A 272,666-nucleotide genomic window follows, 5' to 3' on the forward strand; every position below is an offset into this window, starting at 1 on the left:
TCGACCCTTACCAACACCCATCCTCCCCACCCACTTCATCCAAAACTACACCCTCATCAACATCCCATAACAACTCTCCCTTTCTAACCATTCTACATCACACATTCTACACACCTCCCTTTCTATTTTTATATACTATATACCTCTACGACCTACCCCTCACAACTCCCATCCTCCCCACCTACTTCATCCAAAACCACACCCTCATCTCCATGGGGCCGACCTCCACGTTCCGTAGTGCCAACTTTGGGGAAGCGTCTTGAGGTCACTATTTGGAGATAGAGGACAAGTGATGGCGCAAAAAACATCTACACGTCGCGTACAATCCATTGAAATACCCAATACGACCCCTACCCTCGAATACCATATCGCCCCGTCTATGAAAACATTGCATACACATAGCATCAACACGCGGCTCGTGGGAGACCACCCAAGCCGTCTGACCGATGATAAGACATACACATACAACCCACCACACTGTCATATGTTTCGGACGACACTTTGACACGGAACGATGGACCATCACGTGTGAGTCGCTGAAAGGGCGCATTTATTCCGCTTGTTTAAGCTCGCAGCGCGGCCTTTGTACCGTGTGCGTTTCCGCTTATCTTTACTTGAATGTAGTATGGGATCGTTACAAGCTCGCATTGGCTACAACCCATATGATTTTGCGTGGTAAAAGTTTGTAAAAGTGACTATATAGCTGCTTGTTGGCAACAGCCAAATTTCTGCGTCAATATGGTTTGTATGCCGTCAAACGCGAATGCAAATCGCTGATTGGCTGAATATTGGTGCTTGTAACGGGGTTACACGTACAAGTGGCTGCAAGCCACTTGTGAATTTAACAGATAGGTTATCTGTTAAACGTTTTGGATACTTCCTCACCTTGGTGTAAGACACATCGATGGATACATTGAAGTGGGCCACCACAATGAGTGGTCCACACCTACCCAAAAGATCCTGTTGGTAGAAAGCAGCATCTTTCTACCAATTAGAGACATGCATATTGGCGGGGCTCTGACAGCCAGCCGCTGCCAACCCTTTCATAGATGATAAACAGTTTTTAGCAGATTTTAGAGGAAGGCCATTTTACAAACAAATACAGTTCTCATTTTACCTAATCTAAGTCACTTGGAATCCTATCTGATTTAAATTATATTTGTGTATTCAAATATAATTAACCTAAGTAATTACTAAGTACTTACGCTTCCTCATACACGTTGCGCAACGTGTGAGCTAATGTAGTGAGTCAGGTTAGACCCACTACACCTGGTAGCACTTTGTAGTCCGTCCAACGACCGACTGCTTGACGTTTGTACGCGGTGTACGAACGCGGAGGCGAGAACCACATGAGCACGGAGGTGCCCATGGAGAGCTCCAACACGCCTGCAACGCATGTTGCACACGCTGACTGCCCCCACCTGTCTGACCCAGAGTGGGAGGCCCTCCAACGACTGTCAACAGTCATTGGAGAAGCGGCGATAGCTACAATGCTGCGTACGCTATCGCCGACGGAGCAACATGGTGTTGCTCTAGGATTCATCATGAAGGAGCAGCGTGACGCTGCTCCCTCAGTGACGGCGTCGTCAGGGACGACACCGCGTGCTCAACCATTAAAGTTGAGCGTAAGCAATTACGTGGGAAGAGAGGGTGAGCCTCTCCTCCGATGGCTTGTCGAGCTCGACACAGCCATAGCGGCTCGACGCATCGTCGACCCGCTGTCGAAGGTCGCGTTCGCCATGTCCTGCCTTGGCGGACGCGCAAGGAGTTGGGCGTATGGACGCCGACTCTCCGATCCTACGTGCTTCAACACGTACGAAGTGTTCAAAGAGGAGCTCAAACAAGCGTTTGAGCCCCCGCAAAACGAGTTCCGGTCGAGGGCGGAGTTCCTCGACCTTCGGCAGGGTAAGCATGACGTCCATGCTTACGCGCAGCGCGCACGATATTTGGTATCAAATATCGTGACTAACCCGATTGACGAGGCGACCAAGGTCGTCACGTTCATGAAGGGGCTTAGAGATGGGCCTGTGAAGACCTATCTCTTCCGAGAGTACCCGAGTACTCTCGAAGCTGCGATTACGCTTGCCATGCAAGAAGAGTTTTGCCTGCGGCAGGCTAAACTGCATGTGAACGTGCCGAGGCCGCAACCGCGCCCGGTAGCGAGGCCGGGAGGTCCAGAACCAATGGACCTCTCGAATGCAACAACTGTTGGTTACCAGCAGCAGGGAGGTAACGTGCGATACTTCCGTTGCGGAAGGATCGGTCACTTTGCACGGGAGTGCACAGCTCCCATGCCCCCTGGAGGTGGCCGTCGTGGCGATGCTAGGCATCGCCGCGGACCAACAAAAAACGCGAACATCCAGTAGGCGCGGGGCGCCCTACTGGTAGTGCAGTCGCGCGTGCCGACATCGGGCACGCGACACTGAGGACTGCAGCCCCCAGTGAGACCAACTCTCACTGCAAGAAACGAGATGACAGGCCGAACCTTGTCATCTTGAAGGTTTACTCGAAGAGAGCGAGTGACTCTCTTCGAGCTTTGGTAGATTCAGGCGCGTCGAACAACTTAGTTCGACTACGAAGCCTGTCGAGACTTGACTTCGAGGAAGTAAATGTACCTCGAAGTCTTCTGGAGGTACGACTGGCAACAGGTGCCATCGTGAAGACCGAAAAGCGCGTCGTGAACGTGCGCTTCTCGTACAAACAACGAGTGTTTGTCGAACACTTTAGCGTCCTGGACCTGGACGATAAGTTCGACGTAGTAATGGGCATGCCGTGGCTTGCACGGCATGATCCGGTGATAGACTGGAAGAAGCGCACGCTCGTGCGCTTCGGACGCGACAGCGGAACAGAGAGCGATGGCCCTGTTACCGCAGCGCACGCACCAACAGGCGCGCGCGGCTCACCAGTCGAGACAGCGCTTTATGCTGCTGTCCCGGAGTGCACAAGAAGTGCGCGAGGGCGCGCACAAGTGAAACCCATGTCGACAATGCTGCCGACGTCGGAAGAAAAAGATGTGTTGGTTCCGGGAACCAACACCCACGTTCAAGCGTGTAAGGGACAGTCCCTGACCCGAAGCGGTCAGATCGACAACGACGCGTCGGCTCCGGGAGCCGACGCACCCTCGGGCAAGAGGGGCTCCGCCAATGAATGGCGTCGAGGTGACGAAGGCGTGTCAACTCCGGGAGTTGACGCTGCAAACAGTGCGGACGGTTGCAAACGTACCGCACTGACGCAATTTCATGCTGTCGTGCAGCCGGGCTGCACGACGAAGCTCATGCAGTCAAGCCGGGCTTGATATCGCGCGCCCGCAGACAGGGTCTGCCGGCGAAGGACACATTACCGTGGTGCCGGGCTGCACGAAGGAAAATGCGGTCAAGCCGGGCTTGATACCGCGCGCCGGCGGACAGGGTCCGCCGGCGAACAACTGTCCACGGCCGGGCCTGGACCAGAAGAACAACTGTGCGGAGCCCGGGCTCCGCACAACAAGAAAGACGGCGAATGCAGAGAACGCTGCGCAAGTCTCGGTCCGGGACCGAGACGCAACAAGAGCAGTCTGCTGGGCAGACTGCGGCGGTGACGTCGAATGTCAAGACGGTAAGCGTCTTGACGCGCACCGACACTGGATTCCAGTATCATGAGATGGAACTCGCTAGTCCTCCGACGATGGCATCGGAGTTGACTTCGCTTCCAGCCATGAGCTGGAAGCGCTTCACGCGCGACTTGCACGATGGACGCATCGAGCAAGTCTGCGTTCTTTCGGACAGCGAAAGAACGGAGAGCGAGAGCGAAGAGCTGAGGCAGCTCTTCATGGGAAGTACCACTGAGAGTGAAGACACTCTCAGTGCGAAGACGAAGCGAGAGCGCTTCGAGGAACAAGGTTGGGACTCGTTAAAGTCGAGTCCCTATTACGAATTGTTGAGGGAGTACAAAGGCGTACTCCCGGAAGAGATTCCTGCGGAGCTTTCGCAGGATAAGGGCATTCAGCACGAGATTGATCTCGTGCCGGGCACGAAGTACTGTGTCACGCGGCAGTGGCCACTGCCGCGAGAACAAGTAAAAGCGATCGACGACTTCTTTGAAAGTCGTAGCAAAGCAGGACAAGTGCGGGAATCAAAGTCCCCGCACAGTGCTCCGACGTTCTGTGTCAAGAAGCCACAGGGCGGATGGCGCATCGTTCATGCCTACAACAAGCTGAACGATGCGACGGTACCGGCGCAGACGCCGATACCGCGAAAAGATGTTATCATCGATTCGATGGCCGGGAGCACCGTTTACAGTGCTCTCGACTTGCGAGGTGGATTTTATCAAATCCTAATGCGTGAGAGCGATATTCCTCTCACGGCAGTGAGCACGCCAAGCGGCATGCTCTGGGAATGGCTAGTAATGCCACAGGGGCTTAGAATGCCCCTGCGACTGTCAACAGGTGCGTGACGCACTTGTTGCGCTCGGTGCGCGACTTCGCACCGAGCTACTTCGATGATGTGTTCATCCACAGCCGAGCTGTGGACGGGAAGACCGACGTAGAGATGTACAGGATGCATCTCCGGAAGCTACTTGAGCTTATGCGAAAGCATAAGCTCTACGCGAACCTGAAGAAGTGTATCTTCGGGGCGAGCGAGATACCCGTCCTCGGGTGTCTCGTAGGAACGAATGGTGTTCGCCCTGACCCAGAAAAGGTCAGAGTGATTAACGAATGGCCAACGCCTTCAAGTGTCAAGGAACTGAGGCAGTTCCTTGGCTTGGCCACGTACTTGTGCAAGTACGTGGAAGACTATGCGGGCAAGATCCGCCCGCTGTCACAGCTTCTTAAGAAAGAAGCTGTGTGGAATTGGACAACCGATTGCCAAAAGGCATTCGATGCAGTCAAGCGGGGCTTGACTGAGGCGCCGATCTTGGCAGTGGCTGACCAAGATCGCCCATTTCACGTAGTGTGTGACGCATCCGATTTCGCGATCGGATGCGCGTTGATGCAGCACGATCACGAGGGCCGTGATCGTGTCGTCTACTACCAATCGCGTCAGCTGAAGCCAGCTGAGCGCAACTACCCGGTGCATGACAAGGAACTCCTTGCCATGAAGTACGCACTCGCACAGTTCCGAGTGTATTGCTTGGAAGTAGACCATTTGTGGTCTACACCGACCTTGCATCACTGCGCACCGCAGTGAAGTCGCCACACATATCACAAAGAAAGGCGATATGGCTCTCATTCTATGCGGAGTATAACCTCCGGGTCGAATACAAACCCGGAAGATTGAATGTAGTGGCCGACGCGTTATCACGTCGGCCGGACTACGCGGAAGCTGCTGACGTCAATGCCATTGACGTCATGCGATCGAGCAAACCCACATCGTCCCTGTTGGATGATGTGAAGGCCGCGTACGCGCACGATGCGGACGCGAAACGCTTGTTGGCCTATGGCACAGCGCCTTCTGACAAGGCTCGTCAGAAGTTGCCAAACACCTTCGTGCGCGTGCACACCGATATCGGGTGCACCACGGACTGCTTCTTTATAATGCAGTCGACGACAACGCGGATCACGTTGTCGTGCCGAATGACCATGACCTGCGACTCAGGATCATGTACGAGTATCATGATGCCCCGACTGCGGGACATCTCGGACGTGAGAAGACATACGTCCTTCTCACACGCGACTTCTACTGGCACCACCAGTACAAGTGGGCGCTCAAGTACATCCGTGCTTGCGAGGTATGCCAACGCGTAAAGCCTGCGCCATTCGCGCAGGCTCCTTTACAATCACTACCGACTCCGTTGGAGTGTTGGAAGTCCATGTCTTTGGACTTCATCTTTGGTCTCCCCTCGGATAGCGGAGGGAACACCGGTGTTGTGGTCTTTGTAGACCGCTTCAGCAAGATGGTACATCTTGCTGCGGTGCCAGCAGAGGTGACCGCGAAGCAGACGGCCCGTCTGCTCGTCGACATGGTGTTCAAACACCATGGCATGCCGTCCGACATCGTGTCGGACAGAGACCCGCGCTTCACAGCGCACCTGTGGCAAGAAGTGTTTACACTTCTTGGGAGCCAGCTTTCCATGTCGACTGCGGATCATCCGCAGACGGACGGTCAAACCGAGCGCGTGAATCGCGTGCTCGTCGATATGTTGAAGAGCTACGCTCACTCGTTCCAATACTGGAGCGAGTGCTTATCGATGGCAGAGTTTGCCATCAATAACTCAGTGCATGCCTCGACCGGGCATACACCGTTCTACGTGAATGCCATGCGGCATCCACGTCTACCGAGTTTACTCGGGTGATGGCTCCCACTTTAAGTGTGGGAGGATCTACGACTGCAACACAGCAGCCGCAGAAACCGCTGACACTTGCACAGTGTCAGCTGCAACAATGGACAAGCCACATGGTCTGCGCAGGGCGCAGACTCCCCTAACAACATGGCCAACGACCACGGGTCTGCGCAGGGCGCAGACACCGCAAGAAACCACGCAGAGGCCGGGCCTCTAGCGGAGAGCGAGCTGAATGACTTCAGCTCGGATGCAATCAGTTTCATCACCAAAAGACAAGCCGTGATTCGGTTTGTCCAAGACACAATAGCAGCTTCTGTTGATCAGCAGAAGCTGAACGCAGACAATGCGGGCAGAGGCAACACAAATGAATTTAAAGTTGGTTCATTGGTTTTGTTAGCTACACAAAACCTGCCTAGACATGCAGTTTCGGATTTCGGAGCAAGCAAGCTTGCTCCGCGCTTCATCGGGCCGTTCACTGTGTTGGCACGGCACGGCAACGCATACACACTAGACATACCGTCTAGCATGCGCCTCCATCCGACCTTTTACGTCGGACGGCTGAAACCATACCGGCAGCACGAGCCATCTAGCTCGGCTGACCCGAAGCCTCGGCAGGAGCCGAGGCAGAAGCAGAGGACTTGGCCTCGGCGACGAGCAACCTCTCCTCCAGCGCGCGGACGCGCTGAACCTTCATCTGGGTCCCCAGCTCGACCTGGATATTCGAGGGCGGTCTGCGAGACCGCCGCGACTTAATTCTGGTTCGCCAGCTCCTGTTTCAGGGCGGCGAACTCAGCGCCTACAGACGCTCCACGGTGGTCACCCGGCCGTGGAGAGACGCTTACTGATCAGCCCGGGGCTGATCATACCCAGGCGTGTTCCCACCCCGCCACCGTCGATCCGTGACGCCCGCGGCTCAACCCGCTGGATTGTTGAGCGGATTGTTGACCATAGTATCCCGAAAACGAACCCTCAAGGGGCTCGTTTTCGTATTCATGGAGAGGATTTCCTCCCCATCGAGATACATGGGAGCCGCGGAACGTCTTGCTGGAGGACGTTCCGGAAATGGTGAGGGCGTACGAAGAGCAGTACGCGCTGGCGCAGCGGAAGTAACACGAGCGCTGCGATCATCATAGCGCCCGAACCCTCACGTGCTAAGAACTCAGCACGGAGCTCTTTGAGACTCTCGGGCACACGGAACGACGTGTACCCGTTCAGGTCGCAGTCGCTCAAGCGGACCGCGCCTGAAGCACTTCGTGCACTGAAAGCCCTCGGGCACAGCGCACGGCACATTTGCCTCCTCAGCAGCAACATGAAGTTGCTCCAGCTTTCCACGCTTCGAGTACGTCTCGAAGCGATCACTGCTTAATCCGATCACGGTAAGCACTCGGCCTCTTGTTGAAGTTCTCAACAAAGGCGTTCCAGCTTGACAAAGTGCCTGCCATTCGGGCACTTTGCTGCGAGAGGTCTTCTTGCTTTGAAACCATCGGAGCTCATGAAAGAGTCCGATGTAGTAATCGCGCCTTTGATGCGTTTCCGCATCAAAGTGCAGCTCGGCAACCACAGCGTCATCTTTGATGGCGCTGCATACACAGCGGCACCTCATTCGGGTACCGAGTTCCCATACCGGTCCGCGATCTCGGACGCGGATGGCATCCATGGATCGCGCGCTGCGCCTGCAGCGGAGTACTGAGCCCCAGCGGAAGCGAGCGGGGTATCACTCTCAGTACGCGAACGCTTCGAACTCGAAGCGTCCGATTCGTCCCCTTCACGCGGACGAACGTTCTTGGCGTGAGGGTCGAGCGATTCGCTCGACACTGAGTCTTTACGCTTTGAGGGCGAGTCCTCCTCGCCCTCTATGTCTTCATCGTCGTCGTCGAAGTCGACGACGTCGCCATACTTCGGCTTCTGGCGTTCGAAGTAGTCGTCGATGGAGATGACTCCCCACCGACTTTGCGGACTTCTTCTGAGGCGCGCTGATCGTTGAATGAGCGCGGGTTTCTTCTCCAAACGCGGAGAATTGACGAATGGTCAATTCCAAAGATTGACGTGCGGGGACCCCGCGCGTCTAAGGGGGGATGGTGTAACGGGGTTACACGCACAAGTGGCTACAAGCCACTTGTGAATTTAACAGATAGGTTATCTGTTAAAAGGTTTAGATACTTCCTCGCCTTGGTGTAAGACACACCAATGGATACATTGAAGTGGACCACCACAATGAGTGGTCCACACATACCCAAAAGATCCTATTGGTAGAAAGCAGCATCTTTCTACCAATCAGAGCTATGCATATTAGCGGGGCTCTGACAGCCAGCCGCTGTCAACCCTTTCATAGATGATAAACAGTTTTTAGCAGATTTTAGAGGAAGATCAATTCACAAACAATACAGTTCTCATTTTACCTTAAACTAGCTACATGGAGTCTTGTCTAAGTTAGCTTATATTTGTGTATTCAAATATAATTAACCTAAGTAATTACTAAGTACTTACGCTTCCTCATACACGTTGCGCAACGTGTAAGCTAAAAGTAGTGAGTCAAGTTAGACCCACTCCAGTGCTAAACCATATGGGTGGGCACTATAGTCAAGTTCGGCGTGGTTGAAAACGTCCCTCCCGAATTTCCAGCTACCGAGTAGCTATATTTGCTGCAGAATTGCTATCGTTTATTATTAGGTGGTATGCCCTTTCTATGTCACACGGGAGTGGTACAGTTGAATTCGCCACCTGCGATAACCTATTTCCCCAAATTTTCAGCTTATAAAGACGAGGTGTTGCTGATCCGCAATTGGTGCTCTTGCGCAACTCAGGACATGTTCTTACATTTGTTCAATCAGAACACAGGACACAGCCTATTATGGGCCAATCACAGAGGACCTGCCTCCATCGACTACACGGTTCACCTCCATCGACTACAGTGCAAAAGTGCTCAGCAACTGTGGTTTTGCCTCCATCACCTCCATCGACTGCAGTTCAGACCGCGTATCCTGATTACAGCCCATCATTCACTTCATCCAAAAACACACCTTCGTCAACACCCCACAACAACAACACTTCCCACCACCATTCTCCCTCACACAGCCTCTCTGTAGTGGGTCTAACCTGACTCACTACATTAGCTCACACGTTGCGCAACGTGTATGAGGAAGCGTAAGTACTTAGTAATTACTTAGGTTAATTATATTTGAATACACAAATATAAGCTAACTTAGACAAGACTCCAAGTAGCTAGTTTAAGGTAAAATGAGAACTGTATTGTTTGTGAATTGATCTTCCTCTAAAATCTGCTAAAAACTGTTTATCATCTATGAAAGGGTTGACAGCGGCTGGCTGTCAGAGCCCCGCTAATATGCATAGCTCTGATTGGTAGAAAGATGCTGCTTTCTACCAATAGGATCTTTTGGGTATGTGTGGACCACTCATTGTGGTGGTCCACTTCAATGTATCCATTGGTGTGTCTTACACCAAGGCGAGGAAGTATCTAAACCTTTTAACAGATAACCTATCTGTTAAATTCACAAGTGGCTTGCAGCCACTTGTACGTGTAACCCCGTTACACCATCCCCCCTTAAGGTTAGACGCGCGGGGTCCCCGCACGTCAATCTTTTGGAATTGACCATTCGTCAATTCTCCGCGTTTGGAGAAGAAACCCGCGCTCATTCAACGATCAGCGCGCCTCAGAAGAAGTCCGCAAAGTCGGTGGGGAGTCATCTCTCCATCGACGACTACTTCGAACGCCAGAAGCCGAAGTACGGCGACGTCGTCGACTTCGACGACGACGATGAAGACATAGAGGGCGAGGAGGACTCGCCCTCAAAGCGTAAAGACTCAGTGTCGAGCGAATCGCTCGACCCTCACGCCAAGAACGTTCGTCCGCGTGAAGGGGACGAATCGGACGCTTCGAGTTCGAAGCGTTCGCGTACTGAGAGTGATACCCCGCTCGCTTCCGCTGGGGCTCTCAGTACTCCGCCCGCTGCAGGCGCAGCGCGCGATCCATGGATGCCATCCGCGTCCGAGATCGCGGACCGGTATGGGAACTCGGTACCTCCGAATGAGGTGCCGCTGTACGTATGCAGCGCCATCAAAGATGACGCTGTGGCTGCCGAGCTGCACTTTGATGCGGAAACGCATCAAAGGCGCGATTACTACATCGGACTCTTTCATGAGCTCCGATGGTTTCAAAGCAAGAAGACCTCTTCTCGCAGCAAAGTGCCCGAATGGCAGGCACTTTGTCAAAGCTGGAACGCCTTTGTTGAGAACTTCAACAAGAGGCCGAGTGCTTACCGTGATCGGATTAAGCAAGCGCGTGATCGCTTCGAGACGTACTCGAAGCGTGGAAAGCTGGAGCAACTTCATGTTGCTGCTGAGGAGGCAAATGTGCCGTGCGCTGTGCCCGAGGGCTTTCAGTGCACGAAGTGCTTTCCAGGCGCGGTCCGCTTGAGCGACCGCGACCTGAACGGGTACACGTCGTTCCGTGTGCCCGAGAGTCTCAAAGAGCTCCGTGCTGAGTTCTTAGCACGTGAGGGTTCGGGCGCTAGCGATGATCGCAGCGCTCGTGTTACTTCCGCTGCGCCAGCGCGTACTGCTCTTCGTACGCCCTCACCATTTCCGGAACGTCCTCCAGCAAGACGTTCCGCGGCTCCCATGTATCTCGATGGGGAGGAAATCCTCTCCAACGAATACGAAAACGAGCCCCTTGAGGGTTCGTTTTCGGGATACTATGGTCAACAATCCGCTCAACAATCCAGCGGGTTGAGCCGCGGGCGTGACGGATCGACGGTGGCGGGGGTGGGAACACGCCCCGGGTATGATCAGCCCCGGGCTGATCAGTAAGCGTCTCTCCACGGCCGGGTGACCACCGTGGAGCGTCTGCAGGGCGCTGAGTTCGCCGCCCTGAAACAGGAGCTGGCGAACCAGAAGGCCCAAGTCGCGGCGGTCTCGCAGACCGCCTCGAATATCCAGGTCGAGCTGGGGACCCAGATGAAGGGGTTGCTCCAGCGCGTCCGCGCGCTGGAGGAGAGGTTGCTCGTCGCCGAGGCCAAGTCCTCCGCTTCTGCCTCGGCTCCTGCCGAGGCTTCGGGTCAGCCGAGCTAGATGGCTCGTGCTGCCGGTATGGCTTCAGCCGTCCGACGTAAAAGGTCGGATGGAGGCGCATGCTAGACGGTATGTCTAGCGTGTATGCGTTGCCGTGCCGTGCCAACACAGTGAACGGCCCGATGAAGCGCGGAGCAAGCTTGCTTGCTCCGAAATCCGAAACTGCATGTCTAGGCAGGTTTTGTGTAGCTAACAAAACTAATGAACCAACTTTAAATTAATTTGTGTTGCCTCTGCCCGCATTGTCTGCGTTCAGCTTCTGTTGATCAACAGAAGCTGCTATTGTGTCTTGGACAAACCGAATCACGGCTTGTCTTTTGGTGATGAAACTGATTGCATCCGAGCTGAAGTCATTCAGCTCGCTCTCCGCTAGAGGCCCGGCCTCTGCGTGGTTCTTTGCGGTGTCTGCGCCCTGCGCAGACCCGTGGTCGTTGGCCATGTTGTTGGGGGAGTCTGCGCCCTGCGCAGACTCATGTGGCTTGTCCATTGTTGCAGCTGACACTGTGCAAGTGTCAGCGGTTTTCTGCGGCTGCTGTGTTGCAGTCGTAGATCCTCCCACACTTAAAGTGGGAGCCATCACTCCGAGTAAACTCGGTAGACGTGGATGCCGCATGGCATTCACGTAGAACGGTGTATGCCCTGTCGAGGCATGCACTGAGTTATTGATGGCAAACTCTGCCGCGTCTAACCTTAAGGGGGGATGGTGTAACGGGGTTACACGTACAAGTGGCTGCAAGCCACTTGTGAATTTAACAGATAGGTTATCTGTTAAAAGGTTTAGATACTTCCTCGCCTTGGTGTAAGACACACCAATGGATACATTGAAGTGGACCACCACAATGAGTGGTCCACACATACCCAAAAGATCCTATTGGTAGAAAGCAGCATCTTTCTACCAATCAGAGCTATGCATATTAGCGGGGCTCTGACAGCCAGCCGCTGTCAACCCTTTCATAGATGATAAACAGTTTTTAGCAGATTTTAGAGGAAGATCAATTCACAAACAATACAGTTCTCAATTTACCTTAAACTAGCTACATGGAGTCTTGTCTAAGTTAACTTATATTTGTGTATTCAAATATAATTAACCTAAGTAATTACTAAGTACTTACGCTTCCTCATACACGTTGCGCAACGTGTAAGCTAAAAGTAGTGAGTCAAGTTAGACCCACTCCAGTGCTAAACCATATGGGTGGGCACTATAGTCAAGTTCGGCGTGGTTGAAAACGTCCCTCCCGAATTTCCAGCTACCGAGTAGCTATATTTGCTGCAGAATTGCTATCGTTTATTATTAGGTGGTATGCCCTTTCTATGTCACACGGGAGTGGTACAGTTGAATTCGCCACCTGCGATAACCTATTTCCCCAAATTTTCAGCTTATAAAGACGAGGTGTTGCTGATCCGCAATTGGTGCTCTTGCGCAACTCAGGACATTTTCTTGCATTTGTTCAATGAGAACACAGGACACAGCCTATTATGGGCCAATCACAGAGGACCTGCCTCCATCGACTACACGGTTCACCTCCATCGACTACAGTGCAAAAGTGCTCTGCAACTGTGGTTTTGCCTCCATCACCTCCATCGACTGCAGTTCAGACCGCGTATCCTGATTACAGCCCATCATTCACTTCATCCAAAAACACACCTTCGTCAACACCCCACAACAACAACACTTCCCACCACCATTCTCCCTCACACAGCCTCTCTGTAGTGGGTCTAACCTGACTCACTACATTAGCTCACACGTTGCGCAACGTGTATGAGGAAGCGTAAGTACTTAGTAATTACTTAGGTTAATTATATTTGAATACACAAATATAAGCTAACTTAGACAAGACTCCATGTAGCTAGTTTAAGGTAAAATGAGAACTGTATTGTTTGTGAATTGATCTTCCTCTAAAATCTGCTAAAAACTGTTTATCATCTATGAAAGGGTTGACAGCGGCTGGCTGTCAGAGCCCCGCTAATATGCATAGCTCTGATTGGTAGAAAGATGCTGCTTTCTACCAATAGGATCTTTTGGGTATGTGTGGACCACTCATTGTGGTGGTCCACTTCAATGTATCCATTGGTGTGTCTTACACCAAGGCGAGGAAGTATCTAAACCTTTTAACAGATAACCTATCTGTTAAATTCACAAGTGGCTTGTAGCCACTTGTGCGTGTAACCCCGTTACACCATCCCCCCTTAAGGTTAGACGCGCGGGGTTCCCGCACGTCAATCTTTTGGAATTGACCATTCGTCAATTATCCGCGTTTGGAGAAGAAACCCGCGCTCATTCAACGATCAGCGCGCCTCAGAAGAAGTCCGCAAAGTCGGTGGGGAGTCATCTCTCCATCGACGACTACTTCGAACGCCAGAAGGCGAAGTACGGCGACGTCGTCGACTTCGACGACGACGATGAAGACATAGAGGGCGAGGAGGACTCGCCCTCAAAGCGTAAAGACTCAGTGTCGAGCGAATCGCTCGACCCTCACGCCAAGAACGTTCGTCCGCGTGAAGGGGACGAATCGGACGCTTCGAGTTCGAAGCGTTCGCGTACTGAGAGTGATACCCCGCTCGCTTCCGCTGGGGCTCTCAGTACTCCGCCCGCTGCAGGCGCAGCGCGCGATCCATGGATGCCATCCGCGTCCGAGATCGCGGACCGGTATGGGAACTCGGTACCTCCGAATGAGGTGCCGCTGTACGTATGCAGCGCCATCAAAGATGACGCTGTGGCTGCCGAGCTGCACTTTGATGCGGAAACGCATCAAAGGCGCGATTACTACATCGGACTCTTTCATGAGCTCCGATGGTTTCAAAGCAAGAAGACCTCTTCTCGCAGCAAAGTGCCCGAATGGCAGGCACTTTGTCAAAGCTGGAACGCCTTTGTTGAGAACTTCAACAAGAGGCCGAGTGCTTACCGTGATCGGATTAAGCAAGCGCGTGATCGCTTCGAGACGTACTCGAAGCGTGGAAAGCTGGAGCAACTTCATGTTGCTGCTGAGGAGGCAAATGTGCCGTGCGCTGTGCCCGAGGGCTTTCAGTGTACGAAGTGCTTCCCAGGTGCGGTCCGCTTGAGCGACCGCGACCTGAACGGGTACACGTCGTTCCGTGTGCCCGAAAGTCTCAAAGAGCTCCGTGCTAAGTTCTTAGCACGTGAGGGTTCGGGCGCTGGCGATGATCGCAGCGCTCGTGTTACTTCCGCTGCGCCAGCGCGTACTGCTCTTCGTACGCCCTCACCATTTCCGGAACGTCCTCCAGCAAGACGTTCCGCGGCTCCCATGTATCTCGATGGGGAGGAAATCCTCTCCAACGAATACGAAAACGAGCCCCTTGAGGGTTCGTTTTCGGGATACTATGGTCAACAATCCGCTCAACAATCCAGCGGGTTGAGCCGCGGGCGTGACGGATCGACGGTGGCGGGGGTGGGAACACGCCCCGGGTATGATCAGCCCCGGGCTGATCAGTAAGCGTCTCTCCACGGCCGGGTGACCGTCGTGGAGCGTCTGCAGGGCGCTGAGTTCGCCGCCCTGAAACAGGAGCTGGCGAACCAGAAGGCCCAAGTCGCGGCGGTCTCGCAGACCGCCTCGAATATCCAGGTCGAGCTGGGGACCCAGATGAAGGGGTTGCTACAGCGCGTCCGCGCGCTGGAGGAGAGGTTGCTCGTCGCCGAGGCCAAGTCCTCCGCTTCTGCCTCGGCTCCTGCCGAGGCTTCGGGTCAGCCGAGCTAGATGGCTCGTGCTGCCGGTATGGCTTCAGCCGTCCGACGTAAAAGGTCGGATGGAGGCGCATGCTAGACGGTATGTCTAGTGTGTATGCGTTGCCGTGCCGTGCCAACACAGTGAACGGCCCGATGAAGCGCGGAGCAAGCTTGCTTGCTCCGAAATCCGAAACTGCATGTCTAGGCAGGTTTTGTGTAGCTAACAAAACTAATGAACCAACTTTAAATTCATTTGTGTTGCCTCTGCCCGCATTGTCTGCGTTCAGCTTCTGTTGATCAACAGAAGTTGCTATTGTGTCTTGGACAAACCGAATCACGGCTTGTCTTTTGGTGATGAAACTGATTGCATCCGAGCTGAAGTCATTCAGCTCGCTCTCCGCTAGAGGCCCAGCCTCTGCGTGGTTCTTTGCGGTGTCTGCGCCCTGCGCAGACCCGTGGTCGTTGGCCATGTTGTTGGGGGAGTCTGCGCCCTGCGCAGACTCATGTGGCTTGTCCATTGTTGCAGCTGACACTGTGCAAGTGTCAGCGGTTTTCTGCGGCTGCTGTGTTGCAGTCGTAGATCCTCCCACACTTAAAGTGGGAGCCATCACTCCGAGTAAACTCGGTAGACGTGGATGCCGCATGGCATTCACGTAGAACGGTGTATGCCCTGTCGAGGCATGCACTGAGTTATTGATGGCAAACTCTGCCATCGATAAGCACTCGCTCCAGTATTGGAACGAGTGAGCGTAGCTCTTCAACATATCGACGAGCACGCGATTCACGCGCTCGGTTTGACTGTCCGTCTGCGGATGATCCGCAGTCGACATGGAAAGCTGGCTCCCAAGAAGTGTAAACACTTCTTGCCACAGGTGCGCTGTGAAGCGCGGGTCTCTGTCCGACACGATGTCGGACGGCATGCCATGGTGTTTGAACACCATGTCGACGAGCAGACGGGCCGTCTGCTTCGCGGTCACCTCTGCTGGCACCGCAGCAAGATGTACCATCTTGCTGAAGCGGTCTACAATGACCACAACACCGGTGTTCCCTCTGCTATCCGGGGGAAGACCAAAGATGAAGTCCAAAGACATGGACTTCCAACACTCCAACGGAGTCGGTGGTGATTGTAAAGGAGCCTGCGCGAATGGCGCATGCTTTACGCGTTGGCACACCTCGCAAGCACGGATGTACTTGCGCACCCACTTATACTGGTGGTGCCAGTAGAAGTCGCGCGTGAGAAGGACGTAAGTCTTCTCACGTCCGAGATGTCCCGCAGTCGGGGCATCATGATACTCGTACATGATCCTGAGTCGCAGGTCATGGTCATTCGGCACGACAACGTGATCCGTGTTGTCGTCGACTGCATTATAAAGAAGCAGTCCGTGGTGCACCCGATATCGGTGTGCACGCGCACGAAGGTGTTTGGCAACTTCTGACGAGCCTTGTCAGAAGGCGCTGTGCCATAGGCCAACAAGCGTTTCGCGTCCGCATCGTGCGTGTACGCGGCCTTCACATCATCCAACAGGGACGATGTGGGTTTGCTCGATCGCATGACGTCAATGGCATTGACGTCAGCAGGTTCAGCGTAGTCTGACCGACGTGATAACGAGTCGGCCACTACATTCAGTCTTCCGGGTTTGTATTCGGCCCGGAAATTATACTCCGCAAAGAATGAGAGCCATCTCGCCACTCTTTGTGATATATGTGGCTACTTCACTGCGGTGCGCAGTGATACATGGTCGGTGTAGACCACGAATGGTCTAGGGTTTAGTAATTACACTTGGAATTTCGCGAGTGCATACTTCATGGCAAGGAGTTCCTTGTCATGCGCCGAATAGTTGCGCTCAGCTGCCTTCATCTGACGCGACTGGTAATAGACGACACGATCACGGCCCTCGTGATCGTGCTGCATCAACGCATATCCGATCGCGAAGTCGGATGCGTCACACACTACGTGAAATGGGCGATCTTGGTCAGCCACTGCCAAGATCGGCACCTCAGTCAAGCCCCGCTTGACTGCATCGAATGCCTTTTGGCAATCGGTTGTCCAATTCCACACAGCTTCTTTCTTAAGAACCTGTGACAGCGGGCGGATCTTGCCCGCATAGTCTTCCACGTACTTGCACAAGTACGTGGCCAAGCCAAGGAACTGCCTCAGTTCCTTGACACTTGAAGGCGTTGGCCATTCATTGATCACTCTGACCTTTTCCGGGTCAGGGCGAACACCATTCTTCTCTACGAGACACCCGAGGACGGGTATCTCGCTCGCCCCGAAGATACACTTCTTCAGGTTCGCGTAGAGCTTATGCTTTCGCATAAGCTCAAGTAGCTTCCGGAGATGCACCCTGTGCATCTCTATGTCGGTCTTTCCGTCCACAGCCCGGCTGTGGATGAATACATCATCGAAGTAGCTCGGTGCGAAGTCGCGCACCGAGCGCAACAAGTGCGTCACGCACCTGTTGAAAGTCGCAGGGGCATTTTTAAGCCCCTGTGGCATTACTAGCCATTCCCAGAGCATGCCGCTTGGCGTGCTCACTGCCGTGAGAGGGATATCGCTCTCACGCATTAGGATTTGATAAAATCCATCTCGCAAGTCGAGAGCACTGTAAACGGTGCTCCCGGCCATTGAATCGATGATAACATCTTTTCGTGGTATCGGCGTCTGCGCCGGTACCGTCGCATCGTTCAGCTTGTTGTAGGCATGAACGATGCGCCATCCGCCCTGTGGCTTCTTGACACAGAACGTCGGAGCACTGTGCGGGGACTTTGATTCCCGCACTTGTCCTGCTTTACGACGACTTTCAAAGAAGTCGTCGATCGCTTTCACTTGCTCTCGCGGCAGTGGCCACTGCCGCGTGACACAGTACTTCGTGCCCGGCACGAGATCAATCTCGTGCTGAATGCCCTTATCCTGCGGAAGCTCCGCAGGGATCTCTTCCGGGAGTACGTCTTTGTACTCCCTCAACAGTTCGTAATAGGGACTCGACTTCAGCGAGTCCCAACCTTGTTCCTCGAAGCGCTCTCGCTTCGTCTTCGCACTGAGAGTGTCTTCACTCTCAGTGGTACTTCCCATGAAGAGCTGCCTCAGCTCTTCGCTCTCGCTCTCCGTTCTTTCGCTGTCCGAAAGAACGCAGACTTGCTCGATGCGTCCATCGTGCAAGTCGCGCGTGAAGCGCTTCCAGCTCATGGCTGGAAGCGAAGTCAACTCCGATGCCATCGTCGGAGGACTAGCGAGTTCCATCTCATGATACTGGAATCCAGTGTCGGTGCGCGTCAAGACGCTTAGCGTCTTGACATTCGACGTCACCGCCGCAGTCTGCCCAGCAGACTGCTCTTGTTGCGTCTCGGTCCCGGACCGAGACTTGCGCAGCGTTCTCTGCATTCGCCGTCTTCTTGTTGTGCGGAGCCGGGCTCCGCACAGTTGTTCTTCTGGTCCAGGCCCGGCCGTGGACAGTTGTTCGCCGGCGGACCCTGTCCGCGGGCGCGCGGTATCAAGCCCGGCTTGACCGCATTTTCCTTCGTGCAGCCCGGCTGCACGGTAATGTGTCCTTTCGCCGGCAGACCCTGTCTGCGGGCGCGCGATATCAAGCCCGGCTTGACCGCATGGCGCTTCGTCGTGCAGCCCGGCTGCACGACAGCATGAAAATTGCGTCAGTGCGGTACGTTTGCAACCGTCCGCACTGTTTGCAGCGTCAACTCCCGGAGTTGACACGCCTTCGTCACCTCGACGCCATTCATTGGCGGAGCCCCTCTTGCCCGAGGGTGCGTCGGCTCCCGGAGCCGACGCGTCGTTGTCGATCTGACCACTTCGGGCCTGGGACTGTCCCTTACACGCTTGAACGTGGGTGTTGGTTCCCGGAACCAACACATCTTTTTCTTCCGACGTCGGCAGCATTGCCGACATGGGTTTCACTTGTGCGCGCCCTCGCGCACTTCTTGTGCACTCCGGGACAGCAGCATAAAGCGCTGTCTCGACTGGTGAGCCGCGCGCACCTGCTGGTGCGCGCGCTGCGGTAACAGGGCCATCGCTCTCTGTTCCGCTGTCGCGTCCGAAGCGCACGAGCGTGCGCTTCTTCCAGTCTATCACCGGATCATGCCGTGCAAGCCACGGCATGCCCATTACCACGTCGAACTTATCGTCCAGGTCCAGGACGCTAAAGTGTTCGACAAACACTCGTTGTTTGTACGAGAAGCGCACGTTCACGACGCGCTTCTCGGACTTCACGATGGCACCTGTTGCCAGTCGTACCTCCAGAAGACTTCGAGGTGCATCTACCTCCTCGAAGTCAAGTCTGGGCAGGCTTCGTAGTCGAACTAAGTTGTTCGACGCGCCTGAATCTACCAAAGCTCGAAGAGAGTCACTCGCTCTCTTCGAGTAAACCTTCAAGATGACAAGGTTCGGCCTGTCATCTCGTTTCTTGCAGTGAGAGTTGGTCTCACTGGGGGCTGCAGTCCTCAGTGTCGCGTGCCCGATGTCGGCACGCGCGACTGCAGTACCAGTAGGGCGCCCCGCGCCTACTGGATGTTCGCGTTTTTTGTTGGTCCGCGGCGATGCCTAGCATCGCCACGACGGCCACCTCCAGGGGGCATGGGAGCTGTGCACTCCCGTGCAAAGTGACCGATCCTTCCGCAACGGAAGTATCGCACGTTACCTCCCTGCTGCTGGTAACCAGCAGTTGTTGCACTCGAGAGGTCCATTGGCTCCGGACCTCCCGGCCTCGCTACCGGGCGCGGTTGCGGCCTCGGCACGTTCACATGCAGTTTAGCCTGCCGCAGGCAAAACTCTTCTTGCATGGCAAGAGTAATCGCAGCTTCGAGAGTACTCGGGTACTCTCGGAAGAGATAGGTCTTCACAGGCCCATCTCTAAGCCCCTTCATGAACGTGACGACCTTGGTCGCCTCGTCAATCGGGTTAGTCACGATATTTGATACCAAATATCGTGCGCGCTGCGCGTAAGCACGGACGTCATGCTTACCCTGCTGAAGGTCGAGGAACTCCGCCCTCGACCGGAACTCGTTTTGCGGGGGCTCAAACGCTTGCTTGAGCTCCTCTTTGAACACTTCATACGTGCTGAAGCACGTAGGATCGGAGAGTCGGCGTCCATACGCCCAACTCCTTGCGCGTCCGCCAAGGCAGGACATGGCGAACGCGACCTTCGACAGCGGGTCGACGATGCGTCGAGCCGCTATGGCTGTGTCGAGCTCGACAAGCCATCGGAGGAGAGGCTCGCCCTCTCTCCCCACGTAATTGCTTACGCTCAACTTTAAAGGTTGAGCACGCGGTGTCGTCCCTGACGACGCCGTCACTGAGGAAGCAGCGTCACGCTGCTCCTTCATAATGAATCCTAGAGCAACACCATGTTGCTCCGTCAGCGATAGCGTACGCAGCATCGTGGTTATCGCCGCTTCTCCAATGACTGTTGACAGTCGTTGGAGGGCCTCCCACTCTGCGTCAGACAGGTGGGGGCAGTCAGCGTGTGCAACATGCGTTGCAGGTGTGTTGGAGCTCTCCATGGGCACCTCCGTGCTCATGTGGTTCTCGGCTCCGCGTTCGTACACCGCGTACAAACGTCAAGCAGTCGGTCGTTGGACGGACTACAAAGTGCTACCAGGTGTAGTGGGTCTAACCTGACTCACTACATTAGCTCACACGTTGCGCAACGTGTATGAGGAAGCGTAAGTACTTAGTAATTACTTAGGTTAATTATATTTGAATACACAAATATAAGCTAACTTAGACAAGACTCCAAGTAGCTAGTTTAAGGTAAAATGAGAACTGTATTGTTTCTGAATCGATCTTCCTCTAAAATCTGCTAAAAACTGTTTATCATCTATGAAAGGGTTGACAGCGGCTGGCTGTCAGAGCCCCGCTAATATGCATAGCTCTGATTGGTAGAAAGATGCTGCTTTCTACCAATAGGATCTTTGGGTATGTGTGGACCACTCATTGTGGTGGTCCATTTCAATGTATCCATTGGTGTGTCTTACACCAAGGTGAGGAAGTATCCAAAACTTTTAACAGATAACCTATCTGTTAAATCCACAAGTGGCTTGCAACCACTTGTACGTGTAACCCCGTTACACTCTCCAACATCAACCACTTCCCACCAACTTTCAACCGCAACCTACCAACTTTTTTCACCCTTCACGACATAGGGCCAATCGCCATTGTAACGGGGTTACACGCACAAGTGGCTACAAGCCACTTGTGATTTTGACAGATAAAATATCTGTTAACACTTTTAGATACTTCCTCACCTTGTTGTAAGTCACACCAATGAATGCATTGAAGTGGGCCACCACAATGAGTGGTCCACACCTGTCCAAAGATCCTATTGGTAGAAAGCATCATATCCTACACGACTAACAGAGTCTCCTGTCAGTCTGTCTATCCGTAAGTCCGTTCTCTGTCTTCGGGCCTTAGCCTACCGTAGAGCATCGTCCTACCGCCCTGCATTAACGCATTAGTAACCTGCCCTATGGCATTTCACCATCTTCCGGACTGGCTTATTTTTTGCGTTATATTTATAACGTCCTGTGATTGGCTGATATTGCCTCCCCGCTCACATTGCCATTTGAATTCGAATTCGGGCGCGGCGAAGCGACGCACTGCGCGGACGTCGGGCGCCCCAAGGAACCCCACAGGACGCGAGCGCCGCACAGCGACGACGGTGCGCTGCGTCCGCGACATAGCAACCTGTACATGTGCGCGATAGCGCTATAAAGTAAATAGAGGACGACCTTCTGGGCGTGAGATTAATACATAATATATTATTACTGCACTGTGATTGGCCAAAAAATCCTCTGTTAGAATATATCGCTATTCGGGGTGCCACACACATTTCGCGATACAGCGCGCGAAATACGAGACGTGCGCTGGACAGGGGTGAACCCGGAGCTTCACGCACCTCGCACAGGACCTTTAAGGCCATCCGACCTTCAAGCGCGACCTACCGGACCTTCAAGCACGCCGAACCTTCAAGCATGCTGGACATTCGAGCACCGAACGCGATCGCGTAGTAGTGGAGCGAGCTGGAACAGCGAGCGGAACGGGTTGAGACGAACGGTAGGCCAAGTAGTGTAGCGAGCTGGCACAGCGAGCGTAACGGGTTGAGACGAACGGTATGCCAAGTAGTGGAGCGAGCTGGTACAGCGAGCGTAACGAGTTGGGACGAATAGTATGGCAAGTAGTGGAGTGAGCTGGAACAGCGAGCGTAACGGATTGGGACGACGTACTGTACTTCCGCCGGTGCGAAGCGGAGGGGGACTATGGCAAATAGTGGAGCGAGCTGGAACAGCGAGCGTAACCGCCTATGAGTAACCACACGCACACCGCCGCGAAGCGGCAGCGCTCGGCTAGTTTCTACCAATTAGAGACGTGCATATTGGCGGGACCCCGTCCTAGGAATCCCTGAGACGCGGTCTGGAGGACCCCGTCTCAGAGATCAAGCGTCATAAATCAGGGCATGCGTCATCGAAGTAGTGTTAGGCATGGAACCGTAGCTTATCAATCTTCAACTAGTCCGTCGGTAGCATAGGATAGGTGTAAGGCTCAGTCCCGAATCTTCTTTGTGCCGATCAAGTGGATTTATCCCTTTCGGTCCAAGGCTTCCGAGTGCCGGCAAGCAGAGCCGCCCCGATAACGCCCCCCCCCCCCCCCCGTCCCTCGGTCGTTGGTGCACTCACCCTCAGACCCGTGCCCAACAGGAGGGACACGTTAAACGATACCGCTCAAGCATGCCCGATAACGTGTCGCTGAAGGCGAAGACTCATGCCGGCTCCGATAACGCCGCACAAGACCGCGTCGGCCCCGATAACGAAGGACGCGACGCACCGATAACCGCACGTGTTCAAGGGCAAGAAAGGAGAAAAGACGGATCAAGGACAAGACCGTCCCAGTAAGGAAGACTTCACGCTCCAAGCTCGAGCTACTCGTTACCCTATCCTGAGATACGCTACTCAAGTCCCGGGGAAATACCCGACGCGCCCACCGACAGCGGACGCGACGGGTTTGTGCGAGGACGACTTTGCAGATTTCTGTGAGGGCGCTACTCCACAAACACATCCAGCGAGAATCCCATAATTAGCAGGCGTCGTGATCAGGAAGGGATTCGGGTAGAATGTATGTACTGCTGCCAGGCGCATGGTCTCCGTGACGCATTGCAATCGCAGGAGTCGAAAGCATGAAGGACAAGCTCGACCACCTCCTCGGTCGTGATGTGCTCTATGTCCACCTTGAACTGCGGGAACATGGCCACCAGCGGCTTGATCGACTGCTCCACGAAGGTGGCCGCGCGTGCACCAGCTGCGGCATGCCGGCCTCGCTCATGGTCTCGAGTGCCAGGTACAAGTTGTCGATCTTGGTCACGTGTTGGTCGTCGCTCCAGCTGCAGTACCAGAACATCAAGAAGTCAGTCAGTACGTCTGTCTATGCGTGTTCCTTGCCGCTGCTAACACATTGCAAGTGCGTGTTGTGTATTGTGTACCAGGGTAGAGCTTGACACTAAAGATCTTGGTCGTGGCGGCAGCGCGGTGGATCTCGTCGGTGGTGGTACCGTCCGTCATATAGATCGCCACCGTCCGTCATGTAGATCGTCACGAGCGGCTGGAAGCCCTTGGCGCCGCTGGGGTCGTGGCGCTCTTCGGGCACATGCACCAGGACACGCTCGTGGTACGCCAGCGCCCGCTCCGTGGTGGTCACGAGCGGCACCAGGTTCGGCATGACGATGCAGCGCGCGAACTGGGACATCGCGTGGGACTCGGAGAGCACCAGCGTCACGTTGCCCTCGAGCAGGTGGTGGTGCAGATCGTATCAGGGTGGTGACTACCACCAATTGCGGGGAAAATCTATGGAGCTCGAGGTTACGGAGCTCGAGGTACCAAAAATAGTCATTAGTGTACATGTGTAGCACAAATTAAGGTCCTACCAAAATTTGGTCAATGCTGTGTAGGCTATAAACAGTAAAAGAGTTGCCGCTACATATTGCTGTTTCTTAGCAGCAACATGATAAAACGTAGCCTATAGACATTAAACAAAGTTGCTGCACCTTGGCTGGGAGACCTTTTTTCTCTCGTGATGTTGTGAACCTGTCGTGTTATTAAAACTAGAGGCGATGCTATGGTTGCAGAGCAGGCTAGAGCTATACAAAATGAAATTTGCTCGTGGGATACGTTTCAAACTCTGATGCTGCACCTCAATGCTAATACAAAAACGCCGCCGAGTTGTCGCTCTAGCAGCGGGGGTTCGAGAACACGCTCGTAGAAATGTCGGAGTGCAGCTTGGTTTAGGGATTTCACAGCGTCAAGTGCAGTATAGAGATCAACAACAAAACACCACATTACTTAACACGAATTCGCTATGGTTGCACATTGCTACTGTTGCTCACGACGATGGTGGAGCTGGAACGGGTGTAGTCAGTGAGAATGAATGTGAGGGTATGGGGTGAAATTGAAGTTGTTCATTTGCGAATAAGTGGGCAGAAATTGCGGCTGCAAAGTAGTTGCATTAGATGCCCGTACTTAGAATCATGTATCCGGGTTTCTAAACGCGAATGCTGTGCTAGATAAAAGCGCGTGCGGTTAAACCACTACACCATTGCACGGCGTTATTCTCATTTAAGTTCGTGAGGCTGGTAATCCAGCTGGAAATCAGTTCGCATCGGCATGGTGGAGTATGGCGTGCTTTGATGAAAGGCTGTAGTAGCCGTGATGGTTGGTTGGAATAACACCAGGAACGTCGACGTTTTCTGGTAGGTTGAAGAGCAAGATCACAAGTAGAGTATATCCCCCAGAATGGAAAGATATAACATGAGGATTTTGTAGACGTGAACGATGGTACGGTATGTAGGTGGATATGCTTACACATTTGACCTTTAGTTGCTGCAAAAGTCCCAACTATTCTAGTTTTTGACGGCGGCAAATTCCAGCTGCGTCGAGCGTTTCTTGCATCTCGGCTAATTCTTCTTTCATTTCAGCAACGATGTCGTGAGGCTCGTGTTCACGACTTTCCATTTCCTCCACTTGGTGTCGTAGTTGGAAATTTATCCTGTACACTTTAAACATTTCCGAGTCGGTTTCCCGGGTTTTCTGCTCAATCCATGCTTGGTCCGTTTGAGCAAGGTAACTTTCATTCGTTTCGTTCGCCAAACGTTCAATCATCGCCTTATCACGCGCTTGATTCACATGATCACGCCAAAGTCGCTCAAATGATTTAATTATAGCAAACAACTCCGATGAGACGCGGCCATTCTTGCCAAGACGGGTTGGGCGAGACGCCCTGGCGGAGTCCACATAGCACATGGGGCAACTATACCCTCGCCGCAAGCAACAGCGGACGCCTTCGTCAATAGAACTTCTGTGTATCTCCATCTTTGCTCCCTCTATGTTGTAGCAGATAAAATCGTGCTCAAGTTTGCGAAACTTATCTAACCATTGCTGTGGGGACTGGCGCATTCACTTCACGAAACTACTCCACGATTCCGCAAGTGCCTCTGGACTTGAGCGCTTGCTTGGGTCGTAGGAACGCTTTTCTTGAGACTCGTAATAGCGTTTTTGAAAAAAGAGCTCGACGAAATAAGCGTGTCGACACTTGCCGTATGGGACCGGGAAATTTCCCAATTTCGAGCAATCGAACAAAGCTTCTCCATCACCAGCAGGTTTGCAGCCGATAAGCCAAGGATGAAAGTCTGCCAGCCATGGATAGTGCGTATGAACTAACCGGTGCTGTAAACTCTCGACGCAGGAGCTCGAATCGCTGCAATCCAGACTTTCGTGCCATGACATAATGGGAAACGCGCTAACACCTGGTGATGGGATGCGTTCGGATTGATGTAGCTCTGTTGCGAGCACAGGTTCAAAGCACGGTAAACGTTCTTGAAGTTCGACTTATGGCTGTGTCTGGGAGACATTAGTGTCGGGCGTTTGCTGTGGCTGGCTTGTACTTACCAGAGTCAAATCAACTCGACTTGGCAACGGTGGGCGGGTTTGCGGTTCTGGAGACGAAATATAAGTCTGCGGCTGTGATTCAGCTAAATCATGCTCACTCTTCCGGCTCTCAGTTTTCTCTGGGGACTCGATTCCTTCTTTGTGTTCTTCCTCCATCGATGCTTTTTTACGAATAGCTAGAAACTGAGGGAGAACTGCCGACCGTACATTTTACAGTCAAAACGTGTGATGGAGCAGAAGGCGTAATTACAGGCCGTAAAAACTATTCAAAGCATGAGTTCGCTTCCATCCGCGAAGATAAGTGGTCACTCGGTTGCCGTACCGACTACCACTGTGAAAGAAGCCACAACGAAAGCATAGGAAGTTGGGTTAGAGTTTCTTAGTGCTCAGCAAGCAACGTAGGATCCTCTTGAGGTCTCGCTCGCGCAATCTGCTTTTCAATGAGTGCCTAACTTCTTGATGTACCTGTACTATCTGCGAAATAAGTTGAGAACGCATGCTGAACAAAGACTGCGCGGGTGCATACAACGAACGTTTGGTAGTGCAAACTTTGGCGAATGCCGTCTTGCCATATCAGTTGGCAAAAATTGTATGACATTGGACATCTTCCAGGTGACATTTGCAATCTTTCGAAGTGACATTTGTCACCTTTCCAGATACCATTTGTCATCTTTCCTGATGGCAGTGTTCATCTGACATTTGGCACTTGTCTTGACATCTGTTAGAGCTGGCACTGCATATGAGAATGACTGGACCACAGCTAATAGAGGCACAAATGAAAGACAATGTCAGCTCATTCTGCAAATGGAGCTTTCGAGAGTACTAGGTGATTGGGAGCCTTCGGAATGGGAAGTTCATGATGTGGAGGGCGATCTTGGAGAGCAGTCTCCAACCGAAGCTGCGCGACATTAGAGAGTTTTTGCAAGTTTTCCTTTCCCATTCCCAGATAGTCTCTCAGGTGTGGCTATGGGAGATCAAAACCACTTTTCGCGGTTTCCCAGTCCCAGCAAATCACCTTATTAAATAGCATGTCATGCTTTATAGAAGGCTCAAGCTGAGCCCCTTGCTTCCTGAACACGTCGGACGAGATTCTTCTGCTGTGCGCGCTACTCGAGGACACAGGATGCAGTGACGCCATGGTTCTTATGGTTGCAGCTCTCTACCGCCCGCCCGTCGAGCGCCCTGTCGTGCCTAACATCCGCTTCTGCATCACTGCTACGACGGATGTGGACGCCGAGTTCGACTTTCGTTTCGACGTGGCGGGCATATTGCAGCTGTCTTCGCTGTTCGAGCTGCCCGGCGAGCCACAAGCGACGCTGCTTCGTCTCGCTCGCGCTTCTTCTGTTCGTTTTGCTTTTTGCATTCTTGCTCCTGTTTAGCATCATCGAGGAGCTCTACAAGCTCATCAAGCAGCTGGTCTCTCTCCGTGACCTCCTCCGCCACGCCAGACAGTAGCTCCGCCTCCTTCATCGCCTCTCGGTGAGTTTGAACAAGCTGGTTCATGCGTGACTGTGCGTTCTTGCCACTTAGCTTACTGCGCGAAAAGGCCGGCGAGGCTACGAGCGTTGCAGCAAGACTGTCCCAGTGCTGCATGACCTTGCCGCGTGGCTTAGTAAAAGGCCGATCAAGCAGCACTTGGCGAAGCAGAGCGACATCGTCTTCTTCGCAGTAGTTCTTACGGCGTGGTGGGGCTGTCGAGCGAGGTGGCTCGGTGGCAGGCTTCGAAGCCACAGTCGTTGCAGCCATGAGGTCGTGTGGGAGGCGGCAACTCTGGGAATGGGAAGGCTCCCACAGATTTCCGAATTCTGTGGGTGGCGGAGGGGGTTTCCCATAGATGTGCCCTTTTTGTGTTTACTTTGCTGTGGGAATGGCAATGGGAGCCGCAGCGAAAACTCTCTATTATATCACCAGCCTAAGACAGGAAAGTGGTTTACACCTACAGAAGGCGGATGAGACTCAAAAGGCATACAATAAGCACTCTGAACTTGGATTATTCGGTCTTTTTGTGACGGACAAACTAAAAACGGCCTGGCGGAAGTGGACTAATGATGTTTTCGTGACAAAGGAGAGATGGCGGTTACGGTAGCTGAGATGGATGCTTATATTGGACTTGAAGTATCGTTCCAATCACGGATATCAAAGAGCTGTGGTCAAACAAAAGATTTTTCAAGGGGACCCGGACTTTAAATCTACAATGAGCAGGGGTCGCTTCCAGGCTATTAGAGGATCTTTAAAGGTTCGTCCGCCTTATGATAGCGCTGATGATGTCGCGAATACAGCGGATGTCTCAGATACTGAGGCGGCCGTGATGGCTGCCACTCCTGCCTCCGCTGCTCGGTCCCTCACTACGGAAGCTGGAAGTGGTGATAGTACGGCTAGATCGCGTCACAGACAATCTGATGATCTTGGAACAACGCCCAACGCAATACAGAACCCTGAAAGTGACACGCGTTCAGTTTTGACGCCTTTGGCAACTACGAATAACACCCTTGAACATATCTCGGACGTTTTACGTGGCCCAGCAATGGAGAATTTGGCCAGGCGGGATCCTCTTCGTCACAGCCGCCTATTGTTGGAACACTTTCAGCGAAAATTTGCATCTATTGCTGTTCCGATTGGTGTAAGTAGCCTAGATGAAACCGGCGTACGCACTAAGGCTCGGGCAATGGCAAAATCCTTTATGCCGTTAAAGCCTGACAAATTCGCAATCCGTTTCTATGCGATTGTGGGATGGCGATCGTTGTATGTTCATTCACTGTGGGATAATGGTACAGGTAACACAATGCCTACTACAGCGTTACAAAGATATACTCAGCTTTTTCCTAGCTTGAGAGAGCCCTCTCGAGCCACGCTCGAACGGAATGATGTGCAAATTGAGCCTGAATCTGCAACGGCGTTATCGTTGGCTATGATTGCCCATCAAGCGAAGTCACATCGCACTGACAGGCGTCTTGTGGTTAGCGATAACTTCTTCTCGCGTCACATACTAGCCAAAGCACTATTAAGTATGACCGATGGATCTGTTCGCATGCTAGGGACATCACGAAGAGATTGGGTCGGTCATCTAAATATGGGTGCTGTGACAGATTCTGTCGAACGGGTAGGTCAGATGCCGCGGGGGTCGTGGGAACTTGTTGCTGCCGTCGACAGTTTCGACGACTCCAAGAAAGCGAAGAACGCGCATTTACGCGCTCAAAAAAGTTACCGAAACATCTTCGTACCGCGTATTCTCCAGCAATTCAATTCTCGGACCGAGCCGGATTCACTATTTTTCTCGATAAAAAAATCGTCATTTTTTACACGAACGACTTGGCACAAACTCCGAGTGCCCGGGTGCTCAGCGGGAATACCAGAGAAGCGATAACTTGTTGCCACGGATTATACCCCATCCAGCGATGGACTGGGAATGAGATGATGCACCGTAAGATTATCATGGTCCCTACCGTGATAGCCGCTTACGATATCGCCATGAATGGCGTCGATCGTGTGGATCAACTGCGCTCTACCAATCCCACGCGCAGGAAAGAGATGAGGGTAGCAATGCGCTTATTAACTTGGGTCCTGGATCTCTCAGTCATTAATGCATTCGCATTGATGAAACATATTGAAACGAAAGAGAACCCACCTAAGACGCTACGAGAATTCAAACGGCGGGTATGTGAATCGCTGACTTCATCTCTGCGTAGTATTACGAAACGCAAAGAAGCACTATCGAAAAGATTTCATGCAGAGCCTTTTCCAAGTGTCAGTGGTGTTGGCAATGCAGTTCACGTGCTTACTCCCAATAGTCGTGAAAACTCAAGCGCCGAGTTGGTATGTCGTCTGTACAGTCTGCAAGGAATAAAAAATTCCAAGTCAAGCTTAGGCTGTGTCAACTGCAAAGCAGGATACCATGTAGCTTGCTTTGTTGTAGCGCATCACAAAAACCAATTTGACAACCCGACACCAAGCGTAGCAAAGGCGCTCCAGGCCCTTCATGATGCCGAAGTTGGTCAGGCCCAGTCCAAAACCCATAGGCGTCTCAACAGCTCCACCACTTCACTCGAGACCCTAACTCTACCAAATTAACCAAACACATTCATTTTTCCAATAACCCAACTTCCATTTGTATCCTGTTGTTGCCAATTATTTATCAATACCCCCCTTTTTTTTGCCAAGTCACTCCACACCACGAAGCCAACGCGACGCCCGTTTCTCCTACTCGAAGCCCCAAAAGGCCAAATGTCACGAAGGTTTGGACAACTGTCACCTTGCGCTGGGCGAGTAGCGCCGTGGAACCACTTGCAACTCGGTCTTGGACCAGCACGGCTCTATCGTGCACGCGCACGACGCCGTCGAGTTGGTATCTATCGATAATGATCGCACTGGTTCTTCTGACAGGTAGATGTGACAGAATTGGAATAGGTACTGTGCGTACGGTACGTAGTTATTCATGTTCGGCGTACCCGCGACGAGAATATACGAAGTAGCATTACATAGTGCTCCTCGAGGAAAAGGTCGAGCTCGCGCTACAGCGCCTACCAACCGCTATGGTTCAATATCATTCGAGTCTCCCCATTGTACTTCATTCAAACGTGATTATGGTACAAGCCAGCTATATTATATACCAGTTCTTCTTTCGTTGACGGATGCATGTTTCACATCTACGACTTGACAGGATAAGAAACGGGTTGCACGCTTCTCTGACGAATTATGTTGGCCAAACAGACTGGTGTGGTTAAATTGAGGATAAGTCGGGGCAACTGCTATTTCGTAGAAGACGAACAGAGGTAGCTTGCAAACTGACAAGCAAGGAGGACCTCACGCATACGAATAGCTACGAGTATCTCCACTACCAATCAAACGTGGTACATGCCTTTTATTGTTATACCATACAAAATACTGGTGATTGTATGGTTGACAACCCTTCTCTAGTTAAATTGGGAATCCGTATCGTCTATGCCATTTTTGGGTACTTATTAGTACCCATTTCAACGTAGACTACATCTTTGTAGGCTGTTACAAAGTTTAAATTAGAAGGGGGGACAACTATACAGCTGACTGAGTTTTGAATAGTGCACCAATAGATGTCATGGATAGTATGACGTCATTGAATGACATCATAACCTTTTTATGCCAGCGTAATTATGCTCGACGTCGCCTATTCCGCATCTATACATAAATTCACAAGAGCAAAATAGTTCATCCCTAGCTGTCGTAAAAATTGTTTTCCTCTTGTCCTTGACGTTCATTTTAGAAGCCACGTGAAAGAGCGCATCGCAACGAACACAGAATTTGCTGTCACGCCGTCGCCCAAGAATTATCGGCACAAGTTCGCGGAGTTCTCTGGCCGAAGCGGTGGACGTCGGGTGCTGCTGGTGTTATGGCTGGCGGCAACCCAAGTTACAATCGTGTTGGCAACTGCACTGCTGGTGTGACTGCTGGTGGTAGTAGTTGTCTACAGCTTTGACGAACGTCCTCCCTTGGGTAAGATGTCCGTGGTAGCAATTCGCTGGATCTTCAACTGGTTGGTGGATTTATATGTTGTTGTTGTAAAAAGAAATGGCTAACATGAGTGTGATATTGCGTTACTAGATCAGCCCGGAGGGAAGAACTTGGGTGGAATCAAGACATCCTAATACAAGTTCTACTACAAGCCGTGATGTCTCCGTACCAATGACGCATGTAACTCATGTGCAATGATGAAGCAAAACTACTTTAGTTATACTACCTCCGTTCGGAAATAGATAACCGTTTCCAATCATATTTCAGCCTACTCAACATAATTCCCCTTCTAAACCGATCGGCTTTGAATTCTGAATCTCCCGCGCTTTCCCCCGCTCACTGGCCACCGCTGTCGCGTTGGGCCCGAAGAGTGTTGGTCCTGTCGAGAAGCGCGGTAGTTGTGGTCGATGTAGTGGGTCTAACCTGACTCACTACATTAGCTTACACGTTGCGCAACGTGTATGAGGAAGCGTAAGTACCTAGTAATTACTTAGGTTAATTATATTTGAATACACAAATATAAGTTAAGTAAGATAGGATTCCAAGTGACTTAGATTAGGTAAAATGAGAACTGTATTGTTTGTAAATTGATCTTCCTCTAAAATCTGCTAAAACTGTTTTATCATCTATGAAAGGGGTTGACAGCGGCTGGCTGTCAGAGCCCCGCTAATATGCATGACTCTGATTGGTAGAAAGATGCTGCTTTCTACCAATAGGATCTTTGGGTGGGTGTGGACCACTCATTGTGGTGGTCCACTTCAATGGAGTCATCTCTCCATCGACGACTACTTCGAACGCCAGAAGGCGAAGTACGGCGACGTCGTCGACTTCGACGACGACGATGAAGACATAGAAGACGAGAAGGACTCGTCCTCTAAGCGTAAAGTCTCAGTGTCGAGCGAATCGTTAAACCCCCACGCTGGAACGTCCGCCCGCATGAGGGGGACGAATCGGACGCTTCGGGCTCGAAGCGTTCGCGAACTGAAAGCGATACCCCACTCGCTTCTGCTGGGGCTCTCAGTTCTCCACGCGCTGCACCTGCAGCGCGTGATTTCAAAGCTCAAAGCTCTCCGCGCGTTGTGCCAGCAGCGCGCGACCCGTGGATGCCGTCCGCGTCCGAGATCACGGACCGGTATGGGAACTCGGTACCTCCGAATGAGATGCAGCGGTATGCATGCAGCGCCATCAAGGATGACGCAGTGGCTGCCGAGCTGCACTTCGATGCGGAGACGCATCAAAGGCGCGATTACTACATCGGACTCTTTCATGAGCTCCGATGGTTTCAAAGCAAGAAGACCTCTTCTCGCAGCAAAGTGCCCGAATGGCAGGCACTTTGTCAAAGTTGGAACGCCTTTGTTGCAAACTTCAACAAGAGGCCGAGTGCTTACCGTGATCGGATTAAGCAAGCGCGTGATCGCTTCGAGACGTACTCGAAGCGTGGAAAGTTGGAGCAGCTCCACGTTGCTGCGGAGGAGGCTAACGTGCCGTGCGCTGTATCAGTGCGCGAAGTGTTTCCCAGGCGCGGTGCGCTTGAGCGACCGCGACTTGAACGGGTACACGTCGTTCCGTGTGCCCGAGAGTCTCAAAGAGCTCCGTGCTAAGTTCTTAGCACGTGAGGGTTCGGACGCTGGCGATGATCGCAGCGCTCGTATTACTTCCGCTGCACCAGCGCGTACTGCTCTTCGTACGCCCTCACCATTTCCGGAACGTCCTCCAGCAAGACGTTCCGCGTCTCCCATGTATCTCGATGGGGAGGAAATCCTCTCCAACGAATACGAAAACGAGCCCCTTGAGGGTTCGTTTTCGGGATACTATGGTCAACAATCCGCTCAACAATCCAGCGGGTTGAGCCGCGGGCGTGACGGATCGACGGTGGCGGGGGTGGGAACACGCCCCGGGTATGATCAGCCCCGGGCTGATCAGTATGCGCCTCTCCACGACCGGGTGACCGTCGTGGAGCGTCTGCAGGGCGCTGAGTTCGCCGCCCTGAAACAGGAGCTGGCGAACCAGAAGGCCCAAGTCGCGGCGGTCTCGCAGACCGCCTCGAATATCCAGGTCGAGCTGGGGACCCAGATGAAGGGGTTGCTCCAGCGCGTCCGCGCGCTGGAGGAGAGGTCCGCGCGCTGGAGGAGAGGTTGGTCGTCGCCGAGGCCAAGTCCTCCGCTTCTGCCTCGGCTCCTGCCGAGGCTTCGGGTCAGCCGAGCTAGATGGCTCGTGCTGCCGGTATGGCTTCAGCCGTCCGACGTAAAAGGTCGGATGGAGGCGCATGCTAGACGGTATGTCTAGTGTGTATGCGTTGCCGTGCCTTGCCAACACAGTGAACGGCCCGATGAAGCGCGGAGCAAGCTTGCTTGCTCCGAAATCCGAAACTGCATGTTTAGGCAGGTTTTGTGTAGCTAACAAAACAAAACTAATGAACCAACTTTAAATTCATTTGTGTTGCCTCTGCCCTCATTGTCTGCGTTCAGCTTCTTTTGATCAACAGAAGCTGCTATTGCGTCTTAGACAAACCGAATTACGGCTTGTCTTTTGGTGACGAAACTGATTGCATCCGAGCTGAAGTCATTCAGCTCGCTCTCCGCTAGAGGCTCGGCCTCTGCGTGGTTCTTTGCGGTGTCTGCGCCCTGCGCAGACCCGTGGTCGTTGGCCTTGTTGTTGTGGGAGTCTGCGCCCTGCGCAGACTCATGTGGTTTGTCCATTGTTGCAGCTGACACTGTGCAAGTGTCAGCGGTTTTCTGCGGCTGCTGCATTGCAGTCGTAGATCCTCCCCCACTTAAAGTGGGAGCCATCACTCCGAGTAAACTCGGTAGGCGTGAATGCCGCATGGCATTCACGTAGAACGGTGTATGCCCGGTCGAGGCATGCACTGAGTTATTGATGGCAAACTCTGCCATCGACAAACACTCGCTCCAGTATTGGAACGAGTGAGCGTAGCTCTTCAACATATCGACGAGCACGCGATTCACGCGCTCGGTTTGACTGTCCGTCTGCGGATGATCCGCAGTCGACATGGAAAGCTGGCTCCCAAGAAGTGTAAACACTTCTTGCCACAGGTGCGCTGTGAAGCGCGGGTCTCTGTCCGACACGATGTCGGACGGCATGCCATGGTGTTTGAACACCATGTCGACGAGCAGACGGGCCGTCTGCTTCGCGGTCACCTCTGCTGGCACCGCAGCAAGATGTACCATCTTGCTGAAGTGGTCTACAAAGACCACAACACCGGTGTTCCCTCCGCTATCCGGGGGAAGACCAAAGATGAAGTCCAAAGACATGGACTTCCAACACTCCGACGGAGTCGGTAGTGATCGCAGTGGAGCCTGCGCGAATGGCGCAGGCTTTACGCGTTGGCATACCTCGCAAGCACGGATGTACTTGCGCACCCACTTATACTGGTGGTGCCAGTAGAAGTCGCGCGTGAGAAGGACGTAAGTCTTCTCACGTCCGAGATGTCCCGCAGTCGGGGCATCATGATACTCGTACATGATCCTGAGTCGCAGGTCATGGTCATTCGGCACGACAACGTGATCCGCGTTGTCGGCGACTGCATTATAAAGAAGCAGTCCGTGGTGCACCCGATATCGGTGTGCACGCGCACGAAGGTGTTTGGCAACTTCTGACGAGCCTTGTCAGAAGGCGCTGTGCCATAGGCCAACAAGCGTTTCGCGTCCGCATCGTGCGTGTACGCGGCCTTCACATCATCCAACAGGGACGATGTGGGTTTGCTCGATCGCATGACGTCAATGGCATTGACGTCAGCAGCTTCCGCGTAGTCCGGCCGACGTGATAACGCGTCGGCCACTACATTCAATCTTCCGGGTTTGTATTCGACCCGGAGGTTATACTCCGCATAGAATGAGAGCCATCTCGCCTTTCTTTGTGATATGTGTGGCGACTTCACTGCGGTGCGCAGTGAAGCAAGGTCGGTGTAGACCACAAATGGTCTACTTCCAAGTAGATACACTCGGAACTTTGCGAGTGCATATTTCATGGCAAGGAGTTCCTTGTCATGTACCGGATAGTTGCGCACAGCTGGCTTCAGCTGACGCGATTGGTAGTAGACGACACGATCACGGCCCTCGTGGTCGTGCTGCATCAACGCGCATCCGATCGCGAAGTCGGATGCGTCACATGCGACGTGGAATGGACGATCTTGGTCAGCCACTGCCAAGATCGGCGCCTCAGTCAAGCCCCGCTTGACTGCATCGAATGCCTTCTGGCAATCGGTTGTCCAATTCCACACAGCTTCCTTCTTTAGAATTTGGGACAGCGGGCGGATCTTGCCCGCGTAATCCTCCACGTACTTGCACAAGTACGTGGCCAAGCCAAGGAACTGCCTCAGTTCCTTGACACTTGAAGGCGTTGGCCATTCATTAATCACTCTGACCTTTTCCGGGTCAGGGCGAACACCATTCTTCCCTACGAGACACCCGAGGACGGGTATTTCGCTCGCCTCGAAGATACACTTCTTCAGGTTCGCATAGAGCTTATGCTTTCGCATAAGCTCAAGTAGTTTTCGGAGATGCACCCTGTGCATCTCTACGTCGGTCTTCCCGTCCACAGCCTGGCTGTGGATGAATACATCATCGAAGTAGCTCGGTGCGAAGTCGCGCACCGAGCGCAACAAGTGCGTCACGCACCTGTTGAAAGTCGCAGGGGCATTCTTAAGCCCCTGTGGCATTACTAGCCATTCCCAGAGCATGCCGCTTGGCGTGCTCACTGCCGTGAGAGGGATATCGCTCTCACGCATTAGGATTTGATAAAATCCATCTCGCAAGTCGAGAGCACTGTAAACGGTGCTCCCGGCCATCGAATCGATGATAACATCTTTTCGCGGTATCGGCGTCTGCGCCGGTACCGTCGCATCGTTCAGCTTGTTGTAGGCATGAACGATGCGCCATCCGCCCTGTGGCTTCTTGACACAGAACGTCGGAGCACTGTGCGGGGACTTTGATTCCCGCACTTGTCCTGCTTTGCGACGACTTTCAAAGAAGTCGTCGATCGCTTTCACTTGCTCTCGCGGCAGTGGCCACTGCCGCGTGACACAGTACTTCGTGCCCGGCACGAGATCAATCTCGTGCTGAATGCCCTTATCCTGCGGAAGCTCCGCAGGGATCTCTTCCGGGAGTACGTCTTTGTACTCCCTCAACAGTTCGTAATAGGGACTCGACTTCAGCGAGTCCCAACCTTGTTCCTCGAAGCGCTCTCGCTTCGTCTTCGCACTGAGAGTGTCTTCACTCTCAGTGGTACTTCCCATGAAGAGCTGCCTCAGCTCTTCGCTCTCGCTCTCCGTTCTTTCGCTGTCCGAAAGAACGCAGACTTGCTCGATGCGTCCATCGTGCAAGTCGCGCGTGAAGCGATTCCAGCTCATGGCTGGAAGCGAAGTCAACTCCGATGCCATCGTCGGAGGACTAGCGAGTTCCATGTCACGATACTGGAATCCAGTGTCGGTGCGCGTCAAGACGCTTAGCGTCTTGACATTCGACGTCACCGCCGCAGTCTGCCCAGCAGACTGCTCTTGTTGCGTCTCGGTCCCGGACCGAGACTTGCGCAGCGTTCTCTGCATGCGCCGTCTTCTTGTTGTGCGGAGCCCGGCTCCGCACAGTTGTTCTTCTGGTCCAGGCCCGGCCGTGGACAGTTGTTCGCCGGCGGACCCTGTCCGCGGGCGCGCGGTATCAAGCCCGGCTTGACCGCATTTTCCTTCGTGCAGCCCGGCTGCACGGTAATGTGTCCCTTCGCCGGCAGACCCTGTCTGCGGGTGCGCGGTATCAAGCCCGGCTTGACCGCATGGCGCTTCGTCGTGCAGCCCGGCTGCACGACAGCATGCAAATTGCGTCAGTGCGGTACGTTTGCAACCGTCCGCACTGTTTGCAGCGTCAACTCCCGGAGTTGACACGCCTTCGTCACCTCGACGCCATTCATTGGCGGAGCCCCTCTTGCCCGAGGGTGCGTCGGCTCCCGGAGCCGACGCGTCGTTGTCGATCTGACCACTTCGGGTCAGGGACTGTCCCTTACACGCTTGAACGTGGGTGTTGGTTCCCGGAACCAACACATCTTTTTCTTCCGACGTCGGCAGCATTGCCGACATGGGTTTCACTTGTGCGCGCCCTCGCGCACTTCTTGTGCACTCCGGGACAGCAGCATAAAGCGCTGTCTCGACTGGTGAGCCGCGCGCACCTGCTGGTGCGCGCGCTGCGGTAACAGGGCCATCGCTCTCTGTTCCGCTGTCGCGTCCGAAGCGCACGAGCGTGCGCTTCTTCCAGTCTATCACCGGATCATGCCGTGCAAGCCACGGCATGCCCATTACTACGTCGAACTTATCGTCCAGGTCCAGGACGCTAAAGTGTTCGACAAACACTCGTTGTTTGTACGAGAAGCGCACGTTCACGACGCGCTTCTCGGTCTTCACGATGGCACCTGTTGCCAGTCGTACCTCCAGAAGACTTCGAGGTGCATCTACCTCCTCGAAGTCAAGTCTGGGCAGGCTTCGTAGTCGAACAAAGTTGTTCGACGCGCCTGAATCTACCAAAGCTCGAAGAGAGTCACTCGCTCTCTTCGAGTAAACCTTCAAGATGACAAGGTTTGGCCTGTCATCTTGTTTCTTGCAGTGAGAGTTGGTCTCACTGGGGGCTGCAGTCCTCAGTGTCGCGTGCCCGATGTCGGCACGCGCGACTGCAGTACCAGTAGGGCGCCCCGCGCCTACTGGATGTTCGCGTTTTTTGTTGGTCCGCGGCGATGCCTAGCATCGCCACGACGGCCACCTCCAGGGGGCATGGGAGCTGTGCACTCCCGTGCAAAGTGACCGATCCTTCCGCAACGGAAGCATCGCACGTTACCTCCCTGCTGCTGGTAACCAGCAGTTGTTGCGTTCGAGAGGTCCATTGGTTCCGGGCCTCCCGTCCTCGCTACCGGGCGCGGTTGCGGCCTCGGTACGTTTACATGGCATTTAGCCTGCCGCAGGCTAAACTCTTCTTGCATGGCAAGAGTGATTGCAGCTTCGAGAGTACTCGGGTACTCTCGGAAGAGATAGGTCTTCACGGGCCCATCTCTAAGTCCTTTCATGAACGTGACGACCTTGGTCGCCTCGTCAATCGGGTTAGTCACGATATTTGATACCAAATATCGTGCGCGCTGCGCGTAAGCATGGACGTCATGCTTACCCTGCTGAAGGTCGAGGAACTCCGCCCTCGACCGGAACTCGTTTTGCGGGGCTCAAACGCTTGCTTGAGCTCCTCTTTGAACACTTCGTACGTGCTGAAGCACGTAGGATCGGAGAGTCGGCGTCCGTACGCCCAACTCCTTGCGCGTCCGCCAAGGCAGGACATGGCGAACGCGACCTTCGACAGCGGGTCGACGATGCGTCGAGCCGCTATGGCTGTGTCGAGCTCGACAAGCCATCGGAGGAGAGGCTCGCCCTCTCTACCCACGTAATTGCTTACGCTCAACTTTAATGGTTGAGCACGCGGTGTCGTCCCTGACGACGCCGTCACTGAGGAAGCAGCGTCACGCTGCTCCTTCATGATGAACCCCAGAGCAACACCATGTTGCTCCGTCGGCGATAGCGTACGCAGCATTGTAGCTATCGCCGCTTCTCCAATGACTGTTGACAGTCGTTGGAGGGCCTCCCACTCTGGGTCAGACAGGTGGGGGCAGTCAGCGCGTGCAACATGCGTTGCAGGCGTGTTGGAGCTCTCCATGGGCACCTCCGTGCTCATGTGGTTCTCGGCTCCGCGTTCGTACACCGCGTACGAACGTCAAGCAGTCGGTCGTTGGACGGACTACAAAGTGCTACCAGGTGTAGTGGGTCTAACTTGACTCACTACTTTAGCTTACACGTTGCGCAACGTGTATGAGGAAGCGTAAGTACCTAGTAATTACTTAGGTTAATTATATTTGAATACACAAATATAAGTTAAGTAAGATAGGATTCCAAGTGACTTAGATTAGGTAAAATGAGAACTGTATTGTTTGTAAATTGATCTTCCTCTAAAATCTGCTAAAACTGTTTATCATCTATGAAAGGGGTTGACAGCGGCTGGCTGTCAGAGCCCCGCTAATATGCATGACTCTGATTGGTAGAAAGATGCTGCTTTCTACCAATAGGATCTTTGGGTGGGTGTGGACCACTCATTGTGGTGGTCCACTTCAATGTATCCATTGGTGTGTCTTACACCAAGGTGAGGAAGCATCCAAAACTTTTAACAGATAACCTATCTGTTAAATTCACAAGTGGCTGCAAGCCACTTGTGCGTGTAACCCCGTTACAAGAGCCGATGAGTAAGGAGCGCTATGCGACCTCGGCCTGGAATATTAACCATGCTGCTCCCTGTTATTTCTCCACAAAATATTCACCGGGCCGCCACACGTCGCCCTGCACGGGCTACTACGCCCCCACGGTACATTTGCGCGCACGAACCCGCGCCAACGATAGGCACCGCAGACTTTCTCTGCAGTCCTCTATTCTCTACTATCCGGCGGTCACCGTCCTACCGTAACGGCGTACCTCGCTTTACGATGTATTCGACCTCATCCGACATTCACAACCCGTGCTCCAGCGCCAAATTTCATAGATTAGTCTCAACTTAATGCACGTCCTGCACTAAAACTTGACTGAGAGTCGAACGGCGACTGCTGCTCGGTGCTCTCCTACGCAGCCCCACACTACCAACTACCTACGGGAGCGGCGCCCTTCTCCTAAGCTACTCGTTTGGATCTCTCCCTCTTCGGAGCGCATCACCCGTCTCGTGGCCGCTAGGCCTCATCCTTCGCCTCGATGTCGCCTGCCGCGACGCCATTCTCTTTGCCGTCCATGCTGGACGTGTCGTCTTCTCTTGCGATTTTCCAGCCGCCGCTGGCTTAAAACTTCGATATCTTGCCTACCTCGCACCTGTGGCGCGAGTCACGCTGACTGGCATTCGCCCCCGTTCACCCTCGTTTTCACACTCGTGTCCCGATTTCCGTGGTGTGCACCACCCGGCTGAGTTCGGCCGTCACCAGCTTTCCGTTCGAGCACTCTGCCGTGACCGCAGAGTGTGGTGCAGCGTCTGCACCGCCTGCTGCTCGACGAGTGACTGCCCGCCCAACTACAATAAGACGATGTTGGTCATGATCGATACTATTCTTATCTCAAAACCAGGAGGCCATGGTATGTGCATATATATAGTTTCTGAGCAAATAAAACACATATAATGATGTAGCTCATGGTATCGCTGCGAGTCTCTCCCCAAGCTCGAGTTCAGTCTCATTGCGTAGAAGGTTGCTAACCTTCGACGACGAGGGTCGCACTAGCATTGAAGCCAAATTGGTGCGCATCAATCGACCCTAGTATTTAGATGGCAACAGCAACACAATGAATGGCGTAGACGAACATACCAGCAAGCGGCCAATACATCGTGTATTCCTTTGGTGTATGAACACCACATCATTTGGTGTATGGCACACGACAGGTTCGGTCGTACTTAGTACATAGAGTTTCAAGTGGTCGATAGAAAAAGACAATTATTAATTTATTATAACAATCCGCGACTAGCCACATCCCTGGTGGTGATCGAAGGTCTCCCAAGCGTTTCTTCATATAATTAACGCTTGACTCAAACAACTAAAGAAAAGAAGACAGATGCGGAGTGCTATGGTTGACGTTTTGTCAGCTGTGTTGATGGAGGGGGCGATAAAGAGTGATCTCCATCGCAAACAATTAAATACTTTCTGCTTGAACCGAACACTATATACGTACTTTTTACTTGTGCAAACACTATTTTCTATGTGCCTACAGACACTCCCCACTGCACTTTAGCTTTGAAACCGAGATCTTTCTGACCAAGCTGGTTTCATCTGGAATTAATTTGTTTTTGTGTGAGAGATACGCTGTGTATGCTATACTGCGCTCTTGTTCTCATACATTCGCTTAGTCGGCACTATATGTATAAGCCCACCGAGAGACTGATGGGAGTTGGGACGGGCAATCTAATAATCTAAAGCAAACAAAGATTTGTAGAATATAGATATCAGCTTGCAATCCTTAGTTTTGAATATACTCTTTGGCCAAAGTTTTAGGAAGTACCAGCTTCCCGATTGAAGTTTTATTTGTGGAATACGATACAGTACCAGTACTAAAACATAAGTGGGCGTAGTGTACATATACATCGGGTGCCGGTTGTAACTGACGTCCTAAACTGTCCTATTTGTCCTAAAATTCAAATATTACCTAGACATAAATCGTCCAAAAATACGCGTTTCAAATTACGTCCTACTGATTGTCCTAAACTCGGTTAGGACACTGATTACTACTGCAAATGACTACTTTAGGACATTAGAACAGTATGACGTTTAGGGCAACTCAGGGAACTATAGTCAAAGTACTACTTTCTACCGTTAGGTCATCATAGGACATTAGGACATTAGGACATTAGGACATTAGGACATTAGGACATTAGGACAACCCAGGGAACCATATTAAAACACGTACCACTACTTTCTATCGTTAGGACATTGTAACAATAGGATGTACAACCCAGACAGTACCACTACATGTATATTGTTACTATAGCATCCAACTTACGCGAGGCCAATACTCAGAAAACTAAAAAGCGTCACCCCTTACGTGGCAGGACAATCGCTCGTTGGCTATCGTTTGCGGACTTGCAACGCTCGCTTGCACAGACACGCCCCGCCTAATCGGCGGGTGTTGGGAACTGGTGAATGCACTGGGTGATGCTCGCGCTCGCATCCGCTCGCCCTCGCCCGAAGCATGACTGAATGCTCAATACTTTACTGCGACAAGTGCAACATTCAACATAAAACAATTGAAGTTGTCCTAATCGTGGACTGTGTTGTCCTAAACATTTCAGTTTAGTGACCGTTAGTGGCCGTAAATTACGGGCGAGTTTACGACAAATAGGACGTTTAGGACACCAGTTAGGACGTGTTATCTTCTACCATACATCGTACGTAATGTCCAGGTAGAGTGCACTCAAAAAGATTGTAAAAGACAAAGAGCAACTTTAAAGAAGTTGTTCGTCTAACTGTAGTAGATGACGTAGTCCGTATCCCACTACACCTTGCTAATCTATCAACATTTATTGTGAAAACAAATAACAGCTTGAAAGGGATGATACGGGGGGGGGCACACATTTTCTCACTCCCGACTCCGACACCTAACGATGCGTGAGAAGAATCGTACGATTGCCACTTTCTGGAATGATGGTTACGCTGTCATAAAGGTGAATGTGTCGAATAGCACCTGCACTCTAGCTGTGGAGGAGCTCGCCAGTTTGTCATTTCAACCAATATTCGAGGAGCTCTATGTCAAGGAGCGCGATAACTTTCGTTCTCAAGCGAGAATTTCGATGCCGGGGACTACTACCCGCTCGATTGAGCGTGCAGTTGAGGAGGTTGTTTACAGCCTTCGATCGGAGTGGAATAGCCATCCCAGCGCTTGGACAGCGTTCAAGTCAATTCCTGGTGGGAAAGCGCAAGAAGTCCATCGCGATTTTCCCACCTTTGAAACGGCCTTGGCTCAGTGGCAAACCGGGTGGGTTCAGGCCTCCGTGATTTTTGCCGTCATGGACAACACTATGGTCTGGGGTTACCCCTCCTCGATTGACTACACTGATAAAACGAAAGGTCAGTTGCTCACGAAGAACTGTGGTGAGATGGTCATATTTCGTGGAGATTTAGCTCATGGGGTGCAGCATTTTCTGTCGAGAACATCCGCATTCATTGCTATGTGCTCGTCAAGGGAGTCAAGCAAAAAAGAATTCTGCTGAAGCAGCTCCTTTCAGGAAGTTCTTGTGTCAATTTTGCCTCGATATCTCATACTCGAAGGAAGACTTATCCACCCACACGCGACTGTGCAAGGAAAACCCGGCTTACACGCAGAAGGAAACCAGCCAAAACAAATCCGATATTGGTGGGCTGTGTCGGATATGCATCCCACCGAAGCCGTTCAAGGTGCGAAATACGTTCGTGCCGCATCGACGCCGGGGGAAGCACCGAAAGGAAGTTGCCGGACAAGACGAATTGCTTTGCTGCAAACTTTGCAAGCCACACAAGCATTTTCGTAGCAAGCTCGTTCTACAAGCACAGAAGTAGAAAGTATCACCGAGACGAATGCTGCTCTGCTCTTACCAGAAATTGCAACAGTTGAAAGCTCCAAGAAATAGCACGATCGGCAAGAATGAAGCCGAGTCATGTTCGGTCGTGATTAAAGCTAGTTTCGAACTGATGAGAGGGTAGCTCTGCACGTCTAGGTTTTTGTTTGTCCCTCAAGCTAGCACACCAATATCTAGCATAATGTTCATACATTCGTAAATGCTTGCAGCAAGTCTTGATCTCCTCTACGTGTAAACCCGTCTGGGTGAGCGTTGGAAAGCGCCGAAACAAGCATAGCACACACTACATGCTCATCTTCGTTAGCGTTCTCAGTTCGCGGCAACGTCCTGCTTTCTAATGCAGAACTCGGTCGTAAAAGGCAACAGCACGCTTCCGCGCACGCTGCCATATGTTCCTCCTCCTCGCCCGGTTGAACACATTTACGTTGTCGAAAAAGCCGGCGGGGGTTGCACACGACAGGTTAGGTTAGTACTGAAGCAGCGGAGCTGGGTGAATCTCTCTCATCAAAATGGAAACCGGATCCAACCGGAGACCAACTCGCTGCGACTGATCGTTCGCTTTTGCGGTCTCAATCACAGAATCCGAAATGTCATTTGGGCTGTCGAAAGTGCTCCCCAGCAGCATCGACCACATACCACTGAACAACCAGCGGAATAAGATGATGCACCTGTTTCACGATCTACTCCTTATCCACATCAAGATAGCATGCGTCACGCTAAGAATAAAGTACTGAGCTGTCATAACCCGGAGCTTCGGTACAATCCTAATCTGAGAATGACGGAGTGGTAGAGCAGCCAGACCACCACAACGGACATGTTGTAGAGGTGCCCCGGAAGAGCGCCTCCTGCACGAGATAGTTGGTGAGCTGAACCTCCCGTCGCCGCTGCGCAGCCTTGATTATGGACCGGTCACTCGTGTACGGCTGCGACCACTCGAAAATGGGCACGCGGGTGTTGCTGTGGCCGCCGCTGCTCCAGGCCTCTCGCCCGCCCAGCTCGCCGCTCATGACGTCCTGCACGAATTCCACCACCTCACTGCTGGTGAACACGTCCCAGAGCCCATCCGACGCGATCACAATGAACTCGTCCTTATCGTACTCGAGGTCGTACTGGCGAATCTCGGCGTAGCTGATGACGAACGGCCGGGAATCGCGGTCTCCGATAGCTCGCGCCACCACCAAATTGTCATTTACTCTGTACGCGCCGTAGGGCTCGATCGGCTCTCCTTGGGCGTCCACGCAGCCGTACGACTGCACGCGGCCACCTAGCGACTCGATCCTGGCACGTTCCTGGGGGTCATTAGGCTTGTGATCCCGCGTGAGCTCCACTGCGTCTCCTGACCGACACAACACCGCTCGACTGTCTCCCATATTGAGTAAGTGCAGGACGTCATCAAAGAGCAGCACCCCCACCGCCGTCGATCCTTGAAAGTTTCACTCGTTCTTGCCGATCACCTCCTGGTGACCTTGTGCACCGCCTGCTGCAGCATGGTGGCGACCGTTCTCGCCTTGTTTTCCGCCAGAACCTCTTGGTCCAGCTGCGCGGACTCCGGCGCGATCATGAAGAAGAGCTGGTTGCGCAGGTGCTGCGAGACGGCGGCGCCTCAGTGGCTGTCGTACATCTCCGCGAACCGCTTGCAGGCAGAGACATACGCCGTACGCGCAGTCGCCGCGCACCGCCGCCGTGCTCGCCACCATCTTGCCGTCCCGCACGCTGGTTTTCCTCCTGCGCAGCGTGCACGTTTTGCTCGCGTTCTTCTTGGTCGCGGCCTTCATCTCCTTGTGTTCCTGGATGTGCTTGGCAATCACCTTTGGATCCTCCGTGAGTTCAGCCGCCGCCGCCAGCGCCAGGCCCATCCAGAGCGAGCCTCGGCCCCCGCTGCGCTCGATCTCGGACGCCGGGAACTCCGGGCTCAAGTTTGAGAACGGAGACGACGTCCGGAGGGCCGCGCGCGGCGGGCTGCAGCCACGACCGCGATGGGCGTGCCGCCGCGCGGCAGCCCCGCCCGTCACGCTCGCATCACGGACTGCGTGACCACCACCGGGAGGAGACACGACTGCTTGGTGTTAAATCCACCTCAATTGTTGTATGAGAGTCGGTAACGGCGTCCGCGCTGAGGTTGTGGTGATGGCCGTCATCCAGGTCTTGTGAGGACTTGCGTGCCTTTCATGGTGCAGCTGAGAGGGTAGAGGCCTAAAGTGAACTACATAGTTCCACCAGCCGATGCTGCTGCAATCGTAGCGTCAGTGGTAACGGAATTATCTAGAGCGCACTTTTAGCGTTCGACGTGCAGGTTTGCGTCTTGAATAATGTGCACTAAAACCTAGCATGTTGTAGCAAACACCACTCACCAAGCTCTTGCGTAGGGGTCTATATCAACCTCTTAGACGGTCAGTTCAAAAGGCCTAACCCAGAGAGCGGAATTTGGTGCAATCATATTGCTCAAAAGATGCGCTAAGAGGTCCTAATGGACCTGTAATTGATAAATTGTCTAGCACTACTGAAAGAGTTAAGAAGGAGGCTGTGTGGAATTGGACAGCTGATTGCCAAAAGGCATTCGATGCAGTCAAGCGGGGCTTGACTGAGGTGCCGATCTTGGCAGTGGCTGACCAAGATCGCCCATTTCACGTAGTGTGTGACGCATCCGACTTCGCGATCGGATATGCGTTGATGCAGCACGATCACGAGGGCCGTGATCGTGTCGTCTATTACCAGTCGCGTCAGATGAAGGCAGCTGAGCGCAACTATCCGGCGCATGACAAGGAACTCCTTGCCATGAAGTATGCACTCGCGAAATTCCAAGTGTAATTACTAAACCCTAGACCATTCGTGGTCTACACCGACCATGTATCACTGCGCACCGCAGTGAAGTAGCCACATATATCACAAAGAGTGGCGAGATGGCTCTCATTCTTTGCGGAGTATAATTTCCGGGCCGAATACAAACCCGGAAGACTGAATGTAGTGGCCGACTCGTTATCACGTCGGTCAGACTACGCTGAACCTGCTGACGTCAATGCCATTGACGCCATGCGATCGAGCACACCCACGTCGTCTTTGTTGGACGACGTGAAGGCCGCGTACGCACACGACGCGGACACGAAGCTCTTGCTGGCCTATGTCACAGCGCCTTCTGACAAGTCCCGTCAGAAGCTGTCCAAGCACCTCCGTGCGCGTGCACACCGATATCGGGTGCACGACGGACTGCTTATTTATAATGCAGTCGACGACAATGCGGATCGCGTTGTCGTGCCGAATGACCATGACCTGCGCCGCAGGATCATGTACGAATATCACGATGCCTCGTCTGCGGGACATCTCGGACGTGAGAAGACATACGTCCTTCTCACGCGTGACTTCTACTGGCACCACCAGTACAAGTGGGTGCGCAAGTACGTCCGTGTTTGCAGAGTGTGTCAACGTGTCAAACCTGCGCCATTCGCGCAGGCTCCTTTGCAATCATTACCGACTCCGGCGGAGTGCTGGAAGTCCATGTCTTTGGACTTCATCTTTGGTCTTCCCCCGGACAGCGGAGGGAATATCGGTGTTGTGGTCTTTGTAGACCGTTTCAGCAAGATGGTACATCTTGCTGCGGTACCGGCAGAGGTGACCGCGAAGCAGACGTCCCGTCTGTTCGTCGACATGGTGTTCAAACACCATGGAATGCCGACCGACATCGTGTCGGACAGAGACCCGCGCTTCACAGCGCACCTGCGGCAAGAAGTGTTTACACTTCTTGGGAGCCAGCTTTCAATGTCGACTGCGGATCATCCGCAGACGGACGGTCAAACCGAGCGCGTGAATCGTGTGCTCGTCGACATTTTGAAGAGATACGCTCACTCGTTCCAATACTGGAGCGAGTGTTTGTCGATGGTAGAGTTTGCCATCAACAATTCGGTGCATGCCACGACCGGGCATACACCGCTCTACGTGAATGCCATGCGGCATCCACGCCTACCGAGTTTACTCGGAGTGATGGCTCCCACTTTAAGTGGGGGAGGATCTACGACTGCAATGCAGCAGCCGCAGAAAACCGCTGACACTTGCACAGTGTCAGCTGCAACAATGGACAAACCACATGAGTCTACGCAGGGCGCAGACTCCCCCAACAACAAGGCCAACGACCACGGGTCTGCGCTCTGCGCAGACTCCTCAAACAATAATGACAAGACGAACGAGTCTGTGCAGGGCACAGACTCTACAAACAACAAGAATCATGGGTCTGCGCAGGGCGCAGACACCACCAAGAATCACGCAGAAGCCGGGCCTCTAGCGGAGAGCGAGCTGAATGACTTCAGCTCGGATGCAATCAATTTCATCACCAAAAGACAAGCCGCAATTCGGTTTGTCCAAGACGCAATAGCAGCTTCTGTTGATCAACAGAAGCTGAACGCAGACAATGTGGGCAGAGGCAACACAAATGAATTCAAAGTTAGTTAATTGGTTATGTTAGCTACACAAAACCTGCCTAAACATGCCGTTTCGGATTTCGGAGCAAGCAAGCTTGCTCCGCGCTTCATCGGGCCGTTCACTGCGTTGGCACGGCACGGCAACACTTACACGCTAGACATACCGTCTAGCCTGCGCCTCCATCCGACCTTTTACGTCGGGCAGCTGAAGCCATACCGGCAGCACGAGCCATCTAGCTCGGCTGACCCGAAGCCTCGGCGACGAGCAACCTCTGGAGCAACCCCTTCATCTGGGTCCCCAGCTCGACCTGGATATTCGAGGCGGTCTGCGAGACCGCCGCGACTTGGGCCTTCTGGTTCGCCAGCTCCGGTTTCAGGGCGGCGAACTCAGCGCCCTGCAGACGCTCCACGGCGGTCACCCGGTCGTGGAGAGGCGCATACTGATCAGCCCGGGGCGTGTTCCCACCCCCGCCACCGTCGATCCGTCACGCCCGCGGCTCAACCCGCTGGATTGTTGAGCGGATTGTTGACCATAGTATCCCGAAAACGAACCCTCAAGGGGCTCGTTTTCGTATTCGTTGGAGAGGATTTCCTCCCCATCGAGATACATGGGAGCCGCGGAACGTCTTGCTGGAGGACGTTCCGGAAATGGTGAGGGCGTACGAAGAGCAGTACGCGCTGGTGCAGCGGAAGTAATACGAGCGCTGCGATCATCGCCAGCGTCCGAACCCTCACGTGCTAAGAACTTAGCACGGAGCTCTTTGAGACTCTCGGGCACACGGAACGACGTGTACCCGTTCAAGTCGCGGTCGCTCAAGCGCACCGCGCCTGGGAAACACTTCGCGCACTGATACAGCGCACGGCACGTTAGCCTCCTCCGCAGCAACGTGGAGCTGCTCCAACTTTCCACGCTTCGAGTACGTCTCGGAGCGATCACGCGCTTGCTTAATCCGATCACGGTAAGCATTCGGCTTCTTGTTGAAATTCTCAACAAAAGCATTCCGACTTTGACAAAGTGCCTGCCACTCGGGCACTTTGCTGCGAGAAGATGTCTTCTTGCTTTGAAACCATCGGAGCTCATGAAAGAGTCCGATGTAGTAATCGCGCCTTTGATGCGTCTCCGCATCGAAGTGCAGCTCGGCAGCCACTGCGTCATCCTTGATGGCGCTGCATGCATACCGCTGCATCTCATTCGGAGGTACCGAGTTCCCATACCGGTCCGTGATCTCGGACGCGGACGGCATCCACGGGTCGCGCGCTGCAGGCGCAGCGCGCGGAGAGCCTTGAGCTTTAACATCACGCGCTGCAGCAGCAGCGCGCGGAGTACTGAGAGCCCCAGCTGAAGCGAGTGGGGTATCACTCTCAGTTCGCGAACGCTTCGAGCCCGAAGCGTCCGATTCGTCCCCCTCATGCGGGCGGACGTTCCAGCGTGGGGGTTTAACGACTCGCTCGACACTGAGACTTTACGCTTAGAGGACGAGTCCTTCTCGTCCTCCATGTATTCATCGTCATCGCCGAAGTCGACGACGTCACCGTACTTCGCCGTCTGGTGCTCGTAGTACTGGTCGATGGAGAGATTACTCTCCACCGCCTTCGAGTCCTTCTTTTCCTTGGACGCCCTCATCGTTGTATGAGCGCGGGTTTCTTCTCCAAACGCGGAGAATCGACGAATGGTCGATTCAGAGATTGACGTGCGGGGACCCCGCGCGTCTAACCTTAAGGGGGGGGTGACGGGGTCACACGTACAAGTGGTTGCCAGCCACTTGTGAATTTAACAGATAGGTTATCTGTTAAAAGTTTTAGATACTTCCTCACCTTGGTGTAAGTCACACCAATGGATACATTGAAGTGGGCCACCACAATGAGTGGTCCACACCTACCCAAAGATCCTATTGGTAGAAAGCAGCATCTTTCTACCAATTAGAGACGTGCATATTGGCGGGGCTCTGACAGCCAGCCGCTGTCAACCCCTTTCATAGATGATAAACAGTTTTAGCAGATTTAGGAGAAAGATCAATTTACAAACAATACAGTTCTCATTTTACCCTAATCTAATTAGCTCGGTGTCTTTATTTGATTTACATTATGCTTGCGAAATCCATTTTTATTGACGAGCATCATTCTCGGGTCTTTGTTGAAGACGTTGAGGACATCGGCTTCCCAAATTTGTCGCGTTACTACTAGCACATGTTCGCACTTTGTGTGCTCCAATACTCCGAGTATCGATGCTCCGACCCAGGCAGGTCGCTACCATAGATAGTGCTAACTCATTCCTCAGGAGGTTTTTGGTGGTTGCCAAACTCCTAAGTATTTGATCGGATGCTGCAACATGTCATACTAACCAATGTTAAATTACGTACTGAGTATTACAAAAAAATCAGGCAGGAAATCGGAGTATGTATTCACACCTTTAAAAAGGTTCTTTACAGAATGGGTTATTTCCGTAGTTGAGAACCCCAGAAACGTCATATTTTGTGCATATGTATTCCTTATGACGGTTGAGGGGCCTAGTTACTTGAGTTTATATACCCGAAAAGTTGAGCGGGTATTCCTTACCTAGGGATTACTACCGAGGGGGTCGTTTGTATCATGCCACATAACAGATGTCCACCATCTTCTTCGGGCAGAAAATTGAGAAAAAACGTAAATGAATGGGCTCAATATCAATGGTTCCTTACTTAAATTCCACAGCAAAATAAAAACACAAACGACAAGAGAGCTATATGCCGCGTGATTATCATATTATTTGTGTTTACAAGTGATAATCCAATGGGGCTTTTATAAAGGTAGAGCACCAGCGCAAGGGTCAATTCAGGCCAGCAGGATGTTCTGCAGGAACTCGATGTCGGCGTCACTCCATGTCGGCTTGTGTTCCCGGTACGAGACAATCGGCATATAGCCGATGTTGTTACTGCCAACATCAAAATTGTCAAACTGGAGCGCTGGAAGGCTGTGACTGTCCGGGAACACGGGGACATTTGAGAACGAGTACGGCGTGGAGTCGTCGATGCCAGTAGGAGACGACTCGTCTTTGGCACCTATAGCCAGCGGTGCTGTGGCAGCAATCTTGCCGACGGACAATATCAGAGGCAATCCGATGTTGGTCTGGTCGTCCAGCATGAAAGCCGACGAAGGCTGCGGCACTCGGATATGCGGCGGCGTAAGATCGGCGGCTTCAGCTGCGACTGCCGTCATGGTAGCGTTATTGGAGGCGGTTGCGAACGTGTGCGGGGTATCGTACTCACCGAAGTTCTTCTGCTGCTGCTGCTCGTAAAAGAGTTGATGAGCCACGGCCATCGAGACCTGCTTCTTGAGCGCAGCACGCCGCTGCGAGCGCTCCCGACGACGAATGGCGTGTACCTTCTGATACTTGCGGTCGCTGCGACGCTGGATCAAGTTCTGCTTGATACGGTGCTCCTCGCACAGCGAGTGTGCGTCGCCATTGCGCTTGAGAGTGCGCTCGTTGAAGCACTTGCCGGTTTTGTACTGGCACTTGCCGTAGTACGGGCGCTTGGCCGCGGGTTCGCCGTTGGTGCCTGCACTCATCGGCTCAGCCTTGCGCTTCGAGCAATTTGAGACGCGAGGGGGCTCGTTGCACTGGACCCCGGCAGCGGGGATGTTTGTGTTGTTGATCATTTTCCGATGTGAGTCGAAGAGAGGAAAAACGGATCTGGGCTACTGAGCGCGGCGAGGTGAAGGTCTCGGAGGGCGCGAATGGCCAGACGGACAGAAATGTGGTGGGGGTGCGTGAGCCTGCTATTGCCAGCTTTTCGCTCGACAGATGGTCGGGCACGGAGGGGGGTGTTCGATTGAGCGGCCGTTCACTGGTTGATTTTGTGTCTGTCGTTGATCGTTTATTATACAAGCTGGTGGTCGCGCTGCTGATCTTCCCCGCTTGCCGACAGTAGACTTAAAACTTGGCCCAAAACCTACTTTATGACCTCGTTCGACGCGCACATTTCTTATTCCATATCTTTTATTGGTACAACAGTATTTGAACATGTAAATCTGGCGGACCAACTCACATGTTTTTACAGATTTGGCGATAGCGCGGCGGGATGCGTGTAGCGGTCCACACCTTTGCCATCTGACTCACCTACTTGAAGCGGTTTGACACGGGGGCAGCAGAGATCCGATTGCGGTCAGTATTTGCGGTAGATGCGCCAAAATCCCAGCGTCGGTCGATGCGCACGTGGTGAGCCTGGGTGGAAGAAAGTTGGCCCCGGGCGATGCCCAAATCCGCTGCAAGAAAGCGTTACATTGACTCCCACTGTGATCACAAGCCACCACCTGCGTCCACGAATAAGATTCCCGCCACGGGGGCGAGGTCAAAATCATAACGGTCCAACAGCTCTGTTTAACATCCTGGCCAGGCAAAGCAGGATAGCATCCACTGTCTCGCGCCGATAAAGCCGGTTTGCAGGAGTTGGGGCTCTTGACTCGGGAGGAGGACCCACCCGTGGCTACATGCATGTATTAATACAGTACGGAGATCGGTCCGATGTTTGCACTGACCTTGGTCCTCCCATCGCTTGTCCCTGTTGGCTAACGTCAGTAAAGCAGTCCCCGGTATCGCGAATGCGTACGCTTGCTTTGGTTAATGTCGTAGTAGTTAGCGGCGTGCAAGTCCTGGCCGGGTCCTGCGTGAACCTCCTTGAAACGTCGATAGGCAACACGGTTCTGTGGCGCACGTGCTTCCTCGCGTCTGAAGCTGTGTCCCCCGGTGTAAGCAAAGCGAAAGACAGCTCTGGTTAAATCTTTGTAATGGGCCTGGTCGGTCGGATTCTTAACCGCCAGTATCTTGTCCTGAGTATGGTCGAGTCGTGCTGATCTGGATGTCGGTCGGTGAAGGTCAGCGACTGGTACATGTACCGTACATGATGTACGGCGCTAATGAGGTCAAAGTTGGGCGGTTTGGCCGCAAACAGTGGTACGTGGTACATGTAGGCCAACCACGATCCGGTGGAGTCGAGTTGGCATTTACATTGTCGCGATCTCTTTCCTTTTCCGCAGTCAATACATTACGGTATTGTGCATTGGCGCCGGCTGCGATACTTGTAACATAACGAGCATAGACTTCGGGTCTTCTCTCTGCCTTTCAAGCAGACGTCGTTGGTGCTACGCTCTCTCGTATTAGAATAGATCGATTTTGCGTCGTTGTCTCGAAGTTATAATGTAGTGCACCATTTCTTGCAATGTATTATGTGGCGTCGGATCGAGGCAGAAAAGCTTATCTGGGTGGGTGAATGTGGACAGGCCTATAAGCAAAATGTGGCGTCGGATCGAGGGCAGAAAAGTTTCTCGGGTGAATGTGGACAGGCAAAACATGACGAAACCCGCTCGGTCGCGACCGTGAACTCGGTTTTTGTACCAGTGTGCACCAGTGGAAAGCCTCGCTGACACGGATCGGTCTCCTGCACTGCCCTGGTCCGCGCGTCTCTGACGTGGGTCGGACCCGTTGGATAGGCATCGAGCAAAGCGTGAGTCGGCACCGTGCTGCACATGTACATGTACCGCGAGAACTCTAAATACTACAGTATGTTGCACATGTCAAGATTGCTGAAACTATTGGGATAGTTTTCAGAGGGCGCGTTCTAGGGATTGGAAGCTCATACGATCCGGACAGAAGTAGCATTTGCCGCAAGCTGCCGTCCCCGGACTGCTTTATGGATAGCTTCTGCGTCAACCGGCGACTTGTGCACTTGCGGTTTTGATTTGCGGAAGACGCCTAGTTCCTTTTGTACGAATGCAGTAACAGAAATCAAGTGGTTGTATATGCACCGCTGTGTATGTACCACTTGATGCTACAAGCAAAGCACGACTCGAGTAGGGTGATCCAGAATGGTCTGGTGTATCAGGGCGAGGTCTCCACGACCGCTTGTTGCTGTAGATAGATAAATATTGATAGGCCTGGTTTAAAAAATTCAAGCATTCGTAGGACGGAATACGCTGAACAGGCACGTAGTACTCCCGCAAAAACCGAAACGAACTCCAAGCGGTTCTCGTTAGCTTGTAACGTCTCGAGTGCAGCACCAATAACGCGCTGCTTGAAGGACAAACCGGAGATCACATCGCGCATGCGTTTGCTTCAAATCTAGTGTGGTTCGGCCCAGCCAACGTTATGTTCGTGCGGGAACGAACAAAATTCGATGTAGACGACGGCATACAGTGATTGATTGGCAACTCTATTTTGGCGCGTGATTGTACCACTGTTTGCGGCCAAAGCTCGGATACTGGCCACAATACACGTACTATACAGTCCACCGAGCAAATTCCCCGTCAAATCGTTCGTTACTGTACAGTACAGGTTTGTTTAGATACTGTGCGTCCTCGAGGACCGACCTCGATTTCGAGTCTTCTCCTAAATCTAGCATCTTGATGGATGCGTAGGCACCCAGCTAATCCGGAGTTTGCCCACACCTTCCTCCCCCCGACTCAACAACCGCTCGTAAGAATACTGCTATCCGTTGAAATCGAGCTTACTCGCTTCAGTGAGAACGGCGATGTTGTAGTGAATACCCGTGGTGAGTGCAACGCGGACGCTGGTCAGATATAATACAAGTCGTGTCGTGACGGCATCGAGTACAGTGATCGAAAACGACCTCCCCCCCCCCCTCCTCAACAGGAGCACCAGCGTGGTACTAGTGTTTTGGCTTCGTTCGTCTACCTCTACAGCTCCACGTGAATCGAATCAATGCTGCCTGCCAAAAGCTGTTGTCTAGTGAAAACTCATGCGCCAGTCGCGTCTACTACTACTGTATATAAATTCAGTACCGGAGACATCGTTCCCACTTCTCTTGTATTGTAGCTCATCACAGCCTACTCACACCGACACGGGCTCAACACGACCTTGCTAGAAATTGGAGCGCTTGTGAAACTACTAGATATTCCACCTTGATGTCACCGCAACAATATCGCCGACAGCGTCCAAGTGGCCCTACTGCCCATGGGTGTATCAATATTATGCATAACCTGCCAGACTGTGCCTGCACTGGCATGCAATCTGCATCTAGAAAGCCTTGGGCAATTCATAAATACCACAACTCTTAAGCCAGCTTCACAACCATAGCATCTGCAAACGCTGTCGGCTCTGGTTAGCAGCACGATACATCCTGTGTGAGCCTAGCGATGTATCTGACAATGGCACTCTACGTTTTTGTGGTTTACGGCAAACGGTGCCTCAAACGGAAGTAGCCGTAAATGATGTTGCTGACGATGCGGTAATTCACTGTCCAAGGAGGCCGATGCACACAGAGCCACCACCTTCACGATGAGCGCGTTCTACGCGTTGATGTTTCACCCCACCGCGGAGCTGTAAATCGTAGTAGCCGATGCTGACTGATGCGGTGGTGTCATACTCGATCGACGCCACTTAGCATGCCTGCACGTATTCTAAGCCAGGTCAATCGCCTCAGCATCCTCGATTCCAGCCACCACCGCGAGGAGGGCTTTTGTACATACAAATATGTAAGTTTATAACTTACGACTTTCTTCTTTGCGAACGAAGCCCTCCAGTGTTAGCGTCAGCGATCTAGTTGGCTATCGACGCCAATTGTAAGTGCGTACTTCGGCACGGAGTGTGTCCGTGTCGCCGCATTGCCCGAGATGTTTACCAGTGCCGCCTTCCTCGCGTCGGTAGGCTTATCAACTAGTTTCTGAGTAGCACTTCCATGCACATTACTGGAAACGGAGTAATCACAGCGACTCGCACTACGGAGATCTGGAAGAGCTCCTTTTTTTTCAGTGCTATCTGCTCGCGATGACCCGCTCAAGTGCGGAGACTGCTCGAAGCGTTCCGCCGCCGCAAGTACTGTAATAGTGAGCTAGCTTACGCTGGAGATTGACGAACGAGTGGTGCCTGGTAGTGCTGCTGTTGGAAGCGCATGTGTGCTTGCTGTGCTAGAAGTCTACGAAGCAACGTTTCCTACTTTCAGCCAGTTCGCATGGCGTGTGCACGTAAAACCTTACGCTATTAGGGTGCACCCTAATAGCGTAAGGTTTTACGTGCACACGCTTCAAAATAGGCATTTCGTTGAAGGAAAAAATGACGTAAGAGGTCTTCTAGCCGGGGAACCTCCGACTCGAACAACGGACTCTCGCGTCTGAATCTCAGCGCGACGTTCCAGCGACGCAAAATGTAACCACAACATCTGGTTGTTATCACTGCGGCAACAAGCTCTAAACCTCCCGATGAAAGTACACAACAGAACCAAATGAGCTCAATTGGACAATTTACTGGTCAACAACAATATATCGGAGCTCACTAACTTAGTAGTAAATTGCTCACTCGGAATGGGAATGAAATGTACGTCGATACTCTCCCCTCCCAAATTGGTTTAAACTTCACGTTGTGGTCATTTTCGTCTCCTTCATGCGACGAACTCGATGATGTACTGCTGCACATCCGCTTTACCAGGGTTCTGGAATGCGTGGATGTGCCTCTCCTCACCAGTAACCTCAACACACCGGAACTCGTACGATCTGAACGGCGTCACGGGCCCCGATGGCTGCAGCGCCTCATCCAGTGCGCGGGTCTCGCAGGCCACGCGGTTGAAAAACACGTACGGGTGCAAGTGTTGATGCAGCTCACAGCTCGCCCCCGACGGCACGCGGAAGTCCCAGAGGTTCACGTGCCGGTTCGAGAGCAGCAGGCGGGTGCCGACACTCCCAGACACGTTGCTCTGGCGAGGGGCCGTGCGGGCTGGCCCTTCCGGCTGCTTGAACACCGTGACTGCCACGAAGCCGCCGTGGCCGTGCTGTGGCTGCTGCAAGACCTTAGACCAGCAGTCAGTGGTGTCCATGTCGGCGCTGCCATCGATCCAGAGACGCAACCTGGCAAGCTGGTCAGGGCTGGGCGCAACCGCGAGCGGCAGCAGGAGGCGTCCTGCTGGTCGAAGCGTTGCGCCAAGTTGATGCAACATGTGGCGATCCTCGAGCAGCAGATCGTGGGCGTTGTGGCTGTCGCCGAGAGAACGAGATCTCAGCAGCCACATGGCGAAGCGAGGCGCTTGGAAGAGCTCTCGCGGTCGCAGCAGCCCTCCAGGAACCATGGAGGTCGTTTTGGAAGTTATTTTTCGCTTTATTTTAATTGGCTTGAATATTTTGGGCCAATAGGAGTGGCCGTAAAACGATCACTTAAATCCTACACATGTACACATCTTGACTGTAGCCATGTGGTGATTATTTTGCGTGCTTTCGCTGCGAGGTATACCGAGCAAAGCAGAGCTGCTACCTATTCGATAGGCCTGCCGCACGTTAGACTCCAACTTAGAGGCGTGCGGGGCGTGTCAGTTGGCCTGGAACGGCACAGCTTTCTCTATGAAAGCCAGTGGTCGCGTGCCACTCGTGGAGGTGGCCGAGTGATGCGAGGGGGCAAGTGCCTGGTCGATTGTCGACACACGGCCTTTCCACTGATGTATGTCTGGTAATCCAACTTCGCCAAAGCGAGATAGCGGATACAGTTGTATGCCTTACTTGGACCGGGACGCTTCAGTTGCGTCGGGCCTCTTCAATCGTGTGGTGCGGTAGCGCTGGAGAGTGCATTTGCCACGCAAAGTTTGCGTGTGTGGATCTCTATGTAGCTCGCCGGCGAGGCTATCGGTGCCAAGACAAGAGAGCAATACATTAGCAGACGCACCAAGCAAATGACGGCGTTATTGGCGTCCTGTTTAGGGGATCGAACATTGACGACGGTACTGTGCAGCATCACATTCGATTGCTTAGACGAAACTAGTCAATCGCGTGACTGTAGAAATGACCTGGAGCTTACCATGCTGTGTTACAAAGGTGATCGCACGTGCAACAGGAGCAGTGGATACCGTTTGTGGTGTGTCCGGTGAACTCTTCTCCTTCTGGCGCTAGTGTAATGCGACTTAGTGGGGCCGAGGATCGCTTTATTGATCATCTGCAGAATCGACAGGAAACGAGACGAGTCGAGCACCACGTGGTGAGCAATTTTGTAAAGGATTGACAACGCTTCAATGGATAGACACCTACTTGATCGATACGCGGCGATTTGGGGCGTGCCTACTGCGAGCTTTGACCGCAATCTGATCCCTATGGCCCCCGTGTCAAGTCGCTTCAACTCGGGTGAGTCAGGTGGTTTGGAGAGCTGCACCGAGATGGTGTGAAGGGGTAAGCAATGCTTACCCGATGCTAACCTAAGCATCGTCTTCGAGCTCTGCTCTATCCAAGAGCTGTGGTACGCAAGGGGGGAAAGCTGGGCGCCATTTCACTAGCAGCCACGTATTGTTTTCAAAAGGCGCAAATGTTGCGGCCACACATGAATTGTGGATGCTCCTCTAGCGGACTGAATCCGTCGTTGCGGCGTCTTTGCCAGGTGGCTCTAGAGTTATGCAGATGTTCCCGTCCTCGAGTCTTCTCGAGGACGAGAGCTTACTATAGTATCAAAGCTTTCGCAAATGGCGCGCTGGAAAAAGCGCTGTTGGATGTGTCGGGAATTTTCTACTTGCTTTTTGAGGAGCGTTGTGTGCTGTAGTGGGGCAAGCACGCAGCCCCAACGCAACAACGTGTATATTGCCAGCGCGGGCTGTGGTCCACGTTTGCGCCGAGCTATCTTGGGTGTTATGCACGAGCTTATTTCTGCTGAGCCCCGCAAGACCCTGAGATTTGGCATCCTCAACATTGAAAGCAGTGCAGTGCATCGCACTGGTAAAATGGAGGTAGGCTTACCGCACTCACGACCTCGGTATTCCAGCGATATTTTTGAACGACGCCGTTAATGCCCCCAATTACACGGAGATTGTGCTGTTAGGCGAAGTTGGTATTATTATACACGACCACAATAGCTCCTTCTATCCATGAAAGTCTCTCGTTGCGCTACCGGTCTCTGCCAACGCCAGGTGATTCACCCTGGCTGCAATTGCGTGCGGCAATCATGCGAACAGCTGCACGTCAGTTTGCAATTCTCCCCGCCGACCATCTGCCTAGCCAGCGAAAAGCCGACGGCAGCAGACTCGCTTCGCCCAGCCACTGCACCTCTAAGCGCTCGCCTTCACTGCTCCGCATTCAGCAGAGCTCAGTTCCATTTCCTCTTCCTTCGACTCACTCCCGATAATGATGGCAACCACCAACAGTGCGAACAGCAACACCACCCCCGCCGGCTCGACCCAGTACAGCCAGCTCCCTCGAAGTGTAAGCGGCTCAAAGCGCGAGGCTGAACCGGTTAGCGCGGCCACCAACGGCGAACCCGCGGCCAAGCGCCCGTACTACGGCAAGTGCCAGTACAAAACCGGCAAGTGCTTCAACGAGCGCACTCTCAAGCGCAATGGCGACGCACACTCGCTGTGCGAGGAGCACCGCATCAAGCAGAACTTGATCCAGCGTCGCAGCGACCGCAAGTACCAAACAGTGCACGCCATTCGTCGTCGCGAGCGCTCGCAGCGACGCGCTGTGCTCAAGAAGCAGGTCTCGATGGCTGTGGCTCAACAGCTCTTTTACGAGCACCAGCAGCAAAAGACGCTCGGTATCCCTCTTCCACAGCACCACCCTCTGCACCTGCTAACAGCCAATACCAACGGTAGCGCAGCCGCTGCGCCAGGAGCACCCGGCATCGTTGGTCTGGCTCCGCCTATCCAAGTGCCGCAGCCTCCGTCGGCATTCATTCTGGACGGTCAAAACAGCATGGCGTCGTCGTTGGTGCTGTCGTTCCAGCCCCAAAGCGGTCGTGCAGACTCGTCTAGCTCTTCGAGCCAGAAAAGTCGAACTGTGACTACGGCGAATGCAGGCGTCAAGGACGAATCGACCCCTACCGGCATTGACAACTTTACCCCTGACTCGTTTTTGAGCATCCCCATGTCGTCGGGTGCCCACAGCATGCCTGCACTCCGTGAAGACGAGATCGACGACTCCAGTAGCATCGGAGAAAACTTCGGCTACATGCCGATCGTCTCGTGCTCGGGTGACAAGGAGACTTGGAGTGACGACGACATCGAGTTTCTGCAGACCATTTTGCTGGCTTAAGCGAAACCCTCCACCCTACCGAGTAGTTCGATTGTCGCTATATTCATTTTATAAGAGCGCCATAGGAAGACTCTTTATCTTTTGTATGCAGATAAATACAAAACCGAGTAACACTGAAAATAACCTTGTCACCTTGCACATCAGCTTCATCCAAGCTTGACTGTACTCAGCCCGCCCATATTCGTCTTCGCAGCTGTTTTGTCGCCAGCGTTTGTTCGCTCGGACTCTCACTTCCTTCTCGTTGGTTTTCTGCTAAAGCTGTCCATGGTACCGCCTCAGCATTCGGTTCGATAGCTTGACCCTAGCGCTGTGTGTAATATCCATCAAAAGTAATATGTGTGCATACGTGTCTTTTGAGAGCTCTGTCCTACGAGTGATGCGGACTTCGAGCCCATTAGGTAAGGGCGCAAATACCAAATGCTGCTAGTGATCAAATGCTCGCATACTGCGCGTGCTGACGATATGCAAGTGGATTTAGGTCCCACTGAACGCCCGCATCGAATGTGACTAGCGCGTTCGTTTGGGGTCGAGTGATCAGCGACCTATCGAACTAGAACGAGTATTACCCAGTCGACTACCATCGCCGACCACATCCTCTCGTCGTCTCGCCACAGTATCAACAAGTGGCCATGATCGCGCACCACCACGCCAGGTTTTCAGTCGGGCGAGGACCATGCTTCGTCAATTCATTCGTATGCAGTCGGTTATTCGACGGTCGATTTGGTGCCACCCCACGGGGTCAGGCACTGAGGCGCTGATCGTTTGTCGACGACCAAACAGACGTAGTTCGAGTTAGTACGCATGATAGCCTGGAGTTATCTGGCCGTCTCCAGCGCCTGACCTGGCAGTCAACACACTGGGTACGACAGCCCATGCAAAGCGGGCTGCTACCTCGGCGGCGGACAGTAAGCGGGAATGTTCAGCGAGCACCTTTACCAGCGCGCAGCAGCGAGTGCGGGTTCAAAGCACCGTTGTCGTTAGTTGAGACCTCGTGCACGCATTAAGCGCTGTCCGAGCACCGGCCCTCGGTGCAGGACATAATTACATTATGGAGGTGGTAACTTCAACAAAGATAGAGGTTTAGAGGTAGACCATCGGAAACTTCAAGTTTGACTCATTTCAAGGGTGAGCGGCGCGAGTGTTAACGCAGACAGACAGAAGGATGGCATTCACCCCTAAGCGACGGGATTACATGTTGGGCTATGTTCGTGGCTCGTTGCGGGTCTTGTCGCGGACGCTGCCTTGGATGGGAGCAGTTGGGGGAGACAGCGGAGCATCGCTCCCTGCGCGGCGTTTCGGTCGAGGCCCTGAGTTTGCGAGGGCGATTGCTGCGACTGCAATGCCGTGCGACCAGCGGTGATCTCGGGTCCCCGCCCAAAAGCGCATACGCATCGCTTGACCAGCAAATCAGGCCGTTTCGCTGGTTGTCAAGCCGGTGAGCGAAGGTAATGCACGCGTCACACCAACCTGCCCGTCGAAGCAAGTATTCCGGCTTCGAAACTCGTTGGCGCTGTCGACGAATGCATCGAAGTCCTCGCCAGCACAGGCTTCTCGCGAACGTAAGCTGCTCCGTTCGACCTGAAGCGCGATGCGCGAATGCAGTCTCACCATTTCGGTGTACCAACCCGCGCACTCGATCTTTCGGCCCGGGTTAAGCTGATGACTGGCCGCCAAAGAGCCGAGCCAACGATCCCAGCGGAGTCCAGCCATCGCAGCTTGACGACCGAGTCTTGCATGGTGAGCCCCGTAATGTGGCCCTGCCTTCCCGAAAAATTCCTCGGCCGGCTGTCGAGCCGGCTCAGACGGGCGAGCATCGATTTTGAGAGGTCGTGACAGCAGGAACAGTACCGGCTTTGACAGTCAACTTCAACTTTTGATCAGGTCTCGCAATCCCGACACTAAGGCGCGAAATGATGAGCGCGGGCCCAACTGCGGACGAGCGCAGGATGGCTTCGCGCGGAGACCTGGACACCAGTAACTGCGCTCAGCCCATCGCGCCCGCTTGGCGGCGCTGCCGCCGCCTCCAACGCGCCGCCATACATCCTGCGCGAAATGGCCACCACGCGAGTGGGTTCTTCGTAGGATAGTTGGTTGGGGCAAACCGACTATATGGGCGCGGTGTCCACAACGCTCGACGGTCAGGCGCGTCGACGTAGTGCTGGCTTTGATACGCAGCAAGCGCGGCCGCGCAGGGATCGCGCGAGGAGCGACGGAGCCTTTCGTCGAGAGCTAGGATCCTGCTCCTCCTTCATCGCCACGGACGGGATGCTCACCCGCCTCCCGTCTACAGACTCCGCTGCACGCCAAGGTCCGACGGTAGTCTCATTCTCCTATTTGCTCGCCAGGCAATACCTGCACCACTAAAACCCGCTCCGCCAGCATGGTCCTCTGCGCGCAGTACACCAATTACCGCCAGCTGCACAGCCTCAAGCTCACCGCCACCATCCTGACCCACTTGGCTACACACACGCCTCCGGCCATCCCCGGACGACACAATACCAAACCTGCACGACTGCCTGGTATCCGTTCGCTATTCACCACCACCACCGCTACCAGCGACGACGTCAACCCCTCGCTGCCTGCAACCGCCGCAATACTGCCACCGTTGCAGTGTGCCGTCGGGCTCATCAACCTCGGCACCCCCATCACCGAGCAATCGCCCGTTGCCAGCCCCGCAAAGGCAACGATTGGCTCGCCCACCAGCCCTGGCATGACTCCATCCAGCCACAGCGCCACCTTTCAGGAGCCATCGACCATCAGCCCGAAGACTCGCCGACCTCTGTCCCTGCACGACTTGTTATCCGCCGAGGCACCCGCCGCGCCACCCACACGACGCAGCAAGAACCCCCACCATCGCCGCCAATGCGGCATCGCCGACTGCCACAAGTACGCGCTCACCGGCGGGTTCTGTATCCGCCACGGCGGTGGCAAGCGCTGCAACTTTGAGGGCTGCCAGACGGTCGCACAGAGTGGCGGGAGATGCAAGGCCCACGGCGGCGGCAGCAAGTGCAAGGTGGCTGGCTGCGGCAGCGTGGCTCGGCGCAAGGGTTTTTGCATGACCCACGGCGGCCGCCAGCAGTGCAAGGTCGACGGCTGCAGCAAGTGCGCGCACGGCGGCGGCTTCTGCATCTCGCACGGCGGCGGCAAGCGCTGCTCCTCCAAGGCGTGCAACAAGAGCGCTCAAGCCGGCGGCTTCTGCTACAGCCACGGCGGCGGCAAGCGCTGCGCCGCGCCCGAGTGCTTCCAGGCCGCGCGCAAGGGCGGGCTCTGCATCCGCCACCGCAAGGCCGCGGGCCTGAAGCTTTTTGTTTGACACTCGGCGTTGAAGTGACGTCAGGATGGTGCAATCAATCAAAAACGCCAAAGCACCAACACTCACGCGTATTATATCTCGCAGTCCAGTAGTTAATATAAAACGATACATATCACCTTTCCACCCGTATCGACTACTGCTTCTGCAAGGTGCGTTCTACGAATCCCGTTCAGCCAATCACGTCGCGCTTCTCCCACAACCGCCTCCCCGCACTGCACTGTATTTCCACTTTAGCAGACGACCGATCGTCCGCCCCCCCCCTCCCTCCGAGCCGCCGCCTGCCGAGAGAAGAAGCCAACGCGCGCGTGTGGCTGTCTTAGCTCGTCCCTGACTCTGACCGCCGCCCCCGCCGCTTCTCCGCCCGCTCGCGTCGCCTCCCGACCGAGCTAGACTCTGCACCCTTCGCTCGTCCGACTTTCTTTCGTTCGCGAGCGTTCACAACATGAGCGCCGCCTCAGCCGTCTCTACTACTCGCCGCCGTCCCTTCGTGGGATCGCGGTTCAAGGCCATGACGCCGATGACGCACCAGTCGCGGCGTCTTCTTCTCGGCGCTTAGGCGCCGGGAACCCGCCTCCAGTCGCGCTCTCGGCGCCGTGGGAGGCCGCAGACTCGCCCCTCGACTGGGACGAGAATGACGGTCTCTCGCTGCTGCCGCAGAGCGGGCTGGGGGCGGTAGCTGCTTGTCAGGACGCGAGTCTTGATAAGCTCAGAGAGAGGAGGAACAGTGTGGAGCAGCAGAAAGGGGAGGGGAAGCAGGAGAAGGAAAGCGTGGAGCAAGTGCAAGACTCGCTCAATGTGGACGAGCTCAGCGAGTTGTTCTCGTGCGTGGAGCAGGAGGAGACGTCCGGCGTGGACTACAGTGTGTTCATCGAAGACGAGGATGCCATCAACGTGGAGGAAATCAGTCAGATGTTCTCGTGGCTGGAAGACGGCAAGGCCTGCAGCGTCGACGACCGCCTGCAGGTGACGACGGCGTCGCCCGTGGACGTCGTCGACACCGAGGAGCTGGAGCTGGAGGCGATCAATACGCCAAAGTCGCTCGCCGTTTTCGGCGAATTTGACGACGACGTCGCGACTAGCCCAGAACAGGAAGAATCGGACGCCGAGAATGTGGCGATGTTGTCGGAGATTATTTCCGCGACGCTGGAGGACAAGGTGGAAGACTCGTACACGGTCGCCGACTGCGAGGACGCCAAGAATGTAGATTTGATGGCGGACCTGTTCACCTCGCTAGAGGCGAGCAACGTCTCCAGTCAAGAAGAAGTGGCAGACAGAGTGGCGGCAACCCGCGACTGGATTGACGCGCTGGAGGTGGACAACGTGTCGTCGTTATTCACGGAGCTGGAGCAGGCAGAGAAGGTGGAGGCGAAGATGCAGACGAAGACGCAAACGGCGGCGCCCGCCCCTGTCAAGGTGGACTCGCGAGTCTTCGTGCCCAAGTTCTCGGTGCGAATCGACGGCCAGCGGTCCGGGCGGCGGCCAGCAGTCGGCCCCAACAGCGACCTGCTCGTGGGTCCGCCGGGCGTCCTGCTGGCTGGGCCCCCGCCGCCGTCCCGCGAGGAGCGCGTCGGCCGCTGGAAGTCTAAGCGGAAGACGCGCTCGTTCGCGACCAAGCAGCCCGACCCGTCGATCTCCGATACGCGACGCGCCAGCGCCGCCAAGCGCCAGCGCGTCAAGGGCCGCTTCGTCAGCGACTCGCGCACTTTCGTCTCCATCACCGCGCTCCAGCAGTGATCCGACCTGACCCCCTCCCTCTTTACCAAATGCATCAACGTTCCATTACGCTGCGTGTCTCCTCATGTTCTCTTCTCGTTTGCACTGCGAGCCGATCTCCAAGTGTCGCAGGCGCGCCTTCATCTCCTCGTTCAGCATGTTGCGTCCCACCTCCACGTCGCGGCCGCCTTGCAACATCCTGGACGGATAGTAAGTATGGTTTCACAGCACAAGGCGGGGCGACCACGACAGTTGTCGACGACTGCCTCCCAGAGTCCGATGCGTTGCTGCCAAGGCCACCTTCAAGGCTTTAACTTTAGGAAATCAGAAACGAGTGGTTCTTTTTCGCGCCTCCAGCCAATCGCAGCTGGCCAGCTCAATACCCACCAGTAGAAAACCCGCGGATATGGCAAGCACGTCCAGCAAGTACTCGATTTCACAGTGCATCTTACATTGTAAATACACCGGAGCAAGTACTACGGGGTATGAAAGGTTCAGATATATCATGTTTGCACGACCTGCAGTACCGCAGATTCAACTGGTCCGACCTTCACGCCATTCCTGAAATTCGCCAAGAAATGTGGAGTTACATGGCGTCGGCGCTGGGCGTCGCGAGTGCCAGCGAAGCCCCGCAGGACGCGCCCTCCCCGCCCAGCAATCAGGACGGCGACGTAGAGCGTGCGTGCTTCCGGTTGCGCAGCCGCGGCTGGCTGGACAGAGAAAATGAGCTGTACCTGTCGGTGCCCAAGAGCGCCACGGCGCGCTGCAACGTCATATTCTTCCCCGGAGACGTCCAGGACTTCAAGGCTGCCATGTACGTGGCAGCGTGCTGTCCCCGTGCAGCTAGAACATATTCTTATTGGGAAAATGATCTATTTTGCGCTAGGCTGGCCGGACCTTTTGCAGACTACAGCGACTACGCCTACGAGGCGGTGGCTGAGCTGCTGAGCGACAAGTTCGGAGACACGTGCAATGTGTGGGTGGTGAGACCCAGCCGCTTCAAGCACGGAGCCTACAGCAGCTTTGACAATTTCGTCACGACTAATGAATACGGAGCTGCTACAAAGTGTGCGTCGTTGGCAGACAAGACCGTCTGCTTCAAGGTTGAGAAAGCATTAACTCACTTTGTCAATCCTGTCTTCTTACGCAGATGACCCGACCGTGTACGCTACCAAGCACTTGGCGTCGCTGATGCAGAATACGCAGGCGACACTGAGACGGCAAGGAGGTTGGTACTGTCGTATTTTTTCTAGTCTGCTTTGAAGTGGTTGTGGCTGGAACTAACTAGTTGTTTTCAAAGTAAACGTGTCGACCGCGCTTCCAATGCACCTCCTAGGGTTTAGTAAAGGAGGAATTGTGCTCAACCAGCTTGTGACGGAGCTCGTGCGGTACTCATTCAACACGAAGCGGTCGAATAGTGGTCAAATACGGCAGGGATCCGCGTTTGCAAGCACGCGCCAATTCTTCTCTGCTGTAAGTTTTTTCCTACTGTTAGTGGGGGCGGGGGGGCTGCGCTGAAAAATGGTTCCTCAAATGTGTTTTTGCTGTGGGCAGATAAACTCGATCCATTGGCTCGACTCCGGTAACGGCTCACTGGAAGGCGCTATGCCCACGGAGGAGCTGGCTTTGTCGGTTCTGTCGCGATATGAGTAAGCCACTTAGCTATTGCAACTGAATATTTCTAGCACTGACTGCTCTTGCGTCTTGTTGCGATAGACAACTTCGGCTGTTCGTTCACGTGACACCATACCAATACGAGTCTAGGATGCGGTCGTGGATAAAGACTGAAGTGGATGGCTTCGTGAGCAAGATGGATCTACTTGGCGCTGATATTCAACTTATTATGTACGTACAGGATGTGATGGATGTTGCGCGGCGACACAATGATCTAACTGGACGTGTGTTTTGCGTTTCAGCTATTTCGAGGGCGATGAGGGCTCGTTAGCATCTCACTTCCACGTTTTGCAAGACTTTGAGGCCTGCCGTTCGTTCAAAGCGAAATGGGAGGGAGTCACGAACTCCCCCGAGCATGCTGTACAGTCTATTCGGATTCAGGTTTGCAAATAAAGCAAATTATTGCGTAACAGGTAATCGTCCCATTGCTGAATTTGACAACATTCGAGCGAGCCCAGTTCTTTGGATCCGAAGCCGTAACAAGGAAGGCTAGCTTTTTGTCAACACCCTCGATCGAACCTCGTGCGAAAAAGAAAAGGAAGCTGTAGCCGATGTTGCGCGGTGCTCGCTATGCAACACATTTCGTTCTGTATTGCTCTTTTCCATTCAAACAGAATACACTATACTTCCTGATGAACCTTCGTTTGGTCCGGACGGAAGACGTATCACTGACAGCATCTCCTTCAATTCCTAATTCTTGCCCTTCTTGTTGCGCTTCTGGGTGGTGGTCGTAGTCTTGCCGGAAGAAGTTGCCTTCTTCGTTGGGCCGTTCAGAGGAGCGTTCAAGCTCGCATTGGCGCTAGTCGTCTTCTTCACGCCCTTACGCTTGGTCTTTGAGCAGCGCTTGCGCGATCCGCAGCACATACCGCACGTCAGCACACACACCATCGCCGTGAACAGCCACCACACCAGACGCAGTGCCAAGCGGATCTGGAACAGAACCAGCGGCACCGCCAAAATAATCAGCACGCCATCAACCACCTTCTGCGCATGGGTAGCCACGTGCTCGTTCTGCTCCAGCAGCGTGATCGCCTCAACGCGCGCCAACTTGGCGCGGCGCAGAGCTTCCTGCGAGTAGGCTACGACCTGCTCCTTGGCCTTGGCCGCTTCCTTCTGCACGATCGGCAGATACTTCTCCAGGTGCGGGTTCACCGCTTTGTGGACATCTGCCACGATAGGGTCCACTGTCTTGCGCACATCCACGAGAATCGGGTCTAGGGTGGCAGCCAGGTTGTCCTTGTAAAACTTGCTGCTAGTGGCACACGCCGTCTTCTTGGCGTCTTCAATCTTGCCCTGCACATGCTCCAGTGCGCCCGACTGCTCGTCCAGCTTCTGCTGGGCCGCAGCGAGCGCCTGCTCCGCCAGCACCAGCGCGTCATCGTAGTACGACGACAGCAGCGAGGCCATCGTGAGCTCCACCGACGTGGTCTCGCTCAGCTCCTTGCTGAGCGCGCGGTTCTTCTTCTCCAGCGCCTGTAGACTCTTGTCCAGCGCCGAGGAGCGCTTGCTTTCGTCCGCCAGCTTGGCCAGCGCCGCCTTGAGCTCGGCCTGCGTCTCCGTCACAGCGGAGCGTTCCTGGACCAGATCCTGCTCCAGCTTGGCGACGTCGCCGTCGCGGGAGTCGGCGCGCTTGGTCTCAGCGTTCAGCTTGTCCAGCGCGGCCTTGAGCTCGGCCTGCGTCTTGTCTACGGCCTCCTTCTGGCTGCCGACGTCCTTCTCCAGCGCCTCCACGTCCTTCGTGAGCGCCGCGATCTCGCCCTGCAGCTTGAGCACGATGGCTTCGTGCTCCTGGGCCACGTCGGCCAGCAGCCGCGTCTTGTCGGCGGCCTGCGAGTCCACCTGCAGCTGCAGCGCGGCGTTCGACTGCCGCAGCTCGCCGACCTTGGACTCGAGCGCGGCGACGGCGGCCGGTGCTAGGCACTCGGCAGCCTCTGGCTCGGCGTCCTTGGCGCACACAGACACGGCCAGCGCCGCGGCGAGCAGCGTCCAGCGGGTTACGCGCATTGCGGGCGGAGGACAGCAGTGGATCGGCTTGGGGGGAACTGATGAAATGAGATGTGAGCTCTTAGATTGATCTGGTCTGTCTGCATACAAAGTGGAAGTGAATAGGAACGAGGGACATTGATTGGGCAAGTGGAGGGTCTGATTTGCCCAATCAAAGCAGAGAACGGTGGACGACACGTCACTGGTATTCGTCGGTATGCGATCTACTCGATCTGCCCATTGCGGAAACCTTCCGTTGCAGCAAAGTGGTGTATGTGTAATATGCATGTGGGTTAAGTGCTGGCGGTGCAGCGATGGCGATCGAAGCGGGGCAATCGATCACTGCACTGGCGCCGGCTTTTCCAGCTGTTGCGCTTCAACTTGAAGGTGAATTTCGCCGCTCGTGAGGGGCATCACCTCCGCACCTTGCCCACTGTACAGTAGGAGAGCATGTTAGACATAATTCATTGCGTTCGCCGTACATTGCTATGGGGACTGACCTGACGGGTGACGAGTGCGGTGCAGGGTTAGTCTCTTTGAGCGTCGCCAGGGACTCGATGAATGCTGTTGGCGTCATCAAGGCTGTCGCTCCCAAAAGAACATCTCGCTTCTCTTCAGAACGAACCTCGTAAATACTGCGAAGCTGCAAACAGTTTGCCACGTTCGGATACAATATAAACGTTAATAATGGGCGAACCATATCTGAAAGACAGAACAGTACTACCTCAGAGTAGGTAGCGCCACCGCATACGAATACGATCATCTTTTCGCCTGTAAACGCTTTGCTTTCCTAAAATTGAGTGGACTCAAGCAGGACGTCAGTGTTTTCGCTCGAAATTCACGCAAGGTGAGAATATACGTACGGGTGCAGCTTCCTGAGACCCTCCTTTTCCTGTAATTTTTCTACGACATCGTGGTTAGTTATCAGCAGAAGTACACAGGCAAACAACTATACATACTTTCTCAGAGACACTGGTCCAACCTTCTTGTCATCAGCTGTCGGGCTCTGGGGTGGAGGCGTAATAATGTACGGGTATTCTGTCTCGCTAAGCGTGCGTTTCAACGCGCTAGTCACGATTGCCTTGATCTTAGGGTCATAGCGTGCGTTCGAATACTCCACAGCTTCGGCTTTTTTTGTCGCTAACTTGAGTTCTTCGCTCGAGAGAAGTGAGTTTCCATTTTGCTTGTAGAGCGTGGCGCCAGCCACCAACAGCATATTCTCGAGAATAGTTTCGTGTTTTTTCGAGAGCATCGCAGACTGCATCACCTTGCTACGCTCGGCTTCCTTCATAGAATCTTGTGTGAGTGCAAACACAGCTGCGACTCGGAACCGATCTTTCTCCGTCAGTTTGGGGTCTTTAAACAGGTCCTCAAGCTGCTTCGCAATAGTAGCGTGCTTCAGCTTTTTCCCTGATGCTTCAACCCCCGTGGCCAGGGTTTGTTCAATATTGGAAGCATCCAGGAGAGCCGTCGAGGTGAAGATATCCATAGCTTTTCCTGCCAAGAACAAGTGCTGTGACAGCTTCCCCAACATCTCTCTGTACTCTGGGAGCTCACGGAGACCTGCTGCCATAGCGTGAAGATCGGTGCTTTTACCCCGACCCAATGAAGTGCCAGCATTCGAAGCTGACAGTGCATTCATCCGCTTGCCAATCTCCGTACTGACTTGAGCAATGTGCGTGTGCCGGAATTCTACCCACTGCTTGTCATTTTCATTCAAGAACGCCGTCTTCGTCGTCGTCCCTGCATTCGTTTCCGCCTCGTACGAGATTTGGTCGTCCTTCACTTCCAGTAAATCGTACGTCATGGCCTGAAATGTGCTCTCGTGCATCAGCGGCGTGACCATATCCTGTCCGCGGTCAATAAACAATAGTGTGCCCCTCTTCGGCGCGTACGAAAATGCCGAGTTTTGTGCCAAGTAATCGTTCATCTTGTTCTGGAACATCTGCGCCAGCGTCTCCATGCGTACATGCCCGGCCTGGTACCTCACATAAGGGTACTCCTCCATCGTCGCACACACAGATACCAACTTGTTGCTAATCAGCTGCATCAGTTTCTCACTTTCGCTCTTCTTCACGGCTGGAGAGTACAGCGTATGGAAGGCTTCAGGCATGCCGAAGGAAAAGGCGCACTTTTCCAGCGCTAAAAAATCCACGTTGACCTCCTGCAGAGCCTTGAGTCTCTGGAGCAAGGCTGGAGGAGCGCTCTTCAGCTCGGTGAGAGCGTCTTCGCCCGCGTGGTGCAGGAAATACAGGTACACGTCGTTGTATTTGGGCTTGGCGGCGTCCGCAAAGTCCCTCGCCAGTCGCCGCACGTTGGCGGTGGTGGGGGCGATGAAGTAGACGGCGTTCATCTCTGGGAAGGGCTGGCGCTCGAGCTCCATCCGCTCCAGCAGCGACACGCCGCAGTCCGTGAGCTCGCTCATCCGCGCCACCTGCGTGAGCGCGCGCGTGGCCTCGTCGTCCACGACCATGATGACCCAGCCGCGCGTGAGCTGCGTCACGTGCTTCACCATCTGGAGCAGCACCTTGTCCTGCACCACCTTGCGCAAATCCACATCGTGCTGCGTGGCCACGGACGTCGACAGCGGAGCAGCAGCAGCGCTCATGCTTGCGGTCGGTTGCGGAATGCGGAGTGATGGTGCGTCGCTTCAACTTGTACACAACCTTTACATCAACTTCACGTGGTGTACACAAAGCGTAACCGGGTTACGTACAGGTGGTTTTGGCGGGAAATGAAGCGCTGCTGGCGGATTGCCATTCCCACACCGAGCAGGAAGAGCGCAACGGGAAGGATACACTAGTGCGCCATGCAGAACGTTAGCCGGCGACGCGAGCAGGGCCCTCGCCAGGGCCTGTCGATGCTGTCGCTGTACAATGAGGCGCCGCTGGTGGAGGTGTCGCTGGAGCAGTTCGAGGGGTTCGCCATCGACCGGCTGCACGTGCTCAAGGCCGTGGAGAACTACCGCCTGCGCAGCGTGCAGATGAAGGACCGCGAGGGGCGCCTGGAGAAGACGCTGAACAAGCACATGCCGCTGCGCTCAGCCGCGCCCGTGCGCTCGGGTCAGGCGGAGAACGACGCGACCAAGGACGTGCTGTCGCACTTCTTCCTGCGCATGGCCTTCTGCCAGACAGAGGAGCTGCGGCGCTGGTTCCTGACGCAGGAGAGCACGCTGTTCCGGTGAGACGGTGGGAAGAGGGGCACGCAGGTTACGATGGCGCATATTAATGCAGTTGGGGTTCTGTGACGCAGCTATCGACTGGACAAGCTCACGAGGGACGAGAAGATCCTCTTCATGAAGCAGAACGGGCTATCGTACGACGAGGCAAGAAGAGGAGATACACTGCAATTGTAATTAGGGGAGGATCTAAACTTTTATTGGGTGGTGCGGTGACAGGCAACCCTGAAGGAAATTGAAGCGAGGCAGAGCAAGTTGAAAGCGGTGCGAGACGCCAATGACCCTAAGGTTCGCGGTCTCCCGCTGCCGGCGTACTTCAAGGTGCCATTTACAGAGGCGCTTGACCTGGTGGCTACTCGACGAGTGTATATTGAGGCCGGCACAGCCTACGTACCGTTCGAACACGTGGTGTCCATTCTGTTTGCTGCCTTCCGCGCCAATGTAGGTAACTTGTTGTGGAGATGGTGTTTGCAGCTGGGTTGTTAACATTGATTTGATCATTGCAGCTATCGAAGGAATTGTCGGGTGCTTTCCGCAAGTACAACCGCTCGATAATTAGCAAAGACGACCGCCTCGCACCTGTGCTGTCGAACCTAGCCAAGCACCACATTGACGCCGACTACTCGGCGACGCCTGTGCCCGGATCGGAGAATGCTATTAGACCGGACATGATCGATGGCCTCGCAACAACTTCCATGCCACTCTGCATGCGTTCGCTACACAAGGGGCTCAAGCTGAATCACCACCTTAAGTTCGCAGGGCGCCAGCAATACGGCCTGTTCCTGAAGGGTATTGGTCTTCAGCTCGACGATGCTATCGCGTACTGGAAGCAGGAATTCTGCAAGAAGATGTCCGTGGATGATTTCAACAAGAAGTACGCGTACAACATCCGTCACAACTATGGTAAGGAGGGTAAGCGCAAAGACTATGCGCCCTCGAACTGCATGCGCATCATCACAGGCGACCCGCCCAAGAACGGCGAGTATCACGGATGCCCGTTTCGGCACTACGAGCAGGAACACCTTCGCAAAGCTCTCCAGGGCGTGCCGGAAGGTGACAAGCAGGAGATTTTGTCGCTCGCAGAGAACCACCACTACCAGATTGCCTGCAAAAAGTACTTTGAAGCTACCCATCCCGGTAGTGATCCCGACGTGCTCATCAACCACCCGAATGGATATTTCGAAGAGAGCCGCAAGTACTATGCCGCAAAAGAGAAAGGTGTCACGGTCACCGCTAGCTAGAGCGATCTTCAGACGCGCCAAGAGGAGATTCAGACAAGAGGAAATCCGCATGCATTTTAAACTCAAATGTACACGTTTGCTGTCATTTGCTTGTTGTGCCAATACTCACGGGCAATTCTTCTCTTCATTTGAGCGCAGATACTTGTTTAGGTATTCTTACCGATGCCGCCGTTGCTCAGTCCACATCCACCACTTCGCGCATGTACTTCCGAATAGCCATGTCAGCAAAAATGCGGAACATGACCTAAGTAGCAGAGGTGTTGCGTGAGCAATCGGTTCAAGCAAAAAATCCGATGCGATCCACCTACCAGGCGAACAAGGCGGCGGTCTGAGCGAAAGCTCTGCACGTTGTTCTCGCTCTTGGTTTGCTCAGCTTCAGCCTCAGTCTTCTCGTTGGGGTTACGGGCTACATTTACGTTGACCATACGCAACAACGGTATTAGCAGGCTCGTCGAAAGCTTCGTGTGCACAACTATAAACGTACTTGTTCGAACAGGAAGCAGCTTAGGCCCGCCTAGGATTTTCAACATTTCAAAGAAGTTGATGTCACCAGCTTCCATCGAAATGTACTGTGGGTCGAGCACAAAGCTCTCCCGTTGGTGCTTCACCCAAAACGCCAAGGTATCAGGCTGTCAGCACACTCACTGGCACAACACAATGACTTTCACGCACCACCAGATTTTTCTCGAAGAAGAGCTCAGCCGCAACTCGGCCGTCCGTGTACCCGGTGTCCTGAAAATGGCGGATTTGCTCCAGGATTGCACAGAGCAGCTGTAGGCCATACCATTCACAGGTGTGTTAGCCAAAACAAATTCGACACGCATTTTTGACATAGGTGACGTACGATTTCGTAGGACCCCTTGACTTTCGTGTGGACGCGGAAGTAACTAAGCACCTCTTCGTCCGGCAGCTGGAAGATCCTGTCGACACCAGTGCTTTCGTCAGAGCAATATCATCAATTCAAGGACCACAGTCTAACGTCACCTCGCTTTCGAATTTTCTCCGAGGCGTGACCACCAAGCCATGAATCCCTTCATGTGCTCGTTCACGAAATCCTTGTACTTGTTCATGTCGGCCTTCATCGCCATTCGCAGCCGAGCACGCTCCGTCAGAATCTCCTCGTGGATGAACATTGGCCACGGGGAAAATTGCTCCTTCTTCTCGTCGTCAGTCTCTGCAAGCATCACCACCATTCCCTTAGTTCAACACTTCTTTGACTGTCCCCTCAACAGCACCTACCCCAATCCGAGCACTTGCTGGCGAAGTCAGCCATGTTCATGATGGTGTGCGTCACACCGCAGCAGCTGCAGCCACCCTGCAATTGCAGTCCAGCCGCATAATAGTCATTCAGTACAATGGCATGACGACTACCAGGCATCCTAGTCGCCGTACCTGGTTGACGTACTCGAACATGGTTCGGTCGACGACCCACGTGTCTTCGTACTTCCTCATGGTTTATTAATTCCTCTCCTTGGCGTCTTGCTTCTCCCGCGGCAGAATGGCGAATGAATGGGATGATGGGGCATGGGAAGCCTCCATCTAAAGTTCCACAGCGGACAGCCCCACTTACTCGAACTATAACGGTCACACTTCAACTCCATCACTAAAGAGAGTAACATAATTTACCTCGCTACAATGACTACACGTCAATTTCGGCGTGAGGCAGACAAACGAAAAGCTACACGAAGAACTGCGCGTCCATCATGACGCCGCCTCCCGCCCGAGAGCTCGCTCCAGGCAAGGAACCTCCGGTTAAATCCGCCCCGCCCACTGAAGATGTCCACGCACTGCCGCAGCCAGGCTCTCAGAGCGACGACATTGATCACGACGGAGATCTGCGCCGTCAAGTGGGTCGACTGGTGGTTGACACACAGCAGACCATCGACTCGCACCTGACGCTCTTCCGCATGGGGCTCCTGGTGACGGTAGCGGCTTCGATCGCCGCCACCGTGAAGTTCAGCGGCCTGCTGCACAAAGTCCGCGGCGTTGACGAGCTCCCGTTGTGGCACTTCGCGCGGCGCAAGAAGCTGCGCGTGCGGATGATTCGCCAATCGCGACAGGACCCGAGCGTCTTCTACGTGTACCACACGCCATTCCTGCGCCGCACAGTGCTGCGCGATGAGTTACCGCCGAGCTTGATGGTCGGAGGTGGTGCTGAGAAGAAGGAGAAGGAGCTACTGGCTGTCAGACCCTTCGGGGTGGTGGTAGACGAGAGCTCCGAGGAGTGGGTCTGGTCCAACTTTGTGTCTTCGCATCGGTACATGACTATTCAGCTGTTACAACGGTGAGTTCAAGGTTGTAAGCAGACCGACTGTAGTGAGATTAATGACAGGGTGTGGCGCTGTGATGCGACAGGATTAACGTGGAAGGTAGTGACAGCGTGGCGACGTGCAACATCGCTTTGGGGAGGGTGCGTCGCGGAGTTCTGTTGATGTGGTTAAAAATGTTGGCTGAGTACATGTGATGCTTCTCCGCTGTAGCCGCCTTTTGGTGGTGATTTTGCTCAGGAATTGGTGTCCCATGGCTACGCTGAGTGCATCCCAGAGAATCTCGAGAACTATGACAACGGGTCGTAAGTGGTATTTAACTGTCGTTGCTACTGAAATTGGATTTAAGCATGACATGGTTTACACGTTTTTGCAGTGACGCCGGCATCTCAACCCTTGTGCAGCGTCTAAGAAAACTCGAAACTGCTCAAAAGCACGCAAAAGTTATGCAGTACGGAATTTGGAAAGACTGGCAAGAAGAAAAACTATCCGACCGCGTGTTATCAGCAGGCAAGCGCGCCACCTCAAAAGGCTTCAAGAAACTCGTCGACAGTTTTCGTCATTGAAGCTCTTCCGGTAGCTTAATTGATAACATATTTCCTAGACATCACGAAACCCTTCTCTCTCCATATTGTGCTCTGTTTGTCGTCGCTCCTGCATAACTTTATTGGAGGGGGGCTTAACGGTAATTAAGCACGTGGATGGTAATGTAGCAAGGATTGCAACAGATTTATTGCGCCTAATGCAAAGGCGATTTGCATAGCCAAGCATACACGATTGACGCTGCGTAATCGTTTACATGTAGTGAAGGAAGACACTCGACAAAAATGGTCGGTGGATAGAATCTCGTTTGAGGCTGGGATGCGCTCGACGCGAGCAAACCGCCAGAAGCATGTATGCACTCTGCTGGTTGGCATCCCATCCAAAGATTATGACGCTCAGTGTCTGGACCTCGTACATACCAATGGCACAATAACACTGAACATTCTAGAATTGCTGCTGGACCACACAGTAATTCGTGGTGTTTTGCTGTTGATAACTATCTATTTTGTTGCTGCAGCGAATGCTACCTTGGCAACAATGGCAGCAAGATCCGACAACACACCGTTGGCGTGTTTACGAATTGGATTTAAGAGCAGTGATTCCGACGAGAGGGTTTTAAGAACGGCTCGCGACGATGAGGAAGAAAGGGGGTTTACGACCTCGAACTTTGAGAAGGCGAAAAGCTTGTTTTCGTCATCCAAATTATCACAGGAATCGCTTCAGCGCTGGGCCAAGCTCGGTAAAACGCCAGACAAAGTGTTCTTGCGGTTAAAGCTCGACAAAGCAGGCGTCAAGCTTCTGGATAAACCGAATTTTCTCGTTTGGGTCAAGTACGTTGACGATTTCAATGCACAGAATTCCGCCGGAATGACAGCATCGATGGTGTCGATATTGACGACGCGCTATGGAGACGATGGCTTAGCAAAAATTCTTGTTGCGGCGAAGGCTGCCCCCGATACAAAAGACATCGCAACTAAATTGCTGGCCGAACAAAGCCAACGCTGGCTAAGCGGCGGCAAATCCGCCGATGCTGTTTTTGCACTTCTTGGGCTTGATAGCGGAGTTAAAAAGCTTCTTGAAAGCAAGGTCTTGAGCGTATGGATCGACTACATGAAGCTGTTTAATAGTGCGAACCCCGACGAGAAAGCGTCTGTGATCACTACGTTTACGAAGGCCTATGGAGACCTGCGCCTGGCGAAAATGCTCGACGCAGCAGCGACGGTCTCAACGACGGCTCGGATTGCTAAACGAGTGCAAACTGAGCAGATCCAGCGGTGGATTGGTGATAAGAGATCCCCAGATGATATTTTTTTGCTGCTTAAGCTGCAAGACGCTGGCAACAAACCTCTTGAAAATCCCTTGCTGAACACTTGGGAACGGTTCCTCATAGCTTTCAACTTGCATCATCCCGACCAGAAAACAACTGCGATCTCGACACTGACCAACCACTACGGAGACAAAAAACTGGCCAAGGTATTTATCGTTGCGAGTAAAGTTCCCAGCACGAAGAAAGTGGCCAAGCAGTTGCAAACTGTCCAGTTGGGTGAGTGGCTACGTGCCAAAATGGACCCGGAGCACGTACGAAAGATGTTGACTCGCAAGGCTGGCAAAGCTGAGAAGGATCTATCCAAGCTGTATGACCAGGAATATCGCAGGGTCTACCCAAGCACGTCGTGAACATCGTCGACAGGAAATACGGTGAATAAAGAGCAGACCAAACTAAGAAACAACCAATTATTCATTGAACTCAGTGTCTTCAGCCTGCTTTTCAACCGTAGCAGCGGATGGGAACGTCGCAGCCCTTGTCGGCGCACTGTCCTCCATTCTCCAAGTACTTCTGGTGGTAGTCCTCGGCGTCCCAGAACCGCTGGGCCTCCATGATCTCCGTGACGATGGGCTTGGTCAGCGTCTTCTGGTGCTCCTCCTTGGAGGCCAGCGCGGCCTTGCGCTGCTCCTCGCTGTGGTAGTAGATGCCCGAGCGGTATTGGGTGCCCTTGTCGTTCTTCTGGCGGTTGAGCGTCGTGGGGTCGTGGATGGACCAGAATTTCTGCAGCAGCGCGTCGTACGAGACTTGGCTCTCATCGAACACGATCTTGATGGCCTCTGCGTGGTTCGTGCGGCCCGAGCACACCTGCCGGTACGTGGGCGCGTCCACGGTGCCCTGCGTGTAGCCCACGGCGGTCTCCAGCACGCCCGGGACGCGGTCGAAGGCGAGTTGCACGCCCCAGAAGCAGCCGGCGGCGAAGGTGGCCACGCTCTGCTTGGCGCCACTGGTGTTGTTATTGTCGAGCTGGTTGTCGGCCATGGCGAAGACGCGGGACGAGTGCAAGAAGCGGCGCGCGAGGCTTGGGCGGCTGATGCGGAAGTGAGGAGCTGCGCAACGAATGAACATCTTTTGGTGTGGGACGCGAGAGGAAGGAGCTATGCCGTGAGGTTTTATTCGCGACGAGCCAATCAGAGGAGATGAAGATTCCAGAAACGAGGTTTTGTTAAACGGACAAGTTGAAGTGGGTCCATGATTTGTTTTTCTTCGACGTTTTCTTCAGTCTGGTATGAACTAAACCGTGCTCAAGCACGGGGAAATTCTGGATTTTATCATGAAGTGAGTTCTGTTTCTAAGCTACACAGCCTCATGTTTGTGTCAGTGCCTCTTGTGTTGGCGTGAAGTGTTGTAGAAAATCCAGTGTGTGTTGTATTTCATGGAACGACTCACACTGGATATCCTACAATACTTCACGCCAACAAGAGTTCTTTGATCACAATACACGTAACTTGCCTCCTCCCCGCTCATATTACGCGAAAGTTAGCGCTAAATGACTACAAGCAACACGCAACTGGATAATATACAGTGTAAAACCTAGCAAGTTCGTACCGATACATTAATCTTTTTTCACCTTGTAAGTTCTTCAGGCATACGTGTTTATATAGTGATGATGCACCTGAAGTTGCCGATGACACTGTTTCAAACGATCTTCATCGGATTAGATATTTTACTAATTTGCATTGGTAGCTTGATAACGCACCGGTTGATGAGCAAAGCAAAAAAGGGAGTGGTCATGTGCAATGCTCCACAATTGCCAAGTTAAGTAAACAAATCTCGAAAGGTCCTAGTCGGACTACACGTACCGTTCATCATGGCCTAGTTGAGCGCCATGAACAATTCGTATTCTCGAACGAACTTATACAAGCGAACATTCAAAACTGTCCATCGAGCATCTGCGTCCCGGCGACAATTGTACTTCGAAGTATGATACAAATTGTATCTGTTTGACATCGCGATTACCAAAAAATTGTCTTGACATCATGGGTAAATACTAAACTTTGCACAATACCCACCTTATCCGTGGCCCGAGCCAGCGAAAGTGATCTACCCGCGATGTCTTCGCCGGGTATCGGTTGCTTGATCGATGCGGACAGTACGCATGTAGCACGCATATATCTCCGAAGCCTTATTGACAACCTAATGAGGTTTGTTTAATCAGTAGAGACGACCAGCCCCATCAAAACAAATAAAAGCACAAACACTTGACACGGATCAAAAGCAGCTAATCAGTTTTCTTCAAGCCTTAGGCGCCGCACTGAACATCGGTGCCCTTGTCCGAGCAATTGCCGCCCTTCTCCAGATACTTCTGGTGGGCCTCCTCGGCGTCCCAGAAGTGTTTGGCCTCCTCGATTTCCGTGACAATAGGCTTGTCCAGAGTTTTCTGGTGCTCCTCTTTGGAAACCAACGCAGCCTTGTACTGCTCCTCGTTCTGGTAGTAGATCCCCGAGCGATACTGCGTTCCGACGTCGTCCTCTTGGCGGTTGAGCGACGTCGGGTCGTGGATGGCCCAGAACACCTTGAGCAGGTCGTCGTAGGAGACTTGGCTCTCGTCAAACGTGATTTTGATGGACTCCGCGTGGTTCGTGCGGCCCGTGACGACGGTGCGGTACGTCGGGTGGTCGGTTTTGCCCTGCGCGTAGCCCACCGAGGTCTCGATCACGCCTGGCACGCGGTCGAAGGCGCGCTGCACAGCCCAGAAGCAGCCGGCGGCGAAGGTGGCGACGCTGTACTTGGCGGTGTCCGCGGTCATTGTCACGAGGCGAAGGAGAGAATTGGTGCGCAACGAGAGGAGAATAATGCCGAATGAGCTCAAGGTGACGTCGGCGTCGGGTATCAGCAAACACAGGGAGGTCCAATGAGAGCAGTGCAGACTGCCGGGTCAGGGTTCTCGGGCGATTTGTGAACGTGATTGGCGTCTCATGGTCGAAGGCGGAAGTGGCGACGAAAAGTTGTGGCGTTTGGTGCTCCCGAGCAAAGGCTTTGCCCTGTAGTCTTCACGTGAGCTCACAACAGTGTATGAGATTATCCCATTGGGATGTCTACCAGTCCAGCGAAGTTGAATGCGTGCGTGGCCTCCACCCTGGTGCGTATCCTGGCGAGGACTGGGTTCCACCCCTGCAAGAACGGATTGCATTGCTGCGAGCGACTGCTGACTGTCGTCTCCCGGGTCAAGTGTGGCATTTGGGCGTGCTCAGGCCCTGAGTCAGGGAGCGACTGCCGACTAGCAAGTTCACTGTTGAAGTTGTCTGGGACTTGGTATCAGATACCGGCGGAATGTGAATGCGATTTGCGTGACGCGCAGCGCGTTGGAGCCATCTGTACGCGCCGATGCGTCGCTGAATGCCATGCTTCCTCGCTTTGGCGGCATCATACGCACTTGCGAGAAACGGCCCGTGCTTCCGTCGGTTGGGTGTCGAGCGCTCACTTTGCAATTGGCTCCAGACCACGCAAGCGTCTCTTCACCTCTACGAATCCTCCGACATGACCGTGCAAACCATCCAAGTGACGCCGATCCAAGCTCCCGAGGGCTCCGCTGTTGACTTTGGAGCGGCCATCACGAACGTTGACCTCGAAGACCTCTCCGACAGCGACTTCGACGTCATTCGAAACGCGCTCTACAACTCGCACGTCGTCGTCCTCAAGAACCAGCAGGGCGTCTCTGCTCGTGCGCAGTACGAACTGACCAGGCGCTTCGACCCAGCTTCGTCGACCTACGGCCACGGCAAGACGCTCGATGTCAAGCGATCGGTGCTGCACCCAGATCTCAAGACTGTCCCGCACCAACCCCAGGTCCAAATCATCGGCCACGGCCATTACGACGAGTACGAAGGACTTGAGGACTTCACGCTAAAGCACCCGCACCACAAGGTGTTTCACAAGACGGCTATCCCCGAGGAAGACGATCTCAACTTCACGCGGTTCTACCGCTGGCACATCGATGCAGCGCTCTACGCTCTCAACCCGCCGAAGGTGACCACCCTCTTGGCAGTGAAGGTGCCTGCCGGCCGCCGTCAAACTCTCCGTTACGACGACGGTACGGGCGACGAGCTGGACGTCTCGCTGGGTACCACCGCATTTGTTTCGGGGCAGAATATGTACGAACTTTTGTCGGAAAAGGACAAGGAGTTTGTACGAACGGCCAAGGTCGAGTACGCGCCCCACCCGTACGTTTGGATGTCGCCTGCACGCTCACGCTCGGACGGGCTCGGCATGGAGTCCGAGGGGCTTGAGTTGCCTCTAGACCAGCTACCGCCAATTGACAAGGATCACATCAAGATCCTACCTATGTGCTGGAAGAACCCGGTGACTGGAAAGTTGGCCCTTCAGATCCACCCGAGTGCTGTTCGTGCTATTCACCTTCAGGACGGGAGCAAGATGACGGATCTGAAGGAGGTGCGTGAGCTGGTGCATCGACTACAGCGACCTGCAATTGCCCCCAAGTATGTGTACGCTCATGATTGGGAGGAGGGGGACTTGGTGCTGTTCAACAACCAGGGAGTGATTCACTCGGTAGTGGGTGCGTTTGGGCCGGATGAGAAAAGGTTGTTCCGCCAGTGCAACCTTGCGAGCAGTGAAGGCGTAATGGGACCAGACGGCAAGCTGTACGAGTAAGTAGCGCGAGATAGTTTTAACCGTGAAACGCACCAAGTCCAAAAGTTGAGGTCGTGTTAGTGAGTATCCGAAAATGATACGCTTTACTCTTCAACACCGGAATGATGCGGTCGTCCATGAAGCAGGTGCCTGCTCTCAACAGGCGTGTAAGCGGCTTGGCTGGTATTTTATGAGTTAAATTTCGGGGTATGAACGGACTACTTGCAGTCCCGAGAGCCGCTTCGCAACAGAGTTAGTAGAGTAGATAGACTAGATCACACACGCAGGCCTTGTCGACCTGCTATGGCATCGGGGGTGAGGCAGTCGGCAGCAACTTGATATTCTGTCCGATGAACGTCATTGAAAACACTGGACACAGCTTCTTTGCCTGGATTCCGCTGTGCGCGACGCCGAGATTCCTCCCGTTCACGTAGAAGCTCAGTCGTCCGTACTCCATGTCCAGCAGCACGCCCACCACGTCTCCGTCCTTGCACGGGTCCGCGTAGTACTCGATGCTGTCGTGGAACTTGTGGCCCGTGGCGCACGACATGCCCCAAAACACGCCGCGGCTCAGCACGCTCGTGTTGAGCGCCAAATCGGCCGCTGCGACGCCGACAAACACGCCGTCTCCGCCCCGCGCGCTCTGCAGCTTGACCTCCCAGTACTTGATGCCGCACGCCACCTCGCAGTTGCCCAGCACGGAGCCGCAGCCCTTGGCCACCTGCACCGCACGCGTGTTGTCTTCCTGCAACAGCGCGTAGAACGAGCACTTCTTCCTGTCGAACTGCACCATGGGCGTCTGCAGCACCAGCACGGGGTGCTCCGGGCCCGCTCCAATAGTGGACTCCCCCAGCTTGAGCTGCGGCTGGATCTCGTGCTTGCTCACCGAGTCCGTCTGCACCAGCGCGACGGCGATGTTGGGCCCCAGCTCCAGCTGGCGCCGCACGGCGTTTACCATCTCCTGGCCCGTGCTGGTGAGCGCGAAGGGCAGCGAGAACTTGACGTGCTGCGTCTGCGACAGCGCGTAGAACGTGAAGACCGGCACGGCCGCCACCAGGTCCGCGTGCACGTAGGCGTGTCCCCACGGGAACTCGACGTGCGCGAAGCCGCGGCGCGCGCCGCCTTCGGGGGACGCAGCGCCGCCCTGCGGCTCGTCGCCTTCGTCGTCGTCGTGCAGCGAGCCGTAGCCGAAGGGCGTCGCAACGCGCGGCAGCGGCGGGGACTCCGGGGCTCGAGACGCCATCGTCCGCGAGGCTTGCAGTCTTGGGTCTCCTTGAAGCAGTTAGTCAGGCGATAGTGAAGTGGCGCTTGTCGATGTCGATGTCCCTCTGCGCCGCGTTCGCACTTAGCCGGAACCATACTTTAACGCAGACGCGCAAAAACACGAAACGACACCCTGTCACAACGCATCGCGTGCCACCTGTGCCCGTACCGCGCTAGCACTCTTCTGAGCTGAAATACCTTCTATCACGTATACACCTTCTCTACAGCCTCTCCTGCGGGAAGGCATACCCTTGTTGAAGTGGTAACCCTCTGCTTGAAGTCAGCGGACGCATACAAACGGCAAGTCATCTGCTTGGCCTTCTTCGCGGCACATTCACTCTGAGCCCAATCTGATAAATCCATCAATGGGCGCCGCGTGCTGCCGCTGCCAGCACCTGGACGACCCGCTGCTGTCGCTGCCCCGCGTCTCGGCCGCCGCCATGAGCGCCAACCTGAACCAGTTCTACGTGCCTGCGCCCTCCGCCTCGTCGTCCTCCTCGTCCCTGGCCTCCTCTTCCTCCTCCTCCTCCTCCTCGGCCGCGTCCTCCTCCTCCGTGGGCCAGTCGCTGGCCAGCTACGTGTCCTTCCCCTTCCCGTTCGTCTCCAAGCCCCAAGCCGCCGCCTCGCAGGCCAAGCGCAGCAGGAGCAAAGCCGCCAAGCAGCCGCACGCAGCGCCCAGCGACGCGCCGCCCAGAGCCGCCGCGGCCGCGCCATACGTTGGGGAGCACTGGCGCCGGACGTCGCGCGGCAGATTCGCCCCGCTCACGCTCCTGGAGCTGGGCGTGCGCAGCCTGTGTGCCCAACTCCTGGTACACCAGCAGGACGCGCTGCGGGACGGCGCTCTGCCGCCCGAGCTGGCCGCCAGCGTGCTGCAGTGGCTCAAGACGCACTACGTGCTGGACAAGCCGCAGTTCCAGGCGCTGGCGCCGTTCCTGCTGCTCGGGTGGGACCTGGCAGACCAGCAGGAGCTGGAGGACTCGTGGTTCGACGGCGTGCCGCCCACGACGCTGCAGCAGCTGAGGAGCATCGACGTGTCGGGCTGTATCCATCTGCAGCAGTTGGGGTCGGGAGATGCAGCCAAGCTGCCGGAGCTGCTGGTCGCTTCCTTCCAAGGGTGTACTGGACTGACGAGGGAGTCGATCGAGGCGCTGCAGTTCTCGACCAAGTTGACGGCGCTCAACTTGTCCGGGTGTACCAATGTGGACGATAAGAGTATGAAGGCGCTGAAGGGGATGGAACACTTGACGTCACTGCAACTGGTAGGGAAATATATGTGCTGCGTGCGCTGTGAGCGAGTGGTTTGATGCTGATTCTTTTGTTCGGTTGTGGCGGGCTGTGTCCAGGTTGGGTGCCGAAAGTTGACGGATAAGGGGATCAAGCACCTGTCCAAGATGACAGTGCTAGAAAAACTGCGTATTGCACGCTGTAGAAAGCTGACCGATGGCGCATTTGAAGAGTTCGCAGCGCAGTTTCCGAATTTGCGAGAGCTGGATGTTGCCAACTGCCGTTTGAGGTAAGCATCTCGAACAAATATTGCGCTGCGGCAGTATTAGCATTCTTATGTTATTTTCCTGCACAGTGAAAAGGCACTGCAACACATCGGGCACATTAAGAGTTTGGAGGTGCTGGTGATTCGTGGCTGCCAAGACATTTGCGACGACGGGATGGCGTCACTTTCAGACCTGATAAACTTGAAGTACTTTGATGCGCGACACTGCAGCAAGATCCACTCAATTCCAACAGAGTGGACCCAGCTCCAGGTTTTACTGCTTGGATACACGGCCTTTGCCGAGCCCGATGCCGCTGTTTTGCAGTATCTGACCAAGTTGCAAGAGTTGGAGCTTCGCAAGTGCCGAATTATGAAAAGGTAAAGATATGAATCACTGGATGGTTTGGTTACAAGAGCTAAGTTGCTGACACGTGTGTGGTGGCTTTCTCCATGTTACTTGGCAGGGGATTTCAGTTTATCAGTCGCCTGAAAACCCTAGAGCGCCTCGAACTGAGCGAAACAGCACTTACAGATTCCGGGCTGCTGGAAATATGCAATGGCTCCAAAACCCTGAAAGCGCTCAACATTTCCAACACTGAGGTCAGTGACAATGGAGCAGCAGGGCTGGCGAAGCTGAAAGAGTTGCGTATTCTCCGTCTAGATACACCGGGGATTACAAATAGAGCCCTGGCGAACCTGTCATTTTTGGCACGACTGGAACGATTGGATTTGTTCAGCGCAAAGTACGTGGCGTGATGAAGAGGAATTCGTGGTGGTGTATGAACTGATAGTTCTTGCCGATTTACAGTATCACCGACAACGGGCTTATGCACCTTGTGCCATTACACCAGCTCCAAGAGTTGACGATTTGTGGAGGCAACATCGGTGACCGCGGTGTCGGGCTGATTTCAAAATTGACGTCGTTGACGTCTCTAAACCTGAGTCAAAATAGGTGCGTGGTCAGCTTTGGTGGCCAAAATGGCATGATTCTCATGGACTGTGCTCCTCGACAGAAATATCCGGACCAAGTCGTTGTTTTACCTTCGAGCGCTAACTGGTCTGCGATGCTTGAATTTGTCCAACACGGGCATCTCTGCACTGTCACTCCGTCATTTGTCTCGTACGTGACCAGGTTAATTTATTTCATTAACCAGTCGGTAAAGCGCTTGCTGCTGACGTGGTGTCTGTTGAACATCCAAATTGATGATATGCAGCTTTAAAGGAGTTGCAGTTCCTGTCCGTTTACGGGTGCTCTCTGTCACAGGGCCACATCGACGTTTTGAGAGGTATATCCATTTGTTGCTTTGAATCCATGTTGCTGAGTGATAGCATTAACCTGTGCTCAACCCATACATGCAGAAATATTGCCCGAATTGAAGTGCCTTCGGTGCACGTGATGGACCTGGCTGTTGTGAAGACAGAGGGTGCTTTCGTTTTAGTGGATTATACGTGTATCGACGCGTGTGCGTGCAATATATCTAAGCATGATAACTTGACGCGGCGAGCAAACATTGCCGCGGGAGTTTCGAGTTCTATTCTAGCTGCGCTAGTGAAGCGGCGCATGTGTAGAAAGAGGCACTCTACCCCTGCCTGCGTAAGTAAAGCTTGATGAAGCACGGCTGCTGCTAGCTGGTACTAGTAAGGTGAAGAAGGACCAGGCGCGCGACACCTGCAGCCATGCAAGCCCGCCAAGAGAGTGCGCTTCGGCGCATGGAGCAAGATTATGACAGCCGAATGGAGGAGCAGGTGGAAGACTTGCGCGACAAAATGCGACTACTACGTACGTTTAGCGTTCGAGGGTGCCGCTAGCGCGCCTTTGACTAACGTGTATCTTGTGTGTAGAGGTGGACAGGAAGAGCAACATCGATCTCCTCGAGTCGAGCAAACAGACGAACAAGGACTACATTCGGCAACTCAAGAATGAAAACCGAGATCTTCGCAAAGCTCTGGCGGACCTGAAGCGCTCAACCTCATCAGCGGCAGCTGGAGGGGGCTCACAGGGACTGGGTTCTTCATCTGCACTTGGTGGTGGTGGTGGCTTAGCTGATGAAGCCGAAGAGATTGCATCAGCAATGCAACATCTAAACAAGGTTCGTAAGCAGCATGATGACCTACGGCATCGTGTGCAGTCACAGTCAACTCTACTGGAGGAACTGAAAGATGTGGTGAAAGATCTTGAGCTTGAATCCAAGAAACCCAGCTTGGAGGACACACCGGAGACGCGCAAGATCCGTATGCTAGAGAATCGATTGGACAAGGCTATGATCAAATTCAACGAGGCGCAAAGTATTCGCAAAACGTACGAACAGATTGTGAAGCGACTCAAGGACGAGCGCATCGGTTTCGATAATCAACTGGCGGCTATCGAGCGAGCACTTGCTGCGAAGCAACACGATTATGAAGAGTTGGTGTTGCTCTCGGCAGATGCGTCTCACGCACGAGAAACGATCTTAATGGAGTTGGAGAAGGCACGCAGTCAGCACGAAGATGAAAAGCGTCATCGCGATAAAGAACTTCGAGAAAAGCAGCAGTACGTGAAAATTCGTCTTGAAATGACAAATAGGTTAGATAAGCGGGAGAAGCACAAGGGTGCTGTAGTAGCGCGTGAATCCGGTGATCTGAACTTCGAAGGGGAAAGTCAGTTGAAGGCGTCGCTGATGGCCACAATGATGCAGCAGGGTGTTGCCGGCGAGGAGAAGAAGGAGCACCGTAGTAAGATTGACATTTTTGAGAGCGCTTTCCGCAAGATTAAGGAGGCAACAGGTGTGAGCGATGTGAACGAAGTGATCCAGAAGATTACCAGCCAGGAGAGCACCACGGACAACTTACTGAATTTGTCCAAGGAGAACCAGGCCCGTCTCGAACGACTACAAGCAGAGCACGCCGTGTTGAAGGCTCGTGTGGAAGAGTTGAAATATAGCGGCTCGGGTGGTGGTCATCGCAGGAAGCTCGTGGATGACCACGAGCAGAACCTAGTGTTGGCTAGCACGAAACTGGAACGTGCCAAGCTCAAATACGAGCGGTTGGCCAAGGTGCTCATCGGAGTTAAGGCTGGTGTCGAGCACCTCGTGGACAAGATGGAAAGCGTACGCGAGGACGACCAGGTTATTGTTGTGACGGATGAAACCATTGTTGAAGCGTTGCAGGAGAGCGAAATTACGCTGACGCACTTGTTGAGCCAGATCAAGCTCGTCGGAGCTGCTCACTCGTCAGCTACAAGCTTGATGGACTCGTCGGCAATGGGGCAGCCGAAGAAGTTGGACGGAGCGCGTGCAGCAATGGTAAGGCGGCCGTCCCTGAAAACCGTAACCGGCAGCAATCTGATCCCGGAAGGACTTGGCTTGGACGCAGACATTCTTGTCGCTCGACCGTACAACCAGCGTATCGCGCTGCCAGGCACCGATGGTCTCACAGCAGAGGAGCTGGAGATGGACGATACGGGAGGCGCTGGCACGAATGGCGCCATGCTACTCGACGACACAGAGGAGGCACTCAGTCGCGATCGGGTGAAGCGAGCATCATCCCAGGTCATCATGGCGCAGGACAAGAAGAAGAAACGCGTGCTCAAAAAGAAGTTCAAAGAGAGTGGCAACGATTCCTCGGACGAGGAAGGCGGCGTTGGCCCTGGCGGCTCCAGCGCCAACGTCCTCGGCTCCGGAAGCAACCAGGTGGATGGCTCAACGCGCGGGCCTCTTACACAACGCACGCTATCCCCCAAGAAGAAATAAACCGTGAAATGTCCTGGTTCCGAGTGCTCTCGTGTTCCTCGTCGATTGTTTCCTACCTAGCGCTCTTCATACCCTTCTGCTCCTACAAAAAACTCAACAAGCAACTCTTTAGAAGCTGAAGTGCTGGTCGGGGGTGAAGCCCAGCTCCTCGAGCGCCGGCAGCACCGCGAACTTGAGCATGGGCGGGGGGCCGCACATGAAGATCTGCACGTCCGAGGCCACCGCCGGCAGGTGCTTCTTGATCATGTCGGCGGACACGAAGCCCGTCGAGTACTTCCAGCCGTCCTCGGCGCGGTCCACCGTGTACCAGAACTTGACGTTGGGGTGGCTGGCGGCCATGGCCTCGATCTCTTCGCGGCACAGGATGTCGGCCTCCGTCTGGTTGGCGAAGAGCAGGTAGAACTCCGTCTTGTCCTCGGGGTCCTGCAGCGCACGCCGCACCACCTGCAGCATAGGGGTGATGCCCGTGCCGCCGGCGATCATGCCGACCTTGCTGGCCTTGCGCACCTCGGGCGCGGCGTCGCGCACGCGGTGCTTGATGTGGATCTCGCCCTTGCCCATGTACGAGAGCTTGCCCTTGGGGCCCGAGACCTCGATGGAGTCGCCGATGGCCAGGCTCTCCAGGTGCTGGCTCATCTTGCCGCCGTCCGGGAACTTGGGGTGCACGTTCTTGAAGTAGACTTTGACCACGAGGTCCACGAAGCCCTTCGTGTCGTCCGAGCTCACGGGCGTGTACGAGCGCATGACCAGCTTGCCGCTCTCGTCCGTGTAGCGCAGCGAGATGTGCTGCCCCACCGGCAGGCCCAGCACGTGCTGCGGCGAGGGCAGCGCGAAGCGGAAGCGCCGCGTGTCGTGCGACAGCGCCTCCTTCTCCACCAGCGGCAGGCGCACGGTGGGCGGCGCGTCGCCGGGCGTGGCGGGCGCCTGCAGCGTCACGGGCGTCGCGTCGCGCGGCTTGAGGCTCGACAGCAGCAGGAAGATGGTGGTGCCCGCCACCAGCGCCACGCCCAGCAGCACGCGGAAGTCGCCGTCCACCAGAGCCAGCAGCGCGTCCATTATTGTCACTGACCCCCAAGCTGAAGCAAGATTCCGAATGTGGGGCCACACTGATGGCGTCATAGCCAAGTCAAGCTCGTGACATCAACGGACCACGAAGTCACTGTGTCGGGGGAATATGCGATTTTCTGAACCTTCGAGATAGAATGGAGCATGCGGTTAGATGGGATCACGGCTCCTGGCCGCAGGAACGTCACTTGCCAATTGAGCAGAGGCTACGGTACTTCTGTCGGGGGTCATGAGCGTGCGGGTGCAGGTGCTTGGGGGCTACCGTCGACTGCTGCGCGCGAGCCGCCAGGCCTTCCGCGGCGACGCGTTCGCGCTGCAGCAGGCGCGTGTTGCGCTGCGCGAGAACTTCCAGGCCAACAGCCAGGTGAGCGACCGCGCGCAGCTGGACGAGCTGGTCAAGGGCATCGACGAGGCCGAGGGCATGCTACTGCACCACATCGTGCAGGGCCGCGCCAAGCAGGAGGAGGGCGAGGCCGCGCCGCGCTTCGAGGTGGAGCTCACGGACCCGCAGCGCCAGGCCATGCGCAAGGACGAGGAGATCACGCCGCTCACGGAGAAGTCGGCCAGCGAGCCGCTCGTCATGAACTCGGGCAACGTCTGCCAGCGCCCGTCCTAAAAGGCAGTGGAGAAGCTGCCAATAAAGAGACAACAGTGAGTATATGCTGCGCGTTCGCCTTGATGGAGCTGGTGGAGTCTGATCTCGTGGATATCAGGTGGAGGTTGGGGATAATGAACTAGACGGAGGACGAAGGCGGCTTTCAATATATAACGAGGATTGCATTTTGCCGTCTTAACACACCGGCTGCAGCAGCATTCACAGCCCGTAGGCCCTTGGTCGTCACGCCAGCGTTAAGCTCAGCTTGAGTCTTCGGCCATCTTCTCCATCCTCTTTAGTCACGCGACGCACACGAACGCTAGTCCACATACACATAAATCCTCTATTCGCGACTAAATATCGGGAGGTTGGATTGCATCCCCCTCTACTTGCTGAACGGCGCGTCGTCGAGGCGTCTTTCCGTCCGTCTACCGACAGATACAACAGTCCCTGGTGCTCTTCCAACCGATGTCGGCCGCTTAATATAAGCTCTGGTTTGCATGTGCTGCCGCCTTACTCCGCCTTGATGGCGGCGCCGCGGCTGACCTTCCAGGCGTCGTACAGGTACTTGCCGTTGAGCATGTCCACGAGCGTGCGGAACGTCGACTGCGTCTGCTGCTTCTTGGCCTTGCCGCCGCTCTTCTCGTCCTCGCCGTCCTCCGTGAGCGCCGAGACCTCCTGGTCCGTCATGGCCTGCGACAGCCCGATCATGGCCACGAGCAGCGACAGCAGCAGCAGGATGTAGCGCAGCGGGCACATTGTCTCGGTCTCTGCAAAGGTAGCGGGTGGGTGGGTGGACTGCGGCCTGCAAGGTGAATCACGAACTGGAGCAGACAGCTTGGATGTAAACTGCTGTAGAAGTCGGTCCGATGTCCCACCCCGCAGTAGAGGTTGTCTAACACCTGGCTCGACGGAAATAGACGGGCCCCGAGAACGGATCCCTGTGTAAGACGATGAAACGAATTCGTAAGTAGCTTTCTCATGTATTGGATAAAACTGTAGAATCAAAAGCCCTGCATACGATGATGTGGGTGTGTCACATCGGGTTGTAGGTACACTACACTGCCAGGACTGGTCTGGGTCACGATCGGATGAAAATCCAGACGCGAACGTGGCAGGCAGGCACGCTTACGGCACGTGCAGGCTAACTCGCCGGTGAATACTGAAACCAAGAGGTTCGGACGCGGCGATACACTCATTCGCGCTGGTGGTCCGGCCTCAAGCTGAACACGAAATCGAACCTATCCGAATCACGACAGTAAAAAGTCAACTTCGGTGTGGAAGTCTCTTTGAATGACGGAGACGAAATGCCACAGGCGGTGCATCTGGCCGGAAGCTGTTCACGCACGTAGGCACCCTAATGTACATGCACACGCTAGTGTCAAGTTGCCACGCGTTGGCTAGACGCCAGTAAAAGCCCTCGAGAGCGAAGATCACAGGCAGGATGTGCGCGTTCTTGAGGCGCGGCGACCTCACGATCTCAACGCTGCTTGCGTAACAACGCTGTCCAAGACAACACTGAGATTACGAATCAAAAGCTTCAACACCAAAGCGCTTCATTCGTCCAGGCAGCGCGCACTGAGGGCTGTTCTTAACTGAGCGGTAGGCTGGGAGGGCGGTGGGGTGTAGAGCGTACCACTCTGCGCGCCGTCGTTAGCTGGTATAATAGTGAAAGGATTAAGAATGACGGAGTGTGGGGTGGTAGACTGCTGTACCAGACTGTACCTGTGTCCGAGAAACTGTCTCATTCACAAAACGTGGATTCGCTGCTCGCATACTGCGCTAGGCGGGGAGAATGACTGCCGCCACTACAGCCAGACAACTCGTCTGCTTGAGCTAGAGGACGGAAGGTGCATGCGATGGTCGTGTCCTGGTTGTCGGAGGTAGACACATCGTCAGCGCTGGGACCCGAGAGCAAGTCAGAGGAGCTCGCGCTGGGCTGGACAATGGTGCGCAGCAACTCTCGAGGGCGTTCCATTTGGATGGAGAGTCTGAATCAGGGCAGCCTACCACGGACAGAGCATACACACCCCTCGCGTAGGGCGTAGGGGGCCTACCGATCCGTGATCGAAAATTCCCTCGAGGTAGTCCCGATTGCTGCACGGAGCCGGTGCGCAGCCTACCTCGGCCGAGCCTTCCGCACACCCGCTCCGTTAAGAACGCCCTGAAACTGCGGAAAAACAACCACACATGCATTTCTTGACGGCTCGAATGTTGATTTTGGACGTGCTGCACCAACGGAACAGCGTCTACATTCTCCACCCTACCATGTCTGCGTCTCTTCGCAGACCAGCCGAATCTGCAGCACGTTGGAAACTACATCTACTGTACCGGTAGCAATGCAAGCTTGTCTGATGTGTTTTGTGTGCCGCACACCAAATCGTACTTATCCGTGGGATGACCACCAAAAGCCGCTGCATCATCACTTCGCCAATCAATCTCGAACCAATGGCGGGGAAGACTGCAGCTGCCAAGCCGCCGACTTCGGCGCCCCCCACGAAGAAGCGCAAGGCCTCGGCCGCCTCGGTGCCGCTGCTGGTGCAGCAGGATGTGGCGGCCGACGAAGTGATCGACGCGCACGAGCTGGTGGCGCAGACGGAGCTGCACAGCGCCACCAAGGCGCGCTTGCTGCTCACGTGGCTGCTGTACCCCGTGACGCCCGAGGAGTTCTACGACAAGTACTGGGAGCAGCGGCCGCTGGCCATCAAGCGCAACTGCCCCGCCTACTACGACGGCTGGTTCAGCAAGGCCGAGGTGGACCGCATCCTCAAGACGCACACGCTCGAGTACGGCGCCGACCTGGACCTGACCAAGTACGTGGACAGCACGCGCCACACACTCAACCCGGCGGGACCCGCCACGGCCAAGCAAGTGTGGAAGCACTTTGACGACGGCTGCTCCGTGCGGCTGCTGTGCCCGCAGAAGTTCTCGGACGACGTGTGGAAGCTGCTGGCAACGCTGGAGGACGAGTGGGGCTGCATGGCCGGCGCCAACACGTACCTGACGCCCAAGAACACGCAGGGCTTCGCGCCGCATTTCGATGATATCGAGGCCTTCTTGCTGCAGACCGAAGGCTGCAAGCACTGGAAGGTGTACAAGCCTCTGAACGACAGTGACATGCTGGCCCGGTACCCGAGCGGGAACTACAAGCCCGAGGATCTGGGCAAACCCGTGGTCGAAGTGGATCTGGAGGAAGGAGATCTGCTCTATTTCCCGCGCGGGTTTATCCACCAGGCGCGCGCGCACAAGGAGAAGCACTCGCTGCACTTGACGGTGTCCACTGGCCAGCAGAACACGGTGGGCAACTTCCTCGAGGTGCTGCTGCCGCAGGCGTTGGGAGGTGCCATCAACACGAATGTGGATCTGCGACGTTCACTGCCGCGCGACTACTTGGACTACATGGGCGTCATGCACTCCGACCGTGAAGGCGACTCGGAGCGCCAGGCATTCGCGAACAAACTCAAGGACGCGCTGAAAATTGTGCTAGGTGAAGCCATGGGTATGTTGGATGCTGCGTCGGATCAGATGGCCAAGAATTTCCTGGTCGACCGCCTGCCGCCGCCGCTTGAGGACGAGGAAGAGAACTGCACAAGCGACAACAGCCCGCTGCAGAAGATTACGGTGAACACTCAGCTGAAGCTTATCCGCCACGGTGTTGCTCGGCTTGTGATCGAGGACGGCAAAGCTGTACTGTACCACTGCCGTGAGAATTCACGAATGCACCACGAAGTGCCGATCTCGCCGCTCGAGTTCGAGCTGGACGACGCGGAGAGCATCGAGTTTATTCTGAGCAGCTACCCGGACTACTTTCGAGTGGGTGACATGCCCCACGAGGACCCGCAAGACCAGACGGAGCTCGCAAAGGCTCTGTACAAGGAAGGTATCCTTATGTTCCAAAAGTCGTAAGCCAAGTCGTGCGTACGAGCCGAAGGTAAATAAATCGTTAGTCTATTTCCCCTTCGCCCTTTGTTTATTCGTTGCTTTGTGGCGAAAACGATGACCATCAACGACACCCAGACCAAGGGTGTGTTTTCACACCAAGTTGGACGCGTCTTGCTACAAGAGGCGTCCAAATGAGTCTTGTTGGCGATAACAGCATCATTTATCAGCAGAAAACGCAGGACCACCGAATGCAGTCCCTTAATTACATGTATGCTGCCTACGGTTATCGACAACTACAATTGTTAACCAACCTATTCCCTTTCCTTCCATCATTGCGGTCTGCTGATCAACTCATGAGCTATGGGTCATAATAGCAGCGCCAACAATCCTAGGCAATGGGCCTTGAGGCGCGCGGAGCGTATCAGTTGGCTTGGAACGACGCGGCCCTCTCTATGAAAACATAGATACTGTAGCAAAACGAAATGAGTGTCTACGAACGACTGCAAGTGATGTGAGACTGCACCCGGTCCAAATACTACCGTACACAGTGAAAGCGCAAGTACAAATGCATTATCGATGGCGATGCATGGACCTTCCCCCTGCTGTGCGTCTGGTAATCAACACTACTCGAGTTACATATACACGAGGAAACAGAAACTGTAGCATACTTCGTTTGGTTTGGGAGCTGTGACTGCATCCGAAGTTGCCGCTGACGGATAAGGTAATGCATCCCCAACCTGTTCGCAGTATGACATGTACTGACATTGCGGCAGGCCCACGATCCGATCCGAGGTGGCCCGTAACACGAAGATTACAACCATTTTTTCTCATCAACACGTAGAAGGATCGCTTTCTCATCAGTCAAACAAGATATGGCCGCACGAGTGACGCTTTGGTCGTCGGAACGGGATCAATATCACTTATTTTTTACTTTCGGACTCCGAAGGAACGCGAAAACTGCACACATTGGATGCAACGACAACTGCACGCTTTGGATGCAACGACGCTGCCTTGGTGAATGTACACTTTTGATGTCACAGGTTTTAGCCGCTACGACGGACGAGGGGCACGACCACGGCTTACCAGACATAGACGTTTGGAAAGGCCCGATCGGTTCAAGTGTCCGATTGATGTTGAGCCTTTCTAAAGCTCCTCTGACGCTTGAAAGCGGGATATAGCATGCCTTCTTGGGCTAATTGTATTTGCTGTGGCACTGGCGACTGCGACCACTATGATAGTGTTAATTTGTCGACACCGGTTACTGTAACTTGTCTTCTCGAGTTAGACCACCAATGCAACAACATACGGTAGGTATTGAGAGGAGTATTGAGTGGCGCTCCCGACGCCTCCTTACAAAAGCGCCTTTATTAATTGCACACCAAATGCTTGATTACCAGGCCTCGCGTTGATGGTTCCCTTCTCGTTACGCTGGTACATGTAAAGTGGGCAACCAACTGTACATAACGAGTCGCGAATCGACCACCATGTGGCGAACAAAGCGGAGTCCATTTTCAACAGTGAATATCTATCTGTACAGTACAAAGCATATGACGGCCTTGACACACACCGCAAACTTTGACCGCAATCGAGCTCTATTGTCGGAAGTCCCGCCAAGCTTCTTCAACTTGATGAGTCAGGCGACCTGCGTGTTATTATAATACATGTAGGAGCGCCAAGCAGATCTAGAGCGCGAGGTCTGTTTTACGCGGACGAGGGAGGACCCAGGCACCATTTCGCCCACGAACTCCACCTGCACAGGGACGTGGGGCTTGTGGTCAACAGCTTTAGAACAACAAACGACACAACGGCTGAATAAACGCCGTCACCGTTGCGGCAACGCGCCGACCATCTGCTGTAAGCAGCAGCTTCACGCGCCTCCACCACACTTCTGTCCGTCTGGTACTTTCACTCGTCAATCATAGCTCACTTCCAATTCCTCTTCCTTCGACTCACTTCGGACAATGCCGGCAGCCACCACCACCAACAGCAACAGTCCCGCCACGGCGACCCAACTTCCTCCAGACTCGAATGGCTCGAAGCGCAAGACTGAGCCGATGAGTGCGGGCGCCAACGGCGAGCCCGCGGCCAAGCGCCCGTACTACGGCAAGTGCCAGTACAAAACCGGCAAGTGTTTCAACGAGCGCACTCTTAAGCGCAATGGTGATGCACACTCGCTGTGCGAGGAGCACCGTATCAAGCAGAACTTGATCCAGCGTCGCAGCGACCGCAAGTATCAGAAGGTACACGCCATTCGTCGTCGGGAGCGATCGCAGCGGCGTGCTGCGCTCAAGAAGCAGGTTTCGATGGCTGTGGCTCAGCAGTTCTTCATCGAACAGCAGCAGCAGAAGAACTTTGGCGCCTCCCTGCTTCAGTACCATGACCCCCACATGTTCGCGACCGCCTCCAACAACGCTACCTTGGCGCAATTCGCAGCTGAAGCCGTCGGTCTTACGCCGCCGCAAATCCGAGTGCCGCCGGCTTTCACGCTGGGCGACCAGACCAGCATCGGATCACCGCTGGTATTGTCTTGTAGCAAGATGGGTGCCACAGCACCGGTGGCGATTGCAGCTGCCAAGGATAAGCCTTCTCCTGTTGGCATCGACGACTTCACGCCGTACTCATTCTCAAATGTCCCCATGTTCCCGGACAGCCACACCATTCCGGCGATCCAGTGCGACGAGCGCGAGGCTGGCAGCAGAGTTGGCGACAGTATCGGCTTCATGCCGATTGCCTCTTGCCCAGACCGCAAGGAAACATGGAGTGACGCCGACATCGAGTTCCTGCAGAACATTTTGCTGGCCTAAGCGGGAACGCCTGCCCCACCACTGAGATGTCTGACCGGCGCTACACCCATTTATAAGAGCGACATAAGCATACTCTTTATCATTTGTACGCACAAATACAACACTCGTTGTGACACGATATTATCGATTACAAGCACATGGAGGGCGAAAATGGGTAACGATCTGCCTAATTTGTGGAGATTTAACTACTAACCTGAACGGCAATGAGCTGGATGTCGCGTGCAATGCAATCTTCTATGGTGACACGATATTATCGACTACAAGCACATGGAGGGCGAAAATGGGTAACGATCTGCCTACTTTGTGGAGATTTAACCATTAGCCTGAACGGCAATGAGCTGGATGTCGCGTGCAATGCTGTCATCTGGATGAAATTAAAGGTGTACAGCACGATGTGTTTGAAGTTAGCCGTTGAAGAAGGCACCGAGAACTAGCAGTGTTTGGAAAGACCAGGACGTAGGTGCTAAACTCAATCTCAGTTTCGAATTACAGCATACTCACCACATCGTTCTCGACCACCGATGCCCGTCGTATTTCCTCTCTCAGTGCTACTATATCACTTCACATATTTTTATATACTGTGACACAGAGTCTTAAACTAGCCGCGAGCAACAGCGATGAATGGATTCCTTGCTGCACTCACGCTCCGCCCTGCTTACCGGTAATCGATATGGAGAATGCCAGTCTCCACGTGGACTTCGGCACTTTTGCCGCTATCGCCGACCCATGAAAACATACTTTCTTGATTCAGTTCAATGCGTATTATCATCTCATCAAAACGTCAGAATCCCATCGGTACCTGCGGACTTCTGCCAACCGCAAAGCATCAATATTGTCCTAACTGACTCTAAAAACATCAGTGCATTGCTCCCGAGTATTCAAAATGCAGCGCACGGTTGAGCAGTTGCGTCCGCAGCAAACAAATAACTGTTTTGATTCCTCGTTGGGTGTGCTCCAAGACCGTAGTGCAAACGTGTTACATATTGACCACTAAGTGGTCAATATGCCTAGCGAAGGTTGGGATAAGAAATACCATCAGCCAAAGTATACTTCGAAGTATCATGGCACTGCTTTGCTGAATTATAAAAAGTTAGGACATTAGTGTAAAAGTACGACGTGCAGATAGATTGCCGCTAAAATATTGCGTTGACTAAGGTGTAGTTTCAAATTTTAATGAAGCTCGTGTACTTTAAAAAATGATCGGGAAGGCCAAATTGTATCTCTCAGTAGGACAGCAATTGGCGTTCACAGCTACAATAGCAACATTGAATGGAGCATCGTATTACAGCACGACATCATAGTAGAGACGCTTATGAGTGTTCTCTGGCCCTGACAGAGTCTGAGCGATTCACGGTCTATCGATTACGGGTACAGACTCTAAACATTGTTTACAACGCAGCATAGACGACCCGAGCCAAATAATTCAGACATGAATTGGAAGTCATCTCACATTTCGAGGCAGCACCTACCATTGACTTAATCATCTCACTCCCACAACTGCCAAAAGGTGACCAATATCCGCAGCGATCTCGCTGCTTACTTACCAAACGCTGAAAGCGACGGCATAGATACCGACACATGGAATCCACCGCTGTTGACAGCTAGCGGCGGTTCATTTGAAGGGCTTCGGTCTGTTGGCACTCTTGGTGTGCCTCCATCGCGACTGTGGATCGCGAGAGCTGCATGTGACATAAACCAACAGTGGTATTCAGTTTGAGACTTGAATCAAAGCTACAAAATTCAAGCTAAGCTCATACCCCGCAACATTCGCGCGAGATCCGAAGGGCGTTCCAAATGGAACATGGCCTGCAAAAACACACACAAAAGATTCCGAGTCGAAACCGTTAGCTAGACAGTGTTACATCTGCTAGGCACTCAGGTTCACGTACCTCAGTCTTGTTTCCGCCAATATGACACGTAAAAATATTGGCGCGTCTCGACAAAGCAGACAATGACTCACTATACACTGCACTTGGCGTTGACAACGGAGGTGCGGGTGCGTCAGCACTGCCTGCAGTGACCGTATTGGCACCAGTATTGGATGGTCCCTCCTCCTTCCGGGCTAACTCCATGTGCTCCTTGAAATACAAGAACAACTCGTCGTCTTCAACACCATTGCCAGCATAGAATACAAAGTCGAGCTGGGGTGCAGGTGGCCGCTGTCGTCGGTTCTGCTTTGGGGACATTCCCTCTCGACGTGGTCTACTCACAGGAGAACTAGGTTCGCTGTCCGGCTGGAATTGCTTGAGAATCTCGTCCAGCAGCAACGTCTTCGTGACCCCTTGCAAACGGACCTCGACACGGTTTGTACCTTGAACAACCTCAAGCGGCAAGTTGCATAGGACGTCTTCCAGATTTACCTGCATATCACGCGCCTGCATCGGACCGAAAATGGGATCTGTCTCACCGTAGTGCCAAGTAAGTGAACTCTCTTTGCTGTCAATTCGACTTCCAGGGGTACGCTCCGTGAAATACTGCATGATCGGCCGCACAACCTTTTTCCAGGACGGGTCAGTATCCTCAGTCATAACTTGCCATTCATCATCGTTCGGTAATCGGTAGAAGTAACCCGACTCGGCCACAACTCCGACGCGACGATCAGTTAGCCAACTTCCGATCACGTTTCGTTCATGAGCGCTTACCAGCACCACGGTGTTTTTGGGGTCATTGGCGAGAGTCTCGACCAGGCGCTTGACAAACGGCTTAGGAGGAGCAACGTTGCTTCGCTGCTGCGATGGTCCCCCAGCGGAGGCAGGATCGTCAAACAGAGTTCCTTCGTAGTCGAGTACCAACAGTCTGTGGCGACTACGTGCGTAAGCACCCAGAACTTCAATAGTTGGCAGCCGGACCAATTTCTTAACCACAGCTCGTGGTCGTGATACTGCGTCCTCCAGATCTGTCAAGAAACTTCTACCCCAGAAGCTTGCAGTGTGAGTTTTCACGTACCGATACAGATTGGTCTGGCGATACTCGCGTTCCATAAGTGGCAGTTCTAACGCATATCCTAGCGCATTCGCCATATCTGTCGTGTTCCACGGGTTCACGCGAATAGCTCCCGACAATGACTGCGCGCTCCCAGCAAACTCACTCAAGATGAGAACACCTGGTCCTTCGCGGTGCGGCTCGCATGACTGACTCTGGCACATCACGTATTCATGACTGACAAGGTTCATGCCATCTCGGATCGATGTCACGAGGCACACGTCGGCAAGATTGTATAGTGCAACTAGCTCGCTTGGAGCCACGGAGCGATGGATGTAATGGACAGGCGAGTGCGTTAGAGTTCCGAATCGCCCATTGATCCGCCCCACCATCTCGTTCACGCTAGCTGCTAAGTGCTGGTATTCCTGCACGCCGGTCCGCGATGGCACTCCGATTTGAATAAGCACAACATCTTTGCATCGCTCTGGATAGAGCGACAGGAAGCGTTCCATCGCCAGCAACTTGTGAGGAATACCCTTGATGTAGTCCATACGGTCGACACCGATGATTACCTTGCACCCAGCAAATTTAGCAGCGAGTTCCTCAATACGTTTCTGGGTGACGTCCGAGTTCAGAATACCTTCAAAATGTTCTGGATCGATGCCGATAGGGAAAACTCCAATTGCTGAAAAATGATCGCCAAGCTCGATTCCTTTGGGAGACGTCGATGCTCCGGGAACACGACCACAGGCCGCGATGAAATGGCGAGCGTAATCGTACGTGTGAAACCCCAACAAGTCAGCGCCTAAAAGTCCTTCCAAAATTTCTTTTCCCACGGGTAACATACGATACATCTCGGCAGTGGGGAACGGAGTATGAAGGAACCATCCAATTTTGCAGTGCGGGTGGCGCGATCGCAGCAGCGAGGGCAACATCATCAAATGGTAATCGTGCACCCACACAAAATCTCCTTCGCGGTAGACTTGGTTTACAGCTTGTGCAAAGCGTTTATTAGCCAGTTTGTAGGCGTCCCATTGCCGAAAATCAAACTTCTTCTCGCTTCCCGGTCGGAACAGTGGCAGCGGCACGTAGTGGAAGATGGGCCACAGAATATCGTTGCTAAAGTCATTGTAGTAGCGCGCGGCGATCTCCTTCGACAAGAACACGGGCACGCAATTAAATTCCCTCGCCAGTTTCTCCCGCACCTTGCTCTGTTCATCGTGCGGGATCTCTTCGCCCAGCCACCCGATCCAAATGAACGGCACCTGGTCTCGAATCCCATTCAGCGCCGTCACGAGGCCGCCTGAACTCATTGAGAAACTCCACTCCCCCGTGGCTTCGTTGCGTTGAAACGAGATCGGCAGGCGATTCGAGACCATGATCAGCCTGTGCCTGGCGTCCATCATCGGCGGCACGATCTCCTCCTGCGGTTTGTCCGTTTGGATTTGCACCATGGACAGTTGGCGCTGCAGCTCTTGGATGTTCACCAGCAGCTCCTGCTCGCGCGCGTTCATCTCCATGACGTCCTCGTCGTCCACCACGAAGCTGCCGAGCGACATGGAGCGGGGCGGGGACCTCAGCGCCGCGTGGAGGTCGGAGGTCGACCTGGTCTCAGTGAGGACGTTCCGAGGCCGCAACTGCGGCGGCGGGTCCTCCACCTCCTCGTCACTGGCACCGGTGTCCTCCTGGACATCTTCGTCGTCTTGCAGCCCCACCGGGACGTCCTCTTCGTCGTCTTCTGCGTCGTCGTCGTCCTCCTCCCCGTCCTCCCGTCCGAAATGGTCTTCCCGGGCGTCGTAGGCGTCGATACTGGCACGTCTGGACTCGCGCGGACCTGGCGAAGACGCTGGCGCCGGTCGCTGCGGCCGACTCAGCTCCATTTCGCCGGGATTGGCGCTGTTCAGGTACTCCTCGTCCACCAGGATGGCCTCGAGGCCTGAGATGTCGTCGCTCATGGCCTTCCGAGTGGAATTCTGGGCGCTACACGGCGAGTTAGAGGGTCGTTCCGGCGTGAGCGGCGAGAGCAGAAGCTGGCAGAGCAGATGCAGCGGTTAGATGCGGCAGATTGGCGCGGCGTGTCCCGGCAAGCGAGCGGATATGCGACGAGGGCCCGAGCAGCTCGCCGGGCATTTCCATCACTGACAGAGCGCGACGACACGGAACCCAAAATAACGAGCACGGAACCCAAAACTAAAGTATAATTTTGGGCTGATCCACCTGTTGTAAAGTATAAATCGCACCACACAAGTCATAGGAAAGGACATGCTTTTTAGGAGGGCACATTCGGAAACTTTACGCAAGCTTTCGGAAACTTTACGCAATCCTTCTCCTAAAGCCGCGCTCTCACGCACTGCGCACAAACTTGACGCACTACTCATTAACTTATATAAGGGCGGACGTATGCAAACCAGTTCCTTCAGCATGCTGAAGGAACTTTGGCCGACTTCTTGCGTCCGCCTGTTTGGAAGACTGGGTATGCGTTCTTGCAGGCAGGAGTTTCTCCCAGGCCAATTTTCGGGCGCCCGATGCGGTTTCGCAGACTATCAAGTCTCGAAGCCGTTGATTTCGGACTACTGATGCTGTACTTTTTTTCGCACAAACCCACGGCATTGTACTGATTTATGGATGTTCCTTCTTCAGTATAGAGCGTCCTTCAATCAAGGAGATAATTCGTTTGATGCGGCGCTGGCCCTGACCAGACCCGCGTATCGTAGAGTGCGGCTTCCCTCCATGCTGCCGAGCCGCTCCCGCGCGCCGTCTCGAGAGGCGCACGCCGTGGCCGTGTCCCCCGTGGTCACGTCGGCGTCGCCCGTGCAGCCGCAGCCGCTGCACCTGACCCCACGACACCGGCAAGGCCAGACCCAGACACTGACCCAGACCCTGACCCAGACCCAGACCGTGACCCGACCGCAGCCCCGCTCCGCGCCCGGGCGCCGCCACGTCGTGGCCTGGGTGCCCGACAGCCTGGCCGAGCGCTGCTACAGCTGCCGCGCCGCGTTCTCGCTCATGCTGCGGCGCCACCACTGCCGGCGCTGCGGGAACGTGTTCTGCGACGCCTGCTCCTCGGCGCGCATGCCGCTGGTCAACTCTGGCTTCTTCGCGCCCGTGCGCGTGTGCGCCAAGTGCTCGGTGGCGGCCAAGAAGGCGCACGCCAAGATGGTGCACGACCGCCAGAGGGCCAGGAGCTCCCAGCCCCCCAGGAGACACAGCGACTCGGCGGACAGAGCCGAGTCGGGCAGAGCAGGAGGACCCTTCTGCTTTCCCTCCGGTGACCCAGGCAGAGACCGGCACCATTCCCACGAGAGCAGGGTCAGATCCGCCGCGGATTCAGGCTACTACCGACCCTCGACCTTCAGAAATTCCATGACCGCCGTGGACTCGGACTCCAGTCCCGGCAGCGACGTCATGGAGGGAGGCATCATGACGTCCAACGGACGGCGACATGTGCCTGGGTTGACCTCGAGAGGCGCGTCGAGTGAGAGTTACAGCGAGCGGGAGCGCACGGGCAGCGAGGAGACGGACTATGCTGGGGGCCATGGGGGTGGGGACGGATTCTTGCAGACGCTTCCGGGTGAAGCGGTGCTGGTGAGGAACGACAACGTCCGGGTCAGGTTTCTGGACCGGATAGAGCACGCGGGCAGGCTGTACGTGACGAACTATAGACTTGTGTTTAGCCCCGCTCCCGATGGGGTTGTGGACGGGGAGGTCGTCATGGGGAGATTTTCGTTGGAGAGCGCGAATGTGAGGAGGAATGTGCGAGAAGACGAGCTGCCGTATGCCAGCGACCTGCATTCGGAAGCTCTTGTGGCGTATCAAGCTATCCCGCTCGTGACGATTGAACGGGTCAAGCGGAAGGAAATGGTGGAGACGGACACTGGAGTGCTTGAGATTGTTGGGAAGGATTTCCGTCGACTGCACTTTATTTTTGAAGGGCTCGTATCGAAGCAGACGTTTAGTCAATTTGATCGCACCTACGCGCTTGTAAGAATGCATGCACTTGGTGAGCCAGAAGGAAAAGTGGACGAGTTTGCCAAGTTTTCGTTAGAGAGATTTGACGGCGTCAACGGTGCTGTGGACGGCTGGAGGGTTTATGATGCAGAGGCTGAGTTCCAGCGCATGGGGTTACTGTCGTCCACGAATCGATGGCGACTGAGTTACATCAATGACCAGTACGAATTGTGCCCGACATACCCATCAATATTGGCCGTTCCAGCTTCAGTATCTGACAGCGTGTTGACGGTGGCTTCCAAATTTCGATCCAAAGGTCGTATTCCAGTACTCTCGTGGCGCGATCGCCATACAGGTGCTGTGATCTGCCGAAGCAGTCAGCCGCTAGTTGGTCTCGGGCAAAAGCAGTGCGACAAAGACGTATTCCTCATCCAGGCTATCGCAGCGACTAATCCGTCGTCAACAAAGCTCGTGATCATCGATGCGCGACCCTGGAAGAATGCTGTAGCGCAAAAGACAGTTGGTCGGGCAGGATACGAACTTACGGAGCACTATGAAACTCGCCATGCGACAGCTTCATTAAAGTATGCTGACATGGTGACATCAGAACAGAATGCAGCAGCGGCCGCGGCCATATCTGCTGGCTTCATGGCAACACCTATGGCAGGAGGCGCGGCTGAAGCCTCTATCAATGGAGACTCGCAATCAATTAATGAATCCAGTGGTTGGAGCGACAGTGATGAGCGCCGACAGATTCTGGAGTCGATGGAGGCGTCACTGGTGTTGACCGAGTGCAAATTGATCTTCATGGGCATCGAGAATATTCACGCAATGCGCAAATGCTATCACAAACTCATGGACCTGTGTACCACGAAGCAGAACAACGACAAGTGGTTAGACCAGTTGGCTTCGACTCACTGGATGGACCACATATCTCGTATACTGGACTCGGCCGTGGAAATTGTCCGCATTGTTAAGGAGCAGAAGTCCAGTGTCCTAATTCATTGCAGTGACGGATGGGACCGTACAGCTCAGCTTACAGCCCTAACAGAATTGCTGATCGATCCATATTATCGAACCGTGCAAGGCTTTCAGGTAAACTCTCACAAACTCATGCCGGACTTTGGTATTGTTGCTAACTGTTTTTTTGCATGTTCAGGTGCTGATTGAAAAGGAGTGGTGCAGTTTTGGTCATAAATTTCGGGATCGAACGGGGCATGGAGCTAGCAACAACTCCAACGAAACGTCGCCAGTTTTTCTGCAGTGGATCGATTGCGTGTGGCAAGTGCTTGTCCAGTCCCCCAGTGCGTTTGAGTTCAATGAGCGTTACCTCATTCTCATCCTGGATCACTTGTACTCGTGCCGTTTTGGGACATTCCTCTATGACTCTGAACGCGAGCGCGTCGAGCAGGAGTCGCTCCATCCAACACAATCGCTGTGGTCATATCTCAGCACAGTGGATCGCTCAGTTGTGCTGAACCCGTTTTACCAACCACATAATGCCCCCCGTATGAAGTGGAAAGCGAGCGTGACTGCTACTCGCCAGTGTTTTGAGAGGAAGTTGGGGAGCGTATACGCGGAATCCCCTCGACCAGTGCCTCACATGACCCACGAAGACTGCGACGTGCATTCTCTAACGAATGGGTATCAAGATTATAGAATGAGTAGATGCGTATTTGGATCATCAGAGGGATCGTCTTCAGCATGTTCGACGCCCACCTCAATGGCGTTTGGAAGTACTGTTGCAGTGGCTTCCTCTCCATCGCACTCAAGAACCGAAGCGACGGATGCGCAGGTGAATGCAGCCTTAGAATCTACCCACATTCAGCTTTCGCGTGAACTGGTACATATTCGTAGTGACGGCAACGGTTCACCATGTGATGACAGTGACATGGGTAGCTGGGATGGCGAAAGTGATACCGACGTGATGTTTCTTCAACCATCATGCTACCACAAAGTTATCCGCGATTTGGATGCAGGTTTTTCGTTTCCGCAACCCTTGGAGGCGTCGGCGTTGTCAAGATTTCCTTCGTCTCCACCCGTTGCCCCACGTTCTCGGTCGTTCTACTTTGGTCGGAACGCTGAAGATGGCGGAGCTATTGTAAAGCCGCCGACACCGAAGTCCCGTTCGTCTCTAACTTCGCTGTTCATGCCAGCTGTAGAGCGTGCTCCACTGTCGGATGGCCTATGGAGTACCTCTGATACCGACGCTATTTCTGAGAGCGACGAGGTCGGCCGCTATGGGGCCCTCGCCTCGTGCGAAGATGTGATCGTGCCGTCCTGCTCGATGAAATCGCTCAGATTTTGGGCGCATTACTATCTGCGGTGGGATCCTACTAGCCACTTCGATCGAGATGCAAGCGTAGAGATTGAAACTGTGCATCTCGAGTTGCTCATGCGGTTAGAGGCATTGACAAAGCGCGTCGATACGCGTCGTGAAGATGAAACAATGAAATGGGAGCGCAAGACCCCGCACGTCTTGTTCGATTTCCAGAACCACCCAGGTGATGTACATTCTTCGAGCAGTGCATCACCGTTGTCGCGGCGCGAGCGAAGGGCAACTTCAGAAGGAAGCACATCGTCTCAGGACTCGATGTTAAGTGCTGCAGATGATGCAACTCTTGCCAAGAAGATCGCGCAATTGAAGGAGCGAAAGCGTCGAGATCTCGAGGAAGTGGAGGCCAAGTTCCAAGAGCAGCTCGCTCAATTGCTACAAGCGACTGTGATAGACGAAGAAAAATATCGGGAGAATCAGCCCTAAAGGTAGAGGGAGATGACATGTATTTAAGTGGAGGGTGATGATGAATAAAGTAGAGAACCCTTCACGGGCTGAAAAAGTTGTGTTGTTCGAGGGTTCAACTCTATAGTGCCGTCGCGACAGTTATGCGAACAAAGCACCGAGCCGAGTTACACGTACAAGTCCGCCTTGGCCATAGAAAAGCGGGTCAATTGAATTGTATTGCTTTCACTGAACGACACATTCCTCTCCGCCAAACAGTTGATTCGCCTTAGCTTGCTTTCGCGCAGCCGCTGCCTCCTTCTCATCGAGCTGCTGGCGAAGAGAGGCAACAAGGGTCTTCTTTTCGTCTAATTTTCCTTGGAGTGCATTCAGCTCATCCTCTTGTTCGGTTTTCATCGTACGGATATCCTAAGGTAAACGAGGCAGAAGACATTAGATTCTCGAAACCTCAGCACAATTAAAAAAAAAAAAGCCTTACCCGAATTGCGCCCTCCTTCAGTTCTTCCTGCTCGTCCTGATGTTGAAGAGTCAACTGAGAGATTTCTTCCTGGTTCTGCTTGTCTATGCGGAAGAGCTCTGCAATCTGGTCGGTATCTTGCTTGCCAAGCTGCCGCTCCAACTCGAGAACCTTTTGAAGAAACTGCTGCTGGCCTTGCAGTAATCCCTTTTCCTCGTTGTGGAAGTTGCGCTCACTCTCCAACAACTGACGCTGTGCTTCTTGGCGCTCGCTCTCTCGGCGAGCTTCAGCATCACGAACGTCAGCCTCCAACCGTTTCCGTTCATCCTTTGCTTCTTGAATTTGGTGTTCTAGACGGTCAAGAGCCTCTTTATGAAGACCACTCAACCGCTCAACTTGCAGGTTTGTTCGCTCAAGTTCTGCTTGCTTGCTCTGAATCTCGTCCTGTAGTGTGCTCCGTTCACTCGTGATGCGTTCATTGATCGATAACACAGCTCTCTCGTACGAATCTTTCTGTTGAGTTAACATATCTTGTGCTGCACGGACTTTTGCTTCAACTGACCGTAAGTGCTGTTGTGTAGTAGCAATATCCATCATCAGCTTGGACTCATTCGCCCGGAAAAACCTTTTCACAATCGTGCCCCACTCGAAGACACCCGCTACCATCTTGTCTGTCAAAAAGCTATTGAGTACCAAGCTCTTGCAGGGCCCCAACGCTCGCACGTTATATTGCCCCACAACCGATTCTAGCAAGTCTCGAGAGGCTGTAAGCTTATCTTGCAAATATTGGGCTCCATTTCCAAAGGCTGATGCAAGATCGTCAATGATATCGTCTTCTGGCTGGTATAACTCCAGAAGTAGCTCCCTATTGTAGGTTGTCGAGGCTGCATCATTGTCTGTATACTTGGTCTGCAGAATTTCAAGAGCGTACTCGGAAAGCTGGAGAAAATACGATTCGATGGACGAGTATGTCGCAATGTCTTCTTGTGCGAGCTCTTTTTCTGCAGCTTCGCGCGCTGCTTCGTATGCAGCTAGCAACTCAGCATCTTCAACTGGACGTGTATGCATTGCTTGATTGACCATCACCGGGCCTGCTCATGGAATCGATCTTAGTTTATACGCCCTCGACACCACGGTAGAGTTTACAAGTACGTACCGTGCTTTTCGGCAATTGCATCATCCATAGCTGTCTGAAAAACCTGCTTCGCCGATTCCAGCGCCTGGTCACACTGAGATTCCAAAACCCGATCCCACACCGACGTAATAACGGGACTGGATCCACTGTTGAAAGCTGCGACATAATTCTCCGTCAGCGAGACCAGCATCGCGCCATTCAGCACCTTGCCCATCATCGTCTTCGGTTTTAGCAACGCCGCCAACTTATTCTTCAGCACGTCCATCTGCTCCTGGAACTCCGGTCTCAACGACTCGTACGGCTGTCTGATCAGCTCCCTCAGCAGCGCCTCGTCACTGAGTGGGCGCACCATCGTCACGCAGTCTCTCGACGGGAAGAAGGTGGACAGCAACGATCGGATCCTGTTCTTCTGCACCACCTCGTCCGTCAGCGGAGGCTGCTGCTTGAGGGCGCTTTCGAAGTAGTCTCTGGACGTCACCTTCTTGCCGTCTTCCTGCAGCTGCAGCGTGAAGTCTCTCACGACCCAGAGGAAGTCCGGGAAGAACACTGACAGGTCACTGCCGTCGTCCGTCTCCTCGTCGGCGTGGGCCTTGGCTTGGATGTACTTGGTCAGGTTCACCACCAGCGACAGGTCTTCGATGGCGCTGGCGTCGATGACTCCTCTGCTGTTGTAGATGAACATGGAGGAGAGCAGCAAGGCCAGGGCGAAGATCCTCGTGTCCTGCGTCTGGGACCGCTGGGTGGAGCCCAGCCCCTCCGTGTCCATGAACACGACGGTGGTGTCTTTACTAAGGTGCTTAAAGGCCGGGTGGCGGCTCTGACTGGCTACGGGCTGGCCCCAGATCCAAATGCCCTTGGTGCAGGCGTTGACGGTGGCCCCCACGTCGAACATCTCGCTCTCCTGCGCGCGGCCCAGCAGCAAGTTGAGAAGGTACGACTTGCCCGTGCGGTAGAGGCCCGCGATGGCCACGACGGCGATGTCGCCGCGGATCTGCCCCAGGTACTCGACGGCTTCCGGCGCGATGTCGAAGCCGCCGTCGTCGCTGAGCGTCACGAAGGGCAGCGGCGCCGCCGGCGGCGGAGGCGCGGACGCCATGAGTGCGGAACTGATTTGGCCAAAGGAAAGGAAAGGTAGGAGTGATGGTCGCTGATTGGCATGATGGATAGCAGTTCGTCAACTATTGCATAAGATGGGTGTATGAAAGTAAAGGGTGTAGGTATGCTGTTGGGTAAAGATAAGATGAAGTCATGTCGGTGGTCGACATCAACTTCACGATTGGTGATTCATTCAACAGGAGCTCGTTCACAGGATGCTTGAGCTTTCGGGTCCGTCTTCACCACCGTTAAAGACATCGGCCATGTTTTGTGAGCTTGATACTGGAGATGCCCTTTCGTTTGGACTCGTCTTTGGGGCGAGCACAGGCACTCTTACGTCGACACTTAGCCATACAGGTACAGCTGTTACCCCTCTCCACTGATCCCTCCCAGCTAAGGTGCCATTGGCAATGTACGAGCGGATGCCCCCTTCCTTCGGCATCGTCGGCGAGTTTCGTGAGATCGATCACCGGTCGGTTCGCGGAAGCCGATCCCTCTATAATAGTCTCCATATTTTCGAGGGAGGATTCGAGCTGTGTTCTGGAGGTATCTGCAACAAGGTGCAAGATATTCGAGGCAGAAATTTACGCGAGCAACACGAGCCGTAAGGCACATGCAACGAACCCAAATGAGAAGATTCAGCAACAAAGCTCGAAAGACAGACAGGCATCAAGGATTTTCGTTGCACAGGTTCCCAAACTTGGTATATTTGCTAATATTCTTTTCGGTAGTATTTCGAGAACCTTCCCAACCGCATATCAATAATGGTATGTCGCCACTTTTCATCCATCATCGCCGGAAGATGTTGCGCGTCGTGCGCGGTCCTCATCCGCTCGCGGCCCCCGCTCGTCGGTCCCGCGATGTTCTGCTGCGGTCGTCGCACGCAAACACGCTCACAGCTCGTGGCAATGAGCTACGCGTGTTGGCGCGCCAGCAGCAGCACAAGACGCTGCTGCTCGGCCGCGGGAGTCGTCATGACCGGGCTCTGACCGCCAGCATGGGGCTCGTGTCGGGCGGAATTGTAGCCACTTCGCTGCTGCAGAAGCGAGAAGAGAGCGGGGATTTCAAGGGGCCCATCAGGAATTTGTATGGAGACACGGAGGACTTATTCTACCGTGGCAATGGACGGCAATTCGATAATCCGGTTGGTGCATTTTGGAGATGTTTTGGCTGTTATGGAACTCGTTTTAATGATTTATGGCGGTGTTGCAGTGGTTTGAAGATAACAACAAGAAGGCGGTGGCATCCATCATTGTAGCCAACACTGTGGTCTTCGGACTGTGGCGCGTGTCGTTCCGGAACGCTAGGTTGCACCAGTTCATGTGGAGGCACTTTGCCAGCTCGTACGACGCAGTGGTGTACGGCAAGCGGTTCCACACGCTTCTGACGTCAGCCTTCAGCCACATCACGTTCCCGCACTTTGGCATCAACATGTTCATGTTGTGGGAGTTCGGACCGCATGTGCTGTCTCCGAGCAACAACAACTCGGGGGCGTGGTACAGTCGCGCGGTGGCGAATTCGAGGTTCGCCGGGTTTGTGAGAGACAACTACAACAGCTTCAGCCGTAGACCGGAGCTCCTGTCCATCGAGAAGTTCATGACGCTGTACTTCACTTCGGCTATGACTTCGTCGGCGCTCAGTGCATTGGTCTCGAAGTTCCGAGGAAACGGAGGAGGTGAGGCTGCTTTACGAATTGCAAGGTGGAATTGGGGCTTTAGCTAAATATTGGTGTGTACAGTGTTTTCTATCGGTGCTAGTGGCGCGGTGTCAGCTGTCTTCACGGTGTCATGCCTCCTCTTCCCTGATCAGCGAGTACGTTCACTTCTGGAATTAATTCCTTTGAGCTGCAGTAGCATACTGACAGCTGTGCTTATTTACTCTACGCTATGCGCAGCTTCTGCTTTACGGAATCTTCGACATGACGTCAGCGCAAATGCTGCAGCTGTACACGGCGCTCAACCTCGTAGGCGCAGCATTCCAGCGCAACCTGCGTGTTGACTGCGTGGGCCACCTAGGTGGCCAGAGCGCCGGCTTCGCCTTTCACCAAGCTCCATCCAGCATCTAGACCCCCTAGCAAGAGCTTCAGCGCAATCAATATCATTACCCGCTGAGAACCCAGAACGCAGCGCAACGCAGATCTCCGTCCTTTGTGCTCATCTTTATTTGCGTCGGTGTTATTACTGTAGCCGCACGAATGCCTGCCTCGCTGTTTGTCACCACAGCATCGCATCAACAATGACACTCTACTCTCCCAGCTCTAGCCAGCGCCGCGCAAACCATCCAAAACAAAGCTGTCGGTCGCACTTATTCCGCCTGCTCCAGGTAGTCCTTCACCTCCGCGGGCGTGAGCACGTGGAACTTCTTGTCCTCCTTGATGATGCCCACCTCGATGTTCGTCTCGTCCATCTCGCCCTCGAAGCCCTCGCGCAGCGTCAGCAGCGCCGTGTGGATGGCGTCTTCGATCTCCAAGTCGTCGTTGTAACGCTGCCAAACACCCAAAAAAATCAGCCATTCACCCACTCCTTTTCCACCCACAACCACTGCACACGCACCCGCTCGAGGAACGTCTTGGCGCTGACCGAGTCCTTGCCGATGGCCGTGGCCTTCCAGCCGAAGTACGCGCCCGACGGGTCGATCTGATACAGCTGCGGGCCGTCGTCGTCGTAGCCCGCGTACAGGATGGACACGCCGAAGGGGCGCACGCCGCCCGACTGCGTGAACTCCTGCATGACGGCCGCGATCTCGCGCACCAGGATGCTGGCGGGCGCGTGCTCCTTGTACTTCTGGAAGTAGGTCTGCGCCTTCTTGCGCGCCTTGCGCACCAGCACGCGGTAGTCGGGGCCCAGGCCGCTGTACACGATGCCGGCGGGCTCGGACAGCACCGCGATCTTATTGTACGAGTCCTCGTCCACGAGGATCGTGGGCAGCTTCTTCTCCGTGGCGATCACGACGCCGTTTTTGCCTAAACAGGGGGGAATTGCAGCGTCAGCCTCGATTAGCCGCCTCCAGGCAGCGTTTCACACCTACAGCGGATGCCCAGCGACGTCTTGCCGCCCGTGTTCACGGCGTTGAGCGCGTACTCGATCTGCAGCAGCTTTCCCGACGGGTTGAAGGTCGTCAGACTGAACGAGTACGCAGAGTCCGCCATGGTCGATTGCGCAGTGGATACTGGGCGTGGCGAGCAGAGGAAAGCGTGAGTCAATAGGGCAGACTCCGAGCTATCAAGACCGCCAACTGCGACGCTTGTAGAGCCTCTGCAGGCCGAGATACACGCAGCGCAAGTCGGCGCCTTGAAGCGCGATCTTACCTTGGTCGAAATCCTTCTCCTCTTGGTCTGAAGGGGGAGATCGAGCTGGCGGATCGCGTGTACCGGTAATGTGGTACAACTACCTATGCCCTGAAGTAAGAAACCGTTTCTAACGCAATAGAAACGGAGCTCCTCGACGATGCAACGTCACTTCAGTATTGACAGCTTGAGCCATGGGCGCCGCGCTGGTGCGAGTGCGGGACTATGTCTTCTTCGAGCGGAACCCGCTCGTGCAGGTGCGATCCGACAGCGCCACTCTCAATTGGGGGTGTTCGTAGCACTTCTAAAGCTGTTTCGGCTGCCGCTAGATCATCTACTTCGTCGCCATGGGCTCGTGCTACTATCTGTACCTGCGCGAGGCGCACCCGCTCATGCCGAACGACTACGTCGCCTGGTACCACAAGTACGAGGCTCAATAAGCAGTGGCAGCGGTGGATATACAGGGGCTGACGGGGTATTGCTGCTGACAGGTGGCTGCCCTCGCTGCTGTTCGTGGCGGCGGTCGCGTTGTACCTCGTCATGTGCACGAGCGACCCAGGCGTGATCCGACGTGACAACATCCACGAGTTCGCGCAGTATGTGAACCATCCGGTGCTGTACCCGGAGGGGAAGTACTGCCGCACCTGCAAGACGCTAAAGTGAGTGGGGTTTCTAGTTGAAGAGAGAGGGGAGGGAGTTGAGAATCTCACGCGGGGTTATGCAGGCTGCCGCGCTCCAAGCATTGCCGGATGTGCAACCACTGCGTCGGCAGATTCGACCACCAGTAAGTACTATCCTGCTGGGTGCTCTTAGCTTGAGAATTGGCCTGGTTCTTATATTTATGTATTGTTGTTTTGCTGCAGTTGCAGTGCGTTTCTGAGCTTACCTATGAGTTGTTTGTATCGAAACTTACGTGATGTGAAGTCTGGTTCAATGGCTGCGTCGGGGAGAAGAACTACAAGTACTTCCTCGCGTACCTGCTGGTAAGATCTTCGACTAGAGCTTCTTCTCGTGGCATGAGTATCGTATCTGATCGCGATATATTTTTGCTATTTCAGGTTCAGCTGGCTGTTTCAGTTGAAGGCTTTATCGTCACCAGCGGTGCATTCCTTGTCCAGGTACACTGTTTGCTATTCAAAAGAATGATAACTGTGGGAGTTCTGATCGTGTGGGGTGTGGTGGTCACAATGGTCACCATGTAGGCTGACAACATTTTCCACGATCGCGGCTTGACCATCAATGATGTCGATCGAACTGAGGTCGCTAAGATCATGCAGTCGCTGGTTGCGGTGCGTGTTAAATTATTGGGTCGATCGTTCTTGCCGAATGAGTCTAATGATGATGTCGCTACAGAACAACCAAGCGCTGGGCTTCGTCACTGCTATGTGCCTCATGACCAGTATTATCGTCTGGGTCTTCGTCATGATGCAGCTGAAGCGCATCGCTCAGAACGAGACGGCAAACGAATCTTTCAAGCGTGAAGATCTGCGCGAGGAAGCCGAGCTCGACGGCGAAACATCAGGCCGTCGAATGTTCCGCTTCCTCTTCAGGCGGTTGCAATTTAGGAAGCGACCAAAACTGTCCGTGCCACGCCGCGAGCAGAAGAAGACGCTGGACGCGTCCTGGGGTGGACTGTTCTCTCCAGACTCCATCATGAACACCGAGGAGAGCTTCTCCGTCGAAGACGTCGACTTCAATCCGTACAAGCTCGGCTCCTTCAAGGAGAATCTACTCGACGCCTTGCACCTCCGTCACAGCAGTGACAGCAAACAGAAGACAAACTGAATCGGGCATTTCGTTCTTCAAGGACAACGGCCAGCAAATTCAGCGCGCGGGATAGCAATAGAGAATGACGGAATAAATTTGTGCAAGCAACAGTCGAGAGCTCGAAGAGGAGGCGTCGTGGCCAACTGTGACGGGGCATCTACAAGCACCATGCCATCCTCTTTCGCGCCTTCGCCCCTGCAATAGGCTGGTGGGTTATCTGTTGTACGATCTAAAGAGACACTGCGGAGTTGCTGTTCCTGGCGGATTCGCCGAGCCCAGAGAGCGCCTTGTTCATGCTGATCGTCGCCTGGACGGAATGGACGGCCGCTTTGAATTTCTTGCGCGCGTGGAAGCGCCGCAGCTCGGTCAATGCGCTGGTCAGCGGCACGGTGGCCACATCCGTTCCGGTGATCCACTTGTGCTGCAGCAGCTCGCCGGCCGAGGCTCGGTCCTTGGGGTTCACCACGAGCATCTTGGAGATGAACTCCTTGGCGTCCGTCGACACGTTGTCCCAGTACGGCGAGTCGTAGTAGTACTTGCCCTTGCGGATCTTCTTGAACAGGAGGGGCTGCGAGTCGTCATGGAACGGCGGGTACCCTGCCAGCAAGATGTACGTAATGACTCCGATGCTCCAGATATCCACTGGCTTGCCGTACGACGCGCCCTCCAAGATCTCCGGGGCGACATACCCGGGCGTGCCGCAGGTCGTGACGAGCCCGGAGTCGTCCTTGGTCACCGTCTTGGCGAAGCCGAAGTCGGCGAGCTTGATGCTGGCGTCGTCGTCCGCCGACATGAGCAGCAGGTTCTCGGGCTTGAGGTCTCGGTGCACCACGTTCTGGTCGTGGCAGTACTTGATGGCGTCGATGAGGATCTTGACGAGGTCGCGCGCCTCCTTCTCCGTGTAGAAGGTCTTCTCCACGATGCGGTCGAAGAGCTCTCCGCCGCCCACGAACTCGGTGACGAGGTAGTAGTAGTCGGGCTCGACGAAGAACTCCTCGAGCGTCATGATGTGCGGGTGCTTCATCTGCTGCAGGATGGACACCTCGAACTGGATGGCCTCGTCGTCCTCGTCGGACAGCTCGGCGCGCTTGATGCACTTGATGGCGAACTTCTGCTTGCTCTTCTTGTGCACGCTCTCGCGCACCACCGAGTACGAGCCGGAGCCGATGACCTTGCCCAGCGTGTACGAGTCCGTCACCTTGCCGCGGCCCTTCTGGCCCGTGGGCGTGGAGGTCGCGGCGGCGCTGGCGGCTGAGGCGGGGGCGGCGGCTACGGACACGGACACTTCCTCGACGGCGGTGGCGGTGGCGACTGCAAGCTCGCGGCTGCCGTCGCCCTTGGGCGTCGTCAGCGAGTCGTCCTTGCGCCCGAAACACTTGTAGAAGCACTCGAAGCAGCGCATATTGGGCTTGGGTCGGGGCGACGGGTGCGGCTAATGGGGCGCTCGGATGGCCGATGCCGGCAGTGGTGCACTGAGCGAAATAAATCAGATGAAAGGAGGACCCAAGAATTACGGCGCAGTGATGAGGTTAAGCGGCGGATTGGCGCAGGTGGGAAGAAAAAGAGATTGACAAATAAAGGTACTTATATCGGAAGGAGTATGGGATCGTTTTCAGGCTGAGGTGAAGACTGACGAAATAGGGTATTGTGAATACTTGGGATATGTATTCCTATAGTTTGTTCAAGTGATGCAGAGCGCGGATTTATGGGCTCAAGGTGAGAAATAACCGCGGGAATAGCTGCGTACCCACTTGAAAATCCACCACATGAGCGGTCAAAGTGTCTTTGGCCGGTGCCGAACCCCCAGTAATCACCAGACGATCGTCCAGCTGGAGTCCTGCTGCCATGGAGCAATGGCAGCTGCTGAGACTCCCAGTCAACGCACTTGACTTCTGTGGTCCACCAAACTTCAGATGAGGACACAAGTGTCCACCATCGTCCACCACCTGACTGTGTGAGGCGAGTCAAGAGCCTGGACGCAGCCAAGGACTCCGGTTGACTCACTTCAGATGAGCCGGTAAGGGTGTGTTGTTCTGGCCCTCCGGACTCCACGCTGCACGCCTGGTATCGACATCAGAAGCCCATGATCCTCTATTATATTGACCGATCTCTCTTCTTCAGACGGAGCTCCGCACTATTGGGGCCAGCGGCCACAACAATGGCCAGCAGCTCGTTGAAGAGCCTGGTGGGTGTGTGGGACGCGAGCTGTCGGAGCGTGGGAGCGTGCGCAGGCGAGGCGCGCATGGCTTCGCTTTGGGCGCGCTGACGCCTTCAACATGTGCCTCTGCGGCTCTGCTTAGCACTCGGCGCGCCACGCGCGATTCCCCAAGTGCAGGACGGACGGTCAACAGCCACACGGTCTCCACTCGCGAACTTCCAGCGACAGATAGACAGCTAGCGGCTGCATGCCCCCGACGCCCAGCCCAAGCTCGAGAGCAGCGCAGAGCTGCGTCATCGACGACGACCACGACTCCATGCCAGCCATGCGCTTCCCGCTGCCGTCGGGCTACTTCGGCGACGTGCAGGTATCTGCGTCCAAGCGCCGGGAGTACAGCGACATCGTTCGGCGCCGAGTCAACACGATGCTCGCGGATGAGCACCGCCATTCAGAGCGGCGTGCACAGCAACAGCCAGTGGTGCAGGAGACAGAGTGGAAGTTCTTCCGGCGCATGGGCGGCCTCAAAGTCTACCAGCGACGGCTTCGCGGCCGCTCCAAGCAGGAGGTGGCGGCGGAGGAGGACTTCCCGGAGGCAGCTGTGGCAGTCGAGAGAGGGAACCCGAGCATGCTCACGGACGGCGCGGTGGCCGGCACCATAGAAGACATGCTCTACGGCATGAGCGCGACGACGCAGGAGGAGATGATGACGGGCTTGTCGTTCACCGCCCCTCCGCAGGACGCGGTGCTGCTCAGCGTAGTGGAGCGTTCGACAGTCGAGGACCCGCTGCGCTCGGCCGAGCTCTTGTGGGTGCTTACCAAGCTCCCTATCCTGAATCCGCGAGACGTTTGCTACCTCAAGGCGACTGGTGTGGGGTGTGACGGGAAGGGCAGACCTTACGGCTACATGGTGTTGCATTCGGTGGAGCTACCCGAGTGTCCTCCGTTCGACTATCGCAAGACCAAAATTCTCCGGTCCAAGCTGTACTTCTCGTTCCTGTTCCGGGAGATCACTCCGGGCTATGTGGGTGTAATGGGGCGCGGCATCTTCGACTTGGCTGGCGGCGAACTGCTCAAGCTGGTGCTGCCGCATGCCACGACGTCCGTCATTGACGGGTTACTGAGAGGCGTGAGTTGCGGTGAGGCCAAGAAGCTGACCCTGCTGGCGCTAAGAAACCACGACGGGCGACGACAGGTCAAGGCCATCTCGAAGCAGAGCGTTTGCTCCGCCTGTATCCGTGGGAAGAAGGGAGTGCTCTCGGGTGTTCGTTTGCGCGTGTGTGACGTATGTGGTGTCCCCATCTGCAAGAACTGCAAGGTGAAGGACAAGCGCATGTTCATGGGGACAAGGCAGCCGTGCCGTAAGGTCGCGTGTTGTCCAACATGCGCCCAGCAGGCAAATTGCATCACGGGGGTACGTCTCGGTGAACCTGAGTTCGTGGTCGTGGCGGAATTCTACAGCAAAAATCGTCCGACCTCGTCTTCTTCGTCTTCTGGTCACTCTGCTGCAGCGGCTACGCTCTCGACGCCTTCAGTGCTCACGTCCGCCCGGCACATCGAACAAACTGAAATGGTCAGTCGCAATAACGAGACATGGAGATCGGAGCCAACCTCGCTGTTGTCCGACGCTAGCAAGGCCTGCTCCTCGGTGGATGTGACCAACTCCACGGTCGATGATAGCTGTGCTGGCTTCGACTTCGACGTCAGCTACTCCGGGCCGTCCAGCGACCTCAACTCCGGCCCGTATCGACGCAGCTCCAACGCGTATGCAAGGGATGATGACGACCTAGAAGAAGAACCTGAGCCAGTCTCGAGCGTCTCCGCCGACTTGCTAAAGGAGTACGCCGAACTCAACGCCCCATCGCATGCGCATGGCCTGTCGTCAAGAGGTTTGACAGCTTGGGACGGCAGCTACCGAGGCCACCCCGACGACTTCGCCAAGCCAGCGGCCACCAAGCCCAGACCCAACAACATGCTCGAGTGGTTGATAGAGCTGCAGTCGTCCGCCGAGGAGGCGTACATCACGGCCAAGGCCAACGAGGAGATCATGAAGAGGTCCATGCGATGAGAAGAATGCTGTAACTACATTTGCAACTAAAAAATCGCGCCGACCGAGGTGATCACAGTCCGTGATACTTTGATACTTCGACGTAGTTGAAGTTGTCCAGCTGGCCTGCCACCCGAGCTGATCTTGCACTCGTCCACCCCGCCAAAGTCCTTCGTAGTAGTCCTGGCTCGCACGGGCTTTATATCGAGTCGATAACCCCTGTACAGTCTGTACTACAGTCGATCTGGACACTATTGTCCACGCTTGACTCGCTTCAAGCAAGTCGCTTGTCCTGTTGCGCGGCATCTGCTGCGATGCCATGTCGATCTGCTGACTCTACAGCGCTGGCGCAACTTCCGCAGTCCTCGTCTGCCATGTCGGGCAAGAGAGAGAGCCCTGCCCATAGTCTCGCGTCATCTCTATCGACGCGCGTGGGTCTATTGAGCTGCTGGTGGTCACCGCTGGCCGCGATACCGCCGAACCAGGTCACAACATGCAGCACGAGGTCCTCCCGCAGTCGACAACTCTCCCCATGAGTCCCAGCCCGAGTCCAACCGAGGGCTGGCTCAGCTCCGCGATGCAGCAGCCGGCGCTGCGGCCCGTGGGCATCCCGCTGTCGCCGGGCTGCTTCCAGGCCTCGGCCCTGCAGCACCAGCAGTTCACGGACCTGGTCAGACACCGCGTGGACGCCATGCTGAATGACGAACACCGCTACGCGCAACGGCGCGCCCAGCAGCAGCCGTTCCTGCACGCAGGCGAGTGGAAGCAGGTCAAGACCGAGAAGGGGCTCACGTTCTTCCGACGGCTCCGCAGAGGTCGGTCGCTGCGGGAATTGGCGCTGGAGGAGGACCTGCCCGAGATCAGGCGGGCGGTGGAACGCGGCTACACCAGCATGGTCTGCGACGGTCACGTGGACGGCAGCATCGAGGACATGATGCTCGGCATGACCGCGTCGTCGCAGGACGACCTGATGACAGGCTTCTCGTACAGGAACCCGCCCAGGGACTGCGTCTGGCTGGGGACGGTCGAGTCCGCCACGCCCGAGGACCCGTTCCACACTGCAGACTTGATCTGGGCGCTGCCCAAGCTGCCGCCGATGGTCGACCAGGTGGACGTGTGCTACCTCAAAGCCACGGGCGTGGAGCTGGACGAACACAACAACCGGTACGGGTACTTGGTGCTGCACGGGGTGCACGTCGCCCAGTGCCCGCCGTTCGCGGCGCACGGGATCTCCAGAGCCAAGATGTTCTTCGCCTGCTTGTTCCGAGAACCGAGCCCCGGCGTGCTCAAGGTGACGGTGCGCGGCATCTTCGACCTCAGCAAGAAGGTGCGCATGCTCAAGAAACTGGTGACGGCCGCCACGACGTCCATCATGACGGGACTCGTCAATGGCGTCGGTATCGGACAGGCCAAGAAGCTCACGCTGTTGGCCCGTCAGTATCAACGTCGCGGGGCCCAACGCAGCCTGGCCAGTTCTCCTCACCCGTCGACGTGCTACATCTGCAGCAGACGCGATTCCTTCCTGGGGCGTCGAGCTCACATAGGCTTGCATCTGCTCACGTGCGCAGTATGCGGCGCCACCGTGTGCTCCAGCTGCACTCGGGGCATCAAGCAGCGGATATTTATCGGCGATCGGCCGTGCACTCGAGTCGACTGCTGCCCCAACTGCGTGCGAGAGGCTCAGATCATGACGGACGTGCGTCCTGCCGAGCCAGAGTTCCAGGTCGTGGCCGACTACTACCTCAACCAGCAGGCGCCGTCGCTACCAGAGACGTTCCCGACAGCGCCGGCGTCTCCCACTCGTCAGGGCGCCCTGAAGACCACCACGTCAACTGGTATCTCGACGACTACGACTGACGAGAGTATGGGCGAGTACCAGCTCGACTTCGAAGACGACCCGTTCTCCGTCGCGCTCAACTTACCCGAGCTCCGCCGCAGCTCCGGCGAAGAGATCGAAAGCGTCGATGCGGTGGCTAACCACCACCACAACAACAACGAGCCGACGTCGAGTCCTGAGGCGGTGGCCGGGTCGTTCCCGAGCGAGATCGTGGTCTGGGAGGGCAACGACCGCATCAGCGTCGACGACGACTTCATCCCGTCCACCGCGATCGACCGACTGCAGACCGACAGGTTGTACGCCAACGCTCGCCTCGCCGAGTCGATCGAGCAGAGGCTACTCGAGCTCAACATCCAGGCCGAGTACACATACGCGCAGACGCAGGAGAACGCGGTGATCATGCGGCAGGGAGAACGCCGAAGGTGACAACTTCGACTTGTGCAGGAAGGGAGATCATGAGTTTTGCTGTGATAGTAGAGTGTAAGTAAAGTGTATCGACTGTAAAGCGATCGGTGTAATGCAATGGGGGAGAGCGATGAGTTCCAGTAAACTATTGTTCGAAGCAGTCATCCCCACGCGAGGCAACTTGATGCGCTCTGGCAGCCGCCGAAGTATGGCTACGTTCGACTCGATCGGTGAGTCCCAGAGTGGTGCAGTCCAGCGTAGCGCTTTCAGCACTGACGTGACGGGAGTGCCACAGTGACTCGCGTCATATCGGAGCCCGTCGCTCTTCCGTTCCCTTCCCATTTGCAGCTGGGCGTTCGCACCGCCAAGCCCCGTTCACTTCTTAACTTGCAGTCTCCGTCCTCACGATGAGTCCGAGCCCTGCTGAAGGCTGGGTCTCCGATGATCTGCGTCTGCAAGCAGCCGAAGGACGGTCTCCGATCCGCCAATTCCCGATATCGCCGGGGGCTGTCAATCTGACGAGTGCTCAGCGACAGCACTACGCCGACATTGTCCGGGAGCGTGTAGACTCCATGCTCGCCCACGAACAGAGCTGGTTGGAACGCCGTGATCAAATGCTCCCGCCCTTGGACCCGGACGAGTGGAAGCAGGTGAAAATGAGCAAGCAGCTCCGGTTCTTCAAACGAGTTCGCCGCGGTCGAACGCTGCAGCAATTAGCAAGCGAGGAATCGCTCCCCGATGTCCGACAAGCGGTGGTCAACGGGTACTCGAGCATGATGTGCGACGGCCAAGTGTGGGGCTCGATCGAGGACATGATGTTCGGCATGACCGCTTCCTCCCAAGAAGACTTGATGACGGGCTTCTGGTACAAGAACCCTCCCCATGACTGTGTGTGGCTGGGCAGTGCGGAAGGAGCCACCCTCGAGGACCCCTTCCGTTCCGCAGACTTCATCTGGGCGCTGCCCAAAATCGCTTTCAACGTTGACATTTGCTACCTCAAAGCCACAGGCGTGGAGAGAGATCGAGACGGCAAACGCTACGGATATTTGGTGCTGCATTCCGTAGAATTGACGCAGTGTCGGCCGTTCGATGCTCGTAAAATCTCTCGGGCCAAAATGTACTTCACCTGCTTGTTTCGAGAGGTTACACCGGGGTATGTGGACGTTAGGGTGCGCGGCATCTTCGACCTGGGCAAGAATCGAGGCAAGATCGCCAAGAAGTTGGTCACCGCGGCCACTAAGTCTTTCATGATCGGACTACTCAACGGCGTGGGCATTGGTTTGGCCAAGAAGCTCACGCTCATATCTCGTCGAAATCGCAACGCTCTTCGAGCCCCAAAGCAGTCCGAGTGCTCGGTCTGCCTCAAGGCTGAGAGAAGATCGCTCTTCGGGATGGGAGTGAGTCTACTGCAGTGCGGTGTGTGCGGGGCGACAGTCTGCTCGAATTGTATTGCCAACGCCAAACAGTCACTCTTCTTGGGTGTCAGCAAACCGTGCTCGGAATGTGCGTGCTGTCGGAACTGCATGCACGAAGCGAGGAGTACACGCGGAATTCGTCCAGAAGACCCAGAGTTTCAAGTCATCGCCGAGTACTACCTCAAGCGCCGTACACAGTCTTCACTGTCGTTGAATAGCCCTGTAACATCAGCTTCTCGATCACCGCTTGCTCCAAGGTACCAGCTCGACACGGTGACTCGCAATCGTGGAAGTAGGCGGCGTAACTCCATCCTGAAAACGACTTGGTCCGCAGATATGCCTACCAACTCGACGGCCGACGAAAGCTTCTTGGACACCGACCCATTCTCAAGAGAACTGGACGAAGCGGACTTCTGTTTCAGCTCCGATGAAGAAGAGTCCAACAGCTCCGTGGTGGCACAACCAGGTCCAAGTCCCAGTCCAGAGTCTTCGGGCTCAGAGATCACCACCGTCACGACCTGGTACAGGAACTACCAGCTAGAGGACGACGACTTTGTCACTCCACCGGTCTACGAGCAAGCACCCGTGCAAAGCAATCAAAAGTGGATGGAACGAACGCTGTTCGAGCTGAATGTCACCGCCCAGAACACCTACATGCAGACGCAGGCCACGATGAGAAGGCTACGCGGTGCCGAGCTTGATTGATACTCGAAGTACCATAAACACAGTCACGCTTTCATCAAAACAAAACTGCATCGAATGAATGAAATTGAGTCAAAGTTAAGTACACGTAACGAGAAAAGTATTTGACTGTACATGAGCACTAGCAAGTTGGTTGACCAAGTCTTTCACGTCAAGCTCGAGTGGCGACACCAGGCGTTGGTTTCACGTTCACCATCATCCCGTTCTTCATGCCGAGGCTGATCCCCATCGTGCCGCGGATATCTTGGCCCGGGACTTCCACCAAGTGGAAGCGACTCACCAAACACGCAGTGACCATCTTCATCTCGATCATGGCGAGTTTTCGGCCGACGCATTTGCGTGGACCAGCGCTGAAGGCGATGAACTTGAGCGGTGGCAGCACAAGCAGCTTGCCGTCCTCGTCCAAAAACCTCTCGGGGTTGAACTCAGCAGCGTCGGGGCCCCACACACTCGGTAGTAACGCTGACGCATGATACAACAGCGTCGTATCCATGCCCTTGGGGATGAAGGTCCCGTCGGGGAACACTGTGTCTTGTGTGCAGTGCTGCGTAACGCACGGGGCCGGCGGTTTGAGTCTCAAGCTCTCTCGAATCGTAGCCTCCAAGTACGTGATCGCGTCCAGCTCCTCCATGGACGGCACATAACTCTCATCCACCGCGAGCTTGGGCACTTTGGCCAGCAGCTCCGCCCTCAATTTGTTCTCCACCCTCGGGTTCTCGTGCAGCAGGTGCATCAGCCAGCTCGTAGCGTCTCCAGTCGTGTCTTTCCCCGCCAACACGCCCGCCAACGAGATGTTGAACACGTCTTTCGGCAGCACGGGCTCGCCCGTCGTGTCTTCCGTGTCCAGCAAGATGGACACGATGTCCTTGGCCACGGGTCCGATTGGTTCTCCGCGCGCCGCCGCCTCCAGCCTCTGTTTGCGCCGCTCCATGGCCCCGGAGATGCAGGACATGACGAAGCTCGAGATCACCTCCATATCTTCGCGCAGACGCCGCTCGGACCCGACGTTGAGCCAGCGCTTGAGCTTCCACACCCACATGGGCACCGCGAACCGCTCGAGCGAGATGTGGTTGGCGTCGTCGATGGCCGACTCGAACGCGTTCTCCTCGCCCTTCTCCAGCAGCCCCAGCTGGCTGCCGAACTCGATCTCCGCGAAGGTCTCGAGCGTGAAGCGCCCCATGATGTGGTGCACGTCCAGCACGTCCCCGCGCTCCGCCGCCTGGGCGAACACGCGCTGCAGCGCCAGCGCGCACTTCTGCACGATGGGGGTCATGTGCTCCTTGAGCGCCCGCGCCGTGAAGAGGTTGACCAGCGCCTTGCGCTGGAACTTCCAGCGGTGGCCGTTGATGATGACGATGTTCTCGCCCATGAAGTCGTCCAGCAGCTCGCGCACCTGCGGGCCCTTGATGAACGTGTCGAAGTGCACCTTGAGGATCTGCTCGAAGTCCTCCGGCCTGGCCGAGAACAGCCAGTCGTTCTTGCCCGGCTGCCGCAGCACGAACGGCGCCCCGTTGCGCGCCACGCTCGTCTCGACCAGCCAGTCCTGGAACCGGTCCAGGTTGCGCGCCATGAGCAGCGTGTGCCCGAGCACGGGGTGTCCACCGGGCAGGTACGGGATCGGCTTTACCGCTTCTTCTTCTTCTTCTACTTCATCGTCGCTGGAGTCGCCGGCGGCCACGGAGTAGAGCGTCACGACGGCCGCAGCTGCCAAGAAGCCGACGACCAGCGGGTGCGTGCGCAGTTCCGACAGCGACAGCATGGGGGCGGCTGACTGCTAGCGCGCACGTAGGCGAATGAGGGCGCTCCATGCTGCACAGTGGCGGCGCCGGGAACCTCCGCTTTGATGGCGCGAGGCAGTTGATGGCGCAGCGCTGGAGGTGACCGATGACTGGCCGTGTCTTTGCCCGCACATCATGCAGCGTTGCACCGCCGCAACGGATCGACGGCATGTTCGAAGAAGGGTCCTCGGGCTGCGATCGATGCCGGAATGACAAGTTGGAGGGATGGCGGGGCGCAAACAAAAGGCTAAAACAGCGCTAGAAGATCGGCAAAAGTTGCTTTGCGTCGCTGCAAATGTGTTGAGCGCGTCGAGCACTCTATTAAAAGTGGATTAGTCATCTCTGACGGCATACATGTACATGTACACGTAACTCTTTGACAGACGTGACTGCTGCGGCAAAACAGCGTCGTGCTTCGCTTCAACTCGCACGGTCACCGCCCTCTTTGCTTTTAGAGTCTTTGTGTACATGTAATACATGTATCGGATGGCCACGTAGCAGTTGAGCCTGCATTACGCTGGCAGGGACCGATCGTCTTGGACAGTAAATGTGAAGGATCACTCCTGCCAGTCGCAAACTTGGATGCCAGCATTATCCCAAAAAAGGCTAGTCAATAGTCAGCACCCTCTCACATATAATAAACTGTATCCATACCCAGTGGCTTCGACCAGGTGACGATCTTTCTGATCCGTCTCACAGCGGTGAGGACGGAGGGTGTCAACCTCGGATCTCTCGGCCGTTTCGCCAGGCCAGCCTGTGGACCACAATCCGCGACTGGAAAAGCGGCTCGCGTGAGCAGTAAAAGCGGAGGGTGCTGTGATGGCAACCGTCCTTTGCCCGGCTTTCGAGGCCGACGTCGAACAATTGCACACCCATTACAGAAGATGAAGCGATGCTGCAGAAGGCGCACTCTGCGTTGCTCAAATCCACACGCGATTTCTCTCGCGTGTTGACTGCAACTGGGATGCCACCTTCCGCATCTGCGACGGCCAGAGCTGCACCATCGCCGCCCGAGAAAGTGGGATGCAACATGTCTGCAATGCCCTTGCGATGCAAGCCACGGTCTCATCTGGCGTCGACTCGGGGCAAAGAAGCCACGTCCGCCGTGATCCAGCTCTCCGGATCGGCGGGCGGTCGCCGCTAAGCTCCGGGAAGCATGCATTCGGAGCGTCGAGCCGCGCAATCGGCCAGCCAGTGCTCGACACAACGCAATTCTCCGCGCCGTGGACAAGCAGCAGGTTCGATCTGATCGCTATGCTGCGCGAGTGGTTTACCAAGCACCGAGCGCTGTCACCTCTCGGCCCAGCGGGGCTTGCTCTGCTGGCCGGAGCTGCAGTGGTTGCGGCGTACGTCGCCACCCGCTCGAGTGGGGACGCGGTCGACAATAGCAGTGAAGAGGTGGAGGAGGAACCGCAGGACAAACCAAAGGTGGTGCCCTACCTGCCGTCCAAGGTGCCCTGGATCGGCAACATGCTGGAGCTGGCGGGCAACGCACACCGCTTCCACAGCTGGATGGCGGAGCAGTGCATCGCCCACAACGGCGTCTTCAAGCTGTATCTGCCCGGCCAGAGCGACATGCTCGTCACCGCTGTGCCCGAGCACTACGAGCACGTGGTCAAGACGCAGTTCGAGCACTTCAGCAAGGGCCACCAGCAGTACGACATGTTCGTGGACCTCATGGGTCACAGCGTGCTCATCATTGAAGGCGAGCGCTGGAAATACCATCGCCGTCTACTCGTAAGGCTTTTCAGTGCTCGAGCTCTGCGCGAACACATGACACCCGTGATCCAGAAACACACGCTGCTGCTGCAAAAGGTGTTCACGAAAGCGGTGGTCACCAGGAAGCCGGTGGACGTGTACATGCTCATGCATCGCTTCACCTTCAAGGCGTTCGCCGAGATGGTGTTCAACAACTCGCTGGACAGCATCGACTCGGAGCACGAGCACCCGTTCGAGCAAGCGTTCGATGAGGCCCAGTCCATCGTGGCTGGTCGTCTGCAGCAGCCAGTGTGGTTCTGGAAGCTCAAGCGCTGGCTGAACGTGGGTCTCGAGCGCAAGCTCCGCGAGGATGTGGCACTCATCGACGACTTCATCATGAAGATCATCTCCACTGCTATTGAAGCGCGGCGACAACGCCAAGAAGACCTCAAGGCCGGTCGACCAGTGAAGGCCGCAGACAAGGACATCGTATCTATTGTTCTCGAGTGCATGGAGCAAGATGGCGACATGGTCTCACCTACAGACGTGCGCAACATCGCGGTTGCTGCGCTGGGAGCTGGCCGCGACACTTCTGCCGACGCCATGAGCTGGTTGCTGCACACGTTGACGCTAAACCCTCGAGTTGAGAGGAAGCTGCGCGCCGAGCTGCTGGAGAACATACCCAAGCTTGCAATGAGCTCCTCGTACGTGCCGTCGATGGATGAGGTGCAGGGTCTGGTTTACCTTGAGGCGACGATCCGGGAGCTGTTGCGCCTACAGACCCCCGTCCCATTCACGCTGAGGGAGTGTATCCATGACACTGTCTTCGCAGACGGTACGTTCGTGCCTAAGGGGACCAATGTGGGCATGTGTCACTTCGGAGCTGCTCGGCGACCGGAGGTGTGGGGACCCGACGCCGCCGAGTTCAAGCCTGAGCGGTTCATTGACCCAGAGACGGGCAAGCTCGTGCAAACGCCGATGGCCAAGTTCAACGCCTTCAGCGGCGGCCAGCGCGTGTGCGTCGGCAAGGCTCTGGCAATGCTGGAGATGAAGCTCGTGATCGCGACGCTCGTGGGCCGCTTCCACTTCAAAGAAGTCCCCGGCCAGAACGTGCAGTACGCCATGGGGATCACCATCGGCATGAGGAATTCGCTCATGATGCATATCGAACCCGCCACTGGGGCCCCCGCCGCATAAGCACCCGAATTGGCGGCGCAGTCCTTGTATTTACCAGCGAGTGTAGTAACCTCCATGTGAATCCATATCCATTCTCACACGTCACATATTTTTCACACGTCGCAGATACCGCCACTATACCGTATAACCGTCGCTCTTGTATCCAACCTTCTCTCCAACTGGTGTGTAATTGACTGGCTGCGTCATTGTATCAATCGCATCAAGCCAGCTACCATGGCGTGGGGCAAGAAGGCCGGCGTGGACGACCTGCTGCAGAAGCTCAGCAACCCCAGGACGGCCAAGAGCCTCTACGTCATGAGCACGCGCTCCATCAGCGACGCGGACTTCGTGCGCCTGGCCTCGAGCATCAGCGGCAACGCGCAGCTGGAGGAGTTGTACCTGTCCGGCCACTCGGTGGGCGCCCAGGGGCTGCAGGCGTTCGCCGACTGCCTGGCGGTCAACGCCTCGCTTAAGCACTTGAGTCTCGGCTCGGAGGCGCTCGGGGACGACGCGGTCAAGACGCTGAGCGCCGGTCTGGCTCGCAACGCGCAGTCGGCGCTGGAGAGCTGGGACCTCGAGTTCAAGTCGCTCGGAGTGGACGGCGCGGCGGCGGTGGGGCAGCTGCTGACGACCAACACGTCGCTCAAGGCGGTGACGCTGTCCCGCAACCAGATCGGGGACGAAGGACTGCAGAGGCTGGCGGAGGGGCTGGGCGAGAACGCCGAGGCTGGAGTGAAGGAGCTCAATGTCACGGACGTGGGCATCTCGGGCGCTGGACTGGACGCCTTGGCTGCGCTGGTGGAGAAGGAGAGCTGCTCGCTGACGACGCTGCAGGTGTCGTTCAACGCACTGGAGACGGCGGCGTCCAAGTTCTTCGACGCGCTGAAGACCAACAAGTCGCTGACGAAGCTGCAGATGAAGGAGTGCAAGCTCACGGATGAACACGTTGCGGCGCTGGCGGCTGCGCTGAAGGAGAACTCGGCGCTGGTGGAGGTGGATCTGTCGGACAACGGACTGACGCAGGCTTCTTGCGCGTCGCTTGCTAAGGGTCTGCGTGAGAACAAGACGCTCAAGGTCCTGCGTCTCGAAAACAACAAGTGCCAGGATGAGGGAGCGGTGCTGCTCGCCGATGAGCTGGCGGCGCACAACACGACGCTGACGTACCTTGACCTGGGCAACAATGCCCTTACCAGTGTCGGCATGACGCCCCTGCTCAAGGCACAGTCACTCAAGCAACTTCATCTGTTCAACAACAAGCTCGGCGAAGGTCTGAGCGAGCTGCTGCCTGCTCTGCTGGCGAACTCGGTCATCGAGACGTTTGGCATTGGCGCTAACCAGCTGCACGAGATGCTGAGTGTCACGCTCTTCAACGCGGTGCATTCTCACCCGTCCCTCAAGACGCTGGAAATGGGCGGAAACACCCTCGGCCAGGAGGGCCACAGCGCTCTGGACAGGCTCAAGGAGGCCAACCCCTCGCTGGATGTTGCTGTTGATAAAAACGCACAAAACGAGGATGGCAGCTTTGATTTCCAGAACCAACAGTAGAAGACGTTGGTTGCATTAGGACGCTCTGTTTGCTTGCTTTGAGCGCACGGTGTATGATTAAATAGATGGACGCACAACGATAATCGTTGTCCTTGGTATCGGCGTCTTCGAGCTCTGCTCGGTCTGTCGCTCATTTTGCCATGCTCGTCTTACTGTTCGATTTGTTTCGTGTTGTTAGCGCGCAGATCAGCAAATGCAGCCTCAATGGAGTCAACAGATAGCGCCTGCCGGAACTGCACGAGATCTGCTTTCATATCCTGCTGCCACTTCTGTACCTCGATCTGAATCGCTTCTAGCTGCCGGAGGGCGTTTGCTTCATCTTCCTCCGTAAGCTTGCGCACGTACTCACTCCAGATAGCATAGTCTTCCTCAAGTTTCAGCACCTTCTCATGTGATTCGGCGATACTCGCTTCGAACATATCAATGCGCGTTTTCAGAGCTTGGTGATAATCGTGGGACTCGCGCACAGTCTTCGCAGCGTGCAAGATCCCAGCCGCACAAAATATCACCGCAATGAACATAACAATCCAGATACCGATGCAGCGAGCCCAACCCCGTGTGGCCGGCACGGCACTCATTTCCGGCACCGCAGTTTGCTGTGTCAAGACCGGACGCGCAACGCTTTCTCGGTTTGGGCTGAGCTCAGGTGTCTTTTCGTCCACTGGTGGTGTCGGCTCTCTTTCATCAATGCTTGCTTGGGGTTGAGTTTGCTTCAGATCAGGTTGGGGCGTTCCAGTCGAGTCCTGCGGTTTGGAACTTAGGGTTTCCTCAGATTCTTCCTCCGCAACATTAGTATCCTCACTTTGATCTTCAGCGACCACGTTCGGAGTAGGCGACATGGCTGGGTTTAGAATTGCCCCCATTTGTGTTGGAGGCAATCGCTCCCGATACGTCTCGGAGTGCATGTAAAGCTCGGGTTCAGGTGATTGCGGCCGGTCATAGTACCCGTATGACGGAGGTGTCTCCCTAGCTGCGAAGAGCTTCTCTGCTGCATGGAAACGTCCGGCATGCTCGAGATCTTCATGACTCAAAGATGGTTCCTCAGGCTGAGCAATGTTTTGTGGTGCAGACATGTCCGACTCTGGACGCGGGCTACGTATTTCAGCAGGTTGGAACTCTTTCACGAAATCGATCGTACCATTGTGCTTTTCAATGTCAGCCTGGGTGCTAACTTGTTCAGGCACTCGTGCCGGGCTAGGAGAATGAGTTTGAAGATCCAGATAACCATGCTCACTTGAACTTTCGTGATCAACATCGAAAGTCGTTGCTTCTGGCTGTCTCTGTTCGAATGTTTGCAGCGGGGACAGTAGGTCGCGAAATACACTCTCTTCTGATTGCTCACGAGCAGCATCAGCAGGAGGTGCTAGAAGAGGGCTCCGTGCAAAGTAATCAGCGTGCTTCAATCTTGCTAGATACGAAGGCTCCGTTCCGTTAGGCTCGTCCCATTGATCTGCATCATCTCTTACAGGTAATTGCTGCTGCGCTTGCTCGGTATCGCCTGAGCCAAATGCGCGCGACGTCGGTGTGAACCGCTCCGAGACTGACAAGTCATAGCTTTTTTCCTCCTGTCTTGTAATGGCTCGAAGGCGCGTCATTTCATCGCGGACGCCAAGCAGGCCTTCTAGCGCATCGGGTTTTGTTTCTTCCTGGGCTTCTTCTTTAAAGTTACCTAGCATCGAAAAATCATCTTTCAGTGATGACTCAACGTCTTGCTTCCGTTCCATGCGCGAACCTTGGTGGTCATCCTGGTGCGTCCGTTCATTTTCGGCGTCGCTAGCAGTTTTCGTTTCTTCATCACTCAAGCGATTGCCAATCTCATCTTCGAAATCAAACTTATGCCTGGGTCCCTCGTCAAGTCTCCATTCATCAGGAAAAGCGTTGTCATCGTCACTGTAATCTGACTGATCCACGTTTTGGTGCACAGATTCGTCGCCATTCTCACTTCGAGACTCACTCTCATCCACCTGGTGACGATTCCACTCACCATCAGATTCGACCTGGTCGCTTCCTTCTGTCAGATGACTCAAATCATCAACATCATCGGATGTATAGTCAGCATACTGCTTTTGGCGGGGAGGTAATGTTGTCTCTTCGTCAAGCGAGCTACTGCAAGAACTTCCCTCCGGTGCTGTTTCAACTTGCAGCGCTTGGGTCGCTTCTTCTGGTGTTGCTTCAACTTGCAGGGCTTGGGTCGCTTCTTCTGGCGCTGGAACTTCAAAAGAGGGCAGCACTGGCGAGAATTGTGTGTCTTCTTGCTCTTGACTGAAAAATGCTCGTCGCCTTGGCCGAAGCGTAACGTTGTCTGTGGGTGGCGGTGGAGGTATCGGGGTCGCCATGCTGCTTGGAATTGGCTTGCTGAAATACTCGTCACTTGCACTCAATGGTTTCGTTTCAATCTTGTCCTCTTCGACACCAGCAGCGGCAACTGGCGTTGACCTGCCACTACTTCCTTGAGACTTTAACGTGAAGCTACCTGGACGAGGAAGCAACGACGGCCGTAGTTCTGGTGAACTACTGCTTCTAGTAGGTGATTCCAAGCGTTTCTTGTTGAGGAAACTCGGACTGCGATTTGACGGGCTTGGAATCTTTGATTCCTTTAGCTTCGTGACACCAGGGTACCGCAATACTTCTTCAACACTTGACGCACTGCTGGTTCGTGCCATGGTAGCTCGGCTAGCAGTTCCCCCAGTGAAGATCTGCGCACTCACTGTGTGAGATAGCTCTTGGGTGTCTTGCTTCACTGATTTTGACCGATAACCATGCATTTGAGACCCATCGAACACCTCAGGAATATTTTCCTGCTCACCATCGTCCGGGTCATCAAAGATGTTGGTGTCGTCGAATAGACGTCGAGATGTTGAGCTTTTTTCGCGTCGAGAACTGATAGAAGCCGATGCAGACTTTGTGGTACTTTTGTCCATGTCGCTGCTGGTAGATTCTTGCATCGTAGCGTCCTGTCTGTTGCGCTGCTCTGGAGGTGGAGTCGCCGACACGTGGATCTCAATGTTTTGCTCGCTCTTCTTGTGTCGAGGCGACTTGTGAAAACTCGAACGCGACTTCATGAAGGAACCGCGCGACAGCAGCTCCGTTTTGTTGGCCAGTTCCGGGTATTTCTCCAGAATCGCTTCAGCCAATGGCGAGTCTCGATGCTCACTGATAATCAGCAGTTTTGATTGATTCGACGGCATATCCACCATCTCGTCCACACGCTCACGCCTACCATGGCACGCATCAATCAGTTACAAAGGCCAGTTCACCCACCACCAACAAACAAAATACTAACCAACGCGAGGAAACTCTCGTCAGCACCTCACGAGCAGCTGTTCGGACGCCGGTATTTTGGTCCTCCAGTCCTCGCCGGACCATCTCCAGCATATCCGCGTTCCACGGCGCGAGTTCGTCATCACTCCAGTACACCAGAATAACCCGCAGCTGCTCCAACAGCAGCACACGAACTTTATCTGCGCGTTCAAGTGATAGTAATAAGAAAAAAATAAGAAAACCGTTTAGGCGTTTTAACGCCTAAACTAAAAACAAAACTAAACCTCCACGTCCCACCTTGTGGAAACTGCAGGAAGATCTTCCTCATCATGCCCACATCGTAGCGCACGGTCTCCGACAGCTTGCACAGCAGCTTGGCTCCGGGCTGCCTGATGGCGGCCGAGGAGCTCTTGGCCGTGCTCACGATCTGCGGCATCAGCACGTTGGCCAGCTCCTGGAAGTCCCTCCCCGTGACCTTCACGATGCGCAGCAGGTGCTCGCACACGTCCTTCACCAGCTTGGAGCGGATCGACGCCAGCTGCGCCCCTATCCCCAGCTGAAATATATTAAAAATTAAAAAAAATAGTGAAAAGTTAGTAAAATCTAATAATTTAGCGTAAAATAACGGCAAACAGGCCGTTGGCGCCGCACCGAGACGCTTAGCAGCAGGCGAACCGCGTCCTTGTAGCTCTCTGCGCGTCGGAGCGACTCCACGGCCGTCGCCAGCTCCTCAATGGCGGCGGAACAGTCTTTCCAGTCGGTCTCGGGGTCGGCCAGCAGCCTCTGCGTCTCTTGGACCTGGCGGGGGAATCGTTGTATAGAGACACACAGGGCGAGTTAGAGGCTGATAGGGGCATCGGCGGGTAGAGCAGACGCGTGTGCACCTGTCGAGCGAGGCGCTCCATGCTTGCGGGGGCTCCTGGGGCCTGTAGCTGCCGCCGCGTCCTGCGCTGTCGCCTGTCCCGGTCGGAGCTCCTGCCGCGCAATGCGGAGACTATGCGCGCCACTTGACCTCGCCTAAGTACGACCTGTGGAACGGAATGTTGAACTTGTCGTGCAGCATATGGATTCAAAGCCACTTCAACTTGACGCATACGTTGTTGCAGTGAGAGAGTATTGTGTATTGCAGTCGCCTTCATAGTGTAGACTAATATATCTAAGCAGCGATAGTGGTGCGAGCCAGCTAGTGCGCGTTCATCTGGCGCGCCACGAGGCCCTTGTAGATGCCGTTGGGCAGCTGCATGAGCTGGTCGTGCGTGCCCTGCTCCACAATGGCGCCATCGTGCGTGACAGCGATGAGGTTGGCGTTGCGGATGGTCGACAGGCGATGTGCCACGATGATCGTGGTGCGCTGCTTGAGGGTTAGCAGCCGGTCCAGCGAGGCCTGAACCACGCGCTCACTCTCGTTGTCCAGCGCGCTGGTCGCCTCATCTAGCAGCAGGACGGCTGGGTCCCGCAGGATTGCGCGCGCGATCGCGATACGTTGCTTCTGGCCACCAGAAACCTGCGCCCCGCGGTCGCCGACGTCTGTGTCGAAGCCGCTCGGGAAGTTGCTGATGAAATCGAACGCGTTCGCCTTCTTGGCCGCATCGATGATCTCCTCGCGGGTCGAGCCGGGCTTGCCTAGCTCGATGTTCTCCGCGATGGTGCCGGCGAACAGCACCGGCTCCTGACTCACGAGCGACACGTGCTCGCGCAGCCACTGCAGGTTCAGTTCCTTGAGATTGTTTCCATCCAGCGTCACCACACCTGCAGCCGGGTCGTAGAAGCGCTCCATTAGCGAGATCGCCGTACTCTTGCCGCTGCCGCTGGCACCGACCAGCGCTACAGTCTGGCCGCGAGCAATCTTCAAACTGTAGTTCTTGTAGATCTTGGCGGCCGGACGGGCGGGGTACGTGAATTCCAGGTTGCGGAACTCGATATCACCGTCGACGTGCTCCAACGTGCGCCCCGTTCCAGACGTAGCATCGATCAACGGCTTGCGGTCGATGACCTTGAAGACACGCTGAGCTGACCGCTTAGCTGTGGCTCCGTCCGTGGCACCTTGAGCAGCCATACCCATCGCGAAAGTACTGAGCATGATGACCATGAGCACCATGAACATTTGCTCGAAAGTGATGATGCCGCGAGAGATCCAACGGCCACTGAGGTAGAAGAGGAAGGCAAGCACTAGGAACATCGCTCCTTGCGAAACACCAAATGCCATGCCTCCCACCACGCCGATCCTAACGTCAGCCTCCTTTGAGACGTCGAGGTACCCCACGTACAAGGAATTCAACGCCGTCTCCATACTGAACGAAGCAACCGTACGGATGGAGCCGATGGCCTCGGAGAGGAGAGAACCCGCGGCCGTATCAGCGTCGTTGTTCTTTTTGTTTCCGGCCGAGCCAGTCATTTGCTGTGCCTGGATGTACGATGACAGAGCCAACACTGGGAAAACCGCTAGCAGGATGAGAGTCATCTGCCAACTGTAGTAGAAGGCAATTGCGAAAGCGATAGTCAGGGTGGTCATGTTCACAAGCCCTCGGTTGAGAGTTTCCGATGTCATGGCTTGCAGGACTGCCGAGTCGGTAGCCAAGCGAGACACCAACGCACCCGACGAGTTTTCATCCAAGTCAAACCAGCCGATCTCCTGGTGCAGCATCGCGCTGAACGTGGCCGCACGCACACGAGTGACGAGGTTCTGCGACACCACTGCAAAACCGTAGTGTTGCAGAGTGATTGAGAGAGTGAACACGATACCAAGACCGACAAACCCAAGGGCCCACCAGCGCGCGTGATCCATCATCTCGCTCTTTGTGTAGTCGAGTCGGAAGAACAACACTGTAACCTTCACCAAAAGAACTCCCCACACCGGGAACACTGCGGCATTGATAATTGCGCCGAGAGAGCCCGCGGCCATAAACTTCCACTCGGGGAGCGACATTTTCCACACTCGAGCCATTGAAACCGGGGGAAGGTCAACGTCACCCAACTCAACATCGTCACCCTTGCCAGCTCCTTCCCTCTCGGACACACTGTGTCGGCTAATGGATCGCCGAGGAGACCGGCCAGACTGAGTAAGGTGGTGATCATCGGGGGAATCGAGCTCTTCAACCTGCAGCCCTTCAGTGGTGCTCCCTTCCTGCTCCTCCGAAGCCACACGGTTCTGAGCTTCGACAAGCAGACGGTAGTGACCACTTTTCAATTTCATCAGTTCATCGTGAGATCCAATTTCCACGATCTTGCCGCCGCTGTGCACTGCAATACGACTCGCGTTTCGAATAGTAGACAGTCGGTGGGCAACGATGATCGTGGTTCGGTGCGAATTCGCCAGCAGTTGGTCGAGAGAAGCTTGCACAATGCGCTCACTCTCAGTATCAAGAGCACTAGTGGCCTCGTCCAACAGAAGAATAGGTGGGTTCTTGATAATCGCACGGGCAATGGCGATTCGCTGCTTCTGACCGCCAGAGAGTTGGGCGCCACGTTCTCCGACTTCCGTCTGAAAACCCTGCGGGAACTCCTTGATGAAATTGTACGCATTGGCCATTTTAGCAGCTTCAATCACCTGTTCATCCGTTGCCGAAGGACAGCCATAGCGAATGTTTTCCATGATAGACGTGGCAAACAGAGAAGGCTCCTGCCCGACCAGACCGACTTGCGAGCGCAGCCACTTGACGTTCAACGTACGCACGTTCACGCCATCGATGCTCACGGTACCGCTGAGGGGATCGTAAAAGCGTTCGAGGAGTGATACCATAGTACTCTTGCCACTACCGCTGGGACCCACGAGAGCAACCGTCTCACCAGGCTCAATGGTAAGCGAATAGTTGCTGCAAACTTGAATCTCCGGGCGTGAAGGGTAGGCAAAGGAGACGTTCTCAATCTGGATGCGACCACTGACCTTGTCCAGCTTCTTTCCCTCTTCACTCAAGGGGTCAATTAGAGACTGTCGTTTGATGGTCTGGAAAACCGGGTACGCCGCAGCTCGCGCAGCAGTGATAGCTTCAGCACTCGGAGCAGCCTGGCCAAGTGCCATAGCACCCATGATAATAGAGAAGAAGACCGTGAGCACTCGACCGCCATTGTAGCAGTCATTGCCAGTGCAGTGGTGACCGTCCAAATTGTCGTTAGCGACCATGAGCGCGCCGAAGTACATTCCGCCAGCGTAGGTGAAGAAGACCGTGCCGAACATGACTCCCGTGCCCAAGCCGACTGCAAGACCCTTTTTGATGCCAGCCGTAGTCGACAGACTCAATGCAGATTCGTACTTGGCGATAAAGTGTTTGATAGAGTTGAACATGTGCACCGTGCGGACATTGCTCAGGGCTTCCTGCGCCACCGCGCCAGCTTTGCCGTAGCTCTCCAGTCCTGCTTGTGTAGCCGTCGACAGCACCTTCATCGACAGGAAGGCTGTGACCGCAATAAATGGCGTAAAAGCCAGCAAAATCAACGCCAACTGCCAGCCTTTCACCAGACCGATCACGATGCCCGACACGGCCATGGAGAAGAAATTTAGACCATCGCCCACTTTCCTTGACATCCCGACCTGGATCGTGACGGTAGCTTCCGCCACTCTCGTTGCCAGTTGCATCGGTTCATTGACGTCGAACCACCCAATCTCCTTGGTCATAATGGCACTCACGTATGCACTGCGAATGCGTTTCGCTTGGCGCGAGGCGGTGATCGTCCAGCACGCCACTTGGAAGCTGCCTGCAACGAAGACTGCGATGCCCACGAACACGAAGTTGAGCGCGACGTGCTTGATGCTGTGCTCAATGTTGGAGCCGGGGCTTGCCGGGTTGAACGTATTGAGTACGTCACCGAACAGCACGATCTGGATGGGTTGTCCCACGCCGGCCACCAAGCCGCCGACGGTGCCCAGGAACATGAGCAGCTTGTCGACGCTGTCGGCGTAGGAGAAGAGCTCGGTCATCGACACCAATTTACCCTCCGCCGGAGCATTGTCCTTGGGAGGGGTCTGCGTGGGGTTGTCCACGCGGTTGAAGGCGACGTCCAGTCGGTTGGTTTCGCCGTCGGTTTTGGGGGTCTCCGCCGCCACGTACGTGGCTGTGGACCCCATGCTCGAAGAGGTTTTAGTAAGCTGAGACCTTGAGCTTGGTGTGGCAAAACGGAGACTGGAGCGCAACGTGCATAATGCGCGGGTGGTGATATATTTGCGGCTGGAGCGCTCGATGGACTGACCTTATGCATCGGTTGCGGCGCGCTGCGCTCGCTGTAAAAATACAGGCTGATTTCGTTTTATGCCCGTCTCCGGCGCTGTAATCCGAGCCGCAACCTTACCGCGCATCGTCCTACGTTTCAGAAATAGGAGCAGCGCTGCCGTTGTTGTTTACTGCCGCGCGCGCGGAGTAAGCAACGGAGAGCACTTGACTGTGGCGGCACTGCTGGGCCCAACGCTATCTGCCCATGCGATTGCGCCGCCCTGGTCAGCGCAAACCTTGCCGTTCGAACAGCCGACAAGATACCACCCGCTCACCATCACTCACCTATCGTATGGTGCAGGGGTCTAGTAAACACCGTCCGCAGTGAAAGAGCACACAGCGCGCCACGCAGGTGGCTCTGGTCAGACGTTGCCCATGAACAGGACGCCATCTTGGTGCCGTCGAAGGAAAGGCTCGAGCGTTTTTGGCAGCGGTTGAGGACTTTCACTAGCGTGCTGCCAAGCGCTGCCACGCAGCGCCTTCTTGGCGAGTTCCATACGGCCACGCTACAGTAACGGGTGTGGTTGGGAGCTTTTAACGACCACAACCATTCCGCATGTTGCTCAGAACACACTTCGTTTGCCTCGTCCTGGCGTGCGCTTCGCTTGCTGCCCACTGCCAGTATCGGTCCTCGACGCAAAATAGCTGTCGTGCCAGCCACCAAGCTGGGAGAGTTGCGATGGGACGATCGCCATGAGCCAGTGGGGGCGGCGACAACACAACACAGAAATTTGTCCACCTGTGCCGTAGCGACTCAGCCAAGCGTGCTCGTCACAGTGTCGTTCTGGCCAGACTGACAGGGGCGGGTCTCACGAATGTACATCACCGATCCTTATACTGTACCAGAACGACAGCTATTTCGGCAACGTGTTTGGTTCGTACATTTGACAGGTGAATATATTAACATTGATCCTAGCCACAGGCAGAAATGCGCAGCAATGCTCCGCCTCGTTTCACCTTCGCGTAGAAAGTTGTTTTGCTGCATACGCGTACATACGCGTACCTAGGTAGAGAAGCAAGCAGCGAACACGCGCAGCAGGATGAGGTACACTGCATGTACCAGTACTCCCTGTCTACATAGTCTCGAGCGCGACGTCGTTACTCATTGTCAACCTCTGCTGCAACAGCTAGCAGCGTGACGCACTTCTAGCAGACGCAGATCTGCTTGAAGTGCCGTTCACACCTCCGTTTACGCGATCCCTTCCCCACGCCACGGGATACTGGTGCCAAGAACCACCATAACTAGCGCTGCCTGCTGTACTAGCGAAACTCTCGCCAATCTGCCCTCAAATCCTCTGCCAATTGTACCTGGCGAAAGATGTGTCTTGTGTACTGGCACGCTCACGTTTCGACTTTTTGGGTAGTCTATTGAACCTTAGCTAATAGCCTCCTGAAATTTTCGAGGTCGTTTGACCAGCGCTAACCCGTTCTTCTTGAGCCACGGCGCTGGGGCTGGAGGCGGAGGCTCACTCAGGTTTCTTTTTTGCATTTGCACTGTCCGCGTCACGATGGAGTGATCAATGCGGGGGTGCGAAACGTTGACTCGATACAGATCCGGTTCGTGTGTCCGTCCCATCAACAGAAAGGCTAGTGCAGGCAATCACTAAAACCTGCCTTCAATGGTACCTGTTGGGTAAATGAGCGAGAGGGACCCCAAAACACCCTTTAGCAACTTGCTGTCCGTCCGCCGGGCCATGGCAAGCAGTGCTGTCATTCTCAAATTCACCTTTTCCAGTTAAAGCACCTCGGGACTACCGCCAAAGAAGACTCTATCGCCATGCAGCTCTTCACCCCGCTAGTTGTAGCGTTTGCGCTATTTTCCGTCAGCGCCCAAGCCAAAGTGAAAGAAGAAACCAAGTCCATCGACGACCTCTACGCCGAGGCTGTCGCCGAAGGAGGGAAGTTGGTCCTGTACCACGGAGGTGACACCCCGACCCAGCAAGACTCTCTGCACGACGCTTTCGTGCAGCGCTTCCCCGAAATCAACTTCACTCTCATTGTCGACTACAGCAAGTACCACGACGTTCGTATTGACAACCAACTCGAGACCGACACCCTCGTTCCGGACGTCGTGGCCCTGCAAACGCTGCAGGACTTCCCTCGGTGGGCGCGTCAGGGCAAGTTGCTCAACTACAAGCCGAAGGGGTTCTCCAAAATCCACAAGTCCTTGAAGGCGTCTGACGGTGCCTGGATGGCGTACACGGTGTACTCGTTTGCCTCGAGCTACAACGCGAGCAACCTCAATGGATTGACACCGCCTGCCACCGTGGAAGCCCTGGCGGACCCGCAGTGGGCCGGCAAGATCGCCTCGTCGTACCCCAACGACGACGATGCCGTGCTGTACCTGTACACCCGCTACGTGGACGAGTACGGCTGGGACTGGGTGGCCAAGCTGGCTAACCAGAGTGTCGCTTTCCACCGCGGCTCCAACGTTGCGGGCGAACTGGTCACCGCCGGAGAGAAGTTGATTGGCATGGGCACGGATGTCGGCGTCAGCGTCGTGGGTGGCAACAGCACCGAGTACATTGCGTGGGGTCAGCGTGCTGCCATCCTGGCCAAGGCCAAGCACCCGGCTGCTGCCAAGCTATTCATGAACTGGGCTCTGACGGACGAAGTGCAGTCCTCGACTGTTGCGCCGAGCGTGCGCACTGACGTCAACACTGACAGGCCTTGGGATATCCCCGAGGCCAACATGGCTGGCTTCTCGTCCTTCATGGAAGACCGCGCGAACGTGGAGGAGTGGAAGCAAACTTTCTCACTGTACTTCGGCGAGGTGCAGGGCAAGCCAACCCCGGGCTTCCTTGGTCTTTACCCTGGTCTGTAAGGCTATCACAGGCGTGCATCCTAGGAGTAAGAAATTTTGTTGATGTGAAACATGTTGCATGTAGTTCGCCATCTCACGTCGCCGAAATCCTCCAATCCTTGACGACTTCCTTGTTCTGGTCGCTGCTCGGATGTTGTCAGATCCAGCAGCACAATGCCTTTGGCGCGCTTGCAAGCGAGCGACGGCTTCATCGTTGCAGGCTCGCCGGATCGTACATAAATGCGATACACTCGGTACGTCATGTGCCAAAACGTGCCTTGGACCGAAAGGCCAACTTTAAAACTGCAAATTCCACTGCAAAATGTAAGATGTTAGTGCCCTTGTGGCGTCCGTAGTTCAGTGTTGGCGGCGCACAAAGTATGTAGTCCTGTTGGGGGCCAGTTGAAATGAACGATAAAATCATATCTGTGTATGCATCGAAACAGGATGAATTTGTAGTCAATCAATTAATTCATTTGGACTAACTTCGATCTTACATCCACACGACGCTATCCTTCCCACTTCAAATGACTCACTTGTCGTATCTCCTGCATCAAGCATGGCACTACTGCAGGATGTCACGTTGCCTACTCCTTCTTGCCGTAGAACAGACCCCACTTCTGATCGCCATCACCGCAGCGCACAATCTTCGCCTCCCAGCCTTCCACGATGTACTTGAAATCCGTCTCGCTCGTCTCCGCGACGAACTCCTCCTTGTGCGCCAGCGTGCGATTCAACTCCTCCTTCAACACCGCCACGAAGTGGTTGGTGCGGTCTTCCGCCACAACGGACGTGAACCCCACGGACTCCAGCACCTCGCCGTACTGCGACGGTGAAAGCAAGTGGTAGCCGCGCCCAGCAACGTACTTCTTGAACCGGTCCGATGACTCTTGCTCACCCTGGCAGTAGTCCGAGATGAGCACGCGGCCGCCGGGCTTCAGCCAACGGAAGAACTTGGCGAACAGAGCCTGCTTGTCCTCGATGTGCAGGATCGTGTCGCGAGAGTACACGACGTCAAAGGATGCGTCCGGGAACTCCTTCTGCGTGGCATCGCAGATCTCGAACTCGACGTCTGCGTTCGGGTCTTGCATCGACGTCTCGAGCGCGCGGTGCACCATGTTGGTGGAGAGGTCAATGCCGACGACGGACACACCGTATTGGCGAGCCATGTAGAAGTCTCCTCCGCCGATGCCGCAACCGACGTCCAGTACCCGCTCACCGGGTTTGAGGTTGAGTTTCTCGACGAATTCGGTGGTGGTGGCCTGGCCACCGGTGCTGACGTAGCCTTCGCCAAAAATCTTCTCGTAGCGGGTGATACTCTGATTGGAGTACTGTTGCTGGTCGAGGAATTTCTGGAAGGTGGCGACGGCCTCGTCCTCGTCGTTGTTGACTGAAGCCCCTTGCTTGACCGCCTTGGTATAGCTGAAGAAGACTTGTCCGTTGTTCTTCTTGATCTTGCGGTAGACGGCGACACTACCAGACGATTCTAGATTGAAGTAGCCAAGGTCCCCGTTGTCCTCCTTCGACACTACGGACCCGAAGGCTCCAACATAGAAAGCTGGGTGGCGGTAATGCGTCGGGTTCGAGTTGCGCTTGACATCTCCCGACTGCCTGAAGCAGGACTCGCGGAAGAAGAGTTTGCCTCCAGGCCGAAGCCACTTGATGGCCTTCTGGGCGAACTGCTTCACCTCTTCGTCCCCCAGGTACATGAAGATCCAGTTGGAGAAGATCACGTCGAAGGAATTCGGCTCGGCCTCGAGGTTCACCACGTCCTGGCAGAGGAACGTGATGTTCTGCAAGTGGCCGTTGGCGGCGACGTTGGCCTTGTGGAAGTCGTCGATGAACTCCACGGCCGTGACGCTCTTGGCCGTCTTGCCGATGATGGACGTGAAGCGGCCGATGCCCGCCGCCAGCTCCAGCACGTCCTTGTCGGCCATGGAGGGGGCGCGCTCCATGATTTCGGGCATCTCGAGCTCGTGCAGGAGCTGCGCGTTCGAGTCCAGCATCATGGTCTCGATGTCCGTGTTTGAGCTGTGCTCCTTCCAGTAGGACTTCATCTGCTGGCGCGTGGAGTCGACGGCGCCGATGGTCATCGTGAAGCGGTCGGTGGGCTTGGCTTGGGCACTTGGTCGCCGCGTGGCAAGTTGGAAAATGAACATCGTTCTGGGTGCACCGCCGCCTGACTTTCACCCCTGGCGTTTGCGTGTTTGGGGGTTGCTCGTTCAGGAACTTCAATCGCATTCATTTCACGTTCATAGAAAAAACGAGTCTGTGGTAATCCTTACTGTGATCGCTCATTTAGAGGCCCCACCTTATTTAGCAACTGCGTGTTCGCTGCTCCGTCCATCACCCAACGATTATTGTCAAGCAGCTCCGCTGCAGTATGGAGCTCACTGCGGGGTTTAAGGATTCGCCTTGCAGAGGCAAGCCCGATGGACCGGCAGCAATCTCACTTGGGCTTGTGGGCCAAGCGCTGGGGACCAAAAGCGAGACAGCGGCGTCACGTTTGCCGTTGGTACAGCAAAAAGTGTCCCCTCTACATGCGTGGCCGCGTTGGATTGGCTGCGGCGGTCAACTGCTAGCGATTTGGTGCAACATGCGACTTTGCGGGTACTGTACCTGTGACGTCATGGTCTTCTGCTCGCCATGTCAACAGCTTCGCGCTACATGCGTCGTTGTGATGCCTACTCACGAATCGTAATTCAGATAGCACCTCAGCAGCACCTGTCGAGGTGTCTGCAGTAGGGCTGTAACGCAGCGCTAAAATCCAAGCACTATTTTCGTCTACAAAAACAGTTGCACTGCAATGAATGGCCTCAGCACTTCACCCTCTAGCAGTGCAGGCACGCCGTAGCTCGACCCACACCTGTACATGAACCTACTCGTATGTAGTATTTGAGTCAACTTCTACCGTCCTGGGATCCAATCTCATAAGTATAGCGAACAACAGCAGCACTTAATTACTCCTTCTTGCCGTAGAACAGACCCCACTTCTGATCGCCATCACCGCAGCGCACAATCTTCGACTCCCAACCTTCCACGATGTACTTGAAATCCGTCTCGCTCGTCTCCGCGACGAACTCCTCCTTGTGCGCCAGCGTGCGATTCAACTCCTCCTTCAACACCGCCACGAAGTGGTTGGTGCGGTCTTCCGCCACAACGGACGTGAACCCCACGGACTCCAGCACCTCGCCGTACTGCGACGGTGAAAGCAAGTGGTAGCCGCGCCCAGCAACGTACTTCTTGAACCGGTCCGATGACTCTTGCTCACCCTGGCAGTAGTCCGAGATGAGCACGCGGCCGCCGGGCTTCAGCCAACGGAAGAACTTGGCGAACAGAGCCTGCTTGTCCTCGATGTGCAGGATCGTGTCGCGAGAGTACACGACGTCAAAGGATGCGTCCGGGAACTCCTTCTGCGTGGCATCGCAGATCTCGAACTCGACGTCTGCGTTCGGGTCTTGCATCGACGTCTCGAGCGCGCGGTGCACCATGTTGGTGGAGAGGTCAATGCCGACGACGGACACACCGTATTGGCGAGCCATGTAGAAGTCTCCTCCGCCGATGCCGCAACCGACGTCCAGTACCTGCTCACCGGGTTTGAGGTTGAGTTTCTCGACGAATTCGGTGGTGGTGGCCTGGCCACCGGTGCTGACGTAGCCTTCGCCAAAAATCTTCTCGTAGCGGGTGATACTCTGATTGGAGTACTGTTGCTGGTCGAGGAATTTCTGGAAGGTGGCGACGGCCTCGTCCTCGTCGTTGTTGACTGAAGCCCCTTGCTTGACCGCCTTGGTATAGCTGAAGAAGACTTGTCCGTTGTTCTTCTTGATCTTGCGGTAGACGGCAATGCTCCCCGAGGACTCGAGATCGAAGTATCCTAGCTTCCCATTCTCCTCCTTGGAGATGACCGTGCCGAATGCACCTATGTAGAAGGCAGGATGGCGGTAATGCGTGGGATTGGAGTCTCTTTTGAAATCCCCTGATTGTTTAAAGCACGACTCGCGGAAGAAGAGTTTGCCGCCTGGACGCAGCCACTTGATGGCCTTCTTGGCAAACGCCTTCACCTCCTCGTCCTCCATGTACATGAAGATCCAGTTGGAGAAGATCACGTCGAAGGAATTCGGCTCGGCTTCGAGGTTCACCACGTCCTTGCACAGGAAATTGACGTTGCCCAGGTGTGCGTTGTTGTCTGCGTTCACCTTGATGAAGTCTTCGATGAACTCCACGGCGGTCACGGACTTGGCTCGCTTTGCAATGACGGACGTGTATCGTCCGATGCCAGCGGCGAGCTCCAGCACGTCCTTGTTCTCCATGTAGGGGGCCTTGCCCAGAATCTCCGGGAGTTCCAGCTGGGTCAGCGCCTTGGCGTGCGAGTCGAGCATCATGGTCTCCACGGTGGCGGCCGAGCTGTGGCCCTCCCAGTACGACTTCATCTGCTGGCGTGCGACGTCCACAGTCATGGTTGGGCGGTTGATTTAGGTGTTGGAGGCTGCTTGAACTCTCGGAGTGAGAATCGAAAATGAACTTGATAGCTATGCTGTCGTTGCAAGTGGGGGATCTAGGTGCGACAGCGGACGCTGAGATTTCGTTGAGCTTGGGATCAACTAGCCTTGAACACGTCCGGAGACGCCGCCAGAGGATTGGGTGTATACTTGCGTGTATACACCAATCACGGCGGCGAGCACCGCCACAGCAGCGTATACAGAGACACTTGCATGCAGCTTCCTGTCACATCCTTTCGTCTACAGCAACAATAAGACCAACACTCCGCGCCGCATACTGAGAACGAGTAGTTTTGCTCATCCCCCATGTTACGTCAGCTTTTCCCGATCTCAGGAGCGGTGCATCGCCACAAGAACGAGCGCGTGGCACTGGGGCTCAGTAAAACGCCGATGCCCGAGGAGGGAGGGATCCGCACGGACACTGCCGTCGCTGTGCATGCATAGAGGTTTCGTCACCCGCGCTGCTTACAGTGGAGATCGTGGCGGAGGTACCGCAAGTGTCCCTCGTATTTTCATTGCCTGCGTTCTACGAGAACTATCACGTGGGCCAGTGCTTGTCATCGGGCTAGGACGCGTGGGGTGGGGGCCACGCTAATGCACTCCATCAGACTATTTTTGTTAGTGTGCCCCACTAGTTCTGGAGGATTTGAGCTTTATTTTTTCGCGCCGTTTCCGCTACACCCGCCGCCAAGTGATGGTGGTTCTTGTGCGATGATCCCCCAGCACGTTTGACCCGCGCGAGCAACGTTCGGAGTAGAGCATGAGCGTTTCCCCCTGTTCAACTGAGAATGTCGGCGATGCTCATCGTTCGGCGAGTAGTTTGGGGGTCATCTTGGTTGCTGTCGCTCAGAGGGGGTAGCTTCTTGGCCTCCTGTTCCAACGAGTATGGAGGCTCCCCTCTGCTGCAAGTGACACCATCTCGTGAAAGCAGCGCCTGCGAGACGACAAACGAGAGATCTTCGGGGTCCGGGAGGAGCTCCGCCAAAGCAGTGGCAAAGTCCATCTCCTCCTCAATTTGCGAAATGTGACCGGTGGCTCTGCCAATCGAGAGAAACACCTCCGACGGCACCATGATCACTTTGTCCACGAGAGCGTCAAGCAGCGGCAGGTTGGAGAGCAGGTGCGGAAATACAGCCCGAATAGTGGGGAACGTGACTCGAAGGATGTACCTCGCCGCCACGTCAACCAAACACACACTGCTTCTGCTGTCGCACTCAGTACGTGCCAGACCCTTTTGCTGGAAACCCAGCACCTCAAAGCTCTCGCTGAGCGCCCGCCAGCGGTTTTCAGTATACTTGGCGATTGTCACCTCCTCTGCACCATGTCCCGGTTGCGAGGCAAAGCGCTGCACGAGGAAGTCGCGCTGCGATACTTCTGACGGCGTCAGGGTGCCGCCACGACCTGGGTGCTGGTACCCATTAGCAAATGCCGAGAAGTAGTCGTCCACGATTCGTTGGCAGAACTCCCTTGATTTCGAATCTGTAGCTGGTCGTACAGATCCCGTGGGCACGACCTCTGAAACCTCTTCAACATTTAGGTGGCCACGATTATCTTTGCCCGAGTCGTCACAGTCATCCTTCTCTTCATCACAAGTTTCAAGAGGAAGTGGGGGTGACTTTTCTTCTTCTTCGACAGTTGCAGGCTCCTCGACGACCCCCAGCATGGCATTGTCCCCAATGAGTGCTCGGCCCAGCAGAATGTCCACAATGAGCGGGTCCTTCACAACACCGGTAAACGCCTCGACGAAGTCCATGTCCACATCATACTTATAACACTTCCCCGCCGAGTTAAAGTGGAAGGTCGAGCGCGCCGGGGCCACCACGTCCTTACCCACGAGTTGCGCCACGAGCCACTCGTTCCCCATAATGTGGGGGAACACCAACTGAATCGTGGTGCGCATGACCTGGAACTCGAACGACCCTTTCACCGAGACCAGCACCGAGTCGTCGGCCTTGACGATGTTGACGACTTGTCCCATCATGCAAATCCAGCGCAGGAACGTCGAGTACGCGGTCATCTGCCCCATCATGACGTCCGGGCCGCAGAGGCCGTTGCCCACGTCCACCTGCTCGTCCATCATGCTGTGCATGAACGCGCGTTGGTCGCGGTCGTCGACGAGTCGTTTGCGCCCCGATTCTTGCAGCACCGCGCCCTTGCGGAACACATGGAAGTACTCGTTGACCATGCGGCTCAACGAGCCCTCGGGCGAGTGGCGCTGCACCAGCGACTGCGTGCGCAGGACATCACGCAGCGTGGTCAGGTCCTGCACCTCCTGACGCAGATTCTGCACGTCCAGCGTGAGGTTGAAGTCGGCGGAGCGCTCGCGCAACACGGACTGGAAGCGTCCCCAGCCCTTGCGCTGCTTGCGCGGGCGACCGTCCTTGTTCTTGGTGACCTTGCGGAAGAATGGGGTTGGTTGCATCGTAGCTCGTCCTCAGGAGTCCAATTGCGCTCAAAGTAAAGTGGTGATGGTAGCGTTCGAACTCGAAATAGTATCCTCGATTCAGTATCCCCTTGCTTTTAATCCAATCAGATGTTTTTAACGATGGAATCACCCAATCACATCGTTTTACCTGCTGTTTCTGGAATGGTACTTCTGGAAAGAATAAAAAAATAGCGGCGACTGGCCTGATGTGGGCAGTGCGGTGAGGCCACGAGGCTGACGATAGCTGAGTCAGGGCGGAAGTAGGAGTTCACGGAGCAGGTCAGGCAGCGTCGCTGGGCGAGCCGGACGTGGAATCCTCGGCGACTTGAGCAGGGGTCACCTTTCGGTGGTCGACAGGGAAAGAATTTAGGCCACACGCAAATAATATTTCGTACTGACTTTATTTGGTGTGTGGAACGTAAATTATGTACAAAATCTAAAAATTACTGACATCTTCAACTTTTGTAGGATTAACTCGTCGTACCATTCTACACCAACCCACAGCAAATTAGTTCAGAATATCCTGGATGCACACCGTCCTGGGTGGGTTAGCAGCCGATTCGTCTTTGCTGCAAACTTGTGGTCTCCAGACTGCAGAGCTGCTCGCTCGAAAGCGGTCGACACGACTTCGTTACGACAATTCACGCCATCCACTGCCAATTTCACCTTGAAACATCACGACCTGCAGCTTATGGAAGTCGGTGCCGATCTTACCAATGTCACGAAGTCCATGCGCTCCTTGACTTGGCAGATCCGTCCCGTGTCAAGTTCGACACAGAAGTCGATCTGCGATGGAACGCTTTGCACCTTTCCTACGAGAGCGATAATTTGCTTCAGCGGCACTGCGTCGAAAGCTTACTTTACCAAATAGCGGACAAGTGCTTTCAAGTGTTCCGCAAGGGAATATTCAGGTGCGAACCGACTCGTGGCGCACAAGTACCATGCACAGCGTCATGGACGAGAAAGTGGATCTGGGCCATGGAATCTACGGACCTGACATCATGATGGAGGTACTCGGAGTTCCTCCGCTGTATAGGAGGAGGTGGACAGTTTTGTTGCTGCTGAGGACTCGGTAATGGTCGCGTACAAGGCCACGCTGGAATTCCAAGTCCTGCGGGCACCATTGAAATGATTTTCCCTCGTGTCTTGGGCAACGAGTGGCTTGTGTCGCAACTTGTGGATAAGCTGGTTGAGGCGCCGGATCGTTCCGTTTTTCACTTTAATGCAGAGGGGAAGTGCATCAAGTATGACATCGACATGGACATCGTGTCGCCCTTTAAGAACGTTGTGAAGGACCAGCTATTGTAGATATTCTACTCGGACGAGCACTTATCTCGGAATCTGGGCTGATTGGTAGCGTTGATGAAGCTCGCCATATTGAAGCAAAGCCGAATAGGAGGCCCACCGTTTTCATGGCGGTGCTGAATGTTCGGAGGATAGATGTGAGGCAAAAGAAGTGGAGAAGGTCCCTGCTGCTTGCACTGGGCGCGAGATGGAGACCAGTTGCTGTTGGCGATTGGAGAAAGAAAGTCGGCAACCTATACTCAGTGGTCTCGTTCTCGAAATCAACGGCACTTCGCTATCGTGCTGCTCTCAAGAACTCTGCCTTCAAGTTGTGAAGAACGTTGTACAAGACTACTGTTATGAACAGGTACCATGAAGATGCGGTGCTGCCTTCACAAAATTTCCCAGCGTGGATTTCTTGTGCAGCGATTCGCGTCACAGATGCAAGCTGGGTGAAGACAACCGTTCATTGCATAAAATAACGGTGGTGTGTGCTTAGCGAATGCTTCGAAGTTTTCAACAAAAGGGTGTGACACAAAGCGAGTGCGACGGCGATTCCAATGTGTGTATTGTTGAATCTTCGGCGGACTACATTTTACACCATTCAATCCGTGTTTCCACATCTGGTCTCGCATATACCGCTGCTCGACATTCTAGTTGGGAGGGTTATTGTGGTGCCGTCACTGATTTCCTTCTCGGTTGAAAAGAGATCAGACCGTATCTCTCGAGTCAATGAGCAAATGAATTTTGCTGCAGCAATCGCCGAACTTTTCCCGAACCGACAAGATCTTTCGTTCGTGATCTCCCAGGCGTTCTTGACTAAAGATGGAGTAAATTGGTGTCTCAATACGTTCAAGAACGACAAGACGTCTCGCACCGAGTCAAAGACTATCAGAATGACTGATATTCTGAACTAAGAAGATGCCAACTTTATCGTTTTGGGATGGAAGCCGCTGGCAGATTGACGTACGAGCGTGACGCAAGGTATTCTGCTACAACGTTCTGATGTTCATCCCTTAAAACGTCGTACTTCGAAGTATTGTCTGCCCATTCACATCGACAAATGTCGTAGCTGAAATAGAGAGATAATCTTGAAGTACTTCCAAGTTTTGAGCGTGTCAAACCCTACCACGGTACGGATGGATCAAACCATGTTAGATTGTTGGTATTGAAATGTTGTTTTTGACCTGGAGCTCACACTGGAATGTTGGAATAGAACAGGAATGGGTACCAATTGCGAATATTTTTTATAGTTGAATAATTGACAGCATTCGTCAGTCTGTATCCATCTCCTTTGGGGAGGAACGAATAGTGGTTTCATTGGCCACCTCTCGTCACGCGCGAATGGTCGTCACGTAGTCGAGTCCGGGGGACGCCCACTCACGTGCAGACTTGCCAGCTCGCTCTCAAGATCTTAGACCTCGCTAAGTCTCTTCGTCTCGTCTCGCCATGTCAAGCCAGACCCACGCTCTGGGCGTGTACCAGCCAACAATGCGAAGGAAACCCAAACGATTCAAGAAGGACGGCACGCCCTATAAGCCTCGAAAAGGGTGGGGGCCCTACCACTCTGTGACCAATGAACGCTCCGTCGAGTTCAATTTGAAGCTCGATGTGCAAACTTTGCAGCAGGAAGTGCAAAACATGACCGCTCTACGCGATATCCTGCAGGCCAAGGCCCTGCAACAACGCCATTCACCCGAGGGATCTCTACTTCACCTCGTGAAGGAGTATCTCCAGGTGTTTCGGTCTGGAGCGGCGGTGAATAACTCGCGACGGTACCAAACCCAGCGTGACTTCATGTTCAGTGTTGTGGACCCTGAGGTGGATGTGGGGAACGGCCTATGTGGAGCGGAGTATATGATGTACCAGATGGACATGTACTCGACCTTGATCTGCTGGATCTGCATCTCGATGCACTCGTACGACATTATTCAAGCTGACGACTCGGTCGTGATCAAGACGAGATCGACACTGCGCTTCCAGGTCGTGCGCGATACGATCGAGAGGATCTTCCCCCACGTCATGGGCAACGAGTGGCTCGTTTCGCAGATTGTGGGCAGGGTGGCAGAGCCGAGCATTGCCATGACGTTCTACTTTAATTCAGAGGGCAAGTGCTGTAAGTTCGAGGCAGACATGGACTTTGTTGGGGCCTTTACCAGCCTGCTAAAGGATCCGATGACGGTTGAGATGCTGTTTCGCCATGCCTTGATCGCGGACAACTGCCAGCTTGGGATGATCGACGAACAAGTATAGCCGGAACTCGAGGAAAAGCTAGTCAAGCCAGAAATGACGGTCGACTCTCTGGGTCGAGACGCAAATGACCGCAGGAGTGCGTCTCGCGTCGTTCCAGTCGAGGCCCGTGCACCCTTTTCATCCCAGTCTGACCCGCATCTTTGCATCAAAGTGCCCAGGCATCATGCATACAGGTTGTGGAAGGTTACTATCTCGCATTTGCGAACAGCTATCTAACCGAAGACAACACAAAGTGCTCAAGTACGTCCCGTACACAGAAAAGAAACTTCCTGTTGCATCGACTCCTCCCAAACACGCCACAGGGCAATCAGACGACATCTAAGGACGTCGAAGACGGGTGGAGGTCGCTCAGTGAGTGCTTTGCAGTACTGGGCTTCCACAAAATAGCTGTGGCTTCGGTCGAGTATCACAGGCACGTAGGAACGTGAGCAATTAATTCGTCGGCCAGATACACCCTGCGTATCACACCGACCACGATTGCGTCTGTATTCCCGCACCTCCTCGCCTACCCACAAGCGTGCGACGCTCTCGTAGGTGAAATGCTGGCTGTTTCCACACAGATTTGCTTCGCCGTCGAGGTTGATACGAGGTGCATCTGCAGGATTGAAGAGTGGATGGACATCACGACTGCTATCTCTAAGATCGTCGCTGATAGACAAAAACTGCTGTTCGTGCTGTCACAAACGAAGTTACTGTTGGATGGTGTTGGTTGCCGAAGACAGCCAACTTCCCGTGCTGGAGCCAACTTCTAGCACGGGAGCGGCGAAGAGCTCGAAATCGGTGCCCGATACTCGGACGATGCATATCGCTGACATCCTTACGTGATGAAGACTGCCGTTAAGAAATGTCTGTCTGTGTAAATTTGCATCATGGATCGAAGTTTCGCTTGAACCTGCACGTTCCTTTGGAAAACAGTCCACAAGTGACCCCCTACCAAATTCAACTGGTGATTAGCTTAATGCATTCGAACACCGAAAGCGGGAAGTTAATAGTATTCGCATCACGTGGGTGTATTCAGGTCGTCGCAATCGTCACTAATTAGTGGAGAGTATCGGCGAAAGCGCTGGCTGGCACGCATGCGCGCATTCGTTGCTCTTGCGAGACCACAAACAAACATCAGGAAGAAGCTTAGCGACCACTGACGCAAAGTCCAGTCTCCGTAATTCGAAAGCCTCGTCTGAGACAAGAGAGACAAGCTGTCTCCCTTACTGGGGCCAATTACTTGTATTACAGTTAAAGCGAGAGCTGATGTGCTTTAGGCCCGGCTGTGCTTAGGGTGGGGTGTGGCGGGTATTTGGGTGCTCGATTTTGGGACTGCAGTCGTTACCTTACAAAGGTTAAATGTACTCATTCCAATCCTCAACCTTGAAATGAAAATGAGTTTGGGACTGCTGCACCCACTGGGCCCAGCCGATAGGGGTTTCGCTCGCCGCTGGGGGCGCATGGTTTTCAAAATTCGGCAACCTCATCTTCAGCAGCCTGAGACGCCAAGCTCTTTGGGATTTGGCGAATCACACCAGTCCTCTGAGATCACGATTCGAGACGGCATCACGATTACCCTCACGAGAACGTTGAACAGTAGAATGTAGCTGAGGAATACGTAGTGGATGGTGCAGAGCGTTCTGCGGAAACTGTACCCCGCTGCAGACTCAACCAAACAATGGTTGTAGTTCTCGCCACACTCCGATCGCAGCTTGCTTTCATCTTGGTAGCACAGCATCTTAAAACACCTACTCGAGGTGCGCCATCGTTGCGCATCTTGTACAGAAAGATGTGAGACCTCTGATGGCGTCACTGCGTATCCACTACGAAAACTGAAAAGTACCCCTCCACATCCTTCCATAGCTCCGCTGACCGGCTCGCACGTTCTGGCGTGCCTAAAGGACAAGCCTGTGCTAGCACCCACAGTGCAGTAGTAGCTAGCAAGCTGGCAGAAGATGTGCAGGCTTCTGCTGGACATTGGCTGAGCCGTCGTTAGTTAGACTAAATGACTGTAACTGTAATGCACCTCACCTAAAACTACTTCCACAGCTTCCTGGCAGGAATCGTGATCGCTACACGATAGGGTGTGACATAGAGTTACTACCAATGGCGTTTCTTGTGAGCTTTCGAATATTGTGAAATATGAATATGGGTGTTTGGCGTTGCGGCCCCCCATGGTCGAAGTAAAGCCGTTGAACTAACGAGCGAACGAACCTTTGTCCCAAGGGGTGTTGAATACGTGCCGACGGCGGAGGCATTGAGCAAACGTTTCACAGTGCTAGGTTTCCACCAAAGAAGCACAGTAGACGGTATCAACCGCGATCACCAGAGCCTGAACACCCTCCATTGGCATGTTAAATCCCGATTAACATTCGAATGAGAAGCGACGATATTTGTCGTGGCGACTCATAACAGGATTGCATCCCGTGCGCTTGTTGTCAATGAGTAGGCACGCTGCTCACAGTGGGGCCGATCTTGTAGCTTTGTCGGGATAAATGATGCCATCGAGCGTCAAATTCGCATGGGATACAACGAACTGCAGTACGTGCCCGTTTGGAATGATTCATGTCACGACAGCCTTGAGGTCCATGCGTGCTATGATGCGCCCCGTGCCAGTATCGAGCACAAATCATAACTTCGTTGGCGAGAGCTCTGCACAGCTGCGAAATACCGGAAGGCCTTGAAGCTATGTTCACACACGCTGTCACGTCTGCTTCAGCAAGTATGCCTCACATCAACTTTTGCCCAAAACGCTGACATCTTACGTGGGAACATTCGTGCCTGCGCTTGACCGGACTTAATATCGCAACCAGCTTGAACCAGAACACCCTCCGAGCTGTTCTCCACCCAAGTAAAAATAATTTCCAGCGAACTTTTTAGTTGTCACGCACGAATTGCTAGTGCATGGAAATAGCTCTGCGAACGCCGAAAGTTTAGTTAGTGGGCCTTTTGCTGTGAGACATTAATCGAGAGAAGTGCATAACCGAGAATCTATCTGCCTGGTGCACCCAACTCGACATGTGGGCGTTGCGCTGGACCACAGCCGTCGCCAATGCGCTCAATATACCAGCACAACACCGGACTGGATGGGGGAGATTGCATAAAGTGCAAGGCCAAATGCATAATCCTCAGAAAAAGAATGAACTTGTGCTATGACTTTACGTAGGGTGACCGAATGCAACCATTGTCGGAAAGGAGTTCTTTGTGAACACAAAGCAGGACTAGCCTGGTTGAAGAGTTCCGCCGAGCTTAGCTGGGTGCTTTTGGCTGCATGTCGCGGCAGTGTGGCTATGCTCGTCGCGTTACCGCGACGTTTACACGTAGGCATCGAGACAGGCCGGCTTACAGTGCGGTGGCTGCTGAAATCTGGAAGACATTTTTGCATATTTTTCTGGTTATATGATTAAAAAGATTGCGGTCCATGTTTTTAGTGCATTTGGCCTTGCACTTTGTGTACTTGGTTTGAGGTTCGATGCATTTGATTTTGTTCTTTGTGAACTTGGCCTGGAAAAGGTGTAGTCCGAGGACTGGGGCTGACGCAGTGAGTTATACTTATTTAAGCTGTGGGACATCTGGCCAGGAGATCACTTTAAGATAGTAAGCCGCATAGGGCTCAATGCGTCGCGTAGCAATGCGATCGACGGCCCTCGTCCCTGGTCAGGGACATATCATCTCACCAGGCCCCGTCGCCCCACAGTCCATCGGATGAGCAGGGGGCTATTCTTTTATCAGTTTCACCGGTCACCTCTGGCCGTGTTATGTCTCACGTCCAGGCATTTCCAATCTCGCTTCCACCACGGAGGGGATCCAACAAGAGAGACCGCTTCTTCCTCTCATGGCGATGAAGACCACAGCAGCTTCTGATCACGGAAGCCTCGTCCCTACCAATCGCGGCGGCTCTCCTAACAGCGAAGACGACAGCAAGCCCTACCAACCTTTCCAAAGGAAGCCCAAGCGGCTCAAGAAGGACGGCACACCCTACAAACCTCGGAGGGGATGGGGGCCCTACCGCTCCGTCCCCAACGAGCGCGCCGCTGCATTCAACCTGAAGCTCGACATACAAGCCTTGCAGCAGGAAATTCAAAACCTTACAGCACTGAGAGATATTCTACGAACCAAGCCGATGATCCAGCGCCACTTTCCAGAAGGCTCCTTGATGCAAGTGGTGAGGGAGTACTTCCGCGTCTTTCGTACGGGTCCTGTACTAAACACTGAGGGTGGAAACCCATACATGACCGCCGAGCAGCAGTATGACTTTCTCTACAGCATTGTGGACGCAGAGGTGGATGTGGGCAATGGCCTCCGCGGTCCTGATATCATGGTGTATCAACTGGACATGTACTCGACGCTGCTGCGTTGGATTCGCCTTGAGATGCACTCGTTCGACATCGTCGAAGCTGAGGACTCGGTGATCATCAAAGCGGGCACGGCGTTCCAGTTCCAAGTTTTACGAGAAACCATTCAGAAGGTTTTCCCGCATATTATCGGCGACGAATGGCTTGTATCTCAGCTCGTGGGCAAAACGGTGGAGTCGAGCATGGATATCACGTTCTATTTCAACGCAGAGGGCAAGTGCTGTAAGATGGTCGTTGACACAGATTTTGTGGGAGCGTTTGCGAGCATATTGCAGCATCCAGAGAGTGTGGATCTTTTGTTCGGCCGTGCTTTGATTGCTGATAATTCCATGCTTGGTGTGATCGAAGAGCTACCACCACATGCAGTCGAGACGTACGACCGTGGGCTTAGTGGAGTGGGTGCAGCACCCCATTATGGGGAGGCGGGAACCAAATCATCAGTGAATCGGAAACTTACGAGCGTTCCCTGCTACGATCAAGCAGAAAACATGGCATCACCTCGTGCAAACGCTTGTTCGTCCCTTGAGCCCCTACCCCCTCGACCATCAACGAACCCCGACATTCTAAAGCTCTGCCTCCAGACCGTAGAAGACTACTACCTTGCGTTTTCTCGCGGGTATCAAACTGAGAAAAGCGCTGGAGCTAATGAGTTGATCTTAGCTTTCCAGCATGACTTCTTGCTACACAGATTTGCTTCAGCGACAGCGCATGGGAACTACACGAGCGCTGAGTACGTGGCGGAGCGGTGGCGGTCACTGAGCACATGGTTCTCGGTTCTAGGCTTTAACAAAAAATCAGTGGCCTCTATTGAGCATCACGAACACGTCGGGACGTGTGCGTTGAGCTCCTCGGCAAGATACACTTTATGTATCACCCCTACCACAGTCCAGTCGGTATTTCCACATATCGAGGCGCATTCACCGCTGTATGGAGAGCTTGTTGGTGAAATCGTGACTGTTCCGTCCCAAATCTACTTCTCCGTTGACATCGAAACGGGGCAGATCTGTCGCTTAGAGGAGCGAATGGATTTCGTGGTTGGTTTGAGCGCTATCGTCGCAAGCAAGCAGGAGCTGGACTTTGTCATGTCCAAGGCAAATTTGACACTAGATGGCGTCAACTTTTGACACCAGCTCGCTGGTGATGCATACATCTACAAGGCCGGCGGCATTGCTGCAGGAACGATAGGGAAATGTTACCGGCTTTGCTGCCACGGTGACTCATTCAACCGAGCGTAGCCCCATCTGTGCATGTGTAGTCGTCTGCTACTACAGCCGTGATAAAGATGACGATACCATAACGAAAAAGACAAATAAATTTCTCGGTGTATCTTGAGCGTGGTCGTCAGCTCTTTCTGTGGCGCTATGATCAATCATTGCCATGACAAACGATACAAGCCGTTTTGAGCAGCTTGATGAGCCACACAGTCGCAAAGCCTCAGTGTTCAGCTACGTCGAGAATCTCGACTCGAGATCACTCTTCCACGTCGCGCAGCGTGTGCACAGTGCGAATCGTTGATAAAAAGCTCGGTCGCGATTCGTGCAGCGCTATGACGCTCCACTACAAATGTCGAAGCGACTTTTCGGGATACGCTTGTGGTATATCAGGTGAAGCAGCCAGAGTTCAGTGTCACTGGGTAAAATATGCGCAGACAGCATTGGCAGCGGCAGCAAGTTCTAGTTGGATCGTATTCGCCAGCGGACTCATTGCATCGGTGATTGAACTCGTAAGTAGTCTCGATCGCGGCGGGATCACGGCTTCACTTTGAGGCGGCTAGAAGATAGCATCCACTTGACTTTGAGGTGCAACTCCAACCTCCCACGGCATCATCATAGTAATACACTGGATATGGCCTTCTATGACACGAACCACACCACTATGGCTCGCGATGGTATCGTCCGAGATGAAAGCTCGTCACGTCCAGTGTTCCGCTCCTGTCATGACCACGTCTTCAAGCCAAACGCCCCACGACAGTGTACTGGTACCATGCGGTTTCCACTATAAGCAGGGCCAGCGATCTTGAATCGGGGTATCACGTGTCCTGGTTGACGCTGCATTTGGGCACTCGATGTATTTGTCGCCCACGTTATCGACACAGAACTTAACGCTGGCCACTAAACACTTCTTTACCCTTCATTTCGTCTCTACCCATCGTGCTCGGGAAATCTCTGCAAAGCACAATTTGTGCGCTACGGAGTTTGTGCCGGAATGGATGCTGTGCAGAGCTGTCATGTTATTCCCTTCCCGCTGTGCATCAAGCTGCATGTGGCCCGTTCCATCCGAAATGAATGCCATCTCCATATCGTTTTGAACTGCGCTAAATCGCATTATTCTTTAGCTTGGAACACTGGCGATCTGGAAAGCGCTTAGCCTAGAGCTAACATCCAACCCCTCTCACGAAATGATCGTCGCTCCGAAAAAAGTAGTATCTGTGGAGACGTCTCGCATTAGTAGCTCCTGAGAAATTAAAGCGATTAGAATGCGTCAAAACTCGTGCATTGCCATTACCTTCGACGTCGCTGAGGCATAGTTGTCGACGAGCAGCGGCCGACATCGAGTTCTCCGCAGCGCCGAGCTTCTTCCAGCAAGTTGGAAGCGATTCAGCCGAGGGTTGAGCTTTGAGTTCGTGTATTCCGGTGCTTGGACCTTAGTTGTTTTTAGTCGTGGGATACTCGACGCATAGGGTTGAATCTCGTGTTGCTCGTCCTCCGGCATTATTAATAATACGATCTTCGTTGCGGCATCCCAGCGGCCCGCCATATATATATCCTGTATGCTGTATGCAGCATATAGGATGCAGATGACCTGCTAAACAAACACCAACCTGGGAAGATGCAAAACGGCTGCCATTCTCACCAAAGCGCGGAATAGGTCTATTCCGCGATTTTTTTCATACCTATTGATAGGAGCCGATCGTGAGTTATACGGAATTCGCGGTCGGAATAGGCGCTGGTCTCTTGGGTTATCCGGAATCCGGGCAGGAGAAACGCTGCCGCCTACAACTAGCGTGGCTACCAGATAAAGTGCTAGCCGCCCAGGCTTTGGACCCCAGAGCCCAGCCAGTCCCAAGTTTGTGCAGCCAACCTCGCGAGTTCTCATCTTCAGTTGACCGTTTTGCTGGTCACGCTATGTCTGATGTCCAGCGCAGTGCCGTTAATTAAAACCATCATACATTCCCTCGGGGAAAAGCTTGGAACAGCCCAAAGCTTTTAGTCCCAGGGAATGGCAGTTGAGGACCACAGCAGCTTCCAAGCACAGTCTCACTCGTCACGGTCACAGCACGCTCGTCCCCAAGGCAATTGCACAACGCTCGTACAGCCCTTCCAAAGGAAGCCCAAGCGGCTCAAGAAGGACGGCACACCCTACAAAACTCGGAGGGGATGGGGGCCCTACCGCTCCGTCCCCAACGAGCGCGCCGCTGCATTCAACCTGAAGCTCGACATACAAGCCTTGCAGCAGGAAATACAAAACCTTACAGCACTGAGAGATATTCTACGAACCAAGCCGATGATCCAGCGCCACTTTCCAGAAGGCTCCTTGATGCAAGTGGTGAGGGAGTACTTCCGCGTCTTTCGTACGGGTCCTGTACTAAACACTGAGGGTGGAAACCCATACATGACCGCCGAGCAGCAGTATGACTTTCTCTACAGCATTGTGGACGCAGAGGTGGATGTGGGCAATGGCCTCCGCGGTCCTGATATCATGGTGTATCAACTGGACATGTACTCGACGCTGCTGCGTTGGATTCGCCTTGAGATGCACTCGTTCGACATCGTCGAAGCTGAGGACTCGGTGATCATCAAAGCGGGCACGGCGTTCCAGTTCCAAGTTTTACGAGAAACCATTCAGAAGGTTTTCCCGCATATTATCGGCGACGAATGGCTTGTATCTCAGCTCGTGGGCAAAACGGTGGAGTCGAGCATGGATATCACGGTCTATTTCGACGCGGAGGGCAAGTGCTGTAAAATGGACGTGAATACGGATTTCGTGGGGGCGTTTACGAGGATTTTGGGGGAGTTGTGAACCGTGGAAATGCTACTTGGCCGTGCTTTGATTGCTAATAATTCGATGCTGGGTGTGGTTGAGTCACTGAACCTCCAAAAGAACGAGGAACAACCTACGATGAGTTTTGAGAATGAGTTGTGTACCAACGTGTCAGTAAGCTTGCATGGCGATAGTGTACCAAGAGACGAAAACAACTACCTCATCTTGTCTACTGGAGAGGCGGACACAACAAGTGTAGTTCCTCAACCGAGTGAAAACCCTGTGTGCAAGGATGCTGGGACGTCGTGCATTCATGTTGTCAAGGACTCCTATCTTGCGTTCGCAGATGGTTTTTTGAGTACCCATGATGCGGAATTGGCCGCGGTATTTCAGCGTGAGTTTCTTCTACACAGGTTCGCTAAAACTGCGTCGCCACGAATCCAGACAACTGTAGTACGGACGGCGGAAAGATGGCGTTCTCTAAGCCAGTGTTTCTCCGTGCGGGGCTTTCATCAAAAGGCCGTTGCTACTGTGGAGGTTCACCACCACGTAGGCATGTGTACTATCGACACGTTGGCTGTCTACAAGCTTAGTGTCACGCTAACAACTATACGATCAGTGTTCCCCCACATTGCAGCCCACGCGAAACTTTGTGAATCTTTCATTGGACAAGTGCTGATCGTCCCGTCGCACATTTATTTCGCGATTGAGACCGCAACGGGGCGCATCTGCCGCATCAAGGAACGCATGGATTTCGAGGTTGCTATGGGCAAAATTGTGGGAAGCGCTCGAGAGCTGAAATTTGTGGTGTCCGGCGCTAATCTGGTTTTGGATGGTGTCGACTGTCGTGGTATTTTTGTTTGGTGATTCACCAAGATTTGGCCTGCAGCTCGTGGACTACATCGTTGTGGTAGTGGTTTGATTCTTTGCTCACACATGCTGGATTGTCCGCGCCGCGAGAAAGAGATACTAAACGGATTGTGGATTGAGAGACGTACATATAAGGGTTTCTCCTCAGCCCCCCCCCCCCCTTCTAGCGCTCACTCAATCTATCCTGGGGGGGGGGGGGGCTGGGCTGATTTAGTTGATTCTCCAATTGCCAATTAGTCCCTCCTTTTAGTAAGGAGTCCTTACAAATACGATGATTTCAGGTTCATGATGTGACCCTGATCAGTCATCATGAATTCTCATCAACAGGTTCAGGGAACCCCAGGCGGCGCAAAACTGTCCTGTTCTCGTCACTACCAAGATTGAACTCGGTTGATCGGCGATAGAGGTGCTGGTAGTGTTGCCGAAACGAGTAGTAAACGGGGAATGTTTGGGCTGATCGTACCCACCCCGTGCAAATAGATATCGTTCCGGAGATGCCATAGCGCGTGGAGCACAATGGCTGTGTGGATACGCCATAAAACGAGAAGAATCTCACGAAGTTGGCGCCAGTCGTCATGAACATTGCGGTCGGACGGGAAGATCAGCAGCTTCCACCCCAGGGAGCATCGAAAAGCCGGAGCCCACGGTTCCCAGACCTTCTGCCACAACCCCTGGACGGGGTCACACTCGAAGAAGTAACGCGTAGCAGTCTCGATAGCCAGGCAACCGGGGCGCACACAACGTTGCGCCAGCGGTGATACTGCGCTCAGATAAAATAGTCGTGCGCCCAATGTCAGGTTACCGAAGTAGAGCCTCAAGACGACATCGTGCACAACCGGAGGTAGAACCCAGCGCATCCACCACCATGTTTTAATCCGCCCCGTGACCTCACCCTCCCTACAGCAGAGCAGCGTCAGAAGTACTACTCTGCTAAATTTCTCGTGTGAGTATAAAAAAACAAGCTGGAACACCATTGCGTTATTGGTGTTGACTCTGCTTCATTGAAAGAGCGGTAAACACTGAAGCAAGCAAAACTACTTTGGTGCTAAAGAATTACGTACATGAACGACAACTGGGGCGCAAGCGTAAAAAAACAACATATTTTTATTGACAAGGTTGAGATGTTCATACGGTCACTTCGCGCTTAACTTGCTGAGGTGGTTGCGTGTTTACTCGAACGACCCGTACGGGTGCTCGCCCGTTTGAAGGGTGAAGGTGGCGCACAGCGGGTTGGCAACAGCGGTCTCGTTGTACACGTCGCAGTCCGTCTCGGGCTTGATGGCGATCACGTAGTCGGCGTCCTCCGCCACCTTTTTAAGGCCGCTGCCGATCTGCGGGTAGTACACGCTCCAGTCGTCGGTCGACAGCGTGAAGTTGACGGTAGACGACTCGCCGGCCTGCAGCTCCACCTTGGTGAACTTCTTGAGCTGCTTCACCTCAGGGACCGAGATGGTGCGGAACGGCTGCGTGAGGAAGAGCATGACGGTCTCCTTGCCGGTCACTGAGCCCGAGTTCTTGACGACGACAGACACGTCGATCGTCTCCGTCACGGACGTCACGTTGGTGCGGCTCAGCGTCAGGTCCGAGTACGTGAACTCCGTGTAGCTCAAGCCATGCCCGAACTCCCACTGCATCTCGCAGTAATCGCCTGAAGCGCACTGCGTGCTCACGCGGTGGTTGTACGGCATCAAAATGTTACCGGCGTCCTTCGGGTACGTGATCGGCATGCGGCCACTGGGATTCACGCGGCCGTAGATTATCTCTGCGATGGCCTGGCCACCGAGTTCGCAAGGCAGCATGGCGTTGACCACGGCGTGGACGTTGCTGGGCAACTCACCAAGCAGACGCGGGCGGCCACCGACAAGCACGACAATGACCTTGGTGCCTGTCGACGCGAGCTGCGAGACGTACTCAATCTGTCCCTCGGGCAACGCGAGGTCGTTGATGTCGCCGTACGTCTTCTCCGTGTACGAGTGCTCGCCGATAACTGCGATGGTGTACTCGGCCTGGCTGGCCAGCTCCTTGGCCTGAGCCAGGTCGCTCTCGTTGTACGTGCCCGTGTAGTTCAATCCGTTGAAATACGTCACCGTCTCGTTAGCAATAGTTTCAAAGCCGTCCTTGACACTGATGCCGTTCGGGAACATGTCGTTGCCCGAGTAGCCCTGCTGGCTGAGCGACCAGCCGCCGCATTGGTAGCCGACATTGTCTGCCGAGTGGCCTGTGAGGAAGACCTTGGCCGTCTCCGGGATCGGGAGCACGCTGTCGTTGTTCTGCAGCAGCACGATGGACTCGCGAGCTGAGTTCAATGCAGCCGCCTTGTCGTCGTCGTTGCCGACCTTGTCGACCAAGTCCTCGCCGGGCACAGCGTTGTCGTACAGACCGAGCTGCAGCTTGAGCTTGATCACGCGGCGGGCCGATTCCTTCACGCGGTTCAGGAAGGACGCGTCGTTGGCGATCAGCGCCTTGGTGGCGTTGATGAAGCCGTAGTCGCTGCTGGCCATGGTCATGTCGATGGAGGTGCGCTTGACGGACAGTGTTGCGGCCTCCTCGTCGTTGCGCGCAAAGCGGTGGAACGTGTTTAAGTGTTCAATTTCGGCGAAGTCCGACACAGTCATCCCCTCGAAGCCCAGGTCCTCGCGCAGCAGCTTATTCATAAGCTTGGGGTTGGCGATGGTAGGGATGCCGTTCACGGAGATGTAGTTCTCCATGGCGGACAGGACGCCGGCGTCCACCGCAGCCTTGAACGGCGGCAAGAAGTAGTTCAAGAGATCGTAGTCCGACAGAGTCACACTGTCCTTGTCATGGCCCGTGGGGGTCTTGGAATATCCGATCCAATGCTTCATGCACGCCGCAGAACCGTTGTTCGACTGGATGCCCTTGATGAGCGACTCAGCGATGGTGGACACCAGGTACGGGTCCTCTCCGAACGTCTCGTACACGCGCGGCCAGAGCGGGTTCTGCGAGATCTCCAGCATAGGGCCGAAGATCCACGGTGTGCCGGCAGCGAGGGTGTCACGACCAGCGATACGGCCCATTTCGTAGATGAGGTCCGGGTTGAACGTGGCCGCGCCGTTGATCGGCTGGCCGAAGAGCACGGCGCCAGAGGTGAATCCAGCACCATGCAGCGAGTCGATGCCGAAGATGAACGGGTGGCCGTCGTTCTCCTCCTTGACGATCTCTTGAGCTCTCGACAGCACGTCACGCCACTCCTGAGCCGTCCAAGCGTACTTGCCATTGTACGAGCCCGACTGCCACGGGCCGCTCAGGTAGGAGCCGATCTTGAGCTTGGCGTAGGCACGGAACTTGTCCTCGTCGAAGGTCTTGGACGCGTTGAAGAAGCGCGAGAACGCCACCTGAACCATTTGCCCGACGAGCTGGTCTTCGTCCATGCTCTCGATGATCACATCGGTTTGGGCGTCCCATTGGTCTGCGGCGACGAGCAGGGTGCTCTGGTGGGCGGCGAGGCCCACGGCCAGACAGCACACGGCGGAGAGCCACGATTTGAGCATCTTGGTGCCTCCCTCTCTCTGAGGTGTCGGGTGAACTGGTGTTGTGGTCGACTGGAAAATAGGGAATGATCACCTCGGAGACAGTCAACAGATTAATGCAATGCAGGTCTTTCAGGGTACGACTAGTCTATCTGCTTCAAGCAATGCGTCACAAACTTCAACCACGCAAGCTACCGCAGTCCCGGCTACTTCAGTGGGCACTAGAAACGCGGCTTCGTCTACGGTGCGAATCGAGTGGGATGCAAAGTGCAAGGACCTTGGCAAGGTCAGGATGTCGTTTAAGTTAGTCGCGCACATTTTAATCCCGACTTGTGAATTAACGGGACCACGTGTGCGTTATGCGAGTGGCAGGCAATCGTCCAGTTGATGCTGAAGCTAGGCAAATAAGGGCTTCACATTCGACCTGTAGCAGACGCAACTTGCTGCTGGTGTTTGGTCTCTGCTTCGTTGGAATCAACACGCCAGGACAGGTCGACGCCACCGAACAGCGAGGGAATTGATCCCTTCGGAGGGAAAGTCACAGGCGCTTTGCCAGCAGCTGGTTGAACACTCGGCATCAGTGAATCAGTGCAGTGTGAGCGGCCAGTACTGTACATGGGCTAGTAGGCAATACAGAAAGTTATGCATGTAGCGCCGCAACGATCATCACCTTCGCGTGGAAGAAAGATCAAGTGAAGCCCTGTTCTTCGCAATCGGTCGTAATACGCCACCGCTGTTGATGCCCCTGACAGCATCGTAATGTAAGGCTGATTGTGTACAAATCGAAGTGTACATGACGCTCGGTCTTCGTAGCTGTAATGTGCTTAAGCTCTAGCCGAGGTAGACAAGGTGCTCTGTACCGTGTGATAACTTACGACTCCCCATGAAGCAAGAACAGCACATCCACCGTTGAAAGACTTGCATACGAACCTTTACTGTGACCCTCACACGCGACCTTGCAGGAGAACACCCAACAAGATTACACGAAAATACTCAGGTAACAGACAACTCACCGGTGTGTAAATCATTCACATTCTCGCTTTGAAGTCGAATTGAAGGTCTGAGTGTATTGGCACTAGTTCAATTCATCTTGAATTCCTTGCTCGGTGATGGAGTAGATGGCTTCCGACTCGGGTAGAATAGGCGAGTCCACGACCTTCATGACACGATTTTCTCCGCGTCCTTTCTTCAGGCGAAGTCTACACAAGCAAGTCGCAAGCATTAGACACAACAGTACATTGGCATGTTATAAATAATCAAAATAGATACCTGGTGCAGGAGGCGTGCGCCATGATATTGCCACCGATGGGCTGGAGCGGGTCCTTCGCGAACATACCGGAATCCGGGTTTGCTGTCATCTATTACACAAAACAGGCTCATTAGAGTTGCGAACCACCAACACAAAAATCTCCAATATGCACGAACCTGGTTTGTGATCACTACGGCAACACCGAACTCGTCCGCCATCCGTGTAAGTGCACGCAGGAACCTAAAAGCCACTCGACGAAGTCAGTTGTCTGCATCAAACACAGACACAGGACACACCAACATGCAACATACTTCGCCAGTTCCTGCTGTCGGGCTGCCAGCTCTCCACGACCCGAGTAATCTGTTCTGAACAGCGCAGTGGCACTATCCACGATGACGAGCGCGAACCGAGACTCCGCCATCATCGCCGAGGCCTGCACCAGCAGCTGCATCTGGTGCTCCGAGTTGTACGCGCGCGCGAACGCGACATTGTCCAGAACGCTGTCACCATCAAGGCCATACCTCTCGGCAATAGCCTGCAACCTCTGCGGACGGAAGGTGCCCTCCGTGTCAATGTACAGCGCCTTGCCCTCGCCTCCACCTCGATCCACTGGCAGCTGGCACGTCACGCAGAGCTGGTGGCACAGCTGCGTTTTGCCTGTGCGGAACTCGCCGAACAACTCTGTGATCGATCCTGTCTCAACACCACCTACACCATGCAAATTAACATAAACAATAAGTACTCAGCGCAACTTCAATGATTTTGAAAAAAGCAGTTCACCTTTCAGCAGCTCGTCCACTGCATTGGACCCCGTCGATAGCGTAATCAAGTCTTTCCTGCTCTCCAACACGTCAGCTGCCTACAACAACAAAAATAAAAATAATAAACACCAGTAAAATAAATGTAAAAAAATCCGGCATGGTCTCCGCCGCGACGACGACAATCTTGAAAAAATCCGCACCGTCGTGAAGCCCACGTTGACCATCTCCCGGGCCGCCTTGAGCATCTTCTCGGCCTTGACTTCGCTGATTCCCTTAATTCCGACGAGCTGCTTCTTGGTGGCCATGGCCACGGCGTCTACCGTGTGCATGCCCGCCTCCTTGAGCTTGTTGACGTCTGTGGCATTGATGCCAGCCTGCTCCAGGATGTTCACGAGACGTGGACCTTGCTGTCGAGTTTTCATTATATTTTTATATTTCATAAGAAATAAATACGCAATCATTCATCCGGTTAGAGAATTTTGCACTTGGCCATACAAACCCCGTGGCAACAGGTTAGGCTAGTGCTAAGCGGCAACTGCCGGCTCGCGGCCGCCGTACCATCTCGTGCTCCTCCACGCCCATGTCGTGCTCCTCCTCCTGGAACTGGCCGTTCATCCTGACGTCGATCGCTTCGCTCTGGGGGCCGTGGTGGTCGCGCGCCGCGTGCAGCAGGTTCGACACGCTTTGCCAGTCTTTGCGTCTATGACGCACCGCAACGGCAAACTTTTTCCGATCACTACTACCCCCGAATTTCGGCTGTATCTGCCACGGGTCTGTGACAAGTTGCGTACACTCCCGCCAAAATTCAAAACGACCATCACTCACAACTCGTACTTAAACGAACCCGATCTTGAAGCGACGCGGACACCATAGCTCAACTGTGGCCGCACGCACCCACGTGAGCATGGGCATGTTCCCCAATGTTTTCTTGCTTCTGGCGCTGTGCATTGTGTTGCATGACACATTTGCAATGGATGCGGGCGAGATCGAGGTCGCGCTGGGCCCTGACGGCTCCGTAATCGACGGTGACCGCCCGGTGGAGACCGTGGCACGAGTTTCTGAGGAGGAAGCGGACGTTGCAATGCAACCGCGCGTTGAAACCACTGCAGACTCAATGGAGACGAGAGATGCAATGAATTCGCAACAGCAGAGCGACGTGGTGGCTGTGATGGCAACTTTGCAACAAGAGCTGACGGCGGTGCAGCAGATGGTACAGCTGCAGGAGAAGAAGCTGCGGGTGCTCGAGCAGATGCGCGGCGTTTGGCTGCAGAAGTACCAGGAGAAGGAGGAGAAGGAGGAGAAGGAGGTGGGGAAAAGGAAAGGTAGGGCCGATATTGGGGAGGTGATCGGGAGGAGGCTGGACGCGGCTATTGCGGAGAGTGTGGCGGAGTCTGCGGCCAAGGACTTCAACTCGCACTTTGTCGAGCGAGCGGAGATAAAATTGACTGGAGACGTAGCTGATATGAAGATGATGAAGCTGCGGGCGGCGAGTGCGACGGAGCTGATCGCAGTCGCATATAGGGATGGATTGGTGGTGTTCTACTCGTCAGACGTGGTAGAGCTGCTGAGAGTTGATACTGAGAGAAGAGGGATCAAGTCCATTGCGCTGGAAGCTCAAGATCAACTACAACCGTGTCTCGTTGTGACCTATGAAACGCCAGTAGTTGCAATCTACGAGTTGAATATTGTGGAAAAGGGCAACACAGGTGGCAGTGAGTCGAATTCGGACCAGCATTCTACACTCACTATTTCGACTAGTCCTGAATACTTACTTCGTGTCAGTGAGCATCGAGACCTCCAGTTGTCGACGAAGGCTTCAGCAGTAGCTATCGCGAGATCGTCTCGCCAGCTTATCTTGGCTATTGCGGAAGCGAACGGAATCATTGACTTTTTCGCGTTCAACGGAACAATGTTGCGCCAGGTCCAGACAAATGCCTCGATCGCAGCCATGGAAACCAAGCGGAACCTGCTGGTTTTCAGCAATGGAACGAGTGTCGTCGTTTCTTCGATGACACGGGCTCAAGGATCCGTTTTCCACGCCTGCGCAGGTTCGTCAGCGGATATTTCGTCCATTGCGTTCGACGCGGTGCACCCTGAAATTATTTATGCAGGCACCCAGCGAGGAGAGGTCCTTGTGTACGTAACAAGCGCTGGGGTGCCCGGTGAAAGTCAAGCTTGTCGACTACTCTCTCGGTCTACTGTAAAACCATGTCCTCGGGGTCAAACACCTCTAGCGCTTGCAGCTACAAAGAAGTATGTCATTGCGGCCGGGCCTCGAGATATCGCTGTGTTCAATGTATCAAAAACTCAAAGGAACAGTGTCTCCCTCTCTCGACTGTGTTCAACCTACGTGAGCAATCGCTTTGCTTCGGCTGAATCAAGTGATCAAGCAGCATTACCGATGATGTCGTTCTCTGAGGGAGCTATTGGGTCTCATCTCGCCTTCGTCACCGCAGGTGTTGGTGGCCATTCCAAGTTGATTCTCTACCACAGCCTTCTTCCTGAAGAAAGCGAGTCATCCGATTTCCAGTGGACAATATTCATCTATGCGGGCGTCGTGATAGTCGCTGTTATCGTCTCTCAGCTCTTTGTCCGGTGGCAGCGGCAAACTAGCGTAAATCCATGGGATTCAGTCGGCAAAACCCGTGGTTCTCCATACGGGAAGTTCGGTGGGTTTAAGGGCCATAACCACACAGATTTCGATGGAGAAGAGTTTGGTCGCTACAATTCTCTCAGCGACGAACTTCGGAGGAAGATCGCTCAAGCGAAAAAGGGGTCTACTCAACATCCGATCGACGATGAAGCCGACTACTAGATATATTCATTTTAAATCAGCGGTAATCAATTGGAATGGCGCGCTGCAGCCGCTTGGTCGGCGTAACGAGCGTTGTTCTCCTTTACCTTTTTTATGAACGGTGCAAACTGAAATTTTAGGTGCGAGAGTGCGGTGGGGTGAGCTTGCAACATTTCAAGTGCCAGATTTTCGGGTAGAAATCCGCTCCTAGACTCGTCGAAGAGGATGAAATGCTTCTTGAGCCACGTATACAGCTTGTCGAAATGCCGAGGGTCAGTGACATGTAGGAGTTTGTCGTCCTTCATGACGATATTGGTGACCCGCTCCGAATGATCTTTGAGCAGCTGGAGCAGCTCACCTCTCTCGATGCCGCGCTCACTGGTCGTTGCGTACGTGTGATGCAGGTCTGGTAGTATTCTTACGTAAGTGCTTAGGGAAATACCAACAGAAGAAGAATAAAACCCACATTGATATTGCTGAGCTGTCGATCCGTATTGAATTAGTGTGCTGAGGGCGACGCAGTAGTGATGAAAGGAGAGCTCGAAACTCACATTTGAGTCATCCTCACTATCGATTTGTCTGTATGAGGTGAATTATGACAACAAGTCAGCTGTCGCTGAGATTCATGGCTACTCGATGCAACTTACGTTTCGGGGATATAGGCCTCCGCGCAGAAAGTATTGAGAGTAGCGTGGTGTACATATAGCACATCCAAGGCCGAAACTGGGACTGTAGAAAATCAAAATGTGTGATCAACTGCACAGTAAAATGGCCATCAATATCACTATCTGGCCTTCCTCACATGACGTCTCTGCTGCGAGGTCCGCCCATCGAGAGCTGGCTGCGTTTTTCTTCTTGCTTGTTATCACCTTCGGCATCAGCCTTAGTTTGATGAAGTTTTAGTTTCAACCGGGCAGTTTCGCATCCACGCAGTCAGTAGAAATAGGTGTCCTGTTGGCCCCAACAAACCAGCGCTGCCTGAAGTTCTCGTAGAGAATTGATTTGCTTCATTGCAATGAGCCGAGTGAATGTGGTTGTGGTTCCCGCCGAAGCCGAGGAACCAAGGTCTCAACAGGATGGGTCCGAGTCGTCCAAGCAACGGAAGTACACCGGCTGGATTCCGCCCGACTACTCTGTGGGGCAGCTGAAACACGACATCGGCCGCTACTGGCAGCTGAAAGTCAGCAAGTATGAGCTCTGTGATCCCCTTGGCAGCGTGCTAGATGACGACAAGCCACTGGAATTGTCCTATTTCGACCCCGCTGTCTTGCAACTCAGAAGGTGCGTACGTGTACTGCCAGTACTAGATGAGAAGGCATCGTTCAGTGCGAACACGACGGACCCGTTCTGGATTCACGACCAGCTCTACGATCTTTTTGTCTTCAATGCTCTTCAAAATCGGCCAAGCAGCACGCTACGAATCACGAGCTACCAGTTCAAGCAATTGCTGCAGAAAACCACGGTAAAAAGAGTGTATCAGCAGAAGAAAAAACTCCTGTTTGACAAACGGGTGACGCTGGCCTTCAGAGGGGCACAGACGAATCCCAGTAGCAGTGGAGACGGAGGTGCAGGGGCGAGTTTCGATGAATTTCTGGACGCGCTTGTAGACGTAGCGTGCTTCATGTATCCGAGGGAGCAATCAAAGGAATTGGCACTGGAAAAACTCGCAACGGAGCACATCATTCCCTACTACGAAACGGAGCAGACTGCAGCCGGGCCAGATACTCTGTCATGGGCTCAAATTGATGAGCTTGCTGAACGTGAGAAAGTGAAATGGGTCGCGCAGCGGTTCGCGAGGTCGATCGGGGACCTAGCCACTTCCTACAGTGCGAACGTTGGTCTTGCCCATCATCGTTGTGTGCTAGGATACCATGAATTCAGCAAATTTGTTCGCGACGTCATCCCAATAACCGTTCCGTTGTCCTCAATTGAAGTGTGCAAGATCTTCATGCGCTACTGCCGGAAAGAGCATCTCTACGATAAGGGTGGACTGAACGGATTCGTCGAGGCGAATAGCCAAGGGCCTGAATATTCCCCAGTGAAAGAAGAAACGTTTCAAAGCAACGTCCTCCCCAGTCTAGGAGAAACACCGCTTGAGATCACCTGCACCAAGACGATAGATGTCGTCGGGTATATTGCCCTCGTAGCTGTTCCTCGTCTCGTCAAGGCAAAAGAAAAAATGACCCCAAACTGCGCTAACGTGGTGCTGTCTAGCAAGCTTGGCATCCAGTCCTTGAAAGCTCTACTTCACCACATCTCCAACAATCTAGGAGCTAAAGGTAGCGCTCTGATGAAGAAAAACGTTGAGTTCAACCGAGCGCGGGTGCACTTCTTGTTGGAGTTTAACAAGATGCACCGAGAAGACTCACTGACGGATTATCAAAGTGCATGCACTCCACTACTAAGGACGCGTAGGGTACAGCGAGTAGAAACACCCCAGCCTCCAAGCACCAACCAAGAACAGGAGCCGACAAAGGAAGAAAATGCCGATTTTGATACTGAATTCTCGTGGAATTTGGACTCAGCTGACAATGCAAACGCTGAAAGCTCGGCGTACGATAGCGAATCAAGTGCGAACTCCCCCATGCAGCGTCAGTCCGTTCGGCAGCTCGACCCTCAAGTGCTTCTAGAACAGCGAAGACGTGAATTGGAGCAGTTGAACACTTTGTCGAACGAAGCAGATGAAATCTATGCTTTTCTCGCTGGTGAACTACAGCGCCATGCACTTGCTAAACGCCCAAACAGCCCCGACACGGTTCCGCATATGCTCGACGTTTGGGTCTCTGCGGGCGAAAAATACTCTGATGTTATCAACCATGTTGAGATATCTCCGCATCTTCGTGCGAGATTCCTTACTCGATTTGGTCGCTCACTCTTTGTATTTGCTACTCAAGTACTCAAGAGCACTACAAAGGTGTACAGCTACGAAGAACTATTTTACGTCACGAACGTGCGCGTATATTCTGCTTCTTCCGATCTATGGCGCGATGAATCTACGTCTTTTACACTTGATTTGGCCATGGAGACTCTGTCTCTTGGGTCCGGGAAATTAGCACAAGCCAGCGAGGAATTAACCGCTCTAGTTACAGCAGCTAGAGAGAATGACCCTCGCGACGGAAATGATGATGACGTATCGAGCGCTGGAAGTTGTGGAGGCGAGTCTGGAGTGGATTATGATGGTTGGACAGCAAGTGCCCTATACGACAAGTACCTTTGCTGCCTTTATCTTCGTGCAAATTGTCTGGCCGCATATGCTGATGTGATAGCACACAGAAAAAAAGTTGGCATTGATTACAATTTGTGCTGCCAATTTGAAGAAACGAATCCAGTTGATGAGAGAGCTACTACTGGAGACACGTTCTTTGCTAGTACTATTGTTCTTTCGAAAGTATCTGCACCGAGTGAGTTTTACTGGGAAGCTAAGAAAATGTACCGTTTCCTCTTACAGCACTCAAAAGGTGGGCAGAACTTTTCACGAAGCCGCATCCATCATAATCTGGCGATGGTACAGTTCAAACTAGCTACTCACCTTACGCGAGGCTGCGACAGTGAGAAACAATTGCTTGAGAATGCATTAATGAATCTGGAGGCGTGCGAACAAATCCAGGACTACGTTGTGGATCCTAGCATATTTGTGGAAAAACGCAATTATATTCGAGGAATCCTTGCAGCCCGACGTAAGTTTTTTATTGCTGAAAACCAAGCAACGGAAGGGAATCCACGAGATGGCCAGCAAGAGCAAGAGGAGGCTGTTGCTCCATTCTATCGATTTATTCTCGCAGCAGCATTTGACGAATTTGATTCCGAGAAAAAGGGGGTTCTTTTCCAGTCCGAACTTACGCTTCTGAGCAAGGCGTGTGGGCATAGCGCCATCTCTGCGGAGTCGCTGCAATGGCTACTTAATAACTTTGATCATCAAGATAACGGTTTAACTGAGAGAGGAGTACTCCAGTATTTCTGCTGGCTGGCAGAAGCGGGTATCGTACCTGGCATGCTAGCTTTTGTTTTGGCTTTATGACACCATTCTAATCGATTTTCTCATGAACAGATCCCGTTGTATTCTGTGGGATAATCGATCTTCTGACGGCCAAGCATACTGGGGCACATAACATCTCAATCTTTTCTGGGGACTGTGTGTATCCACGAAAACATTCATGCGTAAAACCATCATCAGGAACTGTACGTGCTTATTCCTCTTCAACTAAATGCCTCGTACATGTTACATTTGCTAAACATGTTTATTGTATCAGCGCAAAGGATCAACAAGCTCCCCCAGCGAGAGAGACCGACTGCGAGCAAAGCGTACCGGAGCTGCAGATTGCATCGTCGTTTTAGGTGGGAAAATGACTCAGGCTGCCGGCATTGACGTCAGTTATACAACATCACCATCGGATATCAGGCTTGAGCCTGAGGTAATCGACGTACTGCCGTCACGAGCAAGTTTACCAGAGGAACTATCGAAGTTCTGCTTCCCTGATGACATTTATCTCAGTACGGAGCCGTTCTCTCCGAGGACTTTCGATATCGTGCTAACTGGTGCGTGAATCAATTATTCACAGCAATGGCTTATTATACCAACATCCCCCTAACACTGGAAATGTGCAGATATCAAGGGTGTTCGCTCGTATGGCTCGTGCTTACATTTTTGTGAAGAGAAGCACCCCATGGATGTGCTGTCGCTGATATCGGCGACGCAAAAGGGAAGAACCGTCAATTTGCCGTCCTGGGTGAGCTTGAAGGACATTCAACAGGGACAAACGAAGTGGAAGTGCTATGCTCCGAAGTGCCTCTGTGTGCTATCAAGCACTCCGTTATTCCAGACGTTCCGCACCTTCTTGGTGTACCTTTACCGACTTTCACTTGCAAGTTCTACAAGTATCCCTCTAGAGTCGATCCTATTCAATTTCCTTGAACGGACACCTCTCCCAACTGCAAACACAACGCAGACAGCATTCAAGCTTGGAGATACAACTTGTCTGCTTTCAGGCTTTCCGCGGAATCTGCCACTGTTTTCGCCAACAGAAGTGGACTTCACGATTCTGTTCCAGTGCCTCAATCCAGACAACATTTTGAAGGTGCTTAACATAGAACCTGACGATTATCTCACGAGAACTCACGCGTGTTAACTCTGCTACGTTGTACAGGTTTATGGCTACTTGCTGACTGAAAAGAAAATCGTTCTCAGCTCTACCAACCGCCCAATCCTCACCCATGTCGCCGAGACGTTGAGAGCACTATTACATCCATTTGAATGCCAGCAAGTGTACATTCCGCTCCTTCCACTGGTATGTGAGCTGGTGATGATGTCAGGATGTCAAGTTTATTTAGCGTGCTAACTGGGGTTTTGCTGCTGCAGTCATTAGTCGAGTTCATTTGCGCACCTGTGCCATTCTTTATGGGGATCCGTTCTGACCAGCGACTAGAACGTCTGATGGCCGAGGGCGTCATTTTAGTGGATCTGGATAACAACGACATTCGGTTGCCACCAAATGAGGAGCTTCCGCTCCTCACTGATGTCAAGTCTAGGAAGCTCCTTCACACATTACGCAAACTCTCTATTTGGCCTGCAAGTCAACGAACCCGATACAGCTTCGGACGTGGCCTTACCGGGAGCGAGCGACCGATTTCCGCCTCTTTTGAACCGTCGCAACCTTCTGATGCGGAAGTGAATCAAGTCGTTAGTCGGCATGAAGATCTGAGCGAGAAATGGAGCGAGATACAGACACTGTTTTCTTCATTTGCTTTGAGGTGAGGTCACCATGCACAGCCATCACCGTACAAACTCATTATGTACTTACAAATCCTATTCCAAAACAGACTTCTCAAGGAAATCCGCAAACACTGCACGAAGGTTCCTGCACCCGCGGTTTCCGGAAGCAACAGCGAATCTGTGTTGTTTGACGAACGCAGCTTCCTTGCAATGCACCCTAGTCTTCGAGAATTCTGTACCCACTTATTCCAGACCCAGCTCTTCCAGCGTTCGATCGAAAATATTTGGACTTTGAAGTAAGTACCATAGCGACACAAGCATTGCCATCGGCTTCGGGACTAAATTCTGTACGTTTTTTTTTGTTTTTCTTTGCTTTTCCGCAGTGATGGCTCCAGTGCTGCGGAGCCGGAACAATACTGGAAAGCCGTTCGAGCTAAGAGTATGCTGAGGAAGAACTCAGACATAAGTGAAGACACGAATAAGACACAACGTCGTCAAGTAGTCCAAGCACCTCTACCCCCACGAAAACATACCAACCCGATTTCTTCGACCAAGAGTGCTAATGACGGATTCCCTGCTTTCAACGGCCAACTCTACGACGATCTTCTGGAGGAACTCGGCGATTCCGGGGACCTCGAATCTTCCGCTTGCGATTTCGCAGCGCAGACAGTTCGACCTCTATCCTCACTAGGACTATCATCAGAAGCTTCGAGCACTTCAATTCTCACGTCCCCATCATTCCACGACGGAGACGCCGACGCCTTCAAATTGGTTAACGCAGCTCGAAGACGCCTCGAAGGTCGACGCGGGGGCGAAATAACTGAATAATGAAGTACCCTTTTATTTTTTACGTAGCTTTCAGCAACCGAAACTCAAAAGTTTTGACTCAAAACACGTAATTTGGCAGTGCTTCAACTAAATTCACTTCAATATGACTGCAGTGAAGATCGCCACATCCTACATCCCTCACTCTCAATTCAATTTACCACGTTCTTCCAACACCAGCAATGACCAAACAGCCACACAGCGACACGCAGCTTCCGATCAAGTATACGTTGCTCTACATTGTCGCTGACCGCGGCCACACCGAAGTGGTGCGGCTGCTGTCCACGCACGAAGCAAACGTCGAGAGCTAGGGCGAACAAGGCCTGGTGTCGCTCGTGGCGGCGGGCGTGGTTGCGATGCTGCTGAAGCAGGGAGCGACGCTAAATTGACAAGCGGTCGGATGACGGAACCTTCAGTGATCGTGGCAACTCGAAGCGGATCGAGGGCTAACATGAACGTAGAGAATGAGGAGGTAGTGGAGCGAGTCGTTGATGGCGAGAGTTGACGACCAAACTTTTCTGTTTTTGAACAAGCAAAAAATAGTGAGTACCCCGGCGGCGAAATAGCGTTTGACACGAAACCATTCAATTCTCAAGCTTCTAGTCGCGTCTACCAGCTCCAGTGTTCGCTGTAGGCACTGCGCCTTACTTGCTCTTTTTGGCCTTTTCGAACGCCTCCTTCTCGTACTTCTCGATTTTGCCCTTAAATAGCGTCGGCAGCAGAGCCACAAACTGCAGCAAGAAGAGCACAGCAAAGTTGACGGCGTTGCTGCCGCCCGTGGCACCGGCAGCGCTGTTGAGCGTCGCCCCGGTCGAAATGTGCAGGAAGTTGGCAGGGACCAATCCGATGAGCGTCGCCAGGAAAAAGTACTTGAACGGGACTCCGACGAGCGGACACGCGATGTTGACGAACCAATTGGGCAGTAGCGGCGTGATGCGCAGGAACAGCAAGTAGTAGAACAGGTTTCCCTGGTTCTGGGCAATCTACACAACAATAAAAAGTGTCCAAAAAATGGGTCAGTCCTAAAACTCCACGAGCACCACCACGATCACAAAAAAGTACCCACTTTCTCCTTGAAGCGCCCGATCATGCCCGCCAGCACTCGGCTGAAGACCCCACGGCCCAGGAAATAGGACAGCATGAAGCACAGCGAGGCGCCCGTCGTGGCGCAAAACGCGACCAAAATTTGGGCCTGCAGAAATGGGTACATGGCTCCGGACAGAATGCTCAGCACGATGGGCCCCGGGATGGCGAAGGTCTGCAGCGCGATGTACACGATGCAGAAGCTGCTGAGCACGAAGGCGGCGTGGTGCTCGCGGTACTGGCTGGCGCACTGCCAGAGGCCCTGGACGGTGCCCATTTTGTCGTTGCGCCCATTTAGCCAAGTGGGCAACACGCCGCGGATTACGTACGACACGGAAATGGGCTCGCACTCGGGGCTGCCAAAATGGGCAACAAAGGTTTAGCAGGGGGAAATGGGTAGGGGGTCAGCTGGAGGACGTACAACTCGGTCTCGGGCGCGGACTGGAAGAAGAGGTAGACGCCAGTGACGGCGCTGAGCACCAGCAGCGCGAGCAGCGCCACGTGCGAGCGCGACTGGGCGGCCTCCATCTTGGGGAATGAGGGGACACGTCAGAGTTGCCCAGTCCGAAATCAGCGGTTTTGGAAGGCCAAAGGCCTTCTTTTATGTCTCTGGGAAGGGCGCAGCTTGGCAATTTCGGACCCGAAAATAAAATCTGGAACGCTTCTTTTCGGATATCGAGTCCGAAAAAAAGCGTTCGGGCGCCCGAAATTAGGACGGGAATAACCCATTCCCGAAATTAACTCGGCGAGTCTGCCAAACAGGCGAACACAAGATCGCGCCATAGATCTTTCTGGATCCGGGAGAAACTGTTTCGCATACTTCCGCCCATATACAAGTTTGTGCGTAGTGAACTACGTTTCAGGGTAGTACATTTGGCCCAAGCACTTGCGAACTTCGACTGCTCGCCGCCGCGCGAGCAGTCTCCGCGGACCCGGCAGGCAAGGCAACAACAGCGGCAAGCGGGGGAGGAGCAGAAGAGGGTCGTGATCCCATAGATCCTCCAGCATCCTGGAAAACTGGTTTGCATACGTCCACCCATATACAAGTTTGTGCGTAGTGCGGAAAGTTTGTGCGCAGTGCGTGAGCGCGAGAAGGATCGGGTAAAATTTCCGAAAAGTACCTGCGATAGTGAGTAAACTGAATAAAGTGGATATCCCGCGAGCATAATCAGGACACCTCCGAAAACTTCTGGTTTTGGTATTTGATGTGGCTCACATACTTGCAAAAATTGACACTTCCTACTAGTACAGTAGACAGTACCGATTCTCAGTGAAGGAAGATAAAGTAAGGTTGGCTAGAAGTTCGCTGTTAGCTTGCTCTAGAACTTGCGTATTGAGAAGCTACGCAAAGCTGAAATCTGAAATGGCGTGTAGCGTTAGAGCAGTGTGGACAGTTTTCTTCTGAGGAAGACAATCCGAGCAGAAGTCCCATCATGTGAAGCTCGCGTGCCAGAGTGACTGTAAGTCGACTCGACCACAGCCACGTTCACTTCTCTCTTTCAAACACGCCTTTCAAGTTGTGTTCTTGTCCTCCTGCTGCAGGAGGTACGACTGCTTCGAATAGCCATCCTCGCGCTTCCTCCTACTGGCAACAGCCATATTCTTGACGAGCGGTGATACAATCTCGGCAAAGACGGAGTTGACGTGGGGACATCATCGATGGTGGCCTCACAAATACTGTCTACTTCAGCTTTAATTTGCATTATATTTCCAATATACTTCGACGAGTACAAAGTCTGCCTGATCCGCATTATTTTCACCAGCCAGGTGCCACTTATTTTTGAGGAAACTTTTCCAACTTCCTCACCAATCTTGACTTTTGTGTGAAGGCTTAGCTTTTAGTGAGCCACATTTCTGCAATGAATGTAAAATGCAGAACAGTCGCCTGATTGCCAATGCTTTAAGCGACGTAAAATGTAAAAGATCGTATGTCTGTGATGCAATAAATATGCAGAGGTCAGAGTACCGTCAACGGGATCGGTCAGGTGCACCGGGTCCTTATTGATGGCCATGGGGAAATCACTCTGAAATCAGCGTCCGCTCCCCTCGGTTCAATCAAGCCTCCTAGAAAAAAAAATAATATGCCGTTCCCACCAGTGTTGGTACTTCGCCATTTTCATGTAGGCAATGTTCGTAGCACACACGTATAGTCCGTCGTTGTAGCCGTAAATCTCTATTCGCCATTGCACAACAACTTAGAATAATCAGAATTGTTTGTGGTATTTGTTCTTAACTTGCTTCATCACTACAACCAACTCTTTTTTAATTTTCTGGGATTGATATACACTCTATCTACAACAACTCACGATTTGAAGGTACATGTATAACCATCTTCCTCGGCGCTTGGTTTAGTTACAATACGCAGACACCATTTCCAGTAGAACGCGTATCTCGTCGTCACTGAGCTCGATGTCGTCGTCCAACGCGGCCTCAATTCTTTGTACGCAGGAAACCCCCGGCTGTGCAGTATCTGACCCCGGTACTGCAGCTTGGCTGAGACGAGCTAACTCCTGCTCCAGCTGCCGCTTCTGGTCAAGTCGACGTTGACTGTAGTTGGCCTTGCTGCGGTGCATCTCGCAAAATTGATGGAGTTCTCCATTTCGCTTCACTGCGCGTGGGTTCGTGCACTTCTTGCTCGCGTACAGGCAAATTGTGCCTTCGTCAGAGTTGGCCGTATTTCGGTTGTTCTCCATGGTGTTCGACACGGGCTCAGGTAGTTGTGGGATGTGCTGGGGCAGCTCCAATTCTGAAATGAGGTCTCGCTGAGCTCAACTGACGGTGCTGAGACACAGACAGCTTCAAAGGAGGGACGCGTTCCGCCTTACGACCAACGCGGCCCACGTGTTGAAGACGATTGAGCACGGACATTCACTTTACTTTCTGCTAGGTAGCGTTAGCTTTGACCGTATACAGCTTACCTGTAGAGCTAAGCCGACGTCATAGCGCCTTGATAGTTGGAGTTAGAATGCTGCAAAGGCCCAAGCAGTGTCAACGTGTCCATGTGCGCCCGTTGCACCGCGCTGAATCGGATCGGAACCACGTTAGAGCGAGATCAGAAATGCGTACGGGGCTTTTTAGTCGCGTGCGATGCGGTTGTTGTGGTGAATTCAACACCGCTTCGTTCATGATCCAAACAACAATACGCCAGAATCTCTGTCGAACACCGAGGTGCTGCATGTGTCATCATTGACCAGTTTTACAGCTGCATCCAGATACTCGGGTACTAAATGTCCACCTTACGAACGACCCAGCGATCGGCCACGACCGATAGTGCATGCTGAACGTCATCCACCCTGTCGAATTCCCTTTTGTGGCTGTCGTATTCCAATATACCTTCGCTTTCGAACTGCCCAGAGATTCTTTCTTATATGTGAGTGTGCGCGTCTTCAACTTCGAAACTAGTTGTGCTACGATTGACAAACGAGCGCGAGGCCGTGGCTTGCGAAGGCAAGTATTGTTCTAGTACTATAACTGAAATACATCCTCAGCCAGCAGAGCCCTACGATCGATACACCTGGACGGCTCCAATGTAGCTATGTCCAGCGGGGTTGGCTAGACACGTTCGTCATTTTGATCGCGTCCAGAGATCGCTAAAGAAACTGCGGCATTCCGGCTTGCGATGGCTGGTTTCAGTTTGAACGGCGACTTCGCACTTCGACTGCGTCCAGCATTCGGGTACCACATTCTCTAACAACAAGACTGCCGCTTGATTCTACCTTACAAAGGGTTCGACCCCGCAGTTGGTGAGGGAATGCGTTAAATGAATTTGATAAGTGTCATTACAGTGTTTAGCAACCCACAAGACGAGAAGCTGCGCTATCATGATCGTTTAGCGGAGCCCGTCGATCTTTTGCTGCGATCCTGGCATCCTGAGACGATCCTCGGCCGGACGGCTTAGATCGATCCATAGCCGGCGGACTTGGGCTCGTCGTTCACAAGGAGGATCTCCGTTTCGTCGGCAGTGCTGCTGGACGCACTCTCCACTTTGCGTCGCCTCCTGTCGCTGGAGCCGCTGCAGTGCGTCATGAACATGACCGTGCACAGTCCGACGATCGCCGCGAGCGACGGCAGGACGCAGTACACCTGTCGGAGGAACTCGCCGTCCTGCTCGGGCAGGTCCTGCAGCGCCTGGCGCGTGTTCTGGATGAAGAGGATGGCGATGCCGTTCGAGATCTTGTCCGTGAAGCTCATGGCGCCGTAGACGAAGGCACCGCTCTCGACGTTGTTGCCGACCAGGTCGCCCGTCAAGCACACCGACGTGACCATAATGATGGAGTTGCCCATGCCCAAGACGATGGAGAACGGGTAGACCCACGTGGCCGTCTCCGGCGTGAGGAAGTACGAGAGCGCGAGCGCCACGACGATGAGCGCCGCCCCCAGCGCGAACGAGCCCGTGCGCCCGAGCGACTCGTTCAGGTAGCGCAGGAAGAAGGTGGCGAGGAAGCCCGACAGGTACACGAGCAGGGGCACGATGGCGATGGAGGTGGCCGACATGCCGAGCGTCACGATGAGGTAGAACGAGATGAAGACCTGCGTGACGTTCACCACGAGCCGCGTGCACATGTAGACGAGCCCGACCTCGTAGAACATGCCGAGCTTGAACCAGCAGCTCCACGTCATCTTGTCCGTCGACGCGCCCACGACCTCCACGGCGGGGACGTGCATGTCCCCCTCGCAGGGGAAGGCGCTGGGCCCGCGTCCCTCGAGATCGGCCATCACGGGGCTCTGCAGCAGCGCCTCGGCCGCGTCCAGCGGCGGCGTCTTGTCGTCTGTCTGCTTGTCCACGCGCTCGGGCGTGCCCGCCAGGAAGGCGACCGTGCAGACGCCGCCCACCAGCAGCGACGTGTAGGCCAGCAGCGTGAACTTGCCGGCGTCGGGCACGCCGAAGGGCTCGACGACGCGCAGCAGCACGAGGAAGACGCAGAAGACCAGCACGTTGCTGAGGATCGTGAAGGCGTAGCGCGTGCTGTTGAGCACGCAGCGCACGTTGTCGTCGTCCGAGAGCTCGGGCACCATGGCCATGTGGCTCACCTGCACGGTGGCCCAGCCCACGTTGAAGACGCTGGCGGCCGCGCTGTAGTACACGAGCAGCACGAGGCGGCCGGGCTCGGCCCAGAGCCAGCGCGGCGCGCAGGCGCCGAAGACCAGGAAGAAGCACAGCACCACGAGCAGCGAGCCCACGAGCAGCCACGTCTTGCGGCGCCCCAGCCCCAGCGCGGGCAGCCCCGAGGACCGGTCGCTGAAGACGCCCACGAGCGGCGTGGCCACGCCGTCCGCGATCTGGCCGCAGAACATGACGACGGCCGAGTCCACGGGCGACATGTCCACGGCGTGCAGCAGGAACACGAGCAGGTACGAGAACCACGTGGACGCGCACATGTCGTTGAGCACGTGGCCCACGCCGTACGCCAGGAAGCGCAGCGGCGTCCACTTGATGTCGGCCATGGCGCGAAGAGCGAGAGTGATGGTCCTTGGCTGGTGGAGTGCGGAATGAAGACTGACTGACTGACTGGACGAGTGTATGAGGGGGGGGAGTTGGGCTTGTGCCGGTGTTGCAGGGGGGAATGACGTCTCTCGTCCGTTGCTCAGGCGGGAGCTGAAGCGGATATACATAGCTCAGGCTGCGGGTGTTAAGTGGCGGCGTCTGCGAGAGCGGGTAGATTGCTGTCGAGGGGGGATATGTATGTGGACGGTGGAGCGTGGTGGACAGGTTGTCAGATACGTGCACTGTCAGAATGGATATACGGGATGGGAGGTGGTATTGCGGTAGACAGGGTTTTGCAAGTTAGCACGGGATGTTGTCGGGACGAGCGACGGGGCCCGAACTGGTGGCAACGCGAGTTCTTGTGGTGACGTCGCTGCCCGACGCCCAGCTTTGCGTGCGCATTGGTCCTCCAGGTTGGTCAGGCGTAAGCCGATGCAGCAGCGGAACGACTGGCTTCCAATCTTGCCCCGGTGATGCCGCGACACATATGGGTACATTTGGTACAAGTTGAAGTGGTGGTACCCAAACTGCTGGCTGTCGTTTGCGCGACGGGCTCCACTGCGCGCGTCGATCTTGAAGGAAACGTTGCCCTATCGGCGCTGGCGCGGATTACAATGTGCCAACTCGGCTGGCCGCAAGTTTACCGAGCCGGCCTCAATCGTCATCACGGCGTTTTGCCGCCCCGTCGCCGGGGCAGAGTTCAAGTCTCAGATCTGATGTAAAACGACTTACGAACAGCAAAGGCCGGTCGAGCATAAAATGCCACTGGCGCCTTCACTAAGCAATGGCCAGCACACTTGATTGTTTCAATCCGGATTCGGCGGTAATGCTGCCCTTGGTGTCAGGTTTGCCGCCTCGGGCAACTTGAGAGGTCCAGCAGCGCTCGCCATCGCTACATTAGACTTGAATCACTCACCGAGCACTACTGCGCATTGCTGAAGTTTGTCCGGTGGCAGAGTTCGTGGAACGCCCAGCTGTGTCTTAACGGCGATTCATCATCGTGAACGTGACGGCACAGCCTCTATGCAATGACTCGATAGAGCCACACCAGCTCATTTATCTCATGGAAATCAAGTAAGTTGAAACGAAGCAACACGGCGATTAAGATCAAGAAGTGCTTTTGCCTCTCGTAACACTTTGAGTCGATTGCCGCACCTCTCAATTGAAGGTGGGAGATGAAGAATATCGGATGGCTTGTTAGTCTTGGCTCCCTCATCATCTTGACAAAGTAGCTATTGCCGTCTAGCTAGCGTTTGACTTCTGCCGAGGAGTGCATCACACAAGCAGGCATGTTCTTGATGATCAGCGGACTTCTGCCGTTTGAATAACGCCAGGTTCTACGCTTTTCCGCTTGGGAAGCAAGCGTCAGTTATAGGAATCGATAGGAAGCAGCACTACAAAGACCTAAATTGCTAAGTTGCAAGAAGCCTGTCGTCAGACGCTGAATGAAGCGTTGGTTCCCGTTTCACAGCGACACGCACCGGCGAAACCACAACAACACTGCAGTCTATTTTTCTTGCACGGTGTTGCGCCCGACGCCGCCGGTAATCTCACTTTCGATTTGGAGTTCACCTGAGCACTTACCACGGTTACATTTTCTGGGAAACATGCAGCAGGACGATCCCAGTGCTCGAGCGAAAGCGGTTCCTCGCAACAAAGACAGCCCTTTATGCTTGTACCCCAGCAAACGTTGCGATAATCCTCGGGTTACAAAGTCGAATGGACAACCTCACAAATTCTGCCAGTTCCACCGTGACAAAGCAAATTACAACCAACGCCAACTTGAATTTAAGAGGATGCTACGACAAGAGCAAGCTCAATCCGCCGATGTCCAAACGCCCCTGGCTCACACTATGGGGCCACCTCTGTTGCCGAAGCCCCCGGCCCTAATTACAAATGCTGACGGAAGCGAGTCTGAATTCGAGCTTGACGAAGAACATATTCGCCTGATTGAAGAAGTTGCATCCGCTACTGGTGACGACACCTCCATTAGCAACCAATAGGCTGGATTGGATTAGCTCAGTTCTGTATTTCGAAGCTCTTCGAGTTCTCGAAATCTTCGTCGTAGCACCATACCAAAATTCTACTACACCAAATATACTTGATGAAAATACGGTTTGCACGATTCGCTAGCAAGTGTTTCTGTGGTTAATGCTACTTCGAAGTAATCAATACGTGTTCTACTTACATGCTACATTTCCACTCATTTACCGTATCCATTTGAGATTACCTTGAACCACCACCGGAATTTGTTCGACTGCCGAGACGCTACGCTTGAACTCACTCATACCCCCACGGCACAATCGATATTTCGGCAAAAATAAGCGGTTTCCCCGCTCTAGCAAGCGAAGGAGTTATCTCATTCTATTTGGTGTGCAGAAATTCGCCCAAGAGCTTCGAGCCAAGAGAAAGCTGATAGAAATTTAACTAGTCGCTTGTCTGAGCGAGCATGTGAGTTAACTTGACTGAAAACTTGGACTGGCGTGATTGCAACGGAGCTAGTACTTTCAGCATTGATCATCAAGCTTGCTTGGGTGTCTGCGGCCTAACCTGAGTTTCATCGGATCGGTTCACCCTTTACGAATGGTGAGTGCTATAGTAGCTTCAAATATAAAGTAGTGTTCCAGGGCATTCGGTGGTTCGCGAGGATTCATTTCACTTGATTGTTGTGGCCTCAGAATCAGTATATCGTCCGAGTTTTGCAGAAAATCCAACTGGTTACACTTTCAATGGCACTGGTGCGTGCGAAACACAGCTTCTCGCCTTGTGATTCCCAACAAGATCGGTAAGTTTACGTTTACCTGTCTCCAACCGCGACAAATTGACGCAGAGCGCGCTGCATGAGTTAGTAGTGCTCGAAGTTTGTAAGTATGCTAGGACACACAATGATGTGCATCCTTCTAGGCCAATATCCCACTGTCGATAAAGCGCAGCAACGTTCTGCGGTTATTGAAGCACTCCGCGGGGGTGCATCAGATTCTTTGGAAGAAATCGCCTTCGCGAAGTTTAAGGCTAACAGGCTTCAGAAAGGTCTGCTGCGCAACTTGCTCGTTTACCATTCCGTATCAAGCCACCCCATCGAAACCACGTCCCACGAAAACAGTACCGTATACTTAAGTACCTATGTGCGTGACTGTAGGGAACTGCAGTGCTTGACCACAAAGCGCGACATCATTTCGTAATTGGAGCTCTCCAACGACACCTTCAACCTCGACACGCCAGGCGAATAATGCAACAAGATGAAGGTGTTGCAAAGGCAAAAGAAAAAGCAATCCTCGAATGCAAAGCAGACGTGAGATGCCTGTACCCCAGCAAGCGCTGTGACAACCCTCGAATCATGAAGTCGAATGGACAACTTCACAACTTTTGCCAGTATCATCGCGACAAAGCCAACTACAATCAGCGCCGACTCGAGTTCAAGCGCAAGGGGCTACAGAACCAAAAACAGTCTGCAATTGTCGAAACACCGCCTATTCATGTTCTGGGGCGACCGCTGTTACCGAAGCTAACTAACAATGCAACTGGAGGCGGAAGTGGGTCCGATTTCGAGTTGGACGAAGAACATATTCGTTTAATTGAAGAAGTCGCGTCAGCAAACGTCGATACCTCTTCTGAGAAGGAGTAAAACACCTCTGAAGCTGCGGATCCGATAGCATGCCCAAGTATGCGTCGTGCGAAATTCTAGTTGTTAGTTTGGTCGAAGCACACACGTCCAATTGATGTTGTCATAACCACTGTCAGCGCATTTTAAAAATGGGGTTTGCTTTTCGATTGTACCCATTAGTCATTGTACTACTTTTAATATACATAGAAGTATTATAATATATTTATCAGATTAATCGGTTCTAAGCTTCGCGTTATGTCTACTTCTTGTCTGCGTTTTCAAACTACACATTGAATGATAGCAACCTTATCGTCGATTAGCGGATGACGAGGTGTGCGTCCTCATCCGAATTACGAAATGCAGCCGGTTCACTTGATTGCTTGAATCCACGACTTGGCAGTAATGTTGCAGACGATCGGCTTTCGATCACTGGCACTGAGACGAGTCCGAAACCGGTTCAGACTGTTCAGCTTGGTTCTGGCTTAACTGGTCTCAGCTACAATTTGGCCAGTCTAAAGAGAGCATCATCGGAAATGAGCCCAATGTAGTCTTGCTTCTCGGCTCAGCCTCGTAAGGCTTGAGCTACCTCGTCACCGCAGCGTCGCTGCTCTCAAGAAGCAATGAAGGTTCGAATTTAGAGTTAAATGTTGTGTGAGCTGCGGACGTTGTCATGGACTCCAGTCTCCACACGATAACGGATCAAGTGCCGAGTTTCACTCTACAACCCTTAGGTAATTATGGACAACATTTTTTCTGTGTTCGGTGCTGGCGCAAGTTGGCGCAAGCTGGAACGAGCACGCACACACACGCCGTTAGGAAACTGTTTCGCAATGGAGTATGGATCTAAGGCAAATGTGCAGGTTTATGGAGCTGTAGCAGTTCTGACGAGCCTACAGCACAAGTCCACGAGCTGCCGCCCTCTCCTACTATTCTTACGAGTTTCCCGTCATCTCAGGGCGAAGTTTTCTACCCTGCCGTCATTTGTGATTTGGAGCTCTTCCGAACACTTCAAGAATTCAAAACCATGCCACAAAACCATGACGCTGAAACAAAGGCGCCATCGCGGTACCAAGAGGGCGCAAGCTGTCTTTATCCCAGCAAGAGTTGCGATTACCTTCGAGTGACGAAGTCTAATGGGCAACTGCACAAATTCTGCCAGTATCACCGCGATAAAGCGAACTACAACCAACGCCAACACGAGTTCAAGCGTAGAGCTCAGAAAGAGCAAATGAAGCTGGCTGCTGGAAGTCCAACTCGGAACGACAACCGATATGACGAAGACTTCGAACTTGACGAAGTCCACATCCGCCTCATAGCAGAAGTAGCTATTGCTAACATTGCAAAAGGTGCTTCGCTGAACAACCACTAACTCCAAGAGAAGTGATTAATTCGTGACGGCTTGCAAGCTTCCCGAGCCTTCGTAGAATTAGTAAGCAGGCTCTCTCTCCCTTTCAAGGAGTTTAGAATTTGTTTGCAGAAAGACAAAAAAAAAAAACTAAACCGTACGTTCTTCAAGTGCCCTGGCGCTCAAAAAGACATTGAACAAGTTCATGAAAAAGCCTATTCTCTGCGTAATGCATGCTTGTGTAAAAAACAAGATGTTAGTACCGCTTGGGGACCAGCACGGTGCAGCCGATTTTCTATTCGATTGCTATCACAAATTCGCAACGCCAGAATCTGCTCCGGCCCCAGCGTGTCCACTCATGGTCAAAGCATTTTGCTACTACCTTTCAGGATCGAGAGAGCACATGTGGTCATTGTTGGGTTGTTGCCAACAGCCAGGCTAGATCCTCATCAAGCTAGCAGCACCCCACGTACGTTATACATGTATTCTGAAAGGCGTCTCATTTCGCAATTCGACTACTCGGCCTCATATCGACTACCTTCACGACAAAGAAGCCGCAATGTTAAACACACAATCGAGCCCTACTATCTCGAGTGCACAAGGGATGAAGTGCCAGTACCCAAGCAAACGCTGCGATAATCCATGCGGTGTTAAGCGGAACGATGAGCCCACAACCCCTGCGAATTCCACCGCAATAGAGCCAACTTCAACCAACGACGTCTGGAGCACAAGCGCAAGTACCAACGGGAATCGGCATCACCGACATTTTTAGTGTCGCCTGAAGTTCCTCATGACATGCCGCTGTTGAAGCCCACCTCGTTGATAAGTGGCGCCCCATTGATGTCCATGCTTGAGCCGGGTGAGATTTGGCTTTTGCAGGAATTGCTGAAGATCGAGAACCCGCGTAAGTGTTGAATTCAACGCATGATCAACAAGTTCCGGCGACAAAATGAGTTGATACTTAGTAAGTCTTTCAGGTGTGATTAATAGATCTATCGTTCAATACACATTTCTCGGGGTAGTATTTCAGTAGTTCTTCTAAGTACTTATGGTGCACCTGGAATCTATACACGACGATACCTGCCGTATTTTGCCAGCCTGTCGGCTTCGCCAGAGCTTAATTCATCACGACCGGCGATTATGGGGTAGGTCGCCTACTGCTTAATGTCTTTAGTCTGTTAATATCAGAGTCTTCTTTGTCGGTACCAGCGGAGGCGTCTTAGATAACGTTTTGAGGCTACTTTCTTGGCAAGCAGACCAGGTCCGAAGTGCTTAGGTGCTGTACTTGATTTCTTGCAAATGGTCGATTACTCTAAATTGAGACGAGCTTCACACGCTCGTGTGTGCTGGTCGGTAAACTGAACACCGCTAAGTTATTCGAATGCATTACTGAACACAGCTACAAATTGTCCAGTCTGAAAGGATCTCACACTGGTCACACAGTGGGCAATTTTATCGCCTAAACGGTTTATCGTCTTAGACACTTTCTCACTACAAGCTGTGGCAAATGTCTTCGATCCATAAACATCAAAATTGTCATAAGAAGGTACTAAACGCGCGAGCTAGACAATTCACAGCGGTTTTAGGTCCCACTTCGTTGCTTACGGTGGGGATCAGCCTTTAGTCCTCAAACTGCAGCGTGGTTTACTTTTAGTGCTTCACTTTACATGCTGGCGACCAGCTGACTTTTGCCCTGAAACCATGCAGTCGCATGCGACGCGTCATGAAATTTACCATTACTGACGCAGCACTACAATCCCCCGTTCGTTAATGTGTGGCAGTTCTCCCCTCAGTTCATACTGGCAAAAGAAACTCATGAAGAAATACTGGGAGTTACCTTCTCACACAAAGAAAAATGGGGTTTTGACAGGACCAAACTTGAACCTGTCGTTGATTGAGATCTTGATATAGGGGCCCTTCGTTCGCCCTTTGCAGCGTAAACGTAGGTCTTTTCTACAGTGTCTATCCGCCCGATTACCAGTGAGAAGGATGCTACTGAATTAACGCCACGCCTTCGAGATGCCATTTCGGAATCGGATCCCTTCGAAGCTACTTCGGTTCTTCATACAATGCAACAGAACGAAGAGGTAGGCACGAATTTGGCAGTGCCTCGCGACGGCAAAGGTTTAATTGCCTCTATCCCAACAAACGATACAATAACCCGAGAGTGGCGAAGACCAACGGCCAGCTTCACAAGTTCTGTCAGTATCATCGTGACAAGGCCAGCTACCACCAACGTCAACTGGAACACAAACGTCGAATCCGACGAGAGCAGGCACGAAATGCTTCAAATGTACCAGCAGGGTCGAATGCATCTTCTTCTACACTGAATATGGTAAAGAATGACGATTTTGAGCTGGACGAAGAAGACATTCGCCTCATAGAAGTTGTCGCATCCTCTAACGTCGCTGGAGATACTCCTGCTAGCCAATTCTCCCGTTAAACCTTGCTAGCCAATTCTCCAGTTAAACCTTAAATAGCTGGTCACCTTGCTTCTTCAAATGCTTTAGAGTTTTGAGCATTACTACTATCAAATGTAGGCTGACGTTGGAGTAGCGTTTCTCGACATAGTATCAGATGTGAGAAATAAGCGGATCCAGCCTAAACAGACCATGGTATTTGCGCGACCAACTAACGACCGATGGTGGAAGCCACGTCCATCAGGTTCAGTTTTGACGTCAGTGCTATACAGCAACCCTCATTTCTAGTTCTTTAGAGAGAGCTCTAGTGTTCTTTTCTTTGAAGAATTTGGATGGCAATAACTGTACGCCAGAGCTCCAAATACTCTTGAGGTCATCGTTCGTACCCACCGAGGCATGACCCATATTCTCATTTGCAGACCGCATTTTGCATTTGATCAGCTTGAGCGCACATCGTCTAGCCACAACGAGATAGGATCAGCAAAAGCATGGATCAAAGTGTGGCAAACACTGAAGGAAATACCGCTAACACCATCCACGAAGATCTAAGATGCCAGTACCCAAGTAAGCGCTGCGAGAATCCACGCGTTGTCAAGCGAAATGGCGAACTTCACAACTTCTGCGAGTTTCACCGCAACAAAGCCAACTTCAACCAGCGTCGACTGGAGCATAAGCGCAAGTATCAACAAGAACCTCCGCCTTCCTCCGTTTCCTTACTCCCTGAAGCACTGCGTACCATGTCCCACTCGACATCAACCTCACCGATTAGTGGCAGCAACTTTGCGCCGCCACCACCGAACATTTCACCTACGTCGACACTTGAGCCAGACGATATTTGGCTTTTACAAGAGTTGCTGAGGGACGGAAGCTCATCAGCTGGATACCAGGGAGCTACTCATAACTCATGAACAAGTATGGCAGTTTGTATGATGGAGGTGCTTTTTTTCCGGAAAAATACCAGTGTTTGTGTTTGTGGTGCGTGTTACTCGTACTAAGTACACTGTGAAAGTATCTAAACAGTAAACGAAGAGGCCGAACAACGGATTTTATTTACGCGATTTTTTTTTGCTTTCGTTTTTGAATTGAGGTCATTGTTGTCACTTAGCTAGTACTGAAGTACGCGATTCATCTGCTACAGCCTACTGCACACACACACACACAATATCAAGAACGGTTCTTAGATGGACATTCGAATGTTAGAGTCGTTGTCCATGAAATCGTGGATGTAGGAATGGGAGCCCGCATTGACGGGCGATAGTTCAATGTCCGCTTGGGCGAGGAACTCATCCAGCACGTCGAATTCCAAGTCCGAGGTGTCTGCTGCGCTCAAGTCGGGCAATGATAGACGGTGAGAAGTGAATGCGTCGTCTTGATTCAACCTGGTTGCATCTGCGACAGCTTCGTTGGTCCTCATTCTCCGACGCTGCTCGAGTCTGCGCTGATTCACGTTGGCTTTCATGCGGTGGTACTCGCACAGTCGATGTAGCTCTCCGTTGCGTTTCATCACCCGAAGGTTTTGGCAGGGCTTGCTGGGGTAGCAACAAAGCTGAGTGTCTCTCAGTTGCAGAGACTGTTGAAGGTCGGGAGGTAGCTGGTACGGATACGCAGCATCGTGTTGAGTGGAGCTCATTGTTCAATGATGAGTTGACGGAGAGTTGAAAAATGAAAACGCTTTGCTGGCGGTGCGGTGGGGTGCGTCGGTGGTGGAGAGAGGTCGCCGTTTTGCGGTGCACGCTTCGCACTTGCCACCTCCAGCTCTCTCAACTTGCTATTGCCGTAGTGGTAATCCTTCATGTTTGATCCAGCTTTGCTGACTGGAGCACTGTGTAGACGATTCGACCTGTTCAGATAGTGCCCTGCACTTTCGAGTACGCCAGTGCTTGTGCTCTGCTATTGGCGACGATAGGCTTGTGCAGTCTGAACCGATGAACCCAAGCCGAAGTCGATACTGGACTATGCAGTACGCTTCTCCTCTGTATTTTGCAGTGGCTAGCTACCACTGGTAGGCTGGCTACCAGCAGCAGCTCGTACGACCACTTGGATGACCACTTGGTGGATATGCAGTCCATTAGTTCAAACACCATCGCATGCGTAGAGTACTGTCTGAACCGCCAGTGGCTCGAATTTGTGGCAATCCCCGCGATGCTGGATCTCTTTAACAACCAGCGTCGTAGAATCTCGCCTCAACCGTGCGCACTCGGTCTCGCTCAAGCCAGAACGACAGTTAAACCCGCTGAAAACACGTTTGTCGACCACAACAGCATGGGGTTTCGATGTTTGAAACAGAAACTTATCGCAGAGCTGAAGCTTGAGAATCTCGTGCAAAGTCCGTGTTGCTCACGCAGTGGTTGTGCGTTCGTGGTGAATTCTACTCGCGTGGTACGTGGCTAGCCATTCTTGGATTAAACGCTTTGTTGCTGCTACGATTTCGGTCACTACTCCTCTCCGCGTGCGAGTGTCTGCATTTTCGCAGTCTCGACACTACGCTCCATGCTTAATCACCAAGGAGTGCGAGCTTTGCGCTAAGCAAACACTCGTCGAGGATCAAGCAGACCTGCAGCGTGGTAAATTGTGAGTCAGAATGATCCGTGCACAACGCCGAACACGACTACTCCAATGCTAAGAGCTCACTTAAACCGTTTACAGCCCAGTGATTTCGTGTTGTTTTCTCCCGCTTTCCAATCTATCTCAGCAGGCAAATCGAGTATCCGACGGACGCGATTTCGATGCGTTGCTAACTTGTCCAGTGACATTTTCTACGGGTAAATCCTCCAGGCTGTTCTGTGAGAGGAGCCGACTGAGGAAGTTGAGCTCATCTTGGGCCAAGACGGAGTGAAGTGGCGATGAGGATTCACAAGGCTCCGACCACGGCTGGTTTTCCGACTGATTCTCTTTATCTGTCGTGGGTTCTCGTTCCGGCGAAGAGCAGCCTCGCTTTCGCGGGGCGTTTTCAACCTCCAGCATCTCCCGCTTTCGTCTCGCTTCGAGTCGGCGTTGGTTCAGGTTGGCTCGGTCGCGGTGAACTTCGCAGAATCGGTGCATTTCCCCGTTGCGCTTGATCGCTCGCGGCATCTCGCAGCGCTTGCTTGGGTACCGGCAACGGCGCTCTTCTAGGAGAATCGATGCGCGGAATTCTGCGTCCAATTCAACCAAGTCTTGGTAGTATCCGACACTGAGGTTGGCACTGGTAGCTGGAGATGCCGCTGGTTCGTACGAGGGATTCATTGGGCTGTACTGTTGAACGGTTCGAGGGGTACGCGAGAGAACTTGCGTGTTGTGGTAGGCTTGACTAGGAAGGATCGAATTTGATTGTGGCTATGCTCGGTGGAGAGCATCAACCACGCCGACTTCGCTGAATGGATCGTTGTGGCCGTTGGTCATCCGACGAACGAATAGGCCAATCTGCCACAAAGCAATCCGTAAGTATCCGTTAAATTGCGTCATTAGTACGAAGTCTTGTGGCTTTCGGCCCGGTAGAAGTTCTGGATACTGATTCCAGCGCTAGTGTGAACCCAATTTGTACTGAAGGATTTACTGAGGAGGGCGGTGAAATGGGGCGGATAGTCCACCACGACGATCCGATCCTGCCCAAAATTGGGATTGAGTACAAACACTCAGCTTCGAAAACCCGAAGCTCTTGGCCAAACGCATCTTGACGTCCAGCCTGATATCCTACTAATACTATGCTGTAGACCTCGTGGCAGGCTGGACTTCTGCCTGTACGTGTCTAAGCGGCGGTGGCATGCCGATGATGAAATCGTGGAGGATGCTTAGTAACATGTTTACTACTTTTTAATGCTCAAAATTCTGCTTCACAACTCGCATCTTGGCATTTCATCTCCTTCGGATGACAGCAACCGATCAAGATACTCGAGATCCTGGGGGTCCAAGTCGTCATACCACGTGACGTCCGGAATCAATGCCAGCGGCTGGTCTTGGGAAGAAGTCGGACTCGAATTTCCAGGAGCTCGATGAGCTTTATTCATCAACTTTCGTCTTTTGTCGACTCGGCGCTGATTAATGTTGGCCTTCATTCGGTGGTAGTCACAGAAGCGATGCAGCTCGCCGTTGCGCTTGAAAGAGCGAGGAAGGTCACACCGCTTGCTCGTGTACTTGCATCGATTCTCTTCGTTTACTTGATTCTGCAGTGGGTTGAAGACAGTAGGGGTAGACATCGTCGGGCAAAGAGAGTCTCTTCCGCTGACACTAAGGCGTGTCTCGAAGACAGCGACAATTCAGAAGTGAGGGACCGAGCTTGATGTGTTCGCGCAGTACCGGAACATCATTCACTTAGTGTTGATACCCTTAAGTCTACGTCGTGATCATCCTAATTGTACAAGTGGAGATACGTCAGGACCTCATCCCCTGGGTACACCGTTGTCAAGGCATGGACATGGTTACTTTGCCCATGCACAGCACCGTCTTCAACTTGATCTCCAGCTATTGATAGGAAGGTTAGTGTGGACTGTTTCGCCCTGCATCTATCTAACTCGTGACCAGTAGCCGTCTCGCCAATTGCCCATGGAAGCGACCAAGGCCTCACAAAGGAAAACTCGGAGGTCAGATGGTCCCATTGCCACCCCACTGGAATGCTTTCGGCAGGGAAAAGATAGCGAATCGATGAGAAATGCCCTGGCCGAGCTGGCTATGCGACTCGTGGATGCACAAGACCGCGAGGAGTTTCACAAGGCTGACGGTGTCACAGCCATCGGTACGTGAGGGAGTTCTACTCAAGCGATTCTGGCATGGACGTGATAGTTTACGGAGATCAGTGGATCATTTGGCCCGCATTCTGGAAGAACAGGCCACGCTCAACTATGCCTGGAACACAAGCGAGGTCTTCGGCACAACGTCAGTTTCTAGTTTGCAGTGGATATTGATGAGAAACAGATCGAGGCGCTGATGTCGCGTGTGTTGGCTCCGTAGGTGGGAAGAGTACGAAGTCCACGACTCGCTGCAGTTTACGTGTACGGAGGCAACTTGTATGATGCATTCATGCTTTGTCGACCATCTAACGACGATTACGTGCAGTGGTTGCGCTCTGTCACGCCAGCATCGACTCGGAGATCGCAGCGGAGATGCTCGAGCTGGACGTTCTGGAGACACTCTTCCAGGTGCTGAGTACGCTCCCAACACAGATCAACGACTACGTGAGCTTCGTTCTCGAATGCTGCCGGAACCTCTGCGGCTCGGACTTTAGTAAAGGAGACTTGCCACCGGATTTCGTGCAGAGCATGTGGGAGATCCTCCTCTCGGAAAACGAGGTATTCTACCTGTTCACGGCAATTATGAGGGGGTACAACGCATGTAATGGGTATTTCTCTGCATCACAACTAGGCTCCTCCGTACTGGCAAGAGGTGGCAGCAGAAATCCTTACCAACCTAGCTGCACTGGACACAGCACGAGTATCGGCGACGCAAGAAAAACTTTCATCCACTTTATCCCTCTTCTTGCAAGCCGCAGCAAATCCAGAGACTGCGAACTTCGGCATCGCACTAGCTGACTTGCTGTGTAATTTGTGCTGCGACCAAGCGTGTTGCTTGCTGCTCATCTGTGAGCTCGACACCCGGCGGCCTCGCGGACATCTCAGACACAGTGGAGTAGTGTATCTCGTCCAGCTCACCGAAAACGCCGGTGACGATGCACTCAAGCAGAGCATGGAAGCCCTCGTCCATAACCTCTCGTGGAGTGACCCAGCGGGCAAACGCACCATCCAGAAGCTCGCGTTATCAAGCTACATGAACAGATTTGCGCTAGAACGAGCGATAAGCAGCTAAGTTTTGCCTCGTAAAAATAGTGGGCTGAGCAGTGACGTGTGTCAACTGTCCTCGTCTTCTTATCTCGCGCCAAGCAGGACTCGCCCGCTTGGTTCACTTTTCGTTGTTCGTGGACAGCTAGCCACCGAGTTTAGTACGTGAGTGTTCCAGTCTAGCCCCAAGCAGAAAATTATCTGCATCGACTCTTGTCGCTCGAGACTCGCTCAAACATGCTCGCCACCGCCTCGTCGTTCCCTGTCCGGAATGGAAAAGGCTATGGGGCTGGCAGTCGCTCCAGCGACCGAGAATTCAATGGGCGAGACCGCGTAGGCTCCGTTCATGGCATCGCCAGCCCCAACATCCACGCAAGTGTTCGAGCTGCCGCTTTCGCAGCTCGACAAGCGCGACAGTTCCGCCAAAAGCGGAAGCCTACACTGTTCACGGTTCCGGACGACGAAGAAGAGGTTCACGTTCGTGAGCCCAGCCCCGTTACTCCTCCTCAAAACCTAGGACCTACTCAAGGTAGGCGTAAAATGAATCTGCACCTGTCGCTCGAAAAGTTGGAAAAGCCTCCGCTGCCGATGATGTTGCTGCACGAAGAGCCCAAGACGGACTGCGGGCCGCGTCGAAAGAGCGTCCTCTTCGCTGACAACCCGGTTCAGGAAGTGTTCACAGCGGGCCAAGCACCGTTTGCAGTAGCAGCAGCGCAAACGGTGCCAGCAACCCGCCCCCGTCGAGCCTCTAGCATCACACTGAGCATGAATTCTCCCGAAGCTGCCGAATTCAACGAGGTGGCTCATGATGGACCCGAAGAGCTGGGAAAACGCACCAAGAGAGTGAAGAAACTCGGCAAAGGCGCAGGCGGCACCGTATTCTTGTCGTTGTACTTGCCAACGATCAAGTTGGTCGCCGTGAAGGAAGTCGCTGTCTACCAGGAAGAAGACCGTCACATGGTTAAGCGCGAACTCCACGCGCTTCATGACAACCTCGCTCCTATTGACACGGACATCCCTCAGAATGGTGCAGCAAACAGCTCCGACATACTGAAGCAGCACTTCCTGGCAGGACTACGAGAACGCAACTCACTCTGCCCGTACCTCGTCACATTCTACGGCGCCTTCCTCAAGCCAGCCAGGTGCGCTGTCTCCGTCGTCATGGAATTCATGGACATGGGCAGCGTCCAGGATCTCCTCGACGCAAACGTCACAGTCTCAGAAGAAGTACTTCGTCACGCCGCCTTCTGCTGCATCACCGCGCTCGACCACATGCACAGCCAAAGGTACGTGAAGCAAATTTGTGCGTAGAACCTTTGAAACCAGGGCTCATAGACCTGCCTGGATGCTCCTGCAGAATGGTTCACCGGGATATTAAGCCAGCAAATATCCTCATGAATCGCCATGGTGAATTCAAGGTGGCTGACTTCGGGTTGGCAGGGACGCTAGCCAAGTCCAACTCGTTCTTCTCGGATTTCACCGGAACCATGATGTACATGGCGCCCGAGCGCATATCTGGAGCCCAGTACACCTGCGTAAGTGATGTTTGGTCCCTTGGTATCACGCTGTTCTCCCTCGCAACGGGATCTTACCCATTCACCGTCGACGACGGGTTCTTCGGTCTTGAGGAGGCGATTTGCCAAGACACCTTGCCGCCGATGCCGAATCGATTCTCGCCAGTTTGCCGTGATTTCATAAAGAGAACGCTCAACCGAGACCCGAATCGTCGATTGACTTCTGATGAAGCGTTGACCCACCCATTTATCAGCGGCTACGCCAACACTGCGGCATTCCGGAAGTTCCCCAAGTTGTGGGGAAGTTTGGGGCTGAAACGTGCTACCAACCCTGAAGACTCGCGGTCAATTGTCAACGTCGCAGTCGAGTACTCCTACCGCTACCCAGACATGGTGATTCTTCCTCCGGAGGTCACAGGCATCGAGCCGTCAGCGGAGGTGTCGCCATCCAGTCAAGGATCGCCGGAAAAGCGCTCCCTTTTCCACCGCTTTACTAAATTGATCGGCCACACATCTACCCACAGCGAAACTTCGGGGCGAACTCCGTTTGAGCGACTCGCGGACGACTGCGGTGTGTCAACGGAATACCTCCAAAAATTATTCCAAGAGGTAAGCTACGGCGTGGATCCTTTTGCCTTGTGAATCGCCATGCTTAGAATTCCTGTACATTGTTGTTTAGGCGCTGCGTTAGCTGCGGCGATCAAGCGTGTGGAACCTGGCGGCAGTAGCTCGCTTCTTGGACAAATCCTGCTCGATCTTCGAGACGACAGATTTGGTCGCAAACTTCATCTTTCCGACGACGTCCCTCTCACGCAGTTCGAGTAGTTGCTGATTAACTTGATCAAGAAGGGTTTGCTCTTGAGTTGTTGTCTTCTCAACGAGATGGTCGAGCTCGGGGTTGTTTCGCGCAGGCAAATGGAATCTGCGGGCACAGCCTGAGCTGCCATAGCGACCTTCTTCAGTATCGTCGCAACAAAGCCAACGCTTAGCACGATGCATCATACAGGACGCAGGCACAGCTGCGGGCCCGGATGAAGCATTTCGACGGGTCTCACATGTTCTAACACAAGCAAACTCGTACATGCCGGGGTGGTAGGTACACGAGTAGCGATTATTCTGCTCCTCAGAGTATTTCTGCCGACACAATCGACATTGCAGCACCCGCCTTTGATGGTCGTGCATGATCGACAATCTCGTTGGGATAGCCGTTTGCTTAATCTCACGAACCAAGCTTTGCTGCTTCAGCAGTGGAGAGCTGGTCGTCATTGTGAGTTTCTGCTTCTGCAGCAGAAGTTCGTGCTTCATCTTGAAGGAAGCACGCACCCTTGTACGCTCACACCACAGCTTCGTCCACCGTTGGAACATGTCCTTCAGCAATCGGCGTCGCGAGTGACCGAAGATGAATTTATTCAGCTCTGCTCGTCGGAGCCGCATGCGTAGCGCACGTCGCCGTTTCCTCTGAAGCACGCTCACCTCCTTACTCTTAAATCGACGTTCTTCTTCCAATTGCTTGGTTTGCTCTTGTAGTCGAACAATTTCGCGCTCGCTACACTCGACCAGCGCCCTTCGTACGATAGCATCGGTCAACAGAGCGAAGTATTGAACATGCAGCCGGTCTCGCAAGTACGAGGTGCGGAAACGCTGTACCCGATCATGAAGCACTTCAGAGTCGATAGTGGCGTTCAGCTTGTGCACTCGCTTGTACCTCAGCATCGCCTTCTCCTTCTCTTGAATTGCTCGAGACAACGAGGTGTCGGCTTCCTCGATCCGTTTCTTACATTTATCAGCGTATTCTCTTTTCGATTTGGCGTCGTTGACAACGTTCTCTCTCTCTTCTTGAATTCTCTTGAGCTCAGGAAGCATCTGCTTTAGATTCGCTTCCAACGGAGGAACTCGTTGTTCCCAGAACTTCGCTCTTTCTATTGCATCCATCCACTCCACTTCGGCCTTCGAAAGCGCGTAAAAGGTTTCCACTGTCGCGATCATCCGCTCCTGCACCGTTTTATTCTCGAAAGCTCTGCGTTTCTCCATCGCAACTTGCTGTGCTTCTCGTAGTCTTTCGGCCATACGACTAGCCTCCAGTTCGGCTGAGACTTTTCCCTGGGCCAACTGATGCGCAACGTACTTGTCAAACTGACGCTCCAATGCTTCGGCTAGTGCGTCAGCGATCTCTTTCTCTCGTATCTGCATAGACAACTCGTCTTCGACCTTGATCTGCCGCCACTCGCGGTGTAGACGATGCTGCTCGTTCTTGCCGAGCTTGATTTCAAGACGACGAGCAGCTTTATCGTTCACGCGGTTCCGATCTTCGACCATTTTCGAGTACTTCGTCTTCATAGCCTCAAGTTCTAGCTGCCGGATGTACTCCCTCATCTCCACTTCAGCGCTCGTCATCGCCTTTCTCTCCTGCATGCACAAAACCATTTCTTCCAGGTAGAATTTGCGGCATAATCGCTCTTCCACTAACATCTCCTTACGCCGGGCTTCATGTCGGAGTCTCTCTTCTTCAGCAAGTCGACGAAGCTCGTCACGCCGCGCCATCTCGTCTCGAACCAGCTGAAGCTTTGCGTACTCCTGTCGCCACGTAGAGTACAGCAAAGTATACTTTTGTTTCCTGGAGACCCACAGTCGATCGAGCCCAAGTAAGGGAGCCACCAAAGCACCGCTGGGAGCTCTCGCTTGATCAGAGGCTACAATAACCGCACTTCGCTTTGCGCGAAGGAGTTCGTGTGCTTCGTGTTTCCCCTGCTTGGTCCGTTCCACACAAATCTCTCTTGTGATAACCGCTAACAGTTCACCATACACCTCTCGAGCCAGGGAGGCCACACTGATAGCGTTCCGTTCGCGCAAACTCTCGTCTCTCAACTTCTTCTCCTTAGCCAGTAATTGTTGTTCAATCACAGCCATCGCCAACCGCTTTTCACTTGCTCTTGAGACTCGTTTAGCATCAAACCGACTTGGCCGTTGTGTAAGTGGTGGGCGTCTTCGAGGAGGATACACTCGGCCTCGTCGTTGAAGGTGCAGAGCTTCCTGACGAGCAGATTCGATGCTTGACTTTCGTCCCTCCATCTCGTATATAAACTGTGACTCCAACTCGTCGTGGCAAATAGCATTGGTGAGCAAGGTCTCTTCCTTCTCCTTCTTCGCTCGCCACGCCACGATCCCTCGTATCTGGTTATCTTCAATCTCCATTTTCTTACGTTCGACAAGCTCCATCTCTCGTTCTGCACGAATGAATTCGTGGGCGCGTTCATCTTCATCAGCCATAGAAAAACTCTCTTCCTCTCGGTAGATGGCTTCGTAGGCTAGAATCTCGTCCATAGGGATGAACAGAGTCGCGTCCCAGTGCAGTGGGCTCACAACCACACAGCTATCTTCTGTTCGGTAGTATTTGACCTTCATAAAACCGTATTTCGTCCGCAGTATCGAGTTCTGAGTCCGACAGTACAATCGATTCATCAGCGAATCGACCTTGCTTCGCTCGTTCTCAGCTTTGTCAAGTCGGTCCTTCGCTGTGGTAAGTTGTTGCTTGGCAAAGTCGAACTCTCCCTGGATTCGCTTATAGATCGCACTCATTTCGTCGCTACTTTTGATGAGAGCTGGGGCATGGAACTCGGAAAACTCGGCTTCTTCCTCCACCCCTTCGATCGCGTAGTATGCAGCCTAAAAAAACAGGAAAATCAGACTAGTTTGATTACAACCGTAACTCGCAGTAGCATCTCGTACCTCTCGCTCTCTCTGGGCTGCGGTCAGCGCCACTTTGGTCTCCTCAAACCTCGTCAAGACTGCTGCATCTTCTGCAATTAACGCCACAGCTCGAGCGTGGTCGGCCTCGATCAGGGGTAGTTTCATCAATACCAGCTCGTTTTCGCGGTGCGCGTTCTCCAGGAAAGCACGCTAAGCAACACAAAAAATGGTTACTCCATCATCGTGAATTAAATTGTTCACATCGACGGGCTTACCTGTATTTCAAGCCTTCGCGTACCCTCGGCATGTTGACGGAAAATCTGCTGAATACGAAAGTTGAAATTCCGAAGTCTGCCGTGGAAAAGGATTTCATCCTGATGTGAAGCACGGTGGATGTCTTGAACTAACCGAGGATACAATGGGTCCGAGCTATCCGCATTTTCCAGCAAAGTCCCTCGATTGATTCCATGGCGGTAGTTGAAGTCGTCAATGGACTTCGGATCCAGGCGGTCGTACAGCATGGCCTCCACATCCTCAATCGATCGAGCTTCTTTCTCGAGCCGAAGGCGCTCCTTTTCGACTTTATGGAGGTGTTCTGCGCTCATGAAGCGGAATGCAATTCCACTTGTCGCTTGCGCACGGTGGATTCGAACGTCTTCATCCAGCGCTGGGTCTCCTCCGCACGCGTGATTGGGGTCATCGCACGACTTGGACATTTCCTTCCCGCATTTCTTGCACTTCATTCCGAAGTCGTACTTCGTCCCCCACGCTTTCAACTCTAGGTGCTCACACTCGAAAGCTTGCTCAATTGCAGCTTGGAAGTTTGGGATACGCAACAATTCCTCCTTTGCTCGCTGTTCTTGATTGGACTTCAGCGCTGCCAGCTCACGCTCGTTGGATTCGTTAACCTCCTTCATGAGCTCCTCCTCCTGACGAATTCGGAATTCCCGCTCCTTTCTCGTTTTAGTACGTTTGTTAGTGACCCGCTTCATTTTCCGTTCCCAAGTTTTTCTAACCAACGCCAGCTTTCCCTGGACAAATTGTCGCGCAAAACTTTCTTTCAGGTCATGTACAATGGGATCAATATTGACGGGAGCGTGCATCGTTTGTTGCAACACGTTTAGTTTGCGCTGCACTTGGAAATCGATCTGAGATGACACCGCCTCGTTGTATGTCGTTAACCGGATCGCATCCGCGTAAAACAGTTTCTCTCTGCGAGCCAACTCCTGCTGCATCTGCTGGGACAGCATATTGTCCTCTTTGGCCTCTCGAATGGCTGCTTCGTTCTCTTCTTGGACGTTCTTCTTTGTCTCTTGTTGTAATTGCTCGATCTTCGCGTCCTTAGCGACTAGAAGCAACCGAGTTTCTGCCTCCTCGCGCCGCGTTCGACGCAGCGTCCTAGCACATGAGCTCGACAAGAAAACGGCGTTTGCATTATCTAAATGGAACCATTCCGTTGCCACCTCAAAATTCATCTCATCCGTATCTACAGCGTTGCTTGAAGGACCACAAAGCTGCGATAAAAAATAGTGTAAATATGATGATGATTTTCGTTCGTGTCATCGATATCGTACCTTGTGCATAACGTGAAGCTTCATTCGCGCCTCCCGCCACTCGTATCGAACACCGACTATCATGGTTTCCCTTCGGTATGACCCCGTGAGAGTGTTGCCCCTACTATCAACCTGCGATTTGAAGCTACAGTAGTCCCCCAAGAGCCTCTGCACAGCTAATCTCTTAGGCTCCATCAGTGCAGATTTTCGTGCTTGGAAATCCACCCTATAGAACGAGCACCTTAGAAATGCATCTCCCTTTCACGCAAATGCGAGACTCACCTTGATACTTCTTTCCGCTTTCCCTGAAGAGAGTTATCTGTAATTACTGGAGTTCCAGCTGCCAACATTTCGCTTTCACTGACGCGGCCTTGTCGGAGAGCAATACTGTAGTCGATTTGAACTGCAATCTAGCTCAGGAATACAGGTATAAGGGTTGTAAGGCTCAGCTGGAACGAGTCGAGGCAAGGTAAGTCGCACCTCCTTCTTGATCTCACCACGCAGCATGTTGACGTACTCGGCTCGCTTAAACCGCTGGAAATGACCATGAAAGAGTGTGGAGTCCCACATTTTCGTCGTGCTTCGTTCCACCTGAATCAGTTCTTGCAGGAGCTCTGTCGCTCGCTGGCTGCTTGTCTTCTTCGACTGCATGCGCATGGTCTTAACCAGCTCGGACACAAAGTGTTTCTCCTTCTGAAGAAGGCGTGCATGATTCTCTTCTTCTCGGAAATTTTCCAGGCGTTCTTCATATCTAGCCGAATTGCTGAGAGCATAACGAAGCGTCTTACGCTTCAGGTCAGCAACACCTCGGTGGGTGATCTCCAAACAGAAGCAGAGCCGATATCCTGAAAACTCGAAAGTCAAATCCCCAGTCCGCAAGATCTACATCACACTCTGTCAGAATCTAGTCCGTAAGCTCGTCAGTGTGTAGATACGTACTTTGCCACCGAGATCTCGGAAGGTATGATGCTGTAATGAGTCTGTTTCTGGGCCAATGTATAGCTTCCAGTCTTCTGTAAGTTTGTCCAGATCTTGCACAGCCTCAGCAGAGTCGCCCATTTCAGCACCAATTCGCTGGACGCTTACGTCCATGTGAATAGTATAGAAGCAGCGCTTCGGAAGGTAAACGCAGCCCGTAATTTTCCCTGTTGCCTCCCCTTCGGCCAGTACAATAGTGTTGTGTTCAACGGAGTACTTCAGCCCCATTGATTTCTTAGGTATTTGGCGATTCCACCACTCAATTGGACCTTTTAATGGGAAAATACACTGGCGCAGCTTGTTGCCATCTTGCTGCAGTCACGTTGATTCATTAGAACCTCGGCAACAAAGCGATTTCAGAGATATATGCGCACGTACATGATACTTTTGAATTGCGTGGACGATGTCACTTCGCAGTGCGGTGTTTTGGAGATCCACGAAGCGATCTCGCACTTTAACCAGACGAGCTTTAGCACTATCCAGATCTTGCTCGGCTAACGATCGAAGCTCATTGACTTTCCACGCCTCAATCGCCTGAGTCTTCGCCTTCTTATAGTGTTCAGTTACAGGTGCAACTGCACTTTTCAAAATCTCAAACTTGCTCTCCATAGTAACTTGGTTCAGCAGCGTAGTGGGGTCGATAAACGGCTTCGTCATCTGGACGGACACTCGATCTGCTTCCTCGCCGTGTGTAGGGATCAGTGCGCCTTCTGGCTGAAAGATGGCTCTGCCAACAACCACGGGAAGCTCATGCCGTTCTTTCTCAATGGCATCCACCTGGGCTTGGGTTTCAACCAACTTCTCTTCTGCCTCTTTCAGCATTGGCAGAAATGAAGCCTCGGAACGATGGACAATCTCAGTTCGCTTTTGGATATTCGCGATACGAGAATCTAAATCTCCGAGTTGCTTCATGTAGGCAGCTCTGCGAGTCACCAGTGTGTGGAATTGCTGCTTCTCGTGCTCTGACGGGTCTCTTCGTGGCGGACCGGCCAGCACCTCGTTCAAACCATCCTGCTCCGCTCTGACTTGTCTGATCTCCTGCAGCAAGTAATCTTTTCGTTCGAGAATCGTCCTCATATTCAGTCCCAGATTCGTCTTGGCCTGTTCAACCTGCTCCAGCTTTTCACGAAGCATCGTCACTTTGGATTGGATCTCCAGAAGCTTTATTCGCTTTTGCTCGTTCTCGATGATAAATCCTCGCGTTGTCGAGACTCCCGTCGTGTATTCATCTGAATCAACGTAACAACTGTTAGTATTCGATCGCTAGAGCACGGGTAGCTTTAACGTACCAAGCCCTGTTCGGTTCCCTCCTTCAAGCGACGAGTTCCATTCTCCAGGCTCGTAGGCCGTATCAAAAATGCCGATCGACGACATTGTCTGTAGCCGCTCGAATGAGCGCTTCGCATCGATACTTTCTTCCTCCTCGACCATGCGGATCTCCTCCTGCATCTCCTCCACTTGCCTGTCAAATTCCTCCTTCCGCTCCTGCTCGTACGTCTGCTGCTCTGCGAATTCGCGCGCTTCCACGAGCTGCTTCTGCCAGAACTTCATGTTTCGTTGTCGACGCTGCACTAAAAGCTGCTCTGCTTTGCGCTCCTTCTCCTCGAGCAGCCGTTTCTTCTCCTGCATCGCTTTGTCGACCCGTTCACGCCGACGCTGCTGGATCTCTTCCAAGACCTGCTCGTGCTGCACTCTGTCCGCTTCGGCTTTCAACTCTTGGAACCGATTCAGGAGTGGGGCTTGGCGCTTGTTGCGCTTCTTGAGACCGAAATGCAGCTCCTCCTCCATCTGCCGAGCGTCGTCCAGGTCCTCTCGGACTCGTTCGTGAATTTTTGAATACTTCATCGTCTCTGCATCCATCTCGTGCACATGCACAACATGTTGACGCAGCAACCGGCGATCGCGAAGCGGAGGCAGCTCTGCGTACTTCCAAGCCGTGACCAGCGCCTTCTTGCCCTCCACCATCGCGATCTCCTTGTAGTGGTGAGCGGCATCCTTCGCCTGGTCAACCAACGGCCCGAGCATCTGGTAGCCCTTCATGAGCTCCTGCTTGTCCTCCAGACCCCCCTCTTCGTCTTCTTCTTCGTTGCCGTCATCTTCTGCATCCCACAACTCTGGAAAAACAACCACCGGAGTGTTAAAGTACAGCGACTACAAGTAGAGCTGAGCAAAACGCAACCGTACTCATCATCTTCTCCATGGTGAAGTCCTGCGCCGCCTGACCTCGGGACACCCACTCCGCCAGCGCCTCCTCTCGCAACTCCTCTTCGTCTTCGTCCTTCGCCTTCACCATGGCCGATTCACGGAGTATTGATTGATCTAAGGTTCAATGCGATGGCAGACGTTCACGCCAGCATGGCGACCGATGCAGAGCAAACCGACTTTACGACGGGTCGCCGCCACAATACAGGACAGGAGCACGTCAAGTGCAACTAGACCTTCTACTAGTATATGACCATCGCTGGTGCTGAAAGATGGATACATTACATGAACGTTGAAATGGCCAATGTAGCGGGTGTGGTCACAAAGCGTCACGCTGGACAAGAGCGGACGAAGCTGTAAAACAGTCCACGTTGAAGTGGTCGTAACAGATACTGTACCCGTTTTCCGGTACCGGGTGACGCGTTATGTTCACCTGTCCACCGCACAGAATTCAGACTGTGCCACGCTGGACCAGACTGTATTGTACCTCCAAGCCTTAGGATAGGTCTCGTTCCTCTCCATATAGGCAGAGGAGCTCGAGGCGATGGCCCCGTCGGTTGCCAACTACAGCGCGGTGGACGGCGTGGACCGGTGGGCCACTCCGGGTCCCAATATGCGCGTGACGAGCGACGTCGCCCGCCCGAGATGGCACATGTGGCTGCGTCTGGCGGTGCTGGGCCTCCTGCTCACTAGCGCAGTGCTGCTGCTGTCGCTGCTGCCTGTGCACGCGTACCTGGTGGCCGTCACGGCGTGGGTGGAGGACCACCTGGTGCTGGGCACGCTGGCCTTCGTCCTGGTCTTCTGGGTGGCCGTGCCGCTCTGCCTGCCGGCCACGGCGCTGGAGATGGTGGCTGGCTCGCTCTTCGGCGTGCCGCACGCGGTGCTCGTGATCACGGTGGGCAAGACCGGCGGCTCGACGCTGGCGTTCCTGCTGGGCCGCGCCATGGGCAAGGAGATGATCGGCGGCTACCTGCGCACCAAGTTCCCGACCTTCCGAGCCTTCTCCGAGGTGCTCAACAGTCCGAGCTGGAAGCCCGTGCTGCTCTACCAGCTCTCGAGCATCCCCAACATTGTCAAGATCTACAGCTTGGCCATCACCCACGTGTCGGTGGCGCGGTTCGCCGTGTCCTCGGCCGTCGGGAACGTCCCGCACGCCGTGCTGTGGTCGTACATCGGCGAGCAGGCGACCGACATCGCCGCCATTCTGTCGGGTGAGACCGAGATGACCACCAGCCGCATGGTCATGGTCGTCACGGGCGTCTCGCTCACCGTACTGGCCATCACGTTCCTCGTGGTGTACACCAAGCGGCAGCTGCGGGAGCTACAGAAGCGCGAGTGCCGCAGCAGCAGCGAAGAAGGTTTGCTGCTGTCGATCGAGATCGACGCCTCGACGCCCGCCAGTGCCAAGAGTTCGTCACAGTGCGTGCGTCCATCGACGCCTACGCAGCGCGACTGGGCGTGAGTGCACTATAGCGCCGTTTTTAAAGTGGGAAGATCCTTATTAATGCAATGCACTGTTTCACGATTAATCCAACGCAACTTCAACAGGGAGAGTTTGCGAGAAGCTCCACAAGCAGCAGCAGTCGGCTGGTCTTGGCGAATCGTTTTCTTGTTCTGTGTGGACCAACCGTTGAGCCTCGACGTCTCACTTGTTGCACATTTGAGGCAACGCAAAACGAAATGATATCAAGGCATAAAAGCTAGGCCGTGTTCGTTCTTTTTAAGTTTGATATCGCATTCTAAATACTAGTCGCGGGCTTTCGAACGGTTATCGTGTTAGAGTTTGATCTCAGTTTTCCACCAAGTTATTGCCGTTTGAAAAAATGAATTTTCAAATATTCCTTAAGTTTTTTTTATTACAGAATCTGTAGTGAAATTTCCGCGAGGATTTCGATTATGGCATTGTTTTCACGAGCCTCGTCACGAGGAGGCTGACACACCTTAAATCCATGTTTAAGTTAAGTTCGCAAGTACTTTTTGTGCCTGTACAAGCGTAGATGATTCAACTGTTAATGTCATTTCGATAAGGCGTTAAGTATCAATTTGTTTTGGTGGAACTTTCTCCTCGATGGTACTTCCAGTATTTTCCTTATTTTCGCTCACGGCGACGCATCTTGGTTGATTGGCATTCTCTTCTTGCTCCGGGGTTGGTGCGGCATACAGGCTGTTGTGGAATTGTGGGTCGTGAATTGACAGAGACCGACCAGAAGGTTGTACGAAAGACGTGCGAATGTGAATCCCCAGTATTTACAAAGACTCGAGATCAGGTGTCCTGTGACGAGAAGAAATGTGGAAATCAGCGTGGTATTTGCGGAGATACATAATCGGCGGACCATAAGCAAGGTGACGATGTCACCCAGGGCCTCTAGATGGCGTCATAAGGTGAAGGCGAGGCAGTATAGGAGTGGTTGGCCGGCAGAAGAGCTGCCGGCAGATATGACAGTTCAGTTAAGAATTTCCGACATCAAGACAAGGTACTTCTTCAGATCAGTCTTTGTGTTGTGCGGTTAGCGCCTGTGTGTGCATTGTGACTGTTTCCTACCTACCTGCGAGGTGTACTCGGGACTCTGGATTGATTTGGCCTCCCCGGTGCCATCCTGGTAGCGTAATGTGTTACATTATCTGGACTCAAGAGATCAGCTCTCAGTGTTCGACAGTAGGACACTCTAAACGGTTTGGTAAGGTATTGGCGTGCATCTCGCAATTTTGTTTTTAAACAGGTTTCCCAGAAGTACCGGAAGCTGAAGTGCCTCTACCAAAAGGAGAAAGCAAAACGAAGAAGACAGGCAACAATCCCTCCGTGTTAAAAGAGGTTGACGATCAGCTTTGGCCTATTCTCAGTGATTCTTTTTCATTAATAAGGGTTAAGCGGTGATGTTCTCGCTGACACGAACGACGACATGGAAGCGGAGAGCCCGGACAAAGAACAACTCAGAGGGGAGTAGCGATACTACCGACAGCGCGAGAGCTCATGGTAAGGTTGCACCTGTTGCACAGCTAGCCCATGCGATGGAAACGGGTATGACGGTTATTGCTACGGCTATGGGCAGTCGCCCTGCTAGCGAGGAGAACTTTCGGGCTCTCGCCGCAGTGATGGAACAACAAACCCGCGCGTTTCAAGCCCAACAGCAAGAAACGCGCCGTTTCCAGGAACTACAACTGCAGTTGCTGCAGCGGTTACTGGAGAAGGTAAAGTAGCGATTATCCACTGTCGTTCGTAGACTGTAGGTAAAAGGATGCAAGTAGAAGATTAATGCATGGAGGTCAATACGTGAAATCCCTAACAACACCATGTTGTAATGTTTGATATTAAAAATGCATCTGATAGATCGTCACATTTCGAGATTCCCTGCCAGTTGGACAATGACCGCTCAAGGTCTTCTAAATCCTCCACAGCTCTTAGACGTGGCTCGTGAACAAGTGAGTCTCGACCTTCCACAACGACTGAGTCGCAAACGAGAATGGGAAGGTTGTGCAGAACATCACAGCCAATTACCACCTTGCAAACACGTGATGATGATTTCTGCTCCAGCGTGCCTAACAACACCCCGGATCGAGTTTTAAGCGCCCGAACGCGCATTCAACCACAATTCTAGTACGAGAATGTACTCGATTGTGTATCCGCTTGCGACGGTCATCCACCGCCTCTGGGGTTAACAAATTCGTCCAGATTTTATAACCTGCATCCGCCAGCAAGTGTTTGCGTGGTGGCACGTAACTCGACAATCTAGAGAGTATGTGAATATTTTAGAATCAGAGCGTTTCAATTAACAACGAGAACTTACCGCTTTCTCACACCGGAACCACTCGACAGCGACTGATCAATATTAGACCCCGCTCGAATTGAGATTGACCGAAAGTAACCGCGATGATCCACAATGGCTTGCACAATGAGTGCCGAATTTTTTACCAGCAGTTCCAGCCCTCAAAGTCGCGGGGCACGGGATTCTCACCAGCGGTCCGTCGACTGCCCCAATAACGTCGGGGAAACCTGCAACCGCCTCGAAACCCTTGTCTATTTCAGGTATCTCGCTCGGCAGTCCCATAACAGCATAGCGAGTAGCTAATTAGTTCAGCACGTCTAATGTGTCGTCGATATACATCACAGCCCGCGGTCTCGAGATTCCAAGCATCGATGCGACAGCCTCCATTGTACATCCTTGAGCTAAGTAAAGAATTGTCAAGGCCACCCTCTTAATCAGTTTTCCGCGGCTGTTTGCAGCGGGTTTGTGAGGCCAAGCATCAGTTAGAACCTTGTAAATGCGAATGAAGAGCACCTTATCCATCCTCAGTTTCTTATGAAACCAATTTGTACTTGTTGGGTTCATGGCCTCCTCAAAAGTTGTGTTCCGAAATGTTGAGGTTCCTGACGGTGGGGCGCGCATTCTGCGCTTGTCTACTACGGTGATCATGGCGGCGCCCATACATGCGCCAGTCACCTCAGCAATGCGTGCTGCAGTTTCGTCGTCCATAGCATCCTGGCACAAATACGCTACGGCTGGCACGGCAAATTTTGGTGTTCTGAAAACTGGCGCTCTGGGACACCAACCGCCCAAAATGGTACGGTGTACCTGTTTCGTTGAGCCAATGAAATTCAATGTCGCGCATAGCTGAGAACGCATGCCAGCATTTGAGCAAGGGCCTTAGGAGCCGCCCTGCGTGATCTTGATCGACATGAACACTGTCATACACACGTTGCAAATCATGACGAATTGGTTCGCCACTTGGAAGAGCCCTGCATTCTACTTCACTGCGCATATCGTCGCTCATTCTAAATAGTTGGTACTTCTGTATCGATTTCACTTTCTTGTACATGTCATCCACTATGAATTTGTAATCCCGGAACGCGTTCGCGTCGGCGACGTGGATGCACTTGCCCGAGGTAGACGACTTTGCAACTGCATCCGTTACATGCTCCATGGTCCAACAATCTTGCCGTTGTACACGTTGTGTGATCTGTCCAAAGCTACGATCGGACGCATTTTTAGACCAGGACCCGTCCGTAAGAACCCCAAACCCTGCCACGTACCGGCCACATGGTACCCCAACCATGGATATTTGTTGACCCAAGGCTGGTCTTTGTACAGTCTTCAAGTTGGACTCGCTCGATCTGGAAACTGGACTCTGCGGCCGTCACGATGCTGCAACCCCGGACCTCAGGTCTGAAATTCGTTCTAGAGACCACCTATCTGGGGTTTCAGGCCTTGCATCTGGCCCTGGGCAGAGGTCTGAGCTTCGACCTTCTGGGTTTATGATTTGGAGTTACTTTCTTCCTTAAGGCTCTCAGGTCTCAGATCTCAGATCGTAGCTCTAAAAGTTTGGAATGCCCGTAGTTCCGGAATCTGAAACGGTGTCAAGAGTCTGAGACTTTGGAATTTGTAGCTCAGTTTGGGGTTTGTCTACACATCATACGGTGAGATGTTATGTATGGAGTCTGGGAAGAGAGCCTGTCGTTTGGTGTCCGATTTCACCTCGGCTATGGGGTGCCACAACTGGGATATGAAGTCAGGACCTGAATTTTGCTCCCAGCTCAGATTCTGAGTCTGGGAGGCTCAGAACCTGAGCTAAAGCTGGCAGTCGGCAATTGTGAACAGAGTCTGAGTCCTGGGATTGGAGTCAGAGTGATGGTGCTACCTCAGCTTCTGAGTCGCGGAGCCTGGGATGCTGAGTGAAGGCTGAGCAGAAGTGATCAGTGACCCGAGTCTGAGATGGGAGCTGGGAGTCTGAGGTTGGCATAGTACCAGACTCAGAGACTTTGAGCCTGGGATGCTGAGCTGTGGCTCCTGTCTGGGATGTGATGGCGGAGTCTCGGAAGCTAAGCTGAGGCTGGGCGGAAGCCAGCTGCTGCTCCGAGCCAAGGACATGACTAAGAGTCTAGGGCGTGCCTCCAAGAACTGGGATGATACTTCATGGTCTGGGATATGACGTGGCTACCTGGTGGTGGCTACAGTGACGGTCCGGGAGCTTCGGTGGTTGCTATTGTCCCGGCCATAAAGGCTTGGACGGAAATGATAATTTATGGGGTCCTAGTTTGGAGGATCGAATCTCGACGACCAGTAGCTCAAATTAGATAAAGGTGCTACCATTAGGAAGATCAGCGTTTAGAAATACATATACGCGCACCAAAGCGCCGCCTTCAGCTTCATTTTGAAAATTGGTGCCTGGTAAGAAATTGACTGTTGCTGAGAAAACATTAGTGGTAGACCTACGAGTCTATAGGAGAACAGAACAAAGCCACGACGTACCTATTGACAGGAGACGTACGGTATCATTTTCATGATTGGCTAGGCTTCGTTGCTGGCACGATTTCGGCAGTCTGGGGGCACAGGGAAAAGAACCACGACCCAAAGTTCACAACAGTGGGTGCGTACAGTGATTATAGCAATGATAACTGATATTTAATTATTCACGACAGAGAACGGACTTACGGACAGACAGACTGACAGGAGACTCTGTTAGTCGTGTAGGATATGATGCTTTCTACCAATAGGATCTTTGGGTAGGTGTGGACCACTCATTGTGGTGGCCCACTTCAATGCATTCATTGGTGTGACTTACAACAAGGTGAGGAAGTATCTAAAAGTGTTAACAGATATTTTATCTGTCAAAATCACAAGTGGCTTGTAGCCACTTGTGCGTGTAACCCCGTTACAATGGCGATTGGCCCTATGTCGTGAAGGGTGGAAAATGTTGGTAGGTTGCGGTTGAAAGTTGGTGGGAAGTGGTTGATGTTGGAGAGTGTAACGGGGTTACACGTACAAGTGGCTGCAAGCCACTTGTGAATTTAACAGATAGGTTATCTGTTAAACGTTTTGGATACTTCCTCACATTGGTGTAAGACACACCGATGGATACATTGAAGTGGACCACCACAGTGAGTGGTCCACACATACCCAAAAGATCCTATTGGTAGAAAGCAGCATCTTTCTACCAATCAGAGACATGCATATTAGCGGGGCTCTGACAGCCAGCCGCTGCCAACCCTTTCATAGATGATAAACAGTTTTAGCAGCTTTTAGAGGAAGATCAATTTACAAACAATACAGTTCTCATTTTACCTAATCAAAGTCACTTGGAATCCTTTCTTACTTAACTTATATTTGTGTATTCAAATATAATTAACCGAAGTAATAACTAAGTACGTACGCTTCCTCATACACGTTGCGCAACGTGTAAGCGAAAGTAGTGAGTCAAGTTAGACCCACTACACCTGGTAGCACTTTGTAGTCCGTCCAACGACCGACTGCTTGACGTTCGTACGCGGTGTACGAACGCAGAGCCGAGAACCACATGAGCACGGAGGTGCCCATGGAAACTCCAACACGCCTGCAACGCATGTTGCACGCGCTGACTGCCCCACCTGTCTGACCCAGGTGGGAGGCCCTCCAACGACTGTCAACAGTCATTGGAGAAGCGGCGATAGCTACGATGCTGCGTACGCTATCGCCGACGGAGCAACATGGTGTTGCTCTGGGATTCATCATGAAGGAGCAGCGTGACGCTGCTTCCTCAGTGACGGCGTCGTCAGGGACGACACCGCGTGCTCAACCATTAAAGTTGAGCGTAAGCAACTACGTGGGAAGAGAGGGCGAGCCTCTCCTCCGATGGCTTGTCGAACTCGTCACAGCCATAGCGGCTCGACGCATCGTCGACCCGTTGTCAAAGGTTGCGTTCGCCATGTCATGTCTTGGCGGACGGGGGTTGGGCGTACGGACGCCGACTCTCCGATCCTACGTGCTTCAGCACGTACGAAGTATTGAAAGAGGAGCTCAAACAAGCGTTTGAGCCCCCGCAAAACGAGTTCCGGTCGAGGGCGGAGTTCCTCGACCTTCAGCAGGTAAGCATGACGTTCATGCTTACGCGCAGCGCTCATGATACGCGGTCTCAAATATCGTGACCAATCCAATTGACGAGGCGACCAAGGTCGTCACGTTCATGAAGGGGCTTAGAGATGGGCCCGTGAAGACATATCTCTACCGACAGTACCCGAGTACTATCGAAGCTGCAACCACCCTTGCCATGCAAGAAGAGTTTAGCCTGCGGCAGGCTAAACTCCATGCAAATGTGCCGAGGCCGCAACCACGCCCGGTAGAGAGGACGAGAGGTCCGGAACCAATGGTCCTCTCGAATGCAACGGCTGCTGGCCACCAGCAGCAGGGAGGTAACGTGCGATGCTTCCGCTGCGGAAGGATCGGTCACTTTGCACGGGAGTGTACAGCTCCCATGCCCCCTGGAGGTGGCCGTCGTGGCGATGCTAGGCATCGCCGCGGACCAACAAAAAACGCGAACATCCAGTAGGCGCGGGGCGCCCTACTGGTAATGCAGTCGCGCGTGCCGACATCGGACACGCGACACTGAGGACTGCAGCCCCCAGTGAGACCAGCTCTCACTGCAAGAAACAAGATGACAGGCCAAACCTAGTCATCTTGAAGGTTTACTCGAAGAGAGCGAGTGACTCTCTTCGAGCATTGGTAGACTCAGGCGCGTCGAACAACTTTGTTCGACTACGAAGCCTGTCGAGACTTGACTTCGAGGAGGTAGATACACCTCGAAGTCTTCTGGAAAGTACGACTGGCAACAGGTGCCATCGTGAAGACCGAGAAGCGCGTCGTGAACGTGCGCTTCTCGTACAAACAACGAGTGTTTGTCGAACACTTTATCGTCCTGGACCTGGACGATAAGTTCGACGTGGTAATGGGCATGCCGTGGCTTGCACGGCATGATCCGGTGATAGACTGGAAGAAGCGCACGCTCGTGCGCTTCGGATGCAACAGAACAGAGATCGATGGCCCTGTTACCGAAGCGCGCGCACCTGCTGGTGCGCGCGGCTCAGTCGAGACAGCGCTTTATGCTGCTGTCCCGGAGTGCCAAGTGCGCGAGGGCGCGCACAAGTGAGACCACGTCGGCAATGCTGCCGACGTCGGAAAAAAGATATGTTGGTTCCGGGAACCAACACCCACGTTCAAGCGTGTAAGGGACAGTCCCTGACCCGAAGCGGTCAGGTCGACAACGACGCGTCGGCTCCGGGAGCCGACGCACCCTCAGTCATGAGGGGCTCCGCCAATGATTGGCGTCGAGGTGACGAAGGCGTGTCAACTCCGGGAGTTGACGCTGCAAACAGTGCGGACGGTTGCAAACGTACCGCACTGACGCAATTGCATGCTGTCGTGCAGTCGGGCTGCACGACGAAATACGATCAACCCGGGCTTGATATCGCGCGCCCGCAGACAGGGTCTGCCGGCGAAGGACACATTACCGTGCAGCCGGGCTGCACGAAGGAAAATACGGTCAAGCCGGGCTTGATACCGCGCGCCCGCGGACAGGGTCCGCCGAACGACTGTCCACGGCCGGGCCTGGACAAGAAGAACAACTGTGCGGAGCCGGGCTCCGCACAACGAAAAACAGCGCAAGCGGAAAACGCTGCGCAAGTCTCGGTCAGGACCGAGACGCAACAAAACCTCTGCTGGGCAGACTGCGGCGGTGACGCCAGATGTCAAGACGCTAAGCGTCTTGACGCGCACCAATACTGGATTCCAGTATCGTGACATGGAACTCGCTAGTCCTCCGGCGACGGCGTCGGAGTTGACTTCGCTTCCAGCCATGAGCTGGAAGCGCTTCACGCGACTTGCACGATGGACGCATCGAACAAGTCTGCGTTCTTCAGACAGCGAAGAACGGCGAGCGAGCGAAGAGCTGAGGCAGCTCTTCATGGGAAGTACCACTGAGAGTGAAGACACTCTCAGTGCGAAGATGAAAGCGAGAGCGCTTCGAGGAACAAGGTTGGGACTCGCTGAAGTCGAGTCCCTATTACAAGTGTTGAGGGAGTACAAAGACGTACTCCCGGAAGAGATTCCTGCGGAGCTTCCGCAGGATAAGGGCATTCAGCACGAGATTGATCTCGTGCCGGGCACGAAGTACTGTGTCACGCGGCAGTGGCCACTGCCGCGAGAGCAAGAAAGCGATCGACGACTTCTTTGAAAGTCGTCGTAAAGCAGGACAAGTGCGGGAATCAAAGTCCCGCACAGTGCTCCGACGTTCTGTGTCAAGAAGCCACAGAGCGGATGGCGCATCGTTCATGCCTACAACAAGCTGAACGATGCGACGGTACCGCGCGAACGCCGATACCACGAAAAGATGTTATCATCGATTCGATGGCCGGGAGCATCGTTTACAGTGCTCTCGACTTGCGAGATGGATTTTATCAAATCCTAATGCGTGAGAGCGATATCCCTCTCACGACAGTGAGCACGCCAAGCGGCATGCTCTGGGAATGGCTAGTAATGCCACAGGGGCTTAAGAATGCCCCTGCGACCTTGAACAGGTGCGTGACGCACTTGTTGCGCTCGGTGCGCGACTTCGCACCGAGCTACTTCGATGATGTGTTCATCCACAGCCGGGCTGTGGACGGGAAGACCGACGTAGAGATGCACCGGGTGCATCTCCGGCAGCTTCGCGAGCTTATGCGAAAGCATAAGATCTACGCGAACCTGAAGAAGTGTATCTTCGGGGCGAGCGAGATACCCGTCCTCGGGTGTCTCGTAGGGAAGAATGGTGTCCGCCCTGACCCAGAAAAGGTCAGAGTGATCAATGAATGGCCAACGCCTTCAAGTATCAAGGAACTGAGGCAGTTCCTTGGCGTACTTGTGCAAGTACGTGGAGGACTATGCGGGCAAGATCCGCCCGCTGTCACAGCTTCTTAAGAAGGAAGCTGTGTGGAATTGAACAACCGATTGCCAAAGGCATTCGATGCAGTCAAGCGGGGCTTGACTGAGGCACCGATCTTGGCAGTGGCTGACCAAGATCGTCCATTCCACGTCGTATGTGACGCATCCGATTTCGCGATCGGATGCGCGTTATCAGCACGATCACGAGGGCCGTGATCGTGTCGTCTACCAATCGCGTCAGCTGAAGCCAGCTGAGCGCAACTATCCGGTGCATGACAAGGAACTCCTTGCCATGAAATACGCACTCGCAAAGTTCCGAGTGTACTTGCTTGGGAGTAGACCATTTGTGGTCTACACCGACCATGCTTCACTGCGCACCGCAGTGAAGTCGCCACATTCACAAAGAATGGCGAGATGGCTCTCATTCTTTGCGGAGTATAACTTCCGGGTCGAATACAAACCCGGAAGATTGAACGTGGTGGCCGACGCGTTATCACGTCGGCCGGACTATGCAGAAGCTGTTGACGTCAATGCCATTGACGCCATACGATCGAGCAAACCCACATCATCTCTGTTGGATGATGTGAAGGCCGCGTACGCGCACGACGCGGACGCGAAGCTCTTGCTGGCCTATGGCACAGCGCCTTCTGACAAGTCCCGTCAGAAGTTGCCCAAGCACCTTCGAGCGCGTGCACACCGCTTTCGTGTGCACGACGGACTGCTTCTTTATAATGCAGTCGACGACAACGCGGATCACGTTGTCGTGCCGAATGACCATGACCTGCGACTCAGGATCATGTACGAGTATCATGATGCCCCGACTGCGGGACATCTCGGACGTGAGAAGACTTACGTCCTTCTCACGCGCGACTTCTACTGGCACCACCAGTATAAGTGGGTGCGCAAGTACATTCGTGCTTGCGAGGTATGCCAACGCGTAAAGCCTGCGACATTCGCGCAGGCTCCGTTACAATCACTACCGACTCCGTCAGTGTTGGAAGTCCATGTCATTGGACTTCATCTTTGGTCTTCCCCGGACAGCGGAGGGAATACCGGTGTTGTGGTCTTCGTCGACCGCTTCAGCAAGATGGTACATCTTACTGCGGTGTCAACAGAGGTGACCGCGAAGCAGACGGCCCGTCTGCTCGTCGACATGGTGTTCAAACACCATGGCATGCCGTCCGACATCGTGTCGGACAGAGACCCGCTTCACAGCGCACCTGTGGCAAGTGTTTACACTTCTTGGGAGCCAACTTTCAATGTCGACTGCGGATCACCCGCAGACGGACGGTCAAACCGAGCGCGTGAATCGCGTGCTCGTCGATATGTTGAAGAGCTACGCTCACTCGTTCCACTACTGGGCGAGTGCTTACCGATAGCAGAGTTTGCCATCAATAACTCAGTGCATGCCTCGACAGGGCATACACCGTTCTACGTGAATGCCATGCTGCATCCACGTCTACCGAGTTTACTCGGGTGATAGCTCCCACTTTAAGTGGGGAGGATCTACGACTGCAATACAGCAGCCGCAGAAACCGCTGACACTTGCACAGTGTCAGCTGCAACAATGGACAAACCACATGAGTCTGCGCAGGGCGCGAACTCCCTAACATGGCCAACGACCACGGGTCTGCGCAGGGCGCGAACACCGCAAGAACCACGCAGAGGCCGGGCCTCTAGCAGAGAGCGAGCTGAATGACTTCAGCTCGGATGCAATCAGTTTCATCAGCCGTGATTCGGTTTGTCCAAGACACAATAGCAGCTTCTGTTGATCAGCAGAAGCTGAACGCAACAATGCGGGCAGAGGCAACACAAATGAATTTAAAGTTGGTTCATTGGTTTTGTTAGCTACACAAAACCTGCCCAGACATGCAGTTTCGGATTTCGGAGCAAGCAAGCTTGCTCCGCGCTTCATCGGGCCGTTCACTGTGTTGGCACGGCACGGTAGCAACACGCTAGACATACCGTCTAGCATGCTTCATCCGACCTTTTACGTCGGACGGCTCAAACCATACCTGCAGCACAAGCCACCTAGCTCGGCTGACCCGAAGCCTCGGCAGAGCCGAGGAAGCGAAACCTTGTCTCGCCGACGAGCAACCTCTCCTCCAGCGCGCGGACGCTGGAGCAACCATCTGGGTCCCCAGCTCGACCTGGATATTCGAGGCGGTCTGCGAGACCGCCGCGACTTGAGCCTTCTGGTTCGCCAGCTCCTGCTTCAGGGCGGCGAACTCAGCGCCACAGACGCTCGACGGCCACCCGGTCGTGGAGAGGCGCATACGGATCAGCCGGGGCTGATCATACCCGGGCGTGTTCCACCCCGCCACCACCGATCCGTGACGCCCGCGGCTCAACCCGCTGGATTGTTGAGCGGATTGTTGACCATAGTATCCCGAAACAAACCCTCAAGGGGCTCGTTTTCGTATTCGTTGGAGAGGATTTCCTCCCCATCGAGATACATGGGAGCCGCGGAACGAATTGCCGGAGGACGTTCCGGAAATGGTGAGGGCGTACGAGGAGCAGTACGCGCTGGCGCAGCGGAAGTAACACGAGCGCTGCGATCATCGCTAGCGCCCGAACCCTCACGTGCTAAGAACTTAGCACGGAGCTCTTTGAGACTCTCGGGCACACGGAATGGCGTGTACCCGTTCAGGTCGCAGTCGCTCAAGCGGACCGCGCCTGAGCACTTCGTGCACTGAAAGCCCTCGGACACAGCGCACGGCACATTTGCCTCCTCAGCAGCAACATGAAGTTGCTCCAGCTTTCCACGCTTCGAGTACGTCTCGAAGCGATCACGCTGCTTAATCCGATCACGGTAAGCACTCGGCCTCTTGTTGAAGTTCTCAACAAAGGCGTTCCAGCTTGACAAAGTGCCTGCCATTCGGGCACTTTGCTGCGAAGAGGTCTTCTTGCTTTGAAACCATCGGAGCTCATGAAAGAGTCCGATGTAGTAATCACGCCTTTGATGCGTTTCCGCATCAAAGTGCCGCTCTGCAACCACAGCGTCATCTTTGATGGCGCTGCATACAACGGCACCTCATTCAGGTACCGAGTTCCCAAACCGGTCCGCGATCTCGGACGCGGACGGCATCCATGGATCGCGCGCTGCAGGCATCGCAAACCTTGAGCTTTAACATCACGCGCTGCAGCAGCAGCGCGCAGATCTGAGCCCAGCTGAAGCGAGTGGGGTATCACTCAGTACGCGAACGCTTCGAACTCGAAGCGTCCGATTCGTCCCCTTCACGCGGGCGAACGTTCTTGGCGTGAGGGTCGAGCGATTCGCTCGACACTGAGTCTTTACGCTTTGAGGGCGAGTCCTCCTCGCCCTCCATGTCTTCATCGTCGTCGTCGAAGTCGACGACGTCGCACCGCCTTCTGGCGTTCGAAGTAGTCGTCGATGGAGATGACTCCCCATCGACTTTGCGGACTTCTTCTGAGGCGCGCTCATCGTTGAATGAGCGCGGATTTCTCAAACGCGGAGAATTGATGAATGGTCAATTCAAAGATTGACGTGCGGGGACCCGCGCGTCTAACATAAGGGGGATGGTGTAACGGGGTTACGTACAAGTGGCTGCAAGCCACTTGTGAATTAACAGATAGGTTATCTGTTAAACGTTTTGGATACTTCCTCACATTGGTGTAAGACACCGATGGATACATTGAAGTGGACCACCACGGTGAGTGGTCACACATACCAAAGATCCTATTGGTGAAAGCAGCATCTTTCTACCAATCAGAGATTATGCATATTAGCGGGGCTCTGACGGCCAGCCGCTGCCAACCCTTTCATAGATGATAAACAGTTTTAGCAGCTTTTAGAGGAAGATCAATTTACAAACAATACAGTTCTCATTTTACCTAATCAAAGTCACTTGGAATCCTTTCTTACTTAACTTATATTTGTGTATTCAAATATAATTTACCTAAGTAATTACTAAGTACTTACGCTTCCTCATACACGTTGCGCAACGTGTAAGCGAACGTAGTGAGTCAAGTTAGACCCACTACACCCAACAACGCGCCAGGAGGCGCTGCGAGAACTGCGCGCAGCTTTAATCATTGTTCCAGGGGAGTCTTTCCGACTGCTTGCACTGAGGCCTTTAGTGTAGCGGTTCTAACTTGACTCACTACTTTAGCTTGCACGTTCCGCTACGTGTATGAGGAAGCGTAAGTACTTAGTAATTACTTCGGTTAATTATATTTGAATACACAAATATAAGTTAAATCAGATAAGATTCCAAGTGACTTAGATTAGGTAAAATGAGAACTGTATTGTTTGTAAATTGATCTTCCTCTAAAAGCTGCTAAAACTGTTTATCATCTATGAAAGGGGTTGAGAGCGGCTGGCTGTCAGGGCTCCGCCAATATGCACGTCTCTAATTGGTAGAAAGATGTTGCTTTCTACCAATAGGATCTTTGGGTAGGTGTGGACCACTCATTGTGGTGGCCCACTTCAATGTATCCCTTGGTGTGATTTACACCAAGGTGAGGAAGTATCTAAAACTTTTAACAGATATCTTATCTGTTAAAAATCACAAGCGGCTTGTAGCCACTTGTGCGTGTAACCACGTTACAACATCCCCCCTTAAGGTTAGACACGCGAGGTCTCCGCACGTCAATCTTCTGAATTGACCACTCGACAATTATCCGCGTTTGGAATAGAAATCCGCGCTCATTCAACGATGAGCGCGCCCCAAGAGAAGAACCCGAAGGCGGCGGAGAGTCATCTCTCCATCGATGACTACTTCGAGAACCAAAAGGCGAAGTATGGCGACGTCATCGACTTCGACGACGACGATGAAGACATGGAGGACGAAAAGGACTCGTCCTCAAAACGCAGAGACTCAGTGTCGAGCGAATCGCTCGACCCCCACGCTAAGAACATTCGCCCTTCGAAGCGTTCGCGAACTGAGAGTGATACCCCATTCGCTTTCGCTGGGGCTCTTAGTTCTCCGCGCGCTGCAACTGCAGCGCGTGATTTCAAAACTCAAGGCTCTCCGCGCGCTGCGTCTGCAGCGGCGATCCGTGGATGCCGTCCGCGTCCGAGATCTCGGACCGGTATGGGAACTCGGTACCTCCGAATGAGGTGCCGTTATACGTATGCAGCGCCATCAAAGATGACGCTGTGGCTGCAGAGCGGCACTTTGATGCGGAAACGCATCAAAGGCGCGATTATTACGTCGGACTCTTCCATGAGCTCCGATGGTTTCAAAGCAAGAAGACCTCTTCTCGCAGCAAAGTGCCCGAATGGCAGGCACTTTGTCAAAGCTGGAACGCCTTTGTTGAGAACTTCAACAAGAAACCGAGTGCTTACCGTGATCGGATTAAGCAAGCGCGTGATCGCTTCGAGACGTACTCGAAGCGTGGAAAGCTGGAGCAACTTCATGTTGCTGCTGAGGAGACAAATGTGCCGTGCGCTGTGCCCGAGGGCTTTCAGTGCACGAAGTGCTTCCCAGGCGCGGTCCGCTTGAGCGACAGCGACCTGAACGGGTACACGCCGTTCCGTGTGCCCGAGAGTCTCAAAGAGCTCCGTGCTAAGTTCTTAGCACGTGAGGGTTCGGGCGCTGGCGATGATCGCAGCGCTCGTATTACTTCCGCTGTGCCAGCGCGTACTACTCCTCGTACGCCCTCACCATTTCCGGAACGTCCTCCAGCAAGACGTTCCGCGGCTCCCATGTAACTCGATGGGGAGGAAATCCTCTCCACGAAAACGAGCCCCTTGAGGGTTCGTTTTCGGGATACTATGGTCAACAACCCGCTCAACAATCCAGCGGGTTGAGCCGCGGGCGTCACGGATCGGCGGTGGCGGGGGTGGGAACACGCCCCGGGTATGATCAGCCCCGGGCTGATCAGTACGCGCCTCTCCACAACCGGGTGACCGCCGTGGCGCGTCTGCGGGGCGCTGAGTTCGCTGCCCTGAAGCAGGAGCTGGCGAACCAGAAGGCCCAAGTCGCGGCGGTCTCGCAGGCCGCCTCGAATATCCAGGTCGAGTTGGGGACCCAGATGAAGGGGTTGCTCCAGCGCGTCCGCGCGCTGGAGGAGAGGCTGCTCGTCGGCGAGGACAAGGCTTCCGCTTCTCCCTCGGCTTCTGCCGAGGCTTCGGGTCAGCCGAGCTAGGTGGCTTGTGCTGCAGGTATGGCTTGAGCCGTCCGACGTAAAAGGTCGGATGGAAGAGCATGCTAGACGGTATGTCTAGCGTGTAAGCGTTACCGTGCCGTGCCAACACAGTGAACGGCCCGATGAAGCGCGGAGCAAGCTTGCTTGCTCCGAAATCCGAAACTGCATGTTTAGGTAGGTTTGAGTAGCTAATAAAACCAATGAACTAACTTCGAATTCATTTGTGTTGCCTCTGCCCACATTGTCTGCGTTCAGCTTCTGTTGACCAACAGAAGCTGCTATTGCATCCTGGCAAACCGGATTACGGCTTGTCTTTTATTGATGAAGTCAATCGCGTTCGAGCTGAAGTCATTAAGGTCGCTCTCCGCTAGAGGCCCGGCCACTGCGTGGTACTTCGCGGTGTCTGCGCCCTGCGCAGACCCGTGGTCTTTGTCCTTGTTATGGGAGGAGTCTGCACCCTGCGCAGACTCATGCTTTTGTTCGTTGTTGCAGCTGCCACTGTGCTAGTGTCAGCGGTTTTCTGCGGCTGCTGTATTGCAGTCGTAGATCTTCCCCCACTTAAAGTGAGAGCCATCACTCCGAGTAAACTCGGTAGACGTGGATGCCGCATGGCATTCACGTAGAACGGTGTATGCCCGGTCGAGGCATGCACTGAGTTGTTGATGGCAAACTCTGCCATCGATAAGCACTCGCTCCAGTATTGGAACGAGTGAGCATAGCTCTTCAGAATGTCGACCAGCACGCGGTTCACGCGCTCGGTTTGTCCGTTCGTCTGCGGATGGTCCGCAGTCGACATTGAAAGCTGGCTCCCAAGAAGTGTAAACACTTCTTGCCACAGGTTCGCTGTGAAGCGTGGGTCTCGGTCCGACACGATGTCGGTCGGCATGCCATGGTGTTTGAACACCATGTCGACGAACAGATGGGCCGTCTGCTTCGCTGTCACTTCTGCCGGCACCGCAGCAAGATGCTGAAGCGGTCAACGAAGATCACAACACCGGTATTCCCTCCGCTGTCCGGGGGAAGACCAAAGATGAAGTCCAATGACATGGACTTCCAACACTCCGACGGAGTCGGTAGTGATTGTAACGGAGCCTGCGCGAATGTCGCAGGCTTTACGCGTTGGCATACCTCGCAAGCACGAATGTACTTGCGCACCCACTTATACTGGTGGTGCCAGTAGAAGTCGCGCGTGAGAAGGACGTAAGTCTTCTCACGTCCGAGATGTCCCGCAGTCGGGGCATCATGATACTCGTACATGATCCTGAGTCGCAGGTCATGGTCATTCGGCACGACAACGTGATCCGCGTTGTCGTCGACTGCATTATAAAGAAGCAGTCCGTGGTGCACCCGATATCGGTGTGCACGCGCACGAAGGTGTTTGGCAACTTCTGACGAGCCTTGTCAGAAGGCGCTGTGCCATAGGCCAACAAGCGTTTCGCGTCCGCATCGTGCGCGTACGCGGCCTTCACGTCGTCCAGCAGAGACGATGTGGGTTTGCTCGATCGCATGACGTCAATGGCATTGACGTCAGCAGCTTCTGCATAGTCCGGCCGACGTGATAACGCGTCGGCCACCACATTCAATCTTCCGGGTTTGTATTCGACCCGGAAGTTATACTCCGCAAAGAATGAGAGCCATCTCGCCATTCTTTGTGATATGTGTTATGACTTCACTGCAGTGCGCAGTGATGCATGGTCGGTGTAGACCACAAACGGTCTACTTCCAAGTAGATACACTCGGAACTTTGCGAGTGCGTATTTCATGGCAAGGAGTTCCTTGTCATGTACCGGATAGTTGCGCTCAGCTGGCTTCAGCTGACGCGACTGGTAATAGACGACACGATCATGGCCCTCGTGGTCGTGCTGCATCAACGCACATCCGATCGCGAAGTCGGATGCGTCACATACGACGTGGAATGGACGATCTTGGTCAGCCACTGCCAAGATCGGTGCCTCAGCCAAGCCCCGCTTGACTGCATCGAATGCCTTTTGGCAATCGGTTGTCCAATTCCACACAGCTTCCTTCTTAAGAAGCTGTGACAGCGGGCGGATCTTGCCCGCGTAATCCTCCACGTACTTGCACAAGTACGTGGCCAAGCCAAGGAATTGCCTCAGTTCCTTGACACTTGAAGGCGTTGGCCATTCATTTACCACTCTGACCTTTTCCGGGTCAGGGCGAACACCATTCTTTCTTACGAGACACCCGAGGACGGGTATCTCGCTTGCCCCGAAGATTCACTTCTTCAGGTTCGCGTACAGCTTATGTTTTCGCATAAGCTCAAGTAGCTTCCGGAGATGCACCCGGTGCATCTCTCCGTCGGTCTTCCCGTCCACAGCCCGGCTGTGGATGAACACATCGTCGAAGTAACTCGGTTGCGAAGTCGCGCACCGAGCGCAACAAGTGCGTCACGCACCTGTTGAAAGTCGCAGGGGCATTGTTAAGCCCCTGTGGCATTACTAGCCATTCCCAGAGCGTGCCGCTTGGCGTGCTCAGTGCCGTGAGAGGGATATCGCTCTCACGCATTAGGATTTGATAAAATCCATCTCGCAAGTCGAGAGCACTGTAAACGGTGCTCCCGGCCATCGAATCGATGATAACATCTTTCCGCGGTATCGGCGTCTGCGCCGGTACCGTCGCATCGTTCAGCTTGTTGTAGGCATGAACGATGCGCCATCCGCCCTGTGGCTTCTTGACACAGAACGTCGGAGCACTGTGCGGGGACTTTGATTCCCGCACTTGTCCTGCTTTACGACGACTTTCAAAGAAGTCGTCGATCGCTTTCACTTGCTCTCGCGGCAGTGGCCACTGCCGCGTGACACAGTACTTCGTGCCCGGCACGAGATCAATCTCGTGCTGAATGCCCTTATCCTGCGGAAGCTCCGCAGGGATCTCTTCCGGGAGTACGTCTTTGTACTCCCTCAACAGTTCGTAATAGGGACTCGACTTCAGCGAGTCCCAACCTTGTTCCTCGAAGCGCTCTCGCTTCGTCTTCGCACTGAGAGTGTCTTCACTCTTAGTGGTACTTCCCATGAAGGGCTGTCTCAGCTCTTCGCTCTCGCTCTCCGTTCTTTCGCTGTTCGAAAGAACGCAGACCTGCTCGATACGTCCATCGTGCAAGTCGCGCGTGAAGCGCTTCTAGCTCATGACTGGAAGCGAAGTCAACTCCGACGCCGTCGTCGGAGGATTAGCGAGTTCCATCTCACGATACTGGAATCCAGTATCGGTGCGCGTCAAGACGCTTAGCGTCTTGACATTCGACGTCACCGCCGCAGTCTGCCCAGCAGACTGCTCTTGTTGCGTCTCGGTCCCGGACCGAGACTTGCGCAGCGTTTTCCGCTTGCGCCGTCTTCTTGTTGTGCGGAGCCCGGCTCTGCACAGTTGTTCTTCTGGTCCAGGCCCGGCCGTGGACAGTTGTTCGCCGGCGGACCCTGTCCGCGGGCGCGCGGTATCAAGCCCGGCTTGACCGCATTTTCCTTCGTGCAGCCCGGCTGCACGGTACCGTGTCCCTTCGCCGGCAGACCCTGTCTGCGGGCGCGCGATATCAAGCCCGGCTTGATCGCATGGCGCTTCGTCGTGCAGCCCGGCTGCACGACAGCATGCAAATTGCGTCAGTGCGGTACGTTTGCAACCGTCCGCACTGTTTGCAGCGTCAACTCCCGGAGTTGACACGCCTTCGTCACCTCGACGCCATTCATTGGCGGAGCCCCTCATGACCGAGGGTGCGTCGGCTCCCGGAGCCGACGCGTCGTTGTCGACCTGACCGCTTCGGGTCAGGGACTGTCCCTTACACGCTTGAACGTGGGTATTGGTTCCCGGAACCAACACATCTTTTTCTTCCGACGTCGGCAGCATTGCCGACGTGGGGCTCACATGTGCGCGCCCTCGCGCACTTCCTGGGCACTCCGGGACAGCGGCATAAAGCGCTGTCTGGATTGGTAAGCCGGGCGCACCTGCTGGTGCGTGCGCTGCGGTAACAGGGCCATCGCTCTCTGTTCCGCTGTCGCGTCCGAAGCGCACGAGCGTGCGCTCCCTCCAGTCTATCACCGGATCGTGCCGTGCAAGCCACGGCATGCCCATTACCACGTCGATCTTATCGTCCAGGTCCAGGACGATAAAGTGTTCCACAAACCCCCGTTGTTTGTACGAGAAGCGCACGTTCACGACGCGCTTCTCGGTCTTCACGATGGCACCTGTTGCCAATCGAACTTCCAGAAGACTTCGAGGTACATTTACCTCCTCGAAGTCAAGACTCGGTAAACTCCGCAGTCGAACAAAGTTGTTCGACGCGCCTGAATCTACCAATGCTCGAAGAGAGTCACTCACTCTCTTCGAGTAAACCTTCAAGATGACCAGGTTCGGCCTGTCATCTTGCTTTTTGCAGCGAGAGCTAGTCTCACTGGGGGCTGCAGTCCTCTGTGTCGCGTGCCCGATGTCGGCACGCGCGACTGCATTACCAGTAGGGCGCCCCGCGCCTACTGGATGTTCGCGTTTTTTTGTTGGTCCGCGGCGATGCCTAGCATCGCCACGACGGCCACCTCCAGGGGGCATGGGAGCTGTACACTCCAGTGCAAAGTGACCGATTCGTCCGCAACGGAAGCATCGCACATTACTTCCGTGCTGCTGGTGGCCAGCAGCCGTTGCATTCGAGAGGACCATTGGTTCCGGACCTCTCGTCCTCACTACCGGGCGCGGTTGCGGCCTCGGCACATTTGCATGGAGGTTAGCCTGCCGCAGGCTAAACTCTTCTTGCATGGCAAGGGTGGTTGCAGCTTCGATAGTACTCGGGTACTGTCGGTAGAGATATGTCTTCACGGGCCCATCTCTAAGCCCCTCCATGAACGTGACGACCTTGGTCGCCTCGTCAATTGGATTGGTCACGATATTTGAGACCGCGTATCATGCGCGCTGCGCGTAAGCATGAACGTCATGCTTACCTGCTGAAGGTCGAGGAACTCCGCCCTCGACCGGAACTCGTTTTGCGGGGGCTCAAACGCTTGTTTGAGCTCCTCTTTGAACACTTCGTATGTGCTGAAGCACGTAGGATCGGAGAGTCGGCGTCCATACGCCCAACTCCTTGCGCATCCGCCAAGGCAGGACATGGCGAACGCGACCTTCGACAGCGGGTCGACGATGCGTCGAGCCGCTATGGCTGTGTCGAGCTCGACAAGCCATCGGAGGAGAGGCTCGCCCTCTCTTCCCACGTAATTGCTTACGCTCAACTTTAATGGTTGAGCACGCGGTGTCGTCCCTGACGACGCCGTCACTGAGGAAGCAGCGTCACGCTGCTCCTTCATGATGAACCCCAGAGCAACACCATGTTGCTCCGTCGGCGATAGCGTACGCAGCATCGTGGCTATCGCCGCTTCTCCAATGACTGTGGACAGTCGTTGGAGGGCCTCCCACTCTGGGTCAGACAGGTGGGGCAGTCAGCGCGTGCAACATGCGTTGCAGGCGTGTATGTTAGATTAGGTAAAATGAGAACTGTATTGTTTGTAAATTGATCTTCCTCATGGGCTAGGATCACTTACCAAGCTAAAACTTTAACAGATATCTTATCTGTTAAAAATCACAAGTGGCTTGTAGCCACTTGTGCGTGTAACCCCGTTACATTTAGAATCGAGTTATAGCAACGCTAGCTGCACACAAACCGATTAAACGAGCCCTCGGCGTCAAATGACACGAATAGAATGGATAGACAGACCTTATGAATGCTCTGTTCGCAACTGCTGACATCACAGGAGTCTAGGGTTAAAAAAAACTGAGCTGCTGCTGCGGACATTGATTACCCCTATCCCTTTCCTAAGTTGTTTCTAACACGCTCACCACCCTTCATCAATCGCGATATGTGACAGACAACTCGGGATCTACGCCCGATTCTACCCCTTATATCTAACTATCGTTATAGGTTTTCCGTGTGTAAGTACCCCTAATTATTACTTAAAGTCCGTCCAAGGTTTGGTGGCCGGGACAATAGTTGAAGTTGGGATATATCTTTTTTTGGATCAACCGCGGGACAGGTCAAATTTGGATCAAATTTTGTCGCGAGACGGATCAAATTTGGATCAACTTTTTTTCTATCAAAATAGGATCAAAACCTTCTTTTTTTTATCAAAATTGGGATCACACAAAATCTTTTTTAAACAAAGGTCTATTCCTGGATACGTACATTTTGGGATTGATGTTCTTATTATTATAAGATGTGTTCTCGAGAGAGAAGGTCAGAGGTTTATCGACACGTTGTCGGATGTGGCCAACCGCAGGGTGCGTACACCTCGCCGCGTGAGGCCACGACTAACCTTGACCCTAGCCGAGAGGGATGAAGACAGTCCCAGTGATGAGGAAGAAGTGGCATCGGACACGTCGCTATCACCTGAGTACTAAATCACGTGCGCTACAGGAAATTTAGTATTCATTACTTGCTTTTTAACAATATGTCCATTTTCGCTTCAATTGGTGTGACTCTTTACTTACTGCACCAAACCGGCGATTAAGACTCGAATCGATACGATTCAGAGACATTTTTGCAAAATTAATCATACAGATGGAACAATTCAGCATCTGATCAGTGAAGAAATGTTGAGAAAAGCCTGATTTGGATTTAGACATGTATTTCTAAAGGATACCGCTTAGGAATAGTAATTTCTAATCGTAGAAAACTTCGCCAATGTGCCCGTCCATGTAATAATGAAAGTGCACAGTGATGGGGCCCGCAATTGTCGGCACGTTGCCCGAAGGTTCCACGGTGGTGGTTGCGCGATGTGCCGACCGCCGAGGCGCTGGCGTCTGGGCTGGTGGGTGAGCGTCGAAGGGTGGGTGAGGGCCTTGGTACTCGTGTAGACGGCCCACGCGCTTCAGGTAGTCGTAGCAGTTACGGTAGGCTTTCTTTTGTTTAGCCAGTTCTTTGCACTGCTTAACAAACTGTGCATCGCACGCGAACACCTTGTTCTGGTGACGTTTCATATTTCCATGCGTCGCAAAACGCTTCTTGCATTTGGGTCAAGTCTTGGAGCGGCGCGCCATTTTCTCAACTGACCTTAAAAAATAATATAAGTTATCAGAAAAATAATATTATAAAGGTAGATGTCCCGCGAAATGGTCAATTTTTGGATAAAAAAAATATCTATGAATTAGAGTAATCGTTACATATTAGTCTAATTCCTCGATTAAAAAGTTGATCCAAAAGTTGACCTGTCCCGCGGTTGATCCAAAAAAATATCTACGAAGTTGGCGGTTGGGGTTTTGAAGGTCGCTCTGTTATGGCTTCTCAGCGCCTGGTGTCTGGCACACAAGATTCGGCGCGACCAGTCGCCTTTGAATATGAGACAATTGGCGACCTGGGATCTTGGCGTAATTCGATTACGCCTGATTTGTACCCTAGATAAATCAGGGTAATCAAGCGATGACTGACTAAGACAGGCCAACGGAAGGCCACCAAGGCGACGACGCGCATTCACGGGCGCCTCCAAGCCAGTAACTTAGTGGGTATTTCACCCTTGTTGAAGGTGTACCCAGGAGACGTTTGCACCCTTACTTGATAGGCCCTATGTGTATATATGAATGTGCATGGTATTCGATCAGAGTGTGGTGTCGAGAAATGCAGCCAAGACAGGGTGCGCAGAAGACTCGAGGTGCCGGCGCCAACTGGCAAGTCACAACCCATCTCCAGTCATTGCACCAAACTCCCCGATCGCTGATTGACCTAAATAGCCGGTGACGATGACTCGTCGACGGTCCCAAGTCAAGCGCAGGCGGTTGCAGCTCGCTTAGTACGGTGCGAACCTACTGCCAAGATACGAACTTATGAGTCGTCGGCGCCTGTCCCCAGTCGTCGGTGGCGTTTCAGCGGCCGTTTGAGTCGTCGGTAGCGCCGTCACGTCGCAGAGAAAGGGCCGAAGAGTTGTTGGTTACAATTGGCCGTCCAAAACGGACGCGTTTATACTTGATATTCGTATTGATCGATAGGAAACTTAGGAGAAGACAAGATAAGCCTTCGGACAACAATAACAGAACAGCTTGTCCTCCCAACCACTCAAGGGCGACACCGGTGCCTGCAGTGAACGACCTGCAGCTCAAGGTAAACCTGGCAGGTAGGATTATGACTGTCTGTGGGCACATCTACTAGTGTAGCGTGTGTTCATCCCTGGCAGGGCCAAGAGAGTAATGGCCGGTGTACTGGTAGCGACGAGTCGCTGCCAGGGACTGGAGGAGCGAGAGCGCACTCCATTTATTTCTTCTCGCCGGATCATACCTCCGGCACCCTCGTATCACGCCGTAAAAGGCCGGAACCCATTCTTCTGAGGGCCTGCGAAGTGTATTTTGTGTGTGAGAGGGTGCTAGCCTTTGCTCGTGGCTAGTGACGCTGAGTCTTCCGTCGTTCGACCAGCGGAAGCACGGTACACAGGGGAAACATCAACCCGGTGCAAGGGAAAGTTCTTCGGCGTTCAGGTTCTAACCCTAACAAGCCCATTGAGTCTTCGGTGACTCGGTGGGTGTTGTTGGTGGGGAAAGTGTGCCTTATATAAATTAGCGCCTGTTCCTACACGACAAGCGTATGTTTGGCCCGACTTCCGCACACTATGGAGTTCGGTTTGCGCTGACGGGCGTGTTGCTTCACGGGACCAAGTCCCTGCCCATGGCGGCGTACGCAATGCCAAGTGGAGTCGCTACGATTGTTCTACGGTCAAGCTCGGCTAACACCAAATAAATTCAAGTTCGGCCACATGTAACGGGGTTTCATAGAATAGTCACCCTGGCACTATTCAGGGATGGTTACATATGGTCACTCCCCTGAGTCGTGACCCAACAGGCTTCAGAGCCAATCGATACATTTTCGATAGGATAAACTATAGGGACCTTCGGATTTGTATGCAGGTCAAATCTGTACTAACCTATAAATACACTTAGTCTTATTGTGAAAAGCACTCAGAATGTCTAATCGGATAGTAAATTGGCTGATTTAGTGCCTTGTTTAGAGACGGGAACCCTTATTTATTCGATCCATCCCTTATTTAGAATTGGGTACCCCTAATTATAATCGGTCTTATGCAGCATCGCGTCAAAGCTATTTTAGAGTTGGAATCGATTTGGTCTCTAAATAGGCTGAAATGTCAGCCCCAACCTACCTCGGCATTCCGAGGAAGTCCGCACAAATAAATCCACCGAGCAAGCGGCTATGCAAACACCAGCCAAGATATCAGTCAAAATAGGAGGAATCAACAGGACGAGCAGAACCAGCGTCCGTATCGAGGGCGCGGAGTTTCGCTTCGACCCAGAGGGGCTGTCTCGTCTTCTTTAATCGCTTACCTACCATCACGTGGCCATCACGTTTGAATTGCTGATACCATCGAAATACCGTACGCGAGCTGATGCCGAATATGTGGCCTACACGCTTGCATGGCACACCATACGCGTAGTGCAGCACCACATCTCTCCATCGAAATTCTGCGGCATACATCGTGTCTTCGCTGTCTCTCTCCCTCACCACTCTGTTCTGACAAAATGGTTTTTGAGCCCAGTTCCCAACTCCTATTTAAGCCGACTTACTCACGTGAACTGCCGTTCACTGAGAATTTGTATACTCTCGTTAGCACACTTCCGCTGTGCAAGGTGCTCGTGTGGCCCTGTCACACTTGGTAGCACTTGTAGGCGACTATACACCTACGCGGGCAGATTGGACTACCCGAATCCTCTGTGGTCTCAACGAGTGAGCCAAGATGGATAGAAGTGAATTCCCTCACTGGAACGACTCGTAGTTCGAGTCAGTTCGGAAGATGCTGGCATCTTTGAAACAGATGTTCGGCGTAGCTAAGCGGCAGTGACGCCAGTTGAGCAGGTCGAGCGCATCAGCGAATTCGACACTTACGAGCAACGGCCCATTGCTATGTTCAGGGGTTGCAGGCTTCCGCAGCCGCGCCGAAGCCGGCGCAACCGAACCCGTTGAGGCTGAATATTCACCCCTTTGAAGGGAAGGAGGGCGAGAACCTTCACTTCTGGGTCCGCGAGGTCGAGCTCGCGATGGAAGCGGCTTTCGTCTCTGGCGAGCGACCCCGTGTTACTTTGCGCTTTCCAACCTTAGTGGTCGCGCTAAGAGTTGGGCGTATACGCGCAAAACTACAACGCCGGGATGTTTTGCATCATGGTCCCAGCGCTTTGAGCAGCTGCGGACCACGTTCCTTCCGGCGAACTATGAGTATCGCCAGCGCTCGCGCTTTCTCGTCTGCAAACAAGGAAGGCGCGAGCTGGACGAGAATATTCAAGAAATGAGAGTCCTCACAGCCTCGTTGGCGGGATCGCCCCTTCCCGAACACATCAAGGTGACCGTCTTCATGGACGTCTGTGTGTTGGCCCAGTCCGCACGCAACTGTTCCGGGTGCAAACAAGCACAGTGGTGGCGGCGATACTGATCGCCTTCCAGGAGGAATACAGCCCCAAACAGGCTCGCACCCCGCCGCGGTATGGCAAAGCAGCCCTCTCCCGGGTGGTGCGCCGAATGGCGGTTTCGGTAAAGAAGGGTTTCTCTTCGACGCCCATTGAGTGTAAAGGTCCAGGGACCAGGGGAACGCAGGACGCCAATAGGGGCGGGGCGCCCCCTGGGGAGTCCCTGAGTCGCATGGATTTGGGAATGACCGAGCAGAACGACATTTACTGCTTCGGTTGTGGCAAGCTGGGGCACATGAAACGTGCCTGTCCTGCGCGAGGACAAAAGAAGGGTTTCTCTTCGACGCCCATTGAGTGTAAAGGTCCAGGGACCAGGGGAACGCAGGACGCCAATAGGGGCGGGGCGCCCCCTGGGGAGTCCCTGAGTCGCATGGATTTGGGAATGACCGAGCAGAACGACATTTACTGCTTCGGTTGTGGCAAGCTGGGGCACATGAAACGTGCCTGTCCTGCGCGAGGACAAAAGAAGGGTTTCTCTTCGACGCCCATTGAGTGTAAAGGTCCAGGGGCCAGGGGAACGCAGGACGCCAATAGGGGCGGGGCGTCCCCTGGAGAGTCCCTGAGGCTTCATGAGGGACGTGTGGGTGGCGCAAGCCTTGGGGATTTAGCCCCTGAGAATTTATGTACTCTAGAATCGGAGAGGGGCAGAGATGGGTAGCTCGTGGTGCACGCGAGTGTACTGGGACGCGATCATCCCTTGATAATCGTGATCGCATCTGGGGCGTCCAAGAACTTTGCGCGCAGCCAGATAGTCGCGCGCAACCGCTACAGGTATGCAGACGTTCTACGTGGCAGCAAAGGCAACGGGTTGGTCTCCGTAAGGCTAGCTGACGGTTCGGTGGTAGAAGTACCTCGGATCAACATGGACCTGGCTGTCAAGTTCGAATCCTTTTACAGCAAAGAGCCGTTCAAGGTCCTAGGTATGGACAAGTACGACTTGACCCTTAGTATGCCGTGGAACACGAGCCTGGGTCGATTTGTGCGGCAAGGCCATTGGAGCAAGCCGTCCCCCACGCTCTGACAGAACTTCGGTGAGTCATGTTCCCACCTCTGGTACACGCTGGAGTGACCGCGAGGGCTGCCAGGGCGTAGTAGCGTCCAAACTGTTCATTGGAGTCGTCGAGACCGACGGCGACTCCGAAGGTGACCGGACCGACCAGGTTCCTGGTGTGGGGGTGCCAGACGGCACCTACCAGGTGGGTAACCTAGGTCCACATGCGGGTAACAGAGTTCTGCGGGCTGCAAGTGCTGCTAGAGGAGGCGCTGTCGGTGCTGGCGTGGGTAACTTAGTTCCACGTCCGGTCAGGCAGACCTTAACTGATGAGGAAGCCACCACAGGCGCTTCCTGTGTGGGTAACATAGTTCCACACGAGGTCACTCAGATCATAACTGATGTGGGAGCCACTGAGAGCGATCCTGGTGTGGGTAACCAAGTTCCACACGGCGGGGTGGGTAACATAGTTCCACACGTCAAGGCGGGTAACATAGTTCCACACGTCAAGGCGGGTAACATAGTTCCGCACGAGATCAAGACGATCCGCCGTGCCGTCAAGTCGGCACCACCAGACGTAGACACCAGAGTGTCACGTCGTAAGCCGGGCCTAGTCGCCCGTTCGACGATGTCCGCCGCTAACGCGTCGGCGTTATCAGTCCGGGTCCAGCCGCCGAAGAATGCTATCATATCTTCGACGGCGTCACCGGTTCCAGGTCAAGGCAGGTGCTGTTCAGCTTTCGGCCATGCCCGAAGTTGCAGAGTTACTGAACCTCGAAGAACTCTCAATGGAGGACTTCTTGACCGAGGTGAAGGCCAGGGGGATATCAGAGTTGGTCCCCCTAAGGCCGGGGTCAACGTCAGTGGAGTTGAACTCCTCCTCAGGCATGGACAAGGACGTCCTGGCGGCGTTCCAGAGACAGCGCGCGTCGTGTATGGGCTCCGATATTCTCAAGAACCCACGTGATCCGGTGTATTCCTTAGTGAAGGCGTTTGAGGACGTAGTGTCGAAAGACCCTCCGTTCCAACTCCCACCAGACAGGGGAATCAGGCACGAGATTGACCTCGTGTCGGGCGCAAGTACTGTATCACGAGGAAATAGCCTTTTCCCCTGGAACAATGCGAAGTCATTGATGACTTCTTTGTCGCCAAGGCGAAGGCAGGCATGGTGCGAGAGTCGAAGTCTCCGCTCTCGACGCCCACCTTCTGTGTTCGTAAGCCGAACGGAACGTGGCGTCTGGTTCATGCTTATAACAAGCTGAACAGCGCGACGGTGCCAGCACAGACACCGATCCCGCGGAAGGGCGTGTTGCTCAATAATATGGTCGGGTGCACATTGTACAGTGCCCTGAATCTGGTGGATGGGTATTACCAGATCCTGATGCACGAGAGCGACATTCCGCTCACGGTTGTGGGCACGCCGAACGACATGCCCTGGGAATGGCTGGTAATGCCACCGGGCCTCGCAAATACCCCAACACCGTTCATTCGCTCGGTCACACAATTGTTCCGACCTTTGCGTGCGTTCCCGCAGACATACTTTGACGACATATTAGTCCACAGCCGTGCCGAGGCAGGCCAGACGGTCATGGAGGTGCAGATCCTGCATCTTCGACGAGTGTTTGAAGTCATGAGGGCGAATAAGCTGTACACTAACATCGACAAGTTCGTGTTTGCAGCTGAGGAGATTTCGTTTGCAGCGCTGGGGTCCGTGCGGACCCGGAGGAGGTGAAAGCCATTGCGGCTTGGCCGCAACTCCGGTCACAGAAAGGCCTACGCCAGTGGTTGGGCCTCGCCAACTACTTGCACAAGTACACTGCTGGCGATGCCGGTCTGGCACGGCCACTGTCGGATCTTCTGAACGGGGATGTCGACTGGCGTTGGGAGAGTCACCACCAGGATGCCTTTGATGGCATCAAAGCGAGCTTACAGCCCGGTCCTGGTGGATGCGACGAAACCTTTCAGCGTTGTCTGTGATGTATCAGACTTCGCCATTGGCTATGAGCTCCTATAGGCCGACGACAATGGCCATGAAAGGGTCATCTCGTTCCAGTCAAGGCAGCTTAGGGCTGCCGAGTGGAACTACCCCGTTCATTACAAGGAGCTACTCGCAATGAAGTACGCCCTCGTCACGGTTCGGGCGTACCTACTGGGTTTTACGCCCGTTGATGTCTACAAAGACATCCGTCAACACGCCGCACATATCCCAGCGGATGGCGCGCTGGCTGTCCTTCTTCGCGGAATACAACTACTGCGTTGAGTATAAGCTGGACAGGTTGGATGTGCTTGCCGACGCGCTGTTGCGCCGACTCGTCTACGAGCTCGCTCATATTAGTCGGATCACGACGGAGCTTTACGATCGTATCAGGTTGGCGTATCGTGACGATGCCAACCTTGGTCTTCTTGCGCGGTTCTTAGCCGTTGGCCGGGACGCCAAGGTCGAGTGGCTTGCGCCTCGTCAACGTGCACGGCTTCACCGCTATGAGTGGGCTGATGGCCTGCTCCACTATAGGGTGGAGCTCGAGGATCCTCCCCGTATTGTTGTGCCGAACGACGAGAACCTCAAGTACGACATCCTGGTGGAGGCGCACGACGTGCCGTCCAATGGCCACCTCGGACGTACTCGGCCGACTCTCAGACGTTCTGGTGGTTCCACAATGTCACATGGGTTTCCACCTACGTACGCATGTGTGAAACGTGCTAGTGGGCGAAGCCTGCTGGTCACGCCTCGGCTCCATTACAGAGCCTGCCGGTCTCAGCGGACTGCTGGAAGTCGATGAGTCTCAACTTTGTCTCCGGCCTTCCGGCCGATGACCGTGGCAACACCGGTGTTGTGGCCTTTGTGTGCCGTCTGAGCAAGAAGGCCCACTTTGCACCAGTCCGTAACACCGTACGGTGGCTCGCCTGTTCATGGATCGTGTCTTCCGACACCACGGTCTTCCCGAGACCATCGTCTAAGATCGAGACAAACGGTTCACCGCTGCGTTCTGGCAAAACCTGTTCCGTCTTCAAAGCACTCGACTGTTGATGTCTACGGGGGATCACCCGCACAGACAGAGTGCGTCAATAGGGCGCTCGAGGACACCCTCCGCAGTATCTGCGCGGAGAATCCCCGCTCTTGGGCTGACCGATTGCCCATGGTTGAATTTGCTATCAGCAACGCGGTGCACGCGTCGACGGTGTTTCATCCCCTTTTACCTCAATGGTTACGACACCCTCAGGTGCCGCTCGCCTTACGAGGCGGTACTGGGACTTAGGTCGTAAGTGGGGGAGAGGCTCGGAAAAACCTTCCTACCAGGTCTCGGACGTAAGGCCTGATTCACTACGGAAGCAATTGTCCTCGTTTGTGGAAGACAGGCTGAATATCACCAGCGGGGCTAGAGATGCAATGGCACAAGCCGAATATAAACAAAAGGAGTACTCCGACCAAAAGGGACGAGGAAACTTGAACGTGTTTAAGGTGGGGGACTTAGTTCTCCTAGATACTGAAACCTACCGCTAAGCACAGTTAGCTCGGTCGAGAGCAACAAAGTGAAGCACCGCTTCATTGGACCTTTCACGGTACTCAGCCGACATGGTGCTTCGTACACCATAGACTTGCCGAAGTCGATGACGGCTCACACGACGTTTTACGTGGGTTGTCTGAAGCGGTACCACGACCCTCAGGTTCCGACGTCCCTGCAGGAAGCGGTGGGCGGCCATGTGGAGGAGGGCGCAGCTCCTCGAAGCGTGGTGTCGGCTTGCAATAACGCGGTTGGTACTCCTGCTGGTCGTGGGACGACGAGACGTACATCGGGGTGCCGTAAGCAGGGCCCCCGTAAGAGCCATGACCGTACGGAGCCGGGTGTGGGAAAGGCTGCGGCTCCTGATAGGGCGCGCGGTCACGATGCTCGGCCGTCACGCAGTGACTAGTAGTCCGACGTGTACGCCCGACGATCGGCCCGAGCATGGAGGTCGCGGACATCCCGGAACAGTGAATCAACATCCTCACGAAGCCGATCCACGGCGCCGGCTGACCAGCCCGGGAGACAGCCTCTCCACCAAGGCCAATCCTCAACGCGATCTCGAGCGAGTACACACGCTCTCGGAGAAGGCGAACCTCCTTTTGCTGAAGGGCCACTACCTGGCTCGGGGTTTCAGAGCTCGGCGGCAACGCCTCCAGCTCGTAGCCTTGGCCGTGCGAGGCCACCACCTGCCATCCTTTACCGGAATGGGGAGTTCCACTTCCACCTGGAGCGGGCCCTCCAGGAGCGGCGTCTCCACGGCAAGCGCCAACTTCTCGTGAAATGGAGGGGTTACCCGGAGCCAGAAACTCCTGGGGTCCTGTTGAACAGCTCCAGGCCTGCCCGCAGGCTGTAGCGATTTGGGACGAGTAGCGGCGGACGCTTCGTAAGTAGTCCTTGGCTTCTTGGCCGACGTACGGGGCACGGTAGCAGACGCAGTCGCACCGCGCTCACGCACTTCACGAGCTGTGGCTTTTTCCTGTTGTTTGAGCTCCTCCATCATTGGGTAGATCTTACGTTTGCTCACGAGGTGAACGAACTCGACGCGGAGGTCGTGATGGTCCAGTATAGTGGATAGCAAACGGTCCTCACGGAGTTCTTTATACTCGTGGTCGGAATACCCTTTACGAGATACATATCTCTAGAAGAGGTCTTCCGCGTCAATCCAGATCATAGCCTCGGGCGGCTTGACCCAAGGATAACCCCACACTGGCTAGAGGCCACCGTTGTCCTCCGCCTTCTTACGAAGCATGGTGAGCTCCTTCATTGGATCTTGTGTGGTGCTAAGAGCACACACCGAGCGGCTTCTATGTCGCTGACAAAGCGCGGTTCTGTCTCAACCAGAGCGCGTTCATAGGCGCCCTTTCAGGTGTAGCCGCTGACAAGGCCACGAGGAGGTGTGAGCTTCTTCAGGAGCTGTAGAGCACCAGTGCCGTCCTCGGGCGGGTAATAGCCCTTTGGACGCGGAGCGCCCCCGCCGAAAAGAGGACCTACAGTAGCCGTAGTCAGCGCCGTTGCTTGTCCCGCATGGGCGGCCGAGTCAGCACTGTAGTATTGCGTCTGCTGCTCATCGAGGTCATTAGAGTCCTCATGGGGCTCGTCGATATCCCCTTCTTCAGACTCGGAGTCATCGAACAGACCCCCGTAGTCGTCGTTGGGAGGCGACTTAGAGGCGGTACGCTCTTCCCACTGAGCACGTAGCAGCGGTGTCCATGGAAACTCGGGCGCGCGCGAGGCCTTCCGCCAGAGTCAGGTTTTTGGCCGGCGGAAACTGCCATGGGCTCGGTGTCCGTCTTGTCGCTCTGTAGCTTCTCGGCCTGGGTGTCCGGGTCGGCCGGGGCGTTGGGCCCGTCGCCCTCTGGTTGATTCTTGTCGTTGGCAGCCTGCCCGCTGCCTTCGGAGGTGTTCTCCTCCTCTGGTGAGCTCTCACCGGAGTGCACGACTTTGGTGCAACTGAACTCGGGCGCCGTTCATAACTGAAACTGGGGTGCCCTCCTCATCCTGTGGAGCATCGGGCGACTTGCGAGACACATGTTCGCCGTGCGACTCCTCCGGATAACTGCTCGGAGAGCGCACCTCCTTGGTGGCCGCGCCCGTGACCTCCTTCAGCATGGACAACTCGTCCATGGCTTTGGCCTTCTTGGTCTTCGGCTCCCGGCCCGGGGTTTTGAAGGTGTTTTCGCACCGCGCGAGCTGCGCTTGGGAGGCATGCTTCCTACGTGGAGACCGTGGGGATTGCTCAGCGATACGCCAGTCGCTTTCTGGGGCCCGAGAGCCGAGGCGCATGAGCTCGCGCCGTTGTCGATGGATTTCGACTGTGCTGGTGAAACGTGAGTCGCCACCGTACCCTAGCTCTGATTGGTCAATATGATCGAATATAAGGGGGGATGTAACGGGATTACATGGAATAGTGACCCTGGCACTATTCAGGGATGGCTACATAAGGTCACTCCCCTGAGTAGTGACTCAACAAGCTTCAGAGCCAATCGGTACATTTTCGATAGCATAAACTATAGGGACCTTCGGATTTGTATGCAGGCCAAATCTGTAATAACCTATAAATACACTTAGTCTTAGATTTACCGTATTTCTGATCAATCCGTCCTCTTAGGCCAGGGACACGTGAACTACCATTCACTGAGAGTTTGTATACTCTCGTTAGCACACTTCCTCTGTGCGAGGTTGCTCGTGTGGCCCCGTCACAGCAACCGCGCCTTTTCTAGTTTCGGCCCGGTTTGCCTTCGTTGTTGTATACTCCACACGCGGGACATTGGTATGCTGGTTTTGCTTGCTATTTGGCTGGTTTCCTGGCGGTACTTCATATTTTCGGGCGGAAGGCGATCCGCTCTGAGATTTTGGCAGAGTAACACCTGGGATAGTGGTTTCTGGGGTTGCTAGTGGTATCCGTGTGGCGTGATTGGCCTGGGATAGTGGCTCCCAGCTTCGCTGTGTCGCCTACATCAAGGCGTGGTCCGCGGGAGTCCCAGGGTGCAGAGCGAGAACCCAGGATCAAGACAGGCTCAGACCGAGCCAACTCTCAGGGCCACGCTTAGGTCTGAGAGGAGGGTGAAGACCGGTTGTGAGTCGCTCAGTCTGAGCAACCGGAGGAAGTGTTGTCGCTGGAAACAACTCGGAGCCGGCGTCGATGAACAAGGAGGAGTCTGTTAAGGCCCTGGGTCCAAGGGCCTGAGATGAGAAGTGGACTAAGTGTGTGTGGAGCGGACAGGTATATATTCAAGAAAACGGGGCACAGCGGACTTCGCACGTGCGTACAAGGGCCTTCCAAGCAAGGAGCAAGCTTCGTCTGGTGCCACCTGGGAACATTCGAGTTCGGAGGTAGCTGGTGTGGCAGACGCAAGTCTAGGCCCACAGCGTAGCGTTAGGAAGCACCAAGACAAGGGATTGCAGGAGTGAAGATCAGACGTCTTACCCAGCCTGGGATGTGAAATCTGATCTCAGATTCTGGGTTGAATGATCAAGGTCCAGCCTCGCGGTTATTCTCTGATTTTGGAGCCCGCATCGCCACATTTGCAACTTTGGTAGCGTACACAGTAGCAGGTATCAAGCTGTTTTGCAACCCAAGTCGCATGCAAATAGCCAGTGAGGGTTGCAAAATGACGCGGTGTAGAAGCCCTATACAAAGCTCACGTTAGAGCATTCCCACCGGTCGGGTCAAAACACCGACCAAAAGTCATTATTAACTATCAAATAGCTTTTGGATAGTTTTTCGCGCTCGCACCGGTTCAACTAAAACCAAACCAAATTTTATCTGCGGCCATCTTCCAGCGATCCTTTTGTCAAATATTGCAAGAGGATAGCTGGGGGATGGTCACTTCTCAAGCGTCGCTTCAGGTAGCGGGGCAGATTCGAAATGGCACAGGAAAAAAACCGTCGGGGGAAAAGCTATCAGGACCTGGAGAACCTGGAGAACCTGGAGCTGGCTAAAGCGTATGTTCACGTGTCCACAGATGCATCAGTTGGAATTATTCAGTCGGCAGAAACCTTCTGGACGCGCATTAAAGACAAGATGGAGAGCTTGGAGGGCATTGCCAATGCGATCGTAAAGGAAGACCTGAAGTCACGAGCTTGGACGAGCCTTCAAGCGCGGTTCGGCGTGATGCAGTGGTCTATCGGGAAGTACATCAGCTACGTGACCTTAGTCGAATCTCTGCGAGAGTCAGGATCATCTGAAAGAGACATGATGAAGAAGGCGCTGTCCATGTATCAGGAGCGCCACAGCAAGCTTTCACCTTCCTCGAACCGTACGACGTGCTGGCGAAGTACCCCAAGTTTCAAGCCTCGATTGAAAATAAGGAAGAAAAGCCCCAGCATTAAGAATCGGACGGCGACAGAGGGTACTCTGGAAACACGTCCATCTGATTCCATCCCGGCAGTACCAGCGCAAATCGACACAACTGAAGAAAAGCGGCAACCAAAAGGTGCCAAAGCCGCCAAACGTGCTAAGTTGGAGCTATCCATGGAACACCACACCGTTGGGGCTCACGAAACGTTTTCGAGATCAATGACATTGAAAGTTGAGGTCCTGAAGGAGCCGATTCGCGTCAACCAAGCACAGCAGCGCTTGGCGGAAGAGCAGGCGCTTCACCGAATGCTAAACGACCTTTTCACAGTCGAACCCACTGGCCCAACACATGCCGCCTACATTGAAAAGCGTCAACAGAGGTTATTGCGCCGCCTGAATGCGCTGGTGAACGAATCCTCTCAGGGGCAGGCGGCAACGCCTCGGAGTGTTATGCAGTCTGAATCGAATGAAAATGCAGCACCAGCCTCAAATCGCTGTGATGCGACTGACTCGCAGTCCACAGCGCCAACTCCCGACACGTCGTTTTCTCCATCATTTGAACCTTTACCAGCTGCCATGCCGGTGGTGCTGGGCCCTATCACGAGCCTTACGCTTTCAGTGACGCAAGACTCATCGGTAACTCCCATCACGAGCCTTACGCTTTCAGGGACGCAAGACTCATCGATAACTCCGGGCTTTCCTCCCCTAGCGCAATCATCACCTGAAAGCGCCTCGATTCCTGATGTACAAAATGGCGAAGATGCCGTCGACTTGTGATGCTGATGCCACACCAAAACTATCAGGCACAAGCAAAAGAAAAAGTGCAAGAAAGCAATACATTCCAAGTCGTGGACATTTGTTCGTAGTATGCATACTTTGAGATTAATAGTTTATTCCTCTTCCCCCAAAACTCTCCAAATGTGTTCCATTACGTCGTGCTGCAGCTTGAAGTATTGCTCCTCGTTTTCAATTGAATGAGTAGTTGCCCCAAGCTCACTAATTGATCGTACACCAAACGCTGGCTCAACATCCTTTCGCTCGTATTCTTGTCTTTCAGCAAATTTCTTTTGCTTGTTTCCGAGAGGTTGCGGTAATGACTGAATGAATACAGGCCATCCAGGATATATTCCATCAGCTAAACAGTAAGCCATGTTGTAGACATGCCCATTAACCTCAAACTCAACGCGCGGAACAGTCCCGTTCATTAACCTGTCAAAAACAGGAGAGCGGTCTAGAATATTGAGATCATTTAAAGACCCCGGCCACCCGAAACTTGCATGCCAAATCCATAGGTCCCGATCGGCACAAGCCTCCAGCACGATAGTAGGTTTCTTCTCTTTGACCTTGAACTGTCCAGCCCATCCATATGGACAATCCTTCCACTCCCAGTGCATGCAGTCAATACTGCACCACATGCCCACAAAACCTCGACTAGCATTCATTTCTAGGAGTCGCAGCATGTCTTCATCAGTCGGGGAGCGAAGATATTCAGCCCCAAACTGCTTATCAACCGCCTCTACAAAGTGCATGATGCTGTCGTACACAACAGTACTCGATATCTCCAGATTCTCATCAATACACACTGCGGGTACACCGTACGCGAGTACCCGCAGAGCAGCAGATATCTTCATTATAGGGTGTATTCCTAGCCGCCCTGCTGCGTCTCGGCGCTGCTCAAAGTTCAGAATCAACCTCCAGCACTCCTTCCAGAACGCGCATGAACGTTGGCTTGGTCATTCGATTCCGCTTCCTGAATTCGTCATCGTTGTAAACTGGGGTTTCATCAAAACACTGCTTCATAAAGCGCCTATAGCGCGTTTCAAAGTCCCGCTCTTTGGTTTTACTCTTTCCTGGCCGAGAACCGCCGCGTTTCACTGTCGTACCACGAGAGCTAGATCGAGACGCTGGTAACAGAAGTTGCTGGGCGATAAACTCATCGTCGTCATCTCCACAATCCAAACTGAGGATGTCAATGAAGCCACCCTGCGCGCTCACCTGCGCAAGAGCGCTTACTGGTACGTCTTCCATCTCCACTACCGACTACCCTCCCCCTCGCTGAAAAATATTTGACTGACTTATCGCCGCGACGGGTGCGAATTTTTCTCTCGATCAAATTTGCCGGATCTTTTGTACCCTCAGTTTGACCTAACTTTGACTTTGGTTTTGACACGACCGGTGGGAATGCACTTAGTGTGGACTGGGGAAGGGGTGCAGAAACATTCCGTAAGATCCAGCGTGGTGACAGGTCGCTACAAGCCCGAGATCGTGAAGTTCATGTCTTACAATGACAACGTGAAGTACACCAGCGATCGCATGATCGCCATGGGGGAGCTCCTCCAGATCACACCAGACGACCTGTGCTACTGGTGAACCAGCAGGCGTACGGCGCCCCAGTTCCAACTGAAGATATGCGTCCTGTTCATCGTCGATCGAGCACGCTCGAGTTCTCGAAGAAGGCGATCCCATCGTTCATGCCGCGGGTCAAATCAACGTGAGATCCAATCACGGAACGCGGCAATCCTACCCGCTCTGATGCAGTCAACAATTTAATCAAAAAGGAGAAGAAGTTCGAAGTTCAACGAGCGGGATCAGAAACCAGGGCCCGCCGCTCTGTGGAGTTTGACGAGTTCATGAATCTTTTACGACTTGTACGAGCACAGTGGTCAGACAACGACCCAGTGTACATGGTAGATAGTGTTCAATCTCTTCAATGGTACATTTGCGCTCGCACTGATGACAAGATGAAGCTACAATTCAGCAACTTTTCGCCCAACATTCAATACCCATCTACACTTATTTTTCAAATGCGATGGTCTAAAAACATACACGAAGAACGCGATGCCACGGAGCAAATCATACTAGGCAGTTTGGAACCACAAATGTGCGCGGTACTCAATCTGTGATGGGGTTACACGCACAAGTGGCTACAAACCAGATGTGGTTCTAACAGATAAAATTTCTGTTTGAGTTTTCGATACTTCCTCACCTTGGTGTAAGTTACACTAATGGCTACATTGAAGTGAAGTGGACCACCACAATGGGTGGACCACACATACCTAAAGATCCTATTTGTAGGAAGCAGCATATTTCTACCAATCAGCGATATCCATAGTAACTGGGCTCTGCCAGCCAGCCCCTGGCAATCCCTTTTAGATACGTTATTTCATTTAGGAAGAAGTTCAATTTACTGTTTAAGATGATAGCGAATTATTACGGTTATTGTTTGTGGGAGGTGGCGGAAGTGGGAGTACATCCTGTTTCTTGATTTCCCGCTGACTTCTTGACTCAGTGATAAATACCGTATCCACTCTTACTTTGAAACGCCGGACCGCTCTGACTTTGAAACACATTCGCCGACTTTGGAACACGGTGGGAATTACCGTGACCGCTAATACCAGTTCAGTACCGTGGTCACTCTGATTCTGCAACTCTGGACCGCTTTGACTTTAAAACGCCTTCGTTCGTCCATACTGCTGCCACCGGAAGTCGGTGTCGGGTCACATACTGGTCACCGAATTTGGTATGAGACTACACCACAAACGTATCAAGATTAAAGTAAATATAGATCTGTATTGTTCGCACGTCCACCACTCGACGCAGTCTGGCTTCTGAGCGCCGCCGCCTGAGATACGGGGCGCTGGATGACGATCGAGAACAAGCGCTCGCTCATCGACAAGAGTGCGGCTGAGCCTGGCATGACACAGTCGGAGCTAGTGGTGTGGGCCAAGCGAGTATTCCGCTTGCGCAAGGCCCCAGCCCGCGACACAGTGTCCGACATATTGAAGAACGCAAGCACTATCATGAAACCATTGTACGGTGAGGGCAAACGCCGCAAGCCACTAAAGGTAACGGCACCTGCTTTGGAAAAGAATTTAGAGGAGTGGGTGGGTAGTGTAGAAGCGTGGGGGCTGTGTCTTAACCGCAAAGCTATTACTAGTAGCTACCAGCCAACACTACCACCTATCTGCAGCCTCTGGGCGCCGGTGTTATTGCGTCCTTCAAGGCGCGCTTTCGGTCGTTACAGATTTACCACGGGATCGAAAGGTTTGAGGTTGATGTGAATGTTAACGGACAGTCTGCATACAAAATAGACCAGCTTCATGCGATGCAATGGAGCTCGCTGCTGTGGTCTTCAACGGAGGCTAACACTGTGGCGCACTGCTGACAAAAGACTGGTCTTGCGACCCCCCCCCTCCCTGGAAACGACGACGAGGAAAGCGGGGATGAAGCCAGCGAGAGTAATGGCGTTGAAGATAGCGATGTAGACGGCGACATTGTCAATGTAACGGGGTTACACACACAAGTGACAACAGTCACTTGTGCACGATAACGGTCACAAGTGACAACTGTCACTTGTGAATGACATTTGTCACTTATGGTTTAACAGATAAATATCTGTTAAAGGTAATGGATACTTCCTCACATTGGTGTAAGACACACCGATGGATACATTGAAGTGGACCACCACAGTGAGTGGTCCACACATACTATCTTTCACCAATCAGAGTCATCGCTGTCAACCCTTTCATAGATGATAAACAGTTTTTAGCAGATTTTAGAGGAAGATCAATTACAAGCAATACAGTTCTCATTTTACCTTAAACTACCTACTTGGTGTTTTATTTGATTTATATTATACTTGTGGATTCAAGTATAATTAATTCAAATTATTAATAAACTCCTATGCTTCCTCATACACGTAGCGCAACGTGTAAGCTAAAGTAGTGAATCAAGTTAGACCCACTACAGTCAATCTCATGCTCAAAGTGGTGTCGATAAGTCTGTAGTAGCTTAAACTTGCAATAAATTTTCCCGTGCATGAAAAATACACAACAGCTAGTGTCGGAAGTCGTAGTACTACCTGTAGTTATATAGGGACTCAGTGAGGGGTCAGTTGAGATCCGAAACACCTTCATTTCATTAGGTATTTGTATAGGACATAGGGGAAAGTAGATAGAGCCCTAGCGGCCCTTCGGAGAGATAACAAACAAACAGAGCAGAATTTTCCAAGTCCAAGACAAGCGTACACTGTCCGGTAAGACCCTGCGCGGGCTGGATTGTGTTTGTCGTCAGCACCCGAGATGCACAGCTTGTAGGGTCTTGACAGATAGCGCCAAGAGTCAAGTCGGCCCGGGTAGGGCAAGGAACTCGCCGAGCGCACCAAGGACATGTCCCGCCGAGTCTGCGGGCCGCTACGCCGAATAGCCGGGGTGCCGTAATACTTCTAGCCGCGAAGCCGTTGCTCTCGGTGTCCCGTAAAAGCGCTCGCGTGCCGTCGTCCATCCTTTGATGGAGGGCACCGGTTTGTGAGGAACGGGAGTCAGTAAGCTCAGCTGACTTCCGGAGGATCGACTGGCTTGGTTGCCTGGTCTCGGCAAGGACCGAGATCTCTGCAACCACGGATTTGATGGAACCGTGCGTAATTAGTCAGTTCACGACAAAAATAGTTAAAGTGACACCCCTTCCACAACTGACATCCATTTTTATAATGTGAACATGCACGCAATTCTATTCAGTCTCAGACCCTTCTTCTACTACTACGTTGACAGTCTCACTCTCCGGCTCCGGAACTCTAACCGGCGCAAGTACTCCAGCACCGCTCGCTCCGACCTCTTGAGAGCAGCCTCGGCTCAAACCGCGCGCCCATACTCGGTCGTGACGCATTTTGACCGGTTACGCCTCATCTCGGTGACCCATTCCAGCAACCTACGTGTCAATGCATTGTTAGTAACAGAAGCATAACTTTAAACAATAAAAAAATTGTTATCTAACCTCTTCTCGAGCTCAGGATATGTAATCGCCGGCTCCCGTGGGGTGTCTACCGCAAATGTCTTTGTGGGGCGCGCCGACTTGATCGGGGTTTGAGCCTTCACCCAATGGTACAGCGTCGTTTGGTGGATATTGTACACCTTTTCCAGGCCAAATTCACCAAGAACAAGGTCAAATTCACAAAGAACAAAACCAAACGCACTGAAGCCCAAATCAAATGCACAAAGTGCAGGGCCAAATGCACTTAAGCAAGTACAGTAGACCTTCCAAATAAATACCCTGACAAATACGCAATTGTCAGTACTTGCTTCTTGCTGAAACCAACTGACATGTCCTCGAGCGCCGCCACCTTGACGTAGAATCTGAGCGTGTGGGGGTAGCATGACGCACAAAGCTGCGCGGTCGCAACACGGGGGAAGAGCGTCTCGAGCGAGCGTGTAGCGGTTGTAGCGAAACGGCATGGCGCTCACGAAGAAAGATGCAAAGTGAGCAAAGGCCAGCGTGCGTGAGATCCCTTGGCCGCACGAGGCGAGCGAACCCAAGGATAAAGCAGGCAGCTCAGCTGATGGTGGAATCTAGGAGGGACAAGCACGATTGGTGGAAGTAAAGGAGTGCCGTCGAGCTCAACGTGGTCGCTTTGGCGTGCAGTGACGTGAACCCTTACGGCTGGATCACCTACTAAACATAATAAAAGTCGGCACATTCGATATAGTTGGATTGTACACTTGAACTTGCACATTGTGCATTTTCTTTGGGTTTCAGTGCATTTGATTTTGTTCTTTGTGAACTTGGCTTTGTTCTTTGTGAACTTGGCTTTGTTCTTGGTGAACTTGGCCTGGAAAAGGTGTACTTCGCGGCTAGAGCGGTTGTAACCCCGCGAAGGTTTGCCTCCTCTATGGCTTGGTCCTTTTGTTTGTTCAGATGTGGCACAAGCCGCATGGTAGGAAGACTTCGGCACGGGGGTTATTTTAATTTAGGGCTCTCCGAATGAGTGGTGGGCTGTGGTAGCTGGGTTCAGAGTTTTTACGAGATTTGACTTTTTACAAATCACTTGAGTTGTACTTTTTACAAGGTTGCAGAGATCTCGTGCAATACGGTATGGTTACAAATAACCATTGGTTAGGGTGATGCATCGATTGCGTGTGATTACTTCCCATTGGTTAGGGTGATGTCACATCAGTGATGATGTGACAAGCCTATACCGTACATGTACAATGCCCAGACTCCATTACCACGCCCTTAAGTCCTATCCATCATAGGCGGAGAGAGAAGCTAGAGGCGATGACCCCGTCGGTTGCCAACTACAGCGCAGCGGATGGCATGGACCGGTGGGCCACTTCGGGTCCCAATATCAGCGTGACGAGCGACGTTGCCCGGCCCAAGTGGCACATGTGGCTGCGTCTGGCGGTCCTGGGCCTCCTGCTCACTAGTGCAGTGCTGCTGCTGTCGCTGCTGCCTGTGCACGCGTACCTGGTGGCCGTCACGGCGTGGGTGGAGGACCACCTGGTGCTGGGCACGCTGGCCTTCGTCCTGGTCTTTTGGGTGGCCGTGCCGCTCTGTCTGCCGCCCGCGGCGCTGGAGATGGTGGCTGGCTCGCTCTTCGGCGTGCCGCACGCGGTGCTGGTGATCACGGTGGGCAAGACTGGCGGTTCGACGCTGGCGTTCCTGCTGGGCCGCGCCATGGGCAAGGAGATGATCGGCGGCTACCTGCGCACCAAGTTCCCGACCTTCCGAGCCTTCTCCGAGGTGCTCAACAGTCCGAGCTGGAAGCCCGTGCTGCTCTACCAGCTCTCGAGCATCCCCAACATTGTCAAGATCTACAGCTTGGCCATCACCAACGTGTCGGTGGCGCGGTTTGCCGTGTCTTCGGCCGTCGGGAACGTCCCGTACGCCGTGCTGTTGGCGTACATCGGCGAGCAGGCAACCGACATCGCCGCCATTCTGTCGGGCGAGACCGAGATGACCACCAGCCGCATGGTCATGGTCGTCACGGGCGTCTCGCTCACCGTGCTGGCCATCACGGTCCTTGTGGTGTACACCAAGCGGCAGCTGCAGAAGCGCGAGTGCCGCAGCAGCAACGAAGCAGGTTCGATCGAGATCGACGCCTCGACGCCCGCCAGTGCCAAAGGTTCGTCGCAGTGCGTGCGTCCATCGACGCCCACGCAGCACGATTGGGCTTGAGCGGCAGAGCGGCAGATAATCGAATGCATCGCTACAACTTCAACAGGGTGAGTTTGCGAGAAGCTCCACAAGCAGCAGCGGTCGGCTGGTCTTGACGAATCGTTCACTTGTTCGGTGTGGACCAACCGTTGAGCCCGGAGGTCTCACTTGTTGCACATTTGCTTACGCCATTAGAGCAAATCCCTTTCCGATAGGCTTGAGAGCGCCGCGACTGTCGTAATCCTCAAAGTCCGTGTTTGCTTTTCCAGCCTGGATTCTATTATAGTCTCCGACCAAACGATACCTGCGCACGTCCTCTTCATTCATTCCCTATGGCCGAAGAATAGGCTTCATGGTGTGCAGTTTCCCAAAATAGTATGTTGTATTGAATTGTATTTTTGAAGCATGAAGCGGCTCCTATGCTTATGGCTAACTATCATAACTGGCCGAGCTTCAACCAGCGCAGCTGAGTCATGCGAAATCGAGTTGATGGTGAACCCATTCCAGGTGCCCCTACGATCGCCGACAAATGGATTTGCGGGCGATGCACCAAGCGGCCGAGCCATGGTAACGCGGCGACTAACGCGCTGGATATTGCCTCGATGTCAGGCGGAAAGTGGTGTTCACCATGATGCAAATGGCCATTTTCGGCGGGGTGACTGCGCGATGCCTCGAGCGGAGTAATCTGGCAAAATGGTGTGGTGACTGACCGCGCGGATTGGGAAATCGCTGAAACGTGCGCACTACTACAGCTTCTATTTCCAGAACGTGCGTATAATTAGCTTGCACTCAGGGAAGTGAAAACTCCTTTTCGCCAGCCTGGATACTGCTCGCGAAGTGGGCCCGGCTGTTGCAGGGTGCTGCAGGCTGAAGAAGACCTACCGATGGCTCGACGATCGCTACGACAGCATACTGGCGACGAGCAATCCCCAGAGACCGACTGGCTTAGCATTTTGGATCCAAATTGCCCCGTTGTGTGAATGCTGACAGAGCTGCTCGTTTGCCGGCCTCTATTCTCGTCCAGCGCTTCTAGATCAAACTGAGTACTCTCGTCACGGCAAAACCATTCCGCGGACAATCCTCTTGCCGGCCTCGCCGCCTTGTCCCGTACCTTGTTGGACAAGGTGATATGCGCCGCACCACGACCAATCCATAGGCCTGGATTTCCGAGAGCGCGCGCGAGGACGCTTCAACTCGATGCATGGATAGCTGTTGAGCAGCTCAACTCGAGCTGTGTCTGGAATAAAATGCAGCTCCCAAGCCCGGGTCCACGTCGGGGGCGCGTTTTGGCACCTCGAGGTCGATTTCCCCGCGCTATGCGTAATCGCTTTTTGCACTCCCGCGGTAAACAAATAATACAACTGTAATATCACATACTATTTCCATACCACGAATATCATATGTAATACCTGCTAGCGCTGTACACAGGGTTTTACTGTAAGTCAAAACTTGCAAGCGTTGCACAATAATTGCAATATATCGTTGTACGCAGATAGGGAGAGGTTCTTCAGCTGCTACGCTTCCCTTTGCACACGTCGTGCAGAAACCCTATGAATAGCGTGTCACACGACAGTCGCGGCGGGCTCAACTGTCGGGTACCAAACACTTCGGAACCGGTCTCCAAGCCATCACCAGCTTTAGCATCCGCGCATTGGGGTCCAACGTCTTATCCTGCCGCCCCTGGAGCGCAGCCTTATTCCCCAGCTTTAGTCGACCAACCACAGAGCACCCTACCCTACTCTACTCTTCGACCAACCATGGCAGCGGGGTGGTGCAGCTGCTCGACGCGGATGTCCGCGACCCAGCGGCGATGGCTCAAGGTGGCGGTGTGGACGACGCTGTTCTGCGCAGCGACCTACCTGCTGCTCACCATGGTGCCCGTGAAGCTCTACATCGCCAGCAGCATGGACTGGATCCAGGCCAACCCGGCCATGGGGGCCATGCTGCTGCCGCTCATACTGGCCGTGGGCATCCCACTGTGCATCCCGTCGCCGGGCTTCGAGATCCTCGCGGGCTCCATGTTCGGCATCGTCACGGGCACGCTGCTGTGCGTGGTAGGCAAGACTATCGGCCAGCTGATCGCCTTCCTGGCGGCCAAGCACTTGGGCAGGGACCGGATCAGCTCCTACATGCAAACCAACTTCCCGACGTTCGCGGCGTTGGCGACGGTGCTGCAGAGTTCCAGCTGGAAGCCGCTGCTGCTGATCCAGGTGGCCAACGTGCCGCACCTCGTGAAATGCTACGGTCTGGCGATCGCCGACATCTCGACCTACAGGTTTGCCGTCTCCTCCGCGGTGGGGGGGCTTCCCTACGCTGTTCTGTGGGCGTACCTTGGCCACCACAGCAAAAACCTGGTGGCCGGCAGCGACGACGACGCCGTGGAGCTCAGCGAGACCTCGTTCAGGCATCGCATCGTGATCGGCGTGGGCGGCACCGTGTTCACCGTGCTGGGTATGTGGTGGCTCGTGGTGTACACCAAGAAGCAGCTGCACAGCGAGATGCAGCGGGCCAAGCACCTGCACCGCTCCAGCGAGGACAGCGACGACACGTGCATCACCGTCTCGTCCTCGGACGACGACGACGAGGTCGTGCAGATCGGGCTGCTGCGACCGGAAACGTTCGCCACCGCCCTCACCGCGGCGCAACCGCGCAGTTACGACGACATCTGACCTCCATGTACACTAGAGTACGTATCAACCAGCTAGCTAGAGAACACACACACACAAATGTACGATACCGGTAACTTCCGCCACAACTCGACGTGATCTTCCGGCAAAGTCGCTTTTTGTGGCCATCATCACGGGCCCCTCTTCATGGCTACATCTGAACTTAATCGAGGCTGTGTGCCACACAATACTGCGTGCCGTTCGTGTGTATTCGATACACCACGCTAAGTACGAGTCAACTCTAGTCAGATAGAGATGCAGGCAAACTGTACAGCTCTCCTACAGTTCAAGAAGCGACTATCTGGCCATGGACTTCGACGCCACCATCGAGCGGCTCAACGCGCTCAAGCTGCAGGAGCGCGGCACGGCCCAGGCGCACGCCGAGCATCCGCAGCCGCAGCTGCAGCTGGAGCTGCGGCGACTGCAGGACGAGAACCAGCGGCGCGTGCAGGAGCAGGAGCGGCAGCTGCAGCAGTGGCAGGCCGAGATGCGCGAGATGCAGACGCGCCTGGAGGCCGCGGAGCACCAGAACCGCCTGCTCAAGGCGGCGCTGGGCGAGGTGGACACGTACCGCCACCAGGCGGAGACGCAGCAGCTCGTGATCGACGACCTGCAGTCGCAGGTCAAGCAGCTGCGCATCACCAACTACCGGCTGCAGTACGTGGTGCAGCAGAGCGAGCCGCGCAGCCAGGGCTCGTTCCTGCCGCCGCCGCCGCCAGACATATTCTAAGCTGGAGCGGCACGAGTCACAAGAGACGGACAGGAGCAATGTAAAATGTAGAATCGACACTCGGATACCTAGAGGAAGAAAGGAGAAGAAGAAAAGAAAAGATGTAAAGATGCGGACGCAACACCCGCGCAGCTCCAGCAGCGCGGCGTTGGGGCCGTGTGCTCTAATATTAAAACAAGAAGAAGGCAGGATGCACGCACAGATTGCGTTGGTTCTATTGCGAAGGAGCCCGTTGCACACGGGTGAGAAGGCTGCGGAGAAGACTAGCGTTAGATGAGAAGGGGGACGAGCAGATCACAGCAACAAACTGCCACGTACGCCTTCTGCGCCGTCGCTTGCGTGGAAAACATGGCGGCCGCGACGTAGAACTCTTCGACGAACTTCTCCATCTACACGGCAGCCTTTGGTCAGGGCCGGAAGATGGCGAAGAACGCTGCTCGTGAGAAAAATGCATGCCTACCTCGCTTTCGAGGATCGCAACCTGGGAGGCAAAGCAAGCGAAATCGTCAGCAGAGGCACTACTGAGGCATCATAAAACCGTGCCAAGCCTGGATTCCCACTATCCACCCACCTCTTCTTCCAGCGCGTCGAGCTTGTCCGCCTCCGCCTCGGAGCAGTACTCGTTCATGTCAACCCTGTCTCACCAGCACAGCACAATCAAACGCCCGTGAGCATATCAACGTGGCACCATGTCAACAGCTCGCGCACTTGATCTTCATGACGTCCTGCTGCTGCTTCAGCGCCGAGTGCTTGGACGCTCCGGGCTTGCGCTCATTCGGCAGCCAGCGCCGCGGACCTCCTCGCTCCTCTCGACGTAGCAGCACCTGCGGCCTGCCATTCCATTGGCAATGACCGATTATTACTTTCTAATTAAGAGACGACGCATCACATCTTGCAGCAGGACTCGCTATCGCTCACACGTAGCTCTGCACGGCCGAGGGCTTGGCCACCGGAACTTCGCGAGGCTTCATGCTGAGACCGTGGATCTGGAAATGGTCCGCACTAACGCAGTTTATAATGTCCGGAACGATATGTCCCATTTCATGTACACTTAATTAAACTATAGTCAAGCTCAAATATGAGCGGACACAGATTCTGACGTTCCAGATTCATCCCATTCCAACCTGTGGCCCATAGCCCAGTGCACCATGATGCTCAGCTTGCTGCGTCGTCCGTCCGTGCGGCTCCAGCTGCTGGCGCGAGGCTCGCGCAGCGACTCCGCCCAAGTGTTCCGCTTCTTCAGCTCCACGTACGTGCAACTGCCACCCCCAACGGCTCAGAACTGGCTGATTGTCACGCTAACTCCTGGTCTCTCACTGTGTGTCACCAGCGCCCCGACCGAGCAGGAGCCCAAGAAGGACGAGGAGGAGGAGCTCACTAACTCCAAGCTATGGGACAAGGTGCTAGAGAACCACCCGGAGCACCAGGAGCAGCAGGGCGGCGATCTGCTCTACGAGTATCCGCGCAAGGTGCGGCGGAGAGAGAGAGAGACGCTGAGAGGAGAGGAGGCAGGTGCTGAAGGGTGTGCTGTGTGTGTGTGTGGAGCAGGGCTACTTCGGCTACATGTCGGCGGGATCGCTCGCCCACGTAAGTTGTAGAGAGATTTGGTAGACGGTCGATGGACGAGAGTGCTGAGTGGAGCTGCTTTTTGCTTGTGTAGATTGCGTTCTGGTCGTGGCTGAAGGGGTACGAGCAGAGTCTGGTGGAGAGTGAGTGCTGCAGGTTGTGGTAAAGTTGGGTGGGATGATATGTTTTATCTGATGGCTGTGATGTTGCTGCAGTGCACCCCGTGCTGGGCGAGCCGACGTTCTTTTCGTTCATCTCGGATGACTTCGGCTCCTCGATTGGTTTCGGCATGAGCATTATTCTTGCCGGTCTGATTGGTTTTCACGCGCGGGTGGGCGAAGATTTCTGTGCTGAATTGGAGTTGATGTGCGAGGGTACTGATGCGGTTCTGGGCTGATTGTGGACAGCGAACGGTTGCGCGCATTTCGGTTGTCGCGGGTGGTGACAAGCTGCGCTTCACGACGCACAAGTTCTTCGGGGTACGCTGTTGATATGCGTGCTCTTGTTGTATTCCTTATGGCTCATCACTGCATAATTTTCCAGGACCTCGGAACGCCGATTGACGTGCCAATCTCGTATGTGTCGGCGCACCCCAACACCAAGAACAACATCATTCTGAAGCTCGCCAACACGCGCGGCTTCTACCTCGTGGACACCAAGGGCAAGTTCTACAACCGCGAGAAGTTAGAACGGATGATCACCTTCCGCACCAACTTCGTAAGTTTCATCAAACTACTGTCCTCAAATGAAGACGCTTTGTGGCCTAACAACGGTTGTTAACGTTGTTCTTGTGTTGGCATTTACAGAAGGACCACGAAAAGATGATGGAGAAGAAGACTACGATCGAAGTACGCACGGACTTGCCTCGCGTGGACCTCAAGGCCGAAGCTGCCCAGGCTGACGCTAAGCGGAAACTTTCTGCTCAGACGCGCTCGAAGACCCGCCACGGCAATCTGCTCAGCAAGAAGCATTCCAACTCGAAGAAGGGCGGCAAGAAGAAATAGATAGAGGTCGCTTAGCTGCTTTGACGTCGAGGTCGAATGTAGTGTTTTGAGTTACGGCTTGGCCGAGAAAAACAGCAACGTCAAACGGGGGTTTGATTAAGTTAGGTACAGCGCTGTCAAGCTGACCCCATCGAGGCTTCCACCGCTGCGGCAATGAGCAGTGCGTCGTACAGCTCGCGAGCGTTGTCCACGAGCCGGGAGGGTTCGATGCGGTCAGAGATATCGCGTAAGCTGAGCAAGACGTTCGTAGCATCCTCGGCTGCTAAAATCTCCTCGCGGAATTCACGGACAACGGCAACACAGAGAAGGTTGATGAAGGAGAAGTCACTCGGCGTGATACTGAAAATGGCATCCCAGATTTGCCACACCTGCGGCGTCTCGAACTCTCGTGCCATCAGCACGCGCACCCATCGCAGCAGGAAAATCTGCGGCTCCACCCCTAGCTTAGCAAGATGCCTCGCAGTGGGGGGATCGCACCGGCTCAAAATGTGGTGGTGGATGCGATTCATCTGGTCGTCAAGAGGAGACGATGGGAGTTGGTCTGCTGAGCTCAGCGGCTTCTCACTACGAGAGTTTCTGCGTGGAAGCCGAACGTGCGGACAGTACGTGCCTGCCATGCGTAACATGAGCTCATCCAGCAAAATGTAGGCATCGTGCTCAATGAACTCGGAAGAAGTAAGCTCGCGCACGATTTCATCTGCAGCATCACGGCAGCATTCGTAATATCGTCCTGACCCTCCGGCAAACGGAGCCAAGCGGAGGAAAGTGTCACGGTCGAGGAACGAGTCATCGTTCTGGATGTTGATGAAACTCTCCACGTAGACGTACGAAGTGTCTTCCTCTTCAGTACTGGTGTCCTCCGCCTGTTCCTTCGTAGGGGAAGTTGCAGGGAAGAAGTAGGATCCACTGAGACGTCCGTCAGGTTCCACGTCGTAGTCGCCAGCGATCACCTCCTCGATGTCGTCCTCCTCGATCGGCCACTGCTCAATATACAGTAGGTACACCAGCGTCGCCAAAAGCTCGCCCATGCCTTGATTGTACGAAATCTCGGAGTGCGTCGTGGAGTAGACATACAGCACGCGAATCAGCAGGCACTGCACCACGGGGTCGCGGAAGTAGGGCATATCTCCGCGCGTTCGACGGACGTCCTTGTAGATGCTGTACAGCAGGTTGTCCGCCGAGGTCTCGCACATGGTCAAAAATTCATCGGGCCGCTGCTTGCCGACGAGCAGGTCCTGGAACAAGCTCTGCTTGTTGCGCTGCTTCTCGTAGCGTTGGCGCTTGTCGCGGGCGATGGGCGCCCACTGGCTGAACGGCACGTCTCCGGGGATGTACTCGAGCCACACTTTCCACGCGAGGCCGCGCATGCAGGACCAGGAGAGCGCACCTTTAGCCGCCTGCAGACACATGTCCTCCCTCGTGGAGCGCACGAAGACCTCGAGGAACTCGTCCACGCGGGCCTTGGCGCCGCGCGACTGCAGCTCGGACAGCGTGACGGCCGACGCGCTGCTGTTGAGCCGTCGGCGCCGCTCCGGCTGGTGCTGCGTGGCCCCATCGCCGTTACTCACGCGCTCGATGGCGGCGCAGATGGCGTCGCACCAGTCACTGGCGTCGCGCACGTGGTCGGCGCACAGGAACCACGTCTTGTCCTTGGCCACGACCATGAGCACCTCCTCGAGGCTGTCGATGTGCGCGCTCTGCAGGCGGATGCAGCCCAGGGGCGCGGCGGCCTCCTTGTGCGGGTAGTAGTAGAGCCCCAGGTCGGCGGCGCTGGCGCCCGCGAGCACCACCTCGAAGGGCTTCCACTCGGGCGGCTGCCCCACCTCCAGCAGCAGCGGGCCGGCCTTCAACTTTGGCTGCGCGACAATGAGCAAGAGTTAAAAGTTAGCCTAAAACTTAGGAGAGAGCACGCGACGGACCAGGTAGCGGTTGGCGGCGGGCGCCGGCACGGCGAACGTCTGCAGCAGACGCTCCCACACGTTGGCGGGCGGGGGCGCCTGGCCGCCGCGGGGGGCGCTCGGAGACGACGGCGGGAAGCGCAGCACCTCCATGGGCTCAATTGACCGACTGACTGACTGACTGACTGACTGGTCGCTAGTAGCGCAAGTCCCCAAGTGGCGTGCTATTCCGAATCGAAGCAAAATCTGGTTTCGAGTGACGAGGGTTCAGTATGCGTGTTGAAGATTCGTCCTCGCGCCCTTTCGAGATTTTCAGGCTGTTTTGAGGGTGGAAAATAGGCGGTTTGATAGGTCGCTGTGCTTTGATCTCAAAATGCGTTGGCTCACTTCCTAGTGGTGGCTTTGCTGTGGTTTTCGACTGACGAACGCAAGAGCGAGGAGGTTGTGGTTGTGGGCCACGACTGGGAAGGCCACCAACCACCAGGTTCTCGCCCGAACCAGTACATATAAAAGTTGGATTCAAGTAAGGTATGCTGGCTCCACACTAAGCGTTAACTCATAAGGCAAATAGTGTAACAGGTCTCCCAACCCGCAGGGTATTGTTGGTGAAAACGATCTCTGCCCGACATCCACTGCGTATGACCGTGCACACACTATGAGTTCATTCTCCACTTATCCGGCAGAGACAGCCGTGGCTCGTATACATGCGATTATTCAGTATTATGCAATGCTGGCGACACTTGGTTTCACTCTGTTAAATCTTCTGCTACGGTCCCTACCATGCACTGGGTACGTTCAGTGTTGTCCTCGCACTGCCATTGCCGTTGAAATTCAAGGTTGAATATTTTCTCGCGGTACGCCTCAAGTCGCGCGCAGCAGGCGTGCATCGCAGCCATTAGCAGGGACGCCACCATCAACGGTACGCTGACGGTGCGAGTGGAAAGCTTCGACGTCGTCAAAGCTGCTGCGGTACCCCGAGTTCGCTGCTGAGGGGCTTGTGCGGGCTGGAGAGTTATTGAAAGCACTCTCGGTAGGGAGGTTGAAGTCCGAAGGTGAAGGATAGTTTGGTGCCCATCGAGGGGTTAAAGACAAGTTGAAGTTAACAACGTGGGTTGGGATACTGTAGTTGGTTTGTCTTTTCGGCTTCTCGTTTTCCAATGTCCGGTACACCTCCAGCGGCTCGGACGTGGAGTGTTGGTTGCTCAACGAGTTGAATGGAAATCGTTACTCCTTCTGGCTGGATCTCGAGTTACGAAGCGCAAGAGTGGTGCTTGTTGAGCATCGGGTATAGTCTGTTCAGATAAATGAAAATTTAGCAAAGTATAGATACCCGTGTCGAGGGGTACTCGTAAGATTAGTACAAGGAATTAGGCTGCAGCGGGCAGCAGCACTTCCAGCGTGGAGCGGCCGATCCAGAGTAGCGCCGGGTCCTCGCGGACAAGCACGAACTTGTCGGCCTGGTCCTCAAAGCCTAGAGCTAACAGGAACTCGAGACACTCCGGGAATCTGGCTACTTGCCCCTCGAACAGCCGATTCGCCTTGCGGATCGAGCGAAACTTGATGTCGGCGGGGTGGGTAATGATGTTGGATACGATTTTGTGGAGAAGAGAGACGGCCTTGGCAATAGCGTCGGGGCTGTACTGAGTTTGCAAATGCCGCACTGCGTCATGGACTCTTCGCTCGCGGTCGCCTGTTGTACCAAAAGTACAAAAATGTCAGCAGGCGAACAAACCATTGTAGCAACATGGATGCAAACCTACTCATGGCCAATGTTGCGACTTCCTCGTCAACTGTTCGCTCGTGCATTTCAGTCTTCCGTATTTATACAACACACAACACGAAATGTTAGATCAAGTTATGACTGCTTCGCACTCATGGCAGCATTCCTTACCATATTTAAATGAGACTGAGAAGCTTCATCTTGCTGAGGCGAAGCTATTGGTGCAGCAGTGGCCTCTGAGACGGTTCCCTCCATCTCAACATCCCCCGATAGGTCAACGGTAGCAGGTAACACATTCTTGGGTTCGGTCGACCGGGGCTGAGCTGGACGAGGGAGCCCCGCGTTCGTGGTAGTTGCAGGAAATTGTGTGGCAACTGGCGCTGGTGGTGCTGAGTTTAGCAGACGGTTAGTCCCTGCAGACCCACCACCCAACCGATGACCACTCGAACTACTAATTTCCGGAGTAATCTCGTCGTGTGGCGCCGTCCGAGTGCCCCCAACTGCAGCTCCGTGGGAGCTTGTCCAGTCTAACTCATTGCACTCCTTTTCAACTTGTCGCATCAGCTGGTAGAACTTGGAGTCGTGCTCCGAGTGGACCTACCACACAATAACACAAAAATCTCTACGTCAGTAAGCACTCTAGTCGCAAGGTTATACTTGCCGTACGACAGAACTTACGTTGTGTGAAAGCTCGTGAAACAACACCTTTTTAATGCTGTCAGAAAAAACAGCAATGAGTACTGCTCCGATTCAGAGCACAACAAAATAACCACGCACCTCAAAAACTTGCGGAATCCCAGCAAGTCGTCCGTACGCAGTCGCAGCAAGATCTTCTGGCCCTTGTTCTGGTTCAGCCCAAGCACGCACACCGGGTCCACCCCCACCTTCCCATCCGGCGGCATCTCCGCCAAAACACCGACGCTCCACCTGCCAAACACAACGTAACCACATCAACAACCTCCCAGCACCACCTCCACGAGCCAAAAGCAATGAATGTAGCCGTACTTGTGCTTCACCATGACCGCCAGAATTCCACGGTCATTGGCCAGCCTCTCCAAAATCTCCTGCGCCTTGTGCTTGTCCGAGAAGTTCCCCAGCGGCTCGATGGCGTGGAAGCGGTAGCTCGTGGCCACGGCGTCGCGCGCCTGCAGGCCCTGGTTCCTACGGGAGATGTCGACCACGCGGCGGCTCTCCCGGACCCGCATCTCCCTCTGCGCCGCATCCTGCGCGCTCTTCATGCTCTGGATCTGCGCGGCTGACGCACCGGCCATCAGCGTCAGCGGCGCTGCGTCAGGGCTGCAGTCGCACGCGTCCGCCAGCGCTCGGGCGGCGTCGCTGCAGTCCACGCGCCGCCGCTGCTGGAACAGCCGTTGCGCGTCCTGCTGAACGCCCGAGACGCGCTCGACGGCCGCCTGCAGGTCACCGACTGTGGGCGACGCGGTGGGGAGAACCAGCGCGTGCGTCTGCCCCTTGAAATGCACGTTCAGCGTTGTCATGGTCGACGAGGAGGTGTGCGCAATGCTGCCAATTCCGTTGTGACGCTGGTGAGAGTGCAGCATACACTTTTCGAGACAATTCGGATGACGCAATCTATGAAATGGCTACACTAGGAACATGGCGAATCCTTACGGCTGGATCACCTACTAAACATAATAAAAGTCGGAACATTCTATATAGTAGGATTGTGCACTTGAACTTGCACATTGTGCATTTGGTTTGGGTTTCAGTGCATTTGATTTTGTTCTTTGTGAACTTGGCCTGGAAAAGGTGTACTTTGGCAAGACAACTGTTCCATTTGTGAACACCAAGAAGGTCTGAATGATTGTCTTGGTAGGGATACAAATTTGGTAGCAGCTATCCGCGCACTTCCCCACGCTTCGTTCTCGAGTATGGCGTTTGTTGTTACAGTATTGTGCGTCAATAAGGAACGCCTGATTTATACATATTCCGAAAGTATAATATACTTTATTATTATTATATTATAATGTTTTATTGAATTAGTGAAGTATATTCTTTATTTTGGTTTTGCTGACAAGTCCCGAATGATTCCAACAGTGCTGTGTTGTCGCAGGACTAACGCCGTCTCTCACCACATTAGGGAAGTCAGGAGGTCGACTTTGTATGGATTATCTACTAAGCCGTGCTAAAGCACGGAGAAGCTCTGGATTTTATCATGAAGTAAGTTCTGCTTCTAAGCTACACAGCCTCTCTGTTTCTGCCAGTGCCTCTTGAGTTGGCGTGAATGGGCGATCCCGAAGTTGGTGGTTGTGCCGCGAACAGCACCGCTGACCCCAAAAGAGCCGCCTACCTTGCTCAGCAAGCGCCAAAGAGAGTAAGTTTGGTCCACACTGCGCTGGTCCACGGCGCCTATGTCAGACCACTATGAACAGAACCTCTACGAGTGAGAAGAGTGCCATCACGCTGATGAATGAAAGAAAGGCAAGCAACCAGTCGATCATAGAAACTTCACTTTAATTATGCTACCGCACTTGCACTGGGGGTGTGCAGGGTCAACTGTATTTATCGACTAGGATACCGTACACTCGCAGCTGCCCTGCATAGTAGCTGCTCGCGTTGAAGTGGTCGGCTGTCATGACCTTGGCTCACGCCGAAGAGAACACGTGCTTGAAGACGCCCTCCTCCGAAGCGAACAGCTGCACCGCCTCCTTCAACTCAGGCGCCGCCAGCAGCGCCAGGTCCGTGTCCATCATGTACTTGTCCTTGCCCTCTGCCTTGTACGCCTTCTCCGACGGGTACCTCGGTCCACGTCTCGTTCCGGAGAACCTGAAGTTATTCGTTCGACAGCGTGAGCGAGTCGCTGCTGTACGACCCAGCGCCTTCTGCTGCGCCACGCTGCGCGAACGTTCAGCCAGATCCACCTCCTCACACACGCAGGGTCTTGATGTTGTCGCGCACGGAGATCAGTGCCGTGTTGTAGTACTCTTGCGGGGCCAGGATCTCCGTGCCGTTCCCGTCGGCTGCGCCCACGAAGTCGATGGTCACGTTGCCGGTGTCGCCAAGGGCCACGTGGCCCGCCAGCTCGATTCGGTCGGCCGTCGACAGCGTCGGGTACGACTCCTTCACGGGCTCCAGCGCGGAGATGATCTTGTCCACACCGGCGTTCACCGGCCAGTTCTTCTGCTGCGAGAAGCGACGTGGTGTTGCTGGGACCTGGCAAGAGAGCCTGGATAGTTGGGTCCTGAGATGCCTGCTAATAGCCACGCAATTCTGGTGTTACTGGGACTTGGCAAAAAAAAGCATGAATAGCTGAGCACGGAGACGCCTGCTTTCAGTTACGGGCGTCCGGGAGATCATCGAACAACGCAGCCTCGGTTAGGGAGGGAGTATGGAGTCGAAGGATTGTACCAACCGAGAATGACATTGATCTATTTGTAGTGCGTTTGTTTTACATGTACATGTAGCCGTGCGGATATCTACTGCCTGGCCAGCCCCCCCCCCCCCCCCCCCCCCCCCCCTGTTATGCGCTACAAGCAACATCCGGATTATTTTGTCACGCGAATGTCGCCCGTAAAAGACTCAAGCAACACGCACTGGATAATATGCTATCCGCCCATGTATAATATCTAGCAGATTTGTCCCGATACATTATTCTTTTGTCATTTTATAAGAGATTCAAGGATCTGTGTTTATATAGGGACTAGTACGCACACTTGTATCGCCCCAACTACTCTGGACTGGACTGGATAAAATCCAGAGAACTTCTTCTCCTAAGCGATCCAAAGCCAGGAGTATTTTCTGCGATAGTACTTGCGTCTTGATACAATGGATAATGCCTTGATCCATCTGAAGCACTTTGGCCGTGGTGTTTGGCGGCAACTTCTCCACTCGCACACTGTGGAGGGTTAGACCCGTTTCATCGTGAGATGAAGTGTTATCTACCACTGGTAGACTACGACAACCACTTAAATTCACCGAGCAGTACGTTTCGCCACACGCCCGTGGGCTCCTTGCCAGGGAGCGAAGGCGATCCTCAAGGGTCCCATGAAACACTCCAATAACATATAGGTTGACTACCGGTACGGGGTATCAAACATAGGAGTTTAGCGACCTCGAAGAGGTTCCAACATCCAACAAACATGTTGGATACAGGGGCGACTACGCCGATCTTTCACGAAGCATTTGTGGGATACGATCGGTCCGAAGCGACACGTGGATGTTTTTGGGGTTCCCACAAGCCACAAACAACAATCGCTTCGAAAGGTCTCTAATGAGATCTTTTAAGATTGCTCTGAGAACGAAGATGGCTACACTTGTCTATAAATTGGCTTCAACTTCCAAAATGGCTACACTGCTATTGCTGGACGTGTCCCTTCGCAGGCATCGCTTGACTTCCTCCTCTCCGCCGTCTTGCTCGCCATGGCGGCGCCTTTCAGCACGCGCCGCGCAGGTTCAGGCGCTCGGGGCGTGGGCGAGTCGCTCATCCTCAAGAGACGGCAGCGAGAAGACCATCTGGCCAGCTACGCGACGTCCGTCAAGGGCTTCGCGAGGCTCAACTCCCGCGCGGAATGGGAGGACTCGCTCTACGACAAGGGGGAGGACAAACAGGTGCAGCGGACGGTAGCTCAGCTCAAGAACCAGCATGAGTCGCAGCTCCACTCGAGAAGGCTCCGGTACGGATGATTCCCGTGTCGAACGGAGCTCTGGAAGTTGAGATCGAGACGATCACATCTTTATCCTAATAGCTATGGATGTTGATGCAATAGGCTGGCGGAGCTGTACAATCGAGAGATGGAGGAGTGGAGAGACGAGTGTCTGGCCAACGTGGAAACACCAGAAGACAGGAAGCAGAAGTGCGTAGTATTAAAAGTCTCCTGCTGAGGGTAGAATTGAAGACTGAACCTCGGTACCCTCGTTGGCGATTCACAGAATGATTAGGCGCGCGTTGGAGCTGAAAGAACGACGCGAAAGGGAGCGCCAGGCGATCGTGGAGGAGAAGCGAATGCAGCAGTATCGGTAGGTGACTTTGGTAGTGATAGCAACGTCTATCATTGATGACTGAGGTTGTGTTTGATGATAGTGAATCATGTGATGATTGTCGAGTGGAAGATTCGAACAAGGTCCAGCAGCTTGTACTACAAGATCGAGACAGGCAACTTACGGAGAGAAGGCTGATAGCTGAACAGGAGGTATATGCTTTGCGTCTACCTTCATTTCTCGAACTTGAGGCTGATCTGATTCATTTCGTATGCTAGCGCGAGATCGAGATCAAAATGGCACAGCTCTGGGAGGAAGATCGGCTGGTGAAAGAGGAGCGCGACCGCCGAGATGTGGAAATGGCGTTGAAGCGCAACGAAGAGATGAAGAATATTTTGGATCTTCAGGTAGATCTAGTGCAGAAGAGGAGAGCTGAGACAGAAGAACGCAAACGAAGAGAAGACCACGACCAACTCAGCGAGTGGGAGCGCCTAAAGCAAGTCGAAGAGGATCTAGAGAGAAAGAACCGTGAGAAGGAGATCATGGTACGTACATGTACAGCTCGGATTCGAGTGAGTCTAGCTAACAGCTTGTATGCATTGCAGCGAGCTTTGGACGTCAAGAAGTTTAACCAAGAACGCGTGGAATCGAATTGCATGGCCTCAGAGCGCGAGCGGCTCTATGACCAGCGGTTGCTGGAGCAAGCGCTAGCACTAGAAGCTGACACGCAACGTCGTGAAAAGGAACTGCAAGACAAGTTCCGACAGGATCAGCTCGAGTATCAGCGGATGCTCAAGCGGCAAATGGAAACTGAGGCGGAGGACTCGTCGTACCTGGACAAGCTCCGCAAAGACATGGAAAATGAGGTCTGGGCTAAGCATGACGCACGACACAACGCTGAAGAAGCTGCTCGCCAAGAACTTCTGCGCCAAGTACTAATTTCCCGCGACAACCAGATCGAGACCAAGCGCACCAACAAAATCCAAGCCAAGCAAGAGGATACGGCATACATGAACCAGCTCAAGCGTGACGCCGAGGAGGCACTGCAGAAAGAGCTTCGCGAACAGGAAGAGCGGCGAGAAGAGCTGAAACGTACGCAGTCGGACCTGTTGCGCCAGCAGGAAGAGAAGCGAATCGCGGAGGAGCAAAAGAAGCAGGCCGAGTTTCTGGAGCTCAAGCGCATGCAGCTCGCCGAGAAGCAGCACAAACAGCGCGTCAAGCAGTTCTCCGCCCACGTGCCGCCCACCAACTACCGCCGAAAGACTGCTCAATGGTACTTCGACGCATAATTCGACGGGACCGCGTAGTATCGGATGCAATTCCACGTGTCAGCAAATACATTTCAGAATGCATGATTCGCCGCTACTCACAACGTAACACCTTATTGCTGCATCACGGCGCATTTCACAACCACAATCAAGTGGACAGGTCGGCAACTGCTCCTTCAGGCTGCTCCTCGCTGTTGAGCCAGTCCAGCGAGCTGGTTGCGTTCTTGTCGGCCTCTCCGTCTAGTCGGATGAGCTTGTTGCACTCCTTCGAGAGCTCACCGAAGCCTAAGCGTCCACGTCGCTGAATGAACTTGGCCACCTTGTCCATCTCCTCCTCCGTGATGTAGATGAACTTGCCGCGGTCGTCCACGATGCCTGTAAGCCGGTTGGCTGCCTGCAGCGACTCGACTCTGTCGATGGCGTCCTGTGTAGCCAAGTTGAACTCCGAGGCCAAGTCCTCCAGCAGCACCACCTTGTGCGCCTTGACGAAGTCCACGAACTCCTGCAGCAGCTGCTGGCTCTCCTCGCTGTCCTCCGCCAGCTTGGAGCCCTGCTCCTCGACCGTGAACATGTCCTTCCACTGGTCGAACTCCTCCTTCTCCTTGCGCTCCTTCTCCTCCTTCTCCTTGCGCTGCTGCTCCTCCAGCGCCTCCTCGGCCTTGGCTTCCTCCTCGCGCTTCTTCTGGTAGGCCGCCTCCTTCTCCTCCGCAATGCGCTGGCGCTCTTCACGCTGCTGCTGGTCGAACTGCACAGCCACACAATATTCCGAGAGTTATGTCGCTGCATCACAACTCCCCGACTCTGTTGGTCCATAGCAGCCACGTACACGACGCAGCTCCTCTCGTTCCCGCCGTTTCAGCTCCTTCTGCAGCTCCTTCTTGGTCATAGCTCGTCTGCAGCTCAGCAGCACATTGGGATAATTAATTACCGCCCGCGACAGATATTTTACCGTAATATTCCGACCCACGTACGGCTCGACGGGCTCTTCCTCGGCCTCCTGGGGCTCGTTCGGAGCCGCAGCCGCGGGCGCAGCGGCCTCCTGCTGCTCGGCATTGCGCTTCTTCTTGTCCTTGCGCCTGCGCAGCGCCGCTAAGCCGCCTCTGTCGCCGCCGCGGACCGCCTCGGCCTGGTCCGGAGCTCGGCCGTCTGCCACTTTCTATACGGGGTGGAAGCATCAGGTTAGAGAGGGAAAACGCGCACGGGAGTTGCATGGCTGGACAGAGCGGAGAGCACACCTTCGCGCCCGAGAAGAAGCCCGCGAAGAAGAGCACCAGCAGCACCGTGGCGCCCAGGCCCCCGAGCGAGATGGCCAGCAGCGCGCCGTCCGACAGCATTTTAGATTATGCAAGTATAGAGGCCTTTCCACCGAATCATATTTAGTGTATGACACACAACTCACTTCAATTACTCCTCGTCGAGAACGAATGCGTTGAGGGCCGTTCTTAACGGAGCGGTAGGCTGGGTGTGCGGTGTGCGTAGAGAGTACCACTCTGCGCGTCGTCGTTAAGAATGACGGAGTGTAGGGTGGTAGGCCGCTGTACCAGACTGTACCTGTGTCCGAGAAATTGTCTCATTCACAAAACGCCCCGAACCTCCTGTGGCAGATATACGTATGTTCCCTCAGCTAGTCGATACGGACGACGAGGAATGGAGCAGTTCGTCCAGTGTTGAAGAGATGAATGACATTGTCGTGTGTGTCGCTGCAGCGACGCAGGCGCTTGCCATTAGAGAAGATTATTTCTGTCAGCAGCGGATCATTTGGAGCGACCACGTAGCAGTCCAACGGCGGCGAAGCTCGTTTGAGAGGAATTATCGGATGGATGAAGGTTCTTTTGATCATCTGTTGGAGTTGCTGCGCCCAAATCTGCAGGTAGATGCGCTCATGTCGACGGTTCGCACGGGCGAAGCCCCGATTTCTGCCGAGGTAGTTTTGCACTGTACACTGCGATGGCTAGCTGGCGGATCTTACCTCGACATTTGCACTATTGGCCACATTAGCCACGCTTCATTTTATCGCTGCCTGTATAAGGGGGTTAACGCAATAACCACATGCCATGCTCTGGCCATCAAGCTTCCGAGAACACACGAAGAGATCGAGAGGACAGCAGCTGAGTTTGCAAAGTGTAGTCACGAAGCTGTATTTGAAGTTGTATTTGAAGTTTATGCATGGCTGACTGTAGTCCTTTAGCAGATTCTTCCATATCTGCTGCAGCTTCTCCGCACAATGGTACACGATAATAGCAGGATTCACGTCACCAAGACTGGCTAATCGTCCAGCAAATTCGTCAGAAAACAAAACGTTCAAAAGTCTAAAAGGGCATTGCTTCTGCTTCAGGGGTGGATCACTTCGAGTTTTCTTCTTCTTCTCAAACAACGCATCGCAAGAAGTCTCGTTAATCTTCCTCTGAATGATCAAGTCGACTATAGCTGCTTTGGTCTTGTTCTTGTAGCCATGGACACCTAGCTTCTTGCACAAAAATCGTAGTTGCTTGTACTGAAACGACGACCCGGGTAGATCTTTGATGTACAGGAATATTTTTTTCTCGTTCTGCACTTGCTCCGTGTGCTGCTCCGTGTACTGATCATCACCTGCACACTCGCTAGATGTGAGTTCCTCCATAATGACTTCAACGTCGCCGAGAGTGATAAAGTCCAGTTCAGGGTATAGAGAAGCAGCATCAGCGGAAGCCGACGCACGAACAAAATCATGGCCAGCGAGCAGGGCATCAGTGCGTTCACTGCTTTCGATGATATCCTCACACTTCTCCTCCTCTGCCTGGTGATACTCGTGTCGCGCTGGTGGGGGGAACGTGGATTCGCTGCTCGCATACTGCGCTAGGCGGGGAGAATGACTGCCGCCACTACAGCCAGACAACTCGTCTGCTTGAGCGAGAGGACGGAAGGTGCATGCGATTGTCGTGTCCTGGGTGTCGGAGGTAGACACGCCGTCAGCGCTGGGACCCAAGAGCAAGTCAGAGGAGCTCGCGCTGGGCTGGACAATGGTGCGCAGCAACCCTCGAGGGCGTTCCATTTGGATGGAGAGTCAGAATCTGGGCAGCCTACCACGGACAGCGCACCCCCCCCCATCGTGGTGTGCGTAGGGAGCCTACCGATCCGTGATCGAAAATTCCCTCGAGGTAGTCCCGACTGCTGCACAGAGCCGGTGCGCAGCCTACCCGGGCCTACCGAGCCTACCGCACACCCGCTCCGTTAAGAACGGCCCTGAAAAGGTGTGAAAGAGACTCAAGGGTCGTTTCCAGACGCTACAGCGTTTTAGTGGGGGGCTAGGGACAGTTTCCTAAACGGTGTCATGGCAGATCCTCTAGAGCGTAAAAAAATGACTCACTCATCGTGTTTCCACGGTTCCATTTCTATTTTAAATTGGAGGACTTGGGAGTTGCTACAGGTTCAATAATGGTGAATGAAGGAGGTTCTTCGACCCCCCCCCCCCCACACACACACACACATAAAAAAGGTTCAGCGCTATCATGCTTTCCCGAAGAAATGGTACTACCGTAATGGTTTCTCTCATTTGAATGTTTATCCCTCGACGATCCTTGTCTTAGACGAACGCACCACAACTCGAACAAATCGAGCAGAATTCGGCATGTCGGGACTCCAGCCTAGATAGCTCCCGAGACAGAGCCCTCCTCCGGAATCGATTTTAGCGCGACCCTCAACAACGAACACGTGCCGCGCCTTTCTTTGGTCCAGGTGAACGCAGTGCAGCCCCTCGTCTTGGCGCAGATGGCGCAGCACCCGTCATAAGCATTGACATCGGAGGCCTTGCCAATCGGAAAGCCAGTGAGCTTGACGCCCATCAGCAAGCTCCCCCGGCATCGCGTAGTTGAGATGGTCGCCTCCGAGATGGCCGCACCGAGCAAGCCCACGCAGATAAACAGGAGTTTCGCGCTCAGCATTGTGTCAATGCAAGTAAATTGGAGAATGAACGCATTGACAGAGATAAACATAAGAATCGCTTTAGACTGAAGGGGTTCCTATGTTTACTAAAGTTTGGTCGAGTGAAGTAGATAGCAATCATGTTGCACACTTGATCTTGCGTGAAAAGATGCCGCGTATGATGCAGTTTAGGATGGGAATATGCGCAGCCCGGGTGTGACTCACAGGGTGTGAGTCAGGAGGAAGTGTGTAGAGACACCATTTCCACGCTCAGGTTCAACATGCTCTGCAGATTACGCTATGATCACGGTGCATCTGAGGGCCGATACTAATATTAACAGGCGATCCAGTTAAGAGGGGGACCTTTTTGGGGGAAACTAAAAAAAAATTAAATGCGGAAATTGTCCTATTTCAATGAAATTTTAGTCGGAACATAACTAGAATTTCAAATGACGAATGAGTCAAGCCTGGCTTTCGTAGCTGCACTGGTTGTGCCATGGCAAGGCATGCAAACAGCATGCCGATACTAGCGCTGTTTGAAGCATTTGTAGGGATTTTGAGGTATGAGACATTTGATAGTGGTACTGCGTGATGGACAAATTGTTCTCACCCTGCCACGTCCTTGTGGAGACGAAGCTACACATTGTGGAGAGATGGGGCAATGCAGACCACTCTACCTCCTCGTTTTCCGAATTTAGACATGTAACGCATTCACACCAAGGGCAATCAGGCGGAGGCGCTGTTTTCGAGCGCTCATGCTAAGATGTGAGCTGCGTTCACGTGAATAAAGACAACATACTTATAGGTTTGAAATATCGATCTATCTGATGATGCTAGTTTCACGACCTGAAAATAAAGACCGCAATTACTTGGCTCGACGATTTTCCCCATTTTGGGCCCTTTTTTCCCTCTTCTTAACTGGATCGCCTGTTAAAGAGGTAGATCGGTATCACCGTAATACCAACGTCCAATTGTGCACGAAACAGGCGAGCAACCGATCTACGGTTCTGAAATTCAACGGTTCACTGACTCACTCATCGTTTTTCCACGGTTCCATTTCTATTTTAAATTGGAGGACTTGGGAGTTGCTACAGGTTCAATAATGGTGAATGAAGGAGGTTCTTCGACCCCCCCCCCCCCACACACACACATAAAAAAGGTTCAGCGCTATCATGCTTTCCCGAAGAAATGGTACTACCGTAATGGTTTCTCTCATTTGAATGTTTATCCCTCGACGATCCTTGTCTTAGACGAACGCACCACAACTCGAACAAATCGAGCAGAATTCGGCATGTCGGGACTCCAGCCTAGATAGCTCCCGAGACAGAGCCCTCCTCCGGAATCGATTTTAGCGCGACCCTCAACAACGAACACGTGCCGTGGCTTTCTTTGGTCCAGGTGAACGCAGTGCAGCCCTTCGTCTTGGCGCAGATGGCGCAGCACCCGTCAGAAATGTTGACATTGGAGGCCTTGCCAATCGGAAAGCCAGTGAGCTTGACGCCCCTCAGCAAGCTCCCCCGGCATCGCACAGTTGAGATGGTCGCCTCCGAGATGGCCGTACCGAGTAAGCCCACGCAGATAAACAGGAGTTTCGCGCTCAGCATTGTATCAATGCAAGTAAATTGGAGAATGAACGCATTGACAGAGATAAACATAAGAACCGCTTTAGACTAAAGCAGTGTGGATAAAGCCGCGGCTTTATTTTGGGCTTTTCGGCTTAATCGATTTTTTAGCCGATCGGCTTTATTGGTGGGGCAAGTGGCGGCCAATATCCGGACATTACCGGACAAATCGTACCTAATTGGGCTTGTTATATTTTGTAGATTACACAGCCGAAAGAAGGAGAATTGCGCCATCACCGAGCTCTTGCGGGCTCCTACGCGGGCCACACCTCGCTGGAGAACAAGTTCCACCTGGTGCCCTCGGGCATCCTGAACCCGAACGTTATCTGAATCATCGGCAACGGACGGCCTTCAACTCAAATCACGGCCACGGTGTCTCAAGCGTATTGCGCTCCATTTCGTTGAGCGCTGCTCGGTCTCATTTCTCATTTTGCACCGAGCCGAGCAAGCTCCTGCAAATAAGTCTCCCCACCTCACCACCAAGTCACCTCCCACGCACCCACCGAAAGCAGCATGAGGTCCTTCACCACTGCGCTCGCCGTGTTCGTGCTGATCGCGACGACCGCCAACGGCTCGCCCATGCTTCGCATGGAGACCAAAGGTAAGAAGGGCAAGTCTAAGACGGAGGTACCGGTCGTTCCACGCCGAACGCCATCTTGTTGCTTCAGCCACCTTGGGATTCCATTCGCAAAGGCAGTATCAATTCTCTCAAAATTGATGTTGCCTCTCTCGCTGAAAAAATAACCGGTATCTCGCCATATGACGATCTTGGGCGCGGGTGCAGGATCAGATCTTTGTTCGTCGCCGTAAGCTGCATGACAATGCTTGCACCAAAGCTGGAGCCTGCCGCCCTTCTTCGGTAAGTCCGTCTCAATGAACTGCTGTCGCTCGTAGCCCTGGAGGCGCCCCATCGTGCCAGGGTAGGCTTGCTGTATGAGTAGGCTGGCTGTATGCTGATTTGGACGGGAACTTGAGGGGGGGGGGGGGGGGGTTGTGGTGCTCACCTGAGCAGGAACTGTCCGAAACACAAACCCCACACAAATTAGCCGAGTATACAAGTAGGTATAGCCTTTCGTATACCGTTGTATAGCCAATCTCGCGGAGTTATCTTCGGCTTTATAGGGCCGGCTCTATTCGGCTTTTTGAATTTGCTTGCGGCTTTATCTAACAAATCGCAACAGAGCCCTGGACGAAATAAAGCCGCAAGGGTGCGGCTTTATCCACACTGACTAAAGGGGTTCCTATGTTTACTAAAGTTTAGTCGAGTGAAGTAGATAGCAATCATGTTGCACACTTGATCTTGCGTGAAAAGATGCCGCGTATGATGCAGTTTAGGATGGGAATATGCGCAGCCCGGGTGTGACTCACAGGGTGTGAGTCAGGAGGAAGTGTGTAGAGACACCATTTCCACGCTCAGGTTCAACATGCTCTGCAGATTACGCTATGATCAGGGTGCGTCTGAGGGCCGTTACTTAATATTAACAGAGGTACAGTAGATCGGTATCACCGTATACCAACGTCCAATTGTGCACAAAACAGGCGAGTATCACGGTGCAACCGATCTACGGTTCTGAAGTTCAACGGTTCACTGACTCACTCATCGTTTTTCCACGGTTCCATTTCTATTTTAAATTGGAGGACTTGGGAGTTGCTACAGGTTCAATAATGGTGAATGAAGGAGGTTCTTCGACCCCCCCCCCCACACACACACACACCAACACACAAAAAAAGGTTCAGCGCCATCATGCTTTCCGCAAGAAAAGGTACTACCTCCGTTCGGAAATAGATGACCATTTCCAATCATATTTCAGCCTCTCCAACATAATTCCCCTTCTAAACAATTCGAGTTTGAATTCTGAATCTCCCGCGCTTTCCCCGCTCACTGGCCACCACACCCCGCACACTGGCTTCTGGATTCATTTCGAAAGTTGGCGGATGGGGGAGATCACGGATAGTGAACGCCAGGCCGTCTGGGAAACCCTACTGCTTCGCAGCGTAGGAGGCGTGCTACACGTGGGGAGATCGTCCGGGTTGCAATGTACTTCCACGTGAGCCGCCAAGTTGTCGAGCGCATTGGAAGCGTGGAATCAACTCGATGGGAGATTGAGTAGCAGCTGTGATCAAGTCAAGAAATAGTGCAAGATGGACCGCCGCCCCGCTGCCCCTGCCACGCCCGGACGACGCCACGCGCTGACGCTGCTGCGCCGAGGCCTGGAACGCTGGATTCGACCTTTCGTGCCCGGACCGATTCCCCCCGTGTCTCGCATGTGCATGCGCTACGTGCCCCGCGCTCGACTTGGTGCGCGTCGTGTGCTGGAAGCGATGCGGGATCCGACGACGATGGAGGGCTCGGTTGCTGACGATGAGCGTGAGGCGAAGACTGAGAGCGACGCTTGGACGGAGGACTCGCGCTTCCCGCTGCCAGCGCCCATGGAGCATATCATGAACTCTAATGGTGGAAATGATTACCGGCTCGAACATTTGCTAAGTACAAACTGATGCGAACGGACAGTCTCCCAACGTCATTGCCATGCGATGCAACATCTCTCAGCAAGTGGGATCCTCGTAGCACCCGAAGCCAAATCAAGTGCCCCTCAAGTATGAAGTGAGATCTTAGATCCATTTTTGTGCGGCGGAACAAGAGCGCCTGCGCCTCTCTGGACTGTGTCTTGCTTAGTGTCAACTCTAGATCTCCAGCCCTCCCACATTTTAAACGCATGCGCCTCTCTGGACTATGCCTCGCTTGGTGTCAACTCTAGATCTCCAGCACTCCCACAATTTTATAATCAGGAAAATGAACGAGGCGGAGCGCTGCGCAAAAAAAAAAGCAAATGGTCATCTATTTCCTTGCCTTTTGGTCACGTCCAGAGAGGAGATTACTTGTCAGGGGTAAGTTATCACGGCTGCTCAAATGTTCCGAACGGATACTCACCCGTGCTCAGTGTGAAAGCGGCACACAGCGGGTTCGCCACGGCCGTCTCATTGTACACGTACCCCCAGGTTTTACAAGTAGATACATTATTGTGCGTCAATCACACTGTAAGCCGGCCTGTCGCGAGGCCTGCGTGAAAACGTCGCGGTAGTGCGACGTGCATAGCAACACTGCCGCGAAATGGGAAATAAGTTCATTGCTGACACAAAGCAGGCGGAGTAGCATTAGCCTGGTTGAACAGCCCCGTCGATCTCAGCTGAGTGCTTTGGGGGGGAATCCTTGCATTGGGTTACCCTACCTAAAATCATAAAGTGCAAGATCATTCTTTTTCTGAGGATTATGCATTTGACCTTGCACTTGTGCATTTGGTTTTGTTCTTTGTGAACCTTGTTCCTGGTGAACTTA

At 53.9% G+C, this 272,666-nt stretch overlaps 70 protein-coding genes across 76 annotated transcripts; 37 read left to right on the top strand and 33 right to left on the bottom strand.

Annotated features, from left to right (window-relative positions):
• Positions 1-23,211: 23,211 nt before the first annotated feature.
• IUM83_16633 (uncharacterized protein) lies at positions 23,212-23,522 on the top strand (the record flags this gene model as incomplete). The annotated part of the gene is made up of 2 exons (XM_067941530.1): positions 23,212-23,446; positions 23,518-23,522. 2 exons carry the CDS (start codon positions 23,212-23,214, stop codon positions 23,520-23,522), a joined length of 240 nt encoding a protein of 79 aa, XP_067783870.1.
• A 9-nt stretch (positions 23,523-23,531) lies between these two features.
• On the bottom strand, positions 23,532-23,777 carry IUM83_16634 (dihydroorotase, homodimeric type; the record flags this gene model as incomplete). The annotated part of the gene is made up of 1 exon (XM_067941531.1): positions 23,532-23,777. The coding sequence occupies one exon, from the start codon at positions 23,775-23,777 to the stop codon at positions 23,532-23,534; it is 246 nt and encodes an 81-aa protein (XP_067783868.1).
• Positions 23,778-27,042: 3,265 nt separating this feature from the next.
• On the top strand, positions 27,043-27,351 carry IUM83_16635 (Kelch domain-containing protein 4; the record flags this gene model as incomplete). Its single annotated transcript, XM_067941532.1, has 1 exon — positions 27,043-27,351. One exon carries the CDS (start codon positions 27,043-27,045, stop codon positions 27,349-27,351), a length of 309 nt encoding a protein of 102 aa, XP_067783869.1.
• Positions 27,352-44,327: 16,976 nt separating this feature from the next.
• Positions 44,328-45,419, bottom strand: IUM83_16636 (Protein phosphatase; the record flags this gene model as incomplete). Its single annotated transcript, XM_067941533.1, has 3 exons — positions 44,328-44,922; positions 45,018-45,148; positions 45,216-45,419. The coding sequence occupies 3 exons, from the start codon at positions 45,417-45,419 to the stop codon at positions 44,328-44,330; spliced, it is 930 nt and encodes a 309-aa protein (XP_067783866.1).
• Positions 45,420-50,783: 5,364 nt separating this feature from the next.
• On the bottom strand, positions 50,784-51,608 carry IUM83_16637 (uncharacterized protein; the record flags this gene model as incomplete). Its single annotated transcript, XM_067941534.1, has 1 exon — positions 50,784-51,608. The coding sequence occupies one exon, from the start codon at positions 51,606-51,608 to the stop codon at positions 50,784-50,786; it is 825 nt and encodes a 274-aa protein (XP_067783867.1).
• A 4,733-nt stretch (positions 51,609-56,341) lies between these two features.
• On the bottom strand, positions 56,342-57,022 carry IUM83_16638 (uncharacterized protein; the record flags this gene model as incomplete). Its single annotated transcript, XM_067941535.1, has 1 exon — positions 56,342-57,022. The coding sequence occupies one exon, from the start codon at positions 57,020-57,022 to the stop codon at positions 56,342-56,344; it is 681 nt and encodes a 226-aa protein (XP_067783846.1).
• A 2,026-nt stretch (positions 57,023-59,048) lies between these two features.
• Positions 59,049-59,954, top strand: IUM83_16639 (uncharacterized protein; the record flags this gene model as incomplete). The annotated part of the gene is made up of 1 exon (XM_067941536.1): positions 59,049-59,954. One exon carries the CDS (start codon positions 59,049-59,051, stop codon positions 59,952-59,954), a length of 906 nt encoding a protein of 301 aa, XP_067783865.1.
• A 2,380-nt stretch (positions 59,955-62,334) lies between these two features.
• IUM83_16640 (uncharacterized protein) lies at positions 62,335-63,267 on the top strand (the record flags this gene model as incomplete). Its single annotated transcript, XM_067941537.1, has 1 exon — positions 62,335-63,267. The coding sequence occupies one exon, from the start codon at positions 62,335-62,337 to the stop codon at positions 63,265-63,267; it is 933 nt and encodes a 310-aa protein (XP_067783855.1).
• A 393-nt stretch (positions 63,268-63,660) lies between these two features.
• IUM83_16641 (Zinc finger protein CONSTANS-LIKE 9-like) lies at positions 63,661-65,001 on the top strand (the record flags this gene model as incomplete). The annotated part of the gene is made up of 1 exon (XM_067941538.1): positions 63,661-65,001. The coding sequence occupies one exon, from the start codon at positions 63,661-63,663 to the stop codon at positions 64,999-65,001; it is 1,341 nt and encodes a 446-aa protein (XP_067783806.1).
• A 557-nt stretch (positions 65,002-65,558) lies between these two features.
• Positions 65,559-67,047, top strand: IUM83_16642 (Conserved developmentally regulated protein; the record flags this gene model as incomplete). The annotated part of the gene is made up of 7 exons (XM_067941539.1): positions 65,559-65,794; positions 65,867-66,048; positions 66,131-66,208; positions 66,281-66,453; positions 66,535-66,629; positions 66,697-66,825; positions 66,897-67,047. The coding sequence occupies 7 exons, from the start codon at positions 65,559-65,561 to the stop codon at positions 67,045-67,047; spliced, it is 1,044 nt and encodes a 347-aa protein (XP_067783861.1).
• Positions 67,048-67,344: 297 nt separating this feature from the next.
• IUM83_16643 (transport protein sec1 protein) lies at positions 67,345-68,658 on the bottom strand (the record flags this gene model as incomplete). The annotated part of the gene is made up of 1 exon (XM_067941540.1): positions 67,345-68,658. The coding sequence occupies one exon, from the start codon at positions 68,656-68,658 to the stop codon at positions 67,345-67,347; it is 1,314 nt and encodes a 437-aa protein (XP_067783860.1).
• A 318-nt stretch (positions 68,659-68,976) lies between these two features.
• Positions 68,977-71,245, bottom strand: IUM83_16644 (Syntaxin-binding protein; the record flags this gene model as incomplete). The annotated part of the gene is made up of 5 exons (XM_067941541.1): positions 68,977-69,070; positions 69,138-69,280; positions 69,362-69,427; positions 69,501-69,540; positions 69,597-71,245. 5 exons carry the CDS (start codon positions 71,243-71,245, stop codon positions 68,977-68,979), a joined length of 1,992 nt encoding a protein of 663 aa, XP_067783808.1.
• Positions 71,246-71,446: 201 nt separating this feature from the next.
• Positions 71,447-73,056, top strand: IUM83_16645 (DNA primase; the record flags this gene model as incomplete). Its single annotated transcript, XM_067941542.1, has 4 exons — positions 71,447-71,817; positions 71,890-71,962; positions 72,035-72,256; positions 72,322-73,056. 4 exons carry the CDS (start codon positions 71,447-71,449, stop codon positions 73,054-73,056), a joined length of 1,401 nt encoding a protein of 466 aa, XP_067783807.1.
• Positions 73,057-73,231: 175 nt separating this feature from the next.
• Positions 73,232-74,508, bottom strand: IUM83_16646 (uncharacterized protein; the record flags this gene model as incomplete). Of its 3 annotated transcripts, none has more annotated exons than XM_067941543.1 (8): positions 73,232-73,300; positions 73,365-73,462; positions 73,541-73,658; positions 73,729-73,827; positions 73,901-73,976; positions 74,041-74,230; positions 74,296-74,360; positions 74,462-74,508. In XM_067941543.1, 8 exons carry the CDS (start codon positions 74,506-74,508, stop codon positions 73,232-73,234), a joined length of 762 nt encoding a protein of 253 aa, XP_067783896.1. The 3 variants fall into 3 exon arrangements, with proteins under 3 accessions (XP_067783896.1, XP_067783895.1, XP_067783897.1); XM_067941544.1 differs by having other exon boundaries at positions 73,732-73,827; positions 74,296-74,371; positions 74,449-74,508; XM_067941545.1 differs by having other exon boundaries at positions 74,296-74,371; positions 74,449-74,508.
• A 251-nt stretch (positions 74,509-74,759) lies between these two features.
• Positions 74,760-75,889, top strand: IUM83_16647 (Staphylococcal nuclease (SNase-like), OB-fold; the record flags this gene model as incomplete). The annotated part of the gene is made up of 4 exons (XM_067941546.1): positions 74,760-75,340; positions 75,412-75,466; positions 75,537-75,628; positions 75,700-75,889. The coding sequence occupies 4 exons, from the start codon at positions 74,760-74,762 to the stop codon at positions 75,887-75,889; spliced, it is 918 nt and encodes a 305-aa protein (XP_067783894.1).
• Positions 75,890-77,634: 1,745 nt separating this feature from the next.
• IUM83_16648 (peptide-methionine (S)-S-oxide reductase) lies at positions 77,635-78,258 on the bottom strand (the record flags this gene model as incomplete). Its single annotated transcript, XM_067941547.1, has 1 exon — positions 77,635-78,258. The coding sequence occupies one exon, from the start codon at positions 78,256-78,258 to the stop codon at positions 77,635-77,637; it is 624 nt and encodes a 207-aa protein (XP_067783805.1).
• Positions 78,259-79,432: 1,174 nt separating this feature from the next.
• On the bottom strand, positions 79,433-79,939 carry IUM83_16649 (Peptide-methionine (S)-S-oxide reductase; the record flags this gene model as incomplete). The annotated part of the gene is made up of 1 exon (XM_067941548.1): positions 79,433-79,939. The coding sequence occupies one exon, from the start codon at positions 79,937-79,939 to the stop codon at positions 79,433-79,435; it is 507 nt and encodes a 168-aa protein (XP_067783804.1).
• Positions 79,940-80,670: 731 nt separating this feature from the next.
• On the top strand, positions 80,671-81,801 carry IUM83_16650 (Clavaminate synthase-like protein; the record flags this gene model as incomplete). Its single annotated transcript, XM_067941549.1, has 2 exons — positions 80,671-80,787; positions 80,863-81,801. The coding sequence occupies 2 exons, from the start codon at positions 80,671-80,673 to the stop codon at positions 81,799-81,801; spliced, it is 1,056 nt and encodes a 351-aa protein (XP_067783801.1).
• Positions 81,802-82,081: 280 nt separating this feature from the next.
• Positions 82,082-83,023, bottom strand: IUM83_16651 (SOCS box protein SSB-1, contains SPRY domain; the record flags this gene model as incomplete). Its single annotated transcript, XM_067941550.1, has 1 exon — positions 82,082-83,023. The coding sequence occupies one exon, from the start codon at positions 83,021-83,023 to the stop codon at positions 82,082-82,084; it is 942 nt and encodes a 313-aa protein (XP_067783852.1).
• A 385-nt stretch (positions 83,024-83,408) lies between these two features.
• IUM83_16652 (Leucine rich repeat protein) lies at positions 83,409-85,929 on the top strand (the record flags this gene model as incomplete). The annotated part of the gene is made up of 8 exons (XM_067941551.1): positions 83,409-84,302; positions 84,387-84,556; positions 84,623-84,910; positions 84,997-85,275; positions 85,341-85,484; positions 85,546-85,652; positions 85,747-85,818; positions 85,892-85,929. The coding sequence occupies 8 exons, from the start codon at positions 83,409-83,411 to the stop codon at positions 85,927-85,929; spliced, it is 1,992 nt and encodes a 663-aa protein (XP_067783853.1).
• A 280-nt stretch (positions 85,930-86,209) lies between these two features.
• IUM83_16653 (Coiled-coil domain-containing protein) lies at positions 86,210-88,260 on the top strand (the record flags this gene model as incomplete). Of its 2 annotated transcripts, XM_067941552.1 has the most annotated exons (3): positions 86,210-86,312; positions 86,375-86,514; positions 86,593-88,260. In XM_067941552.1, 3 exons carry the CDS (start codon positions 86,210-86,212, stop codon positions 88,258-88,260), a joined length of 1,911 nt encoding a protein of 636 aa, XP_067783838.1. The 2 variants fall into 2 exon arrangements, with proteins under 2 accessions (XP_067783838.1, XP_067783837.1); XM_067941553.1 differs by having other exon boundaries at positions 86,243-86,312; positions 86,375-88,260.
• Positions 88,261-88,368: 108 nt separating this feature from the next.
• On the bottom strand, positions 88,369-89,316 carry IUM83_16654 (NADH-cytochrome b5 reductase; the record flags this gene model as incomplete). The annotated part of the gene is made up of 1 exon (XM_067941554.1): positions 88,369-89,316. The coding sequence occupies one exon, from the start codon at positions 89,314-89,316 to the stop codon at positions 88,369-88,371; it is 948 nt and encodes a 315-aa protein (XP_067783849.1).
• A 238-nt stretch (positions 89,317-89,554) lies between these two features.
• On the top strand, positions 89,555-89,941 carry IUM83_16655 (LYR MOTIF-CONTAINING PROTEIN 7; the record flags this gene model as incomplete). Its single annotated transcript, XM_067941555.1, has 1 exon — positions 89,555-89,941. One exon carries the CDS (start codon positions 89,555-89,557, stop codon positions 89,939-89,941), a length of 387 nt encoding a protein of 128 aa, XP_067783872.1.
• A 492-nt stretch (positions 89,942-90,433) lies between these two features.
• IUM83_16656 (RxLR-like protein) lies at positions 90,434-90,679 on the bottom strand (the record flags this gene model as incomplete). Its single annotated transcript, XM_067941556.1, has 1 exon — positions 90,434-90,679. The coding sequence occupies one exon, from the start codon at positions 90,677-90,679 to the stop codon at positions 90,434-90,436; it is 246 nt and encodes an 81-aa protein (XP_067783816.1).
• A 1,689-nt stretch (positions 90,680-92,368) lies between these two features.
• On the top strand, positions 92,369-93,826 carry IUM83_16657 (Nucleolar protein; the record flags this gene model as incomplete). Its single annotated transcript, XM_067941557.1, has 1 exon — positions 92,369-93,826. One exon carries the CDS (start codon positions 92,369-92,371, stop codon positions 93,824-93,826), a length of 1,458 nt encoding a protein of 485 aa, XP_067783854.1.
• A 1,937-nt stretch (positions 93,827-95,763) lies between these two features.
• On the top strand, positions 95,764-96,606 carry IUM83_16658 (uncharacterized protein; the record flags this gene model as incomplete). Its single annotated transcript, XM_067941558.1, has 1 exon — positions 95,764-96,606. One exon carries the CDS (start codon positions 95,764-95,766, stop codon positions 96,604-96,606), a length of 843 nt encoding a protein of 280 aa, XP_067783871.1.
• Positions 96,607-98,142: 1,536 nt separating this feature from the next.
• On the bottom strand, positions 98,143-101,483 carry IUM83_16659 (alpha,alpha-trehalose-phosphate synthase (UDP-forming); the record flags this gene model as incomplete). Of its 2 annotated transcripts, XM_067941559.1 has the most annotated exons (5): positions 98,143-98,285; positions 98,364-98,412; positions 98,496-99,610; positions 99,743-100,142; positions 100,485-101,483. In XM_067941559.1, 5 exons carry the CDS (start codon positions 101,481-101,483, stop codon positions 98,143-98,145), a joined length of 2,706 nt encoding a protein of 901 aa, XP_067783851.1. The 2 variants fall into 2 exon arrangements, with proteins under 2 accessions (XP_067783851.1, XP_067783850.1); XM_067941560.1 differs by lacking the exon at positions 98,143-98,285 and having other exon boundaries at positions 98,347-98,412; positions 98,496-101,483.
• Positions 101,484-102,258: 775 nt separating this feature from the next.
• IUM83_16660 (myotubularin-like protein) lies at positions 102,259-106,237 on the top strand (the record flags this gene model as incomplete). The annotated part of the gene is made up of 3 exons (XM_067941561.1): positions 102,259-104,571; positions 104,636-104,780; positions 105,633-106,237. 3 exons carry the CDS (start codon positions 102,259-102,261, stop codon positions 106,235-106,237), a joined length of 3,063 nt encoding a protein of 1,020 aa, XP_067783892.1.
• A 204-nt stretch (positions 106,238-106,441) lies between these two features.
• On the bottom strand, positions 106,442-108,904 carry IUM83_16661 (Guanylate-binding protein 7; the record flags this gene model as incomplete). Its single annotated transcript, XM_067941562.1, has 3 exons — positions 106,442-106,624; positions 106,695-107,764; positions 107,830-108,904. 3 exons carry the CDS (start codon positions 108,902-108,904, stop codon positions 106,442-106,444), a joined length of 2,328 nt encoding a protein of 775 aa, XP_067783813.1.
• Positions 108,905-109,705: 801 nt separating this feature from the next.
• IUM83_16662 (putative serine protease family S54) lies at positions 109,706-110,968 on the top strand (the record flags this gene model as incomplete). The annotated part of the gene is made up of 4 exons (XM_067941563.1): positions 109,706-110,047; positions 110,116-110,578; positions 110,642-110,715; positions 110,798-110,968. 4 exons carry the CDS (start codon positions 109,706-109,708, stop codon positions 110,966-110,968), a joined length of 1,050 nt encoding a protein of 349 aa, XP_067783814.1.
• A 239-nt stretch (positions 110,969-111,207) lies between these two features.
• On the bottom strand, positions 111,208-112,051 carry IUM83_16663 (proteasome subunit alpha type-2-A; the record flags this gene model as incomplete). Its single annotated transcript, XM_067941564.1, has 3 exons — positions 111,208-111,387; positions 111,456-111,865; positions 111,931-112,051. 3 exons carry the CDS (start codon positions 112,049-112,051, stop codon positions 111,208-111,210), a joined length of 711 nt encoding a protein of 236 aa, XP_067783893.1.
• Positions 112,052-112,383: 332 nt separating this feature from the next.
• On the top strand, positions 112,384-113,422 carry IUM83_16664 (putative palmitoyltransferase; the record flags this gene model as incomplete). Its single annotated transcript, XM_067941565.1, has 7 exons — positions 112,384-112,446; positions 112,519-112,613; positions 112,681-112,848; positions 112,914-112,973; positions 113,053-113,172; positions 113,248-113,307; positions 113,392-113,422. 7 exons carry the CDS (start codon positions 112,384-112,386, stop codon positions 113,420-113,422), a joined length of 597 nt encoding a protein of 198 aa, XP_067783856.1.
• A 38-nt stretch (positions 113,423-113,460) lies between these two features.
• IUM83_16665 (putative palmitoyltransferase) lies at positions 113,461-113,974 on the top strand (the record flags this gene model as incomplete). The annotated part of the gene is made up of 2 exons (XM_067941566.1): positions 113,461-113,478; positions 113,543-113,974. The coding sequence occupies 2 exons, from the start codon at positions 113,461-113,463 to the stop codon at positions 113,972-113,974; spliced, it is 450 nt and encodes a 149-aa protein (XP_067783882.1).
• A 211-nt stretch (positions 113,975-114,185) lies between these two features.
• IUM83_16666 (CAMK/CAMK1 protein kinase) lies at positions 114,186-115,358 on the bottom strand (the record flags this gene model as incomplete). Its single annotated transcript, XM_067941567.1, has 1 exon — positions 114,186-115,358. The coding sequence occupies one exon, from the start codon at positions 115,356-115,358 to the stop codon at positions 114,186-114,188; it is 1,173 nt and encodes a 390-aa protein (XP_067783812.1).
• A 1,003-nt stretch (positions 115,359-116,361) lies between these two features.
• On the top strand, positions 116,362-118,179 carry IUM83_16667 (START-like domain; the record flags this gene model as incomplete). The annotated part of the gene is made up of 1 exon (XM_067941568.1): positions 116,362-118,179. One exon carries the CDS (start codon positions 116,362-116,364, stop codon positions 118,177-118,179), a length of 1,818 nt encoding a protein of 605 aa, XP_067783811.1.
• A 670-nt stretch (positions 118,180-118,849) lies between these two features.
• IUM83_16668 (FYVE-FINGER-CONTAINING RAB5 EFFECTOR PROTEIN RABENOSYN-5-RELATED) lies at positions 118,850-120,421 on the top strand (the record flags this gene model as incomplete). The annotated part of the gene is made up of 1 exon (XM_067941569.1): positions 118,850-120,421. One exon carries the CDS (start codon positions 118,850-118,852, stop codon positions 120,419-120,421), a length of 1,572 nt encoding a protein of 523 aa, XP_067783891.1.
• A 386-nt stretch (positions 120,422-120,807) lies between these two features.
• Positions 120,808-122,520, top strand: IUM83_16669 (uncharacterized protein; the record flags this gene model as incomplete). Its single annotated transcript, XM_067941570.1, has 1 exon — positions 120,808-122,520. One exon carries the CDS (start codon positions 120,808-120,810, stop codon positions 122,518-122,520), a length of 1,713 nt encoding a protein of 570 aa, XP_067783810.1.
• A 148-nt stretch (positions 122,521-122,668) lies between these two features.
• IUM83_16670 (putative cytochrome P450) lies at positions 122,669-124,276 on the bottom strand (the record flags this gene model as incomplete). The annotated part of the gene is made up of 1 exon (XM_067941571.1): positions 122,669-124,276. The coding sequence occupies one exon, from the start codon at positions 124,274-124,276 to the stop codon at positions 122,669-122,671; it is 1,608 nt and encodes a 535-aa protein (XP_067783796.1).
• Positions 124,277-125,549: 1,273 nt separating this feature from the next.
• On the top strand, positions 125,550-127,190 carry IUM83_16671 (Cytochrome P450; the record flags this gene model as incomplete). Its single annotated transcript, XM_067941572.1, has 1 exon — positions 125,550-127,190. The coding sequence occupies one exon, from the start codon at positions 125,550-125,552 to the stop codon at positions 127,188-127,190; it is 1,641 nt and encodes a 546-aa protein (XP_067783857.1).
• A 213-nt stretch (positions 127,191-127,403) lies between these two features.
• Positions 127,404-128,714, top strand: IUM83_16672 (LRR-containing protein; the record flags this gene model as incomplete). The annotated part of the gene is made up of 1 exon (XM_067941573.1): positions 127,404-128,714. The coding sequence occupies one exon, from the start codon at positions 127,404-127,406 to the stop codon at positions 128,712-128,714; it is 1,311 nt and encodes a 436-aa protein (XP_067783794.1).
• A 149-nt stretch (positions 128,715-128,863) lies between these two features.
• On the bottom strand, positions 128,864-132,880 carry IUM83_16673 (CLASP N-terminal domain; the record flags this gene model as incomplete). Its single annotated transcript, XM_067941574.1, has 5 exons — positions 128,864-131,930; positions 131,998-132,175; positions 132,273-132,531; positions 132,627-132,773; positions 132,860-132,880. 5 exons carry the CDS (start codon positions 132,878-132,880, stop codon positions 128,864-128,866), a joined length of 3,672 nt encoding a protein of 1,223 aa, XP_067783795.1.
• A 278-nt stretch (positions 132,881-133,158) lies between these two features.
• Positions 133,159-137,037, bottom strand: IUM83_16674 (multidrug resistance protein ABC superfamily; the record flags this gene model as incomplete). Its single annotated transcript, XM_067941575.1, has 2 exons — positions 133,159-135,123; positions 135,859-137,037. The coding sequence occupies 2 exons, from the start codon at positions 137,035-137,037 to the stop codon at positions 133,159-133,161; spliced, it is 3,144 nt and encodes a 1,047-aa protein (XP_067783798.1).
• Positions 137,038-138,956: 1,919 nt separating this feature from the next.
• On the top strand, positions 138,957-140,003 carry IUM83_16675 (ABC Superfamily; the record flags this gene model as incomplete). Its single annotated transcript, XM_067941576.1, has 1 exon — positions 138,957-140,003. One exon carries the CDS (start codon positions 138,957-138,959, stop codon positions 140,001-140,003), a length of 1,047 nt encoding a protein of 348 aa, XP_067783828.1.
• A 566-nt stretch (positions 140,004-140,569) lies between these two features.
• IUM83_16676 (Phosphoethanolamine N-methyltransferase) lies at positions 140,570-142,075 on the bottom strand (the record flags this gene model as incomplete). The annotated part of the gene is made up of 1 exon (XM_067941577.1): positions 140,570-142,075. The coding sequence occupies one exon, from the start codon at positions 142,073-142,075 to the stop codon at positions 140,570-140,572; it is 1,506 nt and encodes a 501-aa protein (XP_067783797.1).
• An 867-nt stretch (positions 142,076-142,942) lies between these two features.
• IUM83_16677 (Phosphoethanolamine N-methyltransferase) lies at positions 142,943-144,439 on the bottom strand (the record flags this gene model as incomplete). The annotated part of the gene is made up of 1 exon (XM_067941578.1): positions 142,943-144,439. The coding sequence occupies one exon, from the start codon at positions 144,437-144,439 to the stop codon at positions 142,943-142,945; it is 1,497 nt and encodes a 498-aa protein (XP_067783800.1).
• Positions 144,440-145,259: 820 nt separating this feature from the next.
• Positions 145,260-145,868, bottom strand: IUM83_16678 (uncharacterized protein; the record flags this gene model as incomplete). The annotated part of the gene is made up of 1 exon (XM_067941579.1): positions 145,260-145,868. The coding sequence occupies one exon, from the start codon at positions 145,866-145,868 to the stop codon at positions 145,260-145,262; it is 609 nt and encodes a 202-aa protein (XP_067783858.1).
• A 3,771-nt stretch (positions 145,869-149,639) lies between these two features.
• On the top strand, positions 149,640-150,443 carry IUM83_16679 (uncharacterized protein; the record flags this gene model as incomplete). The annotated part of the gene is made up of 1 exon (XM_067941580.1): positions 149,640-150,443. One exon carries the CDS (start codon positions 149,640-149,642, stop codon positions 150,441-150,443), a length of 804 nt encoding a protein of 267 aa, XP_067783859.1.
• Positions 150,444-154,260: 3,817 nt separating this feature from the next.
• Positions 154,261-155,904, top strand: IUM83_16680 (uncharacterized protein; the record flags this gene model as incomplete). The annotated part of the gene is made up of 2 exons (XM_067941581.1): positions 154,261-155,002; positions 155,666-155,904. 2 exons carry the CDS (start codon positions 154,261-154,263, stop codon positions 155,902-155,904), a joined length of 981 nt encoding a protein of 326 aa, XP_067783827.1.
• A 2,488-nt stretch (positions 155,905-158,392) lies between these two features.
• Positions 158,393-158,800, top strand: IUM83_16681 (uncharacterized protein; the record flags this gene model as incomplete). The annotated part of the gene is made up of 1 exon (XM_067941582.1): positions 158,393-158,800. The coding sequence occupies one exon, from the start codon at positions 158,393-158,395 to the stop codon at positions 158,798-158,800; it is 408 nt and encodes a 135-aa protein (XP_067783826.1).
• A 2,000-nt stretch (positions 158,801-160,800) lies between these two features.
• IUM83_16682 (Lysosomal beta glucosidase) lies at positions 160,801-163,140 on the bottom strand (the record flags this gene model as incomplete). Of its 2 annotated transcripts, XM_067941583.1 has the most annotated exons (2): positions 160,801-162,153; positions 162,241-163,140. In XM_067941583.1, the coding sequence occupies 2 exons, from the start codon at positions 163,138-163,140 to the stop codon at positions 160,801-160,803; spliced, it is 2,253 nt and encodes a 750-aa protein (XP_067783825.1). The 2 variants fall into 2 exon arrangements, with proteins under 2 accessions (XP_067783825.1, XP_067783824.1); XM_067941584.1 differs by having other exon boundaries at positions 160,801-163,140.
• A 1,054-nt stretch (positions 163,141-164,194) lies between these two features.
• On the bottom strand, positions 164,195-165,744 carry IUM83_16683 (DNA repair protein RAD51; the record flags this gene model as incomplete). Of its 2 annotated transcripts, none has more annotated exons than XM_067941586.1 (7): positions 164,195-164,318; positions 164,389-164,441; positions 164,545-164,608; positions 164,680-165,076; positions 165,149-165,227; positions 165,330-165,536; positions 165,688-165,744. In XM_067941586.1, 7 exons carry the CDS (start codon positions 165,742-165,744, stop codon positions 164,195-164,197), a joined length of 981 nt encoding a protein of 326 aa, XP_067783864.1. The 2 variants fall into 2 exon arrangements, with proteins under 2 accessions (XP_067783864.1, XP_067783863.1); XM_067941585.1 differs by having other exon boundaries at positions 164,389-164,477.
• Positions 165,745-166,033: 289 nt separating this feature from the next.
• On the top strand, positions 166,034-166,955 carry IUM83_16684 (WD40-repeat-containing domain; the record flags this gene model as incomplete). The annotated part of the gene is made up of 2 exons (XM_067941587.1): positions 166,034-166,841; positions 166,912-166,955. The coding sequence occupies 2 exons, from the start codon at positions 166,034-166,036 to the stop codon at positions 166,953-166,955; spliced, it is 852 nt and encodes a 283-aa protein (XP_067783823.1).
• A 1,983-nt stretch (positions 166,956-168,938) lies between these two features.
• IUM83_16685 (WD40-repeat-containing domain) lies at positions 168,939-174,461 on the top strand (the record flags this gene model as incomplete). Its single annotated transcript, XM_067941588.1, has 8 exons — positions 168,939-169,683; positions 171,972-172,102; positions 172,174-172,459; positions 172,529-172,998; positions 173,068-173,208; positions 173,280-173,671; positions 173,741-173,929; positions 174,017-174,461. The coding sequence occupies 8 exons, from the start codon at positions 168,939-168,941 to the stop codon at positions 174,459-174,461; spliced, it is 2,799 nt and encodes a 932-aa protein (XP_067783822.1).
• A 641-nt stretch (positions 174,462-175,102) lies between these two features.
• IUM83_16686 (putative SNARE associated Golgi protein) lies at positions 175,103-176,069 on the bottom strand (the record flags this gene model as incomplete). Its single annotated transcript, XM_067941589.1, has 3 exons — positions 175,103-175,441; positions 175,525-175,897; positions 175,963-176,069. 3 exons carry the CDS (start codon positions 176,067-176,069, stop codon positions 175,103-175,105), a joined length of 819 nt encoding a protein of 272 aa, XP_067783821.1.
• Positions 176,070-179,435: 3,366 nt separating this feature from the next.
• On the bottom strand, positions 179,436-180,986 carry IUM83_16687 (Glycoside-Pentoside-Hexuronide (GPH):Cation Symporter Family; the record flags this gene model as incomplete). The annotated part of the gene is made up of 1 exon (XM_067941590.1): positions 179,436-180,986. One exon carries the CDS (start codon positions 180,984-180,986, stop codon positions 179,436-179,438), a length of 1,551 nt encoding a protein of 516 aa, XP_067783820.1.
• Positions 180,987-193,015: 12,029 nt separating this feature from the next.
• On the top strand, positions 193,016-194,173 carry IUM83_16688 (Zinc-binding alcohol dehydrogenase domain-containing protein 2; the record flags this gene model as incomplete). The annotated part of the gene is made up of 5 exons (XM_067941591.1): positions 193,016-193,106; positions 193,168-193,246; positions 193,322-193,362; positions 193,427-193,659; positions 193,733-194,173. The coding sequence occupies 5 exons, from the start codon at positions 193,016-193,018 to the stop codon at positions 194,171-194,173; spliced, it is 885 nt and encodes a 294-aa protein (XP_067783819.1).
• A 209-nt stretch (positions 194,174-194,382) lies between these two features.
• IUM83_16689 (serine/threonine protein kinase) lies at positions 194,383-196,350 on the top strand (the record flags this gene model as incomplete). The annotated part of the gene is made up of 3 exons (XM_067941592.1): positions 194,383-195,431; positions 195,503-196,268; positions 196,339-196,350. The coding sequence occupies 3 exons, from the start codon at positions 194,383-194,385 to the stop codon at positions 196,348-196,350; spliced, it is 1,827 nt and encodes a 608-aa protein (XP_067783818.1).
• Positions 196,351-196,444: 94 nt separating this feature from the next.
• On the bottom strand, positions 196,445-204,170 carry IUM83_16690 (uncharacterized protein; the record flags this gene model as incomplete). Its single annotated transcript, XM_067941593.1, has 10 exons — positions 196,445-196,599; positions 196,715-196,793; positions 196,887-199,322; positions 199,386-199,556; positions 199,622-200,744; positions 201,182-201,309; positions 201,380-201,781; positions 202,331-203,106; positions 203,167-203,991; positions 204,062-204,170. The coding sequence occupies 10 exons, from the start codon at positions 204,168-204,170 to the stop codon at positions 196,445-196,447; spliced, it is 6,204 nt and encodes a 2,067-aa protein (XP_067783803.1).
• Positions 204,171-204,692: 522 nt separating this feature from the next.
• Positions 204,693-205,541, top strand: IUM83_16691 (uncharacterized protein; the record flags this gene model as incomplete). The annotated part of the gene is made up of 1 exon (XM_067941594.1): positions 204,693-205,541. One exon carries the CDS (start codon positions 204,693-204,695, stop codon positions 205,539-205,541), a length of 849 nt encoding a protein of 282 aa, XP_067783877.1.
• A 31,612-nt stretch (positions 205,542-237,153) lies between these two features.
• IUM83_16692 (ABC Superfamily) lies at positions 237,154-238,074 on the bottom strand (the record flags this gene model as incomplete). The annotated part of the gene is made up of 3 exons (XM_067941595.1): positions 237,154-237,477; positions 237,561-237,741; positions 237,818-238,074. The coding sequence occupies 3 exons, from the start codon at positions 238,072-238,074 to the stop codon at positions 237,154-237,156; spliced, it is 762 nt and encodes a 253-aa protein (XP_067783878.1).
• Positions 238,075-247,141: 9,067 nt separating this feature from the next.
• Positions 247,142-248,041, top strand: IUM83_16693 (uncharacterized protein; the record flags this gene model as incomplete). The annotated part of the gene is made up of 1 exon (XM_067941596.1): positions 247,142-248,041. The coding sequence occupies one exon, from the start codon at positions 247,142-247,144 to the stop codon at positions 248,039-248,041; it is 900 nt and encodes a 299-aa protein (XP_067783879.1).
• Positions 248,042-249,810: 1,769 nt separating this feature from the next.
• IUM83_16694 (uncharacterized protein) lies at positions 249,811-250,689 on the top strand (the record flags this gene model as incomplete). Its single annotated transcript, XM_067941597.1, has 1 exon — positions 249,811-250,689. The coding sequence occupies one exon, from the start codon at positions 249,811-249,813 to the stop codon at positions 250,687-250,689; it is 879 nt and encodes a 292-aa protein (XP_067783880.1).
• Positions 250,690-250,993: 304 nt separating this feature from the next.
• On the top strand, positions 250,994-251,416 carry IUM83_16695 (uncharacterized protein; the record flags this gene model as incomplete). The annotated part of the gene is made up of 1 exon (XM_067941598.1): positions 250,994-251,416. The coding sequence occupies one exon, from the start codon at positions 250,994-250,996 to the stop codon at positions 251,414-251,416; it is 423 nt and encodes a 140-aa protein (XP_067783862.1).
• Positions 251,417-251,630: 214 nt separating this feature from the next.
• On the bottom strand, positions 251,631-252,387 carry IUM83_16696 (uncharacterized protein; the record flags this gene model as incomplete). Its single annotated transcript, XM_067941599.1, has 6 exons — positions 251,631-251,667; positions 251,735-251,805; positions 251,877-251,897; positions 251,988-252,051; positions 252,125-252,247; positions 252,335-252,387. The coding sequence occupies 6 exons, from the start codon at positions 252,385-252,387 to the stop codon at positions 251,631-251,633; spliced, it is 369 nt and encodes a 122-aa protein (XP_067783802.1).
• A 177-nt stretch (positions 252,388-252,564) lies between these two features.
• Positions 252,565-253,986, top strand: IUM83_16697 (Transmembrane protein 223; the record flags this gene model as incomplete). Its single annotated transcript, XM_067941600.1, has 8 exons — positions 252,565-252,665; positions 252,747-252,885; positions 252,965-253,003; positions 253,077-253,125; positions 253,198-253,313; positions 253,390-253,461; positions 253,526-253,699; positions 253,789-253,986. The coding sequence occupies 8 exons, from the start codon at positions 252,565-252,567 to the stop codon at positions 253,984-253,986; spliced, it is 888 nt and encodes a 295-aa protein (XP_067783876.1).
• Positions 253,987-254,102: 116 nt separating this feature from the next.
• On the bottom strand, positions 254,103-256,037 carry IUM83_16698 (tbc1 domain family member 5; the record flags this gene model as incomplete). Its single annotated transcript, XM_067941601.1, has 2 exons — positions 254,103-255,842; positions 255,906-256,037. The coding sequence occupies 2 exons, from the start codon at positions 256,035-256,037 to the stop codon at positions 254,103-254,105; spliced, it is 1,872 nt and encodes a 623-aa protein (XP_067783874.1).
• Positions 256,038-257,251: 1,214 nt separating this feature from the next.
• Positions 257,252-259,100, bottom strand: IUM83_16699 (Protein involved in sister chromatid separation and/or segregation; the record flags this gene model as incomplete). Its single annotated transcript, XM_067941602.1, has 7 exons — positions 257,252-257,574; positions 257,645-257,696; positions 257,776-257,819; positions 258,030-258,201; positions 258,283-258,319; positions 258,382-258,531; positions 258,610-259,100. The coding sequence occupies 7 exons, from the start codon at positions 259,098-259,100 to the stop codon at positions 257,252-257,254; spliced, it is 1,269 nt and encodes a 422-aa protein (XP_067783875.1).
• A 1,107-nt stretch (positions 259,101-260,207) lies between these two features.
• On the bottom strand, positions 260,208-260,986 carry IUM83_16700 (catalase/peroxidase HPI; the record flags this gene model as incomplete). Its single annotated transcript, XM_067941603.1, has 3 exons — positions 260,208-260,388; positions 260,492-260,775; positions 260,975-260,986. The coding sequence occupies 3 exons, from the start codon at positions 260,984-260,986 to the stop codon at positions 260,208-260,210; spliced, it is 477 nt and encodes a 158-aa protein (XP_067783799.1).
• Positions 260,987-261,981: 995 nt separating this feature from the next.
• IUM83_16701 (Coiled-coil domain-containing protein 11) lies at positions 261,982-263,828 on the top strand (the record flags this gene model as incomplete). Its single annotated transcript, XM_067941604.1, has 6 exons — positions 261,982-262,235; positions 262,329-262,415; positions 262,492-262,578; positions 262,643-262,751; positions 262,818-263,084; positions 263,145-263,828. The coding sequence occupies 6 exons, from the start codon at positions 261,982-261,984 to the stop codon at positions 263,826-263,828; spliced, it is 1,488 nt and encodes a 495-aa protein (XP_067783845.1).
• Positions 263,829-263,955: 127 nt separating this feature from the next.
• IUM83_16702 (DDRGK domain-containing protein 1) lies at positions 263,956-265,141 on the bottom strand (the record flags this gene model as incomplete). The annotated part of the gene is made up of 4 exons (XM_067941605.1): positions 263,956-264,552; positions 264,634-264,700; positions 264,779-264,963; positions 265,043-265,141. The coding sequence occupies 4 exons, from the start codon at positions 265,139-265,141 to the stop codon at positions 263,956-263,958; spliced, it is 948 nt and encodes a 315-aa protein (XP_067783817.1).
• Between the last annotated feature and the right edge of the window lie 7,525 nt (positions 265,142-272,666).

This window comes from Phytophthora cinnamomi (assembly GCF_018691715.1).
Source record: "Phytophthora cinnamomi strain GKB4 chromosome Unknown Contig95, whole genome shotgun sequence".
Classification (NCBI taxonomy): Eukaryota; Oomycota; class Peronosporomycetes; order Peronosporales; family Peronosporaceae; genus Phytophthora; species Phytophthora cinnamomi.